Source organism: Cuculus canorus, chromosome 5 (genome assembly GCF_017976375.1).
Source record: "Cuculus canorus isolate bCucCan1 chromosome 5, bCucCan1.pri, whole genome shotgun sequence".
Taxonomy (NCBI): Eukaryota; Metazoa; Chordata; class Aves; order Cuculiformes; family Cuculidae; genus Cuculus; species Cuculus canorus.
Genome location: NC_071405.1, coordinates 37,959,826 through 38,248,183, shown reverse-complemented (window position 1 = coordinate 38,248,183; position 288,358 = coordinate 37,959,826). Strand labels below are relative to the sequence as shown.

General features: G+C 40.7%; 3 protein-coding genes and 1 long non-coding RNA gene across 11 annotated transcripts in view; 3 read left to right on the top strand and 1 right to left on the bottom strand.

Moving 5' to 3' along the window:
* The window catches only part of LOC128852412 (uncharacterized), a 14,853-nt gene extending 13,267 nt beyond the window's left edge, over positions 1–1,586 (top strand). For both annotated transcript variants that reach the window (XR_008450241.1, XR_008450240.1), the window contains exon 4: positions 1–1,586. This exon is cut by the window's left edge and continues 3,215 nt beyond it. This is a non-coding gene — a long non-coding RNA (uncharacterized LOC128852412).
* Positions 1,587–11,265: 9,679 nt separating this feature from the next.
* RRAS2 (RAS related 2) lies at positions 11,266–57,906 on the top strand. 2 transcript variants are annotated; one of them, XM_054068093.1, is made up of 6 exons: positions 11,266–11,616; positions 41,012–41,099; positions 41,836–41,938; positions 45,437–45,545; positions 53,091–53,209; positions 53,563–57,904. In XM_054068093.1, the coding sequence occupies exons 1-6, from the start codon at positions 11,512–11,514 to the stop codon at positions 53,648–53,650; spliced, it is 612 nt and encodes a 203-aa protein (XP_053924068.1). In that variant the 5' UTR covers positions 11,266–11,511; the 3' UTR covers positions 53,651–57,904. The 2 variants fall into 2 exon arrangements, with proteins under 2 accessions (XP_053924068.1, XP_053924067.1); XM_054068092.1 differs by lacking the exon at positions 11,266–11,616 and adding an exon at positions 27,046–27,099 and having other exon boundaries at positions 53,563–57,906.
* A 15,769-nt stretch (positions 57,907–73,675) lies between these two features.
* On the top strand, positions 73,676–236,676 carry TUB (TUB bipartite transcription factor). Of its 5 annotated transcripts, none has more exons than XM_054067279.1 (13): positions 73,676–74,075; positions 184,514–184,565; positions 185,921–186,083; positions 197,446–197,583; positions 208,179–208,346; positions 211,740–211,811; positions 212,716–212,837; positions 213,733–213,924; positions 214,493–214,605; positions 215,657–215,771; positions 220,799–220,897; positions 221,261–221,432; positions 222,573–236,676. In XM_054067279.1, exons 1-13 carry the CDS (start codon positions 74,020–74,022, stop codon positions 222,704–222,706), a joined length of 1,596 nt encoding a protein of 531 aa, XP_053923254.1. In that variant the 5' UTR covers positions 73,676–74,019; the 3' UTR covers positions 222,707–236,676. The 5 variants fall into 5 exon arrangements, with proteins under 5 accessions (XP_053923254.1, XP_053923255.1, XP_053923257.1 ...); XM_054067280.1 differs by having other exon boundaries at positions 73,678–74,075; positions 197,449–197,583; positions 222,573–236,675; XM_054067281.1 differs by lacking the exon at positions 73,676–74,075 and adding an exon at positions 154,925–155,298.
* A 4,805-nt stretch (positions 236,677–241,481) lies between these two features.
* Positions 241,482–257,546, bottom strand: RIC3 (RIC3 acetylcholine receptor chaperone). 2 transcript variants are annotated; one of them, XM_054068500.1, is made up of 6 exons: positions 257,352–257,546; positions 251,522–251,745; positions 250,464–250,542; positions 248,254–248,347; positions 243,778–243,923; positions 241,482–242,692 (listed from the first exon to the last, which is right to left on the bottom strand). In XM_054068500.1, the coding sequence occupies exons 1-6, from the start codon at positions 257,488–257,490 to the stop codon at positions 242,202–242,204; spliced, it is 1,173 nt and encodes a 390-aa protein (XP_053924475.1). In that variant the 5' UTR covers positions 257,491–257,546; the 3' UTR covers positions 241,482–242,201. The 2 variants fall into 2 exon arrangements, with proteins under 2 accessions (XP_053924475.1, XP_053924474.1); XM_054068499.1 differs by having other exon boundaries at positions 241,487–242,692; positions 243,778–243,926; positions 257,352–257,545.
* Between the last annotated feature and the right edge of the window lie 30,812 nt (positions 257,547–288,358).

The window sequence follows — 288,358 nt, the reverse complement described above, 5'->3', positions numbered from 1 at the left end:
GTGATTGCTACCTTTTTTTTTAAAATACCTTTTTCCCTAATAGAAGATTTGATAGTGAGCCACAGCATCTTAAAAAATTTGCGTTATTGTATCACGGGCTTTTAAAAAGGGGGATCTGAGTTGCTAGTAACAGAAAATGCTAGAGATGTGTTTGTTCAATTTTTCTGAAGAAAATTATCTAGCAAGTAGAACATTTGTCTTGCACGATGCTTATCAGAGAAGACAGAATTAAAAAAAAAATTATACATTGAAAAAATAGCATCTGATTTCATACAACATGTTCTGCCAGATATTCTGAGACAGCACCAGAAGGCACCACATTTCAAGTGGCAACAACATGTCACAGAAATATCTGGAAAGTCTCCTTTTCTTTAAAATTTCTGTTTATCATGCACTTGTTATCAAGCTGGCCTGTTTGTTTTTACCTTAATTTCCCCATTTTCCAATCAGCAGGTACATTTTTGCTTTCCAGATAGAATCTGATTGTCAGGGATTTAAAAGCGTAAACAAGAATGACATAATTTAAAAAAAATTATATATATATTTAAAATAATTAATTCCTACAGCAGACATTGAATCATATTGACTTCAGTTCCTTGTTCTCATGTACATAAGAAATGACAAAAAAGAATATCTATTTCAACAGCTTCTTCACCTGCAGTGCTCCTGGTGGTGAATTGCTAGGCTGATTTAAAGGAAGATACAGAGCGTCTGGAGAAAGAGTAAATAAAGGACTTATGTTGTTTATTCCCTGGTATGGCTCACTTGACTGATGCAGGCTTTCTGCGTATCCTCAGGCATATTCCATAGCGTGTTTGTGCTTGAATGCCCTTTCTGCGAACAGGATAATAGTATTTCTTCTGTCTATTTATACAGTAATTTCCATGTGACAGAAACTGGTTCTTATGATATATTGGCACAGAATCCACCGGTGTGATCCCCTAATATTGGTTCTGTAAATTGATGGTAAAACCCAACTCATACAAATATGAAAAATTAAATGTTAATTCCTCAGCTGAAATCTCAACACAAATTAATTTCATGCGTTTGAATAAGTGCTTTTCTTCTTGGCAATAGGCTCACTGGTCAAAACATAATGGATTTGGCAAAGTCTGCTAACATCACATTTGAACCAAAAGCCTAAGTGCCGCTGGAAGGCACTTAGAATGGTAGGTATTCTGAATATTGGGTATTCATTCAAGGAAGCATGCAGAGCTTCCTTGAGTTACATAGATTGAGACAGAAGGAAAAAGAGAGAAAGATAACTGAAACTCTGAAATAGCCTATTTTCTGACCTCTAGCAATTCTTCTTCCACTCCTGTTTTCCCATACCTAAATTGAGACAAGCCTGAAGACAACAATTTCACTTGGGTAGTGTCTGTCTGTTGATTTTTAGAAAAACATCCTTCCTTGTGTGTCACGGATGGAGAAATAGTGATGCACTTCACTTTTAAAAGAGAAGGCACAATGCATTTATTGATATAAAGCAGAGATTTGACAAAGTATGATGATAAATGCAACAATGATTTACAAGGTTTGATGGCAAGGTACACTTGATTATTTACTGTGCAGAGAACAGGGTCAGACAAAAGCTGCCAGGGAATTCCTCCCATTGAATCATGATGTTCAGAGAGGACCCCCTTGCATTCTACATCCCCCCTTCACTGATAGTCTAGGTGTTGCTGGATCCAGACTTGGGCAACAGTTTGTCTAAAGGATTATAAATGTGCAATCAATCCTTTATACCTCTTAGCTAAGATCACAAATTTTCAGTGCGCTTATTCCCAATTCATTCACCGAGTGTCTGTTGCAGCAAGGATTGTCTCAACCTTGTGGAGTAACCTTGGGAGTGTCCTTTTCAAGGGGAGATCCTGACATGCAGCCCACTGTCATTTCAGGAGTGCTCAAAAGGCTCTTGGGCTGCTCACTATTTATAGAGTAAGATGATTGACCCATAGTCATCTTTACATACGGGCTATAGGTGCCAGGTTCTTCCACATTTAGCTTGAGTCGGACTCTGACCAGCACTGTGGCCAGGAGGGGTGCATTAACATAGAGTAGCCTTTGTGTTGTTATCTGTATCTATTTGTTAGAGTAGCCTTTGTGTTGTTATCTGTCTCCCCTGAAAACACCGTGAGGCGGATGCAGCCATCATGAGCATCACTGACCATCATGATCACCGCTGCTGGTTATTGTTTGATTGAGATTTAAGGGAAAAGGTCAGGCTGGGGTGTGGGGTGCAACCCAACATCACATGGTGTAAGCTGGTGTTAAGGAGTGCATCAGAAAACCTCATATCCTAAGAAGGGGCTCCTTGGCCTGTTAATGATAGGAAGAGGGTGGAAAGGGAGGTGGCTTCATGGTTCATCGTGTATTGAGATGTACCCTATACTGCGATCATCTCGGTTGTTTAAACGTCTCCGAAGTATTGAATCTTTTAAATCTCATAATTTCATAGTCTCTGGCATCTGGCAAACTCCATCTGTGCTATGGAACTATGCTATTTCAAGGTCATGCATTTCAGTAAATGATTTCTCATGCATTTTGCTCCTGTGTGGATTTAGAGTTCTCAGAATTAACCAGACAGCTCTCTCTACATCCAGCTGAGGTACAGAAATACTGGGGTAGTGATTTCTGGAAGAATCACATCAGAAAATTAATCCATGGAAATGGGTCATGAAGGGTAAAGGGAAATAGAAATGAGGCTGCAAGTGAGTGGCCTTACATAAAGTGATTTTATAGGAAATAGTGGAGTTGGCAGTTTGCTCAAGAAATGCTGTGAAGCACAAGCACACACCACCTTAGTGCAAAAGGAGGACAGGAATTTTAGTACGACCAGAATGCCTCGATCATTAACTCTCCTTTGATCTACCCATAAGAAGGAAGCATGCAGAAAATGGAATGTAGGTCATCATCCTAAGGTGTTATACAAAAATGATAATAACAAGCACTTTCGGTGGAAATCACAGTGCAAGCTAGTAAGAGAAATAAAATGCAAGCAAGGATATTTCTGCAATCGTGTAAGCAGTAAGGGGGAGTTCAAGCTTGGGTGATGTACAATACCAAGAAGCAAGGGAGAGCACCAGGGAAGGGGAAAGTAATATTATTTTTTTTTCCATTCTTTTCTGATATACTTAACTGTAATCAAGTAACTAATACATTCTCTTCTACATAGGGAACAATGCCATGTGTTGTTTCTGAATTAGAACTTATTAGAACTCTCCTTTCTGAACTCTTCTTTAATTCTTGCAGTCATTCAAAATTTCTGTTTTCTACCCCAGCATGCAGCTTCTGAAAATGTAGGACACATGCTTTCTTGTTTCATCGTTCAGGTTATTACTGAAATATTTAATAATACTGGATTGGGTGAGGTCTTCTGGATAGTTGTGTGCTACTATCCTCAGTTTTATTAATGAACCACTGAAAATTACCGAATTCAGTATCCCAAACTGCCCTGCTCCTGCTTTAGTGCTGCCTTCTAACATAACACATGGCATTAGCCTGTTTATTAGCACATCATGGAAGACAGTATCAGAAAGTTTACTAAAATCAAGCTATAAAACACATACTGTCTCTTCCTACTCATATGTCTGTTACTGGATCATAGGAGAAAAGTACTTTGATTTGGCAGTTTGTTCTTGGAGAAGAGCATCTTGGTTGTCAATTACCTCCTTGTTTTCTTCCAGGTATCTAAAATAGTTTATTTGTTTTCCAGAAAATGAGATTTTTCTCATTTTTTTCTTTGCCCTTTTAAACATATTTATCCTCTTCAGCCTTCTGGACTTCTCCCTGTTTACTATAAAGTGCTGAGGGAAACCACCAACACCTCTGAGACTGCTTGCCCTGTACTTTGCAAAAAAGTTGTCAGGCCCAGCTGATTTAGTCTGCTCTACCTAAGTAACCTCCCACTCTTTATTTTTCTATTCAAGCCTAACTATCACAATCAAGTGGATCTAGAAGAGCACTACTGGTGTGGGAGCTTTGTGAGTATAGTGGAAATGGGACTTCAACATCCAGCACTCTTGTCTGCACTAACTTAACAACTCCAGGAAAGCAATAGAAGCCAACTAAGATACACCTACAAACCCTCAGGTTTCTTTACAAGGGGAGTGGCAGAGGTTTCTTGGGGCAGGTGGTAAAAGTTAACTGCCTTTTTCCATTTTGGGGCAATGGGATCATGCATGACTGACGCGTGTGAAAATCTGTCTGTCCCCAGGCTTGAGATTCAGAGGCTGTTTTGGATATCCAGGTATTTCCTATGCAAGAACTATATTTTTGTTGTCCCGTCTCTCTCTTATTGCTCTGTGGAAACATTATAATGTGAGAAAGCAAATAGGCTTATGAGCATGAGGTGAAAATAAGAAGTTTCTGGTATCCTGTACTAGGGAAGAGGAAACCAGCAGTGTCTTTCTTGCCTTTTGGTGGTGAAGAAAAAAACCCTAGTTTCTGTGTCTTGTGGGGGCAGAGGCTCTGGTCATATTGTCATACAGGAAGTGGCTGCGCACATCAATTAAGGTAGCTCATTTTCTGGCCAAGGAAATTCAGCTGTGGTTTGTGGAATTGTCTTTCACAGTACTGCTGGTTCATTCCTGTCTGGAACCCCTAAACTGTGGAGGCACTAAGCACATGAATTCGGCTGCCAGGCATCACCAGTCTGGTGGGGACTCTCCCAGGATGTGACACGATGAGGAGCAGCTCACTGGGGTGTGAATGTAAGCCGGGCAGGTTGCACATTCCATACACTGGCCTCACACAGGTGGCACGTGCTGCCATTGGGGACGCACAGCGAGAGAAGCATTGGGACAGGGAGTTTCAGATGTTAGCTCTCAACCCTGAACTCGCCACCCACGGGTTTGCTGCAGCAGGTCAGGAGTTGCAGGGCTCTGCAGCAGCCCTCTCAATGGAGGGATGTTGTGGCTCTGCACGGCAGCTGCCTGCTTCTGAGAGACAGTTCTTAGTGTGCCCCCTGCACTGGGAAACTGGATGCAGTTATCAACCACAGCACAAGCACCATAACACAAGCTCCTTCGGGATGCTGAGGGCCCCCCTGGCCAGCAAGGTCTGGCCTTGCCCCATCCCTCCAGCCCAGAAGACAAGTCTAAGAAGACACCATGAAGACCCCTGTGATGGTCTTGGGCAGCTTTCTGCAAAGGACACACAGTGACTCACGGCACGCAAGAGGCTCACCCGCCTCTGGGGAATGCTCTGGTGTGGTCCCATACTATGAGGAAGACAGGTCAGTGGTGACCACAGCATATGGAAAGAGGTTTGCCAGTGGAAGAGACTGAAGGCATCACACTTCATGGCACACCATGCTGCTCTAGAGGGCCCTCGTGCCGAATACCATCTGCCCCAAACTTTCCTCTGCTCTGAGCTGGCCTTCGCTGTGTATCACAACCAGCGGTTGTACCCCTAGTTACTCACTTTATATGGTAAGAGACGAGAAAAATTTCAGTCTTCTTTCCAATAGAATAAGGTGTTCTTGCAGGTAGTAATTTAAAGGTGATCTGTGGAGAAATTTTCTTTTGAGCTTGCTTTCACATTTTTAGGGTCTATGGGAAAGGTCTAAAAGGTACCAGTTCGGGTTTCTCTCCTGCTTCTTCACAAAATAAATATATAAATAAATATATAAATGAATATGTAAATAAATACATATGTAAAAAATACATAAATGCACAGCATCTAAATCCATATGGAAAAAAAAAAAATAATCAAGATTGGATTGCTTGCTTTGCCATAAGATTACCTGAATGCCTGGGTGTGCAAAACCTGACCTGCTCACTAAAGAACTGACGCCGGTACAGTCTCTGTAAAAACAAAGATAAATTTGCCTACACTTAATCACTCAGTGCAGCTACGTGTGTGTTAGAAAAAACAGACCCTAATAAACTTAAACAATCTTGTCTATAAATCCTGTTCCTATGCAGTTTCTTTCACTCTTTCCTCTTGGGATGTTATTGTTTCGTAGTTACCATTGGGTACAAACACATCTGAATTGCTAAAGTAACCATAATAATTAATAAAACTGTCGAGCCCATCTTACAAATTAAAGGGAAAAATAAAAGGAGGAACGTATTATTTTTCCTTTGTAGATCAAGTCAAGCCTCAGAGAAAATGACATGTTTTGAAGTGTTTACTACAGACTACTTTACTGGAATAGGTAGATACAAAAATAGGTGAACATTTATAAAAAGCTGTAGCTACTTGGCTGAAAATAGTTTTACTTCTCACTCAGATAGAAACTAATAAGTGTGTCTGAGAAGAAACGGCTAATCTTTTCTTCTAGTTTCTGGGTGCTCATTGTAAATGTAACAAATAGCTCACATTTTTACACACTGGAAAAATTACTGTCTGTTTGCCTGTTTTATTCTGAATGAGGTCTTATATTCTTATTCCAAAAGGAAAATCAAATTGTTCATAATTTCTCTCCTCAGGTTCTTATTTTGTGGCTTTAAGACAACTGTTTTCCACCCATCTTCTTATGGTCAGCAGTGGAGGTCTTGGTGGGGATTGCAGCACATGAATCTCCTTAGGTCACAGTTTCTACACAGTAGGATGGGTGATGTTTAAAGCCTGCTTGAGCAAGGTAAATAAACAAGTACCACCATTAGGCATACATATAGTCCTACATCGGTAGAATAACTCACTGTTAAAGTTACCGATCACGCTGACTCATGTCCCAAAGATTTTATAATGTTTTTTTCTGTGATAAGCCTGTGAAAAAGTTTTCATTTAATTAAGCTATTATGTCCTCACAGAGCACTTTTTAGCTTTCAATATGTTACTTACTTACAGCATACACGTCTTCTAACCTTCCAAACCTACATCTTTGCCAAACTGCCAATGTAAAATAAAGTTCTGGATCTTTCCCTCAAGCACTTCCTGAAATACTTTTTTTATGCCATTACATAAAGTGCTATGGTGCTCTTTCTTTTCAGCTTGCCATCTGGATGTCATTCTTGATTTTGCCTCTTTTTAAATATGCATATTCAGGCTAGACCTGAAATGACGCAGCTTCTTTCTATGTAACAGTTCTAAAAGCTGTACTTTTTTTCCCAGCCATTTTATCAAAACTTTGGTCATGTCCTCATCATCTCAGGTCTTGGTATTTCAAATTCTTCCTCTCTGTTATGAAACCCTGCATTTTCTACCTCCCTAGGGATATGGGGACTGGTGCTGCAAAACTTATTTTCCTGACTGCATGGACCATACAAAACCTCTTTTGAATCATCTTTCCCTGCTGCCTCATGTCAGTCACACATTTCTTTTCTTCACCTTTTAGGCACCTCACCACTCAGCTTTTCCTGTGTTAGCTCATCTTGAAATGAAACCTAGCATGTGTTCTACATCTTTATTCACCTGTAAACCCCTTGTCCTCTGAAACTAGGGCTCTCGGCAAGAGCTGCTCCTGGGGGAAGAAAAGGTGCTGAGTGCCTGCTAGGGTTCAGGGTGCAGGGAGCAGAGACTGGCACTTCCAAGGCTGGTTCTGCCCTGACTGCCTTGGTACCCTCCTCTGGAGAGTCCAGCTTCTGTCCCTTGATAGCCCTTGGAGTACAAGACAACCATTTCCATGCATAAAATTGGTATGCGTAGATGTTTGAACACCCAAGGTTTTAGTCTGTAACATATTTGTATGTAAGACTTTCTCTCTCTACCTATGTTCATACCATACAACAAAAATAAAACAATTCCTACTGGGATCTTCAGATGCAGTTACAAAACTACCCCCCCAAACCTATTCATTAATTACTTTCAATCTCTTGTTTTTCCATAATCACTGCCTTGCTTTGCAAGAATACCACTCTATTTTTGAAACTGGATTTCATTATCAAAAATAACCAGAAAGAATTTAACAGTAATAGCTTTTTTGCAAGAGTCTTTTTAAAAGTAATGGATGACTGTATTAACTGTTTTAATCCATTAACATATCTGTCAGTGTTGTTTAAAAAGCACAAGCTTTTCTTGTAGAATTCACAAGACTGAATAGCCACATCAGAGAGGGCAGCTATTGAAAAGGATGTGTAATGAAACTGAAACCTACAAAAATATTAGGGAAAATATAAATGTTTGGTTTTCTCTGTATCTTTAAAGGAAGAAATCAGATATTCTGTTGCAATAGTTTGCAGGGAGATTAGTGTGTTCTTCAAACTCACTTAAAATCTGCTTTTCACGCCACTGCCATTCCTGACAGTGGAGTTTACTGGTCACTGTACTAACAGCCAACTATGAGATCGTAACTGCATTTTTATTAAAAAACATCCAATACTTGATAAACTAGCAGCAGATTTACTTCATCATAGTCTGTACTTCTGATATTCCTTAAACTGGAAAACATTATTAGGAATTAGGAGAAGAACTGTCCTGATAACTTAATACTCATATGGGTTCCTCGTCCTGACAGAAGCCAGCGAGTGATTTGTAGGCAAGAGCACCAGAACCAGGATATGTGGAAAGTCATTCATTTCTCGTAGCCAGCCTGCCTTCAAGCTGCCAGTGTTTTAGAAACTTCCTAAGTCAAACCTGTGTCCCCAATCACTGCGCTTTGTAGCTGCTTTATGCCCTGTGACTTTGTATAACCTTTTGTCGTCCATAGTCCCTTGTGGCAGCGACTTCAACAGTTCTCCTACTTTGAGACTTTCCCTTTTGAACTTCTCTGTGCTGCCTAGGACTTTACAGACCTCTGCTATATCTCCTACTCACTTATCTCTTTTCCAAGATGGAAAATCTTAGACTATGTATTCTTTCCTGTGTGAGCTGTTCCTTATTTCTGACCAGCCAGGGCAATAAGGAAACAGACGTGAAAAAGTGGCTTTTCACTACAGAAGAATACCAAACCAAGGGGTTTGAGTCCTGGCATTCCTCTTCCAAAACAGAGTTGTGAAACCTCAGTGGCAAAACACTTCCCTTTTCTCCCTCTCATCCACTTATCCCATTAACCCACAAGGTATCAGGTTTGCTTCCTGTGTGTTGAACATTCTTCCCCTCTACTGAGCCAGAATGAGTGTTGAAAGACTTTCTTTAGTATGTTGGTTTTGGTTTTACAAATTTGTTTTTTTAAAGCAAAGAAATCCAGTGCAAGAACTCCAAAGTTCAGCAGGAGAAATGAGGAAATTGCAGAATTAAGATTACGGGCACGTCATTGATTTATCCTGTGTGTATGTATGGCACTATGGTAGTTCTTCATTAGCTCTGCAATTTGTTATTTCTGTTAGTCACTGTGTCAGGCAGACAGCTAACTAACCAGGTCTGTAGCAGCAGGGAGTCTCCTGCCTGTGGAACCCTCACCTCATTTGTTGCAGAGCTGAAATCATAGAATCATAGAATTGTTAGGTTGGAAAAGACCTTTGAGATCATCGAGTACAATCGTACCTGACCACTATTAGACCATGTCCCTGAGCACCTGCCTTTTAAATACCTCCAGGGATGGTGACTCATTCACTTCCCTGGGCAGCTGTGCCAGTGCCTGATAACTCTTTACAGTGAAGAAATTTTTCCTGATGTCTAATCTGAACCGCCCCTGGTACAACTTGAGGCCATTTCCTCTTGTTCTCTCACCTGTCACTTGGGAGAGGAGACCAACACCCACCTCTCTACAACCTCCTTTCAGGTAATTGTAGACAGTGATAAGGTCTCCCCTCAGCCTCCTTTTGTCCAGGCTAAACAACCCCAGTTCCCTCAGCTGCCTCTCATAGGGATTGTTCTCCAGCCCCTTCGCAAGCCGTGTTGCCCTTCTCAATGTGTGTCTAAGTGCAGAAAGTCTGGGTTTCTCGGGGGAGCGAGGGCAAGGACACTGGGATTGCTGTCCCTGCCCCCACACACAGCTTCAGTGTTGTGTTGGGCAAGCCCCTTCAACAAAGCTCTCATACATGGCCGCTACTTCTGTTTTTGTTATCTTCCAGATGGGAGGAGTGTGTCTGTGTTACAGACTAGCCGGTTTGACTACGTCATGCATGAACAAGATCACAACTGACTGTTGCTCTGTGCTGGCACAAGGCTGTACCTGTGCTAATATATGTAAAAAATATACAATTTTACTGCTATATTTCTTTTCTAAAAGGGGAGAGTGAGATGAAGGGAAAAAGGAATTACCTGAAAGGTCTACTGGCAAAAGTTCTGCTTCTTTGTAATATGTGCAATTGTCATCTGCCTAGTGTTCTGGATGTCCGGAAACATGTCGGACAGTAAATTATTACCAAAATAGGTAGGTCCCTACCGAAGGCAGTAGTTTGCTCCCAGCAAAAGTAATAGAGATGTAAAAGACCAAGGTGACTTTATCACAGACTGCAACCAGAATGCTCTGGCTGTGTACACAAAAGGACAAATAAGGCCAGAGAAAATGGCTTCAGGTTGCACCAGGGGAGGTTTAGACTGGATATGAGGAAAAATTTCTTCGCCAAAAGGGTTGTCAAGCATTGGAACAGGCTGCCCAGGGAGGCGGTTGAGTCACCATCCCTAGAAGTATTAAAAAGACGTGCAGACGTGGTGCTTAGGGACATGGTTTAGCCGTGGAGTTGGCAATGTTATATTAAGGGCTCACCTTTATCTTAAAGGTCTTTTCCAACATAAACAATCCTACGAATATGGAGCTGTGACACTGAACGGTGGGTAACACTTGGAAGAGAGAGTGGCTTAACTGAGTGGGAAACCCATTCTCGTGCAGTGTCACGAGCAGACCTGGTGAAGAGTGGGGAAGAGCTGAAGCCTCCGTGGCTTTTCTCCCCTTTCCCTTCCTGCTCAATCCAAGCCTGACATCAAAAAGCTTTGGCTTTAAAGTGCTTTGTGCCTTGGCTGCTAGGGGCAAGAACACCTCCTCCCCACCCCGTGGGTATTCAAAGAGCCTCGTTAATGTTGATGAAGCACTTAAGAGGCGGGAGGACGGGCGCCCCAGTAAAGCCCATGAGGAAACCAGTAATTAGAATCATAGAATGGTGTGGACTGGAAGGGACCTTAAAGCTCATACAGCTCCAGCCCCCCTGTGATGGGCAGGGACACCTCCCACCGGGCCAGGCTGCTCAAGGGAGGGAGAGGGCAGAGGAGGGGGCGACCCGGGGGCTGTCCCAGCCCGCACGTTCAAAGCAGAGAGGTGCGCTGCCCAGCAGCGGGGCCTCGGGAGCGCAGCGCGCGGGCGGCCAGGGCAGGCCACGCCCATCTCATGAATATGCACGATCGTTAGCATAGCGACGAGGCCGGCCCGGCAGCGCGTGGGCGGTGAGGACAGGCCCCGCCTCATCTAATGAATATGCACTATAATTAGCATAGCGATGAGGGCGGCCCCGCCCCCCGGCGGCCATTTGTAGCCGCGGCGCCCTGGCTGCGGGGGCGGGCGGTGCTCCCTGCGCGGCTCCGCACGGCGGGGCGCTCCGTGGGGCCTGCGGCTGCTCGGCGGGCGAGGACGAGAGAGAGAGACAGAGAGAGACAGAAAGAGAGAGAGAGAGAGACAGAGACAGAGACAGAGAAGGCGCCAGAGCCGGCGGCGCTGCTGCCGCGATCGCTTCCCCTCGGCTTTCCCCCATGGCCGCGGGCTGCAGGGACGGCCCGGGGCAGGAGAAGTATCGGCTGGTGGTGGTGGGCGGTGGCGGCGTGGGCAAGTCGGCGCTCACCATCCAGTTCATCCAGGTGAGGGGGAAAGGCGCCGCAGTGACCTTGAGGCCCCGGTGCGGGGTGTCCGCAGCCGCCCGGCCCCCGCCCCGCCCGGGAAGCGGCGCTGCCGGGGCTGAGCCTGCCCCCCCCACCTCCCCGGTGAGGGGCGAGCAGCGCCCTTCGCGCGCTGGGGGCGATGCCCGCTTCCCTCGGACTTGGAATGGACCTTAGGGATCATCCAGTTCCAACTAGATAATAGAGCTTTCCAGAGAATACAACTTTTTTTCCTCTTCCAGTAAAAACCCTGGCAGAATAGGTGATGTAAAGTGTGCGTATCAGCCTGGCGAGGAGGAGCCCGTTTTCCCATTCCGCTGCGAATTCAGCCATACCCCTGTTATTTATTTTAATCTTGTGCCCTGTTGCTTTTAGTATTTCTGTCTCCGTTGCGGGACTGTTATTAATCTACCTCTCTGTTCGTGGTGGAAGGAGATAACTGCTGGTGCTCTGCTTGCTGCCATCGCTGATCTGGAGAGAATGATTATTTTTTTTTGTTTGTTTTCGTAAATTCTGCTGAGGACAGGCCATAATCCTCTACCTACCCCTAGGGCAGGCTGTTTGACAGCAGAGAAAACTTGTCTTTTAATTCTTGGGGCAGTGATATTCGCAAAAAATATTCTGTTAGAACAGATGATCTGATAGCAAATAGACTGTGTTTTTACTTCACATTTTCTTCACTAAAGCATACATCGCTGTGTTTGTTAGCTGTAATATTCTGTGGAGAATTTAAGCTTTGCAATGTAGACTAACTACATAGAAAACAGCGCTTTCAAAATCTGGGTACTGAATGCTTAGTAGGTCCAGTATTATACAGGACATTAAAATAACTGACGTTTCAGGAGAATCAGTTCTTTGAAAATGAGTTTGAGCACTGTATTTGAGACGGCAGGGAAATGTTTGTTGTGCAGGTGCCTTGTTTGTGTGGTATGGAGATACCTGATCAGAGACTGGTAAGATATTGGCTTGGTGATCTGTGAACGTGATGAGGCTAAAACAACTGCTGTCCTCTCGATGGATTGAATTGCTCATTGCTTGTGTATGGAGGTGACGTCTGTGGTTGACTGAAGCTGGTTTAGAATGCCATTCACTCAAATGCGGTACTGCTGCTGTAGATGGTATTGCCTGCATCTTCCTGTGGGCATCTGAATGGTTGCAACAGTTATCTGTGCAGGCTTACATTCATTTCTGAAATACTGCTGTCTTGGAAATTGTCTGGAATCTCTGGATCTCTGCAATTCCTGGCTATGTTACAGGCTTTTGGATAATTTTAAGGTAGTAAAACAATAAAAGTTCTAATTAAGGAACATAAGGGAAAAAGAAATGAAGGTTCACACTTGATGTCTTGCTATGTCCATTTATTTTAATAGTAGTAAGGGTCTTCTGAGATAATTAAAATATCTGAGTTCTGGTAGACATTAATTCTTTAAAGTAAAATCTTGAGCTACACCCCTGTAGAAATAAAAGTTTTTGCTCGTGTGCTGTTAACCAACACTTGTCTTCCAGAGAATATCTGAGAAAGAGGAACCTCTGTCTGCTTTGTCACATAGAAGGATATTTTCAAGCTAATAGCAGAAGGAGTTCAGTTGGAAAGAGTGGTGAGGGAACAGCACTGTAGCATGCAGCTGACATGTTAAGGGTGAATTTTTCAAAATAACTTATTGTCAGTTTGTATTAAGTTATTTATATCTCTTTGCTCTCTTGAGATAAAATGTCGCCAACACAAAGCAGAAAATTCAAAGCTTTGAAAAAAAAAAAAGAGAAATAGCTGGGAAACAAAAACCTGCGCAGAGTCTCGGGTGTCTTTGGGAAGAGTGTTTGTATTGTTTCCATGCTTGCTATGTAGTTACAGACAAAAAGAGAATAAGAGATGAGGCTTGATGTATCATTTATATACCACAGTATCTTCCTGAGCTCTTAAAGCTTATGATGTTATCAAGCATGTGTGATGCCAGCAAACACTAAGTAGTATCTGTATGGCAAGTATATTGCCCAATACATTGTTTGTCTTCTAAGACTGCATAGAAACTGCTCTAGAATGTTTTAAAATTGATTACAAATAAGTCACATGCTTCATTTTTTAAATTTCTTAGGATTAAGTGACAAACTCGTAGTTGTCTTCAGTAAAACATGGGTTGCTACTAGCTCTTGCCATATGATGAATCTTTATGTCAGTGAAGGGTTTAAATTCTCTTTTGCTTCTTTAGTTTTTGTGTTTAAAATACAGTTGTCAACAACTTGGTCTTGAAGCTTAAAAATGAAAGTTTCTTTTTACTGATACCGGTGAGTATTTCCACACAGTATTGCTTTCATGTGATACTGTATTTAACTCTTAGTAAATGGGTATTTGGGTATAGTTCCTCTTGCTTCTCCTTCAGTGCTGTTGGTTATTTTCTAGTGAACAAGACTATTGTGATGATATGATATAATGGGAAAGCATGTGCTCTGATTTATTTTGTATCTTTGAAAGTCTAAGTAGGATTGGTATTTGAAAATGGGAAAGCTCTTCCTTCATTTCAGATTAAATAAATGAAAATGAGCGGAACTGAAGATCTAGGAAGAACCAGTTAATCTTTCTTTGGCCAGCTTTCTGGAGTTTGTGCACAGCACATCATTTCCAGTCTTGTGGGGAAACAGTGGTAATGGCTGAGATTGGATTCTTATTATGGTAGTGATCAGTATGTGAGGCACTCCCGTGCACGGTGTCCTCGTTTGAGGGTATCAGTTCCTGAAGATGATTGTGCCTCAATCTGAGGTCAAACAACAGTGTTTTTGTAAGGAGGTTCAGTGAGCAAATCTGTGTCACACAATGAAAGCTTTTTTGTGTATTGGGTTTGGTGTGGTTGTGCTAATTAGTACACAGCAGTTGGAAAGGTACTTGAGATGTAGCTGGTTGCTTGTGTATACTTGCCTGTGATCTTGGGTTCACTTTTCAGAAGTTCGTCTAGCAACTTGGAGAGAGAAACTCAGGAGTACAAATTAGTAGATCAGAGCTTTCAGTGGTGAGATGGCTGTTGTGTTCCTCAAAATTCTTCCTCTGGGGAGATGAATGCAGCTTGATATTGCTGTTGGTGGGCCAGGATTTCATCCTGGAAATACCAAATCATTTCCTTTAAATCAGGATATGATATATGAACTTACTGTTGTTGAGTCTGTCACTGTTAAGACAGGAAGTGAAGAAGTTTTGATTGTAGAGGAGAGTTGATGGTGTTGCAGCTGTAAACTGTAGGGAAGCAGCCGTGAATGATAGTTCAACGTCACGCCACAGTGTTCTGTAAAACTCTAAGTGATAGAAACAAGCATTCCTTCTCTTATTTAAAACATATACAAATAATGCATCGTGCTTGCATCCCAGGAGGCAGAAAACTTTTAAAATGCATTGCAGCCGGTTAGCTGGCCTCTTAGCAGGCGGAGGTATTTGTGAGTGTGAGCTGTGCAGAGCACACAGCTGTTGCCACAATAGCTTTTCTCCAGCTGTCGTGGAGAGGTCTGTCACAAAATACCCCACATTCCCTTCTAACTCAGCCCTTTGTAATGTTCAGGTTTCCTTGCTCAAAGGGAGTACAGCCTAGCAAATAACTCATCACCCTCTGCATTTTTTTTATCCTGCAGTTGCCATTTACTTAATGCTCTCTTTTTTTGTTAAACTAAACAATGTATAGCTGGCTTTAGCAGTATGCAGCAAGAAAGCCACTAATGTTTTATTCTTTTAAATCTGCACCATAAAATAGTGGATGCTTTTGATCAGAATTGTTAAAATTATTTGTCATACTGTTTTTCTTCTTCATAAAACTCTAGCTTTTGTCTAGTGACAGTGAGACGTATTTTTTCATACACAGACTTCAGTGACTTGCAGGAATGTATTAGTTAATAAATGTTGTTAGAACCTTGAGATGGTATCGACTGGATATAATTCAGTTTGGCTGAGTTGAGCTTAATTTGTCAATCAGCTTAATGTTAACTGTGGTAATACAGGAACCTTTTTAAACTGCTAAAACACTAATTGTAATGTAAAATATGTAGGGGTCCAGCGTTTGGGGATTTTGTTTGGGTTTTTGTTTGTTTGTTAACTAAGTTTATGCTGTATTTACAAGCTTAATTCTTACTGCTAAATTTGTAAAATAAGTTATTTTTCCTGCTGCTCCTTAATTGTCAGTAGCAAGTTCTAAATGGAACTGAGCTTACTGTTCTGCTAACTAGTGAGTAAAAGGAGTTGGATGTAGATTTGTTCTTTTTAATGGTAACGTCGTCGGGCACTTGTCTGAAAGCAGACTTGTATGACTTTGTAGATGGGTGGTGAGTAGCTGTTCAGACTTCTTTTTTTTACCTTTTTTTTTCCCCCAAGCTACTACTTTTACAGGACTGTTAGTTCTCATTAGTTAGCAATAAAGCTAAAGGTGGGCTATCTCAAAGTATCTTTTATCTCCGATATAGCAGTTGGGCAAGAAAATAGTTTTTTCAGAGTTCTATGGTGAAGCTCTAAAATAGGAGTAAAGCAGATTGAAAAGCAACAACTGAAGATGCAGCTGGTGTTGGAGCTGGTGTGCTGGATGTTTGACAGACCCCAGTGTCTTAGTGTACCGCTTTTGCATGCTAGACTTGGGGAGTGTGCAAATCCCTCTGCAGTTTCTAGGTATTCTGACTAACCGTTGCTGACCGTCAGAAAAATAAGCGCATAAGAAAATCAAAGGAATAAAATGCCATGAATTCCAGGCTGCGGATTCATACAGGGCTACGCTAGGACTGGTATGCTTACATTTTGATAAAGCATGGGGCCTTCTTATGGTAAGTAGTAACGTGTACCACGACGTGACAATATGAAGTTTAGAGAGTGAGCAATTGGTTGTTGGCGTCTATTGAGGTGAAAGGTGGGAAATGAAAATCCTAAGCAAAACAAAGCACTTGTGATGCAGTCACCTGGAATAATAAGGGCTGCTTGTTGCACTTGTGAAACTTGAACTGCTCAGCTCCTTGTTTCCTAGAGCACTGCTACAAAACTAAATATTTGTCTCACCAGGTTGGTTACAGATCTACAACCTTGGAAATGTTGTAGATGGCTTCAAGCTTAACTTGCAGGCAAGAAGGAAGCGTTGGTTTGCATGTTAGTGTTCTGGTACAGCTGGCTATGGTATAATGCATCATAATATAGCCAGCAGGGATGCTGTGCATTAATATACACATAGAATAGAACTCAGCTAAGTTCAAAAGCTGGCATAAATTTGGAATACTGCTTAAATTTCGAGATGCTGGTCGTTCTGGTTTTGAGGAATTTGCAGTCCTTTCCCAAAGTAAATTTTTTTGGGTGTTACTTAAACCACATTGCACTCAGGAAGTACCTTGCCGTGTGTTAACCCCTAGCAGCAGTTGCTTATATAGTAAGTAAATATTGACGTACCTTTTGATTATTGGATTGTCTTCTGCTGCCACTTGCATAAAGAGTTCTGGCACAGCTTCCCAGATTACTGGCCGATGTGCCCTTTGCACTCTCAGGGATGAATAGGCAGCCGTAAGCCTGTTCCTCCTTCCTGTGCTAGTGGGAGAGGCTTCTGGTTCTGGCTGGAGCTCTGAATTCCAGTATTCAGTAGTGGTGGCAGAGGGTGGCTCTTATAGGTAGAGCCCTTATGTTGAGAGAATTTTGGAAGACCTAAATGGCACGTATTTGTATACCTTATGCAACCTGTCTGCATTTACCAAAAGCATTACCAGCACTTAAGATGTGACTGATCTTGATGGACCTGAAAATAAATACTAGCTTCACAAAGTGAAATTTAGCAGTCTTCTGGCTAGTTGGTAGGAAGCTAGGTTTCTTGCAGACCTTCCTCAATGAGTCACTATTCAGGTCTAGACTAGTATGACGCAAGTGGGTAATTTCTCCATTTGTTCTGACGATTTGGGTGCCTTAACTGTACTGGTCTGCTAGTCTGTACTGGTTTTCAGTAACGGCCATAAGCACCGTTAAAGGAAAATGTAACATACAGGTAAATGCAGCGTTTGCTGCTTGAAATAGAACGCATTTATAGCATGTATAATAAAACTGGCATCAAAACTGAAATCACACCTGTAATTCCCTTTTGGTTTTTGCTTCCCTGTTGCTTTGCATAAAATGCATCCAGAGATTTCTGCGTGTAGCTTTGATCAACAAATTTTTGCTGAAAGGGGTAGACTGACTGGGATCAAGATTGAAAAGCTGAATTGTAAATAATGCCAGTAGACAGTGTTTGCCTTGAAAATGGCTTGCCTTACAAAGTTGCTGGAGTTGTTTTGAAATGCTGACAAATCGTAGTGGTTACTGCAAATTTAAAGAGTTGAGTTGGATCTCAGGTGAATTATTTCTATTGGAGCAGTGAGCGAGGCCCTACCAATTGTCTTGAACTGGATCTTTCTTTTACTTGTGGTTGCAGCTTGGGTCTGGGATAACCTGTAAGGCAGCCTGTGGGAACAGGTAATACAAAAGAAAATATTTATTTCCTCTTTTTATAGCTTAATTACTTGAAGTAGATAGCAGACAAAAAGGATGTTTACTTAATCTGTTTGCTTTGTGATTTCTTACTTGCTCTCCTCTGATGACACACCGTGCATATACTCAAGCCTGTCACATCCCAGTGCATAAACTACTCGATATGTTGCATGGCTTCCAGAGGGAACTTCGATGAAATTACTTTCTTTTTTAAAAATTTCTTGCTTTTGCAAGTTGCTTCTAAGAGAGCTGGCTGGAATGCAGTACGTGGCTAGTTATGGTTAAGTTGAAGAAGGTCACGTATTCATGTTTGAGGTGCTTGATCTTGTGACTGATCGAGCACAGCACAAGGCTGTTCGTCATTAAAGTGAGGTTTCTGATCTGCTCTTGGAAAGGGAAAGGCTGGAGAACTTGTGCTTTAGCTGTCTGCAGGTATACCCAGAACCTCGGACCTGGACTGGGAGGGGGATTGTAGTGCACTTCTGTTTGTGCAGACGTGCTATAAGCTCTACTGCAGATAAGAGATCCTGTTGAACGATTAAGTTCTGTGGTGATTTTTGTAACATACAAATATGCTCACAGAGTACTGAAAAGGAGAATGTGCATTTCCAGGCTTGTGTGAAGCTCCCCAAAACTGTGATGAAAAGTGAGGGCTGTGTGTGTAGCCAGAGGGATGTGCTGTAGCCATGACAGGTTGGAGTGGTGTGCTGGCGCAGCTGGAGACACTGAAGGGCCTTGAAAGCAAGGGCAACTTGATTTTTTGCTTTTAAGAAGGAACAGACAGTGGGAAGGCACAAAGCTAGGGTAGTATTTTTACTCTTTAAGCCTGAAGGATAGGGCTTTGTTGTAGTTGATGAGGATTTAGTTTGTTAAGCTAGTACTACCAGTAAGGAAAAATGTTTAGCCGGTCCCCATGCTGCTGCAGCAATGTACCACTATAACTATTTCCTCTGTCTAGTTCAAAAACTCCACAAGCACTCAGAGTTAAAAATAACCAGGGAATGTTTTTACCCAGGATAGGTTATCCTTTCTAGCTTACTATGTGGCTCTGCAAACAACTTCATCTGGCAGTTGTGCTTGTTTAACCAGACCTGCTCCAGCTTCTTGATTGCGTCCAGACAGTAAACTATAGTTTCTGGTGAGTCTAGGTAGGAGTGAGTTAAGATGGTAGGAACGTACGTAAAAGGGTGCTATTAAAGATAGCATAAAGTACTAGCTGCTAGGACCAGCATGCATTAATAATTAACTAGAGCTTAACGCTGACACATAAAAATGCTGCATTTCAAGCAAAAGCCCCTGGTGCAGCCCTAATAAACAAAGTATTATGCAAAGATCTTTGTGCAGAAGACTGATGAGAAGTGTTATTTCTCAGCAGATTAACTTTACGTACACATATTCATGACTATCATCTATGTCACACTTCAAGTCATCCAAGCCAGAAAATAAACTTGAGCTTCCTCAAAACTTTTAAGGAAATTATTTTTCTAGTCCTGTTCTGAGTATTCTGTAATTGTAGTAATATAGCATGCTGACTCACTAGTTATATTTGCTAGGAGATGGTGAAATTTTAAAAGCACTGCAGTTACCATTTGGAGTTTTTCTGACAAAACTAACTTGTTCCGCTCATACCACAAGGCATCTTCAGCATTCCTTATTTGAGTAGATATAAACCCGTAAACCTGCAAGCAAATCTGAATATTTTGATTCTTATGTGCTAAATAGACCATGAAATCGTAGGATACCAGTAATAAATGTGTGAAAAATCTGGCATCTTTAGGCAGGAAAGTGATCTGCTAAACAACTTCTGTTATTAGACTCGGTTCTGTGTAAGGAAAGTAAATGAGATTACAGTAGTATGCAGTGTTTGAGGTAGGGGGCTTATGCATAGTTTTCTTAATGTCTGTGTTTTGTCGTGTTTTATGAAAGTCCTTTATAATCCTGTGCAAAAAAATAGTTGTTGGTAACATATTTTACGTAAGGGTTAAAAGCTCTACTACTGCAGAGAAGAGATTTTCTTACAAATGCATATAATATTTTCCTCTGCTAGCTAACACTATGAACTGTAACCTGAAAAAATAAGTAATGATGATGCACTCAAAAGGGTTCTGGCTTTGCGTAACCCAACAGTACTAAGAATGCAATTATAAATGTCTTGCTATTTCAGTCGCTTCTTAGGATTTCTTCTCTAGTTGTTTTCAAAGTCCTGCAGAAAGATAGTGTCCTTGCATCTTTTTCCTGCCTCCCCTAGACTCCAAACAAAGATATCTGAATCTTGACATGTCCCAACTGATATTTCCAAGACACAAATATATGTGCTGTATCATTTTCATTACCCAGACTTTTACTTTCTTTTAACTAATGTCCCTTCTCTCCCTGAATCAGGCTCTCGCATTGCTGGGACTTCTCAACTTAAGGCCCTTCTTGGGGTCTTAAAATGTTATAGGTGGAGAGAATATCCTTCTGTTTTCAGCAGCACTCTTTGTGTTGCAGTGAGTTTGGAAAACTTTGTTGGTAGGTTGTGTGCTCTGACAAACAATTTCCAGACCCTGAAGTGTGAAAGCAAACCCTGTGAGGCCAAAATCCTTCTTAGCACACTAGCAAGGTAGAGCAACTTTATTGGTTAAACCTAACCATCTGAAAGCATTAACTAAGACGTTTTAAATTGTGGAATATATCTTTTTTTCTGTCTTGGTAGGAGCTGGTGTGTGTGGTTGGTTTTTTTTTTTTTTCTTCTAGAAATTAAGTGTTCTGCTGGTGGCATGCAGTGGAGGGACAACTTTGAATATCTGGCCTTGCTACTTTTAATGCTGGTTCTTATAAAGTCGTCACCTACCAACAGTGCTGTTGACTGCTTAGCTTTGGTTCAGATGCTCATTCTTCTACCTTTTTCAAGTCCAGAAGTCGCTTCCCATAAACTAAGGGTATACTAAACTGCTGTACAATCTTGTGTGTGATTTAACTACCACTTTAGCTTTTGGTGAGATGTTATGTTATGCAAGTGATACTGCCAACTGCCAAAGTACAAAACCTTAGAGCTGTCATCTTGTTTGAGGGCGGCAACAACTCAGCATTTAAACTGTATCCCATACCTGGATTACTGGAGGATGAATCATCTGGAGACACTCTGCAAAAGAATTCATTGGAAGGGAATTGGTTTGCTTACTTCTTGAGCATGATTTTAGCATTAAATGTTACGTGAAAACAGGTCTTCAGCAGTAAAGATAATTTGAGATGCTTCTGCTTTTATCAGTTATGTCACTTAAGCCATCAGAGGTGATGCTGTAAAAATGTTTGCAAAACACAGGTTGAATTCTTGGTAGCTATTGTGGACTAATGCAGTTGTGCTGAGACCCGTGTGCAGGCAGTGTGTGTGTGGGAGGGATGGGACAGGCAGTAACTTCTGCAACAGCTTAACCACTGAAGATGTACGTACAACTGCCTGAGGCCTTCTGCAGCTGTGGGGAAGTTAACCTGTTACAGTTTGGCTCAGATGAGACTGAAGAGTGGTTGCTCTTATCATGTAGAGCAAACACAAGAAGACATGCAAGGTGCCTATGGTTTCTAATACTGATGAGTGAGTCCTGTTATCTGATAAGAGGGTGTTCAGCTGAAGTCTATCAGACTTCAGACTGTGAGATCAGCTAATGGAGCTAGAGGCTCAGCTAGAAATGTCAAGGCAGGTCTGAGGCTTCAAGCTATTATAGTCTTTGTACTAGACTAGCTATGGTGGGTGCCTGTGCATCACTGAGATCACTAAGGCTGAGTGTAAGTTTATTTGCTTCTTAGTGGGTTAGCTCTTTGGTCCCCTTGGGTATTGGTTCTGAGAATACTTTGTGAGGAAGCATTTGTAAATTGTGTGTTTTAACAAGGATGTTTAAAGCCTGAAAGATTTCTGCATTTACCTATAGTTAGTAGATTTAGGCCACAGATGCAGGAAATGTTTTGTCTCCTTTGGAGTTTCTGCTTTGCTTCTGTCTGGAAAGGTACATTCAATTATATTGATGCATACATCTCAACTACTTTCAATTTAAAGAAAAAGACACTTCAAAGCTGAGCTTTTGAAGTATTTAAAGGCACTTTTTCCTGTTGCTATCTAGAAGTTTTTGCACCCTTTAGAATGGATATAGTGTGTATCAGGTAACAGGAGGGTTTGATAGTCTTTTTTTCTGTGAGACTAACTTTTAGTCATGTATATTCTACAAAGGTTGAAATTCACTAATATTTGTAGATTTGAAATTGCCTAGTATCGAAGTTGATGGGACTGCATGGGAAAAGAACCTCAGATCTGAAGTAGTCAACTTCCTTGTCCCAGTATTATCTGCCTTTCCCCAAGTACGTTACATTCCACACATTTTTAATAGTGGCTTCCCCTCCTCCATAGCTGCTTTGACTTGTTTTGTGGGAGGACTTCAAATATTTAGACTGACACACCAGAAGTCTTCTCCCAAAAAAGGAAACCACTAATGGAATTGTTCACTTGGAGCAGAATTTGTAAGTGATCTGGTGCGTGCTGACTGGATGTCTATGCAGACGAGTAGTGACCTGGGCTCTTTAAATCCCACTGGGTTAGGGATTTTATTTAAGGTTTAAGAGTTTGGGAATTTTCTAGATTAAGAGCTAAAATTGCATCTTGAAATTCTGTGTTCTGTGCATTTCTTTTTTTTTCACAACTATTGAAGAAGTCTAGAAAATACATGAGATGTGGTTAGTGAAAAGGATTCCTGGTGCTTAATTTTCCTGGGCAAAGCCCTGTGTGTGTATCTTAGTTCTGTTGTTGCTGACTGAACACCTCTGAGCTGGAGCGCTGACTTTTTATCGGCTTCCCTGCTAGTGCTTTTAATCTTGTGCTGTTGCAAACCAGCAGCAGCCAGCTCTCCTGGCAGTGGGCTGACATAGCGATTCCTCAGAAGATATCCCTGGATTTGTTTTTATGTCTTATCTTCTAAACCTGAAGCACGTAAGTTGTCAGTGCCAAAACAGACTTGCAGAGGACTTCTTTCTTTCTAAAAAAACCCAAGCCAGAAAAACAAAAACACATTAGTGAGGTCTTGATTCTGTTCAACAAGTTTGTAAATCATGGGGGTCCATATAATCATCTTTGAGTTTTGATCATTGTGAAAGGTTGCCTTTAACACATGCATAGGAAATGAATCTACGGGACTTACAATTTAAATTAAAATACTTTCTAATGCTGGAAGAAAGCTTAAAAGAGAAACTACTTGCCTTTAATTGGTAGCATTCATCTTGCCCTTGTAAATAACATGAGCTTTACTGCATGGTAGTAGTGCTGCGTTCAGAAGTTGCATTCAGACTTGACTACGTATGAATTAACCAGCAAGAAGATAAGGCCTTCTGAAGGGTTTCTGCTTGTCCTGCTGATATACTGCCTGTCCAGAGACTTTGCCTGTGATTACTGGAAATCTGAACGAATCTGAATAGTCTATTTTTCCAAGCATGATGAAGTTGAAGAACCTGTTTCTAATCTATAAAAATGAGAGAAACTAATGTGCTTTCCTGTGGTTTTGGTGTGGAAGGCTGGCTGCCTGTGCATTCCACGCTCTGTTTTCTCTTCACTCAATGCCTTTACCACAAGATCACTACTCAGTAGAATATGGGAGCGGAAATAGCAGTAGGTTTTTCTAAAAAAACAACAAAAAAACCCCTTTGATCAAACCCCATGCATTCTAAAACTTTCTTCTCAAAGTAAACAAATTGAAGGTCTTTGCACACTGCTCGCATGTTTTAAGATGCCATTTGCTCTACTGCTGTGTCTTTATACCTTTAAAGAAGTGTTTGCACAAGTTCTTTGCTCAAGAAGGCAATCAATGACTTTCTCTCCTTATTTAAAGTCGTGCTTTATTGTGTGTGCCTGTCAGACTAGGGAAGAATATTGCACATTGCAGTTTGCATGTAAAAGTTACTGCATAGATGATTTGTCTGCTTTTAGGTGATGGAGTATCTTCAGGATAAGTTGTTTCAACCAGGCTTCCCCACTAAAAGTACGATAAAGTGACTTCTGCAAGTGCTGCTAACCTGTTATATTACTAGAGAGTTGCAAACTAGCAAAATTCATTGCATGCTGTGTGAGTTCCTCACTTCTGTGCATGTTATGAATTGGGCTCAGGTAATGTGTTTATTAGCTGCTCAGTTTCTATCAATGTGAACTTGATTGGTGAGGGGAGAACTTGAATTTGCTTTGTTTCTAATGTTTTTGTTTAGGGCTTTTTATAATTGCTGTGTTTCATGCTATGGAAAATTTTGAGTTGCCGCCTTTTGGCATTTTGCCTGGAATAGCTAATTCTTCTGTTGCTGTGCCTCCGCTTAGGTTATGGCCTCCAGAAATGAGGTGGGGAATGGGTCGGTTACTTTGAAAAGGGTCTGAAAGGCAGCTGAGGAGGGCAGGGTTACGTTTCAGGAGTAAAAGCTTCCTTCCTGGAAAATCATAGAAAGGTTTGGGTTAGAAGGGACCTTAAAGATCATCCAGTTCCACCTAGCAGAAGGGACATCTTCTGCTAGACCAGGTTGCTCAAAGCCTCATCTAGGCTGGCCTTGAACACCTCCAGTGAGGGGGCATCCACAACTTCTTTGGGATCTTATGGGACCTGTCCAGTGGCAGACCATAAACTAGCGTGGTGTAGCTGATTATGGCAGTTGATAATGTAAGTTTAATTTGTCACATTAAGATGGTAAACCAAAAGGATCTTCCTTCAGAGTTGCTACTAGCCTGTGTAGAAATCTAATACTTTCTATGCTGTTTGTTGGATTCACACTAGTATCTTCTTTTCAGAGTTGTTGTCGGCTGTAGGAATATTGATAAGACTACCTTTTTAAAAAGGCAAAATATCTTAGTGATGAACAAATTACTAAGCTGCTTCTGTGGCAGTGGCTGTTCACAGAATCTGTCCTGAAGAAGGTAGCTTACTTCACTGAAGATTTGTTAAAGTTAGTAATCATAAAATCGGAGCAAGCGAGTGGCAGGTAGTCCAACCAACCTGTGTTATGTGCAGAAATACAACTAGCATGATTGAGTTATTTTTCATCAGGTCTTGCCCTTCCTCACTTTGATCAGACTTGTACATCATTTAGATAATGTTTACTGAAGCTTTTCATGACCTGTATTTAAATGATATGCACCTGTGTTTTCCAGACAGTGATGCTTTTCTTCTCAACTGATGTCTGTAAAGGAATAATATATAGAGAAGTTGTCCTCTAATGCAAATGAAACAAATCATGTGATCTGGCTTCTCTGTGTGGGCTGGTGGCAACTCATAAGTTTAGAAAACAAGTTTATTTGAGAATTTATGTAAATTCTTGGTAAGAATGAGAGCACACAGGGGACGGAAGGGAAATTACCTTGCTGGAAACCCCCAGAGCAAATTATGACTGCATGCTGATACTAAACTGAAGTGTTTGTATTTGAACCCTTAATTTTTAAGTTCACACCTTTAAGAAGCTTAAAAATCCAAAAGCCTTGCAGTCCTGAAGATGGAATGATGAACTGGTCATCCTGAGTATGGTATAGGAGAATCACAAATACTTCAAATTTATAGTGGTGTGCATACCTTATTTTCCTTTAAATCTTGAAAGCCTGCTAAAATACAACATTGTGTTTTATTCTAAACAGGAATAGCGGGAGAGAATAATGTAATTTAATCAAGTGAAATTTGGTAAAGATCTATCCTTGAAGTTTACTGTGGATATATGTGGATGACTGCAGATTTAGCTGTGGTCCTCTTAATAAGGAATGCCAACAGAAAACTGCGGTCAAATGTGTTTCAATAAACATAGAAAATTACAATGTTGTGAAAGGATGAGAGGGGCAATATTTCACTTAACTGACTTGAGCTGTGATCTGTTGTAGCTAAAATTGCAGTGCTTCTGCCCTCTTCTAGCAGGGATGGGGCTTTTCCCTAAAGCGTAGAGTGTGAAAGAAAAAGCTACCATCACTAGGAAGGAAAGGCCTTTGGGTGAGGCAGGAGTCTGCAAAGTTTTGGGACCTTGGTAAAGGCAATACTAGAAATGCCTCTTTGAAAGTTTTGTGCCTCTGCAGTGCAGATGGTTCCCCCAAGGTTTTTAATATGAGAGTTAAGTAAAGAGCAAGGAAGGAAAGCGGAAAGGAAGATAACCATTTCTAGATCTGATGGGAGTTTGTTCTCTTGATGGTCTTAAGTTCTGTAGATTCATTTAATCGTCTACAAAATTAGCTGCTATACTGGAGGAGGAGCATTTTGGTGTTAAAGCCATATTTGCAGTATTAGTTTGTTAGCCAATTACTTTAGCAAAGCTACGTTTACAAGCTCTAGGTGATGGAAGGGAGCGGACAATGGCTGTCTCTGCGCTGGGCTTTCACAGCATGTGTGTCTGACTTAATATTTGGAGCACTTGTGCTTCAAGCAAACTGCAACACCCATAGTTTCATGAGAAAAGCTCTTCACTGGAGAGCTCAGGTTTTGCCTGAGCATCCAACTCTTGAAGGAAATAAAACGCGGCTTCCTTTTAGCAGTTTGTGCGCTTCTGAACGAGACTGGCTATAGTGTTTGTTCTCACCTTGATCTTTAAGCTCTCCTTTCACTTGGAGTAACCACACTTAAAAACGATGGGTAAAGAACTATTCTGGAACCTGCTATAATGTACTGCTAAACAGGATGTTAAAGAAGAAAATATACCCTGCTTTCCTGTGATCCTAAGGTCTATGTGACGATAGCAAATGCTTCTGGCTCAACCTATGAACTCCCTAAACAATGAGGATCATCTGTGCATGTAGTGTGTAACACAGATCATGTTTTTTGTCTGTTAGTTGGCATTGGCTCCACCATGGGAAGTGATGCTGCTCAGTGTAAAATTGCTCCAGTCTTCCGTTTGCCTTTTTTACTGCTACCATAAATGGCCATACTCTAAAATGATTTGTTGACTGCTTGTGGTGCTTGATTTTGTAGCACTTCAGCTGAGTGTTTGCCTACAGTTTCTTGATGTGGTTCGTAATAGATGTGGCTTTCTATAATTCGAAAGTAGGTATTTACACATAAAACTGTAGTTTGTGGTATTGTGTAGTGTGAAGCAGATCTTAACGTAACAAGTCTGCTAATGCTTGTCTTTAGCTGGATTTTGTTAATTGAATTAGGATGGAGCCTTACAGGAGGTAAGCTTTTTTTTTTTGGTCTTAGTTATGGCAGCAGTTGGTTTGGAGGCAATTACATCTTGCTGGGGTAGAACAGTCCTTGCTGTTAAGATAATAAATTGTCTAGAAGTATGAAAGAAACACATAACTGCTTAAGTCCTGTAGCTCAAAGGTCATGTGGAATATTCATCTAATGTTGTTAATGCCATAGATGTTAAGTAATGTTTGTTATCTCTTTCTTTTTCTATTCCATGCAGTGTCTCTGATAATTCCAAGTAAAAAATAAGCTTTGAGTTTCCTATGTGTTTCCCTGCCCTGTGACTTGGTGTGATGCTGACTAAGAGCGGTACTATGCCTGCAGGTGCAGTGGTGAAGGGGAAGAAACACTGTGGTTGGTTTTAGTATGAGCAAATGTTTTGCTGGTAAAAATGCTTTTTTTAGGTGGAAATTGATGCTTGCTTAAATATGTAGGCCAAATACCGAAGGGAAAACCATTTTTTAATAAAATTTGAGAACACAAGCATTTTTCCCTTTGACACTGTCTTTTAACTTCAAAAATCTAAAGTTGCTGAGGTTGAAAATTCTGGCACTGCTTAAGAGCATTTGAATTATGCTTACTGGGGCTTTATAATCTCTTGTTTTCCCTGTAGATCGTCTACCGAGCTAATTTTAGCAAGACAGTGCTTGTAACCAGTTTTGTGCTATGAAATCTTGCTCACATGTCAGGGTTAGCAACCGTAAAACCACTCAATAGATTATGGAATTTGAGTCTGTACACACTTCCCCATAAGTAAGTTGCAACATTATCAGTCACGTTGTTCTTTTAGAGTCTTGGTTAATCAGGAGCATAACACCTCTCAAGAACTTGCTTCTGTCACCTTCCCTAGTAAACATTCCTGTTGTGAATGATTTGGCTTCCTGACCACCACTCTGCTGGGATGTGCTGGTGTGCAGCCGCTTGCTTGATGGAATGAATGGGAGGGCCATCTCTGCATCCTCTGCCAGAAAAAGCATCCCCTTTTTTGCTTGTCCTGTGACTCTTGACAGTGATGTTACTTTGTGCACACTGTAAAAACAGTTTGGGTAAAGGCACAAATGCCTAGTTCGATAGTCGTGAGCCTAAGCCTAGGTAAATATGGATTGGGGGTGGGGTGCACAGGAATGTTAGGTTGTACGTAAACTTCAGGTATTAGCCTGCAAATTTCCTGGTTTAAAAGTGAATTCACTGTACCTGAACAATTTTGGGCTCCTTGAGGTATGGATGTAAGCCTAGTACAGGCGTGGGCACAGACCTCAGAGAAGTGACACATAAAGGCTGGAGCTGCTGTAGGACAGTATGTTCGGGTTGACTTGCGGAACACTGACACAGAACGTGGAACAGTAACTTCTAAGCCTTCCTAGCCATGAGTCTGATAGTTTGGGGTTTTTTTTGCTTGTTGGTTCTTCTGTTCAGGGTAAAGTTTTGTCTACCTCTTGTATTTCTTTTAAGAACTTAAGCTAACTGCATCTAAGGTATTATGAGAGTTCTGTTATACATGGCTTTACTGCTGAAAGATCAGAAATTCAAAGCTATATTTCCTGTTATAAACAATCCTTTTGCACTGTTCTGCAACTTACCACTTGATGAGAAAACCAGTCTGAATTACGCCATTGTCAGATGTGAAGGAGTAATAACCTTTGATCTTGAAATCTGCTGCTGGTGATAGTAAGAGACTATGAAGATATTCTCCAAGGACATAAAGATTTAACTTTTCTGCAGGCACTGATTAGGCTGGAAAGAAAAGCATTGCACTCTGCTGATATCTGTGATGGAAAATACTCAGTATTACTTCTTTCAAAGTGATTTGTCCAGCTGAAGCTTTGTTTCAGTTACACAAGTCCATGCTGCAGGTGCCTCGAACTCCATGTATTGGATTTTGGATCTTTAGTTCTTATAGAAACCTGGGCTTTTTGAAAACAATGATATTAATTTGAACCACCACTTATGAAGCAGTAGTGTCTACATCTCTGAGACAGGCCTTCTTGTAACATACTTGTGCTTTTCAACAGCTATTGTGTCTCATGATTTCAGGTCAGCCTGCATCACTTAAATGTGTGTCCGGTATCTCTGCTGAAGCAGGGTAGGATTTTTGTCTTGCTTCAAGGGTGGAGTAACTTAACACATTGCTCTGTTAGTTTGGTTAGTGATGACCAAATCCAGTCTTTCTTCCCCTCTTGTGGAATCAGATCTGTTGAACAATGTTTGTCAAGCAATTGAACAAAACAAAGGGACTGTTTGTGTATCAGGAAGATCTGAACACACTGTCCCAAAAGCAAAAAAGGTTTACACAGCTTGCTCTACCTAGGGAGAGATTTTCTTCCCTTGTTTTCAGTCTCGCAATCAGGCAGGTTAACCTGATGCCTTAGGTTAGAGATAAGGCAAAAAATACTCCTATGCATTTTGTTGTTTGACTGTGAATCCCGAATTAAGGTTATGAGTACTTCTTAGTGTGTCTGGGTTAAAAACCTGATGCCGAAATATCAGTCTCTTGAAAAACTTCTCTCTATAGAGAGGGGATGTTAAGGCTATGGAGCTTATTGCTTGTCTCGGGAATGATCAGCACATAAGTGCTCTGTTCTCCTTCCCAGTCCCCGTGGAAGCCTGTGTGCTAGCCTGTGAGGAGCTGCGGAGTCTAAAAGTACAGGTCGTGATGAAAACACTGGTTGACCAGTACAAATCCTCCCTCTGTCTGAGGTTATACTGCTTAGGCGCACACTTCTGAGAAATGATTTCAGGAGGCAGAAAGCATATTTTCATCTTAGAATACAGTTTGACTGATACAGGTGTGTAAAAATACTGGTATTGGGGCATGGGGGGTACTCCAAACTGCTGAGCTGCCAGGACTGCAGTGTGGAGCTTGCATGTGTTGAGTTTATCAGGCCTGGTTTGGTATGTCTTTAACGATGTGTCCATTGTGGTGCCAGGGAAACTTAATACCCACTGTGTTAAGTGTACATTTATTGCGTTATCACTATTGTAGATTTTTAGCATAAGCTTTATGTTGGTAGCTTGACAACCTGCAGGCTGTTCAAATACTGTTTTTCAAGGCAAAGCTGCCTAGTATGTTTTCACTTTAATTGATTCTGCCATTATTTTGTAGGTAGGCAACTAATTCGTTCAATATTTAAAATTTTCATGACTCAAAGATCACTGCTTTGTGTATTTTACTTAGCTAGACAAGGATTTTGGGGGAAGGCTAGTAATAACTAGTCTTGCTAATGAAAATAGATGGCTAAATAACATAACTGCCATTTGTGCATTCTTGGCGCTTCTGGTTATGGCACTTTCAAAACTTAAATATTATAGTAATTGTCTATAGTCTGCAAAATTAGTCTAGACAGTCTAGTCTCAGGCCAAAAGGTTGGAGTTGAATAAATACACAATTTGGGCAAATAAAGCTATTGGAACTGTGCTTATCTTCTGACACAATAGTTCTTATTAGATATAAGTGCTATTTTATAGCTTTTTCCTAAATAATTGACTTCTAATGATCAGTCAATAAATCTTCAAAAAATGAAGTACTCCAGACTTCACTAATTAAGCTGAATGTTTTCATGTTGGATGTTGTCCAGACTGGTGTTGAAAAATTCCATGGGATTAGCTGTAGTAGAAAAAAATTAGAGGACAGGAACTAGTGTATTGCTATCTATGACTACAGTGATCTCATAGTATAAATAATGCATGTTAGTCTGAAAGAATAGTCTTAACTTTTAATTGCGTATGTGCTAAGGATTCTGTGTCTGTCTCTTTTTCTAGCAGAATAAGTGATCTGATGAAAACTTGTTGTAGTTATTGCTCTTTTGGTTCAGTACTTGTTTGTCACTATATATATGTGTCTATACATAAATAAATAAGCACTTTATATAAAATATAATGAGTTGGGGAAGAAAAGTGATAGGCTGTGAGCTTCCCTGAAGTGTCTGGACACTTAAAGGCATGGTTGACTAGGTTTTGAGCGGGTTTTGTTTAAGCTTTCAGTTAGCAAATCGAACTGTCTGGTCTCCTAATTGTCCTGATTTGTTTTCAGGTACTTAGTGTGAAGTTGGAGTTAACATTACTGAAGTGCACTAGAGCTCTTAAAGTGAGGCTTTGTTTTACTGGCTTGTTTGGCTAGAAAAACTTCTTGGCACATTAATGTAATTGTTTGGGTCCAAATGTACGTAACCTAGGCTAGACAATTTGAAAAGTCAAATTACCAAGCACTTTGTTTGCAATATGAACCTGTTTACAGGTTCTGATTTGACTCTTAATACATACCCTTTTCTTGATTTTTTTTTTTTTTTTTTTCCTCCCCCCCCCCCCCCAGGAATTAACTTTTCCCATCTGTGTTTCAGTTCTTCCAGTATGTTTCTCAAGGAGTTGAAGTGGCTTCTTTCTGAATAGACTGTAAATATCCTAACCACAGGTCTCCTCATAGCCGCTAACTTGCAGTTTGTTGCTGTTTTAGTTAAGTTTAAGTTACCGAGGAGCTATTTTAATTGGAAGTCTTATTGTATTACTGTTCTTACGCTTAAAAATCAAAAGCTCTTACGTTACACCATGTATCTGGATGTTTTCTAATAGTTTTGTGTATGAGACGAGGTGTTCCAGTAACTTCTGCTCTACCAGGGGATTTTTTGAGTAACCTTTCTTTTCACTTATAGCTTTGTTCCCCATTATCTCATTATATGCATGTCCTAAAATCAGATATTCACTGTTAAAAGGGTATCATGAGTGACTTGAGGTAAAAATGGAGTTTATCCTGAAGAGCTTGTGTGAGCTGCTCTGTTGAAAACTGTCTGGAATTTATAAGATGTTATGAATTGAAAGATCGTATGTAGCTAATATTTTAAACATTCCTTGAATTGCAAGAGGCCAAGATCAGGAAGAGTAAATACTTGATGTGTTCATAGTTCTTGCACACATTTACTGTGAAGCAAAAATGAATTTAAATGAAATGAGGCCTAATCTGTGCTTACAGTATGAAGTACATCATATAGTTAGACATGTTTTGACTTGAGAAATTGCATAGCCGCCTTCAAAGAACTCTGTAGGTGCTTGCTTGGTGTTAAAAGACATTAATTCAAGGCATTACAAAGAAGTCTTAACAGATAGTGAAAGTATATGTTCTCTGATCTTGAGTAATGAAAATTCCATCACCAGAAAGTATTCAAGCGGCTGGACTGTAATGCACGTCTTGCCTATTACAGTCCCATTGGACTGTAATGCACCAGAGATCAGTGTTTGGTGTTTGCTGTGGTTTGTTTTTGAGAAATTTGATGAGAACTCCGAGTTGGAGACAAAAATTCGCAGGTTGATGAGCTGCTAGTACTGTGTTGATACACAGTATGGAGAGCTGTAAGCAGATAACTGAAAGAAGACATAAGTGCAGTGCAGATTCAGTTTGAATTTAAAATGGGAAAACATTTTTTTTTTAAGAAATCAATCTGCTGGTTTTAAGGAAAATAATATTTTAAAAATAAATTCCCGTGCATTTCATAATATGTATTAAAAACCCCACTCTTGTCTGTATCCTTGTTATGTACGTGTAACCAGTACCTGCCCTGGTTATAATCTTGTAATTATCTCTTTAGCAGTTTAAAAACTCTCCACATTTCTACGTGAGAGCTGCAGCTGTTTGGCAAGTCATGCCTTGGGTGCCAAAGTTGAGGGAGAAAAGGGAGATTCTTTCCTATGCTGCCGCAGCCTAGGTGGGGTGGGAGGCGGTAAAGCTACTTTAGTATATGTAGCAATTGAGGGAAGGCCAAAAATGAACAGACGATTTTTAGGAGAGAGGTGTAAAGAGGTGGTGAATGTTTCCTTTCAGAACATAAAAACCAGTTTGATTTTTGTCTTTTATTGTCCCAACTCTTAGTCCACAATGTCACCTGCAAAATAAGTTGATGCTAAAGAACTAATATGTCTCTTAAATCCCTAATGTGAGTCAGTCCTCCTGAATTGTGGATGAAATCTGTGGAATTGCCTGGAATACAGCTGTCTAGAGAAACATTGGAAACAAGTGTTTGTGGATAGGAAGTTCTAGTGTTTAGGAAACACAGAAATTAAAGGTGCCTGGACAGTATTCAGATATGTATTAGTCTTCAGATTGAAGACGTTCTACCCTCTATACCCTTTCTTCCCTTGCTCTACCCATCATAAATCATGTTTCCCAACACCTGTGAGGATAACAGTTGATTTTGGTTTTAGGTACTTGGGTAGTGACCACAACAAAGCCCATAAAGAAAAGCTCTGTTGTTTGGCTGTCTGTGATAAATGCGTGCATGCATGCACTGAACACAAATTTATTAATAGTTTTCTGATGTGCTCAGTAATCGCTGGATATGGAAGGACAGGGAGTGGAGAGAGAGAGAGAGAAAAAAAAAGTGCCTAATAGCACTAACTCATGCTTTGTTCGGTGTTTCCAGGCCAAGCATAAGCTCTTGATACATCTTTGTGTTGTGTAAAAAAGTTAAGGGGAAGGTTTAGCTATACTTAACCAAGTCACGTGTTTATTTTTGTAATCTACCATAATTAATTTAGAATTTAAGATTTGTATCTCTCCTGTCTTCAAATGACGTGTTGGGGAATAATCTAATGGATGCTCTCTGCAGCTGCCATGGATTATTAAAGAATTTTGCTTTCTCTGTTATGATTTTATTCTTTAACAGAACCATTAAGATTTGATTAAGCCTGTACTTAATCATAAACATCAGTATTGTATGCATATGTAATACTGTTTCTTCAGGAACATATATAAAATAACTTTTGAACATGTGTATCAGTTTCCAAAGGGTTTTAGCTTGCATATGGCTCTTGGCATCTTTTGCTCTAGCTTTCTTAAGTTTAGTCCTTTTCTCTCTTTGTGTTTTGGTTTTCACTGTTTGTGAAATTATCAAGTGTTTCACATCACTGGATAATTGCTGTAATTGTAGTTACAAATGACATCCGTTTCCCTGGATAGCCGTAACAATGCTGGCAGTGTACACTAGAACAGTGGGAACTAATGTAAATAGAGGGAAGCATCATTGATTGCAAGCACTGGGTATCTTAAATTTATATTTTTTTGAAAAAAAAATAGGTGCTCTTGCTGTTTTGTATAATTAACAGAAAATAACTCTTAAATATTTGTATGAATATGGGATAATTGGAGGAGGATAAGTCCTGGCCTTCTGTAGCATGATCCAGTGCTTTATTTGTTATCTCTGCAGTCTGGTCTTTATCACCACAATTCTAGAACTTCGATCCCCCATTCTCTCCAATGTTTAACACCAAAATGCTTCCCTGGATTCTGCCGAGTGTGATTGTTTATGCCAGCAAAGGACGCACAATGCTATCGCAAACACTTCTATTTAAGACAATGCTGGGTTGCTGTGGATAGCACCTGCAGTCATTCTGGTATTGTCTTGTGCAGTGCCTGAACCCTTTGCAGAGGTGGCAGTCCCTGTTGCTGACCCCAGCAGCATCTGTGTCCTGCTCCTCCAACACAAACCAGTTAGACCTCTGTGAAAATATCAGGTCCTAGAGAACGACCTGCTCTTTGGGAAGTATGTATATGTTAAGAACTTAGCAAGCTTGTCATAGGCTCTAATCAGTAGCGCGCTTTTTCATTTGTTTTTTTTTTTTTTTTTCTGTGAGCCAAGTAGATGTAGCTCTGCAAAACTAGATTTGTGTGGTTTGCTGTGTCCGTTCCTTTATTCTGGAATGCAGTCTGGGTTTAAATTTTCTTCCAGAAGGCAGATCAGGTGGATTTTTTTTTTTTTTTTGCCCCCCTCCCCCATGTTTTCCTTGTTTTCTAGCCTGCCAACTCAAATATTTCTACAGAAATGACTTGAGCCTCCTTTGAGGTGTGAAAGGAGGTTCTTCAGGTGCTGAGGCCCTAGCAGTTGCTTTGCTTAACTACCCAGCAGAAGGAGTAGGATAGTTCTGGATCTGAGCCAGTGTAATGCTCTAGGAACGGATCTGTGGTGACACCAAACCCCCTTGTGCTCCTCTAGGGTCAGGGACAGAAACACAGGTTAAAACCTGAAAAGGTCTCTAGCCTTCTCTGTAGCCTGGAGAAGGGCACACTGTGTGACACTGTGGTCATGGTAGTATAGAGTTGGCTGCTGCATCTCTCTTGTTGGGTAGGAGAGCTGAAGACAAAGGCTGTAAGATTTCCATGGGTGGCAAAGCAGTGAAGGTTGCAAATAGTTTTGTGCTAACATTTAGATCTTAATTCATGATTTGAGAAGGGTTTTGCCATGTAGCAAAGTACCTCAAACAGAAGAGTGTTTGCTTATGGTCTTAGAAGCTGGAAAAGAGATTATGATGTTAGTGGTAGTCAAAGCAGAAACTGCCAGAAGAAATACTCTGTCAAATAGCACTTATGGCCTAGGAGATGTCTCGGAATCATGTATTTCAGGTATTTGGGAACATACTCAAGTCAGCAGCTGAAGCTTTGGTGTGTAGCATTAACCAACTTGTTTGTTTTAAGTTCTGCCTTACAAATTATAGTTGGGAAGGGTTTTGGGACTATTTGCAATCCTGAAATTGTGGATGTTATTTAAATCCAGAGCTGGTCTGTAACTTCAGCTCAAGGGTGGAAACCCTTCTATTTCCTTGCTTCCACTGGGTTGAAACCAAAAATTTAAACATGTGGAAAAAATTTAAATAAGTGACTAGTGACTCTTTGAAACAGTGAGTGTATATTTAGTAAATACAAATGGAGATTATAGACACAGCAAGGATGAATGTATATTTTTGGCATGTACCACTCTTGGAATTTACTCATCATAGTGGTGTGTGTTCACTGTGCTGGGCTGCCTTCTGTTGCATGCCGTTCAAACTTTGTGTAACGATAAAAGGGAGGTGTGTTATGCAATCAGCATCTGGACTGCAGCTTATAGCAGCTCCCTGTTGATGGTGCCCGACTTCTCTCTCTCACCTTAAGTGTTAGTGCAAAAGAAAGTAATCCCGTGGCTTTCCAGCTGGTGGACTATATGACATTATGAAGAGTAAACAAGAAAAGTTGCATAAGAGCTGGGAAACTTCACAGGGGTTCTCCATCTTTCCATGTAAAATATCTTCACTTGGGCAGTTTTTATTAATTTATGGAGCGCGACTTCTGAGTTTGCAAGCAAGTCCAGCTAATGGAGGAATTCCCATATGTGTGTTAAGGGCAGCGTAACTAAGGGGGATGACGATAAACTGAAAGCAGATTTTTCGCACGTTCTCCTTGCCAAAAGACTTGCAGCAATGATTTAGGGATTGCTGTTACCTTAAATGGAGAAAAACTGCTGGAGCAGTGTTTAGTATAGTAGTGTCATTGTTCCCAAGCACTGCAAGTAGAAACTCCTGCAGAGGTCAGGAGGCTGTTTGAAATCCATTTATAGATAAGTGTGTATAGGAAGATGTGGTAGTGGGTTGCCCAGCTGCAAGTGATGTAGATGGGGTGGGGGTATTTTTGGGTTTTATTGTTTTGGGTGGGATTGGTGGTTGTTTTTTTCCCCCTCTGCAAAAGGGTTTGTGTCCTTAGCAAGCTTTCCCATCTCTGGACTTGATTGCCTCAGCAGTCCTAGAAAGAGGAAACGTAGAAAACGTGTTGCATAATATTTTGGTTAAATTGAAATGGTTTATGAGACTACTGGGCTTGGCTTCTCATTTCCCTTCTAGGGGTGGATGGAAGGAGCCTTGATTTTCGCTAGTGATTAAGGGAGTGGTGTAACACAAAAGCATGTTCCAGTTACTGTCTTCATAGAAGAAATTTAGTTTCTTGTAATTATTTCCTGCAGGCAGTGGCCAGCTGTGATGGAGCCAGCTGAATGAGGCTCAGCTCCTCCAGTTCATCAGAGAAGCTCAACTGCTCCTAGAAGAGTGGATATGACAACCTGGGCTGTAACAGGTCACCCTGGAGAGTGGTCTGCTGTGTTTTGTACTAGCCTGGCATTCGAGAAACCTGCTGTAGCTTTCTAGTATTTTGTAGTTTGACAGGACAGCTGCTTTGAAGCGTTAGGATTTGTACATACAGCTTTCCTAACAGAGACAGCAGTAGGCAGGGCTGGGTATTCGAACAGTGTGGGATCATGCAGCGTTGCTGTGCAAAGCATATGTGTTTCTCTCTAATTTGTCTGGATTCAGTGTCAGTTTAAAACAAGCAGGTTGGCAGTGGTTTGCATCTGCTGGAATTACACTCCTCTTAGTCTTCAGCAGTTCTGCCATGAACTCCTTGACTCTACAAAGCTACTTATACCAGTGTATGGTCTTGGACTTGCTGGGTTTGCAGGCACCATTGCAGGACAGTGTTCAGAAGTCAAGTACAGCCTCATGGAGTATTTTGGGGTATATATTGCCATCCATTAAATCTTTAGACACTGACTGTGTAACAGCAGTAAGGTCCATTTCTGCTTAGCTTACGTACTGCACCTGCTACATCTAATTTTCGTAAATCAACCCTGACTGAATAAGGCCTGCTAGCTGTGTTTGATGTGCTCCTTGTGGCTAATAGTCCCAGTGCAATTTGGGGAGACTCCTTCAAAACCAGCAGCTGTTTCAGGCACATTAGTTTTGTCCAATGCCTGGAGGTAAACCACAATGCTAATTGCCTTGTAAACCTCTCCTGTAGTGGCTCTGACAGCAGATTTGGCAGCACAGCTACATAAGAGGGAAAAAAATTGCTCATAAGAGGTTTGTTAGATGGGAGAGTGTTGGCATCTGCTCATCCTGAATTTGAGATGCAGCTGATGCTAGATCTGGATAACTTAGGCTTGTTTCCTTTTTTGAGGGAGGAACAGTGTTCCATGTTGCTCTACCTAGTCTAGCACTCTTGCTTTGTGTGTAGATTCCTTTTTTTCCTAAAAAAAGAGAAAAATTCAAAAAGCAAAACAACTCCAAAAAAACCCAAACCACACAAACCAAACAAAAACAATGAAAAAGGGTGAGGGGAATCACAGATATACCCTGCAGATTATAGAACATGCTGCAATTCTTAAGCTTTGGACAGATAATAAGGAAAATATGAAGAATCCCTCAGATTATTATTTTTTTTCTGGCCTCTTTTAATGAAAGTGAAAAATATTGCACTTGGTGAATATAAGTTTGCTGCTTTAGGTGATCTACTAGTACTGATGCAGGAGTGTAATAAATTCTCCCTTTTATTTAAAACTTGGCAAACTTTTACCCTTTTAGTTATAAAGGGTCAGACAGTAACTTCATATTCTGCAGGGCAGAGAAATGAAAGCTGAATCTGGAGAAGGAAGTAACTTCAGAGTGCATGCTCTATCTTCCAAATCAGAAGCCTGAATTTCTAGAATACTGATAGCAACACTGCATCTTAGTCACCTAATGCTTTTTTTAAATACCATTGTCTGTTTCCTTAATGAAACATAGGGCTTGAATCCCCTTCCTTGTGATCTTCCCTAATAAATTCACATTCTGTAAATTATTTTATTTACACATCTGTATGTTCACGTAAGTGAATTTCTATTCCATCTTTCAATGATTGCTAAAGGCCACAGAGAACTTGAGTCCTAATTTAGAATTTATGAATAAATTTGTTCTTCGAAAAGTCTGTCCTTAAGCTTCTTGGTAACACTTTGAGTCACGGATACAAGCAAAAGAAAAGACAAGAACAGTTTTGAAGGCTGTGTTTTTTCCTCTTTAAATTGTCAAAGAAGCAAAGTGATGGGATGGAACAGTGTTTTCTGGGGGCTTGTTCTGCAGTGAGATGTTCTGCTGTCTGCAGATAGGCACTCTTCTGATGTTAAGTTTGGACTTATGTATGCTGATTTACATGAAATGCTGTGAGAAGGAAGTGAAGGATAGCATCTCATGCATCACAGGTATACCTGGTGGGATGGATTGCTAGGATTTTATCCTCCTCAGAGGGGAACACGGTTGTTTAAATGTTCCTGCTACTTAAAGACAGCTGGCTATACAGTGATGCCATTGGTGCAGAGCTACTGAGACAACTGTGTAGATGTATCCTGAGAAGACCGTTTACTGATGTCTGCCTAAAATGCAAAGGAGATTTGCAGAGCTGTTCAGTCTCTGCTCTAGGGGTCAGCATTTTTTCAATGTGGTGCCAATTCTAGATGAATAGACTAAGAGTAACCTGTACATACTCTTCCTGCAGCCCACTGCATGATGATGAGGTTGTTGTATGTGAACATAGGTTACATATACTATACACAGCAGGTAAAGTCTGTTACTGGTGATGTGTTCCTTTTCACAAGGCAGCTGCAGCTCAGTTGAATTCTGCTGGGGAGCCCATCTCTGCTGTTAAATCAGAAACCTAGTGTGGACATGTCCACGTGGTGGGAGTCAGCTGGGTGCGGTGAGGATGAACACTGCTGCTAGCCCTCGTGGGCAACTCCAGATTGAAACTGGACAAGAACAAACACAACCACATTAATAAAACTGTATCTGCAAAACAGAGTTAACTATTCTGTAGTGACAGTGTGTCTGGAGAAGATTAGTGGGCTAATACTGTAATTTCAGTTATTTCTTTTTTTCTTTTTCCTTCTTCGTTTCTTTTCCCTACCATGACATCTGTTAACTTGACTTTGGCAGGTTTAGAGGAACAGAGCAGTATTTTGTTGGTATCTTTGAATTTGTGTGATGAGGAAAATGCTTCAGTGGGTACTGTTAATTTTGACATGAACAAGGAGGTGCATCCTGGTTTTGGCAATATCTTCTTTAAGCAAGAATGTTTGCCCTTTTTTTTGCTCCGTAGTAGTCAATATTTCCTTGCTGGCTTGCAGAACTGAATACCTGTGTAGGTAGTACTCCTTCAGTTACTGTAGTATTTTTCTGGGCACATAAAAGCCTGATGTGCCTGATTTCTGAGCAGTCAGGGTATCTTACATTCCCAGTGCCGGCTGCACTGAGAGGGTGGGGAGTTTGATCATAGTTCAGATTTGTTATGCCAACTGAGTTTTAGTTTTAGGCAGAGATAACTTTTGCTATGACTGCATGCAAACGAAACGTTTATCCTTTGAAATCTTAAATTTCTTGCCTTCTTCAGACAGTATCATTACCGCAATATTCAATATCTGCTCAGCCAGTCGTCTAAAATGATGTACCAGAACATGCTTCACTGCAGTTTGAGTGACAAGTAACAGGCTGGCAGTATCTGGTGCAGCCTTGTGCTTAGGCAGTGGGTGACAAGTAATTTCATAGCTTGTTCTGCTTTTAGGACTTGTATTTTTGGAGGGTATGTGTCCTTAAAGTCATTAAAACCAGGAGAGAAATCCAGGAAACGGGATGATCCACTAAACTTCATTCAGCTTACAAACTTGTGCTGTGTTGAGCTGTTGTTAGAAATTATTACAAAACTACTGGAGAATTCTAGAAACAGCTGGGAAAAAACTGCACTTCCTAGAAATTACTGGCTCTGGGAGTGGGGGAGGAAATCCAGGAAACTTTAAAGAATTCCAAAAACCTTCTAAACCCTACAAGAAGTTCAGAGAAACTTAGCAGTTACCAGAAGCCTTAAAATCTAATAAAAAAATAAGTTTCTAGGAATTCCTGCTGGGAAATCCTAGGAGTTGCCAATCTCTAGAAAACATTAGGAATTCTTTGGGAATCCAGTAAATTCAATGACCCTGCTAGTAATTTCTACAATATGAGTGTTTGCTAGGAATAGGAAAGCTGTTGCCTGCTCTCTTTTTGGATGGAGTGGTAAACAGTTGTACATGAGTCAAACCTGCTCATCTTCCCCAAGCTGTCAGGTGTTAAGTTTTAGTGTCTTACTCTGAGTTTCCTGTATGTGCCTGTCTTACAAACATACTTGCTTTATTTTCTGCAGTCCTATTTTGTAACGGATTATGACCCAACGATTGAAGACTCCTACACCAAGCAATGTGTGATAGATGAGAGAGCTGCACGCTTGGACAGTAAGTAGCCTGGCTAAAGCATGGTACTAACAGCCTGTAGCTGTTGGTGCCTCTCTTTACATCTGTATGTATAAAACGTAAGGCATGTCAACAGCTGTGCAGCATGTGGGTTTTATGTAGGTGTGCAGCTGATGAAGGCTACCTACCTTTGTTTTATTAATGAGATACCCATGATCTAAAGTGCTTATGCCTTATGTATGTGTGTCTTTGAAGTAAATAGAACTTCTTTGAGAATTATTCCCAAAGCCTTAGTGTGTACAAAACTAGGAGAATTTGTATAATTCCTGGCAGTTACCTGAGTGATGCAGTGGAATGAGAAACACATTGCTGGGCTGTTGTCTGCTGCCTTTCCCAAGTGCAATATAAATGCTTTTCTTTTAAAATTTTGGTCTCCCTTTTCAGCGATTTCTTTAACGACAAACCCACAACCTTCATAATCCCTGTCCCTAATTATCTCTAAGCATTTTCCAACTATTTGAACTGGTTGTGGATTAGTGAAAGTCCACCAAACTTTGTTCATTTTCTTTAGCAGGTCTTGAATTGTTCAGTCAGCCCAAGAATCTTGGGGTTGGGAACCTCAGCAAAAATCTAGTAATATCTGTGGAACGTGCTTTCTGATTAGTTATGATGTACAGGAGAGGGTCTTGAAATATACTGCTAGGAAGGGTTTTTTCTTTTTCTCAGGCTATACTCCAAGAACATGAACTGTAGTAATCCATGTTTTGCTTATGTTCAGTTCTGGATACAGCAGGACAAGAAGAATTTGGAGCCATGCGTGAACAGTACATGAGGACAGGGGAGGGTTTTCTGCTTGTTTTCTCAGTCACTGATAGAGGAAGGTAAGCCTGATGTAAAGTTATTAAAACAAACAAGTTGTAATTAATCTTAAATTGCTGCTTATCCTTTATTGAGATTAGTTTGAACAGAAACATTAAGTATGCATTCACTCTGCTCGGATGAAAACCCTTTTTACACAAGTCAATTATTGAAAGATTGCCTCTTGCGGTAAATACCTTGTTTATCTTCTGTCTGTGCTTTCAACTATTCAAACACTTTATTACAGTCTAGAATACTAGTTTTCTGGAGTTGACAGAAATCTGAACTAAGGGCAACCTGCTATGGTGTCTCTTCAATTCTTTGAAATACTCCCTTGCCATGTGCTTGTCAGTGTCAAGTGGCTGGCTCTGGGTTTCTGAACAGGTGAATCCAGTTCAAGGTACCTCTCTGCATTCTTTTGCTGGCAGTGTTCACTGTTTACTCCCATGAATTGACTGGAACCTGCAAAACTGATTGGCTGCAGAGCTGAGATACAACATGTCTTTCTAGAAGCTCACAGAGTTTGATCGGGTCGCTCATGCTCTTTGCAAGAGTAGGAAACTGCCATATGTATAGAGACAATCAATATTTTGGCTGTGATCTTCCTCCATGGAACTATCAGATGTGTAGTAATAAAGGAGAAGTGCTCAGAGATCTTTCCACTTTTTTGAGCTACAAGAGAGGAGCAATAAAATTACAAAAAAGTATATTTTTTTTTTTCCCCTTACCTGTTAGAGCCTCAATTGAATCTGTTACTTCTGATCTTCTTAACAGTTCTGCCTAGAACAAAAACTAAGATAAATAATCTATGGCGCATAAGCATATTTCGATTGGATCTGTATCTCACACTTAAGAATGCCATTAAGTGTATAAATTCACCTTGCTGTGCTGTCCAGAAGAGGCTATTGCACTTCTCTTGGAGATCTGGCATACTGAGCACTTGTGTGAACATAAATATTTTTGTTAGGGGCCTATTAATTTTTTTAAGTTATGCGAACTCCTTGGTTTGTCTAAAAATCATAAGATTGTGTTTGCCCTTCTGGCTGGGGGTGTGCCTTGATTTTTAAGCAGATTTTGACATGCTAAACTTGCATATTGCTTTCCTCTCTGAAATCCTCGACTACTGGATGGGGGAAAGGCTGTGGATGTAGTCTTCTTGGACTTCAGTAAAGCCTTCGACACAGTTTCTCACAGCATTCTGCTTCAGAAACTGTCAGCCTCTGGCCTGGACAGGCGTACACTCTCCTGGGTTGAAAACTGGTTGGATGGCCGGGCCCAGAGAGTGGTGGTCAATGGAGTTAACTCCAGCTGGAGGCCAGTCACAAGTGGAGTTCCTCAGGGCTCAGTACTGGGTCCAGCTCTGTTCAATGTCTTTATCAATGACCTGAATGGTGCACTCAATGTGCACCATTGAGTGCACCCTCAGCAAGTTTGCAGATGACACTAAGCTGGGAGGAAGTGTCGATCTGCTGGAGGGTAGGGAGGCTCTGCAAAGGGATCTGAACAGGCTGGACTGCTGGGCCGAGACCAATGGGATGAGGTTTAACAAGGCCAAATGCCGGGTCCTGCACTTGGGGCACAACAACCCTATGCAGCGCTACAGACTGGGGGAAGAGTGGCTGGAGAGCTGCACGGAAGAGAAGGACCTGGGGGTGCTGGTTGACAGCCGACTGAATATGAGCCAGCAGTGTGCCCAGGTGGCCAAGAAGGCCAATGGCATCTTGGCTTGTATCAGAAATGGGGTCACCAGCAGGTCCAGGGAGGTTATTCTCCCTCTGTACTCAGCACTGGTGAGACCGCACCTTGAATACTGTGTTCAGTTCTGGACCCCTCACCACAAGAAGGATGTTGAGACTCTGGAGCGTGTCCAGAGAAGAGCAACAAAGCTGGTGAGGGGGCTGGAGAACAAGTCTTACAAGGAGCGGCTGAGAGAGCTGGGGTTGTTTAGCCTGGAGAAGAGGAGGCTGAGGGGAGACATTATTACTCTCTACAACTACCTGAAAGGAGGTTGTGGAGAGGAGGGAGCTGGCCTCTTCTCCCAAGTGACAGAGGGCAGGACAAGAGGGAATGGCCTCAAGCTCCGTCAGGGGAGGTTCAGGTTGGATATCAGAAAAAAATTCTTCACAGTAAGAGTCATTGGCTACAGGAACAGGCTGCCCAGGGAGGTGGTCGAGTCACCTTCCCTGGAGGTGTTTAAGGAACGGGTGGATGAAGTGCTTAGGGACATGGTTTAGGGAGTGTTAGGAATGGTTGGACTCGATGATCCAATGGGTCCTTTTCAACCTTGTGATTCTGTGATTCTGACTTTTGAGCAGAGTTTTTTCATTTTTGTTCTGATAACTGTTTCATTGGAGACTTACCTTGCCTGCCAATGAAGCATCTGCTAGTGGTGTCTGTCCTGCTTGTGTGATGGAAAGCGATTCTGAAGCAAGAAGAAATCTAGATGACTTAGTTGGTAACTTTAAACACTTCCTCCAATCACTACAGACTTGAGAGTATTAAAACAACATATCTAAATGGAGGTCTAACTACACTTCGTGGCATACCTTTCTTCTAATTCACCTTTCTTCTTATGATTGCTTTATATCGGTGAGGTGGATTGGCATTGCCATGTCTAACTACATAATTTATTTTGAATGTAGCTTTCTTAGTCATGATTATCTTGCTTTTGCATTTTAGTTTGCAAATCTAAGTGTGAATGGCTTCAGACTATACACCTGGAATCAAATATAGTGCTTGGGAAGTCTGTGCTCCAACGGATATGTGATTGTCTGCAAGCATCTGTGCTGAAGCTTCTTATGGAATGATGTAGCTTTAACAGTGTTTACTTGAAAGCAGTGATTTTGCCTCCCCTCCCCCAAAAAATCCTGCTTTAGGCCAGAATTAGCTTGTTTAATATAGTGCCTTTGGATAAACTTTCTGCTTTCCTCACCTTCCCTTAAGACCTGCTGGAATATTCCTTACTGCTTGAACGACATCAGTACCTGATACAACTTAGTGGGTAACTGGAGAGCCCTCTGATCTTTTAGCCTTGCCTGTTTTCCTGTTCTTGAAGAAATAAAACTTTCCAGCTTAGATAGCTTCCCCTAAAATCCCTAGAAGTAGCTGTGGAGGCTGCCAGCTGAAATATTGATTGCCATGGTCTCTGGACTGTAGTTGGAATAATCTAGCCAGAGTTGAACTCCAAAGTTAGCGTTTATCGAATGGACTGTGGTTCTCAGCAACAGCTGGCATTCAAGTCCCTCTAGATCAAGACACAGTAAGTGCTCCGCTTACACTGCAGCCCCACCTGAGCCCAGTGCATAGCATGCTGCTGACTTGAGGATTTTTGTAATTTGAGTGTTGAATGATTCTCTAACTGGTCATGCTGTGACAGTGGACTCTTTGACAGAATGCCTGCAGCTGTCTGCTTGTGTGGTGTAGCAGGGCAGGTCTGATTAAAGTGACTCATCATTTCTGAACTTCTGCAGACTTTAATCTATGAATTAGTACAATGATGCTCTACTTTTTTTCTTTTACAGTTTTGAAGAAATCTATAAGTTTCAGCGACAGATTCTTAGAGTGAAAGACCGTGATGAGTTTCCTATGATTCTAGTCGGTAACAAAGCCGATCTGGACCACCAAAGACAGGTAATTAATTTGTTATTAATTACTGCTCACTTTCTTCTTGAAACTTTAGTTTTTTTCTCACAAAAATAGAATAAGGAACAAATGGGGGGAAAAAAAATCATACCATATAAGCTAATTCCAGTGCGAGAAACATAACTACACTCAGTTTCTGTACTTGAAGAAGCTTAGAAGCATGATGGCATTCCACATAGAGCACATCTTCTGTCTGACTCAGTGGGGTTATGTTGAGACCAAATCTATTCACGTACAGAGTTGAGAGCTTTCTGTCATGACTTGATTACTCAGGCATGAATGTGTCTCATTGCTCCATTCTGTTACTCACCATACTGAGCTGTGCCAAGCAGAGTGCATTCCAGCACTAGCTGTAGTGATCCTGATACTTCGGTGCTGTTGCTTTTACCATTCACTGCTGTTATGTCTAAATGAGTAGCCGTTCACTGTTTTCTATTTGGCCGCTCTTCTGCATGATTGACTTAAAGCTTTAAAAAGTGAAAGTATCACAGCACAATTACTGTCATATTTATGCACCTTGTTTTGAAACTAGTAGGTTTTGACCTCGCATCTAGCTCTGAGCTTAAAATATTTAATGTAGAATGATTTTTAAAACAAAGCTTTAAATTTGTTTTACTAATTTACTTTTTATTTTCATGAACCAAACTGATTTGTGCTGCAATGAATAATCTCACTACATTGTCAGGAAAGGTACAGGAGTCAAACTTGTATTTTTCTTCAGCAAGTTACTTCAGAAGTATAGTAGTTTCTCTGGGGACAGTATGATGACTCTTAAAACTTGGTAGGAAACACATGATTGATTTTTATCTGAGAGTAAAATAAATATCAGTAAAATTGATGTAATAATTATAAGGGTTTCCACAAGGAAAGAACAGCTTTAAACAATGAGATATTCTGAGGTTTATGTACCAGGACATGACTTAGTTTCTGTCTGCTAGTGTTTACGTGGATTTTGTTCTTTGCCAAATAAAATCTTTTATCTGTCAAAAAACAGTGACTGGAACAAGAAAAAGTAAATCAAGCTCAAAACAAGAAGCGTTAAAATTTAGTGGTTTAGTATGTTGTTGTTGTTGAATGAATTTTTTGAATATTACATAGCTTCAGTACAAAAAAGTTCCTGTTGAGTACGCTCCCTTGATTGTCACACCCTCTTTACCCCAGAATGTGAATTGAAAGTTAGTGATAAAATTAAAATCTGTGCTGAAAGGTGATGTCTTAAAAGAAGTTTTTGCAGAAGTAGCTTGATGTACTCAAATGTACATAGAACTATCAGCCTGTCCTGGAGACAGAAGTGAAACTCTTTCATCAGTGACAATCATGCCCCCATCAAAATTCACAAATTTAACCTTGCAGCTCCTGGAACATAACGTACTTTATCTCATGCATAATGAGATGCACATACTGGCCTGAAAACCGTCTGGGTGAAAGTGAACTGTTCTGCAAGCTGTAATTTCTGAAAGACAAGCATCCATCTGCTTTGAGAGGGAAATATCAGTGTTACTACACTGCATCTGTTTCTCCCTTAAAGGAAGTGCTGCTAATCCTCCTGTACCTGCTTCCTAGCTGCTTTCTCAGATGATGGGCTGGTACGCATTCAAGTTCAAAGCAGCTGTTTTCAAATTGCTTAACTTAGTTTTGCTCCTTATCACTGAACACAAATAAAAGCATATGTCCCAAAATGCTACTTCTGCTTTTTATGGTTATATTAATTTTTATGGTTATATTAATTGCCCTGATTGATTTGCTGATGAGCATAACTTCTGGTGCTGCTGCTCACATGATTTATGTGCAGATTGGTGGATTTGTGACTCTCATCGTTAATTGGGGCTTAGGCAGCTGTAGCTGAAATAGCACTTCTAGGTTTGCTGAAGCAGCCAGTTGAGAGTTCTTAAGTCTTACTTGCCCCATCCCTGTCACATGGTCTGTTTCAGTTGTCCTTAAGTTAGTCTGAAGGAATGGTTTGGGGATGCTGAGCTGACATAATCAATTCTCCAGAAGAGAGAGGCTCCCTTCCCTCTTGACTTAGCATTCCCGCTCTTTCCATTGTGAGTTGAATTTTCTCTCTAGTCTGGGAGAAAAACATACAAGCTGGAATGGCTTTCTGAGACCTGTGTGAGTTAAATGAGCTTGCAGAAAGACTGAGTGCCAGCACTCAAAGCATGGGAGGAGTTGGGGTGGGGGCAAGAAAGTGAGACCTCGCCTTTTGGCAGTAGGAACTAGATGTTATCAGCTGGATGTTAAACACAGCCAATCTCTGCTTCATCACTGGGGTTGTTTCTGCTCCATCATGTAAACTCTTGATGCAGGCATCCATTCCGTGAACTGGACCGGCTGGCTGACCTGGCTGGAAGCTAGTTCTGCAATCACATCTCCCCAAGTATGAAAGAGCTTCAGCCTAACAAGCAAACTCATCCTACTCAGGCTAGATGTTTGCTGCTCAGGCAACTGTGACGGGAGGTCTGGTGGCAAAGGTGAGGGTACTCCCTCACCTCAGTTAAGAGTTCTGGCGTGAGTAGGAACTGTAGGGTGTCCCCAGACTGTAACCTGTGGACAAAAACATGAGAAATGCTATTCCTCTGTATGTTTGCATTTTCAGTCTGTTGGTGTGTGGAACCTCCCTTGAGTTACTCTGTAAACGTGGTCAGCCAGGCTAGATATCACACTGCGCTCCCTTTACTTAAAACAAGCTGTTTTGCTCTCGTAGCTTATTTAATCACAAATGTGCATTTTCAGCTTTGGAATTTAAATAAAATTTTTAGAATTTCAGGAAATGGGGTATGCATTTTTAGAAACATGTACTAAATATCTGCCTTCTTTTTCTGCAAGACAGGAGACAAACGAATGAAATAATAGAGAACAAGCAATACATCCAAGAGCATAAGACTAAGTTAAAGGAAGTAATTTAGTGTATGTTTTAATCAGCAAAAGCTTCTCGATAGAATTAACACACATCTTCCTGGAGCTGTAACCTCACTTTTATGTGAGTAACTGTGTCTTATGGCTGAACAGTTCGCCATGATACCATAAATTTAGAAGCAAATTATGTGTAACTAATAGGTCTTGGGAGATACATGATCTGGGTTGTACAGGAGAAGTGCACAGACTATAATATAGTCATGATTAAGTGTTAGGTGCATACCGAAGGTGCAGTCTGAAATGGTGGTGGCTATATTATTCTATAGGTCAATTCACAGGGAAATAGGAAGGTTGAAATAGCAGTTTATATAACTAAATGGAGTTAAGCAGCCTGCTTGTAATTTTTCTCTCCGTTGTGGTATGGAAGGCTAAGTCCTTAATATCTACACATTTTTTTTTTACTAAGAAAAATGAGAAGATGAGCAAGCATTAATCTTTATAATGTCCTGTTATGATAAGGGATAGTTACTAGTGTTTCTAGATTCCCTTATCAGTCACAAGTCGGTGACTGTGAAATGAAAATTTAAGCACCATCTTTCATTGCCTTTTCTTTAAACGCTGTGTAGCAATATTTCTCTTAAACTGGTTAATTCTGTGTAACTCAGACAACAGTGGGTGCTCCTACAATAAGACAATTCAGTAGAGCTCCAGATTTTTGGTAATAACCACTACTGACGGAGTAGACTTGTCGGTACAGGATATGTATGACTTTTTGTAGGTAACTGCTCGCTTAAACTGGGTCAAGTCTGATCATTCCCCAGATGGCAGGGTTTCAAGGAAAATCCAAGTTGCCATGGGAAAATGCTTGGGTTTCATTAAATGCTGATTTCTGCTTTTGTGTCTTGACTGAACTAATACAGCGACCTAGTGCTAGGATGGTCTGTGGTACCTTTAAAGCAAGGTTTTAAAGAGAGGTCCGTGTGACTTCAGTTCGTGCACAAGCTGATGATGGGGAAAGCTGATGATCCCAGGTAAGCAGCCTCATGATTTGACCTTGATTGGCATCAGCCTAGATCATAGCAAACAAGCAGTTAATATGTTGGTTTCGCAGGCTTGTTGCTTCACAAATGGCTTGGCCTGAGATAGCTTATGCTGGTGGGGTGGATGGGTACAGGGACCTGGGTTTTGGCCTTTCTCTTAACTGTTGTGAACTTGTATGAAAGTCTGGCAATAGCTTAGTGAGATGGTAGATTTTATGGTTGTATACAGGAACGTTCTCACAGATGGATCATACCTTCAGGTCTTCCTAATTTTGAGCTTTATAGATAAATACTGCCTCAGATGCCTAGTTGCTAGTTGAGTACAGCAGGTTAGTCTGTTTGAGTATGGTTCAGTGCTTCGTAATAACAGTATGTGTGTATCAAAGTGACCTTTCATATGAGAATGGGAACAAAATAGAATTAGTGGACAGAACTGCCCCTACAGGAAGGCATTATGGCAGCCCACTAGGTGTGAACTAGCAGCACTCGTGAGTGGGCTGGTGGGTTAGAAAATTAGGATGAGAAATGCACTCTTCAGGTGTGGTAGAGCTCTGCAGAAATGGGCAATGTTTCTATGCAGGGAGCATTGTAGGGTGACAACAAAGAGGTAGAAAAGGATTCTGCTCAAACTTGAGGAAGCACTTAACTTACCTGCTGATGCAGTGCAGCGTGACCTATAGTCTGCTTAAGTATCCAGGCAAAATAACAGTGCAGTGTTAGGTTAGGGGCCTTGTAAATTTCTTTAAGTGGAGGAAAGAACAGAAACTTTAGAAATGAATATATATCTAACAGTTCTTACATACTGTAGTGAATAGGGAGGGTCTTGTGTGTGATGTTCGCAGAATTCTTGTGTAGATACTCAAATGGAAACTGTTTCTTTTAAGAAAATTGTTACTGAGGGAGTTGGGGAATAGGCCTTATGGAGTTATGGAATAAGCTTTTCCAGGTTTTACTTACTCACATATTCTATAACGATGTTTAATTTGAGAAACTTTTACTAAGTGTCTAAACAGTGTGAATGAGTGATATCCAAATCCGAACAGCAAGATATCCAAAACCAAACAGAAAAATATCCTAAAACAAAAGATAAGCATTGTTATTCCCACTCATATTCAGCCTTAAGCTTAATAAAACTAAGGTATTTTCACTGCTGAACCGTCACACACATGTGTACACGCGCAGCTACTACCAGAAAATCTGTGGTTCTCTTCACTGTGTTTTATGTTGACAGAAGTATCCTTTGAAGAAAAGGGGATTTAGTTCTTATTTTGCAGTTGATAAACTCTCCCAGCGTGCTTACTGAAAAGTCTGTCATGACTCAGGTTTGTTGTACTTGAGAAGGGAAAATAAAAAGATGTAAATTCACATTTGTTTTCAACTATTTCTGTGTTCCTCAATACATTTCCCTCAGTTATGAAAATGGAGCTGGTATGTTCTGACCTCTAACTTACAGCTTGGGCACTGCAAATGCTTCTGTAGTGTGCCTGAATCCAAGTATTTCTTTTTAATCTGACTTTGAGGTTACCAAAAATAACTCACCAAGTTAATTGAAATTATACTTGTAAGATGAATAAAAAGAGTTTTTTGGAATTAAGCAATTACAGATCTTCTAACAAATGCAATAAGGGCTTTAATGTTGCATCTATAGTATTTTAAATGCAGAAAACTGGGGAAGTGTCATTTAACTTCATTACAGTGTTTGACTTGTACCTCTAATGTGATTTACATACAATAATGAGGAAAGTAGTAACTATGTACATATAAAGACTGGGTTCACTTTCTCCTCAGGACTATACATTCTTTCCCAGTTATTTGGTTTTCATTAGACTTCAGCTTCTCACTCTCTGGGCCTAAACTGTGCAGGATGAAAAAAAAGTAAAGTGGTTTAGTTCTGCAAAAGCTGCCGTGTCCATTTTTGTAACTTATTTTTGTCTGGTGAGTGAGGCATAGATGACATAAAAGGTTCTGGAAGACCACATACAAAGTCTGGGGAATTCTGCAATGTCATCTATGTGCCAGAAAATAGCTAAAAATATTTCTAAAAATGTAACCTTAATAAGCTTTGGTTTAAGGATATTTCAGCACCTGAGCTTGAAAGGTAGAGTGGGTTTGTTCCAGCTAGTGGAGCAAAAGTTTTGAATATCATTCAGTTTTCAGACGTCAGTGAAGGACTGAAGGATGCCAGTCATTCTTGCTTTGTGCCCTGCTGTTAAAAATGCAGCTCCAGTAGTTGATTTTGGGTTGAGCTGTTCTCTGGGTTCTTCTGGCTTTAGCAGATGATAATAACACTGAAATAAATGCAGAGTTTCCTGACTGGTTATTTGAGAACAATGGATACATCCCAAGTCACTCTAACATGATGTACTGGGAACTGCTTGTAGAGCATCATGGGCATTTAGTGAGAACAGCCACTAAACTTGGCAGCAGATGTACGAGTATAATACTGGTAGGGTTGCTAAGGACAGAGGACTCAAATGTGTTGAGATGCCGTGCATATAGGCTCTCAATCAATGTGCGTAGCTGTTAGGAAAGTATTTTGCAAGCTAAAAAGTTTTGAGCTGTGGTGAACACTCCCAATGATGCTTTTTGGTTTCCATCTATCCCTCTTCAAAACTAAAGTAAAAAGGAACCCTCTTTTTTTTTTTTTTCCCATTTTATCTTACAGTATTGCGTGCTGGCTTAACATTGTTCTGTGAAAGCAGTGTAATCTTTGAGACTTCTTCCACTAGTCAGTGTCTTGGCATGGTCTGTTGTACTTCCTTCTATCACTGAAAGCTACCCTTTCCTCCCCAGCCGTGGATGCCCTTCCTGTTGAAGCCTCATATGCCTTGCTTTCCACAGGCTACCCTCCTGTTGTCTGATCTCACTGCTTTCTACTGCATCAAAAAATATGCATCTCCTTTGGTTTTGGCCTGTGACCGACTTGTTCCTTTTTTCTACAATGGTCTGCCAGCTTCCTGCCTTCTGCTTTATCACTTTAAATTTTATACCAGCTCTTTATGATGCTAATTATTTCCTCCTCATCTCCCTTTCCTTTGTTCCAAACAATCAAGACGTAGATAGGGTTTCTTCAGTATCTCCGGATAGTCTGAAAGCTTCCTGGATTTTTAGATCTCTTGTAGGTTAAGCTGTGTTTAAACGTGGCTATATTCCTGTTTTGTTGTGTGTAACGATTCAGAAGCTAAATATCAGTTCTTTTAAAAGTAGTGATCTGGGATTTTTTTTCCTCTAGATTTAGCTGGGACAGGGAGAAGGTGAATTTAGCAATGGTATTCATAGTTCTTGGTAATCCAGCAGATGTTGACTGAAAGCACTTTGTCCGCCTGTGAAGGAAAACTTGGTCTTGTTACGCAGAACTGAAGTGAAGATGAGGCAGCTGCAGTAAGGGGAATTTCTTGGAGGATCAGTCTTTGTTACAGAAAATTTTTTTCTTTAAAAAAAAAAAGTTCACTGTCTTTGAGAAGACACATTATGTGGATTGTTTCCCAGTTGTATTTTGTGGACAGTGTAGAACTGTTACGTGGCCAAATAAACATTATAGTTTGAGGGCAATAGATTGTTAGTGTGTATACACAGTGTCTACTGGTACAAACATGTCTGCAGAAGTGTTGAACTCAATGATTTATGTCTGTTACAGGTGACACAAGAGGAAGGTCAGCAGTTAGCACGGCAACTTAAAGTAACATACATGGAAGCCTCAGCAAAAATCAGATTGAATGTAGACCAAGCTTTTCATGAACTTGTCAGAGTCATAAGGTATGATCACTTGAAAGCAGATAAGTAAGATTCCTGCGTTATTGGACAGCAAATGTATTAAAATTTAGTAGGAAATTGCTGATAAAATTCTGCTATTACCTGTAAACTTTGACGAGTGCTCTCCATTATAAAATATTCTTGTCTATTAGGAAAAATGTTTATGTGAATATAATATGTATTTGAAATATACTTTCTTCCCTTTATTCTTATTAGCTTCACTAATTTAATTAGTAGTTTGAGTGTCAGAAGTAAGTCCATCTTCTCTAAAAGTGTAAAACCAGTAACTTTAGATAAAGTATTTATTTTTAACTGAAAATTATTTTATGAATTTAATTTGAGGTATCTTTTTCCAGGAAATTTCAAGAACAAGAGTGCCCTCCTTCACCAGAGCCAACACGGAAAGAAAAAGACAAGAAAGGCTGCCATTGTGTTATTTTCTGAGAATTCCAAGAACTAAGCTATCAACTGCCAGATTATTTTTTTTCTTTCCATCATTTTACATCACTTCTGGTATTGGTCTAGCCTTATATGTGCATGTCCTAAAAGTGGTCACCAGAATAGCCTTAGTCCAAGAAACTGGCAGAATAGTTCTCAAAGAAGACTCAGTCACCCTGCGGCAGACTTCAAATCAAAACACTAAGGCTGCTTCTTTAATACCACAGTTCCTTCCTTCTCTCCCTAGGAACTTGCACCTTGTGGAGTTTTATTCGCAAAGGAGATAAAACCGTATAGGACAAGGTGTTGAAGTCATGCATAAGTTGTCTCTTGTGAATTAATTTATTTTTACTTCTGACATTTCATTAGCTATTGCAAAGACCTATATTGAAGTATAGAGAATACTTTTAAAAAAGGGGTGGATTGGCTTATTTTGCCCTAGTTAAATTAGACTTGAGTATTCAGCTAGCCTTAAGAAACCTACACTGAATTTCATTGTCAGCAAAAATTTTCATCTCTCATTTATGCTGCAGTTTTATTTCAGTGGCCAAAATAGTCTACTGTATTTATTTTATGAATCCAGAACAGCTACAGGATGATTACTACTACTATTAGGATATGGCCAAATACCTGAGCTCATTCTGGATTGAGGCATTTCAGCTTGTTAAGAAATTTCACATTATTTGTTTGGAAACAAATTGTGTCTTCCTTTGTATTTTTGGGTAAGGGATTAAGGAAAACTAAAATTGTAGCTGGTTTTGTTTCATGTGATATAAAAATGAATTTGATCTTTCCATTGTCAGAGATGATTAAATGTTTTTGCTATATACTTTTATACATTATTTTCTTATCAAACTAGTTAACAAGTATTTTTATATGTTTGTAAGCAAATATGCTTTCACAGCATAACTTGTGTATATGTAAAGATGAGTATTTAATTCTCACAGTTCACTTTTAACTGACAAAATGTGGGATTTGCCAAACTGTGGTAAACATTACTTTTCTGGTTATACCCAAGAGTGGCCAATTATGTGCCTGCCCAACACACCCATAGAGTAAAATCTAGTGTTGTGTTTTAATGAATTTCAGTATCCCTTACTAAAGACTGACCATTATGTGAATTATTAAACTGTAAGACTTTTAACTGATTGTTTAGTTAAACTGTGGATGGTTGTTTAATTTTGAGTTCTGTGGATTGTGTTTAAACAATTCAAGAGTCTGTTCCCTGATATTGAAATACTGAGTGGTATTGCACAGTTGTCACCTTACTGAATGTGTCCAACAGTTCTTTGAAACTTGATTATTAAGCAAACCCTTGTATAACTTCAGGTGCTAGAATTAAAGATGATCTAACCATTATCGGGAGGTAAACACATTGCCTCTTTCTGACTCTCTTCCAAAACCTGAATTTTTTGGGGGTAGGGGGAAGAAGGCTGTGATGGGACCTGGTAAGGAGATAGATATGCACGTCTACATGATATTTCTTTAGGCTTGGAAGTAAAGAAAAGCCATTTCCAGCTTTTATCATCTATCATGATTTAGGTGATGTTTGTTTTGACTTCAAGAATGTAGTTGGTGATCAAATCAACAATTCTTGTTTTCGGGCAGTGCTCACTGTTAGGTGCTCTGCCATAAATCTGTGAAGGTCTGCTGAGAAACAGTGCTTAGACAAATTCCTGTTAGCTTTACAGCAGCAAAGCATTAAACCTCAGAGTAACACTAGTGCGACTGCATAGCAGAGGCATTTCAGTTTTTTATGTAATTGCATAATACTGTTTTGAGAGAATGGGTATTTCTTCCCTCACCCCTCCCATTTCCCTTAAAGAAAGTTATTGGTTGATGGAAGGCTACTTACAAATAACATGTAGAAGATCCAAGCAAGAAGTTACAGTGGAAGTACCTTTGAGAGACAGGTTACGTTTTTCAAGCCTGAAAACATCACGTGTTTCCTTGAATGTGTAAAGCTCTTTGAATGAAGTCATTAAATGTGTGGCGTTAGAATGATTTAAGACAAATTACAGCCGAGACTGAATTTTTGATGTGCAAATAGCTTTGATTAATTTTCCCCCCCTTTTTTTAAATCTTTTACTCCTGAATTATTCTTTTACAATAGTAGGCTATTGGATATATAGATGTTTTCATATGAAACTCATAGTAAAGATGAAGAGCACAGAAACTTTGCTTTTCCTCAGAGGGGAAAGCAGAATAATGTTGACGTGGTTGATGCTAAGCAATCTCCTCCTGTCTGCCAAGCCACACTGCAAACATGGTAAACTTTTATAAATGAGTTAAATAAATGTGGGACCATGAGACGCTGCTGTGAAAGTCTGCTTAAAGATTATTAACTGAGATGCAGATGCAGATTCCTATGCAGATGTTTTTAAGGCTTCTGCTAGAGAGAATGTGGAGGGAAATCACATAATGTCATGGTCTCTTTGAGGCTGGTTCACATATGGCACTTTAAGAAGCTGTTAAAATGTAGGCATTTTGATCCTATTCTTTAGACGTGAAGTAAGTATTTAGAAAAGTAAGAGTTTTTTGACTTGTAATGGTGGTCTAGGCAGTAGTGAGCTCAAAACATCTTAATGTATTTCAAGGATTTGCTTTTCTAATTGTTGCACCTGAAGGTAATTGTGAAAAATGGTGCTTCTGCCCCTGCAGTGGAGCTCGCAAAATGCACTAGGACTGTGGTCAGTCTTCTCAAAAGTGGTAGTTCTGATCTTGCATGCCTTGGACTGTTTGTGAATTTGTAGTAGCTGACAACTAGACAGATAGTTTCTTATGACTTTACCTGGCAGAAGAAATGCTTAAAGATTTGTTGCTTATGTTTGAAGTTACCACAGCTCAAGGCCGCATCCATAAATCATCTAAATTCACACAATTCAGGAATTTGGGGTACTTAAAATGTACCAACAAATGACCTCCAATTTCTCCTAAAACAACTTAGAGGAGGATCTGAATCTTGTTTCAAACAACAAAATAATTCTGCTTTGTCTGGAATCTCACGCTACTGAGCTGCTACTCCACTTGATGAGGAGGATTTCCCTGCTTATAAGCAAAAGCCTTTTTGTGCAATTGGTGAAGTCTTACGAGTGATCCAGAATCAGGGAAGAATTACTTCCACGGAGGTGCAGTGTAGCTCCTTATGTCTACTCTGGTTGATGTGTTTACTTCCTTTGATGTAGCAATTCTTCTGCATCAGTACTCACATGGTAAGTAACATATGCATGTGAAGAGGAGAATTTCCAGAAGTGTTATATCACCTTGTGTAAAATCTGTTGTTTGTTGTGACATGGCCTTCTCAGGGGCAGTAGAGCCACTGATACTGATGATAATTACAGATTTTTGTGCAGAAAGGAGATAAAAGGTAAGACTAGTTGCTTAGTCTCTTTCCAGCCTGTTGCATTAGGCATCTGCCACAACTCTTGTCTGCAGCCATTCAGTCTTTCTGCTGCAGGTTAGAACTAACCCAGCATGGTAAAATTGCAGAGCTGTGTAGGTGGGTGATCTTCCTATCAAAGTTGTTTTCCTTTCGTTTTTTTAATAATGTTTGCAGTGCCTTGCAGTGTTTAGGTCACTGTGCAGTGCACCCTAGCAGTGCCTTCCCTCTTCCTGCCAAAGGAGGAAGGCTCTTCCACTGCCACCGTTTTGCACTGATTGATATTGTGGCCCTGTAGAAGTGCTCAGTGTTTAGGCTGTCAGGCAAGAGATCAGATAAATTCCTTAAGTGAGTCTGGCTCACTTATGAGTTTATAATATATGAATATAGGAGCATGTAGTGAGATGAGCTGTTGTAAAAGAGTTAATAAAGCAAAATATATTTGGAAGGAGTTACACCCACTAACGCCAAGGCAAACTGACTTTATGCATGGTTTTGTGGTTAGTCATCATTGATAAAATTTAGGTCTGTATTCAAACAAAAATATTAGTTAAAACTTCTCTGACATCAACTTCTGTGATGATTTCACCCATAGTGTAGCTGTAGCCATTGTTGACTGGGCTGGCCATGTAATTTTTCTTACAAAACTATAATGATCCTCTTCCAAATAAAAGATTCTTGAAGTCAGTCACCATGAGCTAAGCACTGCCGTGAGTTACTTAACTCTTAATAATGTGGAGCTGGAAAGGCTCAGGAATCAGCTAAACAGGGAATGAGTTTACTCACTGGACATAGGCATAGGCTTTGGAAACTGATAACCCTCATGTTCCAACACCATGATAAAAGAAATACTCAAACTGAATTTAGAAAAACACTTTAGCGGGTAATGGGGGCACATGGTGGTGTTTCCTGTGTTGCTCAGCTTCTTTGCTGCAGGGCAGCAGTATTCGCCAAAACCCAAAGACTTAAAGTTGGTTAAGATGGGCTCTTGCTCAGAGCATCTGAAATGGTAACTGCAGTGCTTACCACTTGGTAAACACCGCTTTTCTGCCATACTTACCAGTTTCTATTGGAAAACTTAACGCTGGCATGCTTGAAGCTGGCTCTGGATTTTAAGTGGAGGAGAGCAGAAATACGTTCAAGGCCTTAATTCCAGTGTTATAAGGCCAGAAAACTTGTGAATTCAAATGTTCTTACAGAGTTCTTACCATGGGACATCTGTTTGAAAGGACACATTGGTTTTGTTCTTACCAATCTGTTGCTGTCTGAGTCACTTTCTTGATCTTTGTGGGCTTTTGTTCAGGCAATTTGAGGACCGGTAGGAAAAGGGAAAAAAAATCACTGAAGGGTAATAATGAAGGGAAGAAGGAGAAAAATATCCTTAGTACTTTCCTACGTTCTAGCCTGAGTGCAGGCAACAGATAGGGTGCAGAAATGAGGATGAGTGGGACTGTCTTAGTAGCCTTTTGCTGAGAAGATAGAGCTTTAAATGAGAAGCAGCAGATGTGGAAAATGCAATGGTTTAAAGTGAAGGAGAGCATAATACCCAGAACACTGAATGCATGCTATTCTTTCTCCCCTTTGGTGTGCTATTAGGCTTTTAAGACTGTGGTTATTTTGGAGAGTTTGAGAGACTTTTGCAGACTTGGATATGAGGAAGAAAGTGTTTCATGTGAGGGTGGCGAGGCACAGGAACAGCTTGTCCAGAGAAGCTATGGATGCCCATGGAGGTGTTCAAGGTCAGATAAGACAAGGTTTTAGGCAACCTGATGTAGTGGAATGTGTCCCTCCCTGTGGCCGGGGAGTTGGAACTGCATGAACTTTAAGAGTCCTTCCAACACAAACTGTTCTATGATTAAATATAAAAAGCAGATGATGCCCTACACACAAGCTAAATTGTACTAAGGCATTAGTCATGTTCCGGCGCTAGCCAGCAAGTAGTATACAGAACTAAATGCATCATCTTGCTGCTGGAAAGCAAATACTAGTCTGTTCAGCTACTTTTTAAACTGGATTCTACAAACTGATAGAATAAACAGTATTTGGTACTCATTAATTTGTAGTGACATGAACACTTTATAAATTACTACATTTCTAAAAAATGCTTCTGACATGGAAGTACTTTAGAGAGGGAGAAATTACCACAGCATAGTACAGGCACCAAAAATGCAAGTAGGGGTGTAATCATACAACTTCTTAATTACTTGTCTCTTAGGACTAGGCATGAATAAACACATACTGGAGACAGTTCTGATTTTACTTCAACTGGACTGCTGAAGAATGACAGCACAGGACAAATACTCCTCTGAGTGCATCTCACGTTTCTGATGACAAACAAAAAATGAACTTGTTCCAGTGATAAGAATAGCTTATATGCTTCAAAAAGTATTTTGTACAGTAGTGCTTTGAGACAAAGCTGGGACCACGTGTCCAGTCCACCGTGCAAACATAATAATTGTCCTCACTGTAAAAAGCTGTTATCTGAGTAGGTGAGATGAGCACTCTAATAGAAGGATCTGCTAGGAGTAAACAATGGATTATCTCTTTATTGTAATTTTTTTACAAAGCAGTGGACTAGTGTGGGGAATCCACTTCTAAGCAAGGGATGAAAGATAGGATAAAGCAGTGGTTAAGAGCCATGTGGAGTCAAGATGAAGATGTAAGGATGGGGAATAGCTGAAGAAAAGTGCTGATTACAGGCATGGAAAGTTCGGCCAAAGCAGCAGCAGCTCCTCAGTGCTCACCCACTGTGCTTGTGCAGCTGTGTCTGAAGGGTTGGAGAAAGGCTTTCCCAGGGGCACGGGGTGCTGCTGCCAACTCCCTTTGGCCCCAGAGCGTGTCCACAGTAAATCCTGTTGTGCGAAATGTGTGGGGAACTACTATATTGACAACCACAAGATGTCAGTGTGGGTAGGCACACAGGAGTGTTCAACAGGCTTTTAAGCACTGCTTTTACCAAGACCTTTGTACAGCATTCTTATTTTTACAAGCGGGATAGGAATGAATGAAAAGAGCCATTACAAAGCCATGGATCTATAATTAAACGTGAGGCCGTGTGTCAGTGCTATTTCAGAGTATTTTGTTCTGTGAACTCTAAAATCTGGACGGGCGGTAGCTGGGGAAAAACCAAGGATTTATAAATAGTCGTTCTGAAGAAGCTTGTGTGAAAAGCAGGAAAACATTAAATAAATGTTAATTAATATAGTACAAATATAGGGAACAAAACAAGTAATACTTGTATATCATTAGTAACATGGACAGTTTGCAGTCAAATTTGTGTGAAGAATTTGTACTGAACTTAATAATACGTCTAAAGAAGGATTACTGTTAGCATGAAAAAGATGTAGTCCCTCTTGTCCAGCACTAGTCCTGGTATTTCCATGAGGCACTGACCTTTGAAAGTGAAACAAAGTTCTGAAGGATTTCTCCTTCCTACTGTAACTTTTAGGCAAAACCTGCCGTGGTTTTTAAGGAATAAAAGTTCATGTGTGCTCTAACAGTGATAGGATGAAGGGGAATGGCTTTAAATTGGAAGGGGCAAGATTTAGATTGGACTTCAGGAAGAAATTCTTCACAATGAGGGTACTAAGACACTGGAACGGATTGCCCAGGGAAACTGTGGATGCCCCATCCCTGGAGGTGCTCAAGGCCAGGTTGGATGGGGCCTTGGGCAGCCTGGTTTGATGGGATGTTGGGCATTGGAACTGGATGAGCTTTAAGGTCCTTTCCAACCCAAACCATTCTATGATTGTATCTTGGAAGAACGTTATATTCCTGAAATGCTTATTTTTTGTCTCACGGTAAAAAGGCATTCTGCCCTGTCTCTTTCCCTGTGAGACTATGCTGTTCTGTGTCTTGAGGTTAATAGTATTTTTTAAAAATAATCATGTGCCTTAATGCAAGTATGAAGTGTCCCACTGGCAGTAGGAGTGGCTCCCTCTTCTACTTGCCTGTTGCTGAATGGGATAAGTGGTTTAGTGCTGGTAGACACAGATATACCTGAGGTACCCAATGCCTTCATTACCTCAGTTTGACTAAGGGGGTTTCCCAGGCCCACGTGGTTAGTGAAAAGGTACAACAAAGATAAGAGCCAGCAGCAGATAAGGATCAAAGCAGAGGTTACTTCAGAGAACCCAACCTATACAAATTTGCAGGACCTGATGGGCTCCATTCACGGTGGTGAGAGAGCTGGCTATGCCCATGCCAGGCTGCCTGGTTGTCTCTGATGACCATCTCTAATGGAGGTCAGGGAGCATTCCTGATGACTAGAGGAAAGCGAGTGTTGCACCCACCTTGAAGTGAGGCCCAGAGAGCGCAATGGAGGGAACTGCAGGGAGTGCAGACTTCTGTCCATGGGAATGTCGCACAGCAAGTCCTCCGGGGACACATATTTGGGCACTTAAAAGAGAAGTGGTTGGGAATGGTCTGCATGAATGTGCCATTTACTGGAGTCAGTCACACCTGACCAGCATGATTGCCTTGTGTGATAAAACAGCTGAATTTGTGGATTAAGGGAGAGCAATGGTGTGTTTTTCCTCAACTCAACAGAGTTTTCATTGCTTTCTCCCACTGTATTTTTATGTCAAAGTTAGGACTTTGTAGTCCTCGACAACAAGATGCATAAAAACTGACTGGTAGGTTGGGCTCAGGTAGGGGATAGTGACAAGAAGGTGGTGTAGGGTTTTAGTTTGGCATTAGTTTAAACATTTTGCCATAACCTGAAGGACACAGCTGAGTGGGTTTCTATTTGGAGGTGATATCAAATTGGGGGAAACAGTAGTCATACTTGAAGGTGAAGCTGCTCTCCAGCGGGTGGCTGACAGGAAGGGAATAACAGAAGCCTTATGGAATTTAACAAGGACAAACATAAAGCCTTGCACCAGGGAAGGCAGACTGCCCTGCAATAATACGCGGTGCGGACCCTCTGGCCAAACAGGACCTGGCTTCTTGGTGGGCAGCAAGCTGGACATGAACCAACAGTGTGCTCTAGCAGCAAAGGCAGCTGGCGGTACCTTAGTCTGTACTGGCAGGAGCATGGCCGTTAGATCAAGGGAAGGGATAACAAACATTATCCCTTTTTATTTCCTTTTTTCTGCACCTGTAAGACCCCACATAGAAAGCCACATCCAGTTTTGAGCCCCCTGGTACAATAAATATGTTGAGCAAGCCTAAAGGAGGGTAAACAAGGAGGTCTAGGGGCTGGACTACTTGTCCATTGAAGAGAGGTTGGGGGAGATGGGTTTGTTTGTCCTGGAAAAGGGACGGCTTGAGCAGGGGGAGACGGAAACAGCAGCCTTCCTGTACCTGTAAGGAAGTCGTTGAGAAGATAGAGCCAGGATCTTCACACTAGTGTGTGGTGAAAGACAAAGCACAGAAGTTGAAATGAGAGTTTCAGACTGAGCATAAAAAGTAACTTTTTCACCATGAGGATGGGTTGCCCAGAGGGGCTGTGCAGTCTCCATTCTTGGAGGTTTTCAACACCTTACTGGTTAAATTCTGGTCAACCTGAAGTGACCTCACAGGTGACTCAGTCTTAGCTGAAAGTTGAATAACAGACTTCCAGATGCACCTTTCAACTTTACCTATCCTATGATTTCTACAGAAGATCAGCATTTGGAAAAGGTGTGCACCATTGAGCAAGAGCTCAGTTTGGGAAAATAAGAAAATCTCCCACATAATCTGAGGACAGTAAGAATGATAATGGCTAACATATGCTTAAATCTGCTTTCTTTGAGAGGCAAATTACTGGTGGATGTCATTTTGGCACTTCTGGGGAAAATATATCTATATATGAATCTGATGTTCTGGAGAGATGGGGAATGTTCTGGAGAGATGGGATGAGGGATGCTGGCTGAAGTGAATAATGCAGCTGTTCTGAACTCAAACTGGAATAACCCTAGATACGTATCAGGGTCTAATCTATCAAACCATTTCTACCTGGGCTATGACAAGCACCCACTGTGTGTTACCTTTGGTTCTGTACGTGTGATTGTACACCCAACCCATTGTAACTGAACCTGATCTGCAGCCTGAGCTGTAAAGTGTGTGCTTCCCTCAACTGGTTGCAGATACTGGCTGGATGTACCATGATGCTCTCAGGACCCTGATGGGAAGTCTGCCTTGTCCCTAAAGAACGTTCTTGAGGGAACTTTTAAACCCAGAGGTTTTAATTAAAGCAGTTACGGCTTCAGCTGAGCAGGAGCACCTGTGCCAGATCCTGCTGTCAGGTTTCCATTCATGCATGTCAGGAAGGAGGTAGTTGCACCAGGCTATGATGGCTTCCCAGGGCACGCCAGGCTTGTATTGCAGGATCAAATTCATCAAAGACCCAGAAGCTAGTAACTAGGAGCAGTGGCTTTGTCCAACCTATGTGTTTTAGGGCAATAATCAATCACCTTCATTGTATTTTTTTATTCTGTTAAATCATAGAATCATAGAATAGTTTGGGTTGGAAGGGGCCTTACAGATTACCCAGTTCCAAACCCCACGCCACGGGCAGGGACATCCCACCAGATCAGGCTGCTCAAGGCCCCATCCAACCTGGCCTTGAACACCTCCAGGGATGGAGCAGCCACAACTTCCCATGGCAACCGGTTCCAGTGTCTCACCACCCTCACGGTGCAGAAATTCTCCCTTATATCGATCCTAAATCTGCCCCCTTCAGTTTATACCCATTTCCCCTTGTCCTGTCACCACAAGCCTTTATGATTAGTCCCTCTCTTATCTTTCTTGTAGGCCACTTTCAGGTACTGGAAGGTCACTTCCCTTACAGAGAAGTCATTTGTTTATTGCCGAGCAGCAGCTTGTTGGCAGGATGACGAGACAAGCGGTGGTGGTTTGCAGTGCAGGCTCAGATTTTTAGGTGAATGACAAAACAGGTATTGTACCTTGTGTGTGGAAAGACAAGGTGTTTTGGTCTTTAATGAAAAGGAAATCAGTATGCTAGTAGGCTTTCAGTTTAGTTTCAAACTCATCACCTGCCAAAATTTTCTGCTTCTGGAATACCCAAATATGGGTCCTCTGAAATCAATGTTCTGCAGAGAAGAAAATCTTCTGCCACGGTTTTACGATCTGGTGAAGGATTTTGAAATTTGAAGCCCTTCTCAGCCACGGCAGGTTCAAGGGACTTTTTCCCATTTCTGAGTATTATATTATTAATTTTAGAATTATACTAAAACACTGGAAAGTAACTGGTGTGCCTTTTTTTTCCAGCATGAAATCTATCATTGTTTTGTATAAACCCCCTTGAGATGTGGTAGGGCTGACAGCTGCATGGAGCTTTATTGGCACTTCTTGTCAGCTCTCTCAATGACAGCATCTCTTTAAGGTGTGGTCGACACCTCGTCTTTGGCTTGTGTCACTGCACTGTGGTGACAAAGCTCCTGCTTCCCCAGCAGAGGGAACAGGCTGCAGTATTGTGAGCATGTAGGCGTGTGTCTGCCAGGATTTCATTGTAAAGTCTCAAATTTTTGATATTTTTATGTACATAAGGCCCTGCTGTCCTAAAGTAATCCCAGTTTCCCGTGACATTTAAATAAAGTTAACGCACTCTGTAAGATTTAAAAATACATTTTTAAAAGGGTAAGTTAGATAGTTTACTACTTTCTTTTCTGATTGAGATCTAAAAACCCTAAGGAGAAGTCCTGTGCCGAGTTTCTTCTCTAGCAAGATGTATGGTTACTTGAAAATTGCCATATTAGGAACCAGTCAGTGATGGTCCTCACTGCTGCATTGCTTTAAGGATGGGGCTGCTTGGCAGCTAATTTATCTGCTGTTTTAGTAGTTAGACAAATTGCTTATGAATGCCAAAGCCAGCAGGATCCGTGGAGGAACAGCAAGTGGAGTGACACTTACAGAGCAGGGTGGCGATTTAAAACACCTTTTGGCTGTAAGACCTGTTTCTGTATTGGGGCCAAATGCCATCATCCTGCAGGAGTCTGAGGTTTGAAGGGTACTCTGAAATAGTCAGTGTCTTACAAGGTGGAGGCAAGCAGTGCTGGGAACCAGCCTCCCCCCCTTGCTAGAAACCATCCTTCAGTCTCTCTGTTGCTACTGGACATGGTCTCTGCTCTTTTGCCTATTCATTATCTTTATCAGTGACCTGGATGAAGGTGTTGAGTGCACCCTTAGCAGGTTTGCAGACAACACTAATCTGGGATGAAGTGTTGATCTGCTAGAAGGTAGGGAGGCTCTTCAAAGGGATCTTAACAGACTGGACCACTGGGCTGAGACCAATGGCATGAGGTTTAACAAGGCCAAATGCCGGGTCCTGCACTTGGGGAGCAACAACCCTGTGCAGTGCTACAGACTAGGAGAAGTCTGGCTAGAAAGCTGCCTGGAGGAGAAGGACCTGAGGGTGTTGGTTGACAGCTGACTGAACATGAGCCAGCAGTGTGCCCAGGTGGCCAAGAAAGCCAATGGCATCTTGGTTTGTATCAGAAACGGCGTGACCAGCAGGTCCAGGGAGGTTATTCTCCCTCTGTACTCGGCACTGGTGAGACCGCACCTTGAATACTGTGTTCATTTCTGGACCCCTCACCACAAGAAGGATGTTGAGGCTCTGGAGCGTGTCCAGAGAAGAGCAATGAAGCTGGTGAGGGGGCTGGAGAACAAGTCTTATGAGGAGCAGCTGAGAGAGCTGGGGTTGTTTAGCCTGAAGAAGAGGAGGCTGAGGGGAGACCTTATTGCTCTCTACAACTACTTGAAAGGAGGTTGTGGAGAGGAGGAAGCTGGCCTTCTCTCCCAGGTGACAGGGGACAGGACAAGGGGGAATGGCCTCACACTGTGCCGGGGGAGGTTCAGACTGGATATCAGGAAAAAAAATTTCACAGAAAGGGTCATCGGTCTCTGGCAGAGGCTGTCCAGGGAGGTGGTTGAGTCCCCTTCCCTGGAGGTATTTAAAATACAGGTAGACAAGGTGCTCAGGCACATGGTTTAGTGGCAGATAGGAATGGTTGGACTCAATGATCCGAGAAGTCTTTTCCAACCTGGTGATTCTACGATTCTCCTTGTTTGGAGCTCAATCTTAGCAGCAAGGACACTATCTGGTTTAATTTTTGTGGAAGACAATGTGCACAAGGCAAGTGCTGGCTGTGAACTTGCTGGAGAAGAGCTCAGAACCCATGGGAGCTTGGATGTGAGGAACAGAGCAGGGGACAGCAGGGGCACTGCACTGGATAGGTTAGCTAGGAGCAGCACTTCTCTCTGTCCATGCCGTATTATAAACACATGTGCACACAACAGTTAAATGTATCAGGGCTGTGTGCTTCAATCCAGCTGCAATGAAGTCATTAATCTTTCTGATGCTTGGATTTTTGCTTCCATTCCTTGCAGAGGATGTGGATTAATGTAGTCACAGTCATTGTTTTATCTAGGTTTCCTAAAAATATATGTATTAAAAAAGCCCCACCCTGTTCTTGTTGAACCTGAATTTCTGTTGGTAAAACTAGGAACGTCTTTCACAGACACAAGCAGAGTTCTGCCTTCTCAATGCAGGTACAACCTACCACCTTTTTGAGCCTCTTAAGTAACAGAAACAAAACTTTTTGAAATGCCTAGCCTGTATGCAGCAAGCACCATTCTGGTGCTTCAACTCCATTGAATTTTTATGTGCTTTTTCTAGAAGAGTGAAGCTGTGAGCTGGTTTCTGAGGGACTTCAGGGCTAACATTAGCTGCTGTAGACCAAGGTAAACACTGGGGAGCTGCTAGTGCCCCAAAGGAGGATGATGCGGTTGAATGTAGCATCAGCTTTCAGAGCTGCTTTGTACCTTATTTAACCCAAGGGAAAATCTGAATGGTCAAAACAATTTTTATATTTCATTTTTTTATTCATTTTGATTAATAGAGTAATACTTGGCTGAAGGCTGCTATAACCATGTATCTACACAATCTCATTTGATGTTCAGCAATTTCTGTATGTGAGGGAAATTAGTAAATGTTATAAAGAATAGGTGATGAAAAGAGCTAATGAGCTACTAAGAAATTGCCTTAGCAATTAGGACTGTACAAATGGGTGAAAATAGCATGCAGTCCTTTCAGTAATATGCACCATGAGGAAGGCAGAATCTGGTAAAAAATACAGGTTGGGACGTATATTACTATGGACTTTCTGGTTTAATAACTATAGGATTTTCTTGAGACTAAATATAGCATACATATAGTGTGTATATATATGGTAAATATAGTATTTTATAATTACTCAAAAGGAAGGAAGAAAGAAATTGAGCTCCCATGACTGTAGTGATGGTTCCTTGAATTTGTAAAGAGAGGGCTTTGAAACAAGCATGGATTGCAGAGCTGCCAGGAAGGATGAGAGGTTTCTGAACACTTTCAGACAAGACATTATCAGAGGGTTGGTGACATCCTGTGCATGTTTACAACTTGGAGGTGTTGTAATACCCAGGGTGCTGAGGTGGGACTTGGGAGACTACGGGCAGTATGTGCATGTCTGTCACGATTTCGTGGTTGCTGTTGGGAAAGCTGTGCTGCTTCAGTTTCCATTCTGTAACATGCAAATAATGATACTGGCTTCTTTGCAAAGTGCTTGGAGACTGACCGATTGAGTTGTTTATTATAGTGGGAATGAAGTAAAGTTATAATGACTCTTAGAGGGAATTTCTAGGAGATGCATTATCCTTTGAAAGGAAGATGAAATACAGAAATGTGCCAGATGCTCCTAAGGATTTAAATACCCTCTTTTTGGACAAAATTGTTAAGCTCAGCTTTCATGAGTTTTGCTTTGGCAGGGTAATGTGAGGGCATGTGGAAAAACAAAGAGTAGCATTCCTCCTTCCCTAGCTACCCAGTATAAAATATAATATTATACAAGACACTGGCTTATTTGTCCCCAGCACAGATGTTAGGTGGCCTGTAATCTCCACTGCTTGTCCAGTTGGTGTGGATTTCTTCTCAATAGGTCTAGCTGGTCTCCAGCAGTACAAGTGCTTTTATATCATCTTCTCCTGCTGTGGCAGAACATAACACACCTTGCAGCTTCTCTTTGGATATTTTTTTTTTGGTGGGGTTTTTTTCGGTGTTTTTTTTTCTTTCGTATAACTCTGTTATGGTTTTTGGCAGGCATCTTGTGCTTCTTTTAAGGCAGCAAAGCCCCATGTGAGGGGGCAGGCTCTGCTGTGTTCCTGCAGCTGTGGGCAGGCGTGGTGTCTCACATGGCTTCTGACCAAGTGCCTTTAGCTGCAGGAACAGCAAGTGGTGCAGACAAATGATTAAGGCTCTTAATTCCTAAATGTGTCCAGTGCAGGTGCGAGTAGCTCTGAGGCTCTGCTGACTTGCTGTTTGGACCTCACTCCTTAAACCTTGGGGGTTCATTGTGTATGGGCTGAAGTAGAAACTCTAAGCAATGTCTAGATATTTATTCTGAAGGGCAATGCAAGGATGTTTGCTCAGGTCTCAAAGGATTTAAGACTGTTTTTTCCATGAGGTTTTCCTGTTCCTGTCCTAAAATCTGTCTGGTTACTGAAGGAGAATATGTGTGTTTTGTTCAAGTCAGCTTGAGTGTCTCTGGAGCTGACATGCATGCTGGGTTGCAATGGTCTCCTGCTTGTATCTCTTAAACATCACCCTGACACTCTCCCCCGGCAGCGTGCTGGAGGCAGTGGGTGTCCAAAAGCACACTACAGTCATTTTCTTATGACGGTGCTTGGGAGGCTGGATATCCTTTGCCTGTGACTTGAAGCCCTCTGTCCTCACTCTCTCATCTTCTCATCACCTGGAGACTGCTCAGCCACTAGGCTGAATGCAGGCAGCCCCTTGGGAGGAGAAGGAGGGAGAGAGGAGTTTTTCTGTTGAAACAGTGGGGAAGGCGGCAGGTCCCTGTCACAGGACACCGCAACAGCTTGGAGAAATCCTCATTTGCATAAGCACTAATTAGCCCTGCTGAAGGACTCAACCTCAGTGAGGAACTTTTTGTGGTTGTTGCTAGAAAACCTGAGCCGTGCTGATCAGGGCAGCTTCAAGCCCCTTCTGACATGAAGAGGGATCCTGGCGATTAATTTACTAAGCATAACTGCACTGGTGATGGGTTTTTGGAGCAGGAAAGCAAATGCTGTATTGTGCTCTGGCCAGAGCCTTTCTGGCTGGTCAGGCACCTGTCTTTCCCTCCCCAGAACTCACCTCCGGACTCAGGCTGAGCTGCAACTAAGGGGCAGATTCTGCAGCCACAGACGCCTGATGATGGGACAGATGGTCATAAACGTGATGGTGTTTTGCTGGAAAAGCTACTGGCTGGAGGTTACAAAATTGTACACTTAAACCTCAGAAGTTTTCTGGAATACCCAATCTAGAGTTGTTCTATGGTGTTTTTTTTTTACTTTCCACTGTTAAACACTAGGCACTATCCAGTGACTCAGCAAGTACTTTGTCACTTGTTTGCAGTAAGGTATGTGCCAGCATGAAAATGCAGGAAGTCTGCTTACTTCAGAACTGCTGCCAGTTTAATTTCTGGGGTATTTCAACAGCCCAAGCCAATATTCCAGATCCACATTTATTTGGGTAGTAAGGTCATTTGCCATATAATAAACACCTAAAAAGAAGATGATTTTATGCTTTCTCAGGGCTTGATCCTAACCTTTCCCCAAACTGGCACCAGGATGGATGCTCTGTTGGGCAGTTTTCCAATGCTTGTAATGAGAACTGAAATTTTATGACTTCTCCAGCACTAATGTGCTGTAACCCAGAAGCCTAAGCTCCCTGCTGCCCCCAGATTAGACTCACCTGCTTTGAGATGCCTCCATAATTGTAGTGGTCAGAGGGAATCTCTTGAAACAGATGTGACTCATTTCAAATGAGTTTTATGTGCCCATGCACAAACACAAGGTGACACATGCCTTGTGGCACTGGTAGCAGATCAGAGCAAATGGCAAGAAAAATATTTCTCTTTCTGACTGAATTCCAACCTGGATCTGATTTGTATCTCTTCACCTTGCCCAAGCTTACAAGTGCCCCAGCTTCCACAACAAAGCTGTTTTGAAAATTCCAAGTTTGAAGTAATATTGTCAGCAATGCAAGTTGTGGGGTCAGAAGGCACAAGGGGAGCCAGGAGACTTGCAGAAGAAAACCATGGCCCAGCATGATTAATCACAGGCAAAGGTTTTGCTGTCAAGTCATTAGCATTTGGTTTGAATTAGTGACACGGGAGTTGAGAAACTCCTGAGAGGAGGAGTTGACAGGTTTTTGAATTGGGGGATCTTGCCATCCCTGCTGCAGGAAGCAGGGAGACACTTGTGTCCTAGGAGGCTAAACTACCACCCAGACTATTTTTCTGAGGAGTCTCAAATTGCTGTTCACCTGCAGCAGAGCAGTGGAGAAGTTGCACTCGGTTTTGACCTTGAGCACCTCTTGTCTGAGAATGCGTGTGGAGGGAACTTCTGAAGCTGGGCCAAGAAAATTCTCAAAGCACTGCTCTGCCAAAACGATACTCATTTGTATACAGAGATTGGATAGGGGTTTTAGTGTGTTACTGATGTGGAGAGGCTGTATTTGCCATGAGGTTCGGCAGGATCAACCCAAAGTCTTCACAACCCACCTGCCTCAGCATGACAGAAGTTTTCATTTCTAACAACAGTATAAGGAAACAAGTCGGCTGGGCTGAGTAAACTCTGCATGTATAACTGAGTTTGGTCTTGAGAAGAGGAGGCTGAGGAGAGACCTCGTTGCTCTCTACAACTACCTGAAAGGAGATTGTGGAGAGGAGGGAGCTGGCCTCTTCTCCCAAGTGACAGGGAACAGGACAAGGGGGAATGGCCTCAAGCTGGTTCAGGGTGGACATCAGGAAAAAATTTTCACAGAAATGGTCATTGGGCACTGACAGAGGCTGCTCAGGGAGATGGTGGAGTCACCATCCCTGGAGGTATTTAAAAGACGGGTGGGTGAGATACTCAGGGACATGGTTTAGTGGGTGGTAGGAATGGTTGGACTCGATGATCCAGGAGGTCTTTTCCAACCTAGTGATTCTGTGATTCTGTGTTTTCCCCTGCCTCAGCATGAGCCTCTGCAGTTGACATTTTCCTGTTCAGTGCTTTGGTCTATATTGAGAGAGAAGGAGCCTGAGGTACCAGTGAGCTACATGTTGGGTGAGGCATGTGGAGGGTCTGTGAGTGTGCTCTGGCAATGATTTTGTTCTCCTTGCTCTTATTGATGTGCCTTGAAACATTTGTTTCTGAGGGAGGCTTCTCTGGCTTGCAGGGATTCATCTGGCTGATTTTCAGCTGCTCCAGTGTGGAAAATAATGGCCTGAGTAATCCAACAGCCAAGTAAATGGTTAGATTTTAGTTTGCCCACTTATAATTTTCTTAGCACAAGCACAGCAGTGAACAGATGCAGGTAGATGGAGGCTATGGGCCATGACTAACTCTGCTTTCTGAACTGTTTCATCCGGGTCACTCAGTGCAGGCTAAAAATGGGAATGTGCTGTCTATATGTAACATCAACAACAGCATCTGTAACAGGAGTTGAGATGATATACTCACAGGATACATGCAGTTAGGAGCAACAGGGCTTGGGCTCAAGCAACTTAATTGCCATTTCAAGAAAATCCAAATAACGTTTCTCCCGCTTGAAATAAGTGTGGCCAAATATCAGCTATGGTCTGATGGCTTAGTTTGGATTAAAACTGGTACCTGAAAAAAGCTCTTAGGCTGGTTCTGCCTATCCTGGCATGAAGGTATTAAGGGTTTGGCCCATTCATCCTCTGAAAATAAAGACTGGAAATGAAAAGATTGATGGCAGGTGTTCAAGAGAAGGATTATTTAATTTGAACTAATGGTACTGAATTGTGAAAAAAAAAACCTGGATATTTGATATCCATGATTACCTTTGAGCTAGAAACAAGAAGTTCTCTGGCTGTCTGCAGGTTGGAGCTCTAGGAGCTTCATCCACATTCTGGAGCTCTAGGAACTTTTCATGACCAGCCTCTGCACCTTCAGCCTGAGACCACTCATCAGATGTGTTTGTTTGTGAGATGAGGGACTGGGCCTATTTAACCCAAGTTCCTTCCAGTCCTTATTTATGTATATTTTGGATTTTTTAATTATTTCTACTGGGAGATCTTACCCTTAGGAGCTGGGAATGGGTCATTAAGAGCAGGGCCTAGCACCTGGCTGGCCTTGCAGCGAGGGAGGGAGATGCTAATGCAGGCCAAAGAGCCGAGGCTGTCTCTGTTTGAAAGCAGTCCCCTCATCCCCTATGCATGTGCGCAGACATCCTGGGTCACCCTGAGGACTAACTGTGCTGATCTGATACCACTTCTGGTGGCACATTTATTCGTCAAGATGTAGTCAGGTCCTCTCAGCAGCCCCTTGCACACATGGTGTCAACAGGCTTTGGAAGCTGTAAATCTTTGAACCCGAAACATGGGTCAGAGCATAGTGCTCCGAGGCCATGAGTGGGAGTGTCCTGAGCACTGCTGTGAAGTCTGGGCAGCTCTGAACCATCTACTAGAGAGACAAACCTCTTCCTGCATCCACGTGGCCCTGCAGATATTAACCTCATCCTAGGAGTGTCATCAGTAAGGCTTGATCTTTTAGGATCAAACCAAACTCTTTGGTAGGAGCCATGAAGGGTGCCCTGTCCAGCAGGTGATGATCCAGCTGCCTCTGAGTGCCTGTCACTGCACAGCCGTGCATCCTGACCACCAAACTTCACAAATATGTGGCACTGGGAAACTGATGGTAAGCAAACATTTTAAGAGTAGATGCAAAAAACCACTGCACAGTTTGAAGACAGACCTATTCAATAAAGTAGTTTGAAAATGCAGAAATGCTGTGCAAGTTCTGCTGAACTTTTTTTTTCCTGAAAGGAAAACCACAAGGAGATTTGAAAGAATATTTTTTTCTCTTGGAGTTTGTGGGTTTTTTTGTTTTTGCTTTATTCTGAGAGTTTTGTGTTGGTTTTGTTAAAGTGCTTCAGTTTGAACTACTGTCTCACAGTCCCCTCATATTGAGGTTATCAAAACTGACCAGAAAATATTCAGTGAGCAAGCAATGTCTGATTCCCACCAGACCTTGTGCTGCCTGCAGCTGGTGGAGGTGAGAAAGGCCCCTGTGAGAGACCCACAGGCCCTCGGTGCCGTCCCAGACACTGACTTTGCCGGTCCCCACTGGGGAAGTGCAGGCAGCAGCCTTGAAGTGTGGCATGGCCTTTGGTCCTGTGTCTGAGACCCGCACTCAGCAAGAGTCACCTCCAGGCTGGACAAATGCCAGCCTGATGCCTTGGCTCTGGGGCAAAGTGGAGCTTTGTGCTGTGCAGAACAAATGACTAAAATGAGGTAAGCAAAAGGTTTCTGTCATACTCTGAGTGACCCCTGGAGATTTCTGCAGACTGATCTATCGGATGCAGGGGCTGCAGCAAGCACCGTGGTGGGATGAGCGGAGGGGCCATGTCCCGTGGTTGGGGAACTGTTTGACCACAGCTGGCCCCCAGCACTGCCCCTGCGCATAGGGGACGTGATCATCTTCTGCCTGGAAGATCATGCTGGTGAGACCCAGCGACCTGCAGCGGGGTAGGAGATGGCTGATGTCAGAGCGATGGACCCGTATCTGTGGCAACCAGAATAAATAAATAAATAAATAAAACGCATGTGCTGGAGCAGGAGGCGTGCAAGCTGCTGCGCCGAGCACGGCTTCGCTTAATATCTCTTAAGCAGCTTAGCACCCTTGCTCCAGTTCATTACCTGAGTGTCTTTGTGTCTGCTGTGTGGCTGAGAGCATCCTGCCACCTGTACCCTCAGCAGGGACCCCAGGAGCCTCCCTCTCCCTCCATCTCTCCCTCCCCAGCTCAGGCAGTGGTTTGCTCCGTGCATCCAGACCTTGATGTGAAGCTGCCGCTCGCTGGTGAATTTTGGCCCCACCGTGCAAGGCCGGAGTCGTTCACCCGCACCCCACGGTGGGCCCGTCTTCAGGCAGGTGTTTGTTTTCCAAGCCTGGCAGCCAGTGCCTGTGGGAGGCAAGCGATGCTGGAAGTGCTGTAGCTGAGCCGGAGATGGATGGTGTTGGCAGCAACAGGACCATGTCTTACAGTAGATGGAGTTACAACAGGTATTGTTTATCTTGTTTTGCTTTTTGGGGCTTTGCTTTTTTTGTTTTCTTCTTTTCTTTTTTACTTATTTCCCTCTTCATATTATAAAACTGGCAAGTTGTTTACGTAAACTGAGACTGACAGCCCTCTTCAGGAAAGCATAAACCTTTACTGATGCTGCTTTTACAGTCCGTAAAGCACATGAGACACCCCGGTTTCTCAGTGACTGGAGCAGCAGTGTTAGTTGTTGTTTAGCAGGTGTTTGGCTAGAAACCAGGGTGATAGTTCCACCCTGCTGTGCTGTGGCAGGGCTGGGGTTGCTCCCAGCCCCCAGCAGTATAACACAGGTTTTTCTGAGCGCTCTCCTCTGAGCAGGACACTTGAGATGCAGTGATTGCCTGAGAAGTCACCCAGACTTCTGAAAGCTGATCTTTAGTAACTGCAATTCAAAGCTGCCACCTAGATATTTACAACAAATATAAGCTAAAGTTTGAGAAAGGAAGCAGCCAGGATGTGCTAAAGAGTGATATATTTTAAGCAAAAGCTGTGAGGAGTGCTGTGCACAGCCTGGGTACCACAGAGCTGAGGGGATGAATTGGATGTCTCACAGAAGCAGCTGTAATATTCATACCATGTTTCATCTCAAGATGGAACTATGTATGTGTGTTTGTCCTCTTCTGGAAAATGGAAAATTATTGTAGCTTTAGTTTTGCTTTTATGTAGTTCATAGTTGTGATTGATAGGTTCTTTGAGCCTGGATTTGTACCTGAAAAGGTACAAACTTCCTACTCTTTTTTTTAATATACTTTTTCTCTGTTTAAATGTTACACTTGAAATGGAGCCAGATGCTGGGCAGTACTAGCATCTCACTGAATCACTGCTGCAAGCCACTACACTATTCTGAAGAAATAACCTGTGACAGTGGTTTGTAGTGCTTAAACACATATTCAGTGTTGCCCACGCTCCCTGGGTTTATATGGTTTATACGTAAATCTAGAGAGTTTCACTCATTTTCTGTACATTCATACTGCCTCAGCAGAAAATATATACAGATGCAAATGGTGGTGACAATGAGGACAGTGTCTTCTTTAAAAAAAAAATGTGTATGTGTATATGCAAATCAGAGTTACACAACAAGCTGTGGTTTTGTGCATATAGCCTCCCACACAGAGAATGTTTTCCATCTGATGCCATGTCCTCAGAAACAGCAGCACTGAGATCCTGTAATGCTCGGATCTGTCCCATGCAATCCAAGTTTGCAGCAGTTTTGATTAACTGGACCACAAACAGTCCAGAAATTTCACAAAAACTCCTCTTGGATGCATTCTTCCATGCTATTGCCTTTTGATTTAACCTTATGTACCACTTGGGATACATTTATCCAGTTTTCGGTCTTCCTTACTGTGACAAAGAAGTCTCTGGTTACTGTTTATTAGCCTTGTGCCCAGGAGGTCTGCTGCACTTGTGTGTCTACCTTGCTTGGCTTTCATACTGCATCAAGGGGGGGAGGGGGCAATGTTTCAGTGACCAAGCTGTTATTTCGGTAGCCAGTGTCCAGATTTTGAATTTTTTTTACCTAATAATTCCAAGTTCTGTGATCCAATGTCTGTGTACTATGTGTATTTTTCAGTGCCAGGAGGTTGAGGAGTAAATTTCTGCTTTTACTCACAATCTTCCCTTTCTGAAAAATGGTGCAGAGTTGTTCTCACACAGTGAGCGTGAGCCCTCTTGTGCCCAGGCCCATGACAGGAGAAGGAGGTAACCCTCTTGTATCCAAACCCCTGGTGGCTGTCATTTGCATTTGGAGCACGTTCACTGCCCTATCTTTGGCCTCACTGAGAAATGACAGAAAAAAGGTTTGAGGCAACTTTCTGCTGAGGATGGAAGGAAAGAGAAAGTGCATGTTTTGAGCGTCTTCGAGCATCTATGGTGTATGCAGGGCACCAGGACATGGGTTCTCCCCTCAGGCTGTGCTCCAGCAGGGCACAAAATTCCTCTCTGACCTGCAGGCTCACGCGAGGCTCCTGTGGGCTGAGACACTCCCATGACTATTTGCATGACTGATGGGGCTTTGATGGGAACACAAAGTTACGGCAAGATTTCATGAAAGTTGTACTCCAACGTAGTGGATTGTATGAGCTTTGCTTGTCAAGTTAAATAATGTTGTTTTCCCCTTCTCCAAGGAACACTGCTAACTTTGGGCAAGAAACACTGCTGCTCGCATATCAGAGTTATCAATGCTTATCTAATTTACAGGAGTTGGAAGTGAAACCAAGTGATAATGATCAAGTTATTCCTCCTTCACCTAGGGCAGGACTCCTCTGCAGTTTTCAGGAGTAAAGGGACTGCTCCGAGAGCAGTGCTGTTGCCAGTGACCGCAAAACCTCACAGCTGCTGTCAGAGTAGCTGCACTGTGGTAGAGTGCTTTGAGCCAGGGGTCCTCCAATGTCAGCTGGCAGCAAAGAGACCGTAACTGATATTTTGTTGAGTAAAACCATGATATTTAAAATTCCTAGTTCTGTTACTCATTACTACATGACCTGCAGAAGTCATTGCACTGTTTTCCTTGTCCCCTGCTCTGTTTCCCTGGAGGCAGGAGGGGTTTAGGCACATGCCTGTCTGCACAGACATGTCAGACAGCACTGTGAACAGCCAACTGCTCTGCAAAAGCTGATGACTGCTTGTCTGGATGCACACTCAAGCTTCCCCTCTTGCTGTTGGCCTCCATGAATCAGCATTGCAGTTATAGCAGGACAGGGCTACCGGAGCAGGTGCTGCCTTCCATAAATACAATTGCATCTATCATATTTAAAACTTCTCATTGTCAATCAAATCAGATTAAAGAAATTAAACAGAGGTTTTGGCCTCTGGGCTCCCTAAGATGCATGATAGTGGAAACCTATGTAAAGAGGGGAGTTGCTATGTCCTTTTTGAATGACCAAGCCTGTGCCTTGCAGATGAAAACACCTGTGTGTAACATGCAGATGTTTTTGTCATGGAGTTTATCCAGCATTTGTTATGTAACTCAGCATTGGCTTTACGATTATGGTCTTTCCTTAGACTTGCTGTGCAGGATTTCTCTACATGAAAACTACTGCTCTTTGCTGCAGGTAGTTGGTGCAATGAAGAACAAGTCCAAACACTGCAAAGCTTGAGGTGAGGGAGCCCCATACAATGAAAGGAGACTGTTCAACAAAGTTGAACCTAGCCAAATGAAAGCTTCCCTTCCCACAAACTAGAAAAGTGTGCAATGAAAAGGAGAAATGTACAGTATCAAAAGGCTCTTAATGATTGCCTCTGGCATTTCCACATCTGACTTACTGGCCTTCCTGAAAGGCCAGCCTTACTTAGGAGGTCTTTGTTTTCCTCTATTTTGCTGTGATAATTTCCTTATCCCTCTGAATGTTGCCAGCCAAAAGCAGAGGGTAGGCAGCAATTTAACAAAAGTTAGACATATTTTGAAGGTCCTAGAAACACTCAGGACTTCAGGAGTCATCCAGCTAATTCCTCAAGTAAGATAATGCTGCTCTTTTATGCACTGCTCTTGGTGAAACACTGTTTTCTGGATCATTACTACTCATTTCTATTTGGTTTCTCTTCCTCCTGAGCAACGCACTACTTGCTCGCTGTCCTTATGGGCCCCAGATGTGCAGAAACACAAAGGCCAAAATCAAGGCCAAACCCACTCTTTTTCATATTATGTTTCCAGTGCTGCTGCAGGTTTTGGCAGCTAGGCTGTTGCCCATCAGCATTCTTGATGCCTACACTAAGCTTTGTCTGGGGGTCATGCAGCAACTTATTCTTGAGGATGCCGCATGTGGACTAGCAGAGCATTTCTCCATCAAGTTCTTTGTGAAACATGCGCCTGTCCCAGTTCACTGATTAGAAATATCATCCATGTGGGTGTAAGAGCCGCTGTGTACTACTCTCCGGGGGTTTGATGCACTTCTGTAGGAGTTCATGTCTTGTACACAAGTAATTATACTTTTAAGGGGCTCTGCTCTGTGCCATGGCACTTACTGATGATACCCAGTACAGCTCAGATAGGACTTGAATGCTGCATGAGGTTGACCTCCTCTAGGCGACTTGCAGCCGAGCACTTATTGAAAATATTCAGTGTCAGAAGTGAAATGAGCAGCAGAATATAGGGTATTCAGAAGCCTTCTCGTGCTGCCACTCTTTGGAAAGCGGCATGTGGAGGTTTTATATGGTGTTTTCCATCACACCTTGGTGGAAATGGAAGCTCAGAGAGAAGAGTCGTTGATAGAAAGGTGAAAATAGAGAACAGGTTTTGCCTGGTATAAGACTGAGGAGCTGTTCTCATGAGCTGGGACATGTGTATCCATAGCCTGTCTAGCAGCTGGAGGCCAGATGGACAGAAAATAAACTCTCAACAATGCCACCCAAATTTGAACCACTGCAGTTCAAAATCGTGCTCATGAAGGCTTGAGGGAGTCCTGATACCATGTCGGTAGTGGAATCCAGGCTCTGGAAATTTAGGAAAGTGGGCAGAGCTCAGTCAGCCCATGGACATAGGAAACCAGTTTGAAATCAAAAATAAAGGGCAAATATTGCAGACTGGGAATCTTTGGTACCCATTTGGAAGAACTGTGCAAGGCAGTAGTGGACTGCATGATTTTGCAGGGTTTTTCAGGTATCAGTTGACTGTGCATAGTTCTTACAAGGAGAGTAACAACTGAACGGCTAGTCCAGAACGATCTTCTGCAGGAGCAGCAGAAAGTTTTGCAGTGGAAGGAATGGCTAACATGCAACTTATACCTGTGCATGAACAAAGATGTTAGCGTTGCTTTAAAAAAAATAAATTAATCCCAACAAACCACAACAAAATGGCAGCTGTGGAGGCAGTGAAAGCTGCAATTCCTTTCCTCCTTCCTCATGTTTTTTCTGGAGACCAATATGTTTGAACTATTTCTCTTCTATCCTCTTCAATTCCGTACTTATTTTCTTTTTTTTACTTAGAGGACTTTAGTGGAGCTGTACCAGGTTCACAAATTATCACATTGTGACTTATGTAGCAGCGACTAGCAGTTTTGTCTGCTAATATCTGGAAGTATATGTTGGGGAACTTACTTGGCTGTTGGAGACAGCTGTAAACTTTTTTCTATTGATCTATCTCTTTGTTCTATTCTGGATATCAGTGTTGTTCACGTCTTCCTTTTGAAGCTGCTATTTCTGTTTTTTCCTTTTTATCCTGTGTTTAAAAGCTGTAACTGAGTATTTGGGCCATGGTGTTGGGGAGGGTTGATCTTGGATCTCATTTTTGGAAGTTTTTAAACTCCTCTACCTTCATCTTTTCTGGGACATGCTGTCATCAATGAGTAAATAGGGGTTATCATCCAAACTTCATCCAAAAAGGCTTTCTTAGCGAAAGCGTAATTTTTTCTTCTCTTCTTTGAAGTAGCAGCTGTGATATCACAAAGCATGTACACTTCTTACCTTTCTAGGCTTGCTTCAGTGAGTGCACTTTGACTACACCAAATGACAGCTCCTTGCTGTGTTTGTGGCAGAACCTCTGGAGCCCTCTTTGCTGATCTGTCATCAGGAGATGGGCAGAACCCAATACCCTGAACCCCTATTGATAGTGATTGCTAAGTCTGCTCTTAAAGGGGCATAGCACATTGAGGAAGAAAGTTGAGGAGGGAGTCCCTTAGCCACCATCACTGTCTCTCTGCCATCTCCTATCGTTCAATATCTCCTCCCGGAGTAGCTACTTTCATAGCTAGAGCAACTGGACAAAGCACTGGGGGGAACAAGAAGTGGAAATTGTTCTACAGGACAAAAGGAGGGGCTAGAATCGCTGAAGCCAGAGTAAAATATTCATATAACAGACAAACTTATGAGGTTTTATGCATCAATGTTGCACATTTAGTTTGCTGGAAATCTGTTTTTTTTTTTTTTTTTTCTTAATTTCATAATAAACTATTGTTGTATCAATTATTTAGGAGAACCTAGAGCTTGAGAATATTTTGTTCCTTGAGTCAAGAACACTAGGACTAATCCATGCGTGTGTACATGTGCATCCTCCTGTGCTCAAGATGAACACATTGCCATGGTTGGCGGCACATCCTTGGTGTGTGTGGATTCTCTGGAGACTGTGTGGTGGTTTATGACAGCCTGGCAGAGAGGTGTGAGGGAGGGAACTTCAGCTCCCTCTTCACTGAAGAAGAAATAGTAAAGCTTCTTAAACAGAAGTATCCTGAGAAATTTTTTTTAATCTCCTTGGCTCGTGTGCAGCATTGCAATCCAAACAAGCATGAGAACTGTGTTTGGAGCAGTAAATATCACTACCACCAGCTCAGTGACAAAAGCAAAGGGTGAGTTTTTTAAGGGGAAACAAATATTACAGCTGATCTTCAGTTTATCTGTAATATGTAACATATTAGTTAAGAATTTACAGTAAGAAACATACAATCACTTAAGAGATTTAACTCAGCTTGGAATACATCACTTGAGTGCATTTCACTCCCTCCTTTTTATGTAAAAGTGCACAAGCTGGGATATAGCAACACATTGACCTCATTTGTGCATGAAACTTGATAGCCTGTCTTAAGTTTTTAGTGGGCTTGCTTGCAGGGATGGTAGCAGAACACGATGAACTCTATGGAGAATTGGACTGTGATCCCTGAAATCCACATCAACAAACCTGGAAAAGACAATTCTGTTTAGTGGCTTTCTCCTCATCAACCTCAGATTTCCTTCACATCCCACTGTGATTTAGATCTGGGTATTTCTAGTTTTAGCTCAGTACCGAGAGTATTACTTCTCTCGAATACCAGTGAAAGGAAGTGGAAAACTTCAATAGCTATAGGTGTTATCACACAATATAGACCCGATTCTGTGCATCACATCTGCTCTAGGGTAGATGGCTATTGAAGTGAGGTGTGGAATAAAAGCTGTTGTAATCTACAATTATCTCCTATGTATTTAGCTACAATTCTAGTAACAAGATAAATTTTCATCTCTATTTTTTTTTTTAAAGGGGCAGACTAGCAGGAATTCTTAAGTTTGAAATAGTTTTAAAAGGCATACTACTAAAACTGTAATTTTCTTTTTGTAAAGACATGGTGTGAGCAGTGCAGTCTCTAAATATGATGACTAAAGGGCAATACAACAAATTATCTCAGCATTGTGCTAGTAGTAATTTTTCTTCATGGTTGGAGAGCTCATTAACAAATTTCTATTAACAACTATTGTGACAATATTTGTTTTAGAAGAAGATGGAGAAAAAAATAATAATAAAATACACAGTACATTTGTAGATCTCTATAAAAGATCCCAGGCCCCTGTAAATCTTTATGCCTAAAACCTGTGTTCCAAATTTCGCTTGAACCCTAAAGACAACTCAATCATTTTTTTAGCCTAGAAGGGGCAAGAGGAAACAAGCATAAATGGCCATAAACAGAGTGGTATGTGATCTGCCACAAGAAAAGCTGCTGTCGTATCTCTTATTAGCACTTTTCACTTTCCTTGTTCTTTGGTCTTATCACATGCTCCGTGTGAGTACCTTCTGTTATAATTTCTAAAATACACACTAAGTGCTTTATCTTTGGTGCTAGAGCACAAAATCGACAATTTCTTCTGTCCCTGAATATCTGCACCGTAAAGGGAGATTGAAGGCTGCAGCTACCAGAGACTCTGTACTCTCGCTGCAGCTTTCAGAATTAGAATGTATCTGAAATAAAAATCAACCATGTCTTTCATGATCTGCATTATCATAAAAAGAAAAACTTTTCTCTCTCCAATATGTAATTTGTGTAAATGTCACTAGTATTGGAAGTCTAAGAAATAATGTTCATGGCTGAAAACCAACAAAGAGGGTTTTCCCCCTTCAGAAATTAATCAGGACGGAAGAACTATCCTGGCTGTTGACACAGTGGCATGTGGTGAGTGCTGCACGTGCATCTGGCCAGCAAGTGGCAGTGCACACGGCTGTGATAAGTTGATGGGTTCTGGGGAAGATGGTTCATCACCAATTTTAGAGAATGTTCCTGCAAGAAGAGAAAAAAATCAATATTCAGTTCTTTCTCCCAGGTAGGCAGGATCCATTGGTCTACTTCAAATGTCATACTGGTGGGCTAAACCCATAGCTTCATCCAATATGTTCATCAAGTCAATGAGCACCCTATTTCAATATATCCATAATCATCACTACCTAGAGAAGCTTGAAATAGGGGTGGTAGCTTTCCAGTATCTCTCCAGTGCCCTTAAAGCCCGTTGCCTTTGGCTTTGTTCTTCTGACTAGTTGTAAGTGCAGTACTTCCAGCAGGCATGGGGCATTGCCCACCTCAGAGATGTCCCAGCAAGTGGAGCCTGCAAGAAGGAGGGCTCACTGCTCACATAGCAAAAGGTCTCTTGGTGCCCCAGCTAATGGCAAGCGCCTCAGGCCAGCAAATAATGTCAACTTATGCCTGTTGAATTCTGTTTATTCTTGTGTAGTGAAAAATGAGCGTTTTGTGAGCCTTTGAGATGACCAGACTGAGTTCTGCCAGCAGTCATTTGTATTTGTAGAAGAGAGGGATGTTAGTCAACACTTGGATATATCTGATATGCTTGAATGCTGAAGTCAAGAACAGAGTAAGACTTCAACAGTTGATATGAAAACAAAGATGGTCCCAGAAGAATGCAGGTCTTTGAAGCATAACATGACAACAAACAAGCTCAAAATCAATTTCAAAAGTATTTTTTAATTATAATTTGTCTCTTCGGAATCTGCTACATGGATGATCAGCCAGGTAAGTTACCTTGCTTAAGAATAAAAAAAATTAAATATCTTCATTTATATAAGCTTGATGTGATGTGTGGGTTTTTTCCTTTTATGCTACTGGTGATATGTTAGGGTTGTGTTACTCTGAAAAACTGCCATGTGTCAAACATTCAATTACTGTTTGTTGAGGAAAAAATTGTTGGTTCAAATTCCACAATGTGTAGCAATAGTGTTCCTGTTGTATTTAGATGCTATTATTCCAGAGGTAGTGCTCTTCTGTTTTGGGGAGTCCAGATTATTTTGGAATCTCATGGTTCATGCACCGCCAGCATCCTTCTCCTTCATGCTGTGCGTTTTTGCTATCTGTGAACATAAACTGCTGTGTTTTGCTGGATGGAGTAGTTCCTCATAGGCCCTGTGGGCAGGTGCTCCTGGAAATCTGGTGCTCCAGAAATCTGTGCTCCTGGAAATCTGGGGAAGCTCAACTCTCTGCAAGTCTGGGGCTGCATAAGGAAGCTGTCCAGAGAGGCTCAGCAAGGGCTATTTCAGTAGAGGCTGACTCCACACAGACTTTTTTGCCTGTCTGCAGGATGCTCTATTTCCTAAAAATAAAACTATATTTGTACTTTATTCCTCTCTTGATTACTTTTTTCCCCTATGTTATACTACTGAAGTACAACTGCATGGGCTTTCCCAAGCTGAAGCTGCATCTTAAACTTAATTTATCGTTCCATCGTATTTTTCAGCATCTTAAGTGGAACAAAGAGTGCTCTGCTTTTTGATATAACTTGGCTAGCTTTAGGAAGAAGCAGTGAAACAACTTCATTCTGAAAACTGTTACAAAACTTATCTGGACTGTGACACAGTGCATTCAGACGTGAACAAACTTTTTGATGGGAAGGTGCAGGTAAGTTTGAAGGAGGAAATATAAAAAGAAGCTAGCAGAGAAATTGGTACCTGCTCAGTACTAAATAACTGCTGTGTCTCATCACAAAGCAGGCGAGTTGATCTTTTTATGTACATGCAAAGCACTGTTGTCTACGAAGAATGACGTGTGTGGTGAGGGGATTTAGTTGGTTTTATTTAGATGCGTCTAAATGAATCTCAGAAGACCTAATTTGCACAATGCAGGTTTCTAAAACCAGAGAATTTAAATAAAAGAATGAATAGTTTATAGTCTCATCTCACTAGTAACTAGTGAGTTACTAACTAGTAACAAGTGAGTTAAAGGTAAATACTGAGAGGGAACTGGGCAGCAATGGGACTGGAGCTGGGCTCCAACATACTGTGTGCACACAAATTTTTTCAGGTATTCACAGTAACTCTCCTTGCATGACATACTGTGCTTCAAACAGTCCAGAAGCTGATAGGTAAGTGTCACCTTCTCTTGGAAGCTGTGGTTTTGCCCTGAACTCTGAAGATGGCTGTGGTTTTCTTCCCAGGTATGTCCTTCAGTGTGCACAATTTCACTTCTTCCACTATGAGCATGCACCATATAAATTTCTTTTTCACTTCCTTTTGACTTCTTTTTCTCTCAGGCATGCTTCATTTTTTTTTCCTCCTTCCTCTAGCAATCCCTTGAATATATTTAATTAGTGGGGATTTTGAAATTCAGCTTGGGCCATTCACGCAAGAAGCGCGGGAGCCGGTCTGGGCTATGAACCCAGGTTGAGGCCAAAGCCCTTTTAAGTCCCTCCTTACAACCCTTCTGTTCTTCTGCTAATCACAGTAAGAGGATTAGGTTGAGGAGCACGGGATGTTGAATACTAACTACAGTCAAAGATGTTCATACCAGACTCTGGGCTATTTTCACTTATCCTTTTGCAACTGTAAAATTATTCCCAAAACAAAGAGTGAAGCCAAGACAGTTTACTTGTGCTTGGAATATATGTGTGTATATAGCAAGAAAAGGAACTTTGGATTGAAAAATAGGAACTGTCCTTAAATCAGAACTGAGATTTCATATTTGAGCTTTGTTAAAAGCCAAGGCCTTTGCTCCCACTGTCCAGTCGTATTTGAAAAGAGTTATATCACACAAATAACGAAAAATAATGAGCAACCATATATTACATTGCTTTTATCAGTATCTGAATTGTACCTTCTGTGAAGGTGAGCTCCTCCCATCAACTCCTTCTGCAGGTGGGCTGCTCTTTGCTAGGAGATGGGACTAAACCACAGTTATTTCCGTTGATGATTCTTGGAGATCCTAGAGTTAAACTTCACTCTGACTATGGTGGTTATTAAATAGATCATCTTAAATGCAGTATCATTAAATGCAAATAGGCTGCCTTTTGCTAAGGAGGCTGGGAGGGGAGGCAATGATATCTTCCTGATTCTTACCTTTTCCCCTGGGCATCAGCTCTTGGCTGTCAATAAGGCAAAGGAAAACAGTGGCCTTGGAGAGTGCGGCTACTCTTCTGCTCCTGAACAAGCGAACCCAAAATTTGTCTAACAGGCATCCTCCTAGGCAGACTGGTACTACAGGCTTCCCAAATGAACTGGCTGCACCTGGGTGGGCAATTGAAGCTCAAATGTTGTGACCAAGCTCTGTTTTATTCACTGCAGTCTTTACTGTATGTTATGTACTTTTGATTTATTCATTGGAAAATCTGCATGGATTAAAAGGTTGTTTAGAAATGTAATTAGGGTAAAATGTCTGAAAAAGCAGAAGCGTTTGTTTTTCTTACTCATTGCAGCGAGGCTTTTCTCTTGTCTTGATTGTGTTGTCGATTCTCTAGCATAACCAATGAATTGCTGAAATAAGAGTCAGACATAAGGATGCTGTATAAGTTGTGTCAGTTCCCACCTCAGTACACAAAAAAAGCAGTTGCTTAGATAAGCTGTTGTGAGAAACACTCACGATTCAAAAGACTGATTAACAGGTATGGGTACTTTTCTATGTATTCTCTGTTTGTCCTATGTGAGATGTTCCTGCCCAGCCTGGGGAAGATGTGCTGTGGGAACAGCCCCAGATCATGAGTGCAGGGTGAAGCAGAGTGCTGTTCCTGCTGTGATAAACCTGATTTTTAGAGAAAGGGATACATTTATCTTTGACTCAGCTTGATTTTTGGGCATTGACAATTATCTTTCTGCAAAAAAAAATAATCTCTTTTTCACTCTCACTTAGCCCCCATTAAATTGTCTACATGATTTGAAATACGTGCCTAACTCCCTTTTCTGTGGATCTTATGAATTTTGCCAAGACGAACACTGCAAAGAATATTAGTTCACTTCTTATCAGTTACCTTCCTGGCTGGTTTTTTGTTCCAGATTCTGACACAAATTGCAGCTGCTAGTGTTTTTATGCATTTATTATTCCTCTGTACTGAGCAACATAAAAGTGCTTGTGTCTCCAGTGGTGGTATGATGCTCCAGTATTGGCGTGAGGCTCTGAGTGCATTTGCAAGTCTTTAGCTTCTTTGAAATATGATTGCTCATTTTCTGTCATTGTAACATCTGCGTTTACCTTTTTAATATCATCTCAGTCTTGGCATAGCTGAAGACAAATTCTGAATTCTATGAATTCTTTAGACACTAGGAAGGAATTCTTCATGAGGAGGGTGATGAGGCACTGGCACAGGTTGCCCAGGGAAGCTGTGGATGCCTCCTCCCTGGAAGTGTGCAAGGCCAGGTAGGATGGAGCCTTGAGCAGCCTGGTGTAGTGGGAGGAGTCCCTGCCCATGGCAGGGGAGTTGGAATTAGATGATCTTCAAGGTCCCTTCCAACCCAAACCATTCTATGATTCTATGTATGGTAAATGAAATAATGTATGTCAGTGTTGATAACAGAGAGGTTTTTTACCAAGTTTCTTTTCACCACCCTTGTGTAGGTAGTTGGAAAGTTAGGGTAGATGACTTTGACAAGAATAGGCAAGGAGAGAGGGAGTAATAAAACATTATTTAGCAGAGAACAATGCTACAGCCCTTTAATGAGCCTTTTCTAAAGTATCTAAGATTCGGGCTTAAAATATGGTGCAGGAATTATGCAAGAAGTTTTCTAACGTTACTTGGATTCTGTCCACACATACCGTTAAATTTTTCCATGCATAAGTTACAGGAGAACTATAAGTCATAACTTAGGCACCATTATATTTTATGCATCATCAGTCTTTTCTGTGCATATGTTACAACAGGTCTACGACTATTTTTTTTCATTTGAAACAATGGAAAAAAAACATCCCTATGGAATGAACTATTGAAATCTGTACTCAGATCCCAACTGCGATACAGTGAGACTGCTTTTAAATGCTTGTTAGAATAAGTTAAAATTCACCTTCAACTGAATGTTATGCATAAGGGCAGCCTTGCTGCCCAGCACTGGCAGAAGGAGCAAGAAGAGGAAATGTGCTAGGGTAGTATGTCACCATAGTGGTATAGATTTCTTTAAATCTGAGTTCGGCTTTGTTTTTGTTACAGCCTTGTAGGCTGACATTTAACTGCAGGTTTGTGTTTTCCATCATGGCCCCAGAGGGGCTTATGAGTACTCCAATCTATGGAGTTTGAAAGAAAAATATTTTCTTAATATAAGACACAGAACATTGCTGAGGAAGCACCAAATATTATCTGATGTGTTTAGGGAATTTTGTTGCTTAAGTCACCCAGCCACTCTCAATTTTTTGCTTGTGCAGGCATAGGAGGGGTGTTTCTTTTCAGATGTCAGAAGATGAGAAGTCTCTGGAATCAGATGTTTACAGTGAAGCTTACAATGTGATGCTCCCATGGAGCTGCTGGCATGCTCCATGCCGTCTTTGCCATTCTGCCTGTCCTGTAACTGTGAACTTTACCTTTCTGTCAACGCTTTTCAGACACCCTCTGGGTATTGCAGGAGACTTTTAGGGTTACTAGATGAGACTTTTTTTAGCCAAAACCGTACTCTCATCCCTCAGTCTGGAGAGGCGTTGGTGCAGGAAATACCCCTTAAAAATATATGATTAGGAAGATAGTTTTTCTTCCATCTCTTTCAATTTCTCTCCTTTCTATTCCTTTTTTCTGCTAATTTACTGTCTTGTCTTTTCTTTGCTGTTTTACTGCAGTCACATTTCTGGTGATGGACCATCTTTTTAAAAAATTGGGTGTTTTTTTTGTTGCACTTTAGCGGTGGGTGAGGCTAGAGAAAGCAAGGACCCATCTTCACAGCTGTTCACTTAGTTTAGCTCTTGCCTGAGCTATTGCATGGAGGATTCAATTGCCTTCTGAATTAAATCTGAGCTCTCCTACTAGCGTATTATCTGACAGTTGGCCAGAGCAATATGAGCTGTTATTTTAAGATATTAATCATGTTCTGAAAGAGTATTACCTTGTGATGGTTGTGCAGTGAGCACAGCTTTGCAGTGCTGAAAGCCTTGTATGTACAATGGCAGGGCTGAAGCCAGGCATCTCTGAAGTACAGGTTTACATAATGCCTGACCTTTTACTGCTTTGCTTTTTTTTTTAATTAGGAATACTTCTTGATTAATAACAAAAAGCAACCCTTTTATTCTTTTAATTAAAAATTTCTTAAAATATCAACTAAGGTTCTTTAAAAGGGCAAATAAAATTAATTTAATTTCAGAAATAAGCCCTGGTTCACAAGAATAGAGATGCTGTTGTGTTGCAGTTTGTAGAGCTGTACTCCCTTGCTGGCCTTGGCTGCGGTAAGATGAAGAGGAGAAGTAATCCCTGTGCCAGCACCCCGGCTCCATGGTCAGTAGTGACTGGAAATGCCAATGGGGCCTCAGGGGATCAGGGAGTGCCAGGAGCTGCTCCAGGTGAGCACCAGGAAGCTCCTACCCAACACAAAAATCTGTATGGGAGGGAGGATACCTTGATGAGTCTCTGAAATACTCAGGACTGGGCATTGCTGGAAACAGCAGACTGGCATGCCTTTCAGCAGTCTGAAATAATATGATTTCTTAGTGGTGAGTCGAGAGCATGCTGCTGATGGGATGTGATGGTGCCGATGGACTGGTCTAGTGGGATGTCCCTGTCCATGGCAGGGAGGTTGGAACTAGATGATCTTTAAGGTCCCTTCCAACCCAAACTATTCTGTAAGTCTAGGGTTCTATGATTCATAGACTCTCCCAGGAAGGCTTGTTTTTCGTGGAAAATCCTCTTAAGTCTCAGGACCATGCTGGCCCCAGTCTTTGTTCCCTTCATCCATTGCATGTACTGTCAACACAAAACAGGCTCATTTTTAAATGAACTGGTTTGCACAGAAGGGAGGACACTATGCATACCGGGATTCTTTCTTTGCAATACCATTCATTGAATAGTTCCTCCGTTCCCAGGGCACATGGTTCCATCAGTACAGAAGGGTTAAGTACAGAAGATGAGTTTGACTCTGGTTTTTTTTGGTTTAAATTGTTTCTTTTACCCATGCCATCTAAAATAGAGCATAAGCAGGAAAAGGCACCATCAAATAGTCATTGCCATGTGATGGCGAGAAGCAGTGCTAATGCTGCTGGAAAAGCTTTCACCCAAGAACCTGACTTCAGAAGCAGGAACAGGCTCAGCTCATTCCAAATTTCCTCCTGTGCTTATGTGCAGAACTGCAATTTGTTCTCTGTCCTTGGCTGTGAAACGTCCGGATAGGAGTGCTGACTGCATCCTGCGCTCTTCTTTCAAAGGAAACACAAAGGGAAAACCACAAGAGAAAACATAAAGGAAAACCACAAAGTACTTTATTTAGGAAATCAGAGGTGCTAACATCATTTGCCCACTTTTCCTCTCCCCAGATCTCAAAATACCTGTTAGCAAAGGGTAGAGGGAACAGGGGAACCCTCCTCCCAATCATGCAACCAAATCTTACTTGTGTATTTAGCTGTTATAAGCTTAGGTACCTCCCCCACCTCAAACCCTAAATGTGCATTCTCTTTTTTCCCCTCTACCTGCCAATATATATCATATTCTACATCCCTACCAGGTGTGGCAAGGCATAATTCCTTCACAGATTTCAATTAAATAAATTGCAAGGTTCTATTCAATTGAATAAATACACCTTATTCCTACTTCCTGACTTAAAGCACTCACCAGAAAACATTCCTCTCATCTGGAAATCAGGTCTTTTCTGCTGGAGTTCGCATCATAAAAAACACCGTTCATGTCTTCAGCACCCCATGGACCAGAAGACAGGCAGCCCAGCTCTTCAGCGCACTTCATGGCCATCACTGAAACAGCTCAGCAGCACTCTTTGTAGCAGAGTTGCCTGGAAATTCAGGAAATATGTCTACAGAAAATGGACTATCCTTTACTTTCCAGCTCTTGTGTAGCTTTGGTGAAGCCAGTCCTGGGCAGTTTTCTTGTACTTTTCCCCCTCTTTGGAGTCTGTTTTATGAGCAAACCCCAAAGTAGCTCTTTGCTTACCAAGAATAAGAGTTACCAAGAAGTGTTACTCCAGAGCACTGTCACACAGTGCCTGTCGCAAAAAATAGCTTTATGTAGATTGTATGAGTTATTGAGAGGAAGATGAATTCCCTGAGGCTTTTGTAGGAGTGGGGGGAAAAAAAAGGATTTTTGTCCAACTATGTCATATACAGTCATGCCGAAGCATGATGGTGTGCTGCTTCTGCTCTTCAGAGGCCTTTAGATTAACTGTTTTTCTCCTGAGAACAAGATATCTGAAAGATATAGTGATTAATGACCTAGCAGGCTCTCCCTTTTCCCTGCAGGTCAAGCCTTCGTGTGCAAGAATGAGGAGGCTGCTAGCATGGGGAGGCTGCTAGCATGGGGCTGGGATTTCTTCCTTAGACCTTCCAGATCCAGGATATTCCCCCCTCCCCCACTCTCTACATTTTTCCCTTAATAGAAACTGTCATCTGCAATTGAGACTATTACACTGAAATGTGAAGATAGTACAGAAGTGTATGTAATTTGACTAATTCTGAGTTCATCTCCCTTGCTAAAACAGACGTTTTTAGCACCCCTATCCACGGCCTTTTAGCCAGCAGCATTTTGCTATAAAAAATCAAACCTCCATCACTTTTTATGACTGCATGTCCCTTGGCTGGTTCTGAAAGGGCATCAGAAACACTTTGTCAAAACTAGAGCCTAATTGTGCTAGATCCTATGCCAGAACCTCGGCTGGGTTAGTCCAACTAGAGAAAATACATAGAAGTAGACACTAACTGTTATGAGTTCTGGGTGAAAGTAATGTAGCTGAGGCAAATGAAATGTGGTTTGCGTGAGACTGTACATGCACAGGTCTAGGAGTTGAAAATCCCTCCCAATTTCTGAATACCCTCAGAGTGGGATTTCAGGCTGGGTGAATTAAACCACAAGTAAGAAGAAGGATGGTGGAGACCAGGTTACCTCCTTCAGCCTGGGCTGAATCTGTTGTCCTTAGTGGTATCCTCATGTGGCACACTGGCCCCAGTACAAACTTAGTGATTTTTAAAATGATGTTGCATAGGATGAGGTTTGCATCCTGTGAACGGGACATATGGGATTTGGATAAGCAGTTTAATACACCTGTTGCTGTAGGTAACTGAATCTGATTTGGCTGACTTTGATATCAGGCATTTCTTACACCATATAGAGAAGAATAAGACAGATAAAGTAGCTGAATCAATCTTTTTGGTGGACTTATTGCCACTCTGGTATTTATGACCCAGCAGATTTTTCATCGTAATCCCCCCACAGGGTGTAGATTTTATTATATGAAGTACTATTCCCTTGATCAAGGCTTCAGAATATATTAGATTCAAAGAAGTACTGCACTGGCTGCATAAAAGCTGTTTGTTACTAAGTCATCAGGAAGAGGTTGAAGGTAACTCACATGCATTCTTCTTGAAATACCTTGTAAGTTTTTAAACACAGAAGGCAGAAATCTTGGGACAGGCAGAGGTAGCATGGCTTTATCTTCAAGGCTTGATGACATTTAAAAAATGCTTAACTTTCACAAAACAATTGAGATGTTTCTGAAGTATTCTTCAGCTTTTACTCTCTTATATGTCAAATGTGAAACAGCTCCTGTTATTTGCAATTATCTTTTGTCATAAGTATATTTCTCGACTTACCAAGAGCGGTTTACAGATATACAAAATAATGCCTTGTTTGCTGTTTAAACAGCACATGGATGAGATGCTAGTTACTCCACTGTCACTAATTAAGTAATTACTTCATCTGGGAGATACGTCGTTTATTTTCTCTGACTCGAGCTTTCAGATGAGTTTAAACCCGGGTCACTTGAATTTACTTTTTCTAACTACGGTTGAGTTAAAAAGTTCGCAATTATTGGCCCTTTTTTACATAACAAATTTCCAGTCTTGTTCTGATTAAGCTGTGATTTAGCCAGAGAATGAGCCTGCTAAACAAATCCATGTATATTTTTCAAATGATAACCCTGGCATATTGTGAGTGAGCTTAGTTCACCAGTCTTCAGAATCCTTGATACAAAGAGCTGATTTGGGGGAGAAGGAAAAGGATAATTGAATAGCAAGTCTAGCATTTTATAAGTGTAGAGAATTAGTAACATTTTGGCTGAACGCTGAAAAACTCCCTATGTGTTTAGAGAACTGCTGAAATTCCTTGGCTTCCTTAAAATACTGCGTGCAGCTTTTCGTTCCTGTGTCACTCCATATCATCTATTCAAGAAAACATAAGCCTGCTATTTGCACGCACAGGCTAGGAAAGAGAAATATAAAAAGAGACATAGGTACTCACAGCAAATTGAACACATAATGGTTCCTCTGGCCTGCGGCACGCAGAAGAAAGGATGTGGTTGATGCTGTACTTTGTTGCTTGTTGCTCCTGAGGCTGGTTGGTAGGACATCATAGAATCATAGAATAGTTAGGGTTGGAAGGGAGCTTAAGGATCATCTTGTTCCAACCCCCCTGCCATGGGCAGGGACACCTACCACTCAATCAGGCTGCCCAAGGCCCCATCCAACCTGGCCTTGAACACCTCCAGGGATGGGGCAGCCACAACCTCCCTGGGCAACCTGTGCCAGTGTCTCGCCACTCTCATGGTGAAGAAATTCTTCCTAATGTCTAGATTCTTCCTAATGTCATGATATCATGCTATAGCTGATTCTTATACTCCACTGGGCAACAAAATATTGACTAGAAAATGATCATGTTAAAATAGCTAGTTCCTTTCAAGCAGGCATGTGTTTTTCCGAAACATTTGATTGACATTGGGCAGAAATCTTGCTTTTGATTGATATTGGTCAGAAACCTTGCTTTTGAGCAAGAATAACTGCTTCCAAAGCAGAACGCTCTGATCCCCCTTGTTGTCCCCAACAACATGGGGGAGTGGGTAGGAGTGCCTGAAGCGCATAGGAAGGAAGGCATTCCCACTGCCAGAGGCAAAGCTGCAGCTGCACTGAGCTGTCCTGAGGCTCAGAGGTGTAAACACTCTTAGAGGGTTACATTTTTATTGTGAAACTGTTGTACACCTTATGTAGTTATTTTGCAACATTGGTGAAGGCTGGCAGAGGATGGGAAGCACTGAATGCCCAGCACTGTGACTACCATTTTCAGAGCTGGGCTTGCAGCTACGTGGTTTTCAAGCATTTGGTTTAGACTGCAGTCTGGACCATTGGACATCTAAGGGAGTCCGTCTTGTAGCAGTTGCAGAATTTCTTCGGTCCTCTCTGCCCATACTAGTAAGGGAGCATTCTGAAATATAACCTTTTTACAGAGCTGGAAAGAGCCAGGTAGCCTCTGCAATGCTGTTTTTTCATACTTTGACACCTATTGAATAAATCACAGGAAATGGGGCAACAAGAAGTGATACAGTGGTATGTATGCTTTGCTCAGATGGATGTGTTGGAGGCCTATTTGCAAGCCTCGCCCTATGTATAGATCTTGCTTTAGGCCACTTGGAAGCAGGGTCATAGGGGAATTTAGCAGAGAGGAGAATTCTCCAGAAGTTTGGGAGAGCAAAATAAAACAAAGAATTTTGCCCAGACCCAAACATCACATCCTTAAAATAGCAAAAATACACTTTACAACGGGGACCCCTGCCTTTAATTCTATGCAGTTAAATGAGGAGGTGTCTTAATTTTTAGTCTTTGCAATGAACTTGTGCTGAGAATTAGACAGCCAGGTGCAGATGGGACACTCTTTTAGGAAAAGGGGCATAGAGTTGGATGAAGTGGACATAGAAATAAGGGAGCCTGGCATAACTTGGATGGGCACAAGTGTATAACCCTGAAACAACTCTGAGTAACACTTTGAAACCAAGCCTGCAAGTGCTGACTAGGAGGGATTTTTGGATCTTGGAACTGGAAAAGTTTTTCTGATGTACATTAGTTTGAGGAGAGAAAATCAAACTCTTGGCTATAATTTTAATCTTCCTCATTCTTCTCAGAGAGATGCAATATGAGAATGTGCAGGATACAGAGGGTGGGTGAGGGACCCAAAGATATGTATTCAATAGATCTTTTAGTATTCTAATTTGTGCTATACAATTTCTTGATTGGTTGTGAGACTTAGTTAAATAGAATAAGTGGTTATTTTTTCCACTTTTGATTGTACTGTTTGAAACACAGTGAGAAAATGAACAATTGGTATCTCATAAGACTGGCTAAATTTGGAGAAAAAAGAAGTTTAAATATTTTCAAGAGCCTATAAAGTAGTTTAAATAATAGATGACTACATGTCAGTGTGATTCTGCCCTTCTCCCTAATATATTTGGGGCATGAATTAATTTTCTTAAAGTGAAAATATTCTAAAAGAAAACACAGTGGAAGGAATATTTAAAATTGGAAATCAACACGAGAGCCTTGCTGTAGGCCAACAAGAAATGCTGAGCAAATTCTCCATGAAACAACACAGTGAACTTCCTCCCACGTTACGTCAGTGATATTCCCCAAAAAAGCTGGTGATAGTGTAAACAAAGGATGCTGTATACAAACAATTGAAGGGCTGTGCATAGTCATGTTATGTAGATGCATAGTATGCCGAGACAGGATTATTTTCTTTGCCAAAATGTTTTTTCTTTCCCTGTGTAGCTGTCCTCAGGTTTTGATGTGAACAAAAGCAAAGTATGTGTCTTCAGCTTAACAAACCCCATTGGAAGCTTCACCTTTTTAAGTTGCAATGCTTTTGGGGTGGCCTTCCATGTCTGACAGTTGGTTCTGTTGCACAACAGTGCTGTTCAGCACATCCCAGCTATGGCCAGGAATGGTTGCCCTGACAATTCACTGCTGATGAATCAGTCTTGTTGTCTAGGCAACCATCTTCAGCTCTAACTGGAAAACAATGAGTTAAGACCATAGCCTTAAAACCACAAGGCCTCCAAGCGTGGTCTCATCACACTTAAGGCTCTTCTAAACCATTTTCTTTACAGGCGTGTGCTGCAGTCTGTGGACATAAGGGGGAATATGGCATCAGCAAGAAATGATGGATGATTTGCTGCAGCAGAGAGCTGCTGCCTCCTCCACGATGCAGGGATGGGGGAGCAGATCTGATGCCTGGGCATAGGCTTCAAATCCCCACGAAAGGGTGCAAAAGGTGGAGTGGGAACACCAAGTGTCCTCTCATGCCTTGCAGGTGTCTGGCATTTCAGTAGATGACACAAAATGCCAAACTCTTTTCCTACTGTTAAAATTTCTGTGCTGGGCAGAGCAACAATTTTAAAGTCCGGCACAGATAGTGCTTGGTAACTTAATGGATGGGAAACCGTTTAGGAACAGCTGTGCCCTACTGATGGTGGTGCTGCCATCTGCTCTTGAGGATTGCCAGCATGTTTCTCAAAAACAAAACACAAACCTGGTTTTGGCTTTTCAATACAGATGCATGCAATGCCTTATTTATATACAGTGCTTTATAGCAAGTTCCAGTCCTGCCTTGGTACCATCCTGGTGCAAGGGAAGATGAAAGAGGGTACAAATACATTTCCTTGTTCTTCTTGGGTAAAGAGGTCTTTAAAAGAGTTCAAATAGACTAGCTGCTTCCAACACTGTGGTGGCAGAGTTTCTCCTCCAGAATTACTGAAATCAGCTCTGACACAAGAACCTCATTGTGCACATTTAAGTGTGCTACTGCTAAATAGCATAATCCAGGAGCACTGAACGTGGAAATATTACACGGAGTGAACACAAGTATGTATCAATTTTTGATAATTCTGGTTAGCTTTAAGTTATATACCAATGTGCTAAACTGACAAAGTAATCATTTCAGGAACTTGTGTAAGTGGTGGAAAATACAACTTACCTCTCCTGAATCTATGGGTGTGGCGAGGGTGCCTTTTCTAGACACGTGCTTTACCTGTGAGGATGCAACTGTGTGGGGCCCGCGAGTGCTCTGTACTGGGGAATTTAGGGATGGTGGTGTAAAACAGAGGTGCAGAGAAGCAGAGTAAAGCCAGCAGGCTAAGGAGTGAAATACAGAAATACAAGTAAGTGAGAGTCAAAAAATCCCACATCAAACATAATTTGGTAAATATTTAAAACTATCTTCCTGCTTGGCTATTGAGCGGAACTGATAAGCTCTCATTACGATTTGTTCCAGTCAGTATGAAGTATCTGTCTGTATTTATGAGAGCTGCCAAATGTCTGTCTTCTACATTTGTGTTGAAAAACCTGTGTGGCCAGACAGTCACTGTAGTATGAGCCTGAAAAAATAAATAAAATAATAAAAGTAATAAAAACTTAGGAAAAGAAAGTCTTTGGAAATTGAATATAATCAAAACGACTTTGGCTTTGTTTTCTAGTAGAGGGAAGAACATCGTTTCTGTATACTTTCCCTTGGAAGTCTGTGAACTTTGCATATACGTGTACATGGGTTGCGGATGTTAACGTAACTACGTTAAATTATCTGAAGCTTCTTCCCTTAAAATGTTGAGTTTTACAGGCCAGTGTATATAATATACAATTGATCCACTGCAAACCACACTAAGAAATTACATGTGTTAATTTCTTAGATAGATGAAGCATATTTTGTATACATATAGAAACAGTCACCTGAGACCTCCGAGACAGTATAGCTTTTTATTGCAGTGCTTATACCAGAGTCATCAACAATCTTGACAGTTCTAGTTTCCTGCTGAAATGAAACACTTGTGGGAATAGATTAATTACCGCTAACAGTCTTGGTAGAAAACCATCAAAAAAACCCCATTTTGCTTTGATTTATATGGAATATAGAACACAAGTCAAAATTAATGACTGGTACTTCAAATAATGTACTTTGGAGTTTTAAATTCAATATTCACAATTCTACATTAAAAGGAATTCTTAGACAAAAAACTTTGAATTTCTGACATGGAAAATTCCATGTCGATTCTAGCTCATAGTTTTCTTTCCTTTTTAGCTTATATTTTAACCAAAAATATCCAAGACATACAAAAGAAAACTTATTCTTACAATGATGATGATTGATGTTTGTAACATCTCTATCTGAATACATTGAATACAATGTTGGCTCCACATCTAAAGCCTTAAAATATACTGGGTATTTTAATTGAAGCTGAGGATCAAAATAATATCTTTATTACATTTTTGGGGAAAAAACCTTCATCCTTTTCTTGATCACATCTATTGAAACTGTTGGAGTCCAACCTAGGAACTTGCTCTGCCTGAGATGCTAAGAAAAATTATCATTCTGCTCACCAGACAGATCAAATTCCTACCCCATCATTTTTCTCTAGGAAAAGATGATGTGCCAGACCTCTTTAAATGTGATGTCGACTATTTTATCAGGAAAATGTAACCCTGTGCAACAGGATCCCAGCACAGCTGTATCTCCTTGCGAGGATTCACAGGATCTGAAAGCAAAATGAATGAGATCTCCTTTTTCTTTTTTTGTACAGCATCATGTTTATTTTGTATTAAAATAGGTGTGGAGGAGTGGTGTGACTAATTGAAAGAGAAGAGGAAGAATGGTAAAATCTAATAACAGTGATGTGCTATAAAATGCATAATGTAGATATGTAATGTAGCTCAGGACCTACGGCCACAGTCACATCACATCTAGGTCTTTTCATGCAAATCCTGGAACTTAGATGCACAGGTATTTCTGGGCAGGAAATTCAGCTTTTAAAAGTTTGGTGGAAGTTAAACTCTGATAAATGGTCATTCAAGCTCACTTTGCTGGTTTACAAATTTCCTTTCTTGTTGGACTTGTGTGATAAATTTTTCCCTGGCTTGAATAGTCCGGCTCAGTGCTAAATTTCTGTAAAGGCCTGGAAGTGTAATATGTGGGTCTGTCTGTCAGAATCTCTTATATTTAACGCGAAAAGATATTTCACATTTTGGAATAGTGTACGTGCTATACAGACACAAACACATACTGGATTTTTAAAAAGAGAAAGTGAAAAAGCAACTGCTTTGGCTCATTGAATTGAGTCAAAGTCCAGGGAAGTATGTTGTTTATTCCCCTGGGCTGAGGATGAGGCATCTTGTGATTAGTTTTCATAGGCTTTGAAAAAAAATTGCACAAACACCTGGCTGTTGCTTGGTTTTTTTAATCTCTACGAGAAATAAAAATTATTTATGGCAGCATTTAATTGTAGCTATAAACAAGTTGTATTCAGTACCTTCACAGCCATTTGCCATTTTTAGACTAGCTTTGTATGATACCTTTGCATCTGTAAATATCTCAAGCTGTTTCTGTGAACTGTGAAGCTCACATGGCACTTCAAGAGCTCTAAGGGCAGCTAAAGCAGCCAAGCTAATAACTACACAAATATAATTAAAATATCACTGTGGCTCATAGAGGAGATCTGCAAGCATGATAGGGCAGGTATTTTATCAACACATGGCCTGATACTTAGCATGTAGGCAAATGCATCCAAACTCACTTTCCTGCTGGTATTAAATGAGTGAGGGAGCTATTTTGGACCACTGTTACAAACACACTAAAATTCTGTGTGTTGTACTAAGGATTACTAAAGCTAGTTGTCATAACCATGGAAGCCATTATATACATTCAGTAATTGGTTTTCCTGGCTTCACTTCATTGCTTTACAGCTTTGTTTACTTTCCGCTTTTCTGTGTTGTTTTCTATAGATGTAATGAGCATTGTGATTCTATGATTTTATGATTCTATGATTGTGGGTTTCTCATTTAATGTCAGTTCAAATTATCGTAGTAGGAAACTTTTATGTAAAGAAAAGTTAGATGTACAAGTATAATTTGTTGGATATAACAGTCTGCCATCTAAGTCAAGTTACAAGGTGACATATAAGGAATTTGCTGTATGTAAAGTGGAAGGAGGAAACATTCTAAAACCTAGTTTACACCTCAAGGCAAGGATCATTTGTGTTTCCTGCACATATGTAACACAAGACAGTGTTTTAGGTACTAAAGTAACACTGGATGTAATCTACATTCCCTGCAAAATTAAGGTGTTAACACTTCTATTAATAGGGGAGAAAATGTGGTGCCAGTTTTCTGTTTGAGGACTAGATGTACCATATTGAAACATATCAAATAATTAATATCCCTATTTTGAATCTCATGATGTCTCCACGTCCTCCTGTAGTGCTCCAACTTAAAGCAGAAGAGCTGATTTATTTTTCTAGTTGAAACAAGCAGCATACATTATTATAGACAAAGTGCTGCCAGAAAGATTTTAGCTGGAGATTTGCAAACTTTCTAGCAAACTTTTGTTTCATAGTGTAGTCAAGGGGTAGTTGAAGGTGCCAATAAGGAAACAATCAAGCAGCTTAGGGCTTAGGAGTTTTTGGCAGATCAGTGAAGCCCATTGAACTGAAACAATTCTGGCAGCGAGGGAGAAGAGAAAGGAAAAGCTGCTGTGAGGTCAAGAAGTGGTACTCTCCTCGTCAGCTGCAGTGAATCCAAATCCTGGTGTTTGGAAGGGAGTGCATAGTGCTACTTGTTTTATGTGGGATTCTGGACAACTATTCTGAGCATTGAAAAAATATCTCTGTGCCTGAGACTGGTAAGCGCACCATTTGTCCAAACTTCAGCTCAAGTAATTGAAGGGGGATTTTCTCCCTCATCCTTCTCCTTTGGTATTTTAAGGAAGCGTAATATTTGTATGCAAATACTTGCTCTCAAAGGATTTGGGGGATTTGCCAAGGTCTATTTTCCTCTCTTCTTTGTTAAGGAGAACACTACATACGGTGAGCTTTTCTCTTTCTTCCCATTTTTATTGTGTCTTTAAGCCTCACACTACTTTCTATTGCAAGAACTAGGAGTCAGCAAAGGAAACTAATGGGAAACATGATCAAAACAAGCAAAAGGAAGTAGTTTTTCACACAGCAGGTGACAGATGTTTGTTTAGGTGCTTGCCAAAGCAAGCTGTGGATGCAAAAGTTTTTTTACATGAAGTCAGGAGGAGTTTTGACTCAGGAAATGCCCTGAACTGTATTTACTTGAAGGCTGGAAAAGGAAGTATTTATTTATTTATTTATTTATTTATGGCATGTGTTTGCCTTCTTCATTCTTTTCTCTCTGTCTTCTTATTGCTTCTGCTGCAGCCAGGATACTGAGCCAGGCAGCCCCATGGGCTAAGCCTGCACAACTCTTCTGCTGTTTTCACTGGATTTCACATTTTGCACTGTTAGTGTTTCCATGGCTTTAATGGAAACAGAGCAATACTCCAGAGACAGCTGCATGTCAACATTTGCTGATGTAATCCCTTTGAAATGAAAGAAGTTCTAGAAGTAAATATAAAGTCATGTTCTAACTTAACACTTCTGATGAGACACTGAAATGATTTAGAGACCAATACATGTGAATAACTCAGCAGTTTTCTCGCAGCTATCCACACTTCAAGCAAACAAGTGTTCTCTATAGCTCATAAAATTCCTACTGAAATAATAATTGAAATCGACAAGATTGTTACCTGGAAATATCTGCACAGAAAGTAAAAGGTGACCATTCTTCAGATATAAAAAAAGAGCAATCAAACCTGCCAGATCTGGGGAAGAAACACGGACGGTATGGACAGGGAGGAGTTCTGCATTGCTGGGTAATGTGTCTCCTTTCTAGTTCCTTGCAATATTTTGAAGTGTCTCTATGAGCTCCTTCACTCCCGCCTGATTCTTCCAGTGTCAGTAAGTAATGGTCACGAGGTGGAGGGAGAACTTGTTGTCCCAGAGAATGAAACGCACTTTTCTTTCTCTGCCCTGTTGACTTGCAGCCTGGCTTCAGACCAGGAAAGCACTTGTTTTGTTGTTCAGGGCAATTCCAGGCAAACTCAACAGCCCTATATTTGGAGTGAAAGAAACTACAGCACTGCTTATAGCCCAGCAGGACCAAGTCTGCAAGACTGTTCTTCCATACATGGATATTTCTCACTCACCCAAACAGGTGTCCAAGATGTACTTTTGTCTTAAATTAAACGCGTGTGCCATATATAGATAAAACAAGTTAATGATTACATGTTGCCTGGCCCTACTTTCTTGTCTTTTGCATATAAACAAGAATGAATGCAAGCAGATGAAAAACAGGAATTGGTTCACTATCTGAGGGTGCATTGTGGTACAAAGTACCTAGGCTCCCCTTTGACCACCATCTGCTCTCGCCTTGATTTCTTAGTGATATTTAATTACTGAGTGTGTTTGCCTGTCAAGGAATTAGCAATATTTTCTGCATAAACAGATTTTCCATTAAGCAGGATATGTACTATATTGCCCCTGCCTCTGGAAGCCACACAGAGCATAAGAAAAAAATAGGGGAATACATCATAGTGTGGATGGGCAGGTGGCAGAATATTTTTTTTTTATTTCAGATGTATCTCTTAAAGCACCGGTCATACAGGAGGACTAAATCCTGCTCTCTTCAAAGGAGTTGGTGGGATTTATGGCCTATTACTGTTGCTTCCCTGACATGGAAGGATGCACGCTGAGGACATATTGGGATCCCCAGTGTTAATCACTGCCTAAAAGGCTGAACACTGTGCATTAAAATAGAAAGCAGAATAGAAATATATTTAAAATAGTCCAGAGAAAGAGTATGAGTGCTGGAAAAGAAGCAGCTCAAAAAGGAAATACTTGGCAGCTCTTCTGGAGACTGATGTGTGGGGAACATCTCACCTGAACCATCACAAGAGAGCTCTAGCAAGAGAAGAAGGGGTGGGAACCAAGCCTCAAACCAGATAAAAGGTGAATTTTCTTGCTCTCTGTTTAAACACCAACAGGAAATTATTATAGTGTTTCCCAATTTGTTTCACTGGGATTCTAGTTCTTCAAAATGTTCCTCTTGCTTAGCGGGCAGGAAAATGCCAGGAAACACCTAATATTAACAAGTCTGCTATTGCCAACTGTTCCTAGTCTAGACATAGATGCATTGGTTTTAACAGTGCTCTTATCTACACTTTTGTTATTTAACACTTTAAGTCTTGTAGGGGCAAGAAATCTCAGCTTGGATTGGATTGTGTTGCATTTCATACTACATGAAAAACCATGCAAAAAAGATGCCTATAGTAGATCCATGGAGAGAGGGATAGAAAATAGGAACTGAAAGTCATATGAGCACAGACTGCATATTGGCATGTTCTGATGGCCTTATGGGAATCAGAAAAAAAAATCTGCTTTTGTCCAGGCCACGACACAGCCCTCTTGTCGAACTAGCAAATGAATGAATTGCTGAATCTTGGCCCATTTGCCTTTCATTTCTTGTCTCTGATATAAGGAGGCAGAAAGCTTGATCCAACAATGTGAATATGCTCTTTGGTGCTTGCTACAGCTGTTGCAGAAGAGGTTACTTCCTCAAGTGGGCAGTGGTGTTGGTGTGTTGCAGAATCTCTGCCAGCAGTCAGCTCATATGTCTCAAGAATAAAAAGAAACAAAACCCTATAGGGCTAGTATGGTTGTGGGTCAAGAAATTCTGCCTTCTTTAGCACTTTTCTACTTGCTGTTACACTGGCTAAATGAAAAACGTTCATTTTTAGAAAGCCACACAGCCATGCAAAGTTGCCTGATTTTGCTTTTATGTTTCAACACTATTTTTCCTTCAGTAGGGATTCATTTGCTGTTTCAAATAGTACCTATACTTTAAATACATTGGTTATTGATACTTCATAAATACCACAACATTTATCAAATTCCTGATATATTAATGTTGCAGTTTGGTGCATTCCGTTATGCCTAGGAAGAAATTGAATACCTCCTATGTGATTAGTTGTAATAGCCTAGTCCCTTGGCACTAAAAAAAGAGAATCTAATTTCCTAACCATCTTTACATGCTTCACCAGTCAGTCCTCTTTTAATGCTATTATTGATCTTTTCCTTGAGACTTGATTGTTTTTCCCTTAAGATTGCGAGAGGGGGATTTGTTAGCCAAAGCCGCTTTTGAAATGAAAATGTTGGACTTACATCAGTAGAGAGGATTGAGAATTATTTCAAAGAATATGCCATAAATCATGTTGGTTTTTTTTTATATAGAGATGTAGATATGATGTATGTTCTCAAAAAAGTAATCTTCCACTGCCTTGATACCATCTGATGAATCTTGATGTCAAATTTAGGCTCAATTCTCAGCCAACTGAGAGCAAAGCTCTGATTCTCGTGTGTTCTAAATCGTCTCAAGGCCTGGCAGCTGAGAGCACTGCACTCACAGAGCTGGCAGAGGAGACTGGGAAGGCTCTTTCAACTAATGGGATAGCAGTGAACTATGTGGATCCTGACAATAAGATGTAATAAAATGCAGTGTTTCCATAATGGCAAAGTGGGGAAGTACCTGGGACTAGAGTGTCTCAAGATCATCTGTGTGTGTGGGGACAGCTGTAGGCAAAGAGGAATGGCTCCTGAAGGGTCATACCTGCTTCTTATCTGACTGTAGTATGCCTTTGTGTCTCACAGTGTTTCGTTCTAAGAACCACCCATACAAGCATAAGGATTTGTATGCTTGCATTGTCCTATGAGCTCTGTAAGCTTAAATATATGCTTAAACTTGTTCAGCCTTAGAGCAATACTCCACTGTGTTCTGTTGGTGACAGAGCAGTGGTTTTTTTCACCAGTGGATCATTGGTTTATCGTCTGTCATTGATGAAATTTAACTCTCTTTCTCCATACAGCAACTAGTGTGTGCAACTTCATTTGCATTAAGCATTGCAGACAGCCACGGAAATGACCTTTTTTAATTGAAAAGGAACCATTTTCTAGTCAAGTTCAATAAACCTAAGCTGGCAAAAACATCTGCTCTGATTTGATAGTGATGAGAATTTTACAAATTCAATAGTAAAATTATCCCAGCTTTTTTTTTCTTGGTTATAAGATGCATGCATTAACCATTTGCTGGTAGAGAGAAGCATGAGGAACTGAAGTGTATCTGTTGGTGATCAAACTAGGGCATCAAAACAGAGACACCAATTTCTGAAATACAGCTGGTGTCACCAGGCAAGTGATTGAAGTAAAGAGTGCCTAGCACACCACAGCAATTATATGTGTTTCTGACCTGGTAGACCTTAAAACATGTGATTTAGGGTAGTCCTAAATTAGGATAACAAGAAATAAAACACCTAAATATTATTGGACTTGATTAAGCAAATAACACTTAGATTTCCAGTATCTTGCAATTCTTATGTCAGTGTTTTCTAGGCAATATAGAGCAGCTGAGTATCAGTCTATTCATATAATTCTGCAATAACACAGGTGTTTATTGCAGGGTTATTTTGCAATCAAGTGCTCTTAGAGCTGATCAAGCTCTATCATGCTCTGTAAATTAACCACAGCTGAACTCATCAAGGCCAATATTATTTCTTAGGAAGTAGCTGACTTATTTAGTCTTTCTTCAGATGATGATTGGATGGAGGTAGAAAATGCAGCTCTGCTCTGCAAGTAAATGTTTATTTGACCTTGGACTTTGGGATGTAACTTGTCTGTCTATGTTCTGGCATGAACACAGTTGCTTTGTATTACTGATCAGATAGGCATGAGTACCTAAAAAGTAAAATTTCTGTAAATGAGAAAAGCTTTTGTGAAAGTATGGAATGGAAACTTTTACAAGAAAATGGAGCTAGTAATTCTTACTCTGCGTCTTGTGAGGGTAGCGTGAGATTGGTTATAGGCAGGAATGGCTTGTATTTAAAAGCTCAGACTTTCAGAATGGTCTGACTCTGGATGAATCCTACTTCAAAAATTGTGTGCAGTCAATTGGGGAACGTAAGCTCAAGAAGTATTGTCCTATACTATGCAATTCTTTGGAAAAATATTTTAGGAGCAAGAATGCTGGAGAAAAGAGAAATGATTTTGCCAGACAAGGTATTTCTGTACTTCAGTGTTCTAGTTTTTCATAGGCTTTCTGCTTTTGTCTTTTAGGAATTTATCTAAAGAAGTTCTGCCCCCTCTATCTTGACTTAATTATGTGATATAGACTCAGCGAAGAAAATTATTTTTACTGTGAAATAAACTTACTCAGTTGAGTTCTACATTTTTATCAAAGACTGGAGATAGTAAAAAAAAAATGCAGGCAGCTTCCAAGCATTTTCTGTTTCTGGTTATATAATGGCTATTAATTAACTGAGGTGGAAAAACACTGCGAAGAAGGAGGTACTTCAAACCATGAAGATATGTCCTTATAGCATGTGGTGTTGGCACAGATGTAAAAGATTATTTGGAACTTAAATTGGAGATTTGGTTGTTTCTGCTGTATTTCAGTACCTTCTTCTTGTTGAAGCTGCATAAAGTATAGAAAAATACTCCAGCTGTTGACTATTGTAGTGTTGATGCTTATGAATCAGCAGTACAGGTTTGTGCTGTCAGCTCACGTGGCAAAAAGACTGCCTGTAGAGACCTCTGCAAGAGCTGAATTTGTACTTAATGCCTCTTGCAACTTGATTGGGAATGCAGATGAAATTACAAAAGAATGGAAATGCTGCACACAGATGCTTCGGTGGGAAGATCTGATGTTAGAAGCCAGCACAATAAACAGCATTTTCTTGCCTAATATTGGCTGGAAGCATGTGGCTGGAAAAACAGCCCTTACCAGGAGGGTGTAAGGATGGTACATTATAGCATGGTGCTTTGCATCCCTGAGGCAGGAGATAATTGTCAGGAAAAGCTGGCATGTCTTGATTTTTTTTTTTTTTTAATGTACTTTCTTAAATGTTGTGACTTGGAAATCTCCAACTATGAATAGTTACACCACTTCAATGTATTTTTATAATTGCTTATTGGAGAAACATGAGTGTCAAGACACTCTTACTTCCTACGTATGATCATTATTAAGTGGCAACTTGCAGAGCCTAGTGGTGACTCTGGAAGCTTGCTCAGAGTCCGTCACAAATCAAAGTTCTTGGAGGTTTCAACATTCTGTTACCTACTGAACAGTGTGGCTGCAGAAGGATCAAGAAGGATTGGTCATGCTGCACATGGTGGCAGGGAAAGAAAGATTGGAGGTGGCTGCTGCCTTGTACAGGTTGCTAGTGAAAGACAGATCGTAGATGCAGGTCAAGAAGATCATAGAATCATAGAATAGTTAGGGTTGGAAGGGAGCTTAAAGATCATTCAGTTCCACCCGTCCTGCCATGGGCAGGGACACCTCCCACTAGATCAGACTGCCCAAGGCCCCATGAACACCTTGAACACCTCCAGGGATGGGGCAACCACAACTTCCCTGGGCAATCTTTTCCAGTGTCTCACCACTCTCATGGTGAAGAAATTCTTCCTAATGCCTAGTCTAAATCTGCCCCTCTCCAGTCTATACCCATTCCCCCTTGTCCTATCACCACAAGTGTTTGTGAATAGCCCCTCTCCAGCTTTCTTGTAGCCCCTTCAGGTACTGGAAGGTCACTATAAGATCTCCTCTGAGCCTTCTCTTCTCCAGGCTGAACAAGCCCAACTCTCTCAGCCTGTCCTCATAGGAAAGGTGCTCCAGCCCTCTGATCATCTTTGTAGCCCTCCTCTGGACCTGTTCCAACAGCTCCATATCCTTTTTGTCAGACAGGATTTGCCCCTGGTGAAGCCGTGTTGGCTGCCATTAAACACCTTCCTGCCCTCCGTGTGCTTTATCATAGCTTCTAGGAGGATCTGTTCCATGATCTTTCCGGGCACAGAGGTGAGCCTGACAGGTCGGTAGTTCTCAGGGTAGTTTTTTCTACCCTTTTTAAAATGGAGCACAACATTACCCTTCTTCCAGTCACCAGGGACTTCTCCTGACCGCTATGAGTTTTCAAATATCATGGAGAGTGGCTTGGCAACCACATCTGCCAATTCCCTCAGGACTCTGGGATGCATCTTATCAGGTCCCATGGACTTATATATGTTCAGGTTCCTCAGGTGTTCGCGAACCTGATCCTCCTTTACTGTGGGAGGGGGCCTACCCCCCGGTCACCATCTTGCTGTCCCATGACCCAGGAGGGGCGAGGAGAGCAGTTATCTGTAAAGACTGAGGCAAAAAACTGTTAAGTACCTCAGCCTTCTCATCATCTGTTGATACATGATCCCCATCTCCAACCATCAGTGGAGATACGTTCTCTTTGACCCTCCTCTTTTGATTGATGTACCTGTAAAAGCCCTTCTTGTTGGTCTTTACTTCCCTTGCCGAGTTCAGCCCCAGCTGCACTTTGGCCTTCCTGACTTCATCCCTACACAACCGGGCAGCGTCTCCATACACATCCCAGGTTCCCTGTCCCTGCTTGCACTGCCTGTGTAGTTCCTTCTTCTTTTTTAGTTTAAGCAGCAGGTCTCTACTCGGCCATGCTGGTCTCTTGCCTTTCCTGCCTGATTTTCTACATATGGGGACTGAGCGCTCTTGTGCCTTGTGAAAAACTTCCTTAAATATTTTCCAGCTCTGTTCCGCCCCCTTGTCTTGGAGGAGCATGTCCCAGAGGGTGATGCAGGAGAATGTCTGGCCAGATAGAGAGAAAATGCAAATGAATATTTTTTATCTCTTTGAGGGTTTTTTGGCATTAGAATTACAGTGGGTGACACAGAAGGACAAGGAAAGAATGGAAATAAAGAGAACAGGAAGAGGAGGATGATAAATAGCTGAAGACAGGCAAGAAGACTGACCTGAAGGGGACTCAAATAGGTTGGAGAGGCTGGAGCAACAGGGAAAGGTTCAGTCAAAATTACTTCTTACAGGTATTGTCTGATATCTATCTTCCTGGTTATGTTTCTTTCTGCAGAAGCTGAGCTGGCTTTGCCTCCAGTTGATGATGTCACATGCTCCCACCTGTCCCCAGGTGCAGACCCTGTCCTGCCCCTTCTCCAGTGCAGCAGCGCTTGTCTAACTGCCTGGTGTAGTAACAACACTGGTTACAATTTCTGACTGCAAAATTGTAACTGGGAATTAGGGGCCTGTTTAAAAAAAAAAAAAAGGTATATGGGTGTCTGTCATTTTTAAATGTTACTTAAAACTCTTATAACAAAGGAATCCATAGCAGGAGACGTTCAAAATAGCTTTCAGCTCTGTATATCTTCAGTAGATTGATTTTTAGTTTTGTTTCTGTTTCTTTTTTTTTTTTAACAGTCAGTCTACCGTGAAAACCTGCCCAATCCAGATAGACATTCTTTGTTTGTCTTCTTGGAAACAAGGTATTTTTGCTGAAATTTTCCAAATTCTTCTCTTGGAGTTCTCAAATTCTGAACTCTAAATTCAGTAATTATTCCCTCAACTTTCAGAGCCAAATTTCAGCATTTGAGGTTGAATCTGTTGGAGCTTAACCCAAAATTACTAGGTCAAGAAAGAAATTCTTTTTCTCTTTGCCACTTCATTTGAGGTATAAATGTAATAGCTTGTCAGGTTTTTTTTCAGGCTGTAAAACCTTTGGCTCTGAATCAAAAATATAATTTCATAATATTATACCTATCTCAAAGTATTTGGAATTTTACACTGGCATCAGATTTCAGTACTTAGCAAAACTTCCACTTTATAATCTGTAAAGATCACTGGTGTTTTTCTTTGAATAGAGCCACAACTTACACATACTTACAGTATTTTGTGTTCTACTTCTTTTGTGCTGAATAGGGTACTTGAAATTTTTCCTTCTTTCCTTTAGTCTGAAAATATTTTCATTAAAACAGATGCACATTCTGAAATTTTTATCACAAACATGTTTGATCGGGATAAGCACCACCAATTACAACCTTAATTTTGCAATCTAGCGTCCATAATAAACACAAGTATTGTTGTCTGTGTTGTTGTTTAGGAGACTTTATTGTCTCCTTGTGAGAGGAGAGGGCTTTTTTTTTTTTTTTCAAATTTAGGTGTAGTTTGAGTGAGAACATGAGCACGGAGATATGTGGGGTCCTAGAAGTTGTTTTGATATATAGCATCCTTGTCCCTGACATGCTTCCCTGATCTAGTTGCCTTACACTTTGTGCAACTAAATGTCATTTAGGTTCTGTCCTGTTTCTCAGGGTTTTCACAACAGTCTAAGTCATTGCAGAAGGTGAGAAACAATACAAATAACATCTTATGGTCTGCAGTAACTTTCTACATAAAGTTTCTATATGAACTATTCAGTCTACGGGAAGAAGAATATTCTACCAAACATTCAGTGAAGACACTTAATCTGAAATACTTGTGCACATGCACAGGGGAAGCCAAACATACACGTGGGAGAAAAAAAAACTTTGTCCCTGGGGGGAAAAAACAGATGATATGTTTTTGTAGGCAAATGAGACTTAAGGTGGCCATGTACTTTTTAACTAGTGCCAAAGGACCTTGGGACCTTTAATGTCTGGAAAGAAACTGAAAGGTGTAATACATAAATTGTTAATGATAAAAGGGGAGCAGGTGTCTTTTCTCTCTTGGTAATTCATAATTAATGTTTTCAAGGCTGCCAAAGGTAGGGTTTGTTTTTTTTTCCTCTGCTCTTTATAATTTTAGGAATTTTAGAGCACAGTAAACAATGGGTTTTCCATTCCATTGAATAAGCTGTTCTGGTCTTCCATGCTGCAGCTTTTAGCCCATTAGATTGAATCCTGTTGGAGTGATGGATGCTGCAGCCATCATTCAGTGTTGGCAGTCTGGTGTGTCTCTGTGCTTAATTAGTCAGTGAAATCAGCTTGAAAGGGAGTCGTTTCCTTGACAGAAGCACTGATAGAGGTTAGTTGTCATATGCTGGGGTTTTATGCAGTAAATGCTTGGCTCCCAGGGGATGACAGTTGGCTGGAGCCTGAAGCAAAGGATGTGGAAGAAAGAGTGAGCATTTAACCAAGAGGTGTGAGAAATGCCTCTCTGTAAAGAGCAAACAGTATTTGGTTCTGTTGGCACAAGCCTGCTAACCACAGGGTGGTATTTCAAGAGTAGACAGGCGCTGGGCAAATTGAACTTTGGCCTTGCTTTCCAAGCAGCTGTGAGTGCCTGCCTTTCCTCAGCATACAAATAAGTATGAGATAGCACTGTAATTACATAAGAAGATGATGATTTAAAATATTCTCGGTACAGCTCCTGGGCCAGACGCCAGCTGGTGCTGATGGCGGAACTATGTGGGGAATGGACTCAAATCATGTATCACTTGAGTAGGCTGTAGCCCATGCCCACCTACTCCTTGGCTGTTTTTCAGGAAAGACTGATCTGTTCCAGTCTCTGCAAGCTGAGTATCAGCTCTGATGACAGGCTATGGTAACAGTTTGCTCTTGTTGCAGATAAGGCAAATTGTATTCTGGCTTGCATTGGTAGTAACATCCCCAAGAAGACCAGGGAGGGGCATTTATCACCACCTGATTGGCACTGGTGAGACAGCACCCAGAGTGCTGGATCCAGCTCTGAGAGAAGTGATTCCTCACCTGTCTGCAGCTGCATGCTCTCCGCTCTTACATGCTTTGCAGTGGGCATTGTTTCTTGCACTGGACTGGAGAAGTTTCTTGCACTGGGCTGTGAGATTGTTTTGCAGGTCATGTAAAGGGCTGTTTTCTGGCTAGCTGTTGTTTTTGATCTTCATTCCTCACTCCATTTCAAGTGTTCTGTAAGAACTTTCATCTAGCCCTCCAGGGCTCAAGCTCGGACGGTACAAACCATCGCACCTTTGTTTTGATTAAAGGAAGAAAGAAAAAGACTCCTCGAGTCCAGCCCCAGTGTGCAGTCCTTACTGTCATATACTATGTGGCAGAAGACACATCTGCAGTACAAGCATAACAACAGATAAAACAAATGTTAATTAAAGTAACTCTTCCAGTGATATCTCTCCAAATGGTACTCTTGGGCAGCTGATTCTCTATTGTTATTATACTCTATAGCATCTCAAACAGAGGACTTCCCTCTCCCTCTGTTTTCAAGAATGGCTCTTTCGTGGATTGGCAGACACTAAATTAGAAACAGTTTTTGTTTATGTTCTAATAGAAAGCCATCTATTTAGTAATAAAGTCCCCTAAGGTGCCTGAAGTTTATAAGCACACCAAGCAGGAAGAAACATTTGGAAAGCAGCAAATGGGAGGGAAGGCAGTTACAGGTTCCTAAGTGAAAGGACTTAAGAGGTGCCTATAGGAGAGTGAGAGAAGCACTAGGTGATGCAAAGGTGACCAGCATTACTATCCAGACATCTCTACCCAGAAGAAACGGCTGCTACCCATTTCTGAACAACATCATCTCTTGTTCTGTTGAAAATGAAAACACCCTATCTAATGGGGTTTTTTTGTTGCTGTATTTTCATTTTTGTTCTCTTGGGGTTTTTTTGTGTTTTTGTTTTTGTTTTGTTTTTTTTTTTTTTTTTAGCTTAATGACATCTGAAGACATTTTAAATGGTTTTCTCTTTATATGAGTCTGAATTGGTAGCAGTAGGAACCAAACCAAGAGTATAAAGCCAAGGAAGCAGGAAACTCGGGGGGTATTCTCGCTTTGGTGAAGTTCAGGTCCAATTGTAGAGATTCAGGTGATGTAATTACCTAAGTTCCTCAATATTGTGACCAGTTGCATAGTGAAACATCTAAGAAGTAGTACTGAGTGCCTGTAGACTAAATGACTGCTTAGCATTGGGATATTTTCCTTCTCATTAAGACTTTTCTCTCTTATTTTCAATGGGCTTAAGCCAGTGAGGTTAGAAGCATCCTCAGTCTTTGATCTCACCAAGAGTTTGGGATGCTTAGCAGCTGTAGGAGTGGTCTCCAGCTGTGATTCGGTACCTTCATACAGCAGAGCAAGACTACTTTGTACGGTAGTTTTGGAGCTGTCAGTAACTCCCACTTAGTTAGTCTTCGGAAGCTTTGAGAGATACATAGGCTGAAGCCCAGACCTGTCCTTGCTCAAGCGAGAAAAGTAGCTGCCTTCAGCTTCATGTGTAGTTATGGAAGATGTATAGCTGAAGGGTTAATTCAGTCCACCTAGAAGAATTATTCCCCAGCTCTTGAGCCACTTCAACACATGTGGGATGAATCCAGGTTGTTGCTAATCATTCTGAGGCAGCCCTTAATCCTTACCATACTTAATTTTCCAAATCAACCTGATGTATTTATTGGCCTACCTTTTGTATCTTCCTACTGCTGTTATAAAAATATTAAAACAGATGATTACTGCTCTCCTTCAGTTTTGCCCATAGACCAACACAATGGCAACATCACCTGAGCAGAGATTGCCTGCATGCTGTTGTGAGTGGCTCTGAAGAGACAAGTAGGCTATGATTGAACTAACCAAGATTCTGTCTTTGGGTTCTTTGTCTTGATCCTGCCAGCTATTTTATCAGGTCCTTAAACAAGCTAAGTATTCTTGACATGATGCTAGTCCCAAGTGTCCTTTTCCAACAGGGTTTTTCCACGTTGCTAGCATATTTCAGCTGCTTGCTTTCTTCAAACAGTTTACAGTCATGTTATTAAAAGCAAGGCGCTGAAACTTTAAGTAAAAACCTATTTAGCTAAGGCAAGTTCCTAAATTTCCTCGGGACTTGAAAGTGCTTTTACTGTTTGTATTAGAAACACTCAAGTGAAGGCAGAGCACCTAACACCTTGTATCAGAAAGCATCCGAATAATACCATGTGCATGAAAGCCCCTGAAAGCCTGTACAGTAGAGCACACTGCTTTAAAACAAAGATGGCTTGTGACAATGCCAGACTTGAGATAAGACAAGCCGTGAAACTGTTGCAGACAACAAAAAAATGATGAGGCAATGGACTTCCTTGAACATGTCTCATAAGGGCAACTGAAAATGACAACTAGAAAGCCATACTGTCCTGTGGCAGGCTTGAGTAAATTCTGTTTACTTCTAATGCCAAAGATAACCTTTATAACCATGAGAAGGCCAACACAGCCAGTTCACAGTGAATCAACAAGACAACTACTAACAGAGAAACAGCACAAGTATCCAGGGGTGGGAGTGGACACACCACATACCACAATGACAGTTTCTTTGGAGGACGTTTGAAAGTGTGACCCCTTGTACAAGGAATAGGGACAACCTGCAAACACCCATGAGGTTTACAAACAAACAGACCTTGGAATCTCCAAAATTAAGTTTCCAGTATTTAAGTTCTAGCTCAATTGGCTCCTGGAGAAAATTAGTCTGCATCTCATATGCCTAAAACTAGCTCTGTTAATGTTGATTACTCGCAGTCGGAGATACCTGAGAGCAAGGGTTTGAACTAAAACTAGCTTTTTCATATCTGTCTTGCACAAATTTGACTCATAGTCTTAGGATTTGTCCATGGATGCTACAGACCACAGCCTGTCGGGGTTGTCAGCGCAAAGCTTTCAAGCACAAATAAAAATCCTCAATGTAAAGAACTTGTCTTCCCTTCAAGACTCTTCAGGCTTGGCTTGCCTGTGGCTTGGATGGATCACAGGAGCAGTTCTCCCCCAGGTCTAATAATAATCTTTTTTTCCTCAATATCCAATAATTTTTGCAGCCCTGTGTGTTATAGTGGGGCTATTTTTAGTTTTGTTCTGGAATTACTTTCAATGTGATCAACAAAGGTCTATGGATGAAATGGAAAAAAAATTATGTTTGGACTTTAGGTAACAAAGAGAAAACAAACACTTCAGAAAGCTCTAAGAATTGAAAATAATATGACTTTCTAGTTGGAAGTTCACTTTTATTTTACTGAAAGGTGCAAGAATTGATAATGGTAGTTAAGAAACCCAGGAATGTTTAACAGAGGGGAACCCATAAATATCGAGGGGGCAACTACACCGTAACGTTTCAAAGACAAAGAAATTCCACTCTGCCTTCAGTAATTAATACAAGCTGTCAGCCTAGTTTCTAAAAAGGGAGAAATACTGCCATCTTGAGGTTACTATTCTGTATGGTGACTAAAACAAGGTCACACGAGAAGTATTGAGTTTTAATTAAGAATAAATATCAAGTTCTGCTTGAAAGGCTTTGATGGAAAGCAAAAATAAATCTGCTGCAATAAAGCAAGCTCGATTTTTCCCTGTCTGTACCCTCATCTTGTAAAGAAACACTGATGAACAGCATTTGTCAGGCTGTCAGAATCCTATTAAAGTAGTAAGCGTTCTTTTGTTAAATAAAAGGGGGGGGAAAAAAAGTCCAAGTGTTATTAAAAACATTTCTTAATTTTCAGACAGCCTAACTACCACCTGTGCCTTCAAAAAAAATTTCTGAGACCATTTCTACAGGTATAACACCACAGTAGATTCAAGATTTTGCTAAGTCTTACTGCCTCATTTTGCGTGTTTTGACTATACAAGTTGATTCTCTTTTGAGAATTGTAACTGTGTGTAAATTCTAGTATGCCGAGAACCACATACAAAAAATGCTACAATTCTACGTACTGATGCTATTATATATGAAAGGATTGTTTCCTGAAGGTGTAAGCTGAGGTATGTAATCTGAAATGTGTGGCTGTTCCTAATTCTTAAGGTTATTAAATCAAATGGTCCAAGATCTAGGTGGACAAATTGAAAATAAGTGTTGAATTTTAGCTGTTTAAATGCTTATAATTTCAGCACAGTGTACGCAGGGTTGAACTCCAACAGAATTTCACAATACTTCAAAGGCAAGCTTTTAGTGTTTACTTCCAGATGGAACTAAAAGATCATCTAGGAGCAATTTTACCTCTTTCTTAGATTCTTGACCACTGGTTTTCTGATTAACCTTGAATGTTGCTGAGTACCTGTGTTCTCACTTCTTTGCCCATAGAAAGATGTTTGGCTACCTGAAATGCATAAATGATACCCACAGCTAATGCCAAATACTCTCAGAAAAATGGCTTTACTTTGTGGACACTAAAACCTGTAGCTGGCAGGATATTGCCTCTTACTGTTGATGTACAAATTCTCAGACCCTCCAATACCACAGTTTAGCACTAAATCATATTTGCTGCTTAGAGGGCACAGTCTAAGAACAGCTATAGGCTCACAATTTCTCATGAAAGGAAAGAAAGCAAGAACATCGGAGCAACCAAGGGGCTAAATCCATTAGTTTATTTTCTTACAAATGACACGAGATTTCTGTTATGTCATTCCTCTGAGCCAGTTCTCCTTCACTCTCATTTCTAGGATCAAGAGGGGGGACTAGAAGGGAAAACCGAGTACAATCTGCACAGGCATGTCTCTAATCTTAGCTGTGTATATCTTCATCATATCTGAGGTGACAAGCTCAAAAGACATAGCTCTCACTCAGAAGTGGCTCCATTCTGTTTCCAGGCATTCACATCATCTGCTTTGAAATAATGAGAGTTCCACTCTGAGAATTTACACATCAACAGTAAGAATTTTTCAAAAATCTAAGTTTAAAAATTAGTTTAGCTGAGTTATTTTGTTCCAAGCCTTTCAAACGTTTCAGAGGTCATGGTTTTCAAGCTTTTCTCCATAAAATTGGCAGCAAAATGCCTGTATAGAAAAGTGGATCATCTTAACCAGAAGCCCTTCTTTAAGAAAAAAGGGCAAGTATCTTGACATCCTGAATAAATATGTTGTTGTCAATGCCTGTGACTTTTATGAGCTTCCTCTTTAGCCTTTAAAGAAAGAGATGCATACAGAAAGAAAGAGGTTCTTAGAGGCTGCACTAAGGATCAGAGTTTTGGCAGTCTGTGTCAAACTTCCTTGCTGCCTTGGTCAAGTCCTTTAAATATTTCAACTGGGCTCAGCGGGGAACAATGATGATGCACTAACGGTGTCCTGAGTGAAATTTCATTAAGGGTAAAGAGGTTTTTCTATTTCAGGGTAACAGAAGACATTTTGGTACTTCAGCTGTTCCTTACTTCTGGTAAAGCAGGGAGTTCTAAGCTCTGCCTTTGTATTTGAAAAGATTTCTAGTGTGGAGGTGATTTCCTTCTGATGGAAGATAGATAGAAATACAGCTTGCTTACAAAAATGAGAAACTGGCCTCATGAGAGCATCTGCTGTGCCAAAAAGGTAGCAGGGGAGAAAGAGCTGAGTGTGCAGAGCTATTGATACTCTTTCCAAGCCACTGGCTTTGCATTTTTTTCTTCTTCTTGCCAAATTATAGATCAAAGTACATAGCAGAATGTGCATGTTAGGAAATAGCACTCAGATAACTTATACATAATTATGTTACAGCCCGTTATTGCATTAAGACATAATTGTCAATTTCATTAGAGTTAATTGTTGCAATTTTAAGGTCACTATCATAGTGAGGTCTCCTAGCTGTAAGAAGCAGCACATCATCTTCTGCTGTGTAATAATGGCCCATGTGTTACTACATGCCCAAGATGAAGACTTGGCTGTCTTTCTGAAAGACGGATTTGATTTTAAGAACAAATGATTTGGTTTGGCTCAGCAGTTACAGAGTGATACTCCAAGAGTCTTTAGGCAGGAGGTCAGAATGGCTCTCCAGGGCTAACACGTCTGATTGTGGTAAAGCTTAGATACTAGGGGTTTTTTTTTTCTGCGTTTTTTAAGGGAAGCCACTTTGCTGCACTAATGTGGCATTGAGCAGCTAGGCAATGAGGTCACAGATCTTTTCAGGGATATTGAATTGCCTTGGTTTTGTGTTCCCAGATGATGCGTTGGGGCCCCTTGGCTTTTGGATAGTACTTCATCTGAGCAGGAGGTAGCCTCTGTGAAACGTCTTATACTAAAAACTGTCTCTGGCTTATCATGTGGAATATGCAGTGGTTTCCTTCTTTGGATCAGCATGCGGTTTTGAATGGTTAAATAAGCCCCAATGTAGTAGAAATGAATGCATGTGTAATTTAGGCAAGTCAGTTTATTACATTTTATAATCTTATAATTATTTTTAGCTTTGTTGTCTCTTCATGAAAGACAGTAACCTAGATGCTGTCTTTGCTTCTTTATTGGGAGGGGAACAGATGCTACGTATGATTTAGGAGGCACTTAAAATTGTATAGCAGAGCTGCTTTTAGGGAAGGCTGTGATAAGGCAGTCACTTAAGCCTAAAAGTAACTGGTTTGTCTCAATAAAGGCCAGGATTTTCTCTTCTAATGGCTTTCAGCATCCATTTCCTCCTCAGCTGGGCAGAGGCAATAGAGAGCAACTGGAAAGTGCTGCTCTGAATTAAAAGAATCAGCAGCTGTTACTGGGCAGATATAACTCATGTTGTGACTGATGTTTTTGTTTTGTTTCTTCGTTGGCTGCTTTGGACACTTACTGCTACAGTGTCTGCACTTCAGCAAGGACCTCATGAAGCCACCAGAACGTGTGCGGGAAGGAGGGGAGCATGCTGCACTGTGTTTGCACATCATAATGGAGGAGCACACAGGCTGTAACGGGCGCTGAGCCAGCAAGCTCTCATGCAATGCAATTTGTTCCTCCACGGATTTCAGTTTTCTCTTACAGGCGTTAATATAGAGTTTCCCCCACCTGCAGCCCCCACAGTGAGTCCCGGCTTTCCCCGAGGGGAGAAGGGGCTGAGCAAATGCCAGCTGAACTCTGGCTTGTGTTCTCCATAAAGCTTGGCCAAGAGGAAGGAATCACAGAATGGTTTGGGTTGGAAGTTCATCGAGTTCCAACCCGCCCTGCATTGGGAGGCAGGGACACCTCCCCCTAGATCAGGTTGTTCAAAGCCTCATCCAGCCTGGCCTTGAACACCTCCAAGGATGGGGCATCCACGTCTTCTCCGGGCAACCTGTGCCAGGGCCTCACCATCCTTACAGTAAAAAATTTCTTCCTAATGTCTAAATCTCCTCTCTTTCAGCTTAAAGCTATTACCCTTCATCCTATCACTGCATTTTCTGATAATTCCCCTTCTTTCCTATCTGCCCTCTTTAAGTACCTGGAAGGCAGCTATAAAGTGTCCCAGGAGCCTTCTCTTCTCTAGGCTGAACAACTCCAACTCTCTCAGCTTGTCCTCACATGGAAGATGCTCCAGCCCTCTGAGCATCTTTGAGGTCCTCCTCTGGACTTGCTCTAACAGATCCATGTCCTTCCTGTGCTGAGGACTCTAGAACTGAATGCAGTACTCCAGGTGGCCTCATGAGAGCAGAGTAGAAGGGCAGAAAAAGCACCACTGTGTATCTAGTTGTCTTTAAAGAGGGTGGGCACCAGCTGTGCTGTGGTAATGCCCCATAACACTTTGGATTCACTACAAGCATGAGAGGTTTGTATGTGAAGAAAGCACCAACACAGCTGAGCCACCACTGCTGCTGAGGCCAGATCAAGTAATGCCATGAGCAGACCTTGGAGAACTGAGGTTTGGTTCATAGGATGCTCCTAGTTCAAAGTGTTTCTGATCATAATTCAATCAAAGGTCAACGGACTCTCTGTTCCGCGCCAGCTCTGCTTGCTCTTTGCAAATGGCATTTACATCCACACGGAGATGCTGTTTCCTACAGCCTTGGGAAACAGGTCAGTGTTGTAAGAGCCACACAGGGGCCAACAGTAGATGCTTGTGGAATGGTGAGAGAGCAAGGCTGCATCACCTAACCTGGGCAGTGAAGGTCTGAGGCTAGCAGTCTAGAAGTTTTAGGTTACCCAGGCTGTTAGTGACTGATTATTCTGTCATTTCTTACAGCAGTGGGTAACTGGGAGTAAAACATTGAAATAACTTGTCTAAAGACAAGAGCTAAAAGTAGGAAAACAAATATAATATTGCTGACAAAACGTAGATCCTATGGGCTGGGATACCACTGGCTAGCCAGCGAGCCTCGCAGGTCCTTCCTGTACGCCTGGGTGCTTGCTGCTTTGCTTGCTTCAAATGAAACAGAGTGCCACAGCAAGACTTTCATGTCATGTCTTTGTTAAAAGGCTAAATTAAGACAGTGTTGTTTGGCAAAGGCAGGGAAGTGGCCTTTCAGATGAGGTGTTGGTTTGTAGCCAGCTGAACTCCTGATGTCTGTATGGCCCCAAGCTTTGTCAAGGCAGGACAGTGAGAAAGGTTGTGCCTTGAGCCCTGACTGGTTATCTTGGAATGTCAATGCTAGTTACAGGAAGGCAAAGTTGCCTCCTCCTGGAAAGCAGGGAAGTCTGTAAATGCCTTCCAGATCAGCAAGCAGCAGTGGAATAACAAATCACCTCTGTAATTGGCAGCAGTTGTCATCCCAATCAGCCTTGACCTAACTGTCATCTGTTTTGCAGCACCTATTTGCATTCTGCAGTTTCCTTCAGTCAGGGCATCACTCATTACTGAGACCATCCTGCCAGCAGCTACAGGACGCCTGAGGATGCCAGCGCGAGAAGGAAAATGACATTTTGAGAAGGCTGTAATTTCTTTTTCAACACTGCAAAACATCCACCCATCTGTCACAGATGTATGTCGTCTTTCCCGCACCCCAGTATCTCTGTATCAGTCACACAGTGAGTACAGCTCAGCACAGGGGAATTTATCAAGTTAATATTATCAATCATATGCCAGTTTACATTACTTACGAGTGCCAGCACCACCTTCTTTTCACCCTTTACCAGGTTTTGGCTTTTATTTTAAGCTTATCTTAGTGAAAAGAGCTGGAGAAAACGCAAGCAGGGAGATAGTGATGAAGTGTCTCTGGAAGATGAAACTGGCTTGCAGACAAGCTAAATGTCTGTAGCCTGAAGGAAATCTGCTGTCAAATCACAGAATCAAAGGTGGAATGCTTAAAGTCACACATAGCGGATTGCTCCCCAGATGCTCCCACTGCTGCTTTATGTTTGAAACTCAGGCCAGTACATTTTGTCTGTATTAGAAGATGCTAATCCCTTACAGGAGAAGAGGCCATGTGATTTGCCTGACAAGCTGCCATGCTAATAGCAAACCAAATAATCTTCATGCTGTTGATTCTGGAAATCATGCTCAGCCTAATAAAATACTAGTTGCAGTGTTACTTAACATCCTGGGGTCTGATCTATGTTCTTATGTGCCATTTAGAAATGGTACTTTGAAAAGCATTCAGTTATCTGCTGGTGAAATACGTTCCGTGACTGTAATGAAGTGTCGGTTGCACGGTAATTAATAACATGCTGCAAAGTTCTTGCTGCGTGAAAATACAGTATCAGGTGTGCCTATGCTAACGGAAATATTTTCAGTTCAGATTGGCTTGAAATTTTGGTTCATTAAGCTGTCAGAAACTCTCAACTATAATAAGGAGAAAACATTGATTAGTAGCCTCAGAAGCTGCAGGCATGTTTACAAGGAACTCTGATTTAGGTCTATGAACAGGAACTGACTAGAAATTTTAGGTTTGTTTATAAATGTTTGTTTACTCACTACTGCCATACTGATCTTTTGTAAAACTCGGAGAAGTCCAAGTCACACCACTACATCAAGCCATGTTAGAAAATGAACATTAGAGTATCATTAAATACATGGATATTTAAGACAGAGTAAAGTCCAGAAAAAAGGCAGTCTAATTTAATGTAGAATATTTCACATTCATATATAAATTGGTATTTGTAATGTTACCTGGACCATTTCTATTCTTAAGCTATTTAAGAATAACTTTCTTTAAAAAGACATAATGAATACATGGTGCACACACTGTTTTTATAAAGATCAGGCAATTTGCTGTTTTTTTCTGTGAGTTATATAATTTTTTCTGATGCTTCTGGCAATGTTTTTCACTCAGGCCCTTTTTGCCACCTCCAGAAACATCTAATTCTTTCAGACAAGCATTTCATTTCCTTTATCAGGCATTTATATATGTGTCTTGGGTATCTGTGTGTCACTGCTGAGTTAGAAATCAGCCATAACAATACCGGAGAAAATGAATTCTCCTTGTGTCTCACTCAGTCACCTTGAATGCCAACTTCTAGAAGTGAGATAGCATTTGTCATTCTGAGAGTGCCGCTATTTTGTCTGCAAGATAAGATGAAAACTGGGATTAGTAAAGCAAGCGCATGGTTTATCAGGCAGTTAAGTGGATGCATTTCAGGTCTGGAGGACTATGAAAGGTAGGACCAAGTCAGGAACTTTGATGCTTAAGCCTTTACAAACTTGAAATTTTGTGAAGCATCTGTATTTATCTGTAAAAATAGGCACTCAGACTTTATCTGACCACTCTTTTAAAAGAGACAAAACCGAAACACCGCCCCTCAAGGCAGAACTAATTGACATATGGAGCACTTTTCCAGTCACTGGTGGCAAAAATGCTTTAAATGTAGTAATTTTAAATTAAGCCATTTGGTTTTTTGACTAGAGAAGATGGAGGCCTCTGCTGTAGGCTGTTGACCTGAAGGTGTGCTTATGGGAAGGAGTTCAGAACAGGAAAGGTACAGTAGCAAATACTGAACACAGAAGTCAACGTGTATGTATTATTCCATGTACTGGCCACTGTTTGTCAGGGATGATGCATGTTTACTAAGCAGGCCTATAAGGTGGCTCCAAAGGCCCTCAGGAATTATGTTATCCTCCTACCCTACCAGGAAAGGAACCAAAGGAGCCTATTTGGATATGAGCATACAAGGTAGTAGTATTTGTGGCTTTGATGCCTGGACTCATTTGTCTTGATAAGTAAGAGAGTCTAAGTCCAGAGGACTCTCTGTAACAGGTCTGATACTGTTTTGGCTGCTTGTGTGCCCAGGTACCCTGGAGTCATACTGACCTTGCCTGCAATTTTTTACTACGTTTTGTAAATGATTGAAATAAAAACAGTGATAGGTCAAAATTTGTTTTGTTCCCAGTTTGCTGGCATGAAAACTTTGAAAAGGTGAAGTTTTCCTGACTTTCTGTGTAATCAGTGCAAGGGAATTCTGCAACTCTTGCTCCTTTCCATGAGACATCAGCATCAGCCACCACTATGACTCTCATATTTCTCCTTGGAGGCAACAGGCTTACTTCTGTTTTCCTTTGTGCAGCCTGCTAGTTAAGTGACTATGTGTATGACTATGTCTGATTGCTTCTAATGGGAAATGTTATCCAGCTATCACAAAGCTGAGATTAAAAAAGAGATTCAGCCAAATTCCTCTGAGGGGATTTTCTTCATGCCCCACGGACATGAAGGAGATGAATAAACAGAAGACATATTTCTTTTGCTCCTGTAGAATAAATTCTGCTGGCTGAAAAAAAAAAAAAATGTTTTTATCTCTGAAAACCTCTTCCAACCAGACCAGCAAGGGACACAGAGACTGGCCACAAAATTCAGACTGGATTGCCTAGAAGTCTACTGCTATGATGATGGTCCAGCTGGACTGAAGAGATGGGCAGGCTGGGTTGGGGCTAACCAGTACATGGGGTCAGCAGAAGGGTTCTGTGGCTCATGCTGTGTTACTTCCAAATGTGTGGTCAGCTGGCAGTGTGATGAATGTTGAACTATTTCAAACCATGGTTCCATTTCTTCTCTTGGTCATAACTGTGGATTTAAAACTAAGGGTGAAATAACAGACCGTGCTGTAGCCAGAGAACAAGTGTCAGCTGTTTGCCATTCAAAGCCTGTCTGCACCTCAAATAGTCACCTTAGAGATACACATATGCCCCAACTCACCCCCAAAACCCTAATCATTTTATCTCCAGCATTGTAATCAGCTTTGTAATATCTTCAGCATTGTAATAGCTGAGTTATACCAGAAAAGAGCACACTCAGAATTTTCCACTATTTTGGAGTAATAGGTCTGTTAGCAAACTGTCAGTCAAATACTATTTGTTTCAAAGAAAAATGTGATGACAGCTTTTCTGCAATGGAAGCTTCATTATCAATCACCTGAATATGCTACCTAAACAATGCAACATCCTTCAAATGTCCTGAATCCTTTTATATGTTGTCTGGTTTCAGCTGCTTTGAAAATGTTTTACTTCTGACTAAATAATTGCAAAAAAATTCTAGTCATCTCTGCTAGAAAAACATACTTAGTTTTAACTTGGAGAACAGGATGCCACACTCGTACTGCCAGATAATATCTTTAATACAGCAAATGCTTTATGTCAGGTTATTGAGTGGACCTTTTAATGGACTGAGTGAGAAACAAAAATGGATTGGGGGGTTTGACAGTAGGTAAGTAAGGTGGAAAGCTGATGGGTATGGGTGGGGGAGTAGGGAATGGTTAGTTGTCTAGAACTGTTGCAGGCGTCTAGAGTGGAAATACATAGAAAATGCTGGTTCTTAGAAAAAAACAATGGTGAAGGAGGGAGGAAGGTGGTGCAGGGAAAGGACATGGTGAAAGGAGGTAACGATGCATGAATTTCCATGTGTTTCTCTCAGCCCACGCTCCAGGCAAGAGCAGATGCATAACAGGGCAGCAGACAGACCAGACCATCTGGCCTTTCTCAACCATTAACACACTTTATTTCTAGCACTGGACTGGTGGCAGTGGCTCTCCTGCCTGCTCTTAGGCTAAATGAAGATGGACGATCATGGCTGCAACAGTGGCATGGCTCAGGAATTTGGTTTTAAACTCTCTTATAGTATCAACAGAAATGTGCCACTGAGAGAGGGAACGTGTTAGCAGGCAGAATCCATGCAATGGGGTGTGCAAGAGTGCCCCCCCACTCCTTCCTCCTGCAGCTTAGGACAGGACTTTAATCTATGGTTAAAAGAATTAATCTGAAGCTTCCGATGTGATAGAGCCAGTGAGAGTATGTGAGACAGGAAGGCTGTCACACAGAAGGATCCATATCAGTAAAAGAGGAGTGTGTGAAAACAAATTCAGCCAGGCAAAAAAAAGGAAAGATGTATTATGGGAATAGAGAGCTTTACATGTTGATTCAGAAAGCAGTTTGTGAGAAAGAAGCCAGAAGCACTCTGCAGACAGTCTGGAACTGGAAGAACTGTGCCAGAGAGATAAGCAAGGATCAAGTTGAGTGTGATTACTAAGAAGTAGCAGTAAGTTAGTTGATTTGCCAATGCCAGTTCAAATGTGGTCATTAAAGTTAATGGGAAAGACAACTAGGAAAGAGAAAGGAGGGGAATGAAATGAAATTTATAGAGCTCTATTTCTGTCCAAGTTTTGTTACTGAATCTATTATCTGGTTTGTATAAAATGGAGAACAGTGGAAATGAATGATTCTCTTTGTTATATATCTTTATTACTAATTGCTTGAAAATATGTTAAAAGTCAGAAAATACAGATAGAACTACCTGTCTTGTCTGGCTTCAAAAGATCTATGCCCATTCACTTTCTGTGCGCCTCTTCCAACTTGCGTCTATTTTTCAAGGTTATTAAATTTGTTTTCTATAAGTACTTTTCATCGATTCTAGTGACAGCTCTTAGCATCTTCTCAAACATGACTTTAACTAAGTAATCCCAAAGCAGCCTTAAATATAAATATACCAAGTGGGAATGGTTTTATTCAAAGAAATGAGGTAAATACTTTAGCTTCGTATGAAATACTATACTGCAGGTTCTTCTTTTAAATCTTCCATTAGAAATGTCTCATTTCAATTTCTGCTCCTGCTGCCTGCATTTTTGTTTAACCCGTTTGATATTTACCACAGCAAGGAGTTGTTCTGGCACCAGGGGGATGGTGCCAAGAAGGCAGACTTGAATGGCCTGGGGCACCAATGTGTAGCTGAGGGAAGCACAGCTGCCACGTTCCACCAGCCAACGCAGCTCTCCGCACAGTCTAGGGCAGGCAGTGTGCATGGCACTAAGGGAGGCTCCGAGGTCTGGCCATGTCCTGGGTGGTTTGGGCCACATCTTTTGCCCTTGCCCATCAGGCTCAGTGGCCAGAGAAGTTGAAAGCAAGGCTTTCCTCTGATGGGGTCAGGCTGTCTCCACAGCCTGTGAGGTTTCAGATGGCATCAAGGCCACCAGAGCTTTTAGTGTACAACTGTTTTCTCTGTTCTTACCGCACACCTAATATGCAACGTATGTCAATGCCAGTTAACCAATTGCAAATTAACTTGTACTTAAAACGGTGGCAAATTCCGTGTCTGGATGCTCCACAGATTTAATAAGAAAAAATATTATATGTGTGAGTAAAAACCAGCAGTAAACACTAGTCTAGGTGTGATGCTATAGTGATGGATAACATGATGGACAGATGATGAAAATCTAAACATGTTTAAACACCATAACTTAGGTTTAAACACTGTAGTCAAATTGGGTAGAGCCATGTTAAGAGTTACTTTAGTCCATTCTAACAATGAAGAAAATTCAGAGAGATTTGATTGTGCTAATTTAGAAATGCAAAGTGATTTAAAGAAGTTAGTGAAATAGATGAATTTTTGTATGCTGGGTTCCAAACTGCGTAGGCTACCAGCACTGAAATACTGGGAGAGAAAATTCTTATCTAGGACGTTCTAATACAGTGTACTTAAGAAAATCAAGCTGTGTATTTTCTATAATTTTCTGCATCTAAAAATATAACATAAAACGGTGCTGTGTTGCAGATGAGAAAAAATGTAATTTTTTTTTTTACTTAATTTACAGACCTTCAAGAAACATCTGATAATGTAGTTTCTAGATGTTTGGATGGTAGGGCAACAATATGAATTAAGAGTGGAAGTTATTCTTTCTGATTTGATGTGGTGTTTTTCCTGTAGATTACAGAACAAGAACTGTGAAATGCGTACTAATGGGCTATTCTTAGCTTTTATTTTTGAGTTTCGTTCTTGCATGTAATTGTTTCAACAGACTAACTATAATCCTCCTGCTGAAAATTGTAATGGTGCACAGAATTATAGCGTTTAGTTTATCTTAAGGAATATTCAAAATTATACATCAGTATCAACTGAATTATAACCAAAGGATGTAGACACTTATTTTCACTGGAAATCGGGAAAATTAGCATCCAGGAAAAAAAAAAATTACTTAATCTATGGAGAAATGTTTAAAAGAAAGTATGTGAGAAAAACCCCAGAAGGTTTCTGACGAGACACAGATCAGAAATAGTCATAGTTATAAACCAGTAATAGCCAGTAGCACTATGTAGGAGTGAAAGCAAAAATCACTTGCAAGAGTCCATGTCTGGGTTTTCAACAGGCCTCACTTCGCTTTCTCTTAGTATGATATTTCCAAAATCATCTAAGCTCTTGCTGTTAAAACCCATACTTTGGTTGATACCCAGTTTTTTCAAAATATTGTATGTTTATGAAAACATTCAGTATTATCTGGGGACAGTGACGTAGAGTAAGATTGTCTAGATGAGGCTCTTGCCACTTAAAGCTGAAAGAGCATGAGAACAGCTTGGCAAAGTGATTCTTGATTTATGTATGCATGTCAGCATTTCACAAGTACTAAAATATAGCATTTGCTTATTTGCATGATGATGCCCAAGCTGAAAGATATCAATTTAACTGCCACTGGTTTATTGATTCTTGGATCATGCTTCTAGACACATTTTAGAAATGTGAAATAGTTTTATCAGTCTGGTGCTTTTTTTTTAATTCGTAAACACCAGTATGTGGAAATTAATGTTTGTTTTCTACAGTATAGTGTATTATTATAAGTATGAACATTCCTTGGAATACCATACATCTTTATTTCGTGGTTGTCCGTGGCAAATGGAGAACAACACGGCTAATCCCTGTATCTAAATTTGTGCCTTTAATGAGCAGCCCTGCTGCTCACAGTCACGACTGCAAAGGTCACTAAGGCTAGCTGTGGAGATACCTTGTCACAGCCAGCTCAGAAATGTAGGGTGAGGTTTTGTTGGTTGCTTGCTTGTTACAAAACCTTTAACTATTTCTGATAAGGAGGTGCTTTTGCTAAAGAAAGCAGAGCCCTCTGCAGCAGTTGTACAGCACAGAGGGTCTGGCGTGTAATGCAAGGGAGTTCCCGTTAGCTGCTTTTCCAGAAGAAGCCTCAAGATTTTAAGTACTGTGTTGATTTCATTCAGGCACCAAAAATGCTATTTGGCATTCAGCCTGCCTTTTTTTCCTGTTGCGCCACCTGATGGTGCTTCACCAGGTGAAGGGCTGAGCTGAAAGTATGTGAAGGGTCTGCAATTAAAACATACCACAGAAGTATTTATTCATTAGGCTTGAACCACAACAGAGATTTAAAAAGAAACATCATCCAGGAGCTGGAGTGTTGCAAGAGCTTGTATGCCTTTCCATCTGAGGGAAAGGGCAGTATCATGGTCACCAAAATAGTCTGAATTTCAAACTCCAGGATTCAGCTGAGTGAATCACATGTTTAAAGACTTTAAAAAATGTATGATAGAAGAAACCCTTCTGGGTGTTCCTTATTTAGAGCTAATTAGGCTACCTTGACCTGCAAGGAAATTAGACTAAATGTTGCTGGGAACAGAGAAAGTATTTTTATTTTGTTTTTTATCTGGAGGAACAGTTTTTGCATGGCACCCTTCTGAACATTGATCTTGTAGCATATATTATTTTTATCATGCACATATAATTTTGGTTTACTAATTAGATTACTGTAGCTCTAGAAAGTAATCAGGCCACTTGATTATTCACTCTTTATAGCTGTAGTAGATTTTGGGAGGAGGAAACAAAACCTGTATGCAATCCCTAAATCTTCTGTGCAATACCCTTTTCCTTTCACTTCCATTCCTCTTCACAATCGGGCAGTGATAAATGTGAACACAGAAATTAATGAAACTGGATGGTTTTGAATGTCTCTTGGTTGGTCTCTAACACACCCATGTGGATTGCTTAGTGTGGCAAAAATAGAAAATACTGAGCTTAAATTAGACAGGTTTTAAAACTGGAATCTTTGTACAGGCCAATGAAAAGCACGAGAGTGCATGCAAAGGAGAAATATTTGTTGTCACGTTTGTAAAAATGATGAAAACATTAATACATAACTCACAATGCTGAAAACTTTGTAAACATACATTTCCAGTGATTCATTTCCATAATTAGTTCACCCATTTTTAGAATATTACATCAATAACATTTTTTTGGCTTGGGGTAATGAGCAAAAGCATTTGCGTTTTTGTTTCGGGTGGAGTTTGGGGTTTTTTTTTGTTTGTTTGCTTGTTTTTTTAAAATGACAGTGAGGCAGGGGAAATTCTCTACTTTGCTTCACTGCATCTCATTCTGAGAAGTTAAGGACATGAATTTGCCTTTAAATATATTTTTCACAGCTGTCATTCACTACTTTCAATGGCAAGTGAAGTCTTCATTAAAAATATTAGTCTTTTCTCTTAATCAGACTGAGATCAGAAAGAAATTCTAGTATTCTTCAACTCAAGCATTTTTCTTTTATTGTGAGGAAGAAAAAATAATTTTGTATGGCTCTTTGAGGGGTAGATGAGCATCTTGGAGGGATGGGCCAAACTGGTCTCTTCTTACAGCACAGTGAACGTGCTGCTTGTAGAATGTGTACCTGCCTACTGCTTTTAGGGCATGTCCAAGTGGGGACATTGTATGCGCATAGGGGTGAAATACTGGCTCTGGTAACCCACAGTCAATAATGTGCTTTGAGGTCCTTCAGGAATTCAAATTACATTTCTTCACCTGAGTGACTAGTGGGAAATGATGACAAGGAGGGTGTGCAGGGTCTGCCCAAGAATGCACTGAATGCTCTGCTCAGTGCCAGCAGCAACCACCGCCGACAAGTAGGAAATGCATTCCTGAAGTGGGCACATGCTGTACCGCTCACATATGCTTTACCAATCATGTATGCTGTACTGTTCTTCCAGGCTCCAGTGATTTGTCCCTTAGGCACTTCTGAAGCAGAAGCTTTGTAACACACAGTGGATTTTCCTGCCATTTCTCTAATCACTTTTTGAACATGTGTAAGATTTTAGCAGTCACAGTATCCTAAAGCAAACAGTTAGATGTTTCCAATGCCAGGGAGGGAAAACGCATCCTTCCCCACAGAAATCAGAGTTAGTAATCCTTATTCATGTTCCAGCCTCAGCTTCCTTTTTCCATGCTATAGAAGCCATGGCATGTGGATTTTTTCCTTCGGAAACATTTTACACTTTTCATGGAATTATAGAATGGATTGGGTTGGAAGAGAGCAGTAAAGGCCCTCTTGTCCAGCCCCCACTGCAATAAGCAGGGACATCTTCAACTAGGTCAGGTTGCTCAAAGCCCCACCCAACCTGACTTTGAATGTTTCTAGGGATGGGATACCTACCACCTCGCTGGGCCACCTATTCCAGTGCTTCACTACCCTCATTGTAAAAAATGTCTTCCTTATGTCTAGTTTGAATCTATCCTCTTTCAGTTCAACTTGTTCTATTGCAACAGGCCCTATTAACAAGTCTGTCCCTATCTTTCTGAGAAATCCTTTTTAATTATTGAAAGGCTGCAATATTTTTTTGATCCTTCTATTCTCCAGGCTGAACCATAACCAACTCTAATGGCTTGTCCTCATAGGTGTTCCACTCCTTTGATCAGTGTTGTGGCCTCCTCTGGTTCTGCTCCAAGAGGTCCATGTCTTTCCTGAGTTGAGGGCTCCAGAGCTGGATGCAGCACTCCAGGTGGGTTCTCACCAGAGTGCAGTAGAGGGGCAGAATCACCTCCTATGACCTGCTGGTCACATTTATTTTGATTCACCTCAGGATATGTTTGGCTTCCTGGGCTGCAAACTTATATTTGCAGTTCACATCTGATTTATCATCCACCGGTATCTGCAATTCCTTCTCCACAGGGCTGCTCTTGATTCCTTCATCCCCTAGCCTGTATTGATACTGGGGGTTGCGCCAATCCCAGTGCAGGACCTTGCACTTGGCCTTGTTGAATCTCATGAGGTTCACATGGGTCCACTTCTTGAACTTGTCCAGGTCCCTCTGAATGGCATCCCATCCCACAGGAGTGCCAGCTGAACTACTCAGCTTGGAGTCATCTACAAATTTGCTGAGGGTGTACTTGAACCCACTGTCTATGTCATCGATTAAGGTACTAAACAGTATAGGTCCCTATACCCAACCCCTGAAGGACACCACCGGTCACTGATCTCCATCTTTACACTGAACTGTTGACCTCTACTCTCTGACTATCCAACCAATTCCTCATCCACCAAACATTCTGTCCATCAGGTACATATCTCTGTCCAATTTAGAAGGAAGGATGTTGTGGGGGACAGTGCCTAAGGCCTTACAGAAGTACAGACAGATGACATCTGTAGCTCTTCCCTTGTCCACTGATGTTGTAACTCCACCATAAAAGGCCACTAGGCTGGTCAGACAGGACTTGCCCTCCATTTCCCCTCCTGTGCCTGGGCTCCAACCCTTCACCATTGCATGCTTGGGGACACCCGGATGAGATGGCAGCAAGGGTGTTGCAGGAGAGTCAGAGGTCCCCAGTGACATCCCCACCCCTCCAGCTCTCTGTAAGAGGGCATAGCAGGCTGTTCTGACACTGAAGAGACTGCTGCATCCTACGTTATGTTCACAAGAGATGTTTATTCTATGTCAAATTGATATATAAGCATGCCTATGGACTTACTTTTGACGACATTTTTCAGTCCATAAAACCTGTGTTCCTATGCTTGATTTACATGAAGTGACCAATTTTAAGCAAAACCAATTAAGTATTTTTCTAATGCTAATGCAAGCAGCCGAATGTTATAATGAGCTTTTCCATAGGAAATGAACAGACCAGGAATGAAATTCTTGGCTCTGTGAAATACGCAGTGCTATTTCTATGGGTTTCAAGGATGTATTCCCTGTGAGCTGCTGAGTAATTTCAAAATACTGAATAGGTTTCAAAATATTATGGCTATCTTTTGATATCCACTTTGGAATCCAACTTTTGAACAATGAAATTACCGATAGCTTGACCAAATACCCAAATTTATCTTCCTTCTCTGTAGACCTATAGTGAGCATATCAACAAAACAAGCAAAAGCCCAGTGAGTATGACAGATACCTGTTTGTCTAAGCAGAATTCACAGCTTGTCACGCTGCTACCTTCCTCTCTGTAAGCTCAGTACCCAGAAGCCTAATAGCTCAGCATTGTCAGACTGAGTCAAATTACTGCAAATGATGGAGTGATATTTATTTAGGGCAACTCTTGGCACACTGTTAATTTACATGTTCTACTACTTAAAGACTTGCTCTTAAGTAGAAAGCATTAGAACACTAAGGGAAGATTTTGTATTCTTTCTCGAAACATGTTGAACATTTTGAATAAAAGAGTAATTATAGTTGTTATAGTCAGCAGAACAATGCCAAGTAGTTTTACTTAGAATGATATGCAAGCACTTGTCAGATTGCCATTCACAGGAACCTTTCAAAATGCTGCAGTAGTTACTTTCTAAATGCACAAATATTAAGTCACTGGAACATAATTAAAACAATGATATCTAGAGAAAGATATTCTTGCGTTAGGATTTTGACCACACAATTCATGACAGAAAATTTATTTGTTTCTAGTATAGTACTAAAATAATATTCCATGCAAGTTAGATTTCTTGCTAAAATTAAATTGATATTAAAAAAATCCCACACCAATCAACTCCTCGGTATAATATTGTAGTGGCCATAGTATTTAACAATAACACATTTCAAAAAGGAAGTAAAGGAGAAAAGAAAATTCTTATGATAATACATCAACTACAGCCATTACCACAATGTGCAGGAAAAACTACTTTGCTCTGCTGATTTGGGGGTTCTCTGTTTGCAGGAGCTCACTACCTCACAAAGGATCTCTGTACCATATGGAATCAGTGCTGGGAAGCACCAGAGTACTGAGCTATTTTCACTGCAGTGTGCTAAATAGTTACCCTGGTTCTAAAATACTTAAATACCAAAATCATGTATCTGGCATCATGGAACATAATTTTAGCAAGTAAGATATTTGTATATGACACTATCCCTCAGATTGTTGCTGAAAGCATATACAACGGGAGGCCAAAATTTTAATCTGTTATCTAAATATATATCTGGCAAAAGTTTATAGATTTCAGTAGGGTCCCAGGTGAGATGTTTTTCCTTGTATAACAGGGTGGAATCTGGGTTATGTTCTCATTGCTCCTGTGGACTTCTGCACTGTTCCATGCTGGCTGAAATAAAGGCACCACGCAGCTCGGATAAGTGCATCCTGAAAGCAGAAGTGCTTCTTGACATTCGAGCTCCAGCTCATAAGGGTTTTATTTCCTTTCTCCTCTTCAGCTTCTGCAGGAGGACTACAAACATCCATTGAGCTTGCTGTATTACAAAAATAGACTAGTTACTAAGAGATCAATAAGTCACTTTATTAGAAACACTACATGGGTTTTTTTTCATTGGTGATTTTGGGGAGTGGATAAATTGCATGATGAAGACCCAGGGCTGATTTGGTGGAGTATCAGCTGGGATACTCAGTCTCTCATGAATTGGGTATGTAAGAAAAGCTGCTGTGCTGCTTTTTCTGTGAAATATGTTTGAGGTCTTTGACTCTTAGAGGATCTCTGCCAAAACCCACTAGCTTTGGATTTAACCTTGCCAAACCCACCCTGTTCTTAAACAGCTACATGACATCACACATAGCCTTCACCTCAGCAAAAAAGGAAAATATATAGTCCAGACATCCAGACACCTTAGAGCAGACAGTTAAGGCATCACTGTCAACAAAGGCTAAAACAAGTCCATGTTCAGAAGGAATGAAAACCGGCTTGTAGTTGAATTTTCTTCAGTGGTTGGCACTGTTACTATAGGTAGTACAATGTTCTTATCTTGAACAGCAGTGCAAATTTGATGGTATATATTTGTTTACAGATCAGAAAGTAGTTTCTGACGGACAAGATAGTCCATGGGTCATAGAGTGTAGCTCAGATAGGATTGCCTGCAGGTGTTAAAAGTTATTTCTTAAATCATATAAACACCAATAAATGTTGACTGCAGGAATAAGGAGCTTCTTTGTGGAAACATGTTGGAAAACTGAAGATTAGCTTCATGCTAGAGAGCCTACAGCAAATTACCTGACATTCAGGCTATTACTTAAGAGTCTGAAGCAAGGCACTATGTTTAAAAATACTAGTCATGATATTAAGGACCTAATCTTTTACACAAAAAGCTCGAGGAGATTTGCTACTGACTGAATAGGTGAATGTAAAAACATGCTGTTTGAGGTGTATGCTCATGATTTTTCTCTGTTAATTAGAAAGCCACTTGACACTTCTTGATAATTTTCACAAAATTGCCTGCAACCTAGCTTTAAGGATTTAAATAAACATTGCTTCGTTTTAGTTTGTGCCTTTTTGCTTTCTGCAGAAATTATGGGACTGACAGAAAAGGATATGAGAGCTCATTGACTGAAACAAATGGAAAAACTGGCTGTGCAAGCAAGAAAATAGTACATTGAAGAAAAAAGCAGGGTCAGCTTATCCTAAGGTCAGAAAGGTTCTCTTTCAGAGATTTGCTTAACAGTGACGTAAAGAACAAATACTTGTAAAGAGTACTGAAAACTAAGTGTAGACGGTATGTACAACACAGCAATTTCTTACGTCAAGACTGAAACCTGTGGTGTTTTTATCTTGGGTGAGGGAATTTAGGTTCACTGAGGTTTTTTGTTTGGTTCACTGGGACAGTATCTTTTGACATGGCAGAATTTGATTGTGTTACACAAAGTAGCAGATGTGGCATGGCATTTGGAGTAACTGACTGTAGAAAAGCAAGAAAGATCTATACTTTTAAACTGTATTTTATATTATAAAAGACAGCTATATGATGTCACAGTACAGCAAGTGCTTCTGGCTCTGAAAAGTATGTGAAAGAACCCTTCACTCCAAAATTTTAATTTTTTTTAATGGAGAAGGAAATGGATAGTCCCATGAGTATGTTCCATGACTGCATTTAAGGACAAGAAATGTACCCTCCCACTTTCTGTTCATTCTGTGGTAGATTTATGCAGTGATGTGCAACTGATCATAGTAATTGCTTGGAATAAAATGTTGTATTTAATGCATTGCTTTCTTTGTTCCAGGGGCCAGAGTATGCCTTAGTATGTAGCCCACAGGCAACCCCTTGAGGTTTGGCTTCAGGACAGGCTTTCAGTATTGGGAACATCAATCGGGGCCGGAATGAACCCAGAGCAGAACATAAGTAAATGGGGACTGTCTGAAATATTTAGGGTGTAGTTGGAAAACACTATCAATGCCAAAGTCTGTAGCATTAGCATTTCTCTCTCCCCTGGCTCCTTTCTCCTCTCTCTCTTGCTTTCATGCTTTTTGTTATTATATCACCGGGCTGGGACATGGAAATTTAAAACAAAGAATTAAAACCACATTCAAATTATTCCTTTAAATAAAATGTTGCACTTGATTTTCTTTATATTATTATTATGCACGGTAATTCTTTCCTCTCTAGCCTGTGAAAAGTTGTGCTACCCCTAGAAACATCTCTGAAAGTGGTGTTAGCTCTTCAGGATCATGACGAGTAAATTTGTAAGGCCCTGAATAAAGAGGAAATAGTCTGGTTTTGAACATGACCTTCCACACTGTATCTTTGTCCAAGCTCCTCTTCCACTTGGTCTGAAGTGATAACACTGTAATTTGGCCAGAATACATCTGGTGAATTGATTATCTGTCCTAGCTGTGGATATGAGGCACAGCAACGCTGGGGCTCTTGAGTCACTGAACTGTAGCAGCAGCTTATTGAAGGAGGCACAAATTCTTTCCTCTGAGCTCATACGGGCATTACTCTATTTGTAATGCATGTAGTATTGTTCCTCCTGCGTATCTACAGGTTGTCTTAATAATTTGCATAAAGGCTGAGTTACATAAAAAGCTCGACACAAAATTAATAGCAGCAGAGACCAACCTGGTCCTGAATCAACCTAATGATTAAAATCTTGCTCAAGGTCAGTGTCAGTCAGTGGCTGAGCCAAGAGAAGAATCCAGGTGTCCTGATGAGTATGGTGCCTTTCCGCTAGGCCATGACATTGCTGTTGTGCAGATAATGCAGTAAAAAAAAATGAAAGGCAAAAATGATGACATGTCATCTGCATGGGGAGCCACCTCCTTTTCAGCACTAAATGAAGAGCAAAATCCTATAAAAATGCAGTGAGGCAGCTGGACGTGATGTGTTATAGCTGATACTTTTAAAATAGGCCACAGAAAAGACCATGCAGAATTATCTTGAAGCTTACGTTAATTTATAATGTCAAGTGCATTTTTTGATCTGTTAACAATTTGGTGTGCATTTATCGATCTTGTTTGTCATACTATCTCAAAGATATAAAGCTTATCAGCTGTTGTACAGCTTTACCACAGTTTTGCAATGGAGTCATACTAGCACAATGTTTCTAGATGATCTAAAATCTGAATAAGAGCATAATCTTTCTTCCACATCTTTAAAGAAAACAAAATTAACCAAGAGATTTTATAACACTGGTGACATTTAGCCAACATCTTCTAGGGCTATATTCCAATCAACCTGGCACTCATCAATTTGAGCAGAAATAGGACCTCTGCTTTGCTTTTCATTGAGAAGATCTATTTGAGATTAAGCAAGCCAGACAAAGGCGTCTAAAAATGATACTATGGCAGCAGAGTCATCTGAGGATGTCTCTCTCTTTGATTGTGTAATTGCCACAAAGAGACATGTGAGGCCATGTTGTAGGTGTCCCTTATCATTGTGAGGTTCAAAAACCTATCTCCTGAAATAGTTTATGACTCACCTTTATCTACAGTGCTTGCCCTTGTGACCACAGGATTTTATTATTTTAATGTCCTTCTGACACAGCTGCCAGCAATTCTTCTTCAGAGCTTCTCAATTGTTCAAAATGCAGCTGTCTCCTTCTGTGCTGAAGTCAGCAACTGTGCCTATTTTGCTATTACGCTGATAGATTGCCTTTAAGTTGTCTTTTTTTTTTCTCAGACCTTAATGGATAAGCTACTTTTCTTTGTTTTTCTCTAAACCTTGTACTTTGCGATTTGCATTCCAGCAATGTCAGAAGAGTAAAGGTGGTAAAGATCTATTTTAGCATAGGAAAACTGTGTTTTGTTTTCTGTTGCTTCTAGGAAATTAATTTCCCTTAGAAACAATTGTGGTGTATTCTCTCTACTGTCTCCCACTTTCCCTTCTGTCTTTTAACATTGCAGATTGCTGCATAATGTCCTGCTGAATGCAAGCAGAGTTTAGAATTAAAACTTATGTTCTGTCCACACCTTAAGCATTTGACAGAGAGAGGTTTAAAAAATGCATTCATAACATAATGGCAATGTAAGCTGGAATAGTCTTTCAGGACAAGAGCATTGGGTAACCAGTACCATTGGTTTATAAAATGAGTCTATGAGAGTCAATTTTGACTTGAGTTTCCAAGAGACGAAGTCCAAATGTGATAATAGATGTGTGGACACTATCCTGGGAATTTGGTGAATTCTTGAGGCATTTTGTTCCCAGAAAGAATTGAGGTAATTTTAGAAAACGTAGCCCATGAGGAGAAACAAAGTACTTCTGTAGTATTTTGGTTGATTGATGGGGTAAAAGTCTAATGCCTGGTTTAAAGAGCAATCTGAAATGTCTTATCTCGGGGCAGGAAAGAATTCTGATTCAATGAATATTATCCTTGAACATTAAGTAGAACAACAGACGATAGCCACAGTCAGCGCAGCCTTTTAAGTTTCCACACAGTAAAAACTGAATACCAGAAGTCCCCACTGCCTTTCATGTTTCCTTTGTTTCCTGCATTCAGTTCAGCTCCTGCAGGTTTTTAATGAAACTTGGGAGTGCCTCAGGCTCCTTAGTACCTAGACTGCGTTAGCACGAAAAGCATATGAATGCAGTAAGGCATTTGAATAGACTTGAATTCCAAGTTAAAAACAGGAATGCTGAATACCAAATTTGGCAGCCTTTGGGAATTTGGAGATAAAGCCCTGAACTGAACTGTCTTTGGGGAGGCTGGCATCCTCATATGTTTTTGACTAAAACCTGTCAGTCTAATGGCTACTAGATGTCCATGTCCTGCAGAGCAGGAGCTTATTTCACTCGTAATTAAGATTCTGGCTTTAATCCAAGTGAAGATGGGCCAGAAAAATATTCTTACTTCCTTTCTGCCCTTTCTCAGCATCTGCGCTATATTTCTATTTCATTTGCTTTCACACTGTCTCTTTGGAGGTGGAGAAGGTGGGTGGCAATCGTGGGAGCCCAAATATGCATTTTGTTTGTAAATGTTTCCGAGTGAGCAGAGTTGTTTGTTGCTTCACAGTTCTACTACAGGAGTCCTTCCACTCAATTTTCTCTTTAGGAAGAGGAGGAGCAAACTGCTTGATGCATGACTGAAAGATACTTGCTCTGCTGGTGAAACCATACTCATCAGGAGGACCAGAGTAGGTTGAGAGATTGACCATATTTTGAACGCTACCTATTTCTTAGAGCTGTGAGTAACCTCTTGAGAGGCGACATATTTACAAAAGTAGCCCTCTATCTTTTTGCCATGAGTGTAGATTTGCTGAAAATAGAATCCTCAGAGAGGAAAAGTGAGAGACAGTGATTGCAACGGCTCAGAGCCACCTCACGCCATACATGAACAGTATAAAACTGAAACGTATGCTCAGCTGCTGGTACCAGCTGTTACATTCATTATAGTAATTGCTGCCATTAGTGTGCTATTAATATTTCTCTTACAAACTTGTGAGAGAAATCAAATGAAAATGCAAAGTCTGCTCCATCTGCAATCATTTAGGTTCTTTGTGGGTCAAGTCACACAAGCAACAATTTCTAGCAATGCTGTTGATCTCTAAGGAAACGGTTCTTAGGAGAAGCTTTGTTTCTCTGAGTTAGTTGTGAAATTTCCATTTCGTGCTGGAGGAGAAAGGCAGCATGTGAACTTGTTAGGGTACAGGTATAGTTGCTACAGTATCTGCTTTCCTATTGCAGCTAAAGTCTAATATCTTGCAATAAGCTGCAGGAAGCTTTATGTGCCTATTCAGCCTTTGATGTAACTCTGTACAACTTGGAGACCCTGGAGTTGATATTGAATACAGCCTTTTACTAACTGGGCCACACATGACTAAGTCTGAACAGGTAGCTTAGCCACCGGATTCGAGGCAGCATGCTAAACCACTCTCAGATTCTGGCACTAGTGTGAATCTTAGAAAACATCATTTTGATAATTGCGAAGTGCTCCTATATCGGCTCTTCCTCAGCAACAGTTGCATAGAATACCTTTATTGAGGACCAGGATTTGGCCCTATCATGTGGGTTTTTTTCCCCTTCCCTATCACCTATTTTTCTCCATTTCTTTGGGAAATTCTCATCTATTAATGTGCTATTGAGCCTGTATCTTTCAGCTCAGGAGCACCAACACTGTTCACAACAAGTACCTCGAAAAAATGTATTAATTTCAATTTTTTCACATACCTACTAGAATGAAGAATGTTGCTCATCTAAATAACACTTATTCATTCAAATGTAGTATTCTGCAATAGAACTAATATGGTAATGCTGCATACATACAGCTATAATGTGTACTATCTCACGGTGACTTCTGCATACAATCACTGCAGTGAATGGAATACTTTATCTGAAATTATCTGGACTTCTTATGTTTCTGCTCAACATTGCTGCATGCTTTTGTAGCACTTCGAGACTCTTGTGAGATGCAGCCTAAAGTCTTAGCACTTGGGATTTTTTAAGCATGTCCATTTACAGAGAAAATACTTCCATCGCTCCCTGTTGTACAGAAAATGTGAAAAACGGAATCCTAAAGCTAAAATCCAAGAAGCAGCTCAAAATAGCTTCAATTTATTTGGGAACAGCATGATTTTTTTTAAAGCCAGTACTGCAGTATTTGAGAAGCATGGCATAGTTTGCAAATGCATAGGATCGTCAGCACAGGTACCATTTCACAGGGCCTCCAAGATGCTTTGAAAAAGGTAACCATTTCTTCACGATAGTCCAATCAGCCACCTGCAGGCTTGAAGTCTTGAAATGGCTGTGGCTAAGCACAGCAGTGAGATGGGATGGCTTTCTGCCTCAAGAATCATAGAATCATAGAATCACTAGGTTGGAAAGGACCCACTGGATCATCGAGTCCAACCATTCCTAGCAATCCCTAAACCATGTCCCCCAGCTGGAGGTGGGCTAAATATTCTCTTGCTTCCCCCACATGCCTTAATGCACAAATGCATGGAAAGGTATGACACAAAGGACAGTTTCACCACGCAGCCTCCAAATGCTTTGTCTTCATGGAGAGCAGTGGGAAAAAGGAGAGAAATTTGCTGTGTCTGAAGGGACGTGCTGCAGTTCTGCTTCATAGCATCAAGAAATGGGTATTATATTTTTTCTTATTTCCTAAGATGGTTGGTGCCTGCTTAAGCACTAGCTCCATGCAAAAGCAGATGCTCTGTTTCTTCCTGCACTGATAGGTGTCCATCCTTTATTTAGTAGTACTGTGGGCAGAGCTACTGTCTTGCTGAAGCGTGTGAAAGTGCCATTTGCAGGCTCCCGGCACACCCTTCTTGCTGCCTGGAGGGCAAAGGATAGGAAAGCTGGTTCTGGGAGTTACCTTCTTCATTATTCTGGATTTCCCCTTCATCCTTGTCTAGTGTCAGCTTGTTCCCACTCCAGGCTCAGTGAGAAGCAACTTGTTTGCCCACCAGTTTACATGACTGTTACAAATTTCATGCATCCTTAGAAGCAGAGGAAGAACAGCAATGACCTGACTACAAAGTTTGTCCTGGCCAAAAATCTATCCCCTTAAGAAGAAGAGGCAAAATATAAATTTGATGTATTTGGAATGAAAAAGCAGTTTATTCCAGAACTGTCAGATATAGCACTGACTGAAGCAGCAAGGTTTGAGGGATACGATGGTTAATTTTTAGCAGCTCATCATTAATACTGCATCTGTCATGTTTTATGATGATTAATGTAGTATTACAGAAATAATGGACCAAGGTCTCAGCTGATGTAAACCTTCATCGCTCACTCCAACTCAGTGAGGTTCTGCTAGTTCCTTTGGAAATTTGGAGTTTGATTTGCAGCTCTTATAGTTACATATAGTATTTCCACTGCTTCCACAGGGTTTGCAGTATGTATTTCAAGTAACATAGACAATGTTAATAAATCTATCTGAACAGAGAGTTTTCTCTGCAGACTAATAATATGAAGTTGATCTCACAAAAGGATAAGTACCTGACTTGCATTGCTAATGCAATTAGAAACACTGAAGAGGTCTTGCTACGGTACTAGCTTTAGCATTGCAGCTGTCCCAGCAAAAATGCAATTTGATGTTTATGCTGCCACAGCAAATTCAATTCTATTAATTCCCAAGTTGCATCCCTTGCCTGTGAGAATACCCATCAATTTGTCTTTATGAGTTCTGTTTCCTACTAATATCTAATCACAGTGTCTTATGATCTGAGAGATGCTGAACCAATCTGTTCATTTGCAAAATGATATTTGATGTGACCTCTCTTTCACTTCTGTCATTATCTTTTCATCCAACTTCTTCCTACAGTTCATTGATCTGAGCTAGGAATGTGGGATTTGATTTTCAGGATGCTCTGCTTCTGAACTGTGTGGGGACAGAGATGGAGCCAGAGACCACCACCTGGTCTCCCTTTGGGGCAGGAGCCTGCCTCAGCAGATAGTCAGAGCAGCAAACTGCGTTCCTGGAGGGGTCTGGAGCAAAAAGGGCTATGGGCTGCTATGATGGCAAGGCTATGGAAACTGAAGTTTACTATATCATTGTGACTAGGAGTAAATGGGGAAATAAACAGTAATGTTCACAGATTTGCCCTCAGGGAGAGACCTAAACATGCAATGGGGTGACCTGCCAGCCATTGTTTCATATGGATCATGCAGGTCTTAAATCTAGAGCCTGTGTACTGGTGATCTTAGACAAAGAAATCTAAAACCTTTGGGCTTGAAATCTGATTTAAATTTAAATAATAATTGATTTTTTTTCTCATTTTGGTTTCTGTGAACAGATGGAATATAGCTAGCATTTGCCCTTGAGGCGTCTTTAAAAATGTACTTCTGTGAACTGTTTCCCTGAAGATTGATACAGCTGCTATTTCTTCAGCTATCTTTGAATCATCCTCAATTACTCTATGTCTTTATAAAATAATTATACGTTTTACCCAGGAACTGAGTGGGGCTCTGTATATTTCATAAAACACTTATGTAGGGTTGGTTAGCAAAAGAGATGGTTTTACCCAAACAAGTTTTCAATTATTTAGCTTTGAACTTCTTTTCTCTTATTCAGTGCTTTCCTACTATGCAGCACCTATGTTACCTTGCAATTGAAATGGAAAAAGATTTTGGCTGCTCTATCCATCTCTTTACACTTACTAATTTGCCTGCCAGAGTAAATCACACACAGAACGAACTTAGGAGAGTTATTAATTCAGATGAAGCTATTCAGACTTAAACCAATAAATAAATTATGATCTTGCCCTGGAACATCTCTGCTTGTGCAAAAGCCAGTCTTCTCTTTCTCTTTCCCTGTGCATGTATAATGGGGAAATACTTCGCGAAAAAAAAAAAAAAATCCGTTTTAAAAGCTAGATGGCAATGGACAGGATGAAAGTATGCGGCATTACCTCTGGATGACAGGATGATGGAGGTTTGGTGGTAGCCACATGGAATTGTCATCTATACAATTTAGTATTTCATTTAGTCCTTGCACCTCTATGTCCAGATACATGTTTGACAGTGTCTTGGCCAATGACAGATATATTGCAGTTGGGAGGGCAGTAGGTGAAACTACTGAGACAGCCAACTGTCCAGGCAAGACAAGTCCTCACACATTAAGGCCGGCAGGTCTCTTCCTTCAGGTATCCTGAGACACTTCTGGTAGGAAACATTTTGTAAAGGAAAGGTTCTTCTCCCTCTGCACCTTCCAATTTTGCCGTCATTGAGAACACCTTTTACTTATGGCAGAGACTGGGCCAAAGTACCAACGTATCTTCTGGAGAAATGGGAGGGATTGGGGAGCCATATAACTTCTATATTCCTTTATAGAATGGCACAGGAGGGGATTGTTCTTTTCAGTTAGTGAACTTAGGTTATCAGAACCATTGTCAGTAAAATAGATTTTCAACACCATAGAAGTTCTATATCTGTCTTTGTTTTCTGTACTATTTTGATGCAAATAACCTGCAATTTATATGCACTGTTACGGAGGACTGCATGGATTCATCTTTCACCTGGAGGAATTTTCAGCGCGTATGTCACTGAAATGAAGCACGGAAAAAGTCTAACCCCTAGCTTATCTTCAGTCAAATGTGCTCAGTAGCTGCTGTTGGAATTTTGCAAGGCTTCTAAATAGAACTTCCCACTTCCAGATGGATGTGTTGCTGAATAACTTCTGAACTCTGCTGTTTCCAGTACTGGTAAAGATATGATTAAACTCACTACATTCCCTCTAGTTTAATGAAGTTTCATTCTTCCACCTCAGAGTGCACAGCCTGTTGTAAGTTGATTTAATGGACTCTTATTTAGGGTATAAAACTTTGTGTTAGACTTCTGTGGTCTGTTTTCTTAAACTTTTCTGCTGAAGATGCTTATTATGAGGCAGTGAGAGAAATTCCTCATACCCATGAGAATGTGCTGGTTAAGCGACAAATGGTTCTGTGATAGGGAGCAGTACATTAAGTACCCTCAAGGCTAAATGATCAGTAGGCACTTCAGTGACCTGGCCTTCTTAAAAACCCTGCAGATTTTAACTTACTTAAATTATGATGGCTTACAAGTTCAGCTTATTATAAACTGATTTTTTTTTTGGGGGGGGGGGGGATTCCATGTTGCTTTTTGGTTTTTTTTGGCAGAGCTCCTCATCCAGACAATGCCACTGCTAGGGCAGACAAATACATCTAGGGGCTGTCCTGCATCATACATTGACTACCTTGCATGTTCATGCTGTAAACACTGCATAAGGAAAGAGAGACCTAAGGGTGAAGCGACTTGCTCAAAATTAGGTAATCAGGTCATGGAGTGAGAATTTAATTCAATTGGAATTCAATCTCATGTGCTTTTGTTAGATAACATTTTCCTAGTTTGATGACTCTTTTGATTCTTTGTTTTGATGCCAGGAGTTCTCTTGTTCTTCAAGGGCCACAGGTGTTCATAACACTACCTTTGTTCATTAATATTTTCTTTTAAATAAAGGGATGATAGATTGCTTCAGGGATACAACTCATCACAGGACAGGAAATGTAACTAGAGCATTGCTGGGAAGACAAATATATTCAAGATAAATACATTTAATCAATTCTGCTGTTGAGATTACAAGGGGGACAGAAGCACATTTCCCTTTGCACCTGTTTAGAATCTATTTCATGTCAATGAGGAATGAAAATGAATTATATGTAAATACACAAATAATTGATTGGTAGGTGTTAAAATTGCCCAGAGTCTCCATTTTGTGTTTTGTCAATGTGTGCCTGTGTCAGGTAAGCAGGCAGTCCTTGGTATTTTTTACAACTGCTATACTGAAGAAGGAAAGTAGACTTACCTCAGAGTAAGGACAGTATGCACAGAGGCACTCTCTGTTTTACCGCCCCCCTGAAGTCTCTTCGATGGACAGTGAAGTTTTGTTAAGCAAGATGCCAATATGAAAACCTAAAATTTTTGCTGTATTCTTTTCTGATCTACAGTTAGGTCAAAGGTTTCATTTAAAGGAAATTCTATTCACTGATTCTTCCAAATATTGGAATTAATGAACAGTTTTCTCTAAATATCCAGAGTAAGATTTATTTCAAATAATTAAAAATTGTATCAAGGAAAGATGGCACTCACCGACATTAGGAGAGCATGGTATCGTGCATCTTTAGACTGGCTACTACAATTGTGTTCTCCTCCTCTAAGGATCCTCACCTTGATCATATTAGGCTGACTACAGAATAAATGTGCCTAAATGCTTCCAGCAATTCCAATAGACTTCTGGAAATGTCTATTTATTGTAATTTTTTTCCTTCCAGTATATGATTTGCATCTGAGCCACATACTGCCTTACAGTATCTTATCTCAATGTAATAACACATTTAGGTCTGTTGAAGTGTCTGTGCAAAAAGTAAGGAGTAAAGGGAAAAACAGCAGGGAAACAGCCTCCAAGAACAGTGCTCTGTGAGGCTGCCTACTTTCAGTAGAAGTTAGCACCACAATATATTTTCCTACAGACCAATTTGTTTTTGAAAGATGATTTAGAGTCAAATCTGCTATTCCGGAAAACAGGCAGTGTGTTTCCTTTCAAGTGTTGCTCATTTACTGTATGGCTGGCACGTTTTGTACAACAAAACTCATTGCCGTCAAGTGGTAAGAAGTTGGCAAACAGGAAAAAAAGTATCAATACCCACCATCTGCTTCTGTACCACTTCAGGTGCTGCATACCTTTGCATATTTGTCTGTGACTCATTTTTAATTGACTGACTTACTTCAATATCTGATTACAGTATGTGGTATTCTTGAAAGCTGTTCATTGTTGTAGGGTTGTTTGTTTTTTCCCCCAGCCTGCCGATATATGGACCGTATGTGTGTGGTTTCTCTGACTATATTTAGTCTATTAACACCAACTCTGTCTTCTAGGCCTGAGTTGTTCAATCCCTGGGTTTATTTTTTACACTTTTTCTCTTTCTTTCTTGTTCTCTCCTTTTCCACAACAATTTGCCTATTATCCCTTAGAGAACTTTTTCAGTGTTTCAGGATTGGCTGTGTTTTTTTCTGTTTCTCCTTGACTTAATTTCCTTCACTGAGGCTTGGTTTTGCTTTGACATTTCTATATAGAGGAAGGGTCTTATTGTTCACTGAGTCTGCTTGAGAGTTAAATTGGAAAACACACCAAAAGGCACAGGTCTTTGAGTCAGTGTGTCTCAACACACCTTTCTCATACTACAGTACAGTACAACCCTGGTTGTAATCGGGCTGTTGTATTACCACCTTCTTCGTCTAAGGAAGACAGAGTAGACAAGGATCAGTAAGTACAAAGTGTCAGAATGAGGAAACTGCTCAGCAATTCCTGAGGAAAAGGCAGTGCTTTTTGCAGAATGGATTCTCAAGGGCAGTTAGAACTCCATGAGAGGGAGTGGAATCAGACACGTATAGCAGCAAATAGTCTGTGCCAAATATCTAGGGTGCACTATTGCTTCATTATGGCTGCTAGAGGTACAACATATACGTATTTTATAGGAATACAGACCATATCTAAACATACTAGTACTCTCTGTTGAAAGGGCCATCAGTGGTTTTGGAACAGACTTCTAGCAAATGCAGAAAATCTTGTATTTTCTTTTTAATCCGCCCTCTCATTTTGTAATACTCTCTTCTCCCCAGCTCTTTTCTACTTCTTCCCTGTCTCAGGTTTCCTTCTTGCTTATCTTACAGTCAAAGTGCACTGACCCTCAGAGATGAACTCTGCTGTTCAAGGGCAGGTAGGGCAATACTGCAGAAACAGTAAAAATCCCCTCTTGAAGACCTGAACCTCATTCTTCCTTAAAGAATCTGAACAGACTCTTTAAATTAAAGAAAATTAGTTCATAATTCATGCAGGAATGGTACGATGGGTGATACCAACAGCAAGGCAGTAACACACTGTACATTCTGAATTGATTCCATGCCCTTTACTTTTTTCCTCTCCCCAGACCTCTCAGTAAACCCAAGCCTGTGACTAAGCTTCCTCAAAAAATAGGGATTTTTAAGTGAATGCATAGTATCTGTTATAAATTCAGATAATCTACCTGATTTCACATTCTCCACAGCATGTACTGTATCTGCACATTCACTAAAGGGATATTGTGTTAATCTCAGTGCCTCCTTTTGATTTAGTCATGAACAATATGTTTTGTGTGAACCTGGAACTATCCCTGCTCTCAGTACGTCAGTCTTTATAACTTGCTCCCCTGAAGAGGAGTGAAGGACATAGTTACAATTGTCTTACCAGTGTTATGATCCAGACCTGAACAACTGTGTTTGGCATGTGAATGTACAAGGCACATGAACCCAGCTGAACATGCAACTGGAAGATCAGAAGGGAAAACATGGTATCAGTGCAAGTACAGTGCAGCAGGATTTGGCTTACAAGAGAATCATGGAACTGTCATTGATAAGGAGATGTGAAGAAATCCCAAGGAGTCAAAGTAGTAATTCCTATTTGATATTAGAGAGAACATCATCCAAGTATATCTACTTACAGTAATTAAGGAGAAAGTAGATGTATGATATCAGCACAGCTCAGAGAATTTTGTATCCGTGTAATTTTTATACAATATTTACTGGCGAGATGTAAACTACTTGTTTTCTTTTCCTTTGTTTTTAATTCTTATCTCAAAATTACATAAGAAATCTTGCCTCATCTTATCTTCCGCTTTGCAAGAAAAGTCTCTTTGAAGAATTTATATTTTTTAAATGCAAGTCTTATTTTAATGTATCCTTTATGTTTTTTTTACAGTGCTCTTTGAAGGTATGAGTATATGTTTGCTTAGTAATTAATTTGTGTTTAAATACTTATCATTTTATGTCTAGAAGGGAAAGTTTGAAAGCTTATCTTCCTGTCTGGCTGCCAGGAAACATGTTTTGCAAGCAATACTTCTCCAACTTTTTTTTCCAGAAAAATAACAAACAAAACTGCTTTCATTTGTACCTGCTGGTGAGGGAACTCTGCTCAAACTGCTGCTAAAGTTAATGAGGAAAATGTGCTCATGGTTTATCAGATGCAGCTGATACAGTTCTCAGAACTGTTAATAATTCAGCATGGGCTCTGAATGCAAAGTGTTGTGCTGATGGCTGCAGCAGGGTCTGGCCTGATGCAGGTGTCCTGCCCTCTGAGGTGGTAAGACTTTGCCTGCTCCACTCCAGACCCTTCAGGTGTTGCCTGCCAGAGGGGCTGGCAAATGCTCCATCACACAGGACCGTCTGGAGTGCCCTGGGGGGGCTTCTGTATATGGGTCCAGGATGGCCTTGCTAAGGGTGGGTGTGAAGTGCTGGTGGGAAGGTACGCTGGAGATGGGCGCTGGGCTGCACAATGAGCCCACAGAGACCCCCAAGCTGCGGGCAGGGAGTGCCCAGGTGCCCACATGGGGAGCCACCTCTTCACCAGTCAAAAAGAAACTGCCCTGGCATTCTCCAGAGGAAGGTGGGAGCTGCCCAGCAAGAAGCTGTTAAACCCGGACAGACAAATCACAGAGAACCTGGTACATTAAAAAAATTTATAAGAAAATGTTAAAACATAACAAAAAAAGCCTCTTCAGGGTGGACTAGGTTATTGAACACAGTGTGTCACATTTAGCTTATGTTGAAATATTTGGCCACAGCTTCAGTCATCCATTAAGGTAAAGAGAAAAAAACAGTGTGGTAAAATCAATAACATGAATACCTCTTGCAAGCAGAAATTCTCAGCCAGCTGTTTAAGTTAATTTAGTGTATCTATATATTTGAAATTATTACCAGTCACATTAAACTGTAATTCAGGGAAACACTGAGTAAGCAATGCACTCTCATCCTGTCCTTGTACTGGCAAATACGACTCAGAAAGCACTTGGTACGTGATACTTAGAACATAATTTTGTGCACTGCAGATGTATGTTTCAGTAAAGATCAACTGATCAATTCCTGGCTTATCTATGTAGCTGTAGGCAAACTAGGTAATCTAGCTCTTGCCTCAGTTTGTCATCTTTAATGTGAATGTGGCATTTTATTGCATTACAAAGATGATGTGAAGCAGGCATATTATGAATAGTGTCATATATTGGCCAGAGGTGCAGATGACTGCAGTTAAGTCAAGCTAATAAGTTGCATAAATTCTGAAGGAAAATCAGGTGTTTTCATTGTAAGCTCAAATATATTTAACCCATTCTGTTCGAAAGAGAGCAGAAAAACAATAATCTAAATACCTATTCCTGCTCCTTTCGAGTTTTACTAGCTTAACCCCTTTAAATTTGATATTATTTAATCATAAATATAATCTGAAGATTTTGAAGACTGTAGAATGTTTTCTAGTTATGAAAATGATCAGCTATTCTAAAGCTAGCTCCCTATTTTTCTAGCTGCTTTGACTGCAAACAAAACCATTCAAATCTTTTTGCCTTGTACAGTGAACTCAACCTCACTTTAATTTGATAGCAGCTCTGTGCTGAAATGTAATGGAATGTTAATTCTTTCAAAACCTGTGGCTCTTTTTTTTTTTTAATAAACTGACTTCTTTGAGTAATCTTGTTTGATGAAAGAAGAAACCTAGAGAGTGTAAAATGAGAAGGTCATTATCATGATGTTTCAAATGAACACCTACAGCAGAGCATTTCTGGTTCTACTTACAACTTCTGCTGGGAGCATTTCAATTTCCTGGCTCATTGTCAGGTTAAGTTAATGGCTTTTAAGGGCAGACAAGTCATGTCTGAGTTTGAAACATCTGTGTTGGAAACATATCTGAGATTAGACAGGATTTTGTTTGTCTTTTTAGTTCAGCTCCCCAATAGCTAAGCATGAACATCTAAAACTATATCCTCAGCTGGAGCAGAAAGTTTTAGATCTATAATTTCAATGGATTTTTTATTTACATTAACTGGAAGTAAAGCCTATGCATGCTCTGACAGAACAGTTACGAAGGATGTACTTAGCTTCAGATTAATCCCAAACCCTTGCAGTATTCAGTACAGTTGCCTACTCACCAAAGGAAAGAGTATTTAAAATGAAGAAATAGTTTGGTCTTTATCCTCTCAGCAGGCTAAGACATGCTACTATTTGCTAACATCTTATGAGAATTTCAGAATGGCTCTTCTGGTCTGAGTTGGAGGAGTCCACTTTTGTCTTGAAAGTACACCTCAGAGTCCTCTGGAGTTGCCATGAATACAAAGGGAAATGCTATATGTTCTCTTCTTTCTGGTTGAGTGCAAAATGATGCACCTTACCTCAGAGGAACAAAATGAGTAACAGGCACAAATTGAAGTACAGGAAATTCCATTTAGACATGTTGCACCACCTTTTGACTGTAAGGCTGGTCAAACAGCAGCAGGGGCTGCCCAGAGAAGCTGAAGAGTCTCCATTCTTGGAGACAATAGAAACTTGTCCTGAACACAGCTCTGAAAAACGTGGTCTAGTTGGCATGGCTCTAGGCAGAGGGGGTGGACAAGGTGATGTCCAGAGATGCCTTCCAGTGCCATCCATCCTGTGATTCCATGAAAAAAAAAAAAAAAAAAAAAAAAAAGTCAGATCTGCAAACTACCCTTGATTTTTAGAAGGGAAAACCAAAGAAAAAGTGACGTAATCTTCATGGGCAGTACACTGGCATTGGGTTTGCTATGAATTTAGACCTATCTTAGAAGAGGAAAACATGTACTTTGGGTGGGGGAGCCTTTCTGAATTTTTTTTTTTTTACTTAGTACTTTAACTGTCTTGAGTGACACGTAAATAGGGTGAATGGTTCAGAATAGTTCAAAAAGCATCAGTGCAAGAGATGGGAGCAAAATTACTGTGTAACATTTAGTTTAATAATAACCTTCAGAGGTAAAAGAAACCCTTAAACGCAAAGCCTATCTGAACTAGAATGCTGAAATAGGATAGGATTATCCAATTTTGTATTTAAGTACTATCATAGAAAAATGCATAATTTATGAATAATCACTTCAGGTATCAGGATGTAGGAATAATGTTAAGGGGGCAGGAAAAAGGGGAGTCTGAAGGAATATATAGAGAATCCACTTTTAGCAGTCCCACTGGATTTATATGAGTGTTCAATGGGATAGCAATTCCAAACACGACACGAGCTCTAATTATGATAATACTAGTTTCTTAATCAAGTTTCAGTGATGTATGTACAGCAAGTCATATAAGTTAGCTTGTCTCTGTGCAAAAGACTGTTTTCACCTTAGTAACAGGGTTTATTACTTAAAGTGGAGAATCAGAGCATCGGATATAACTAGTGCAAGGTTTTGAGAGAGATGCTAAGCGTTGTTATAGGATCTGGTATCAGAATGAACTGAAGACTTATTTAGCAGGCCACTAGTGGCAAACACCAGAACAGTGGTGTATAAGGTTTGATTTCTAGTGCAGGCAAAAAGAGCTTAAAAATTTTCACTCCTCAGAAGTTAACATTTTCTCACATTTGTTTCTTTTATAGAACTATCCAGGTGTAGGTGTCATCTTGATACTAATTGTAAACATCCTGTTATTAGACAGGATCTCAGTGGAGCTACGCAAGTTCAAACTGAAGTGGCTAGAGTGAAAAATTGCTCTGGGTGGCGAAGGAACTATACTGTTATTGCAGAATAGATTTTATTTCAGTGTGTTACCAATTGGTATTTATGCTTCACAGCCTCACAACAAAGAAACAGAAATGTGATTATTGGAATGAGAGGAGACAAAATACAGCAAGGAAAGGGGAGCTTTCATGGAAAGATAGAGAGGATCAGCCATGCAAAGGCTGCAGTAAATCTTTCATATACCAATTTGCCTCTGTCCCAGAGTTTCATCTCCAAATTGTTCACCTTTACCATAAATTTTTCTTGTTAGAGTTGAAATTTGGATATAAAAAATAATGCCCTATTTTCTCTAGGGGAAGAAGATTTAACCTGGGCTTCTTTCTGTTCAAGGCACAAAGACAGTAAACTTGGCACATAAGCTTCACCTGAAGACCACAATGAGCAGAATTATCTCTGTTGTGTTTTTGTTATGACTGAAGTGTTTATGGCTAAAATTACCATCCAGACTTTGATTTTACTCAGTTTTTGAGAGTATTTTCTTCTTTTTAATTTGTGAAAATTTTAACATCCTCACTATCATCCCTGGAGTCTATTCTGCATTTGGTTCAACACATGGCAGAACTCATTGCTTGGGAAGATGTCCACTAACTTAGAATCATAGAAACCTGCTGAATTTCAACTCATTCTAGAAAACTCCAGCCTTTGCATCTGGTCCTGGTTAGTTGCACCATTTGATTTTTCAAACAAACAAACAAATGAACAAACAAAATATTCGAAGTACACTCACAACTGATCTAAGCTTTATACAAAAAAGTTTATGAACTTTGTTAGGAGCTATAGGTTTGTGATGAATGCAGTAAAGTTTTATTTGGTATGGTTTTACTTCAAACAGGATAGCTTGATTTTAGATGTATTGGAATGGAAAAATCTAAACACAACTATTTCTGTAATCATCCCAGCACAAACACATCCCTATTCCCTGTCATTTGGAGCTTAGAATTAGAAACATCCAAGCCAATAAAGGAAAACCTAGAATCCTTACATGTTAATGCCAAATCTGTCTTATTTGTGCTATTGCAAGAGTTAAAATGATGGATAGCATTGTTTTCTGCACTATGCCTGAGCTGATCTAGAGAAAACAAATAAACAGTTTTCGCCCTTTTAAATGACAGAAAACGTAAGGATTGAATTAGTCTCTCGGATGTCTTACGAATGAGTTGGGAACTGAGTTAGAAAGTGTGTTACTCCATAGCATAAAGCCAGGATGGGTCTGCAATAATAAAAACTACAGTGTTCGTTGCTATACTTTTTCTAAAATCAACCTTCCTTTAAGTCAGCTAAAAAGAGATACGACTTTAATTCAATACATAAGCTGAGCCTAATATAGCACCTGTGAGGTGTACAAAACCTTCTAAGCCACTCAAAATGCAGTCCTTTCTATCTGCAGCACACAAGCTCTGAACAGAGCTGTGCTCACTAGTGCCGAAGCAACAGTGGCTCTAGAAAGAACAACAGGAATGTAGATTGATTAAAACCTCTATATAAAAGATAACCTATGTACTTTTTCAAATCAGTATATACATTTACTACTTGATTTTTTTTTTTCCCATGGGCTAAATTAGAAGAATTTCATTCTTCCATCACTGCAAAATTAGGCTTAAAAAAGTTATTAATCTGAACATTTAGGAAAGAGCTTACTTCAGTTTCTTATTCTACTGCTTGCTTAGCTTCTCCCAACTCTCTTTCAACAGAACCTTCCTGCTTTGATGTCTTGCCCTCTCCCCAGATTGCCAAACAGCTTTCAGTTGCAAATGCATGTTTTCAACTGTTAGATATAGTTGTGTTGTATTATTCATAATCTCAATCAAAATATGTATTAGTAGGACACGTACAGAGAGGGTGATATAGGAATAATTGGAAAGGTAGCACACTGTACATACGAGATGGTACTTGAGACACATTTGGCAGTGGAGGACCTAGGTTTGCATCTACATTGCTGCTTTCCATCTGTTTCATATATCCCTCATTGCACATTTAAAGCACTGTTTTTCTAACAGAATATCTTGCCCATTGGGCTTGTACCTGAAACTAAATTAAGCATGGCTTTCGAGAAGTGCAACTCTCTTTACAGATAGCACCTAGAAATCATCATTGCATGTAAGGGTTATTTATTACATGTTGGCATTTTTTTTTTCATGCTTTTTCTTGTAGTAGTATCAGGGAAACTGGCATCTGCAAAAGCCAGGTCTTCCCTGAGCTGCTGAAAATTATTAGAAATGTCAGTGAATGGATCTGCACCTCAAGGGCAATCTTGAGGCTTGTTACACAGAAAAATGAACACCTTGGTCATTCTCCTGGCAAGGATTTCTCTAGCTCTTACCCTGTCATTCAGAATTTGCTCTCTGTGCCAGGCAGACACAGAGGTGTGACACTCATACGAGACTGGTGAGTTGAGACCTTGCTCAGAGCTAGAGATGTGCAGTAACCCCACTCTTAATCCTGCCCGCTGCGGAGGGCTGGCATTCACCTTTCTGCTCAGGACACCTGCTTCAGAAATGGGGGCAGAGAACTGCCAATGAGAAGAAACCGAAGCAGGACAGTAAGGCAATGTAAAAGCAAGTGATCCAAGAGGGTAAAAGGATGGGGCAGAATCAGGGTCAGAGAGGATGAGGAAGAGGGTTGGGGACATAAGTAAACCTTACAAAACCAGATAAAGTATCAGAGAATTGGTTTTCCCTTTTCCCAACAGAATTTTCCAGATCTTATTTCTCCTCTATGTTAGCTCTCCCTAGATGGATATTATACTTTGTGCACCCCCATCTTCCAGGATACCCTGACAGTCTACCCTTTTGAACATCTAGTAACCTTGTACGCTATGCATTTGTTAACATGAACATGGTTTTGGGCTGTTTAAATTAAAACACGTCCATATTTTGTATTGTTCAAAGGTTCAGAAAGATCTTTTTTATGTATGCGCATCAGCTCATCTATTGGACTTTACACTTATGGCTTTTTGAAATTAGATATTCTTATCATCAGTCTTGAGAGCTTTTCACTCTGAAGACAGGAAATTCTTCTAGCTTTAGTCTTTCCTTTCTTCTTTTCTACAGAAGCCTCAGTAAATGGGCATGCTTAAAAAAGCATGCATCGTAGTATCAGGAGATGGCATCTCCCTCCTGCAGTCACCTCCTCATGCTAATAACACTGCTAGGTGGTGGTGAAGCCTGTTGATTTACAGTTCCAAATTGTGCCCAACTGTAACTGAGGTCCACCAAGTCCACTGCGCAATGCTGGTCAAGAAAGCAGCAAGTTATCTTATCCACATGGATATGAGAGAATTCTTCCTTAAAGGCAGATCTCATTTTGACTTCTGAAAAATGTTCAAATTCTGGTTTCTGGCTTCAAAACAAAATAGCCTCTTAAAAGTTTGACAGTGAAGAATATGGTAGCATTTCCGTTATCTGTTAAGAGTGCCATCTTGCTGGCTTCTTGGCCGAAGCCACATTCTTTGGTAGTGAACTCTACCATACAGTTATGTTTGGTCAAAAAGTATCCCATTCACTCTGTTTTTAATTTGTTAAAATATTGTCTCCTTGGATTTTATGCTGTAAAACCAGAAGAAGAAAAGATCTTTCTCTAATGTTCTGCTCTACTGTTTCTAGATACTTGCTTTTAAAATCCCTGCATCTATTTTCTTAGGTGAACACATTTTTTTTCTTCACTCTTTGCTCAGATGTGCACCTTTCCATAGCCTTAATCATTCATCCGTCCTTCCAATTTTGCAATACCTTGCAACAGGATAACCTGTAACATACCCTTCTTCTGCATGAGTTCACACCATCAAGCAGAAGACCAACACCGCAATTTGAGGATGGCATAGCAGGTCAGAGCTTCACATCTTTGGCACTTAGGTGCCCCTTTCCATCTTGGTATTTTAAGGGTACAGTGGGTGCCCTTAACTCAAACACTTAACTCTTTGATGGTTTATTCCACAATGACTGTGTGAAAAGGTGACTTCAGCTAACTCCTAACAGTTTTTTCTCTGGATCCCTCCTCCACATGCCAAAACCGTTACCTACAACAAAACTTCCGAGGCATTAGAGGCCAGACTGCCATTATTCAAAGCAAATAGACAGGAGGATGTATTTTTCATTAATCCGTATCTTTCACTAATTTCTTCTTTCTTCAGATCGCGTTTTTTTTCCACAAAGGCAGCAACTGTTTCTGTAAGTCTATAGCTTGACACAAAGAGGAGGCATTTCCACAGTCACTAGTGCAAACCGGCTTCACTTCTGTGGCTGCAGAGCTGGAGTGCAGCTGGTCTTACTGGGACGAGCGGATTGTGCCCTACAACACAGTCATACAGCGAAAACCAAGTATCTTGGGGAGCTCTGACTGCACCCTGCTCCCCGCCAGCCTTCAGCCTCGTACTGCAGTTCCTCAGGAGCGCTGCTGGCTCTCCACACCGGTCTCAGTGCACACCGATCTGCCCACGCTATGCTTTTGCCATCAGGCTGCAGCTCCTCAGCTGGTTTGGGTCAAGTCGCTGAAATCATAGAATCGCCAGGTTGGAAATGACCTCTTGCATCATCGAGTCCAACCATTCCTATCTGCCACTAAACCGTGTGCCTGAGCCCGTCTTTCAAACACCCCCAGGGATGGGGGCTCAACCACCTCCCTGGGCAGTCTGTGCCAGAGCCTGATGACGCTTTCTGTGAATTTTTTTTTCCTGATATCCAGTCTGAACCTCCCCTGCAGAGCTTGAGGCCATTCCCCCCCGTCCTGTCCTCTGTTACTTGGGAGAAGTCAGCTCCCTCCTCTCCACAACCTCTTTTCAGGTAGCTGTAAAGAGCAATAAGGTCTCCCCTCAGCCTCCTCCTCTCCAGGCTAAACAACCCCAGTTCCCTCAGCCGCTCCTCGTGAGACTTGTTCTCCAGCCCCTTCACCAGTCTCGTTGCTTTTCTCTGGACACGCTTCAGAGCCTCAACACCCTTCTTGGAGCGAAGGGCCCGGACCGCACTCAGCACTCGCGGTACAGGTGTTGCGGTCGGGGCTGGACCGAGAGGACCCTTACTCTCCTCGCACCTCTCCTCGCTCGGCGGGAGGGGCGGGAGCCGCCGCCGCACATGCCCAGAGCCGGGCGGGCGCCGCCGTCAGTCAGTGCCGGCGCGGCTGCCGGCGAGGGGCGGGCCCGGCCCGGCCCGCCCGGGCGCTGCCTCAGCGCGGCGGGGCGGGCGGGTAGCGGCGGCGGGGACGCTGCCCTGCCTCTCCCCGCTCGCCTTCCTCCGCCTCCCGCCGCGGGCAGGGAGGGAGGGCCGGGAGGCGCCTCCCGCTGCCCCCGGCCGCCCCCTCCCCATGCGGCCCGGCCCGCCGCCGGGAGCCCTCCCCGGGGGGATGTCGGTGCGGCCGCCGCCGGGATAACCCGCCCGCCCCGGGCGGAGGATGCTGCGGGCTCCGGCTCGGGCAGCAGCGGCCGCGTCCTCGGGTCCGGGCAGCGTCGCCGGGAAGAGATGACTTCAAGGCACCAGGCGGACTGGATCCCCTACAGGTAGCGGGGATCGAGAGCGGGGCGGGGAGAGCGGGGCTGCGCCTGGCGTGCGGCCGCTGATGGAGCCGGCGGGGCCGGACCGTGCCCGGGGGCCGGCGGTGGGTGCCGGTCGGTGCCCGGGGTACGGCTGGGAAGCGGTCGGTGTCCGGGGGGCGGCGGGTGCCAGTTGGTGCCTGGCGGGAGACGAGGCGGCGGTCGGTGCCCGTGTTATGGCTGGGAGGCGGTAGGTGCCCGGGGGAAGGCAGCGGACCTGTCGATGCCCTGTGCCCGGGGAGGGGTGGGAAGGCGGGCGGTGTCCCGGGGGGCGTCGTGGAGGCGGTGGGTGCCCGGGGGAGGCGGTGGGTGCCGGTCGGCGCCCGGGTAGGGGCGGGGAGGTGGTGGGTGCCCGGGTGCCGGTCGGTGCCCGGTGCCCTGGGAGCGGCGGCGGGTGCCCGGGGGGAGAGAGTGGGTGCCCGGGGGTCGGTGCCCGGTTCGCGGGGGGAGGCGGGGACCGGTCGGCGCTCGGGAGACGGCTGAGAGGTGGCGGGTGCCGGTCCGTGCCTGGGGGCCAGACGGTACTCGGGGGCCGGCGGGGAGGCGGTGATTGCCCGGGGGACGGTCGGTGCCCGGGGAGGGGCGGTGGGTGCCCGTGGGGAGGTGGTGGGTGCCGCCCGGTGCCCGGCGGTGGGTACCCGCGGGGCGTCTCCGTGCCCGCCGTCCGCGCTCGGACGGGCCCCGGTCCCGCCCCCCAGCTCGGTGCCGCTCCGCCAAGTTGAAGAGCTCGCCCCGCGGCCGGCGGGGACCCTCGCGGCGGCTCCTGGCGGGATCGCCATGGCAGCGCCCGGCCGAGGCTGCCATTGGCTCTGCCGTTGCCATAAGCTACCGGAGCCGCCGCGGCGGGCGCTGCCCGGAGCCCCGTGCGTCAGCGGGAGCGCTCGGCGATGGAGCGGCGGTGTAGTTTGTTCCTGTGTGCCGGTACGCGGAGGTTCAGTTCCGGGCGAGATGGGCTGTGAGACCACGACAGAGCCTCTTCCGAATCCTTTGTTGGGAGCGACGTTAACGTTACGGGATTTTACTTTTCATTAGAGCCTCTTTTCCAAACTGAATTACCGCGGAAAGAAACTACGGGTGTTTAAAAAGGTGTTCTGCGTAGCAGAGCGAGCCGTGTTTGTTTGGTTTTGTCGGCTGTGAATGAAACGAAGTAGATACAATAACGTAAACTTTTTCTTTTTTTTTACCATATCATTAAATTAAAGATATTTACAGAGTGCGTTTTAAGACAAAGACAGCTGTTCTAGCAGGTCAGTTGCAGTTTTCCCCATTCTAAATAACACTATTTGTAGTGACCGTGTGCCATGGTGACTGCAACATAAACATAAATAAATCACTTGTTAATACCAAGAAAAAATAAAATGATGGATGCACAAAAGAAAGTCTGCTGTTTTCATCTGCATGTGTGATAGTTCTGCTTAATAGAGTTATCTGAAAGAAAGAAATCTGATTACAGTGGACCCTAGCATATTGCCACTCTCTCTCCAGTAGCTCTTTCAGACCATGTGCTTTGAAAAGACGTAAGGAATTGGCAATAAGGCTTCAAAAATGACTAGCGGATGCATTGTGATGTGATTTGAAGCCTTGTAATGAAGGCAAAAATACCAGAAGAACAGCTGTTCATGGCTTTTCCCTGCAGCAGAGGAACTGTTTCTCCATTCTCTCACTATACACAAAGCTCTGTAGAGGCCAGTGTCAAAAGTTTGCTGAGGGATTTGGTAGCAGTGGCCTTGAAGAAGGAAATAAAACATCTCATCTGATTCTGCTTGGTGCAATTCAGAGCAGCAAAGGGAGACAAAGTGGTAGATCTGCAGATAAGCACGACTCTGATGATACTTTTATCTAAAATAATATTATTCTTGAACATTAACCATATATTTATGGCCAGAAACTGCCAATGACCACCCCAAACCAAAAGGCAAACAAACCACACTTCTGCTTTGATGTATCTTTGTTTAGGCTTCTAACATAGAGTTCTCTCAAGAAGCTGACATTTTTCAGAGCTGATTCCTGAGTTAGAAGTATATCATTGCAGATCTCTTGGAGCTTGTTCTTTTAAAGCATCCTTCAGGTTTGCCTAACTGTACTTAGCCAGGGAGCAATAGTTTCTGAATACACGTGTGACTAAGTTTACACATGAAAACATTTTGTCCGTAACTTAGATTGAAGGACCATTTTGTAGGAGTGAAACACACAGGAGAGAGAGAACTGTGATACGCGCCCTTTGGGATAGTTCGTTTTCTCTCCAGGAGCAAAATGCCCAACACTTTTCTGCTCTGTTTCTTCAGATCCCCGTCTTTCTATAGTGAGTTCAATAGTTGCTGATTCTCAAAGTTTGGAGGCCTGTTCCCCACCTTCTTTATTGCCTGGGTGGCATGTGACGGCCAACAATGTCGCTGCTGCTAGAGTGAGGGACAGAGCACAGGCTATTGGGCATGCTGAAGTCTGTAAAGACATATGGGGCATAGTCTGAGCCTTGCTGATGTACAATGTGCTAAAATATGTTGCAAGTCCTCTGAGCTTGGTGAAGCTGTTTCAGCTTTGGCATGGACTTTAAAATGGTAGCATGACTCCTAAACCTCCATTGTTCCTCCTAGCAATTGAATGTACGTGAATTAATTCAAGCAGAGAAGTTTATTTCTTTAGTAAGTGTTCGTAATTTTCCTTGCAAGTGAAATTAACCAGAGGTGATCACTTCTGCATATGTTGTGTACAACTTACTAAGCAATGATAGAATCATAGAATGATTTGAATTGGAAGCAACCTTAAAGATCATCTAATTCCAGCTTCCTGCAGGAACACCTTTCACCAGATCTGGTTGCTCCAAGTCTCGTCTAATCTGATCTTGAACAACTCCAGGGATGGGGCATCCATGACTTCTTTGGGTAACCTGTTCTGTTGCTTCACCACCCTTACAGTAAACCATTTCTCCCTAGTATCTAATTTTTCCTCTTTCAGCTTGAAACCATTTTCCTTCATCCTATCACTACATGCCCTTGTAAAAAGTCCCTTTCCAGCTTTCCTGTAGGCCCCCTTTGAGTACTGGAAGGCTGCTCTAAGGTCTCCCTGGCATTTTGTCTTCTCCAGGCTGAATAACCCAAACTCTCTCAGCCTGTCTTCATATGAGAGGTGTTCTAGCCCTGTGGCCATCTTTGTGGCCCTTCTTTGGGCTCGCCCCAGCGGGTCCACGGCCTTCTTATGTTGGGGGCCCCAGAGCTGTACACAGTAATCCAGATGAAGTCTCATGAGAGCAGAGTACAGGGGCAGAATCATCTCTCTTGACCTGCTCGTCATACTTCCTTTGACACAGTGAGGAAACAATTTGCTTTCTGGGCTGCAAGCGCACATTCCTGGCTCATGTAGAGCTTCTCATCAACCAGCATCCCCAGGTCCTTCCTCTTCAGGGCTACTCTCAATCTGTTCTCTGCCCAGCCTCTAATTGTGCTTGGGATTGCCCTGACTGGCTCGTAGTCCACCTGCTTGTCCCAAACTCACCAAACAGACAATGCTTCTTCCACTTTTAAGATGCTGAGAACATTTTGGGTGAGTTAACAAAAAATACTAGGGAATTTTTTCAGGACCAGTGCTATTTTCATCATGCTGAGCTGGATAAAAGCTTCACATCATTTATGAGTATTCAATTTCGGCATTTTGCCCTTAATGCCTTATCTTCTTTTACGTATTCTGCTTTTGAAACACTCAGAGAATGAAGAGATTTGAGTTTGCTAATGTTAGAAAATACAATTGGGAAATTATTTTTTAAAAGTAAATAGTTTCATGAAACTATTTTGTAGATAGAAGTTCAAGCATACAATTAAGCATTTACTTATGAAGCTACATACCAAGTTCAGTGAGCTAGGAATTCTTTTTTTAAATTGAACCCATTTTTTTAACATTTTTGTCCTTTAATATAAAGGCTAAAATTAGTTTAGATTCAAGTATAAAATCAATTGCAGTTCATGTAGCCTCTCCTAGTCACAAAGGTGGTTCCTGATGGCAGTCAAGAGTAATTCTTTAGGAGGTGCGTTCTCAAACACGGTAGTGTTTTCATTTGGTATCCTTTAGTAGTTTCCAGTAGGAAATACAAAGCAAAATTATCTGGGAATCATTACAGATTCAGAGGAGTTAAGGGGTTTTGTTCAACAGTATGTTCCAGTTTCACATCTTTTTCATTTTTAATTTATAGAGTTTCTGAAATTAACATATTCATTTTTATTTTATACTGCTGCGTCTTGAAGAAGCGAACACATTCCTCCTACTACTTAACTATAGTTAAATGAAACTGTGGCTAGCTATGATAAAAGTACAAATACACTCAGTCACAGTAGGGTCGCAGTCCCTATTATTATAATTTGTTCTTAATATTTTCACTTGCTTCTTTAACTATAAATCCTAATACTATAACTTAGAAAGCAGCATTTACAAAGCCATCTAACCTGTTTAATGAAAAATATATGAACATCAGTTTGAAAGTGCAGTCCATATAGGAATAAATTTGTCCCAGGTCCTCAAGAGTTCTCTGTTAAGGGTCTGTGTAATTCTGCTGAGAATTGCTTTGTGTCGATAAACCTGCCGTAGCCCCAGGGGAACCCATGAACTGTGCCACAGGGTGTCTGGCACTTTGCACAGAGGGTGATGTATAAAGAAGATTACACAGCATGCATTTGCAGTGGCATAATATGCCTTGATGCGTACATGATGATGGTAATAATATACATTATTTTATTTGTGACATTTTTTATTATGTTCAATTTGTTTTGTAGCTGTTACGAATTTGCTCTGAAGTTTTAAGGCTGTGCTTAGATATTGCAGCTATAAACAGTCACTAGTTATTTATTTGCAAAGTGGAGGATTACAGTTGGATGAAAATTGTGGAGCACAGCTGTGTGGTAAATTCATGAATCATGGCAATTAGAGCAGATAAGAAAATCTCTGGAAGTGTGATGCGTAAACAAGTGCTGGAACAGGAACAGGCTTGAAGACCAAGAATGTCCCAGTCATTTCTATGCATTTATTTGGTGTATTGGGACATTATCTCCCCTTAAGCCTTGACAGTCTAAAGGCAGCAGTGCAGGTAGAATGCTCACCCACTGCAAGGTGCAGTTTGTGACTGAGCGCAGTGCAATGCAGGCAGGCTCACGCCTGGCTGCCTGCTGTGGGGACGACATTGGTAATTTATGAGAGTGCTGCCTTTCCTAAAGAAAAGGGCACAGGGAGTGTGTGTCTCCTCTGCTTTAAATTAGGCTGTCTTGTCTCAGGTTATTGTAATGTATAAAATTAGCCTAGTCGTGTGTTTATAAAATGTTTAAGGTAGAGCTCTTCCTTAATGGGGTCTGTGCCCTCATATAGGGTGATCCTGAGGTAGTACATGGAGATGCTAGCCAAGATCAAAGTCCTGTTCTGCCCAGCATCAGTATTGGGGAGCTGTACATGCACACTGTCAGAGGCAATTGCTACCCTGAAGCTGATAGCCTAAATCAGCCAGGCAGAAAAGAGGGCTGAGGAAAATACAGTATCACTTCAATTTTACCAGTGAGGGAAGTGGAGACCTGTGGAAGTTGTGGGGAATTTGCCTGAAAGGAAATGGGACAAGGCTCAAGGGAGATCAGCAGCAGAACAGGGAGTGAAACCTAGCTATCTGCTTTGCAGTGTGCCTCAAGTGGATGTAAACAAGGGGCTGATGGGGCTTTGCCTCCTCTGGTAGGGTGTGCTTTGGGCTATATGATAGATAAACAGCCGCACCATCCTATGGTATTGTGACCCTCGCCACCTTTGCAGTATTGACATCCTGACTGAAACTAAAAATCATTTCATAATAGGCCAGTGGGTTTCTCGTAGCAGCAATCATTTGTAGGTTTTTGGCAGCAGCAATCATTTACAAGCCATCTGTGCCAGATTTGGATCACTGCCGGAAAGCAGCTATGAAATGTTATGTCTCCTCTTGCAGTTCCCTGAGTCGGACAGTTTTGACTCTTACTCATGAGGGTTTTTTTTACTTTCTTTAAAGTTGCATCCATTTAGACATGCAAGCAGCAGCTTCTCTGGAAGGTGGTACATGTTATTAGAAGCTGTCATTCTGGAGAGCTGGATTCTTTTCACACTTCCTCCTCATGCGTTTTCCCCTCATACTAATGACTTATTTTCTAATTCATGTTTTTTTCTATTCTTTATGAACAGATTTCTGTTTCCATTTGTCCTTGTATCTTGCTCTCCTTGCTCTCTTTGCCTCTTTTCTTGCTTTCTTCTCTCTTGTCCATGTTGAGATTCATGAAAATAATGATTCTTTCTTGCAGCTATATGATACCTATCTCTGTAAATGTTTGCTCTTTAATTTGTATTTTATTGTTTGTAACTTTTGAATAAATCCTTCCCAGCTTCTCATTGTGTTACTGAAGTAGTTCATACTGTTTGCAATTTTTTTAAGCTGAAATTGTTTTCTTTTTTTGAAGATTACCAAGAATTAATTTCAGTATTTGCAGCAGATTATTCAAATACTATTACTTTAAGCATGGATGTTAAAATCAATGTTCACTTTATACCTCACTTCTTGCTGAAGCTTTTGTTACTGCAGTGTATAAAGGCCAGTAACTGGAGAAGCCCTTCTCAGTGGTAGTCTGTGTCACTTCAAATGGGGACTGGTGGGGAACTGGAGGACTGTTTTCTCACAGTTTTACGATCCTTTTTATCATGATGTCTTGAGGACCAGTGCTGAGGACTTTCAGCTGAGAATATAAGATCTCTCTGGGCTCTGTTGTTGTTTGTATCGTGCTAATAGTATGCAGATACACAGCAAGACAGTCTTCAGTCTGAAGAATTTTCAATTTGGATGACAGATACAAAATAAGGGCACAAAATACAAGCAAAAAGATCAGGGTGGTTGTTAGCATGTTCCTTGTTGCTTTCATTTTTGTTACATCAGCTTCTTTTGACTATCCTGTTCTTAACAAAACAGGAAAGAAGGGCATAGTGACTTAACTAGATAGGGAAATATGCTCCTAGAGAAGGGTGTATGGAGTGTGCAAAGGTAACTGTGAGAGAAGGCAAAAAGATTGAGTGGTTATTTTGGAACAGGATGAGTACATGTGATAAAAAAGGAAACCGTTCTTTTTTGCTGACATAGCTGTTTTACACCAGCTTGTTTTATTTAATACTTGGTGGTAACAGCATTTTTTGCTTTGTACAGGTTTGGTAACTATGGATGTATATATCTACTGAATAATTTTAGTTTATGTCCAAATTGTATAACTTTGTGACTTTTTGGAAGGTCTTTAAATGCTCAATTTACTCCTGTAATTTTATTATTTACTAGATATATTTGTATTTTCTTCTTTTACTTTAATAAGGAACTGAAATATAAATTTACTTTCCCTTTCAGTGATTACTGCAGAAGTAGTTTTCGTACTTTTGGATTGCTAATGAATTTGGAGATTACAGATTTAGCTGTTATTTACCCTTAAAAGGAAAAAGAGACCCAATCTAAAGCACTTCCTTTGGGGAAATGCAGTAGGGCCTTATACAGCAGAGGATAGTAACTGCTTTTGCCAGTACAAGAACTTTGCAGATCCTGGATGCTGCTTCTGCGCAGTCAGACAACTACCCTTACACCTGGAGGTAGGGATGCTGTAGCGTCTAACACTACTCTCTGTCTTACATTTAGTTGTATGGTTGCTTGCAGGAAGCACTCACGAAGAGGTGCCAGAAGATTCTTTCTATTGACTTTAAAGGGAATTGGCTTGGCTCCACAACCTTCTCTGAGCTCATGTCTTAGCAAATAATGGCAAGCAGTCTGTAATGCATTAGTATGAATGTACGAGTGCACTTTGTGAGTGACATACTTGTCTTGATCTCTGACAACACAAGTGCCTGAGTCATTCTTTCATGAAGTTGAGTTTTACCTTGACTGGTCAGATGTTTACCAAAATTAAGTATTGAATTGCAGATTTCAGTGGAAACCTCAGAGTTCCTGTTGAGATGCATGTTAACACAAGTCTGTGCATATTATAACTTGTAATTAATAGAACTCATTTGAGTTACACATTCATTATAATGAAACCACAGCGTGGAGTTTTTAATGGTAATTTTAATTGTAATCACAGTTCTAACTACCTGCAGGTGAAAAATTACAAGATGAAGAAATTCCTTGATTAACTTCAAGTGATGACTGAATTGGAAATTGTATCTGCAAGTGAAATCAAATATGTCAGTATTTGATCCATGCTCAGGGAATGGGTAAAAAAACAGGTTGGTCTTTCAAAATTGATATTAATTTGAAAGCAAAACAAATAAATTTGAAGACTAGGTGTTTCCACTACTTGTACCTGTGCTAGAGCAAGAAGCTTAAGGACAAGTGGTCTCTTTTTTTGCAGAGAAGGTTGTTACTAACTGATACTACTACAACAGCATTTTCACTTGCCTGCAGTAGCAATAAAAAAAAAACCCAGCCCATTGCATTGTGTTGCAATTCTCACTTCTGAAAAACTGAGGAAATTACTGGATGTATTGTAGAAATTAAAGAACAGATAAGCTGTCTGAACAGTGATGTAGACTAACTGCTCAGGTCAAGCTGAGTGGCAAATGGAGGACTGAGACGCTTACTGTGCCTTGGAATGCATCCCACTGTTTTTGGCAGATATAAATCCCAAGACTGAAGCCAGGGGTGTGAATTTCCATTAAACAGTCTTTTGTGGATATATGGATTGCATGGACTGTTGCATGCCTACCTAAGACTTCAGTTAGTTTAGGTAAATACTGCATCTTTTGGTACACTGCAGCTGTAGGGCAACATTAAATAACATTGAAGACATCTCTACACACCAGTGAGTCAGACCTTGGTAAGTGATTCTTCTAAGTTACTGAATTTTAAATCACTGGCTGTTGCTGCAGATTCTAAAAGGGAAGCACCAAGGTTTATAGAAGGTTTTTGTGCTTGCCCTAGAATAACACTAGCTTTGTTTTATTTCCTGTCCTTGAGGCACAGCTCAGGTACCTCTTCACATTGCATATCATTAAATCTGTGCAATGATGGAGCTGCAGAGAACCCTGTAGCTTTGCTTGGTGTTGATTTGGTTAAATTCTTTCCTTCTGTATTTGATCTCTGTGGTATGTCCATGCTGCATACTGCAGTGCAGTGGAGAGACACTTGGGCTGCATATGAGCTAACAGAGATACTGAAAGCTGTATAACAACATAAAAAAATGCAGAAGTGATTTACTTCTTTGAGGAGCAATGAAGTTCAGTCTGTGAGGAGCTATGGACTCCCATAGTTAAATTGTTTCCAATGTATGTGTTAGCTTGTTTACAGCTAGCTGGGTGTTCATCATAGCACAGTTCACAATGTGAATGTAACTTTTAATTTAAAAGTCATTATTTGGTCCAAACTGAGAATGTTAATTTTTGGAGAACTAACCCTGTATGAGCAACCTTATCTAGGCTGTGGCTTTTCAGAATACTAGGCCAGTTCTTGGGTATGCCAGATATAATAATTATGGAATACTATATTAATACCCAGAGAAACTGGGCCATCATATCAGTGCAAAAAGATCATGACATCATTGCTAGAAGTTTGAGGCATCCTGGAAGATGGCTTTTAAACATTAGCTACTTCAAATAATAATGTAGTGTATTTTCTGGCACTGTTGATGCAGCTTGAAAAATTGTTAATTACTTCCTTGGGGCTTGAATATCACTCACAGATTATAAAGATAAAGAAAAACCACCACAAGAGAAATTTAAGTGAAATGAAAGAGCCTCCCTCTTTCCTTCCCTCAGCACTTTCTGGTATTTATTCATTTCATGCCATATGGTTCACCCTTTTCAAGATAGAGGTTGTTCTGAGTAGCACAGCAAGAAACAGAGTTTTCCAATTCTGTGCACCCTGTGTTAGAATGATTTCCAGATTATTCTATTAGAAGAAATGTGAAATTACATTTGTGTAGCCCTGACAGTGGGATATGCAGGTTCAAGTGTTAAGGTTTCTGCCCTGTGTGTTGTATCCTTATGAAGGTAGTTATAATACCACAGATGAGTGCCTGGATTTTCAGGTTATTGTTGGTGTGGTCTGGACCTGTCCCTCCCACTCCTTGAAATTTTCTCCTAAAAAGGGGGGAAAATATGGAGATCACTAAGTTTCTAAGGTTTGGACTTGACAAATTGGTATTCTTTGTTACAAAGACTTCTGGCAAAAGGATCCAGTGGACTCTAGACTTGATATGAAAGATTTTAGGCCTTAGAAAATTAATTTTGCTTGCAATAAATTATAATGTTTGAGAGCCATCATTTCGTTGAACTGGTACCAAATAATGTAAGTCATAACAAAAATTGACGGCATTAGTAAAGGCATCTATGAGCTTGTTGGAAGTGAATATTGAGTTGCTGGGGTTTCAGTTTATTAATTGTTGCATTCCAATAAAATATAAAGATTTCGAAACAGATTTAAGAGTACATGCAGAGTAGCTGTATTTTTGCATGAGGCTGGTACAGGCCTTTCAGGGGATGGAATGTAATGCTACACAGGGAGCCTTGAAGAGTCTATGGTTTTCAAGAGTGCTCCGGGTCATTCTGATTCTCTGCTCACGTTATTTCCTAATTGTGAGCCTCTTCGAAAATCTGAAGCTTCTGTTGAATATACTTCATGTGGTGGAGAGAAAAGAGAGAATGACTATTGTGCTGCCTAGTCAAAATGAGAAATGGCTTATAACTCACAGGTTTTTTGTGTTCTTTGGCAAGAACAACTTATTCTCTTCTGAAAAAGCTTATTCTGAAGAAAAGTGCAAGATACACTAGAGGCATAGAACTTTTTGCTGCATTGCATGATGAACTGTAAATACACGCAACTGACAGTGGGAGGAGTCCTCAAAGTAACTCTGTGCATTGGGATGAAAATTCAGCCCAAAGGGTTTTAGTTTACAGCCAGATTTGCAATATTGCATTTACTATGGACATGAATGCATATTGCAATAAACAGTAAGTAGAAACACGGTGTTCTGTTTAGTTTTGCTTTTCAATTTGCACTTGATGCCTTCTTTTTGTTATTTTTTCATGAAAATGGACATGAGATTGTTTCTGTATTTTTTATTTTTCACCGCATTAGAATAGGTCTATAATAAATAGTGATTGATTCTCTAGTAATAATTCCCTGAGTTATTTACTTTGTGAAATGAAAGATTATTTGTTTTCTTTTATTATCACAAAATGCTTTCCTCTGTATTCGAATGATAATCAGTACTTAAGGAAACTAACTAATCTTGTTTTTGTGGTTCTTTCCCTTTCTGTGTTGAGTCCTCTGACTCTGGAAATTTGATCTGTAGCGTGCTATCAAATGGCTGATGTTGGTTTTGGGGAGATTATGTGCTGCTAGGAGAGTTCCTGGACATAATACAGGCTGAGTTAAATTTGTCAGTCAATGGCAATGTTTCCTTATAATCTTCCAGCTCTTCTTAAATTAAATCTTTTAATAATCATAAAGCAGATAAATATTTAATCAGGATTTTAGGTCTGTGCTCCCATCCAGTAACTATCATCAAAAGTCTTTCTGAAGTAGACTTCAGATTCAAGCCAAGGCCATTCCTTCAACACGTAGGAGCAGGGGAGAGCATGTGTTCCCCAGGGAGCAGCACGCTTTGCAAGCATGCGTAACTTCTGTGATGTGGATGAGCTGTCTCTGACAGCTTCTGTGGTCACTGCTGTGAGCCTGGCAGTCCAGAGAAACATGTTGGCCTGCTCCCAGTTTGCCACAGATAAAGATAAGGGCACTTGCACTCATGGCAGTACAGTGCTACACCAGAACAATAAAAACTTCTGCAGGACCATAGAGGAAGCTGTTGCTGTCTTACTCTTTTATATCTTGCTTGTGCCAGCCAGCTTTCTTTCCATAGTTCCCAGGCTGAACTCTTCCTCATCCTGTCCCAGTTCTGGCTAGGTCCTGAAAAAGTGAGGAAGTGGAGCCCTCTGAATCTGATGGAATGAAGCTGAATGACATTCAGTGGGTGATCCTGCAGGCTGGAATGGCTCACCGTGCCACCACGTATCCCACAGTAAACACAAACTCATAGGTTGTATGTTGAAGTATTAGAGCTATGAAAAATGTGCAAATAACAGTGATCACATGCTACATCAATTAGACATTTTATGCAGCGGGCAATTAGTGTTCAGGAAAGAAACCAGAAAATACACAGTCATATGTATTTGCCTGAAAGGAGTAGAAAAACAGCTGCTGGTGTGTAAGCGTTGATTAAACCCAAAGGGGGATCTTATTGTCACTCTTCTTTTTAATGGTCCAGTAGCTAAAACAATACTTTTCTTTGCCTTGCTGAAATGCGTTTGTAAATATGTTCCCACAGTGCTAGAAGTGGTTTAATTATGTCTGATACAGTTAAAAGGAGTCTTTAGCTTTGTATGATGCAGCTTCCTCTATCTGAGAGTATGTTTGCCCGCTTCTTGTTCCTGCTGTTGTCTCCTTGTCCTGGCATACACTGGGTGATTTATGGTTGTGGCTGTGGCCTGAGCTTGGTCGTGATAGGTCATCAGTGGCCTCCGTGCCACCTTGACGTGGTGCTGTAGTGCACTGTCTGTCTTAGGTCTCACCCTCATGTGATGCACTCTGTGAAGCTCTGGGAGAGGTTGCAAAGGCAGAGGCGTACTTACTCCTAGGTGGACACACTGCATATAACAGCAGAAGTGGGGCTTTTCCAGGATAACACACTCAGTAGTGAGATCAGGGAAAGCATTACAGTTGCTTTATCTTCCGCTTCCATACTTCTCTTGCCTCCAGAACAGGTTATTGTTTTTATTTCTTTTGTATTTCTATTTGTCTGTTTGTAAGAAATCCAAATTAAGGCAAGAACTATGCATATGTAGACAGGAAGACATGAAACACAGTAGATTTTCTTTACAGTGTGTTGGGTCGAAGGGATCCTTCTGCATGTATCTGTAAGAAGTACTTCTAGGATAAAGACAACTTTTGAAGCCAGAATTTCAGTAGCTGTCATTCATGTTTCCCTGTGTGGATTCTCATTTCTATAATAATATTGAGTTGATCTCCAGCCTTTCTTTTCCACAGAGAGACTCTTTAAGGTCTTTGTCTCTACCCAGCCACCTTTACTCCTTTACACCTCTTTAATTGTAGTTGAAATTATTCAACTGAAGAAAAAAAAAATAGATATTATGTACACATGAATCTGTCTTTTTTAAGAAACCAGGCAAACCTCTCTCATTATATGCATACTGAATTGTCTGTGAAGGAATTTGAAATTTGAGTGCACTGGTCAATTTTTATTAGGGAACCTCAGTGCAAATGAAGATTCTTCCTGAAACTTCCAGAGATACACTCATTCACTGCTTTCTGTCTTATCCTCTTATGCAAAATGTAGCATTAATATCCATGCTTCATGTGAGAAAGGGAAGAAAACTTAAATACTTCTCTGACAAAGGCCTGAATGTTTTTGGAATTTAATTTACTTGCATGGTATGATTTGCTTCCTGTTTTTAGAAATCAGCAGCCAGTCTGATTTTCTATTCACATTCTACCACATTTTAATAGAAAAATGTTCCATGGGCAGAAATTAGCAGACTTAGAAATGTGTCTGCTTGACGAGGCGGTCGTGTTGGTGCTTCAGTCCCAGTGGGAGATTGCTCTTGCTATAATTGTTCCTAACAGGCATTGTCTAGCAGGTGAAGTGGATATAATTAAAATGGCAACTTCAGTCACATTTTCAAAAATATGAAAAGGATGGTGAAAAGCCTTTCCTGCTAATGGTTTGCTACTGATATCACAGCACTGAACAGCTCTTTGTTCAATAAAACCCCTTTATAATCTTATCTTCTAGCTTGTCAGTGTACAATTTAAACCCAAGCTGAAGACAGCCTCTGGCAACTGAATTGGTATGTTTTTCTGTGCTTTTTGTATCCACAAAACGTGCTGATAGACTTCTCTCTACTGTTTGTCAACACAGTCTTTCTTTAGCAGTTAATCTGATCTACCTCAGCTGTGATCCGTTTAGTTACACAAAAACCCAAAGATGGTTTATCTCTAGAGTTTTTGAAAGACACACTGGAGCAAATTAAATTATGCTTGTTTTCTTTGTTGAAAAATGGAAGGCACAAGAATCCAAGACCTGTAGTATTTAAATGGTTTCCGTCAAGCTTAGGCAAATCTGCTACCAGACCATGGCTCTGATCGATAATTGCTTTAAAGCTGCGCTGGTTTTGAAATTAGAAATGGAGGTGGCTTTATAAAAATTTCTAAGCTACTAAAACATTTGAGATGGGCAATAGTGTACACTTTTTCTGAATACATGGAAAGTGACATTTACAAAATCTAAATTCTGGTTATTCCTTTTATCTTGAAGCTATTTTTTGGCAAGTTGTAAACACACAGGATACAGTACTTCTCACAATATAATTGAGTATTGAAGATTCATTTAAGCTCCACAGGTTGCATCCATGGATTGAGATCTACTGTGGGACTGTCAGTCATCTTTCCTTTAAATAACAAGGGAATAAGAAAAACTCTAAACCCAGTCGTCCCAATCTTCCTCACATCTAGATTATGTTTTAGAAAGGAGGAGTTTGTCTGTTCTATGGAGTAAGTAGTCAGTAGATTTTTCCTATGTTATTTCTGGCCAATGCACTTATCTTGTCTTTCTGTAGTTTCATAATATGCCTGAATCTTAGAGAAAAGAGAAGAAAAAGACTAGGGAACAATTTTCATCTTAATTGGCAAATGAACTGCAGTGTTCTCAGTATCTGCATTTAGTGTGAAAACAGCCATTTAGAATTGCAGATTTTGTATCCATTTTGTTTCTAGGAAACTGACAAACGTACATTTGCAATCCTATGTAATTATAATCCGATTCTAGAGAACTATAATTTCTTCCAATATCTAGAAATATAGCATTTGAGCATAATTTTTCAGTACACTATCGTGCAGGGTTAATAGCACAATCTTACTGAGAATTACATTGCTGGTATTGTATAATTATGAGAGGTCAAATTATACTGAAAATCTGTAGAAGTATATGACTGACAAAGAATGCTTGTGGTTTTGTATGATAGTTCTTCTTTGGTTGATAAAACGGAGTTCTTTGTTTGCTTAGCAGTTGTTGCATGGTGAAAAATAAAAATAACGCTTAACTCAGACAAGAACAGTTTAAAAATAGTGGGCTGGATAAATGGCTTTTTTTTTATCTAATGGTCTTTTTTGTTACAGTTACTGATGACAGCTCCTTGCCAAAGTAAGAAGAAAAATTATCTAGAGTCAACACACTTTTTAAAATCTAATCATCTTATGCATACTTTGTTTTAAGGAAAGCTTACGCTTTTTTTTGCATGTAAGATGTCTGTGCAAATCATACGAGTTTTTCAAAATGATGGGAAAAAAGTACCTTACCCCTTTTGTCTTTTTTTAAAATCTCCTTCTTGGTTACTGTTTGATAGAACCGGTGAATATTGACAAGCAGTTTAGAAAACAAAGATAAAAACTATATGATTTGTTATCAGCCTTTTCTTTTTGATGTTCACCATTCATATGCTATAAGCCATTATTTGCAAATACCTAGACATTGAGTGGGCTCTGATGGAAATATTTATGTCCAGCAATAACAAATTTTATTAGCCTGTTCAGTATCAGAACCCTAAAACTGAAGTGGTGTGCATCTATCAGACCCAATTTTCAGTCTTCTTCAAATAGGGTGAAAATTGTGTTTTAGAGTCCAAAATGTCTTACATGGGGGACTGATAGAAGCTCTCGCATGCTGCCATGTGGACTGATATTGTGAAGATGTTTTCAAGCCTAGAACAGTAATTGGGAAAGGATAGTTGCAGTTGGAAATAAGAATTAGTTAGGTCATGATAATCAGCTCTTAAATTTCCAGTAATTTGATAACTGTGTCAAATATACACTCTGCATACTGCAGAGGAGATTTTCAGCTGGAAATCCAAAGCTTTTTAGAGACACCAATTCCTGATTCTCTGAAACTGCGAGTCTGCATGCTGTCTGACTTCTCAGCCACAGCCATTCCCACAATTCACATTTCTTGCTAGCAGCAGACATTCCTGCATATCTTCATATGTGTTGTAGAGTAAAAAATTGTGTCTTGAAAGGAAGGATTGATATAGCAATTAACTGCCCAGTGCTGAAAGAAGCCAACATTTGAGTCCTGCCAGTTAATGACAATAGCTTTCCAAACTGAATCAAAAAGCAGTAGCAGTTTTCCGGATTTTCTCTCCCAGTTTTTTATGTATACCTATATCTATGTGTATGTAACTGCATACATTAAATGTCAGGAAGTAATGTCTTGTTCAGTTATCTGTTGAGAGGTCAAGCTGGGCAGATATTTCAGATCATATATTACTTTTATCAAAGTCTTGCAGTTCTTGGTAATTAAGTACCCTTTTTTTTAGCATTTTTGCATCTATCTATCTATCTATCCATCTATCTATCTATCTATCTATCTATCACTATTGCAAAGCATTTCACATAGCTCTTCGTACCTCCTCACAATATATTATAAAGTGTTGAGACAACAATCTAGAGTCATTATTAGACTAAATGATAACTTCATTGGAAGCAGTTTGAGAGAACTTGATAATCTTAACTGGTTAGAGGTCACATTGCCATGCATTTTGGATTTCTTATTTCCTGAAATGTTAATGACATATAGTATATCTGGAACAACACTGGGGAAATCCTGAGGTTTGACCCCTTCTCTGTGTTTTGTATGCTCTACCTTCTGTATCTTCCTCTGATTTTCAATTTGTGATACACATTTGCTTTCTGGTGTTGCCTTTGTGAACAGCATTTTTCAAGTGTGCCGCAAGTGCAGTGAGATTCTGATTGACGATTTGATTAGCGCCTTCCTGGCTTAGTTTCATAGTTGATTTGAACTCAGAACTTTACATACAGGTAGATTTGCGTGTGCTCACGATTGTATCAGGATGGCTAATTCTAGCTGCCGGAATCCTTCTTATATCAAGAAAGACTGCTGCAACCCTGGAAACAAAAGCTTTGTGCGAGGAAGTATCAGAAATAAGGGTAGATTTAATTAACTATTGGAGTTTCTGAGAGGCAAGTATTGTTTGGATTGTATTGGTGTGACAGAATTTTGATGTATAGAAGTGGGAGACCTAAATAGCTGAAATCATCCCATTGTGTGGCACAAGAAGAGCCCAGGCTTGTTTGTACCTCAGAAAACTGTTTCCTCTAGTACTTTTATGTAGGTAAAAGGCGCCTCATGATTGGCGGATATAACAAAAAACGTTGGTAAGAGTAGTCAAGGTAAGTTGGGGCTCTAAATGATTAGTAATGAAGATGGACATAAATATATCTCCAATAACAAATATTTGATGCTGTTTCAAATTTGGCTAATGTTACTTGAAATACTTAAAGCTGATATACTAAACCAAGTATATAATTTCAAATGGTGAGCAGAGTTAATATTCATAAAACATGAAAATGATTAAAATTTATGCAATGTACATATCTGGAGGCAACAAAAGAGGTAGGTTGCATAACAGTGTGAGACTGTCACTTGATGTGATGCTTCAAGTACTTATAAATGCAGTGAATGCAGTTACTATTCAAAGGACTATTTTTTGCCCATTTGAAACACAAAAATGCCAGCGTATTTGAAGTATGATCAGAGTACAGAAATATGATATGTCACAGTTAGATTTCTCTTAAAATATCTCAAAAAGTAGTGTTTGTTCCTTCCCTGAATATGTCCTGATAACATGAGGTCTGTATGGTCACACTTTGATGCAGCCAAGGATATGTCTGTCCTTCTGGGCTGTTGGATCAAATTGTGGAACCTATTTCTTAATAATCTTAAAACATCCAGAAAATCTCATCAGCAACAGAGACTTTGTTGGCTGTATTGTAGTTTCAACAGTTTTCAAGTTTCCTATAATAAGCACTCAGCAGCGTCTGTGATACACGTCCCAGCTCTTGCACTCTCTCACTTAGTATTCTCTAGTTCTGGGGCCTTCCATGTCGCTTATTTTGGCAATTAGGTAGGTAGACAGGTGTAGGATTAGAGATCCCAGGGCTTGCCAGGGGCTCAGTTCTGTAAGGGTTTCATCTCTTTATCTATCTGGTTTTCTTTCTGGTTTAGAGCAGATGTGTATTTTCTCTGACCATGTTGTAAAATTTTCCTGCCACTGCCGAAGTCTTGAAAGTGAATCCCACTTGCCCACCTTGGTTGCACACAGAAGCAAAAGAAAGAGATTGGCTTAGTTCTGACATGGAGAATAATCGGGTTTTGGGGTTGACTCACAAGATTAGGGAACTAATAAATCAGAAAAGATAATTGTGTAAATTCTTCTGAAATTATCTTTGAATGCCATGTTTTTGAAAGGAGTACCTCTATCTACGAAAAAAAAAAAAAAAGGAAAACCTAAACTGTACTATTTCTATGGTTTTCTAAGATTGTATTTAATACCTGGAATACTCCACTAGAATACGTCTCTCTTGTGCAGGCACTTGTGTATGCTAATTGTGAAACAATTCTCTTTATCATTAAAAATCCCCAACCTGAAAGGGTTTATACATATGCATCTTTTTATGCTATATGAAATTAGTGGGAATGTTTTCATGAGACTGAATTAACATTGTCTGGGGTCATGGACCCAAGTATGCAGACCAGACGGTATGGGATACATCATCTGCTGTTAGAAATAAGGGCTTCATTTTCAGTACAAAATGTAGGCCAAGTGGTGTTTGTTACTTTTTGCCCAGCCCTTAACCTCAAAATCTGTATCATGTACTCAGGCACCAGGATCTGAGAAACTTATTTTTTCCACCTGAAAAAGTTGTCCAGGATTGTCAGATTTTACTACTTTTACAGACGGTAAACTATAGAGACTGAACTCAAACTGAAATGAAAAATCTGCTTTCTTCAGTTCCAGCAAAGAGTAGTAGGTTGGATTATAAAGATAGTGCGTGGTGTGGGAAAAGTGACCAAAATATTTTGTTCCGGGGTTAGTATTATCATGTAATGACATGTCTTTGCCTTAGAAACTGCACTCCATTGAAACTATAAAACCACCTGTAAAAAAGGAAAAAGGAGCTTGGCTGTTTCACTTCACTAACATCTCCTATCAGAGTTACAATTCTTGCTGTACTTCACTTTTGGTTTGTTAAAGCATCTAAGGGAGACTGGGTAGTCTCTTTACCTTCACATTTGCAATAAAATGATTGCTTAATTTTACTGCTCCCTTAAAAACATAATAAATACAACTGTATCTTTTTCCTGTCCTGTCCTAAACACATAGGTAGGCAGTAGGATCTGTTAATAAGTTGCTGCATTAGTGAATTAGTGCTCAGGTATCATCTCTTTTCAGCCACATCATATTTGAGATAGGTAATTTGTGCCTGTGTTTACCTGCCTGCTGCAGGGAGAAGCCCTCACTGAACACCTGCAGCACTGGCCCTGTCCTTGGGGTCAGTGTTTTGTTTGTTAAACACTTCAGCATTCTACTATTATGTTGAAGGCCAGCGTTGTTTTTAACTTTGTTACTGTACCTGTAGTGCGTTCATTCTTGCACCATGGAGGTGTTTCCAAGGGGGAGTTAAGACTTGTTAATCTCATTTTATGAGTGAAAGGTTATAGTTTAATGTAAAATAGGACCAGTATGCTGACAACTGGACAAAAACATGTTTCAAAGGACAGATAGTAAGAGAGCGAGGGAGGAAAGGTGCCAGCAGTTATCTTACACTTTTTCTCTTGAACACCGTGGTTTCTCTTGGTCACGGTCTTTTCCATATCAGAATTACAGAGGTTTGTTCTAGGTGCCATCTTTTGCCAATGCAGCAGTACTGGAAGGGAGAAGTCATCATGGTCTTCTGAGGTCCTGGCGGAGAACTCTTGTTCTGCAGTGTGGTGTACAAGTGCGGTCCTCCTATTCAACCAATACTTTTCCCTAGCTTCTTCTGCTCATTTAATTTACTTTTTGTGTAGTCGGGTGCCTTGTACATAAATGGGTTGGGTTTGTTTGTGCGTGTATTTTACAGTTTCAGTAATTGAGATTTGTTGAAGTTTGGTGCTGAAAGAGAAATCAGACTGACTGTTACAGCTGGATCGTTCCTGTGGCTGGCAGCGGTGTGTTTTCAATAAATGCATTTCCTGAAAGTCATGTCATTTGTCATCTGGATCTATCTGCATTGCAGGTACTGTATCTCCAGCTCAGGGTATGTTTTTTTTCCTTCCCAGTTTGCTCCTATTCAGGCACTTCTCATTGATTTACTTCAAATATAATTTTAGTGTCGATCACATAACATGCAAAGGCTGTTGTGTGTTTGTACTCCATCGTTCATATTTATTAAATTCACCTCTCTCTTCTGGGACATAGATTTTCTTTCTAACATCGCGTTCAGAGTTTGTGTGTGTTGAGGGAGGGCAAAAGATAGCCCAGCCATCCACTATTCCTTTAGGTTTTATTTTGATTACCTGCAGTTTACTGTGGTATGCTACCTTATTCATGTCTGTGTAATTGCAGAGAATGAATCTGTACAAATATTAGTTCAGCTGATCTTTCCAGGACAATAATGGCAGCTCTGTAGTTCAGGTTATTTAAAATATGCAATGTGCTTTAGGAAATAGTTTTGCTTTTACTCTCGTTACATCTTTTCCTGGCTTCTTACCATCCTCATTGAAAGCTGTCAGCCTAGACATTTCAGATACTAAACTGCAGTTTCCCAGTGACTTCAGTTTTATTCTTGGAAGGTGAACAGCAATTTTATGATTGAACTCAGAGATGGATCTTATGAATACAAAGCATGTCTATAATATCTGTAGAGCTCCTGATGTTCTCTTCAACGCTGAGAATCTACTGGGCTGTTTGCCCTTGGCCAATGCTTTGTTATTTATATCCTGTAACACACCCATTTTCCAATATATTTTTACCTAACTCTGATGGTTTGTTATGTGGTTGGGTTTTTTTTTTTGTTTGTTTGTTTGTTTTTAAAAAATTGTTCTGAGTGAAACATTTAGAAGACTTGATTTCTGCAATTTCTGTTGGTTTCATATACTCCTGATATCATAACAATTGGAGATCTATTTTGATGAGCTGTGCTAATTAAAACAAAAATACAGTTGTCTGGTCATGCTAAGGATGTGGCTGGTTTTAGCTTAACAATTATCTATGTGGAATTAAAAAAAAATTTGAATGTGTGTGTTCCTGTTACATTTTCTTTCATTTAATCTGCTTGTATTATCTACTGTGTAGCTCAGTTGCGACACCAAGAAATTTAGTTCTGTGTGACATCCAAAAGGAGGATGCTATTCAAAGAATCTGGAAGGGACTCCTGGAGGCTGGAGGGTACCTCTGGGGTCCTCCAGTCCGGCGTCCTGCACACAGCACTGTTGGCTGTGAAGTTAGACCAGTTTGCTCAAGGCTTTATTTGTTTGGGTCTTGAAAATGCCACAGATGGAGACTGCACAGCCATTCCACTCTGCTTGGTATTAGAAGGCTGTGATTAGCTCTCTTCTAAGCTATCCCTTTCCCACGCTGAAAAAGACCAGCTCTCCCAACCTTTCTTCACAGGGTAAGTGTTCCAGCCTCTAAACCTCCTTGGTTACCCTCCTTTTGGCCTGCTCAACGTGATCAACATCTTTCTTGTACCAGGGAGCTCAAAACAGATTGTAGTTTTCTGTATGAAGTATCACAGCTGCAGAGAAAAGAAAGGATGTTAATCACTTCCCTTGATCTAATGGATATAATGGCCATGCTCCTGTTGATACAGCCCAGGGTGTTGTTGGCTGCCTTTGCTGCAAGGGCATGCTGCTGGCTCATGTTCAGCTCACTGTCCACCAAGAACCCAGGTTCTGTTTGGCCATACAGACCCCAGCCTGTATCATTGCAGGGGAGTCTTCTTTCCCTGATTCAGGGCTTTGTGTTTGTCCTTGTTAAATTCTGCAAGGCTCCTGTTATCCTCTTCCTCCAAGGACTTGGAGGGTCCCTCTGGATGATCACCCTGCCTCGAGTATATTGACTGGTCCTCCCAATGTGATGTCATCTCTGAAAATGTGATAAGGATGCATTCAGTTGTCTCCTCCAGGTCGTCAATCAATATGTTATCTCTTTTTCATGTGCAAATACTTGTATGACTGGAGAGGGATGGAACGGAAAAATATTAATGAATGTGTGTTCTGCGTTGACTTACTGGAAAAATACACAATGCCTAAAAAGTCTTTGTGTGTTCTTTTCAAATCCCCCAAACCAGAATTGTGGATGGATCTAAGGTGTCATAGACCTTAACATACAATGGACATTTAGGAAAACCTTACTGAAGAAGACAGGACCAACAATTCAGGAAAGTGTTGTTCATTTATGATTTTTAAGCTAGTCTGCCAGCAAGGATTTGAAAAGAATATAAAGCATTTGGTTCTGTAATTATTGTGTAACTACAGATTTCAGTCTCTGCTTTCAGCCATGTGTCCTGCAGCATTACTTTTAGTGGCATTTTGGATCATTAGCACAGTGTATTATCCTTTCCATCTTCTTGTGTTTTGTGCCAACTTGGCGCTAATAATTCTGATACAAATATCTGTATCATATTCTGCCTTTTTTTCCCCTATCCTGTGCTTAGCTCTTTAAGCCTTTTAAGGGTCTTCTGAACAGCTGTGTGGGTAGGGGATGCAATGCTGTATTCTCGACAGGCATGCTTTATTTTACTATGTGAGATTCACAGTGAAACAATTTTATTCCTCTGTAGCTTTCCATGAAGAAATACAAACTTCATTTTCTGCAGCAGTGCCTGGTATCTATATTTTACTGGTCAGTTCAGTGGTAACTGATGGGATGTAGCAGTAATGGTAGGCTGTTGTCCTTTTCTGCTGTATGAGCATGGCATGGGAGAAATCCAAGGCTTCTGCTGTTGCTACTGTTGGTAGTAGAAGTACAAACTAAGATTGAATATCCTTGATCTGCTTCTCAGTGAGAAGATGTCATGCTTTTGCTGCTTAGATGGCTCAGGAAAGAAGTTCCTCATTTTGCCATAAAGGCAGTAGCTGCAGATATTACTGTAAATCAGATGACTGAGCAACTGCTTTGGGGTCAGAAAACGTTAATGATTCCTAGCACGAAGGGAGTCCTAAGGGAGGGTAGATTTAGACTGGATATAAGGAAGAAATTTTTTGCAATGAGGGTGGTGAAACACTGAGACAGGTTGCCCAGGGAAGTAGTGGAGGCCCCAGCCCTTGAAACATTCAGGGTCAGGTTGGATGGGGCTCTGAGCAACCAGATCTAGTTAAAGATGTCCCTGCTCCTGCAGAGATGATGACCTGTAGTCTTTTAGCGTCCAACTCAAAGCGTTCTATGGTTCTGTGATTTAAAAGTCTGTGATTGGGTTATGTGTCTGATACAATAATGTTTTCACAATAAGCTTCTGATGAACTCAGCATGTGGTGTTCATGGGGCAGCCAACCTTAATTTATGTGGGGACGTGCAGGCCTTGGGACTTCACAGAGATTGTGGGCTTCATTGGTTAGAAATTCATTGAATTTCACTTGTTTGAAGAACCTAACTGTGTGCCATTCCCTCTGGAGCATAACTTCAGCCTGTAGGACCCTGACATTGTCAATGGGCTTTACAGTAGCATTTAATCAGTGCTACCAGAAAGCTTGTTCCGAAAGTCTTAATAGTAGCATTATTCATAGCAGTTAGGTTTTATGGAACTGCAGAAGCTTTATGGAAGTATAGAGATTACAGAGAAGTGTAACTGGGCAAATATGACAGATGGTATCCAATAAGCTAAGTGCTATCACTTCCCAGGATTTTTATTTCCTATATTTTTAGAGAATTCGTAATGTTCAAATGGCACATTACACCCATTCTTGTCCTTTTCACTCATTTCTGCTCTAAAAGATCCATAATCTGCTTCTCTTGCCACAGCAACATACCAGCTTTCTTCACAGCAAGAACGCATGGAAAGAATCTGAGTGATTTTGAAGGTTAGTCTGGTACTGTGTATTTTTTTTTTTTCCTTTTCTTCCTGTCTGGTTTGATCATCCCATGATTTTGAATTGCAGTTGAAGATATGGCAGAAGAAACTCAAGGTGAAAATATCTCCTCTAATTTTCAGTTACTTTTGATTCTGTGTTGTAAATGGGAGTAGTATTTTCTTCTCCAATTCTTTGTCTTTTTATAAGGTGAAATGTACATTCATTTTACAGAGGTCCCTGATTTCTTGTAGAGTTTTTAGGTGCTGCTGTTAGTAATGTATTATGATGCAGCAGCAGAAAGAGAAATGCAAGGGTGATACTTTTAAACAGTATCTGAAAGTTTAATGGTAGTATGTGTCTTGGCTGATTTGACCAGGAACACTTCTGATTGCAGTTAATGCTGGGCTGCGGAGATGTGATAGATATGATTTTGGACATTTGTCTTGGAAAAAAAAATTATTATCATGGAACATAAGGAAGGAACAAAGACGTTGCCTCATTTGTTAGGCAGAAACAATAGAGCCACTTTACTGTTTCGGAGTTTTTCTTTTGAGAAAATAAGTAGAAGCAGTGATTAAATGTGTCTTGCACAGTCTAATTGAAAACATTTCTTCTTAATTATTTTTTTTCTTGCAGTGGCTTACTGAAATGGCAACAATTTGCATGCTCAAAGAGTAAAGGTGAAGTACTTGCTGTGAAGTGTGTTATTTGAATTAAGGCTTTTCCAATTTTACTTAAATTGAAGTTGGCCCATGTGGAATTGCAGTAAAATGTAGCAAGATGTTGATTTACAAAATCTTCTGTCATCATCTCAAAAGTAGATTGTGGAGCTTCACGCGATCATGAATTTTCATTCTTAAAACCTGTTTGGTCTTGCTTTTCTCTCAATGATTTTTAAGGAATTATTATTGAAGAGCTTAGAATACTAAAATTCTGTCTTATATTTTTGAGTTTATGACATGCAGCAGTATAAAAAGTCTGGTTATTTTTGTGTATGTTAAACTCAATGTTGATACTGTCTCTATAAAATAGATCCTGTGGCCTAAAAAGATGGTGTGAAAAGTAATAATTTGACAAAAAAGTGATTGTTCATTTAATGTACTTCCCTTTAGAAAATAGGAGATGGGGATATTTGAACCAAATGTCATGTTTTAAATTGAAAATAACGCTATTTAATAGCGTAAATTTAATACTTAAGTCTTTGTGTCTTGGTCCAGGCTGGTAATATGAGTCTTTAGAATGTATAGCTGTAGGCTTGACTTCTTAAGCTCAACACCCAGTAAGCTCCAATGGGTGCGTTGTTTGAGTTGTATATATAATAGATGGCTGGGTCTTTTCCTGGATAATAATCTGCAAAGAAATGTATGTAAGCTCTGATTTGTTAACTGAATTTGGACTAGACTATTATTGCAGACCTGAAGCACTGCTTAAAATATTATATATACTGTAAAATTACTTTTTGCTTTAAATGAGTCAAAGCCGTAGCCAAGATGCCAGGTGGGTACATGACACTTGATCAAATAGGACTAAAAACACACCTTGCTGGACTTTCAGGGTGCTTCAACGTTTTCAGCAGATCGCTAACACATACGCATTCTAGTCAATAATTTGATTTTCATTAATTATAAAGTCATATTTCTCTATTAAGACTGAGTTTCATACTGCTGCTGTGATTTCCTAGCATTACATCGAATCTTTAAGGAGAACTGTCCTAATAGCCTTGCTTTCCGTGAGATTATTTCCTGTAGTGGTCTTGCCGTATTACAGCTGTAATTTTTCCACTGTACTGGGCCTTTAGCCTCTGATTATCCCAGTTATTTGGACCATTGAGCAACAAAACTCTGGCTTCTTCTGAAACTAGGCAGGAGAGGCTGGGTCCTCACCCTGTGCACAACTCTGCCAGAGGAAAGAACAGTTGATTTATGTTCTTTTCAAAGATGTGGAAGACCAAAGGCTGTGCTTCTGCTCCTGCAGTTTTGTGTTTTCCAAAGCATAAAAGGGTGTGTTCTCTGGATTTCAGCTCTTGGGCCCTGTAGTATCTGTGAGAGTGCATGGACTGCCGGATGCTGTGGCAAGATCATCTGCTAAGTCTTTTTGCCAGACTTCACTGAAGTGTGAGAAAAAGGGTTGGTGGTGTTTACACACTTGCATCTCAGACTCTGCTGCAGTTGTTTTTCAAGGCAGTGAGAATGAGGGCCTGACAGAAACAGAGCTTATTTTTTGTATGTATTTATGTATATATGTATGTATGTATGTATGTATGTATGTATATATGTATTAAAAACCTTATGCCCCTTAATGGCAAATCTTGGGAGTCAGTCTCAGGAGTGCTCTTCCTTTGAAAATCAGGGAATGTGAAATACTGGCTGCTAATCAGTGACTCCAAGGTCCACTAGTCCTTTAGAAAATATTAACAGAATACACAGTCTCAAAATGGAGTGCTCTGATATTATAGCAGAAGAACGTATCGTCTAAATTGGATCTTTTCTTTATTTGAACTTGCCTAAGTATTATTTAGGCATCAAGAAAGGACTTGCAGCTTTTCAGTGGTATTGGCATTGAGTACTTGTTAAAGTAGACAGAGTTGGTGGTAATGAGGCCTTTTTTACATTATGAAGAGTTCAGAAGAGTGGTGGGTCTGTCTGGTGGGAGTGAGGTATTCACACAGGTCCAGTAATCTGGATGGAGAGACCATTGTTGAAATAACAGTATTTGACTGAACCTTGGTATTGGTAAAGAAAACTGGAGTTCAATTTTAGTCATAGCTTGAGTAATACAAGGCCTGTAGTTAATGCAAATTTACAAAAGGATTGTAGAAAACTACCAAGAACTTTATAAAACATGAACTGAGAGAATGAAAGACCTCGAAGTTCCAGACAAGACTGTCAGCTTTTTTTTTCTGGGCACGCTACTCTGGGTGTCAGCTTTGATAGCATGTATTCATAGGCTTTAAAAACAACATCTTGCAGTAGAAGGGCAATATGGAGAGGTGTTTTAGCGTTACAGTATCCATAGTTTCTGGATGGATTTTCATTTTTTTCATGGAATGCTGAATCAGTGCAAATCACCCCCTTCCTCTGACTGGTGTTTGCTGTACTGTTTACTTAAACTGCCATGTTTGCTGTGGTATGGTTGGGCAAGGTCCCGAGGGGGCTGTGCTTGTTTATCTGAACCTGAATTTATCTTGTTGTGGCTCCTGGGGGGTCACAGGTAAGGTTTAGAACCCAAATGAAGACATTTCCCAGCTCCCTTGTTCCATGCAGTAGGTTATGCCAGGATACAGTGTGTTGGGGAAACAGAGGAAGCTAGAGTCATCCCAAGCACTTACACACCTTGTCTGTGATACGGAATTTGGAATTATACACAAGCTAGCATAATACTGAAGCCATTATATTCACATAAAGATAATTACTGAACTGGTGGTTTACAGGAATGTCTGAGAAGTGTATGTATATAGGTCATTGAACATGAATCAATGAGCTGAGGAAGTCAGTATAGTCTGAGTTATAAAGCAGAAGATCAGAGAAGAGAGCAGAGTTTTCTCCTTAGCTCTGCAATTGACTCAAGCAGAGCAATATTGACTCTCAAGCAGACCTCAAGCAGAGCAATATTGACTCTTGATCTCTCTGGGTGTTACAGCTGTTGCCTTGGTACTTTGTATAGCCTCTATTAGCATCATTACACGTTTCTGGCTTTTTTAATGCATTGTCTTAAATAAAGAGGACTTGTTCAGGCCATTAAGCTTGATACTTTATACTTAGGCATCTTTAACTCAATTGTTTGGCCAAAGATAGCAGTTTAGGTAGTTTTACTTTCTAGCTATTGCAGTTGCAGTGAAATGCTTTTGAAAAAAACGGATATTGTGTACCACAGAGGAATCACTCGTTATCACTTCTTATCACTCGTTTCTGTATTTTATCAAATGGAAAATGCTTGGTGTAAAGCAGAACGTTTTTGTGAGTATGAAGGTTTTGGTTTTTTTGGTTTTGGCTTTTTTTTTTTTTTTCTGGACTGAGTAATGCATTACCTCTACAAAAGGCTGTGTCATTTTATACCCACGGTATTTGTACAGCATATTTTCGTTCTCTTCATACTTGTAACCCGAATATGACTTGTAAAAGGCTGATTCTACCCATAATGCCTAATTATAGGTCTTTGATAGTGCTGGCATTGGAAAGGTGACGTTCTGCATGCCTTTATTAGCTGTCCCGTTTAACTCCAGTATAACGTTACTGTTTCCTGAAGAGTATATATTAATACATGGGAACTCGCATGTTTTATGACATTTCCATTGCAATACAATTTCACTGTATGTAGGTTAGAATCCAGCTTCATTCATCCTGGATTTTTTCTTTTTTCCTTTTTGATTGTTAAGATTGATTATAAAACGAAGACTAATATTTTATAAAAATGTGTTGTAAGAGAAAATAATTCTACTTGTAAGAGGCTATTTTTTTGTTCTATAGTACTGTTTTCCTTTTAGATGACATATAATACTTTACAATCTTTGATTATCTATGATTAGTGTTTAACCATAATATTCTTAAAATAGAGACCTTTGCTCTCTAGAAAACCAAAATGTAGTCAATAGTTTGATAAAATAATTCACGCAAATAATTTTTTTATTTCAGTGCCATTAGTTTTTAACATCCAATTAATGAAAATGATTGAATGTGCTAATCTCCCAACTAGCAGCAATTAGCAGGAAGAAATAGGGCAATGTTTGTTTTGCTGGACTTCAAAAGTTGAAGTGCGTGGCAATGAGTGTGACTTTTCAGATATTCAGAAATAAATTCTGGTTTTCAGTGTACAAAAGATCAATCAGTTTATTTTCCTAGGGTAATTTTAAGTACTGCTGGGTTTCTAAGCAGCTCTCTTACACTCCTCACTTCGTATATGCTTTACATGCAAATTTCCAATTAAACCCTGTTGCTGTATATAACTTGACCATTTGCATTAGAAGACAGTGGAGATAAAAAAAAGCTGTGGGTTGTGGATTTTGCATTTCTTTGTGAACTGGCTGAATATATATTTTTATTGAACTTTATGTGAACCAGAGTTTTCCAGTTTTTCGTGGACTGCATTTAAATTCTCTTGAGCCAGCTTTTGCAGGTTAAGGGAGGTGAACGTGCATGGAACATAGTCCAAGTTTAACGTGAATAACTCCTGCAAGTTTGCTCCAGTGATTGCTGCTAGATGTTGTTTTGAGTGATAAATTTATTCCAATTACGTCCTCTTTGCCTTTGCAGTGTTCTGGATGATGAGGGGAGCAGCCTGCGTCAGCAGAAGCTTGACAGGCAGGTAAGATTTTGGAGAAGGATGTTTTTTGCTCTCTGAAGTCTAGATCTTGGAGTAACAAATCACCAACACATATATCTGGTAATTGATAGTAATTTACATCCTCTGATTAAGGGATGTGAAAGAGAAATCTGTTGAGGTTACAGCTTATATTGAAGTCTGACTTTCATTGAAGTTTTTCTTATGACTGTTGTTTGAGTGATTCTTGTTTCCAGTACCTTGGGCTTGTTTTAAGCTGACTTGCAATGTTTTTTTTACTGCTTTGATGCCCTAGAAAGGACAAGAGGTTCTGACAGACATGCCAGCCAACAAAAGTTTACCGCAAAGTTTTTATGTCTTTTATTTTTGTACCATGGATTTAGCACTTTTGACTGTAAACTGGTGACACTATGGGCTATGTTGCCTCTTTTGCTACTGTATTCCTACATAAATTGTACAATAAAGGGATTCATAATCTCTCCCATGAAATCTTAGGGAATTTTGTCAAGTTTTAATGGGGTTGAGGTTTCCAGTTTTCCTTTGATTTTTTTTTTTTCTATGGTCTCCTTTTCACGAAACTCTGTTGTGGTTAAAGTTAAACGTTGTGGGTTTAGTTTTATGTTTTTCTATGGATTTCTTCTCCTGTTGCTTTATCAGCTTGCATGTCTACCAGCATCTCATTTTCAAATTCAAATGCTTTCTATTTATGCCATATTCCAATACTAGCTTCTGGTCATTTTGATGTCATGTTGAGATGTTCTACACAACTTACAGAGCTGAGAAAGTCCACTCTCCATTCTTGTGCTTCAGTTTTAGTGTATGGATAAGTAAAATGAGCAGTTCACTTCTCTGAGTTTGTGGAAGAGGGCTCAGACAGGCGCCTACGGTGCCATCTGATGCTGAAAGTTTTGGTTTTCAGCAGGTCTATTTGAGAAATTCAAGTGTTTAATTAAAGTTTATCTTGTATAGTTGTTAAATTTGGCTTGTATCCAGGATTATCACTTTATTCTAGCTTGAAGATTACCTGCTTAATTTACAGAAACTTAAATTTACATCTCTGCCTCATGCCCTTGCTTATCCTCCCATTGCTCCACAGCCACTATTCACACTGTTGTTTTCCCAAGAGTTGTTTCCAAGCAAGCTCTGACAGATGGTAAGCTGCTCAAAAACATCTATTTTAATTATTTGCTGTTTCCAGCAGGTATTTTAGCAGTGGCTTGGTTGGATTTTTTTGAAAGATTTCCTGTAATCCAATATCCCACTTGCCAACTGCTGCCACTGGAAAACTGGAGAAGGTGTAAAGATATCTATTGTTTTTCATCATAGGTTGCTACTGTTTGGAGTTCAGTAACAGATGTTTTTCTTTGTATTTTCCTCAGCGAGCACTGCTAGAACAGAAGCAAAAGAAAAAGCGCCAGGAGCCATTAATGGTTCAGTCCAATGTGGACAGTCGCACAAGAACACGCAGAACGAAACATTCAGAAGAACAAGCACCATTAGTTGAATCGTATCTTAACAGCAACAGCAGCACCATATATCATGGTATATGAATATGACCTATTGCATGTGTATTTATTGGAAGTCATAGTATGATCTCTCAATGTTAAATAAGAACTAAGGTTGTTGTTTTTTAGTAAATAATTTACATCCTTCACTTGTCTTTGGGGACAAAAACATCAGAATTTGCAATGTTAACCTAACAGGATGAAGTGAGGTAACTCGCTGCCATTTCAGTGTTGTGGGGAAGAGAGACTGGCTTGTCCCTTCTGCCATGAATATTTAGGCATCTTCAGCCTTAGTTCCTAATGAAGTAAAGCTTATACTGTTCCACACTATGTATTCTACTGTTCATACTTTTGCTTAAGCCTGAGAATGTTAATGATAAAATTGAAAGCTGTTAACTAATTTAAGCTAAGTTTGGCTATACTAATTGCAAAGATACTGCATTTCTGTGAGGTTTGCCAGAATAGGTGAGTAGAATATTTCAAGCTTGCACAATGTTATACCACACTGTTTACTGGAATACTTACTAATTTATTGTCCTTAAATCAGTTTGTTCTAAATTTGTCTCTCAAAGCCTTTCAATATTTCAGAAGGTTTCAGAGAAGTAAGAAAATATAGTAATGTTTCACATATTCAGCACAGAGTTTCTCATATTCAACACAGAGATTGTTAATCCCTGGGAACCACTGTCCTTATAATAAACTGCGCGGTTAGTAAAAGCCAATTTAGGAGAATTTAATTACCTAGTAAAGTGTTTTATTGCCTTGTAAAATCTTTTGTTAGGAACATTGCTTTTGAAAATATTATAAGAACTCCAGAAGTGTCCTTTATTGGTGTGGTCTTCTCTGGGAATGTGCTTAATGTTTTACGTTACACTGTTTGCATGGTATGTAGCTAGGTTTTGATGGCCATTTTTAACTAAAGTATTGAGCTTCAGGCTTGGCGGTTTTTTCCCCTTTAATGAAATCATTTGTATGTGGGAGTGTTGGATGCATGAGACAGCTGGGCTTTTTCTAAAGAACTATTCTGCTCTTTTCCGTTCATTTGTTTCTGTTATGGGCATGCTGATTTTAAGTTAAGAATGACTCTTTGATGGGAGTTGACGGTCTGCTGAATGAACTACATTGCTTGGATGAGCCTGTTTGTGAAATCAATTCCTGTACTGCAAGTGCTACAAAAAGAACACTTCTTTCCACCTATCATCCTCTTCTACTCTTTTTTTTTTCAGCTTGTACTAATTCTTTGTAGCACAAAAGTACTTGTTGATTTCGACAAATAATTGGGTGCCTGTGTGAAATATCTCTATGGTACTTTGAGCAAAGTAGGTCAGAGATAACATCTCAGCAATTCTGAGATGTTAGGCTTTCTGCACCGGGAAATGTTCTTTCATACACTGCCATAACTTATTCTGATGCAGTTATCTGTGCTGCAATGGTTCCCTGATGGGCAACTCTCTTCTGGAATAAAAACTCCTTTCATCCCAGCATAATTAACAGAATGTGGAGTAAAAAATCAAAGTCACTTTTGTTCTGGAATAGAACATCAGCCTGGTGAGCTATTTGTAAGTAGGTATAATAGAACAGCATATTTTCCTAGTTAAGCTGGTCATAAGCTTTTCTCGATATAAAAGATTCCTTGGCTGCTTTGGAACCTCTGCAGGGAGTTGCGGGGTGATTGCTGCTAGTTCTCTGGCTGCACATTGCATCATCTAGCTTGGAGCCAAAGGGAAGTGCAAATAGATCTAAGATGCAATAGGATAGAGGGATATTAATTAAGGGCTGTAACTGAGCTCAGCTGGGACAGCTCACAATGGGGATAATACAAATATGGCTTTCCTACACTTCTGTTGCTCAGGATTGAAGATGCTGGGACCAGTTCAATTCAGCATGAAATTGAGCAGGTACAGGTCTCTTCTGAGTGAGTTTAATGATATGGCTCTGTGGAAAGGCTGTCTCCACAGAGTAGGAGAAGTATCGGCAGGGTGGCCATACATTTTCCTAGGTATCTTTAAAGCAGTGAGGTGATACATTGGTAGGATGAAATGATATTTCTGCTCCCTGCCAAACGTTACTAGCAATTTCTCTTGGTGCCATGAGACTTTTAAGGAGATGGGGGAGATGGGTGTCCTTCCACTGAGCAAGCAGCTCTGCAGAATTCACCACACCAAAGTCTCCAGACAGATCGTTTCTTAGCTCCTGCCTGTGTTTCACCTACAGGTAAAAGTTTTCAGATCCTTTAGCTTGTAATGACTTATGTGTAGTGTGCCTCTTAAAAATCTTTTGGGGCGTTGTCATAATGCCTAATTAAATAATGATAAGGAAAATATTTGTTATGTGGGAACTGACATGAATTAAGTCTAACAGGCCAACCCGAGATAAATGAATCTTTGCCACTCTGGTCCATTAGTGGTTCGTTTGAGCTCAAGTACTGGCCGGCAGTAATGCAGTGCTTGCCTGTCAGCATCTTTAGACCAGGTAGGACCAAGTGTGCAGTAAATTGCTTTTGTTATTTGAAAAGGATTATAGAGGTGTATTTCATGGGAACAAAACATCTTGTTTTATAATATGTATAGAGAGATATTTCATGGGAACAGAGCCTCTTGTTTTATTATCTGTACATCTAGGAACACAGGCACAGTAGTAGAAGTAGTTTCATGGCAACATTTTCCTTCCCTTCCTTTCCCTTCCTTTCCCTTCCTTTCCCTTCCTTTCCCTTCCTTTCCCTTCCTTTCCCTTCCTTTCCCTTCCTTTCCCTTCCTTTCCCTTCCTTTCCCTTCCTTCCCTTTCCCTTCCCTTCCTTCCCTTCCCTTCCCTTCCCTTCCTTCCCTTCCCTTCCTTTCCCTTCCCTTCCCTTCCCTTCCTTCCCTTCCCTTCCCTTCCCTTCCCTTCCCTTCCCTTCCCTTCCCCTTCCTTCCCCCTTCCCTTCCCTTCCCTTCCCTTCCCTTCCCTTTCCCTTCCTTCCCTTCCCTTCCCTTCCCTTCCCTTCCCTTCCCTTCCCTTCCCTTCCCTTCCCCTTCCCTTCCCCTTTCCCTTCCCTTCACCTTCCCCTTCCCTTCCCTTCCCTTCCTTCCCTTCCCTTCCCTTCCCTTCACCTTCCCTTCCCTTCCCTCCTTCCCTTCCCTTCCCTTCCCTTCCCTTAACCCTTCCCCTTCCTTCCTTCCCTTCCCTTTCCTTCCCTTCCTGCCCTTCTCCCTTACCCTTCCCTTCCCTTCCCTTCCCTTCCCTCCTCCCTTCCCTTCCCTTCCCTTCCCCTTCCCTTCCCTTCCCTTCCCTTCCCTTCCCTCCCTTCCCTTCCCTTCTCTCCCTTCCCTTCCCTTCCCTTCTCTCCCTTCCCTTCCCTTCCCTTCCCTTCCCTTCCCTTCCCTTCCCTTCCCTTCCCTTCCTTCCCTTCCCTTCCCTCCCCCCTCCCCTCCCCTCCCTCCCCTCCCCTCCCCCTCCCTCCCCTCCCCTCCCCTCCCCTCCCCCCTCCCCTCCCCTCCCCTCCCCTCCCCTCCCCTCCCCTCCCCTCCCCTCCCCTCCCCTCCCCTCCCCTCCCCTTCCCCTCCCCCTCCCCTCCCGCCCCTGAAATGGAGATATTAATATAGTTCTGGGCCACACTTGTAGGTTACACCCTAAATTATCTGCCTGCCTTGTCAAGCAATAAGTATTTTTTCTGTTAACTTCCATGATGTTTGCCTCTGGTTGTTACTATTACCAATAATGCCTCACTATTTCATCATTATAATAGCAAGGTAAAAAGCCAAACCCAGTGTTTTGTATTGCTATAAAGTTTACACTGTATGTTAAATGCAACCTAGTCATTTATTCACTGGAATAGATTTAATCCATCCGTCTAGGACTGATCACTTACAAATTGCTTTCTCTTCTCTTTGTTATGTTCTCAGGGTTCTTTTTGATTCTGTGTCCTTCATAAGGGCATATTGCTACCTGTTTAAAGTTTTCATTAAACTTCGCTTGCCATTGGTGTAATGGCCTCACTGTCACATCTGCAGGTTTATTTTCATATATCTCTTTATCACTTATTTAGTGAAGATTGTTGAGAACCTGAGCAAAGATATGACTCTGCAAAATTCTGCTGTGGGTACAGTTCTTTTCAGTATGGATTGCAGATACATGCTGAGCGTTTCTGCAGCCAAGCAGCATGCAGAGATACACTAGTTACTGTGAAGATTTAATTACATTATTTAATTATATTTAATGCAAATGATGAAAGCCTATTTTTATAGAGGAGAGTAATTTTACTTCTGTGAAAACAGTGAATTTCTGTTGGGGAGCATTGCTTCTTTTCACAGCACTCAGAAAGGCAGTGCTTTGAATGAGTGCCAGGTATGCTTTCATTAGTATTACTCTACATTGTTGCAGCTGTGGCTTTTATTTTAAAGACGTAAGATTAAAAATGTTTTCAATTAGATATTCTCAGAGTAATTTTTGTGGCAACTTCCAATTTAAAGATTTAGATTAACCATATGTGCAAAGGAAAATTACTTTCTTATGTTTCTTCTTTGACATTTGGCAGCCCATGTAGATGTAATGCTTGTGTGGTGTATTGAACAGACTTCTGATGACAACTCATAGCCCTGGATTGTTAAATTTGATGTGCCATTCTGCACCTTCACCATGGATTATGAGAGAGAGTTTTCTGATGACTGTCAAGTTGTCAGCTTTATAAGGTGACATCAGTTAACCATGCATTTTAAAAAAACATATATTTGCGTGTTCATCAGAACAATATCTCAACATTTCCGTTTTCCACTGACCTTGAAATGAGAAGGTATTAGTTTATTTTTTTGAAGATAGCAAGGAATGTTCTGTGCACAGGACTATTAATACTGAGAGATCAGGCAGCACTCCAAGTATCAGTATCACGTGGGCAAAATACTTAACTTCCAATAAGCATATATTCTGAAATCTTCCTTTCAGCCTCACTCTCTTCACCTTCATCATTTAAGGCATCTTTTTGATTTATCAGCAGTCTTTACTGCACTAGTACATTTCCAAAATAAACAAACTAACCAGGCAGTAAGGATCAGAGAGCAGCTCGTAGCAGGTTTTTTAGAGGTCTTTTTGTGGTTCTTGATACTGAAAGGTTTGAGAAGGAAGTTTAGAGGCAATTGCTCACAATTGCTTGGAAAGCTCCTTTCTCTTTGGTTGAAAGTTCCACCTAAAGTATATTTACTTTCAGTTGCTTCTTCACAACCAGCCGTTAATTTCTGTGTTGGGGAGCAGCAGGGGCCAGGAGGTGAGGGTAACCCAGCACAGGCAGTGTCCTCGCAGACAGAGCATCATCCCACCGGCAGTGACCCTGGTGGACAGAGCCGACCGCTGCTCACAGCATCCTCAATAGTACCTGACACAACAAGAGGTGAGCCTGGGCCAGGGCCCTCCAGCATGCCAGTCAGGGAGGAGAGGGTGCCTGACCAGGAGACCAGGCCGCAGCATGCATACGAGGGGTCCATCGAACAGATGAGCTCCCCACAGCCTCGTGCCAGGGTGCTCCCAGGAGACACGGCTGGAAAGCAGCACACCCATAGCACCGCCCAGGCTGAGCTGAAATATAGCCTGTGGCCCATGGGCAGGGCAGAGACACCGGGGAGGCTCATCAGGGCAATTAAAGCCTACTGGGTCCCTCAGGGTTCCAGTATACAAAATAATTATGTAATTTCTTACACTCCTTAATTTTCCTGGAGTATGTTTTGCATGGATAATTTTAGCTTTCCATGTTAGTTGTCTGCATTGCTTTTAACTCTCCATCTCACGTGCTCCCATTTCTTCTTCATTTCCTGTGGTCAGGCGGCAGATATCTCGGGGCTAAAAAGAATTTTTTGTTTGATTCCTTCCTTTGTTCTTTCTGAGGAAATCTTCTTATAGCAATGAACTCTTGATAATGTCCTTAAGCAGCACCTGTTCACATTCAGTTTCACTTAGGACTACTTTCACCTCTGTAAAATCAGCCCAGTCAACACATCAGTGTTGGATGCATAAGCCGTAGGGCTTTTATGGGCAATATAATTTTTTTGGAATCTGAGATCTGACTGTTAAGTTACTAGTCATGGGGGTAATACCTTTGATTATAAGCATTTTGAAACAAAGCCTAACCTTTGTATGTGGTTAAATAGTACCTAACGTACCGGAGTCCTTGCTGTAATTCAGGCTCTTGTGTTTAACTATTTTTATTGTCATATAAAACTAAGAAAAATATTTAATTGCTTTGTAAATTGTAGTGCATTTGCCCATTCTCAGAATGTTTCTGATAGAATTCAGTGTCTTTTAGATGACTGTAGAAACTCAGAATCGAAGTTGATAAAATAAAGTAATAATGCATGACAGCCCAACTAAGCAGCAAGATTCACTAGGGCTGGAGCTTCACAAAGGAAATTAGCAACCCATTTGTACAAGAGCATCTCTGGCAAGAGTAAGAGAAGGACAAGCAATTTGCATTGATTAGTTAAGGTATACCCTGTCTGAACTGTACTCTGTGTTTGTTTGCATGGTATTCATAATGGATTTTACTTTTACTGTTGAGAAAACATTGGTAAATAGAATGAATATTTTCCTTCTGTAGTTGGGCTGATGATGTGCATCACATACCTCATTGTCTGGTTTAGCCTCTTTCTACTTCAGGTGTTCTCCAGGCAGACTGCACAATTTTTTCGTGTATCCATTATATCCATTAAGAAAAAGTTCTTTCTGTGATTTTTCGCTTGCTTCATTCTTCATGTAGTGTACTGATCAAAACTCCTTTTTTTTTTTTTTTTTTTTTTTAGCACATGGCATTTTTATATGGTAGGGATTGGTAAGTTATGATTCATTGATTTTTTTTTTCCCATCCTCTAAGATCGTAAGAGTGTGCGAGCACTTGTATCAGGAAAAATGGTTATGCAAATGAAAAAAAAAAAAATCTGCCTTTGCATTGAATGCTACACTGAAACTAATTTCCTGTGTGAACTTCTCATCGTGAAGGCCAGATGGAAAAACATCCTTTTAATTTTCATTCACTCATATAAATATGTGTGGATAACAATCTTTCAGTATTCTTTTTTTTTCAATTCTGTGTTGTCTGCATCATAGGTTGTTCACTTACAAATTGCAGCCTTTTGATTGTGGATTGTGCCTTTATCCCAGTAACATGTAGTGTTGTCCAACACAGAACTGATTTATGGGAGAGGCTGCTTTTTCCCACTTTTTGCAGTTAGGCCATGGATGATGCAAGGCAAAGCCAGGACACTGCCCTTCTCTGCTTTGATGCAAGTCCTAAACATTCACCTTCTACTATGTTAACAGACTATTTGTATGTTGTTCAGCTTTTCTTTTGAGCTCAGATCCTGACCTAACATCACAATCTGTGCTGTTTTGTCCCTCCGAAAAAGTATTTTTTTATAATGCTGTGTTGAGTTTAGTGGTCAGTGCTTGATTTAATGAACACGGATGAATAACACTAAAATTAAAATCATGTTGTCGTTGCATTGGAAACTTGCCATTTATCTGAAAACTATTTCTTATAATTTCTGAATCCAAATTTGAGAATGAAACGCCAGGTCTGACAGTCCAGCGTTATTTGCTGTTTGGAATTCTGTCTCACTGCAATGCATGCTCTTCCATTTTTGTCTTGTCTAAATGCTAATTTTGGTATAAACAATTATAATAGAGAAGGAAAATCTGTGGGTGTTTTTTAAGTGTTTATTTAGATAATTTGGAGTTGGGCACGTTGCAGTATTGGGCTAGATTTTCAAATATACTCTCCTGTTGGTTAAGATAACTATCACTAGGAATTTTTAAAGTTGCCTGAATTTCATTTTATATTGAAATGAGTGCATTTTTGAGTAAAAGTCTTTGAAACTCAATCACTGAATAGCTGCATGTAAGCTTCTTAATTTCTGTTTATTCTGGGGAACTGTTTTTAACTTTTTAACATACAAATAGGGACATAATCATATTGTTTTATCAGTGAATATTATCTAGGGAGGCCGGTTTATCTCACCTTCCTTATTCAGGCTTTTTTACAGGGAACTGTAAATTGTTTTATGGGGCAATCTAGAGTCTGCAGAGAATGCAGGTTAGAGTCTGTCTCAACATCCCCATTCTGCTGAGAAGGGAAATTCTTGTGAGACTGTTACTTAATGACCAAATATATAGTAGAGGGCAGAAGGGAGGACATTTGATCCCCTGATGACGCGTTTGAGGATAACCATTGCCTCTATGAATTGCTAAATTATCTCTTCCATCTCCACAAAGACAGACTAGAAGGAGTGCTGGTTCAGTAAGTTCAAAGCTCCATGTGCTGATTACCAGCTTTACAGCAAGTACAGAGGGTATTAGAAATGGTTGTTCTTACAACTCTCCAGGGCAGGAGAAACCACTGGAATGAGAACACCATTTTTTTTCACTTCGCTGCAAATCTAAATCTGTTAGACCTGCTGAGTAAGGTAGGCTTGCAGATCTGTAACCTAGAAGGCTTCAGAAGGCAGCCCATTGCCCTCTCCTCTGCAGGGATCTAAGTATTGACTGGCCTTGTGGGCAGGAACTGCTGTGCTGCATTAGCTCCTCTGCCAATCACACTGCAGTGGGCAGCACTGACACATGAGGGATTTGGGGAGGTTTGCGCTTATGGGTGGGAGAGACCAGCACTTGCTCTGTGTTTCAGTGCAAGTACGTAGCGAAGTCATCTGGAATTCATTGCTGCCCTGAACCAAATTTGTACAGTCAGTAGCAAAACTACATCGCTTCTTTGATAGGTGCAGCCACAAGAGAAAACATTAGTGAGTGGATGAGCTTTAGCCAAGCTCTGCTATTTGCCAAATAGTTAATAGCTAAGAGTAAGATGAATTTATGGTGGAAATGGTATTTTGGGATGAGATTTGGATTTCTTTTAGAGGTAGTGCTTTAAATGTGATGGTAAAGGTCAGAAAAGCATCGTTTAGAAACAGGAAATTCTGTGCCCGTTCCTTTCATGGACCCAGCTGCAGTATCTGCACATTTATGGTTTAAATTTTATTTTGCGTCTTCCATCACTTATGTTTGAAAGTCCCGTTTACTATAGACAGCGGTGATTGTAAGAGCTTAAAATGATTACTGGACTGAAATCTTGTAAATGGAAATCTTGCAATGGAAATATTTCCTTCTCTGTCCTTTGGAGCTCCATCTCTGTACTTATAATCAGATATCTCTTGCTGAAAGATGTGAGACAAAAGTAATTCGAAAAGCTTCAGACTTTTACTTGTTAGATCAAAGGATGGCTGACAACACAGTGAAGATAACTCTAACGTTTAACAATGCCAGAATGTTTCATCTTCTGCTGCTTAATCATTGCTTCGGATCAAGTAAATGATGCCTCATCTGACTGAATGAATATGGCTGTATTTAAAATGATTTAGAGAACTGTCTGGTCGTTTAGTGTAGATCATTTGTAAAGTACTGAATTTATTTATAATGTTGATTATCATCTTTAAAACGATTGAAAGAGCACACCCTAGTTTTTATAGAGACACTGATCTTCAAATATAGGATAGATTGCTGGATTGGCAAATAGCACCTATTTAAAGACTGTGGAGTGGGAACTTTTTCCTTCCCTGTTTAATCCAAGGCTGCCATACCCATGGGAATAGGACGCAGTGTACTGCCTTTTATGTGCCATTTTCCCTGGTGTCTTGTGCACTCACTCCTTTCGTTATGCCCTATTCATTTCCAGTGCTCCTTTACAGTCAGCAAAGGGACTGCTGTCTTGTAATTAGTGTGTGATAAAGATAAGAATGAGGAGTTGGGCAGTGGCAAGCCATGTCTTTGGGCTTTTAGTCACTCCTCTACTGATTTAATGTATATTCTCTATAATACTTGAACTCTTCCTCTGTGGAAGGAGAAATGGAGCATGTGTTTATTGAGTGTCTCATGCTCATTATGTTGTGAATCTTTCGAACAACTGAAAGAGCACACCCTAGTTTTTATAGAGACACTGAACTTCAAATATAGGATAGATTGCTGGATTGGCAAATGTTACTATTCATAACAGGTTGCTCTTCTGGGGAGGGTAGCTGTGGGTTTGTAAGCTGTAGCCGAAGTCTTCACAGACACAGCTAAATCCGTTTCATCTTACCCTGAGAATCTTCTTGGCGTGTTTATTGCTATTTATGCACATGAAGGATTTGGTGAACAGGAAAGTTGCCTCACAGACCAGAAGCCTAGAGAGTATTTCTGCCTTAAAAGAGAGATTACAGGCACTTCACACATCTTTGAGCATCATTTGGTCTTTTGGAGGCTTATGAAGTTTGTCAAGATATTTTTTTAAGTGATTTTATGGACAGCCAGTTCTTTCCCGTACGGTTTCTAAGTGGACTTCTTTTTATCCTTTTAAAGAAAGCACTTTAGTTTGGGGAAAAAGAAAAGGATGGTGGGAGGCCCCAGGTGCCAAGGTGATATTCCTCTGAGATAAACCATAGTCACCACGTGAAGCCGGTGAGGCTTAGCAATTAACAGTGACCAGCAGCTGGCACCAAAGTCTCTTAGTGCCCACCTATAGTTTGTTTTGTATGAGGTGTGAAGTTTGATGATTCCTTTATGTATTTCACAAAGGTAACTGCTTTTATGCCTTTGTAGACTCGATATTATTTGACTTCAAGGCCTGGCCTGGCCGGAAGAAAGAGGTATTATGTGTGTTGCTTCTACAGATTCAAATATTGACCTCAAAGTGTGTTATGCTTTTAGAAAATGATAAAGCTTCTTTTTACTTTAAAAACAACTAGTATTGCATGAATTACACTGACATTCACAGTTTATGGCATCATATTGTTTTGAGACTTCTAAGGAATTAATTTGTGTATGTTACAAAGTAGGAGGAGTTTTTAATTTCAGCTTGGGTATAATTTCACCGTAAAATGTGTGGCCGTTCTGCTCATCATACTGTGTTGTGCTTAATTGTGCAAGACGTGCTTTGAAAATAACCTTTTGATGATTCCTTTTTTGATGGGGTTAGGATGTAGCTGTAAGCATAGGCACTACAAAGACTAAATAAATTTTTTCTGCCTTGGTGCTGCCACTGCTGCTGATCAGTCTGGCAGAGCTTTACTATGAGAAATGCTTTCTGCAATAGCTCAGAAATACATTAATATTCTAATGTCACTTTTGGCCTGAAAGTTAGGAGCTAATACATTATTGGAAGGAGGAAAATAATTAGGAAATACATCCCAGCTAACCTAACACTTTGAGCTTTTTACTGTAGCTTTGCAAATTCTGATTTATTTGATTGTCCTTTCTGCGTGAATTATTTGAAATACAAACAAACTCTGCTATGTGTGCTTACTCTTTTATGCCTTCACAGAGTTCTCAATTCATTCTCTCTTCTCTTTCTTTCTCTCTGCTTCTTTTTTCTCTCTCTGATTTTCTTTTTGATGGGGTACCCTGAATCTCTCAAGCAGTGCAGGAGGCCGAACAGGAAGATGTAAAGGTGGTAGTGGATGCTCAAGCTGTGAAACCAACTAAAAAAACCAAGGCAGCAGCTGCGAGCTGTCAGACTGGCAGCACCAGAAAGGAGAAAAAAGGGAAACACAAAGGTTAGCTGCATGCTGCTGAATTTCAGATGTCGAATTGACTGCAAAATACTTCTTTTGTTACATTATTTTTTTTTATTATTATTTCTTTGAATTTCTGAGAATTCCCTAGAAGTATTTTCTTGAATTTTTTTGTGAGTTTGGAAGATCTGAGCAACTTGGTTGTCTGTATCTGTCTTACAACCTGAGGGTAAAGGAGGACTAAAATATGTAAACTGAGTCTTTTCCAAAGGAGAGGGTGTTTGTTCAAATTGCAGAAGAGGAAAAAAGTATTAATGGAAAGATAATGGTGTTTTTATGTAGCATGTTTTTTCAGGCTATCTGCATGTAATATGATTTGGAGAAACAACCTTAAATTACAGTAATTTCTGTCCAGACTCTTACTGAGGTTTAAACTACACAAATTAGAGGTTAAGCAAGCATTTTAAAAATCAATTTAAGAAAACTGTGATAACATCCTGAAAGGGGCTCTCCAAGTTGTTACATCAGTGTTGCTCTGTCCCATGTGATGGACATATGGGAAGTATTTGTATGAAAAATTCTTCTGTAATGACTTTGGGTAACATTAAGTACGTAAAAAAAATACACTATTGATAATCACAAAAGGGTAGGTAGAAATACTAATGACATTGCCATTATTAGGTTTACTATTTGATCTATAGGGAATGGAAGAAGTAACATGAACTACTTTCGAAGTGTGATGATTTTATATGTATACCCACACACGAAAAGAGAGATTTTTTGCACCAGAACTTAGTTTCTTGTTATTTGATGGTGAATGACTAATTAAATTAATAAATACATTTCCAGTAATTTGCAATTCTTGGATAAGGCCAGTGTAGCACTACTACCCTGGGCTGTTCTGTGTTCCTATCTTGTATATATCCAACAGTCTAGCCATTATTACTCAGGAAAGAAAATGTTGTATATCCTTGTCAAGTCTATTTAAAGATAGCAATGACTAATAAGGGTAATTATTGAGGTTAGAATGTTGGGGCTTATCTATAGGGATTTTGCAGGACACGAGCCTACCTTATCAAAATGCTTTACACCATATTGCAGCTTAATTGTTGAGCTCTGAATCTACACCTTCTCTATGTCTGTAAGTCCCTCTGGCTGCAAGGGAAGCCCTATGTTAGGCAAACTTTAGAGTCTTGCCCTGAGGTAAAGATTTGATTCATATACATGAAAAAAGATGGTATGTGTCAATACCCAGGCTCAAAATAGTAAGTAAAAGTCAGTGGCAAAATTAACAGGGTGTAAAAATTATTAGCATAATAAGTGAAAAGAAAGCTGTTGTTTCTGAATTTAACGTAAGGAGTAATGCCATTCCAACATATTAATGCAGATTTTGAATTTATTTTGAAAGACATCTTGCTGAAGAGTGAAACGTCCTTTACTACTTTAAAAGAAAATGCGTCTTAGGCTGTATCTGGGCATTGTGCAGGCTAATACCTAAGCCATGGTTACCACATAACCTTGAGGCCTCTGTTTTGTTTCATGTAATGCCTGGTTTGCCTCTACAGGGTGTCTTTGTCTGTACTGTGTTCCAAACTTAAAATAATCATGCCAGTCAGTTACAGAAGGTTTGATTTGACAAATTTGCATTGTATAACACCAACGTCTGTACACATTCATGTTTTCTAGGCAGTTTTCTGATGAACTCTTGTCTGAAATATTCCATGAACAAAATCCTAGCTGCAGGCCTGGTGAGGAACAGAGCAAGAAACAGTAATCATTTGAGTGTGTGATTTCCCAGGCTGTTCTGTAGAATCTGATCATGAGTGTGCTGGCATTGTGTTTGCTGGATCGTGCTCTCTGAACATATCTGCTAGAGATGGGCAAGTTACTCCACAAATGGTGTCTGCTTACTGTGAAGAAGCTGCAGTTTTTGATTATCTCTTAAAGATAATCTAGTTCCGCCCCTCCTGCCATGGGCAGGGACACCTTCCACTAGATCAGGTTGCTCAAAGCCCCATCCAACCTGGCTCCGAACACCTCCAGAGGTGGGGCTCCCATGACTTCTCTCTGCAAGGTATGTTAAGAGTGTACATGTAACACCTTTTCATCCAGCTCATCTACTTTGTCCACGCACTGTTATTGAACTGTTCATTCATGTATAATTTCACCTTTGGGATCCTATTTAGTTTACCTTTGACAGTCTTGTAAAGTTGGAGTATTTGCAAGGGATTAGAAGTGATTTCCAGTCTTGCATCCTTATCAGAGCTGCAAAATATTTTGTTATTGGATGAAAAAATGAAACACAATTTGACTTGAAAATTTGAGAGAGATTTTGCTGATCATTCCACTACAGACATAACTAATTTGTATTACTTAGGAATAAAGAAAATGCAAGTGGTAGAAGAAACCTGTACTGGAGCTTGTGTTGTTTTTTTCAGTTACTTTTAAGAGTAAGCGTGAGTCTTAAGAAAAATTTTTATAATAATGAAGTTGAATGGATTTGCTAATAATTTCAGATATCCCTAATGAATATAGGTGTAGGTTAAAAGGTTTATACCATTTAGTAGCACAGGAGATTTTGTTGGAGGATGTTTGTTGGTGATTAGACCAAATCTTAAAAGTTTTATGTTCTCTTAGCTTTGCAGTTGCTTCAGGTTTTGTCTCCAATCTTACTACTCTGACTATATAACCCTTGTGTGTCCTGTAAACTAGCAGGATGGCTGCTGAGGAGTGAATGCACTCCTAAAATGCTAAAAAAGCATTTTAAAGGTTTCTGTTAGTACTTAGCTATAGTGAGCATTACTTTTCTAACCATAGCCAAGCACTTTGTGCTGTAAGAGAACCTTTAGACCAGTCCTGTGAATAATAAGCTAATTCAGAGCAAAAATAGTTGAGTTATACATGAATAGCTCTTGAAGCTGTAGTGTAACGATGGTACTCCGGTCTTAGATGTGTAATGCTTTTTTAAATGCCTTGAAGAATGGTGAAACTATGATCAGAACAATGTGCTAAAGACAAACCCAAGGGAAATATTTGCTTTAATGAGGTTACACTGACATAAGGCAAGAAAAAGATGTGGCTAATTGCTCATGTGGAGCTGGTTGTGCCTCTTAAGTTAGGGGGTCAGTGGATTTTATGATTCTGTGATGGGTAGTATGGTACTTAGCATTATTTTCTAAATCCATGGTTATTTCATTCTTAATAATGGTATCCAGTATACACTGAACCTATTTTAAAAAGGAAATACTATTTTAGTAGAAGAAAGCCTGCAAGTGCAGTAAATTAATGACATTTTGTAGTAGCTTAGCTCATTAAACTGGTATTTCTGAAAGCCTTGTTTTCCCAGTTAACTGTTTGACATAATATTCAGTATTGGAACAAAACCCCAAATGTAACAAATGAATATGTAACATGGTTGTCTTTCCAGTGGAGATAGTGGATCAAAATTCTGGTGTGATTTGTGACATTAGTAAGGGGTGATTAAGGATATTTGTGTACTTGATGTACAGTATTACTGATGGATCAACAGAAACCTAATGCAAATTTGAAAACAGTTGCAGCAGAAACCTGCGAAAGTATGCACCCTCTGAGTATTACAAGTGCAAACCCAGAACATCTTTAAGTATCAAATACCTTGATGATTCTTTAAAAATTGAGATTCTTGAAAGGATTACGAGTACACGGTGGTGTGGGGTTTTTTGTTTGTTTAAGTTTTTTAACACAATATGGGTTTGTGAAGAAATTAGTAAATATACCATATAAACTGCTTTTTTGGCTATCCACAATGAATGGGGCAAAACTAAATCAGGAAGATAAAATGGAACCTTAAAAAAAAAAAAAAAACAGAAAACCATGCAAAACCAGGAGTTAATTCAAAGTGAAATCTGAAAATTTAGGTATCATTCTGTAAAAAATTGTTGGGGTTTTGTTTCATTTTGTCTTGGTGGGGTTTTTTGTTGTTGTTTGTGGTTTGGGGTTTTTTTGGTTTTTTTAATCCCCTTAGCACCCTTGCATTTAGAGCATGTCAGTATGTTGTAGAGCAGCTCTGCTCTGAACTGCACTGATTCGCTCTCTGCCATGGCCAATATAAATGAAGATTTTTGTCACTGGACTCAGGAATATGGATGTATTTAAAATGTTTAAATAAACAATGCTTTCCCAGCAGTTTTTTATGTTGTACATTAAATGTCTGTAGTATGTTGGGTATTCCCTGCTGTTTTTATGAGAGTCAGAAAGCAAATGAGCTGCTCTGACATGCAGCACTTTTTCCCAGGATGGCTATTTCATGTTTTGATTTGGCTTGCTTCTTCCACATTTCTTCTCTTTCACACCTGTGTGTTTTGATTTCTGCATCTTGTCCCATTTTATATGCAACAAGCAGGTACATTAGTGGTGGCTGACTGACAAAGCAGCAACATTTGTTGGATAAGAAGCATCATTTCTCACTGTAACAGTTTCTTTCTGATGGGGAGGGGAAGTTCATGGAGGATAGATTTATCTTAGCTTCCCTCTACATTAAAGAGAAAGGATAAGAAGAACAGTAGGTGAGTTTCCATCAAGAAAAGTCCTGTTATTTTGAGGTCTGACAGCCCTCTCAGGCTATGTTTTGGCAACACATGAACTTGATTGTGAAGAAGTCATTTTGGCCTCCTCAGGATATTGATTTATGGAAGTGCAGTTCCTGATAGAGTTTTCTAGCCACTTGCTTTTAGTAACCTGATATGGTGTTAGCTTCTGAGGGAAGTTTGGACTAAATCACCTCCAAAGGTCCTTTCCTAAAAATCCCATTTTGATTTTGCAGTTGCTTGAACCCCTTATCAGTAAATGCACAGCCTTTATGAGCACAGGTGTGTACTAGGAAATGCATTACGAAATATTGACAGATACAAGAGAGAAGAGTGTTGTGTGGGCCTGTGTTACAGAAATCCAGACAGATGACATCTGTAGCACTCCTGTTGTCCACTGACATAATCTCTCCATCATAAAAGGCCACTAGGTTGGTCAGGCAAGACTTGCATATGGTGAAGCTATGCTGTCTCTCTTGAATCACCTCCCTGTCTTCCATGTGCCCTAGCTTCTAGGAGGATCTGTTCCATGATCCTCCCAGGCACAGAGGTAAGGTCCAGGGTCCTCTTTTTTACCCTTTTGAAAAAAAGGGTGAAATGTTATTCTTTATTGAGTCACCAGGGACTTCATCTGACTGCCGTGACTTCTCAAATATCATGGAGAGTGGCTCAGCAACTACATCAGCCAATTCCCGCATGACATTGGGATGCATCTTGTGACATTCCATAGACTTATGTATTTCCATGTTTCTCGGGTGGTCATGAACCTGATCTTCTCTTACTCTAGAAGTGACTTTGCTACCTCAGTCCTGTCCTTTCGTTCCATCCAGTTGAGAGGTGTGGGAAGAGAGCCTGACAATGAAGACTGAGGCAAAAAAGTTACTCAGTACCTCAGCCACCTTCTTGTCTGTTGTTACTAGTTTGCCAGTCTTCCTTGTTGGGGAGGTACACTTTCTTTGACTTTTGATTAAGAAATGAGACCAATAATTTTTGTATCCTCCAATTTTTGAAGTAGGGAGAGCAATACTTGTTTTCTATGCTGTGTTCCTTCCTGATATGTAATCTTGTGTGCCATTTGGTCACAGAACTCCATTAGTTCTGTCTGATGTACGATACTTTTCTTTTTAGTTTCTTTCTTAGTTTTCCAATGTCCTATGAAGATACTCTTTATTTATTGTAAGCTGTTCTAAAATAATTTAGAAATCTGTCTTTTCATGTTGGTCTAGGTGCAGTAAAGACTCTCTGTAAATAATCAGTTAGACATTCTTTCCTGTACATACAAGTTCATGTAAAAGAACCAAGAGGAAATAACATTTACTGGAAACCTTTTCAAAGAAAATTGTTTGCGTCAATAAATACATGCTGAGAGGAACATGATGTATATAAATACAATTAGATTCTTTTCCTGCAAGATCCAATGACTAGAGATTCATGTAGTATGTAGTCAAGAACTTAATGTTTTGGAGAGCTGACTTACTCTGCTGGAGCCTGTGATTGCTGCTGGGTAGTTTGTCACGTGTTTAATCTGTAACTAATTTTTTCAAGACTACCATTGTGCATTGTGCACTGTTGTCAGATAGCAAAATCTTTTCTCGTGTTTGGTCTCCTGTTCATCTATAAGTGGTGGCCACATATATCAGCTGCCTGACTGTACTTTCCCTCATCATACCTAGGTTGGTAGTATGTATTCTTTTCCTCTCTTTTGACCTTGTTCTTCGACTTCTCCGCCACCTAAAAATTTTACATAGTCTTTGTTGATTATCTCCTGAGCTTTGAAATAATCAAAATTGCAGTTCTGGCCTATGGTCTTTAATTTTCTTATTCTGCTATAATATTTTAGTGTCATTAGACTGTGTGACTGAAAATTTCTCTAATGGCTTGTCTAGAAATGCCTGATTTCTGTCTAGTTTTTAGAGGAAGTTCTGCTTGAACTTGGTACAGATTCTGGGTTTAGACAGGACTATTCAACAGACTGATCTAAGCCTTATGTTCAGCGTGACAATACCGTTAGTTTTCCACTAACAAATAGAGTTAGGAAGGGTATGTCTTTTCTGCAAAATCATTTTGAAGATTGTGAGGCTGGAATAGAAATGCATGAGGCTCAAACGGATACCCAGAACTACACTTATAATTCTCTACTAGTGCTGCTGGCACAGAACAAACCAACCTCTAGCCCATCCTCTAGACCTGTAGGGCCAAGGAGGAGAGAGAGAATTCAGAATCTATAGGTTCTTACCCATGTAGTCTGTACCTGCTTAGTCTGTCAGAAAGAAATTTGGTAACTACTCGTAAAATGAGATGGCTCCTCTGTATTCATTTTAGTATCTATCTATCTATAGGACATATCAAAACAGTTGAAAACTGTTCAGAATGTAGCTCCTGTAGCTCCTGGGAATGTAGCCGAGAGGAAGAGAGGTTAAGGACTCTCTCGCAAAAAGATTTCCTGTAATTGCTGAATCGGAGCAATAAAAGAAAGTCTCAACTTCATGTCCTCAAAATGCATTGTCATTACCAAATCAAATGAGTTTGAATGGATTTGAGGTTGTTGGTCCATCCTTTAGAAGGTGAAGTTTCAAACGGGTATAACATGGCATCATAAAATGCATGAAAACTTATATTTGTTTCTCATACGTCATGAAGGCAATATGCAACATTTTTCTACTTTATTCTTTGCTCAAGGCTTTCAGTAGCTGTTCTCTTCTTTATTTATTCTCTACCTTTTTCTCTTTGCCTGCATTCCAGACCTGGATCTTGTGAGTTTTGTATGTAGATAGTTAACATTTTGTGTATTTAAAGCAAAAGGAGAAAAGAATCCTATCTAAAAATCCCACACCTGAGATCAAAGTTAAATGCATATCTACTTAGTATATTTTGAATTTCTTAGAATTTAGATGAAGTCAGGTTATGAAAACAGTAGTTTGAATTACAAACTTTTAGGAGCATGGTACTGACTATTTATAAATATTGCCTAGAAGATTTTAGGTGCTAACAGAATGCAGGTATTGATAAATAGTCATTTATAAGAGTAACATGCCAGTGAATGCCAGTTTTACATTGCACTTCTTGTCATCTCTTTGTTTTAATTTCTCGTACTTCTGGGTTTTATTTTGACATGACCACATCGAAGTTTAACAGAAGGCTTTTACTGAAGAGACTGATATTTTAGGGGAGGGTTGTTTCAGTCATCCTCTTTCTTCCCTGCGTTCCTTCACAGTTGCATCTCAAAAAATTCCTTGTTAGCAGGTATTGAAGGACATCTCCATCAGTTTTTTTCAACGTGACTTTTGAGACAAGCTGTAGAAAACGCTGACTGTAGCAATAAAGACTTGTTTTTGGCACAGCCTGCTCAGCTTCTTTGCCTCTTTTGACCCTGTCCTTAAACTGGGAAACTTATAATCATAGACATGAATAGTTTGCTTTGTTGCACAGTGAACGTTCCTTCCAGGAAGTGGGTGGAAAGGATTCAGTGAGGCAAAGAAAGTGAGAACACAGGGAGAGATCCACCCTGACTATCATTGATTACCTAGGCTTGGAAGTATTATTTCAGATGTTTGGTAGGTTATGGTAAAACTGCCTTCTGAACTATGAGTAACGAAGATACTTTTATATCACGTGATATGGGAAAAAGAAATGTGCATGTATGCTTGCATTTAATACCATTTCACACATGCGTATATAGCTACAAAGTTGTGGGCACACACACAAATATTAAATAGTTAATGCTGTGTTTGCTATGAACCATTGACCGAGTTCTAATACAGCAGAGGTTCTTTTTTCTTTTCTTTCCTCTCTGTCTGGATTTGCCTTCCATTCCCTTAAATGGGGTCACCATTGGAACCATTCATAATGCTTAATAACACATTCTACCAGTGATGCACTCTTCAGAATACCGAAATTGATTTTTCTTCTCTGAAAGTGTGACCTGCTAGTGTAGCCTTTGTCCTAATGCCTCATAATATGTGATGTTCCCTGACAGCATGGGATGTGAGCGCAGATGTTCTGCAGGCATCAGAAAAAAGCGGCCTCAGTGCGATGTCTGATGCTGTCAGAGGCATTCCATTTGCTGGAGATCAGTGTCTGCTTTGAAGTAGAATAATTAAGGTGTTCATTTTGAAATGAGTTCTCCAAACTAGGTTTGTATTGTCCAAAGCTTAATAAGGGGCTAGCTAGATATGCATGAGGTATGAGCAGCTTGTTAAATTCATGAAACTTAAAGTATTAAGGTAAGAACCTTATTTCAGGCAGCCACTTTAATGATGATGGTTAAATGGTTAAAGCTGTTAAAAATATCACAGTGGATCTGAGTAGCTACCTGTCTGTTCTAGAGCACCTCTTCTGTAGTGTTCATCCTGATGTAATTTATAAGAAATATGCTAATCTGTTCACTGCTGTATTATACCTGCAGTATTGGAAATTATACTGCTTATTCTGTATCAACAGAGCTCCTATCTGAAATTCTCATCCTACCAAGATGAGAGGAACATTTCCATGCACTTTATTTAGTGTTTCAGGTTGTTTATTTGTTGTTAGTTTTACTGTAAGTAAATTTACAGAGTTTACAGTAAGCAAGTTTACAGAATTTACAGAGTTGGTGCAGAAATGGACAGGTAACTGTGTGATTCAGATGGGACACTATTTTCTTGTAATCGCAAACTCTGTGAATTTAGTAGTTGCTGTGTTTGACTGCATCCTTAGGTAGTTTCACAGCCAGTACTGTTCTGCTTCCCAAGGATATGTACCACTTTCTCTTCCACTTAAGCTTTCTCTCAGAGTGACAGTGACTGCTAGCATGGCAAAGCACAGTTAAACATGCTGCATGTATAATCCAGTTATCTTTTAATGCAAGTTGACAGCTGCTGGCAAAGCAGGTTGAAATGGTATTCTTGAAGACTTCTGCTACAGATCACAGTCTGAAAAAATCCCAATCCCTGTAGCTACTTCTTACAGGATTTATTCAGCTGTTTGTTGTGAAGCACCATATTCTTTTAGTAAACTAGCTCATTGTAATGCTTGCTAATTCTCCACAACATTGCTTGCTTATTAACAAAAAATTCAAAACAGCAGCAGTATACAGGTTTACGTTATTTATTGTATCTGTATGTGATATTACTGTTTTTATTGGTGTAAGAGTGCATTTTTGTATTGTTAGTTTAGTAATATGTACCAGTGCTAAATCTTAACTGAGAGCTGAAGCACATTCGCAGTCTGTTTTTTTAACTTGCTGTCCTGAAGAAAAAAACCAAAACAAAGTTAGCTTGTGTCAATAACACACTCCACCCCACTCTGTATTTTAATTTTTCTGTTTTCAGAGGTGATTTACAGTCAGAAGGAAGTGCATAGTTTCTTACTGGCTGGCATTAGAAGCCACAGAATCACAGCATGGCTGAGGCTGGAAGGCACGTCTGGAAAGTGTCTAGTCCCATGCTCCTCCCTGCTCAGAGCAGATTTCCCGGGACTGTGGCTGGTTGGGATTTGAGCAGCTCGGAGGGTGGAGGTTCCGGGGAATATGTATTTTCTTCTTTATAGTTTCGCTGTGATGTTTTAACTGTTCTGTGGCATACTTAGGCTTGTTAACCTGCTGCTTGTCCTGTTGTATACACTTCAAGATCTACTTGTGAATTTTCCAGGTATCTGAAACTTTGAAGCGTTGGTTCACAGTGGCGGTCCTGTGTATTACGGGATATGGCATAATATGTGGCTCAAGCTTATCCATTTCTGTACCAGTTGTGTGTTCTTAAGAAGGCTGTGTCTCTTTTCTTTGTCTGTCCTCCCCAGTGAATTTCTTTTCTGTTCGGTTTTCAGTGTTTCTGGTGCATGGATGTGTTCTTTGGGGCTGACAAGGGCAACAGTGAGATCCTGATCACCTCTTGGAGATTCTCTAGTGCAATATGTGGGAAGTAAGGTGTTTGCGTTTTTGGAAGCTAGCTTAGTCTTGTTTAATTGTAGAAAAATTATTGAATGTGACCTTGGGATCTCTGATTCTTAAAAAAGATGCTTTTTGTGAGTGGCCAATTCTCCTTTCAGTAACTTCTTGATGCAAAGACAACTAATGCTTTTGCTCTTGTCTGACAGGGATTGATGGCCCAGCTGCTTTCCAAGATGATGTTCAGAAGATAGGAAGTCAGGTGCAGATTCTCACTGTTAGACAGTCTAGCCATGATGAAGATGATGGAGAGAAAATGGCTAGTGGCCAACAACAGCAGAGCAAACAAGATCTTAGAACAGCAATGCAGAAAAAAGGTAAGTAGCCGAAGCTATCTTTGTGTTCTCATTGCTTACTTTATGTATGTAACTCTTTTCCTGTTCTCACTCTCATCCCTCCTCTGAGCAGAGATTGTTACTTTCTGTTTCTTCTCCTCAGAGCCTGTTAGGCTCCGTTCTATTATGTCCAAAAAAAATAATGAAGTCCTCTCTTGTCCCACGGAGGAAGAGTTCTCCAAGCCGTTAGGGATGTGGCATTCCCATCTGCAATGCACTGCTGCTGTTAAGGTAGTAGGCAGTTGCTAATGCTTATATCCATCTGTTCAGATTTTTATATTGTATGACTCTGGAAATCACTTACTTGAAGGTTAAAAAAGGGGTATGGAATAGCAACATTCAAACTGGACTATAAATTTTAGTTGTGTTGTCAGTTAAATATTTTTCATGTTTTCAAAATGTGTGTTCATTCTTGCAGAGGTGAAAATTACAGCATTGTGTGTTCTGCAGCATTTCCCATGTGTAGTCCTTAAATGTTCAGGGTTTTTTTTTTCTAGAGGCACGCATGATTTAGGAGATAGATTGTGTATGTACACATTCATGCATCCATCTCTTCCTTCCTGCGCTGTTATTATTTCTCATTAGACATTAACTGTAGGATCCTAAAATCCTCACAAAGCTCTTTCTGAAGGCATTTGCCTCAGTGTTGTTCTTCAGTGCACAGCTTTTGAAGCAAAGATGGCTCAAGCCAAGAGTACTCTGATGCTTTAAGAATAAACTCTTTGTGTATAAAGAGCAAAATCTAAGTGCAAACTTGAGTCATCTAGAATAGACTATTCATACCTAAATGCCCGCCTCTTGTCTGCAGAGCAGTTCTCAGTAAAATTCATTTTTTTTGGGATGTTACTCTGCAGATGTGAGCAACTTCAGCTGAAATTGGCAGATTTTCTCCAAACGTGGTATTTCCTGGCCATTTGAGTCAGAGGGATGTTGGCATGACTAACAAGTTCTGATCTGTGTGGTAATTGTGTTGCCTTAGACCGTGGCTCAGAATATTTAATCATCAGGCACACTACTAACTAAAGCTGATTGACTTAAAAAGCTATCAACGGACTTCTCAAATTAGGTCAGAGCACTCAGATGTTCACTGTCCAAGACATGTCTATTTTTAATTTTTTTTCCAGGTTAAGATATACTTTTATTTTCCCCAATCTTTTGTTTATGTTTTAATAGAAGCAGTTGCGGAGTTTTTGGTTTGGTTTGGTTTTGGTTTGCATTGTTCGTATTCTTAAATATATGATCTGACTTTTTTTTACGCAAGTCTGAGTATAAGCTTGATCAGAACAGGCACTGCTAAGAGTGAAACACTAGTATACTTCAAGTGGGGATGGGAGTATTTATTTTAAATGAGAGTGCTGAGGTTTACTCTTTTTTATTAATAACAGAGCCATATTAATCGAGACTGAAAAAATAGGCATTAATACATGACTACGACTAGCAGCATCTTCATGAAATAATTCTGCTATGCATGTGTGGTTTGCCACTTGATACTAGCAAAGGGGGCTTATTAGAAAGTTTTGAGTACGCCAGTGTTCATAGGAGGAAGAGGAGAACAGCACAGATAAATGCTAACTGTCCCAATGGGAAAGGTTGAGTCCCATCAGATTTGCGTAGCCCTGATTTCTGCCCATTCTGCTCTTTGACACGAACTCACAGCAGGTGTCTCTGTTGCCCCAGCAGTTCAAGTTCTGTTACAAGGCAAGAGGTTAAAGGCTACCTGAGTGTGAGAAGAATATGCCGCTTGCAAGAAAACGCAAAATCTTTATTTGATTTCTCCATCTGTTGGAAAATGCCATACTGAAATAATTTTCTTCCTGTAGGGAATATTTGTCCTTTTGATTTCAGAAGTCTTAATATGCAAAGTTCCTCTCTGGCAAATGAGTCACTAGGATAGAGCCAGACTTCCCTAAATTTTAACACTGTATAACTAATATTTAGTCTTTGTATTTATCAGTTTCTTATGTCTCTGTAAAGGCTTGGGATGAGCAATTTGGTCTTAGTTCCTTGCACCCTGAAATTACAACTGTTTTAAGATTTAGGGAAGGGGTAGATTTGATTTCTGTGTTGAAAAACAAACCAGGAGTATTCTGAAGCATTCTTCACCACAGGTTGAGTGCTAACTTCTCAAAATCTGTCACGGAATTTTCACCAACAAAATATTGGTAGTGAAATAGTGAGCATAGATGTAGAAGTAAACTGATGATGCCTGTGCATATGTGAGTATGGCTTTATTGTAAAACTTTCAGCTGAGGAGATAGATTGTCTCTATTACTAATGCTTATTTACTACAACATGGTTGTCATTATTAAGAAATAATGCTTGGAATTAATGAGTGTGTCTTTAGTAATGAGTGAGTTCTGCAGGCTTTTAAAATATGTGTTAACCTCTGAACTCAGGCCTGCCTTGCATAACCAGATCTTATTGAAACTTTGGTGTCATGCTGTGTGGTATATGTCCAGATTAAGGGAACTGAAGAAGTGGATAACAAGACCATTCATGGTACAGCCAGATGGAATACAAGCATCGCATAGACTTCTGTTTTATACTCTTGTCCTTACCACCCTGGTGTTGTTTCATTATCCAGTCTGCATCTGGTGTCAAAAGCAATTTAATGGGACATGCATTGAAGTTATTAGAAGCGGCAATAACATAATAAGTATTTAAATGCCTCTTTTGGTGTCTTGTTTTCCCTTATTCCATTCCAAGATTTGAACTGAAGAAAACCATTACTGATACTATCTCTAATGTTTATCTTTCTGTACACTAGTTTGGTTCTGTCTCTGCTTGTTGCAGATCAAGCTCATATTACAAAAGACTAAGCTACGTTAAAGTCTGTATGTGTATCCCTGGAAGTCCCAGAATAGTTTAGGGGGCCTGAGAAAGATGATGACACGCTGGACACAGGGATTTCAGTAGAATTTAGGCCATTTGAATATGAGTAGAAATACATTTTTCAATGCTATTGAACAAGTATTTGTGTAGAAACTGTCTATATAAATTTGTGTTGATCAGTTTTAATTTTTTGTGTGTTAGAATTCAAAACTAGGCCAAAACCTTACCAGGCAGGGCACATTGTGCACAGAGGTGTTTATGGCACAACCAGTTTAAGGTGGATCATGTTTTCTGAAACTTCAGCTCTGTGATCCAGCGCTTTTTGACTTTATTCAAAGTACTATAAAAAAAGGTGACATCAGGTAAAAGCAAGTGAATTTGATTTTGCAGAATGATGAAATGTCCATAATTGAGAACTCTGGCAGCAGTATTATGGCCCCATCCAGTACGTCTTTAGCCTGTGCGGAGTCTTGTTGGCAAATTAGGCTTGTTTGCTCAAGTAAGGTTTGCAGAATCAAGCCCATGAATTTTTTCCTTTCCCAGATCCCCATGCAAATACATCTTGGTCCTCTTCCACTTCCCAATCCAGTCTTGTCGCCCTGGATCATGTTCCTGGTAAGTACAGAAGGAAAAGATTAATTATGCCCATGCTGCTTGGCTCTAGAAATCTTTGCATTTCGTTTATCCTTCTGCCTTGGAGTTACTAATAGTGGAAATTCTGGACCAAGTGGTCTTTTTCTTTTTAGGAAAAAATATTGTGTAGTTAGCCTGTAATATGTGAACTTAGAGTTTGAACCTGAATACTGGTGGCTTCATCTGCATGTTACTCTTTGAAAAACTAGGTCTGGCAAATGTCCCACCATTGATGCTTTCTTCTGCTAAGTCCTATTTGATGTTCAAAGTTGCATTTCTTTTTGAAATGTCTGAGGTTTTGAATTCTTGTAAAGTAAAATTTTAAGTGCTGTAAGGCAGTTCTTTGGCCTGGGCTGATACCGGTTGTTACATGAAATAAATATGCATGAGAACATTTCCTTGATGTGAATATTTCTTCTCAGTTTATGATCTGCCCTTCATCAGATCACACAGGAACAGTCAAAAGCATGCTGTAGGAGGGCTCGTATTTTAATCATTAAGGCTTCCAAATGGCTGTGATAGGTTGTCCACTTAGCTCCAATTTCAGGTCTAAGATTTTGTGTGGTCTTTGAAGTACTTGATTGGATTAAGAAGATCTGAATTTGATTCCTAACTGGATATTGCTCGTGAATCACTGGGTAACTTGATCCTTCATCTGGAATGGAAACCGTATTTCCTTTCTCATTTGCTGAAATGTTTTGGCTTCTCAGGGCAGATACTATCTCATCCACGTATTTGTACACTGCCTTGCACAGTGAACCCCTCACACACACCCTCTCTCACCTGGGAGCCTAAGGGTGCAAAGTATATTAAGTACTATTTTACAGCAAGTATGGACAGCTTTAATGTATTAGTATTTAATATAAGTGCACTGCTTTCTCCTCAGGCGTTTCAAGCAGCATGAATTTTGATGAGGAAGAAGATGAGGAAGATGAAGACAGCTCCAGTTCTTCACAGTTAAACAGTAACACCCGGCCTGGTTCTGCCACAAGCAAGAAATCCAATAAGGTAAGGGGTGAGTACCAGAGAAGGAGCATGCAGGTTGCCAGGTACTGTGTGATTTTAGAGTGCAGCCAGGACAGACCTGGCTTTCTTGTTTGTTTTGGTTTTGTTTTAGCTTTTTTTATAATGCACAAGAGTATCTCCAAGGTGATTTACTGTGATAGCTCTCAGGGTTCATAGGAGCAAGCAATGAAAATAATGGCTTGGAGAAAAGAATAGCAAATATTGTCCAAACTTGCATGAAGAGAAGGGTGAATAGGGTAAATAAATATTTACCTTTCTGCCTCTTGCAGGTGCTCAGAAGGATATTTGTTTCTGTTGCCTTGCTCTGAGCATTTTCCCACACTGTTCTTGCTGCTACTATCTGGACATAAAATAAGTATTTGACTTGTTCAGATATGCTGAATCAGAAGCTCTTGCTATACCAATTGATGATGACCTGCTCTTTTATATACTGCACTGACTTCTCATTTCTGTTATTTATCCATCTGGTTTAATCTGTCTCTTCCCATTCCATTTCTTCCTTTCATCAAAGGCCATCACTGTCCTTGGGTATGGTATGGTGAGATGGGAAGGTGTGAGTCAGGGCTTGCTTTCTGACTTTTCAGCACTTTGCTTGTGCAGCCACCTTGTTCTGCTTTGCCAGGAGTGTCTGTAGGCTGAGCATCAGCAGTACAGAGAACAGTTCCTCTGTTAGTGAAGAGCTTGACTGGTTGGGTGGGGAGAGATCCTTAGCTTGATAAACTGCCTTCAAGGCTGCTGAGGAATCAGAACGGAGAAGAAAATATGTGGCTTGTATTTATTTCTTTTTAAAGTGCAGTTTCCATCAAATGTCGTTCCTTTGTGCTTATAACTTTGTAAATCAAAGGCAAGGAAACCTGAGTTTTGCTTACTGTTTTAGGAAGCAGCCTCAGGCCCCAGTCCATCTGCAAATGAACCTCTCATAGATGTTGATGACCTGGAGGAATTTGCTGTAAGACCTGCTCCACAGGGTGTAACCGTCAAATGCAGAATCACAAGAGACAAGAAGGGAATGGACCGAGGGATGTACCCTACTTATTACCTCCACTTGGAAAGGGAGCATGGTAAAAAGGTCATAAAATAACTTGAATGGCATACCAGTTGCATCTGAATATAAAAAAATTATTAAAATCTGAAGAAGTCTTACAAAGAAAATATAATCTTATATTTGAAATATAGTAACGCTTCCACTGAGATCTGCCTTACAGTCTTCCAAAAGTAAAATAATAGTATCACATTGTTCTACTGCCTTTCTTCATATGTCTAATCTTTGGCTTTAAATAATCCATGTGTGGCACCTTTACATGGCAGTTGGTAGTTGGGGCTCTCTGCACTCTGTGACCTGAAAAACATCTATTATTCAACTTGGCTGGAAGGGCCGGAGCAACTTAGAATGAAACATTTAACAAAATAGGTTTAATTTAATTATTTAAGCCATAAATAATGGGCTGAGTGGTTGAGAAGTCACTTTCTCTTTTCAGATTTTTATCAGGTTTTGCTAAGTCCCAGGAGACCTTCTATTACTTCTCTCATTATGCTGGAAGACAGAAAAATTGCTTATGATTTCCTTTTATCAAAGCAGGAAGTGGTGTGTGCTAACCCTTTCGGCATTCTAGAATATGTTCTTTTGCATCGCTTAGGTGTTTCTGTTAGCTGGAAGGAAACGAAAGAAGAGTAAAACCTCTAATTACCTCATCTCCATAGACCCAACTGACCTGTCTCGGGGTGGAGAGAGTTTTATTGGAAAACTGAGGTAAACACTAGTCCATGTAAGAATTTTCCTTATATAATATAAAGCTCGATTGAAATTAAGGAGCCTGCAAGCCACTATGGTTTTCTAATTAGAGGTTTGACTACATCAAGTGATAATGGTCTTAAAGTTTACCAATATCCAAGGCATGTTTTCAAAACGTCTCAAGTACTTACGAGATCACATTTTATTTAAAGTCAACAGGACTGAGGCTCTTAAATGCTCAAAGGCCAAATTTCAAGGGTGTCTGAGCACAACTTATCTTAGTGGGATTTTCAGAAGTGCACGAGTAGATTGTGTCTGGCTCCTACTGACATAAATACCTTGGAGTGGAAGTTTTGTCTGTTAGACAATCTGAAAATCTCTTTGGTTTTGCCCATTTCTTATGGTCCTAGTTAGAGTTGTTTACAAATAGTGGGATTCTTTCAGATACACTTGTTTCTTTTCTGTCACCCCATCCTACATCAGTCTGTTATTGGTACTTACGTGGAGCCTCTCAATGTGTGTTTAGATTGTCTGTGCCTGAGGAAAAGAACTCTACTGCTAATTGCCATTATTCTCAACACAGAATGAGGATAATGTGGGTTTAGTATGTTCTAAGTTGTATTTTGCATTCCTTGGTGTGATTCCCATTTAAATAGGAAAGACTTATCTTACTTATAACTTTATGAAAAACGCTATCTGAACTCTAATACAGTTAATAGTCAAGTTAAGAAAACAGATGTAGAGAGTTAAGAGTATTTTAAAAACCAAGCAGTCAATCAAAATAACCACACGTGAATGTTTCCTTATTGCTTTCTTGAATTTACTAGTTTGCAAGATGTCATGAGAAATCTCCAGTGTAATGATAAAGGACCTTTAGTATACTTTGCTCTACTGTACCTTTACAGTTTTGTTAGGGCTTTCAATCCACGAGTTGCCATTTAGTTGGTATTAGAATTAAAAACTAGTTGTACTCGATCTTATTTGTCTTTCCTTACAATGCAGTGAATTACAGATCTTTTCGGCAACATAACCGACAAATGATAATTGCATTTTCCATTTTTTTTGGTAGGTCAAATCTTATGGGAACTAAGTTTACAGTTTATGACAATGGAGTAAATCCAATGAAGACAACATCAAGCCTGGAGGCGAGTGTCCTGCGTCAGGAGCTAGCTGCTATTTGTTACGTAAGTGCTGCTCACAGGCAAAATATGCAAGAAAGGTCAGTTCAGTTTCTGAGATAGCATACTGAATATCCTTCTCCCTTACGATTATGTAAATTGGCATTTATACTTTGATGTAATAAAATCAGCTGATCTTCGCTTGAGAAACTGGGAAATTCAGTGGAAAGCAGAGGTGAAAAAAATATTGTGTGCAGAACCAGGTTGCCCAGTTCTCACTTGTAGTCAGAAGGTGTTGAACGTTTTATATAACCCTCTGGAAGGGCTAGAATGCTTCACAGCCTCCTGAACCAGAAAGAGTCGTGTGCATGGAATTACTGTATGATCAGTTGTAGTAGTATTTTGGAGAAGACCACTTTAATCCAAAATACAAGTAGCTGGACAGCTAAGTCTGCAGCAATAGCTGAGAGACTGGGATGAAAACTCTAAAATTCCTTTTTACTGGGAAAACCCTCAAAAACCCAAAATTCAATTGAATGAGAGAAACCGGGCGCTTGAGGGACAGTAAATAGTGTTTGTCAGGGGCAATGCATGCAGTCAAGACTTGAAGCACAGTTGCTGTTGTTTCGTGATTACTAAATGCCAAACTGTTTTGGTGACAGTGTTCTTTTTGTCCAGAAATGTTTGGGCCCAAAAAACTCTTGGTACATACACTGCTACGGAGAGTTTTCTGTCATCACAAATCTACAACTTCTGACAAAAATACTCAAGAACCACTTTTCTGAAAATTTCCTGCCCAGCTTTAGTCAAGGATGCCTGGATCTCTGTCAGACTGAGGTCCAGCCATCCCAGTATATACCCTGCATATGCACAGAATTTATCCCTGGAAGGGTCAGCTTCAGGATGTGGGGAGCAATTTGTCTTTGGGCTCGTGAAAAGGAAAGCAGGAAGCCATTCTTTCCATGCATAGTACTGAGGGGTGTCAGTATTAGCTGCTAATGTGTTCTTTTCCTGCTTCTTGGGGTGCATTCTTTTCTGTGAATATAGTATGAACAGTGGTTTTCTTCGCATGTGCTATTATTGCAGACAGACACACATATTCCTCCATTCCTGTTGGAATTAAAACTGAGAATTTCAGAAAATCCAGCTAGCAGTATCTAATAAGAGCATCCAGGATTTGATGTAGTTTAGAGTCTGAATGAAGTTTCAGTAGGAACCTAGGAGAACTTACATATTCAATAAAGGTTACTGGTTATATAGGGGGACATTCCCTGGAGCAAGGCAACTAGTCTTCTGGTGCAGGCTGGAAATAAAAGGAGAAAACAAAAAACAGTTCAAAAAATGTTCTATATTAAAAACTAAGGCATTGCTTGTATAGGTCAACAACAATGACATTTGTACCATTAACATTAGCAAATAAAAAACTCAGTTGCACTCAGCAGACGTAATTAGGAGTGTGAGCACTGTACAGAATAGAACCAAGGCCACTGTTTGGAAACTGTGGCTAAGATAAGCTGCTTTTATGTGTCTGTTTTGATATCAGCAGTTTAAAATGTGTACATTTGCATAAGAAAATAACTTATTCTACTGATATTTTGATACTCACGGAGAAAGGCATCAGGCTTGCACGTGTGCTGTGGCCAGAGAACAACAGGAAATTGGAGTGGTATGCTATTACTAGCCAGGTTTGCTAAAGTGAGGTTATTTTTCCTGGCTGCAGCAGAACCACAGTATAGAATGCCAGAAAGAGCATTCCTAGAACACCCTGTCCTGAGGTGATTTTTTAATTCCTGCCTTGAGATTTTTCCTGCAGCAAAAACTATATTAAACAGTACTTCAAAAGCAGCACTATGCCTCTCAGTCTCTCAGCTCATCTGGTCAACTACCTGTCTGGAGAGCAAGTTGTACCTGCTTCCACCAACTTACTGAGTCTGAATCACCTCAGCAGTTCTAGTATATAAAGGCAGAAGCTGGCAATGCCTCTGTTGTTAACTGTGAGATAAATGTGTCAAGTACTCTCAATGTGGAGCGCACCTTAGGGCATGTTTCAAGCAGCAGGAATAAAGTTAGCACAAGGAGTCTTATCGGGTGCTATTAACCATTTTTACTCTCCCTGCTGGTGGCTGGCTAGCATATTAATAAACCTGCAGCAGCACCTAATGGCTGATTGGACAATTGCATGGGAAAATTTATCCGGAAGCAGGAAGGAGTAACTGTACTATTTCTACCAAGATTTTCTGTGCTGTTTCCCTTTATATTCACAGTATGTTACAACTCAGTTTGCATCAGATTCTGCAGGCAGGGAGCTCAGCTGATATCCTGAGGTGTGTCTCGGGTCTCAGTAAAGCAATGAAACTATGTGTTTCTGCTCAGGCCTCAATTATGCTCCGGTGTAGTGGGTTCTGTGATTTGGGCTTTCTACAGAAGGTATTGAGGACATGGCACAGCTGTGTGAATCAAGTCCAGAAAGGGTAGTGGCCGAAAGAAAATGAGGGTAATTAAATCATAACTCTCCTGAGAGCTGCTAGGATATATACCTTGCTGCTTTTATCATGGCAAATATTGCCACCATAGTGAAATGTGGTCATGACTGTATGAAAGTGTGTAAGACTTCAAAAGCAACCTGGGGGAGAGATCCTGTGCTCTTTCAGTCCAGTTTATTGTGACAGCTTATTGGTTGGGCTAAGGCAGAGAGCGCAGCTTCTAAACAATACTGGTCCAAGTCCTTAGCTAATTTAAATCATTGATGTGCTGTCTGAGTCCGTAGAGCTCAATGCAACTCTTATTTTGAGCCATAGACCAAGACTGTTAGTGGCATTAAAATGTTGTGAAATCAGAATTTGGCCTGTGTTCCTCTAATAATGCTATTTGCAGTCCTGAATTTATACATAAAAAGTAGTGGAGGAGAGAAATAAGAGAGAAGTAGGTAATGAGACAGGAGATAAGGGGAATTAATTTTACTTGGATGCAGGTAGATTATTAGTTATAGCTCCTCTTTTGTCCCTGCTGTTTTCCTCATATATTCCGTTTGTGGAATTTCAGTTCCGTACCTTAATTTTAGCAAAAGGGTAGTGTTGGCAAATAAAATGTTTAATGTAGTCGGTGAGTGATGTAATGTGCCAGTAGAAACCATTTCCTTATCATTTGGCAGAAGTATTGATTGCAGTGTTTCTGAGTAAATCCAAAGACTATAGTCCTGTGTTTTTCAGAGTCATAAAACTGCTTGTTGGGAGGGAAGGGATTCGGCACTATTATTTAAATTTGCTTTTAACAATGTCTTCAACCAGTTGGCATCTAAATTAATTGAACATAGCAGAACTGCAGCTTGATGAGAAGAGCTTGTAAGGCATTGCAGAGAAGACCTAAATTGTCAGTAGTTACTGGAAAATAAGCATAAGCATGAATCTTTTCTTAGAAATTATCCTCTGCTGCTCTGAGTTGCTCCAGCTTATAAAATCTGCTGGGAATCATTTTAATTTGAGTCTTGCCATGATGCAGAACCAAGTATATGCTTCCACCTGAACTGATAACGTCAGTTTACTCTGCTGAAGGCTATGATATAAGTGATCCATAAAAGAGGTAGAATCTTCCCGTTGTTGTATATAGTTATGAAAATATATGAATATACTTGGATTGTTTCAAGAATATTCAGTAAAATAACTCAGTGGAATTCTTCTTGCAAGCATATCTTTACTGAGTTGTGTAAAATTTCCAGATGGTTTGCCGAAACCACCGAAGTTATTTCAAATGTATGATGGATGACAAAACTTCTGCAAGAGTGAATTTTAGGCAGGTATTTTCAGATGTTTCCAGTGAGTTGAGATGTGTGGATTTTTGCTTGTAGAAGTACAAATGTTTTAAAAAGTTCAATGTTCCTTAAAATCAGGATACTTTTAATAAATATCTAAGAGCAGAGACATCTGAATATGCCACTTCTGAATGTCGCAGTGGTAGAGCCACACCAGGCGGAGCCTGGGGGTGTCCAGTTCTTGATATCTTGTGGTAGGTTGCTGGGAATGGCGCCAATAGGGATTTCCTTCCTGAGATTCCTCAGTGTGTCCCCATAGCCCTTCACTTGGGAAAAGCAGAGGAAAAAAATGTTGTGCAGCCAAAAATAAGAAAGTAGGAGAAAACATTAGGAGCTGAACTTTCAGAAGTGTCACTGTTACATTTACTGGAGTTAATGCTAAAATAGCCAATCAGGTTTTATGGAGTGGGTTGGAAGGTATCGCCCTTTTAGTTTCTCTGTTTCAAAAGTAGACAACGGCTTACTGAAATACTTGGTTCCACTTTCTTCTGTGGAAAAAAAAGAAAACCTGGTTAGTCTAAGACTTTAGACCTATTTAGATTTTAGTTGTTGTGTTTGGAGAGGACAGTGGAGAGGAGTGGTTGTGTTTGGAGAGGACTGGAGCGCTTTTGTGAAAAGCTGGTCAGAAGGGCGTCAAATCATGCTTCATGGAAGAACTTGTATTTGGTTTTGCTGCCCATGGTTTTTTTTTTTCTACTTTCCCTGCCTTCATAGCTTGAAAATTTGCATTCATGCTAATATGTTTGTTTTTCACCATGCTCAACTCTAAGCGTAACATAGCTGAAGACTTTGAAAACCCCAGCACTGCTAGCAGATGCTCTTACTGGCAGCTTCTTCTTGTTTGCTTTTATGCTGGCTCTGGAATAAATAGTGTTGGTTCCCTTATTTAATTTAGCCTCTTATCAAAATGTGTGACTGCATTTTATGATTTTTAAATTACAACTACTTTATTTTAGGATCTAGCGGTAGCCAAGCAATCTGGTTAGTTCATATCCTTTTTTAACAAAGGGATTTTGTTGCATTTTGGTTTTTTTTAAGTTGTATTAAGGTTGCTGGCAGCCAGTGCTAGCAGTGTTTTTGGAAACCTCTCCATTTCCATTTTTCCTGTTGTTGTAGCTTCTAAGACAAAGCTAGAATGTTTGGCAGTGCCGGTGAAGGTAGGATTTTTCAAGATGTTTTTTGAGTTGACTAACTAATAAGTTCCCTGCACTGCCCCTGTCTCTCTGTTGAAGAAATTAACTTTAAAAATACAGAACATGATGAACTCTTTTCTAAATATTTTCAGGAAACAAATGTCTTGGGGTTTAAAGGACCTCGTAAAATGAGTGTGATCATACCGGGAATGAATATGGACCACGAAAGAGTTTCCATAAGACCACGAAATGTAAGTCATATCATTAGTCAACAATAAAAATTACCTCAGTTCTTTTTCAGTTAGAGTTGGGGTTTTTTAATTTCTAAAATTCAGAGGTTAAAAAAACAGTATTTGAACAATTGCAGGACAATGGGATGTGTGTTCTGTGAGTCAAAAAAGCACTACGAATGATAGATATATTTATAACAAAAGATACAACTGGCCTTTTCCAAGCTGTAGAAAGGGCTTGAATGCACGTTTGCATTCAGAGTTCTCTGCTTCATTCAATAATACTGTTTTGAGAGTTGAAGGTGACAGTTTAGTCTTTGGGATTTGTGGATGGATTGTCTTGTAAGGATGTTAGTCTGAAGTGTATATCTCTGATGTGTGCAGGAACACGAGACACTTCTTGCAAGATGGCAGAACAAAAGTACAGAGAGTGTCATTGAGCTGCATAACAAAACGCCAGTCTGGAATGATGACACCCAGTCCTATGTTTTAAATTTCCATGGTCGTGTCACACAGGCCTCAGTGAAAAACTTTCAAATTATTCACGATAATGATCGTAAGTATAGCTCTCTGTCTGTAATGTGTAGAAACAGTGCTGCATACACAGCCCAACAATGATTCTGCTCTTACTATATTTACCTGAGTAAATTAAATTTAGTTATGTGGGTCCAACTAAATGCTGCTTTGTCTTGTGGCCATGACAGTGATGTGAGCTGGGTGTTTAAATGCTCGTGCTTGAGACGGGTGATTCTGGTATGTGCTATCTGAATTTTCTCCCTTGACTGCCTGGCTCATGAGCTGAGCAACAGTTTTATAGAGTCGTTTTTGCTTCCAGAGCTGTGGTTCTCCCAGGCAGCAGGACCATGGGGCAGTATCACTCTGCTCAAGCACTTGTATCACACAATCCTCCCTTGGTTTTTTTGTTCACTCTGGTCCCCATACACTTCCCCACTGGAGACAGTGGCAGTCAGACCAGTCTCACTGCAGGTCCACTTTGCCATTGCTACACTCACTTTAAACAGTCATAGTCCATAGTCAGTCACTAGGTACTGGAGCTCACTGGGCTACACCTGTGCCTTGCTTACACTGCAGGGGAATATTGGAAACTGGTTAAAGTGACTGTGCCAGTCTCCAAGAACAAGACTGAGTTTGAAACCTTGGTGTATGTATTTGCTGCCTTTTATAAGGTGAAACAATTACACTTGTTTCTGCAATGAAACATTTCAAACTGTGTATGAGGCTGAGATTTCCTCTTGCTGACAGAACAAAAGGGAAAATAAGCCGAGAAATTTCTGAATGTGACATCACAGAGAGACACGATTAGGTCTAGATCACAACCATGCCTTCTCTTGCCCTGTTATCCTTGCTTGTCCACTTGCCTGAAGTTAGGTAGGAATAGAATTAATTGGTTCTTGCTACATGTGAGACTTGGACTATAAGAGGGTTGAGGATTCTGTACAGAAGCAATTTTCTCCCTATGCTTGCTGTCCTCGCTTCCCCTTGTGCAAGCTATCTTTGCTTCTCCCTCTGATATCAGCACACTCACTTGCATGAGCAAGTGTGGCAAACTTCGATGAGTGAGCATGTTCTGTTTGTATTGAGCTGGGCCAGAGGATCATGTTGAATGCATACTTACTTAGTATGGGCTGCAGACAAAAGAAAAATGCTTTGTCACTTTTTATGACCTTTCTTGCAGCTGACTATATAGTGATGCAGTTTGGTCGTGTGGCTGAGGATGTGTTCACCATGGACTACAACTACCCAATGTGCGCACTACAAGCCTTTGCTATTGCCCTTTCAAGTTTTGACAGCAAGCTGGCTTGTGAGTAAAGGGGCATGGGTGAGCATCTTCTCAAAAGAAGCAGTTTGCCATATTCCCAATTCCTGTGGTGTCACTTATGGTCTGTGCTAAACAGGTCAGGGAAAATGCAGTTGCGGAGGACCACTCTGTTCCTGAAGGAAAAGTAAAAGGAATCTTCTAAAAATTCAGGACATTCAGGAAATAATAAAATCCTTTTTTTTCTGTCATATTTTTCTGGAAGTGGCATAAAGTTTCTGTAAATAGAAGTTCTGTCTCATGTCCTTGATTATGTTATGGAGATGTGCCATGATGTACTGTACCGTGGCTCTAGTAGCACCATTATAATGGTGTCTTTTTTTAATCCAGAAAGGGCGTGCACGCTCAAAAAAATTTCTTTTTACTTTTAAGAATTACTCCAAGGCTGCAATCATACCTCAAGGTTGCATTCCTACATCGACTAATCAGAGCTTCACATCCTCCAATGTAAAAGAAAGATCACAAAAAAAAAGATGCACTTTTTGAATTGCAAGGATCTTGTGTAGGATAAAGCCAAGTCTGAGGGTTGAAAACCTGTACTGGACTGAACTTGATGTGTTGCTATCGTATATGTACAATGAGGAATTTTAATTGCAGTAGGAGGAAACGGAGAAGTAGAAAGCACAAAATAATGTTGCACAAGTCACTTGAATTCTAAGTCGTATTATGTTTTAACATGAACATGCTTTTTAATTGTTTTAAATGAAAATGTTTTTGGAGTACAGAAAAGGGAAATGGAAAACCTGTAGATGCCAAAAAAGCATAACTTATGTTGAATTTGGCATGTTGCGTGTTGGGAATTTATATCGTTGTATTGCTGTGGTAATTCAAACACTTATTTTGTATAAAGTGATATAAACAGTTGGATAAAGGCTCTCTGCGGAGAATCTTACTATGAGCAGGCTGTGTAAAGCTGAGGAAGGTAAATGGAAATATTTTATTAAATTTGTTTGGCCTTTTGCAATTTCACAATTTGTTGATTGCATTTTTTTGAACTTTCAGCAACAACCACTTTTCATATTTATTTCCCATTGTAAGAATGCTGAAATCGATTGAAATTGTTTATGTTGTTATCAAATGTAAATGTGCCAGCTACTGAGCTAAATCCTTCTGGACAAATCTAGTTGTGCTGCATACAAATGAGACACTGGCAGGACACAGAATACCTTAAAATAGTGTGGATTTTGTTTTGGGTTTTTTTTGTGTGATTTATTGGGAATATATAAATGAGTACCATTTCAAAACACAAGCAAGGAACAACCCATTCTCTTCTTTTCTCATCTCTTCTGAACATCTCAAAAGCCAAGAGCTGCAACTGAAAGCACACTGTAAAACACCTTTAAAAATAAGTCTTTCTGCCATTGTTCTGTACAATGTTCAAATAAATGGCACAAAAAGTAGCAAAATTTATATGTAGTTCACGGCAAGGATATTGAACTGTGAGTGGAGTGAAGAAGTAGTTGCATTTTATACTGCGTGTATTCGAGTCCTCCTTTTTAATAGAGCCTTGTATCGCACAACCAAAGAATATGTAACGAGAAAATGAGATCAAATCTGCTTGTTTCATAGCTGTCTGTCCCTTTTTGACTATAGGGGACTGTTCATAAGAAGAGGTTGTGCCATTTGGACTGTATAATTTCAACTAATAAAAGAAATAAGCTTTCTTCTTCCCAGTTGCCTTCAGGTCTCATTCCTAGTATATAGACAAGGAAAACAGGCTCTGTCATTCTGCAAGAAGCTTTTCCATGCAGTGGTATAAAACAGAAAAGTACCTTTTCTTTGAGAGAAATGAGCAGTCAGGTCCCTCAATGAGTGATCAAAATGATTAGTCATGAGCTGCAGTGATACTTGAACACTGCACATAGATGCTGTTTCCCTTTGTACTTGGTGGCTTTCCACCATTTCACATCCCCATTTGTGATCTCACTGAATTTTAACAGGGAGAGCCCTTATGCCTTTGGTTACCTCATATTTAAAAACTAACTCCAATGATAACCAGATTTTTTTATTTAACTTAAGACAGAAATTCCTACTGCTGGTGTTTAGGCATGATGTGGATTTTAAGAACTCTGCAGCATGTGAATTACTGAATCTGCACACCTTTAGTTCTGTGGCTTGCCAGTCATACCTTTTCTTTAAAGCCTGAGAAAGTGGCACCTGACATACTTTTCTGCCTCTCTGTGTACAGTACTATCGAAGGAACTAAGTGTCTTGTGATGCAATTATATAATCTGTTGGCTTTAGTAGTGGAGTTCATTTAGGAGCGATTATTTTTAACACAGATTATAACAATGGTCTGACTTGCATTGTGGCCCCACAGGGAATTGGCATGAGAAGGAAGCCCATGTGCAGTGAACTCCTGCACAGGGGTGAGAATGAGGAGCTGGGGAAAGGCAGAGAATTAAGCTTCTTGTGACAGTTTTGCTGCCAGCACATTGTGTAACTTCACGCTAACTGTGTGTTCTTCCCAGGCGAGGTATTTTTTTAACTTGTGAGCATGCCAGGAGAAAAGTGATGACTGAAATTCCCATCATCTTAACAGAACCATCCAGGGACATAAGCCAACGTGCTGCTGAGGGAAAAAGTTCCCATCGTAAATTGAGGTCACTAGAGGGGGATATTAACCTGGGACTAAGAGGAATGAAGAGCTTTCATTAAATCTGGTTCAGTTACAGTAGGATTTGCACCTCATGGCCTTTGCCAATACCCTAGTTTGTCACTGTTGTGGAGCAAGGTATTGGGTTCTTTTTGATTTGCTTGACTATCACCATCTGTTCTGAAAGCAGTTTCTTTTAATTTAGTATCTATATATATAAATTCTGATGGATACTTTCTGGTGAAGAGCACTACTGCATATCGGTGCAAGGTGATATCACAAGTGTTCCGGCACATCTCCAAATTTTGTTTTTCTAACATGGTAATAACCACAGCAGGTTCTATCCTAACATACAGTCATACCTGAGTCCTCACAAAGTCCGATTTTCCTCCATGCCAGCACTGAAATCTTGGCAGCAGTATATATTTTCAGAGATACAGGCATACTAAAGTAGCCAAGAAGTAGTCAGTGGCACACTCATATTAGCAGTAGCTTCTGCAGGGCCTGTGTGTCAGTGTGCAACAAGGCATAACCTTGTTTAGTTAGCGTGACAAAGAATATAATGGCACTGAGCTGTGTGTTTCCTTCACATAGTCCTAGCGAGTGTTTGGATAGTGAAGATATATTATTATTTAAAATCCCAATATTGATTATTTTTTGCATCTGCTGTTGATTCTGGCAGAGAGTTGTAAACAAATTCCTTGCCTGGATTGCTTATAGGCAAATACTGCATGCTTTAATGAGAGTTCTTAATCTAACTTGTCACTCTGTTTACATCAAACAGTTTCTTCCTGGCCCTTTTATCTAATTTTCTTTATCTCTGATGTTCTCTGCCTTCTCATTCTCCTCACAATCCCTTTATCTTTCAAGGATGTGCAACTCAAAAGTGTTTATTTTGACAATATTACTCGGTGATCTCTTCACAGATGAATAAAGCCTTCGGTGCACATCCAGCGATGCTCCTACAATCAGAGGGGTGACTTTGGCCCTTTGGCTTTTCAGCAGAGTAAATTAACACATTAAAAGGTAGCAGATAAAAAATCTTGCCTAAAATATAATCAGAATTTTTCTCCGTAAACATTCGATAACCAGAGTTTCCAAACCATTGGTTGCAAATCAGTGAGCAGAACTGTCCGCAACCCCGGAGGCAGACTGCTAGACAGATTCCCTTTGTAGTGCATTTCAATACACTGAAAGTGATTTTGTAAGCTCAAGTGTGTTGCTGCCCTGAAATAGTCCATTTTTTAGAAGGTAGACATCACTCCACTATCTAGTAGAATAATATACGGCACATAAAATAATAATGTCGTAGGCCATCGTTAAGAATTCTGATGCTAAGAAGTCTGTGTGAGTGGTTTTGTAATAATTACTGGGCCAACCTCTCACTGATCAAGTTGCCATACAATAGGACTGGAGATCCCAGCTGGCTGTCCTCATGAGGTACTAGAACTGAAGGAGCTTTACTGAAAAGGGCTCTGTAATAAAATCTAGTAGCTGCATAATCAAAAAACATTATTGTGGAATCAAATGACACCACAGAGTTTAATCAGTCATGGTGAACCAATGCCATAAATTTGAACTTTCTGGGGTTTTGCTCCCTTTTGATGAACAAAAGGAAGGACTTTGTTTCAACAAGCAGAAACATCAGTGAGGTCTCTAAAAGTACTAAGCATTAGACCTACTTTTCTACCCATAAAAATCTTACCCCTACCTGAGTGCTGCCCAAGAAGGAAATCAGTTTGGTCCTTAGTATAGAAAATCACTCCCAGTTCTTATATCTTAGCTTTTTACAAATCTCATTATTAATTTATTACTGATTTCACATAGGGATAATACAAGGAAAGCAAGCAAGTTCTTCCTCTGAAGAAATGATGACTCTAGACTAGCATCAGAATATTTTGTCTTTGATTATTTTAGCAGGATAGAGCATTCACTGGTGTTTCTGACAGTTTCTCCTGATGTGTGGCAGGTGTCAGAAGGAGGATTTTGGGATTGATCCTGTGGTGTTCTAACTGGTTCCCCATAACATCCCATTGCTCTCCTAAAATAGCTTTTGCAAGGTATTTCCTGCATTAGGGACACATGTGCTCAGCAATAAAATATCTTTGCTTGGCAAATAAAGACAGAACATAGTATAAAATAGCAGTCGCCTTTATTAGAATTACAGGCTGGTGATTCTTGGGTTTCTCAAATGAAGGTAGTTTTATACATCTAAATCTTGTGCTAGAATCAATTCAGCTGTAGATGCAGGCTTCTCTTAGATATGCTACTTAATGAAAATTGGTTTCTGCTGTTCTTCATGTATGACATTTACCTTCCAAGGTTATGCTTTGTAAGGTTTTGAAATTAATTATTTAGATATTTTTCAGGGTTGTTTTGTTGTTTAACAAGGAACTAAGAAAAGAATTTCACATCTCAATGTTTTGGTATTGTGCTGTGAACTATAGCTCAGTAGCTGATACTCACAAATGTATATTGGATGAAAAAGCATTAAACTTATTTTATATGTTGTATTTTATTTAACTGCCTAGAAATTTTATATTCCTCTTTTTCAGTTTGGGTATGTTAATCCATACCTTCACTGAGAAGGCTTGAATTAACTGGCTGTCTTGAAACTGTTTAATGGAACCAGTACACTGTTTTGCTTAACTGCTTCAGGAAGAGGACAAAAAAATTATGCTTGTGTTTTTGAGAAAAAAAATCCCCTTCCTATTCACTTTATAATTGGATTGATCAATAACACTGAAAGCTTATCATGTGGTTTTCTTGAAGTCCATAATGGCAGTTTGAAAACTACTCTTGATAAAAACTTGCTAGCATGTGAACCTGAATAAATCCTACTTGAGAATCAGAACCTAGCAGGTACCAGTGAATACTCCTGCATCTGTTCTGTGCATAGGTACTGCTTGCATGCAAAAAAAGTCCTGAAGAGTCACAAATTTGAGTTAAAATCAGCCTAACCTTTTAGGCTGACAGCTGTTAGAACACAGGCCTGGGGATCAGATCACCTGGGTTTTTATCCCAACTGTGTGACTTTGTGCAAATTCTGTAACCTATTTGTGCCTCTGCTCTGATGAGTTGAATGGAAATAATAGGTTTTGACCTGTCTAATGTCCCTGTTGTGCTGAAAGCCTTCTCAGGAGTGTTTTGAGGCTGGTGGATGGCAGGTGGTGTTGGCATGCCAAGTACCCTATTTAATTCTCACTGAAGGAACTACATTAATATATGAACCGGTTTCTGACACTTATGTGGAAACTGAATACCTTACCAATCTCTTAAGATAAAATCTTGACACTGTTGAATTCTATGGAAATATTGTCAATGATTTCAGTGAGGCTTGAATTTTTTTACCATGTGACATTTTTGGTCATTAAATGTGCAGAAAAAACAGTAAGGACAAACCATCTGATACACTTTTTCTTCTCACAGTGATGAATTATTGGTTGTGTTTTAGTTTGCACCATCAGTTGTTTTAAAACTATTATTCATGGACACATTGCAGTGGTTCCATTTATGCAACTGCCTATTTATGCTTTTATGTAGCAAACTGAGACACTTGGCGATTGAGCTGCAAATTGCCTTTTTGTACTCTCGTTATTTTTTTTTTTCTTGGATGTGACTCAGCTGTTCACAACTGTTACCGCAGACTTTGACTCCGTCACGCACATCTGATTTAAAAACAATGAGTCTCATGACTACCTTTATACTTGGATGGGATGTTTACAATACAGTCTCTTTCTCACAGTTGACCCTGTATCTGTGGCTTCTTACTGAGGTTATCCCAGTTGGCACAGTGCCATTAGAAGTATCACTAATTTATAAAGTGAACTCTCACAAAGTAACAGAATGTAATTTATAGACATTTTAATGGATTTTAACATTAAAAGCTAGCTGATGTTAGTACTTACAGATTGTGTGAAATTACAAGAATATTATTTGTTGAAAATTTTCTTTCCTTAAGTTGTCTTGCAGTTTGAGCTCTCTTTTAAGCAGTAAGCTGATCCTGCACCTCCCTCTCTGAAAGCAGAATGCAGTTTGGCCTATGCAGCCTGCCAGACTTTGGCTGCAGGAATCTGTCAGTGTGATTAGGACACAGTGAGCAATGGGATTTCCAAAGTTCTTATGAGAGTGCACTTCCTAATTCTCTTAGGCACTCTCGGACATCATGTAAGGAATCATGTACCTTTTCTGTGTTGACTTAGCAAATAACAATAGGAATATTTTCACTCCCTTTGATTTTTTTTTTAAAGGCCATGCTTACTATTTAGGCAAGTGTAATTTTATCAGATGTTTAGTCTTTACATCTTGGAAAATTATGTTATGAGATTGCTTAATTTGCCAGTGCAGAAAATCTCACAAGTACACAAAACCAGAGTGTGTTCTGTGACAGTTCTTCATGCTGTGAAGTTCAGTTTTGAAAAAACTGTGTGAGCTCTGGCCCCTTCTAGCAGAAGGTTTTCATTCCAGACTGAGAGCATCAGAAGATAACCCACTTATTACCATCCTGTTCTCTTCCTTAGGGAGAATTCCTGTCCTTAGTGACTAGAAATAGAACTATATTGATCCTGATGTGTCTTGAAACATTATGGTATTGCTTAGCTATTTTAAAAACATTTTGAAAGGTGTAGTTTGAGCTCAGAGAACGTAGTCTTTGAAGTAGCTGTAGGTGTACCAAGTTGAATTGGTTGAGAGGCAGCTGCCTTTTCCAGCAGTTTCTTAGTTGACATATGAACAGTGCTTGATAGTCTTGCTGGAAAAAATGTAACGTAGTTATTATAATATGCTTTCCTTGGGGTTTGCCTTATAATACCCCCTTTTTTTTTTGTACACTTATTTCTGGAGGTCAGTACCTCTGGTGTGAAATACAGACAGAGCAGTGTTTTCTACTGAAGTCTCTGCCTCGTTTTCTGCTGCCTTACATGTGGAGATTTGATATTTGATACTAAAACCAGAAACTTTTCATCTATTAAAAAAAAAGGGTTTCTAGGCAGAATCATTAGCTTTTAGTGCTGTGTGCCTGAATTGACAGAGGGCCTTTTGCCCAACCAAGAATCTTACTTCTAACAGAGAGAGTAGTGTGTGCTACGAAACCTCCTGTGATACTCTATTGCATCCTACATCTGTGACCCAGCATTAGGACCTGGTCCAAAGATGCAGCCCTTTCACCAAAAGGGCACCGCTTTCCTTTTGTGGGGGCATTCTGTTGATACTTATAAGCTTATTGCAGTATCTTCCATCTTGGGGCAAATCTGTGATTAGGTTAGTAAATACCAGCCTTAACAAACAACCACAAACTTAAAACACTTCACGAAGATGCTACACATCAGCTAGTAAAGCCTTACAGGAGTCCAGGAGCAGCAAGTAAGTAGTATTATGCTTTTCATGGCAGTAAAGCTATGATTTGCAGTTTATAAAAGCAAACAGATAAAGAGTTATTTTTAGAGCTGGCACTAGAACTAAGTTCTTAGTCCCTAAACCTGTCTTCTAGCTATTGCCATGGGTGGCCAACTAGTAGGCAGAAGGTCTCTTCTTTAGAACTTCATTGTGAAGACTAAACTGTTTCACTTCCGTTTGGAACACTGGAAAACCAAACTGCGTTACTACAGAGAGTTCTCATTAGGCTGTTGACATTACACTGAAATCAAGTTTCATGCATATTAATTTGAGGATGGCCCAGAACAAACACGAGGGTGCTGTGCAATTGTCAGCAACTCAAAAGTTTTCCAGCAGATAACTTCAATCAGGCCCACTGAGTTTAGTTTTCCTTAGTAAAAAATACAGTGGACTACAGCAGTGATGCTTATTCTTACAAGACCTGTAACATCTTAAAAAGCTGATTGTGGAACCTGGCTCTTTAACTACGGTGGATTTTCAAGAGTTACTGAATTCAGTGACATTCTGACAAGGTGTTATTGTTGGTTTTCTTTTTTTTTTTTTATTAAAAAAAAAAGCTTTTTTTCCAAAAGCACTGGTTGTTCTGTCTTTTGGACTACATAGCACAAGTACATGAGCATGAATTCCTGCTTGGTATCACGTCAAATACTTTCTTGCAGGTGGCAGCTGCTTTTCAAGCTTCTTAGTAGTCTGTGTTACTACCGCTTTGTTTTACGCTCCCTGATCTTTTTCCCATCTATAACTTTCTCTTGTTTCAAACATGTGCAGGTTTTTCCGTATGGGGACACTCTAGAAAGCTAAGTCAGTAAAACCTATAAGGTTAATATCTGTCAATTAAAGTGTGTTAAATCCCTGTGTATATGTTCTCATTTTGAAGTAGGCTGTCCTTCAATTCCAGTTGCATAATCCTCAGCAGGGGTATTCATCACATTGTGTAGTTCAAGGTTGTTGGTGAATTTTAAAGCGCAGAATAGGTTTCTGAACAAGAGAACAGATGTAAAGGGATTCATCTTTCCATGTTCTCAGTGTGGCGATACTTACAGTACAGCATTTCTAACAGTTACTCCTTGACCTGTACTTACAAAGCTCAGCACTCACACGCTAGAGGCCATGTTTCTGAGGTTCTCTTTTTCTACCGCAGTGTTTTTCAGCCCTCTCTGATTTATTAACACCAGTATGATGAATTTAAGCTTCCTGACAACAGTGTGCTTTCTTCTTCGGATTTTGTGGATTCCAGGAATCTGGGGACTGTATGCAAAAAGCAAGTGGCTTACTAGTATAGCAGAGCATGATGCTAAGAGCACGGTATAAGTTATGTAGTATAACTAGTTTTATTTTTACAATGCCCATCAGAGGTATGCTTGTTCCCCAGGAAGTAATCTTTTTTTCCTCTTTTTCTTCTTCATTTATATCTGCCTGGATCTGGAGGATGAGAGCCCCTCTTAGCATTCATGCAAGCAGCCACCATATAAGAAAAACACACACAACGGGTTTATTACAGACGGGTTTATCACTAAGCAATGCAACTATTATATGCTTACTGTCATCCCACGCTGTAACAGCGCATGTTTTTCCCTGTGTGCTGTTTCCTACCCTGTGTGCTTGTCACCAGTCAGAGGACACAGCTGCAGAAATGTACATGGAAGCTTAGCAAAGAAACTGCAGAACCGAAGCCATTAAGATAAGCTCTCCTAATACTGAAGAAAGAGCTCCTCCTGAAGGCAAAAACTGGGACCTGTGGCTCTTTAAGTGATTGGAACTTTTCATGTGTCTGCATTGCATTTAAGAAGGTAACACTTTTTAATTGTTACTTGCACTATACTGAGCCCTAAATGCTGAAAAACAAAGTGTAGACCCTGAGCAATGACAATAGGGTGATTTCTTGCTGGAGAACTGGCATGCTGCTTGGCATCGCTAAGAGTGAGTAATGGATTTCAGTATTGATGCACTATGATGGTCATTGCTTATGTTGTGTTACATTGGTAAGAACTCTGCCCATTACATTTGTTTCTCTTCTAAACAGCTTGATTTATGTGCAGGTTTCTTCATTATGACTTTTGCACCCATTTATTTCTGTTTAGGCTAATCCAAAGCCTGCTGGTAAAACTGAAAGTTCTTTATCTTCTTGCGTCTCCATAACACTACACTTGTGTGTTGCTGCAAGAGCCTTAATGTCTTCTTGTCTTAGTTTAAGAGTGGGCTTATCTGGATCTCAAAAATAGCTGGATTTTCAGTGGGATTGATCCCTGCAGTGAGTCAGTCCGTACCCCGTGATTACAAAACTGGGAGGTTTGTTTCTCCTTTTTGGACAGTTTCTAATGCCTAAGAGTAGGGAAAAGAGAAAAAATATCTGTGGGGGATGTTTTGTGATTTGATACATCTTTAGGAGTATTTCAGAAAGTAAATACTTTGGAAGTGTGTATTTCCGAGATTTCCTATTAGACACTGAACTGGTTTTGCATTTCCCAACATTGTCTTCATCCAACTAACAAAAGTCTGAAAGATCCAGTGTTTTGGAACACCTGTAGAAACATCCATTTTAGAATGTCTCGGGGTTATACCTGCCTGTAAAGAGAAATACACCTTTGTTTTTTATTTACTTAAATATTGAGAAATAGAAAATATAGGTGCTACGTAAATGTTTCTGTCCCCATAAAATGAAAAAGCCGTTTAGTTTGGGGTTTGGTTATTTTTTTTTTATTCACACAGTAAACATCATCTAATTCATCTTCTTTGCCTTTCTTAAATAAAACACTGATATACAGTAGAATTCGAGTATGTTATAGTGTAGATTCCCTTTACATTATATAGGTTTAAAGAGTGGAAAGTATCAAACTGACAAAAAAAGTCCTAATTTTGAGAACTAATATTTAACCAGTCATGTTTTTTCATAATGCCTGTAATATGTTACGCTTGTTTGCACACAACTGTCTTGACCTGTTTTGAGTAGTTGAGCACCTCATTTTTGTTCAGACCTATATGGAGTTTTAGATAAACCTGCAAGAATGTGCTTTTACAAAGTAAATTTTTTTTAAAGAAACTCTTTGGTATTCTGGAGTAAATGTATTTATTTAGAAGTATGTGCAATGACTGATTTTTGTATTTTCACATGATTTACCTTGCATATATCATAGAGGTTCTGGTGTTTGTCAATACAGAACACTGTGCAGAAATATTAAACTTAATTTGTTTGAAACAACTCTGTCTTTCCCTACCCAAAGTCGCAAACACTTAGATAAATTACCTACACAGAATATGGAGTTCAATTAACATAAGGAGTTTCCAGTGCTGTTTAAACTGTATTTTTACCTTTAATGCTAAAATGAATTCAAAACGAAACACGTAACCATAGAAAATTATACCGTCAGTCCTGACTTCATCTGATCTATAGTCATTTTCAGCCTGTAGATTTTATCAAACTCTGAGCTCAAAGACTCCAAATTGGTACACACTGTAGAAATACCCCTTAACAATTTTCACGAAGAGGACAGTGGGATTCCTGATAAACACCAGCTGAGCAAAGGCCCAGTTGTTTGCTGCCTTAGGTCTCTGCTGTCTGAAAATCGTGTCCCATTCCTGCTCCCTCGATGCTGTTTGCTGGGAGCTAAACCAGCTGTTTCCCAGTCTAGCTGTTGTTAAGGACTCAATGTTTAGCCTACTACCAAAATTAGTGCAGGATGATGCAGGAGAAAAGCATCCGTCCTCCCCAGCTCTGACAGAGACAACTGATTTGAACCATAGCCAGGTTAGACATCAGAAAATTTTCTGGCTACATGGCTAGTGAACTTTGACACAGACCTTTTTACCTGGGAAACTTTCAGTAACAGGAGACTAAGGGTTGAGTTTTGCATAATCGTGCATTTTGATGTGTGGTTGGTCACAACAGCAGTTACTGGCAGAGAGTACTATCTGAGCCACCTTGGGAAGATCACTGAGAAAAATGAGCACATTGTCAGGTACCTGTTTGCTCTCTAGGATTTTTTGCCCCCCTGAAAAACTAGTGAAGCTCCAAAGCTGAGAAAAATCACTTGACTAGGCCAACCTTTCAAGCTGTATTTGTAGATGAGATCCTCAGTCTGTCTCATCTATTGTTGCATTCTTTTGCTTTGAAATACGTGGTTGGTATAAAACCATTGAAAAATAGATCATTTTCTAACTCTTACCTGGGTTCTCTTGTCCAATGTTTGTGATACACGAGGTGAGTAACAATATTTTTATTAGGATTTGCAAGTAAAAATCATTTAAATAAAGGATTATTGCACTAGGTTGTTCTGTGACCTTGGAGTTAATTGCAATATTCTTAGTTACCTGCAAAAGGAAAGAATCCAACAGATGAACGCTAATTGCTAATGCAATAAGTTAGATCATTAACTTCTTCATATTTAGTGTTAGCCAAATACTATTTGATAACTAATCCTCCCTACAGTACTTTTGGGACTAGCACTGATCTTAAACTTTGTACTTTTTCTTTCTGACTCCATGGAATGCCTGAAATGATCTGTAACATTATCAAATATCTGGGACGAATTAAGCATTTTTGCAGGTTTTTCAATCTAGTTTTTATCACTTAACACACGATGTTTCTTTTAGCTTCAATAAAAACCATACCTGTTTAATTTGCTAGGTGGGAAACACTGTAAGTAAGGAGCACGTGCTTTTAATTACACTGACTGCTTCCACTGGGGTCCACCTGTGCTTCTACAGCTTTTTTCCAAAGTTCCAGGTTTGCTGACATTCTGGCCTAGGATTTTGATTTACTTACTTAATAGAAGTTCCTTGAGAATCCTGATTTTATTCAGATACCTTCTTTTTCATATTAGGAATGCTCTCTGCTAAAAGTGAGCAATTAAGAATGCTGGACATGCCGGTGAGATGATCCTTTTCTAAAATGCTTATCTAAATTGAAATTTCTGTCTGAGGGGGAAAGCTGAAGCAAAGAGAGAAAAGGAAGCATCATATAAACAGGAGGAAAATTAGTTTGAAGGCTGCTGGTAAGCTGCTCTATGAGGTGTGGCTGGCTACATTCTGAGGGCACTTACTGGTACCTGGCGTGGGCTACGAAGGCAATTGAGACCTCAGGATTGAGCTGTTGAGCCTCTCTGACACCACACAGTCAGCCTGCAGTACTCTCGTTTTCTCCTGTTGGTGCTGCAAAGAAATACGAAGCCTTTAAATGGAGTCCTTACAACCAGTCCCTGTGTTAGCAGGACAAAGCGCATTAGGTTTTCATTTTGGTTTGGTTTCTTTTCCACTACTGCCACGATAGAATTATCTCGCACTCCAGTGCAGCGAGTGCTTGATTTGTCTGTGGGGACCGTATTGGCCCTCAATACTAACAGACAGCTGAATTCTGTAGTTGTGTATGCTAAGGGGCCTGGAAAGAAGTTCTCGACTTTTACTTGTCTGCCAAAAATTATCCTTCAGAAAGGACCATAGGAGGGTGGAAAACAGCAAGGTCAAAAAACAAGCTGGATTTAGGAATTGAACTTTTGTTATTAATTGTCACACTAAATTGTGACATAAACGAATTGCGACATAAATGAATTGTTTGATATTTCTCTCACTGATACAAGGAGTGTGTAACCTCAGTGCCAAGCGGAACAGCTCCGAAGGACATGCTGATTGACACCTGTAAATAGCCTGCTGGTTAGGCCACCTTCAGACACCAGCTGAGGTTGAGGATCTTTGCTCCACACCACAGTGTGAGGATTTAGAAATGCCTCCCAGCACTGTAGCGAGGGCCCTCAGGAGTACAGCAGCCTGCCTGTATGGAACAATAAAATCTGCGTATCTGTATCTTCAGTGCTGTATCAGAGCCTGGTCAAGCTGCTCACTCGGTACAGAAACACTGACCATCAAAAGGCCAATGAAAACATTCATCTGTATCCCATGTTTGTGGATGAAAGACTTTTAGGAGTGTTTAAATAGTGAGAGCATTGTTCCAGGAACAGAGGGAGGGAGGGAGGGACGGACGGACGGACAGACAGACAGACAGACGGACGGATGATGTTACTTGCAGTGAAATGAAGGCAGTCCTTTAACAGCTGTCTTTGGTATTATCATATTCTTGAAATAAAATGTGGTACACAGCTATGCTGTGTATCAGCTTCCCGGTATTGTTAAAGGCACAGCAGGGATTCCAGTGAAGAAAACACTAGCATTGCTCATAGAGAGAGGTCAAACTACTGATATGGTTAAAAGAGAAAGACTGTGTAGAGTCCAGAATGTGTTGAAACAAAATCGAAATAAGTGTTGCCTTACAAAATTATTCAAAAATAAATACACTCCTAATAAAACAGAATAAGTATTCAATATGTTTTCTCTATTTTCTCTCTCTGAGTTAATTTTTGCAGCAAGAATTCTTTGTAAATAACATAAGCAACGTATACATCAGGCAACAGTTACAGCCTGGAAAAGCAACCAGCCAAAAAAACCACAAAGAGATCTCTCAAAGGCAAATACCCGTTGAACAACAAACCCCAACTGAGTGTCTAGGGCAAGATGCCCTTTCTTTTCTTCAAAAACATTGAAGATACAGCCTGATGATTTAGGAAAACAGCTGGTCCATAGTGATTACACATAGATTAAGAGCATGGCACCTCCTTCTCACTTCTTCTCAGGAAGCTGTGGAGAGCAATGAGGTTGCTCCTCAGCCTCATTTTTGCCAAACTAGACAAACCCGAAGTCCATACCTACTCCTCACAGAACATGCCTTCCAGCCCTTTCACCAGCTTTGTTTCCCTCCTCTGGATTTAAGAACCTTCACATCCATGTTAAATTGCAGGGCCCAGAACTGCGCACAGTATTCAGGGTGACACTGCATAAACACTGAATACAGCAGGATAAACACCTCTCTTGACTGGCTGGTTATGCTACGTTTGATGCACCCTAGGATGCAATTTTCCCTCTTGGCTGCCAGGGCACTGCTGACTCATACTGAGTTGGCTGTCGACCAGCACCGGTAGTTCCCTTTCTGCAGAGCTGCTCTCCAGCCACTCCTCTCCCAGTTTATACTTGTGCCCAGTGTTACTCCATCCAAGCTGCCGAATCTGGCATTTTGACTTGTTAAACTTCATCCCATTAATATTGTCCAATCTATCTAGATCCCTGTGCAAGGCCTTTTATCCATCAAGAGAGTCAACAGCACCTCCCAGTTCGGTATCATCAGCAAACTTGCTAGTGGTGCCTTCAACTCCTGCATCCAGATCGTTGATAAATCTATTGGACTGGACTGGCAAATGGACATTCAGCCCATTTGCCCAGCACACTGAACCCACTCATCCCACAGATGAACAACTTGTCCACAAGGATGCAGTGAGGGACAGTAACAAAAGCCTTAGTAAAATCCAGAAAAACAGCCACCATCTTCCTTTCATCCACTAGACAAGATGACCTTACCATAATAGGACATCAAATTAGTTAAACGGGACTTTCCCTTTGTGAAGCCTCATTGACTGTGCCTACTGATTGCATTATTATTTAAATGCCTTTCAGTAGCACTCTATAATCTCCATAATTCTTCCAGGAACTGGGGTTAGACCAGCAGGTCTGTAGTTCCCTGGGTCTTTCCTCACATCCTTTTTGTAAACTGAAATAATGTTGTTTAGCTCCCAGTCAGCAGGGACCTCCCCCAGACTCATAAGACTTTGGTAGATGACTGACAAGGTCCTGCTGTAACATCCACGAGCTTCTTCAGTATCCTGGGCTGAATCCCAACAGGCCTCATGGACTTGTGAGCATTCAGCTGATACAGCTGATCCCTTACAGTTTCAGTGCTCACAAATGGAAAGTTACTGATGCCACACGTAGCCCTCCGTCTCAGAGGACCAGGCAGCCAAAGGTCTATCAATATAATTATTAAAGACTGAGGCAAAAAAACACATTGCTTTTCCCTAATTCCTAGTCAGATGACCATCTTCAACAAGTATCCATCCAAATGTTTTCTTTAGACCTTCACTTGCTATGAATATACCTAAAACCCCGTTTACCAGAAACAACACCAGCCGGTGTCAGTTCTGAGCTTTGGCCTTTCATCTCTTCTCCATGCATACACAAACCATGACTCTGTAATCTTCCTGCAAAGCCTGACCTTGCTTCCAGAGATCATACAATTTCTTTTTCTTCTTGAGCTCCCTGTTCAGCCAAGCTGGTCTTGTGCTCCACCCGCCCAATTTACAACCCAGTGGGATTGCTTGCTCCTGTGCTTCTAAAAGGTGGTTCTTAAAGACTGATCAGGGTACTCTGCTAAACAGCTCCCTGAACAGCCTAAAATTTGCCCTCCTGAAGTCCAGGGTAGCGACACTGCTGCTCTTTTTTCTCATCACATTGAAAATTTTAAACTCTCAGATTTTTAATCAGATTTTTCATTTTCACTGTGGCCAAGACAGCCACCAACTGTCACAGCCCCCAGTAGTCCTCTATTCATAAATAGCAAGTCTAGGAGGGCGTTTTTCCTAGTTGGCTCACAAAGTACCCATGACAAGAAGTATCTATCTCCTACAAACTTTCTTTTTTTCCACAACTTTCACATCTCAGCAGTTTGATATTCCCAGCTGATGTCTGGGGAATCTCCTACAGGGAAAGGGCCACCAATGCTGAAATTTCTCCTAATTGCCTGTAGAATAACTCACCAATGCTTACATCTTGGCTATGCAATCAGTAGTAGACACCCACTACAATATCTCCTTTGTTTTCTGTCCCCCTAATTCTTACCCAGAGGCTCTCAACCACATCACCAGTAACAGTAAGAGCTGTAAAATCGAACCTTCCCTTTATGTATTGTGCAACATCTCCACCTCACACGCCCTGCCTATCCCTCCCGAACAGCCTGTAGCCCTCCATCCCAGCACTGCAACTGTAGGATTCAGTCCACTACGTCTCACTAACACCTATGATATAGCTCTGGGACCTGATAAACACTGCATTTCAGATACACTGCTGAGTCCTCTGTGCTTCCAGGAGCATTGCAGGTGCTCCCACTGGCATTGTGACCCTCAGATGATGCCATGTCAGCTCCCAGCTTACCTACTGCCATCCTGTTGGTACCCTCTTCTTCCACTTCTAATTTAAAGCTCTCTCAATCAGCCCCACCAGTTTAAGCCCAAAGACACATTTTCCTCATCAGGACAGGTGGATCTCATCAGGCCACAGCATAACTTGTCTCTCACAGGCTCTTCTGTGGTTTAAAACCCTGAAGTTGTGGTGCAGGTACCAGTCCTGGAGCCAGGTACTGGTACCCTGGGCTCACTCCTTGCTTCCAGCAAGATCTGTTCCACGCTCTTCCCAGGCACAGAGATGAGGCTGACATATGTTTCACTACATCAGGTTGCTCAAAGCCCCAGCCAGCCTGACCTTGAACACTTCCAGGGATGGGGCACCCACCAACTTCTCTGGGCAACTTGCTCCAGTGTCTCACCACCCTCGTGACCAGAGGCAGTTTCCTCAGCCTGCTCTTGTGTGCCTCAGCCCTCACTGTCTTCGAGGCCCTGGGCCGGGCCTGCACCCCATACATCAGTGTCTTTCCTGGGCTGATAAGACAATAATTGTTGATGCCCGAGGTGGAACTGGTGAGCCTGCAGGACAGCCAGGTGTGGAGGCTGGATGTCCCAGCTAATGACAGGTGTGGTGGCCGGGATAGGTGCTCCAGCTATGCTGCTGCTGTGGTGTCACCGAGGGGAGCTCTGGCATGGTGGAGTGGAGTTGGGGGGGGGGGGGGAAGGGGGGGCGATGCAGGAGGTGGATTCACTTCCATCATTTTTTCTTGATCTTATGGTGGATCCACGGACTCCACACCATATCCACAGGGGCGACAACCATCACTACCATACGGCTGCCCTGTGATGCTGACTCCTCTGTCTCTCCTACAGCTGCCTTCCCATTACAGCCACTTGCCTTGCTCCTGTGGGACACCTTCCAGTCATTCTTGGAACCCGAGGGCCTGGAAGCTCAGTGAATTGTGGGCCAGCTCCTGGGTTGTCTCTATTTATAGAGCCCAGAAAAAACGGCAGACAAGGTGGCTTGTGGCATCAGGAGGTCACTGTGGTGGGGCTGCATGGGGCCAAATATGGCTGTTCTGGGAGGTGGGAACCCTGTAGCCTGAAAGATTTCCTCATGTGGGAGAAGGAGGGTCACGGAGGGCTAAGGGCTCCCTCTCCTTGAGCACAGGGCCTGCCCTCCACACCCACTCATGTGCCTGGGCTCCAGCCCCTTCCTCATCTCACTCATGGGGTCCCTTGCAATGGTGTTACAGGAGGGTCAGGGGTCCTCAGTGACCCCTTGCTGAGCCGGCTCCCTGCAAGTGGCACAGCCCCCCAAGCCCAACAGTGGCTGAGAGGGGGTGAAGCATCCAGACATCCCACTGGTGAGAAAGGGAGGCACAACTGGCCTGCGCAAGGTCTCCCAGCACTCCATAAAAGAATTCCTGATTGCCAAGTGTTGTGTGGGCCCTTCTTCCCCATCCCCTATCCACGCCTGTGGAGCACGGGGAGGTGCCATCTCCTCTGCACAGAGCCCTGAGGGAGAGGGCAGAGGACCTGGCATCCTTTGGGCCACTGTGCTGACACCATGCGAGCAGTCTGTTGAAGATCAGGAGGTCCCTGGGGCCTGGAGATGGTGGGGTTTCTTTTCAGTCAGAGGTTCACCCTCACTGTCTTTTGTACTTTTAAGGGGAATTGATCTCACCACTTTTTTTTTTTTTTTTTTTTCATGGGCAAATTTTTCATGTTGTCTAACACAAAGTATGGTTCAATTCTAGGGCTTATCTGGGAGTTTCACCAAGACATATGGATTTCACCATGGATATGACAAAGACGAAAAACAACTCCCAATGCTTCAGTCTTGCTCACATTCTTCCTGGAACATAACACAGATTAGGCTACTGGTCTTGCAGCATGAAATAAACTGGGAAATAGGCTGTGGGTTGGGGGTAGCATATGAATGTTGTGGATTGTAGAGACAACAGTTTCTTGGGCATACAGCAGCAATTTCATAGTTGAGAAAAAGTCATATGTGTGACTATGGTCTGCTGATCAGTTAACATTCAGGTAAGAGAAATAAGGCATATTTACTCCTCCAACTTCCTAGTAATGTCATAAATATACACGGATTTTATTAATTTTCATAACAGGTAGCACACAAACAAAATGTTTTTGAGAAAGTCAGGAGAGGCATTTGGTCAACTCTGAGATGGCAAAGGGTAAAAACAAAGACTGTTTGAAAGGAAAGAATCACTGACATCTGAACTGACAATCTGCTCAGATGACACCAGTCTCTAAAAAGCAAGGACAAAGCACTGTCGGCAACATCATTGTAAGCCATGACAAGACTGCATGGAAGAAACCACTGGCTTCCAGTTCAGGTAAGTGTTGTTACTGACTGACTACTACTATGGGAATGAAACTGGTACAAGGAGATGAACACCGAGAAGTCTTCATCAGGAACACGAATGACAGTTCATGACCTTTGCTTTCACCAGTGGATAATATCCACTGTTGTCCTTATTACTCAGGTCCTTTCGTACTGCGCTTCCTCAGCAAGCCTGTTTCATCTGAATCACTGGCTTTTTGCTTTTTCAGTGCTGAATTCTCATTTTCTGACTCCACAGACAGGTCCTCTTGGGTTGGCTCTTCTGCTTCACTGCAGCTCTCATAGTGGAATACAGTGTTCTCTGCTATGACAGCAGGATCATCATCCTCGTAACAACAGCAGCACTCCTCAATGCTTTGGCTCTGATGAAAGTTCCTCTCCTCTTCACTGATGCCAGTTACCTCATCATTTTTCTGCATTAAACTGTGACTGTCCCTTCCCATGGCGAGATCAGATAGCGCAGTTTCACTGCACAGATGCTCCTCATCTTCCATGTCCTCCATTCTTTCTGCCAGCTCTTCCGCAGAGGGCTGGCTTAGGTCAGGGTAATCTACAAGGATTGTGTCCTGTTTGCGCTTGTAGCAATCGTAATTATCATAGACAGGATAGGTCTCTTCTGGATAACCTTAGGAATAAAGTGATATGCAGCTTGAAGTGTTACCAGCATTTAAAAGTAGTACTAACTTCAGTGATGGATGCACAAGTTTTAGCACTGTGTCATTTATTTAATGTCATGTATATCACAGTATTAAATCCATGGCAATAATAAACAAAGCATGACTTCTTTGGAAATGATGAGAAAACTGCACTTATTTTTAGAGAGCCAGGATATCAAACCTTTCAGGACTGAATATCTGAGCTTTGCCGAAAGTTACGGGAGCTATCAGGTGAAAACTGTATGTCTTAAATATTTAAACAGGTCCATTTATTTTGTTTCTGTCTGCAGATTGACTGATCTATGTTTTGAAGACTTGCTACAAACAACATTATTTATTAGGCTGAAAAACTAGATATGTCAATGACTTTGTGCATTTCGTTTCAGAAAATGCATCATGAACTTGACTTAAGAAAACAGCTTGAGGCCACCGATTATGCTTTATGTTTTGGATCATTTTTGAAAGCTGCTTGAAGAGCAAGGCATTAAGTCTGCATTTAAAATTATGATGGTTAACATCTCAACTAAGATATATTGTAAACACATTTATATAACAAGTAAACACCAAGGAAGAGAAAGGACATTAAAATAAATTTTTAAAGACAGACTTCCTAGGGTTGACTTTTACAATACTGGAGCAAAGAAAGCATGACTAATTGAAAGTAAAAACTCTAAGTTATCCAAAACATATCGATTCTGATTTCCAAGGGGTTTATGATTTCGCATGAAATCTAGCCCAGTAAGGAAAGTGAGAGATATAAACCTGCAGCACCCATGACTCAGCAGCATATGGGATGGAGCATATGGGAATATTCGTATGCCACTTTTGGCTGCAGATAGTGTAGGGTTTACATTAAGTGAAATGCTAGGTGCCTCAAAACCTATTTTCTTTCTCTTATGGTTGGGAAAACAAATCACCTCCTGCAAAGTTTTGAACACTGACTTCTGAAAAGGAAGGATGAAGTTAATGAAAAATTTTGAAAGCATCTGGGACTATAAGTAATCCTTATTCTATGTTTCTTATCAGGGTAAAGGTAAGAAAGGCTCTTGCTTACCTTCCCAGTCCTCCATGTAAGGAGCTTCTTCAGCTTCCTTCTCAGGAGAGATGCCATCTATGAATTTTCCTTCTTTCATAACCCTAGTAATTTCTCGGAGCTGTTGAAGTAACCTTTTTTCCTGGTCTGTTGTAACATTTTGAGTCCTGCTATAAAACATTAGACACCAGAATTCAGCCACTATTATTATAAACCATTAACAGACTTTGAACCCGACTATTTGGTCCATCCCAGTAGCACATTCTGAAGAGAACTGGCTGCAGTATGATCACTATTCAACATCTGCATGTGGTCTGCACTTCAGCTTGTTATAAAGGTTTATCCATTTATCCAGAAAGGCAGCAAACTTATACAGATAAAGGAAGGCAAGTACAGCCAATGCAAGAGCAAGATGAAAGTGACACACAAGCAAAAGTTGTGGTACAAAGGACACTACAGAAACTTCTGGCTTTTATAAGAGTTTTAGGTGAGAACAGAGGGCTATGCTTGTTTGAAGCATTTTAAGAAAATGAAATTCAGATCCTATGCTATATATAACAACTTGTGGGGCTGATCAAAATGTCTTCACAGACATTGGTTTGAAGAGTCTAATGATCCCTAATTATGAGCATTAAAGGCATTAAATTCGCAAAGCTTCATTAAGAAACGCTGGCCAGATCATCAAGTTACTATATAGAGTCAACAATGCTGCCTGCAGGGAGGCAGGTGAGAAGCAGGAAAGAAGATTTAAAAATGAAAAGGAGGTGTTACATTTAACTTTAACTTGCCTTTGGCATGAGAGGGAGAATGGGAGAACACTGCAATTTTTATCGGATTAAAAGCAGACCATAATTTTGACAGGTTCTACACTTCCGATTCTATTAATTACTGGTCAGGTAATACAATTAATTACGCATCCAACAGATAAGATCATGCAGTCTTTACATGTTATTTTCTCTGGAAAAAAAAAAACCCAAACAACCAACCTCCTGAAAATCTTACGACAAAAAAGGAGTAATTGGAAGGCGGTGATTTGAGCTCTACTAACTAACTCAGTAAGTCAGAATAAGAAAGACACTGGCTGCACTTCGGGGTGAAAATGGTTCTGACTGTTGTGCTTGCTTCATCTTGAGTTTTAAGTTCTTCTTGAGCAGGTGTTTGATCTCTGTGTAAGTGCCACTTCAAGCATCTCAGGGGGCTGAGGCACAACTCTTTTGAGTCTTGCTGTATGCTGAACTGTAGGCAGCACATAAGATGAGACAGATGATCCCTGGTGATCCCACACCATCAGCTAGACAGATGATCTCCAGGATCAGACAGCTGCTCAGTGAGTCTTAGGGGTGTGATGGGAAGAGGGGAGCTGGAAATAGATTAATGATTTTGGATTTAGGTAATTAGTATCTATCTAAACCTTGTTTCAGGTACCTGAATTCTCATAAGCTTTAAAACTTGCACCCATCTTCAGTTTTCCCTCTTATTAACCGTTGTGAATAGAGCAGCACTTCAGCAGGTACTTTGTGCTACTCTACATATATGGGAAAAATAATGACACTATAGTTACTCCAGACAAGTCAACCAGACAGCAGATTATTATTAAAATAAACACTATTAAAATGTGGCAATAGCCCCAAAATGGCACCCCACAGAGTACTGCCTCTCTCTCTTCCATATCACATTCATTCAATTTATGGTAAAAAGGTAAGTTTTTCCAACTGACAGCCTAGTAAACAATGCTTTAAAAACATGTAATCGAGCTCCATCATTTCTGCCTCTTATGTAATTACCAGAAATTGAGACTTTTATATTTCACAAGAGAGTATACTACAATATTCCCATTGAGGAAAATATTTACAAGTATTCTTCAATTTAAAGTGGTTTCAAACCACCGAATTTTGCAGACAGTGATGAAAAGAATAGGGGTAAGACATCTGAGAGAATGGGTAGTGAAATCTTTTGTACTACATCTTGTGTATCACAATCAACATTGAAACACACTGCTAAAAGCCTGGGGAAAAGACCCAATATGCATGCTTTTAATGCAGAGAGCCCTATGTAACCATCAATCAAGTCTTTATTTCTGAATCATCAAATTCCCAGCAAGGGTCCTTATCTTTGCTGAGAGATACTGGACTATAAAGGTCTACATTTAGAAACTGGAGATATCGCGGTTCTCTTAGGGATAGGATGCAATGATAAATTATGACATTGTATAATTTAAATTTATAACCTGTTGAAAAAAGGTGGGAAGAGTACTAGATTTTCTTAGAGTTGTGAATCATTATATCCTTAGGTATTATGTGCTAGCCGTTTAAGTGAGCGCATTAGGTAACATCTATCTTTGTCTCACTCTTAGTTTAGGTTTGGTCATGTTGCTGAGGACCTGGCCAGGTAGCTCTTTCTTCCTCCTTCTTTCTTTAATTTGCTTTTACTCCTCCCTAATACATACAAGGCCTTATTAAAAGTATCTGTACTAGTACTTTTTCAAAGTTTTGCATTTCTGCACAGGGTTTTCTGTAGTTAACACTGTAGCAATTCCAACAGGTATGTTGGTTTGGAAGGAGGTCTCCTTAATTGGTTTGTAGGTTGACCTTCAAGCCTCATTAAAAAAAGGCAAATCCAAGTTCCTGCCTGCCTGCCTACATTCTACAACAAAGGGCTGGACAATACTAGCTACCACATCTGAGAAAACCAGCTAATAGCATTGAGAGGTCTTCCAACCTCACTTCACTCAAATGCTTTTGAAAGAAAACGAGAAGGACAAGTCACAGCAAGCAAACAGCACATACACTTGCTAAAGAAGAAAGCAGAATAAAATCACAAAGCATAGTATATATTACTCCTTTGAAATATGAATTCTTTCTATGGTACAGCATTATCTGAGAATAAACTGTCCTTCCAAATTCATCCAGATTTCAAAAGCAATATTTTTTTGAGAAAATATACAAAATTACAATCTCTCTGGATTCTAAGAGTCTTCACTAGAAGGAGAAAGCCGGGATGAATACTGGAGCAGCCCAGCCAGGAGAACAATATTCCTGAAGAGGATGCATGAGCTCAGATCTCAGCACTATTGCAAACGCAGTGTGTTATGGTGATATATTGGTGTTTGTGACAATGCAAAATACATCCTTTGGGTTTGCTACTAATACTTCACTTGGCAGGCTGGAAGCGTTATTGCCATATCTCGTATAATGGGACATGGCTTCATTTGGGGTCTTTCAGCATTACATTAAATTTGATACCAGTTATTTCTTTCTCTGACTTTTCTATTGTAAAGATTTCTGTTTAATAAATTAATAATTAGTTTATTAATAAATGGAGCTCAAGTAATTTTTGCTCTCTTCCTCTTTTCTTTTCATTTAAATCTATCAAAATCCAGACTGAATAAACCTAGCACTGTACTCTGTGCTCTAATTCACTTTCTAACCATGTTTTATTTTAAGACATTCATCTAGTATTACTGAATTTTATGAGTATCATAGCATAGATTAAGAAAGATTCATAGTCTGAAAACCGGATATTTGCTGCATTTACAGCAAATTAGAATCTAGTGGTGTTTTCTCCTCTCTATTTAAAGAGGATACCTAAAAAATTCTTTATTAGATCCAGATTCTGATTTCCCCTGAGCCTTTATATCCATCTATACAAATTGTTTGGTGAAACAAAGAAGGGAAGTTCTACTAAACAAAGGCTCGGAGCCAATAACACAGTGGAACAAATCATAAATCTATTTTCTCAGTAAAAAATATCCCATCTTGAGAGTCAGCACAATATCTGGGCACAGAACTTCCTACAGAATGGGTTAAAGCAGGCAGTGACTCACCCAGACAAAGTTCACATGCATTAGAATCTGAACAGCTCTCTTTTTTGGCTTGCAAACATCACCTCAATATTCATGGTATTTAAATTTTCGAACACTGCAATTATGGCATTGTCCTATTGATGTGATGTTACACTCCTTAAGAAAAGCATAGACTTGTTTCCAGGGTTTCTTTATAAGGTAGAATAGTGATCTTAGATTTATAGCAAACATTAATAAACAGGATGAATTTGTAAATACGGATTTTTTTTCTTTTAAATTTAGAAGCAAATGCATGGATTTATTAGTTACAGAGTGGAACTAACTTATGGAATCAGATTATTATACAATTCTGCCCTTACAGAAATATCTTATGGATATTCCAACAAGCATTTACACAGATTATAACAACATCGGTATTTAGAAAAATAATCCATAGCATTGGAAAATAACATAAAACAAATTATGTCAAAAAGATAATTATTAAAAAATATTACCTTGTTTTGTAAACTTTAAATGTAGATGCCTTATTTTCTGTTTATAAATACTTGTCATTATCTTCCAAATAATGCACTATACAAAGAAGGAGGGTAGGCATAATTGTTTTAAGGAAAATGAAGTTGGGACAATGATTTATTTTAAATACAGATGCTGAAAAAAAAAAAACCTGCAAAAAAATTATGAAAGTTGAAATATACCTGTCACAGTTAGGTCCTACTCTGTTGATGAGTTTTTCCATAGCTTCTTCTGTCTCTCTCAGTTTTTCCTGGAGTTGGGTGAGCTCATAGTCAGCTGTAAAACAAACAAAATCCCAAGATATGTCAGTAGGAGCCTTGAAAATTTATCCCTGTCTCATTGTCACCGGTGGCATATGCTGTACTGAACCAGATTGACTGTGAAGAAACTAAAATATGCAGCTTAAAGAGTTCTACCTACTTTTCCTATATATATAAGAACATGTAAGAAGGTGAAGATTATTGCTAGTGGTGATAGGACATGCTGAAAGCACCTTCTTTCGAAAGCTGCTGAGCAACCTCCCAGTATACAGAGTGAGAGGGCCACTGTAAATGCCCCAGCAATTAAAGTTAGGAAAAAGAAAATACTTTTCCTTTTTTCCTAAGGAAACCACAGTGGTTTACTGTCTAGTGCAGAATTTATAGTTCTAATGGAATTTCCCTTTTAAGTCCTTGGGAACAGAGATAAAAGGTCACCTGAACATTTTCTAGCAAGTCTAAGGTTTGAGAAACCACATTTATATCAACAGACTAAATTTCACTGATTTGATGGCATCCAGCCCTGCACAGGCGTACCAGGGTAGGCATTCAGGGCTAATGGTCTGCTTACTGGGATGCTACATGGCATCTGTCTGGGGAGCAAAGTATTTCCATGGCTGCATTTTTTTTGCAAAAAATATACATGCATACATGCAGGAACACCCATATAGGCTTCCATTTAGCCAAAAAGTGTTAACAGTAAAGATGCAATGGCACGGACGTCAACAAAAATGCTTAAGCTTCTTGTTTGGCTTTCGTAGCTCACGCTCAAAATCTCTGAACTGAGACTTTATCGTTTCCAATTGCAGAACAAAATTAAACCAGTTTGGGTCAGTTAAAAACAGGCACACCCATGTAAGCAGCACAAAGGCACAATGGAACTCCAACATAGTAGGAATGGAGAAAACCATCCACAAACATCCTGCTTTTGAAAAGATCTCTATTCTGCAGAGAACTTCATTACTTATTGTATCACTGATGTCATTATTTTGCATATTGAAGAGTTTAAAATAGGTGAAGGGAAATTGGCAAAGGGAAAGGAAGTTACTCCCTCCAAGTCATTATGCAAGTGGTGACTCAGTCTTCAGGTTCCTAGTCCAGTGACTTGTCCCCTGCTCTGCTACAGCTTGCAATAAATGCTTTAGGAATACAAATGAAGAGCTCTAGAAAAAAGGTATAATAACTTTTATCAGTAGTTCTTTGGGTAATAATGATGGTAAATATTTAACTTACTGCAAAGTTAGTTTCTCTTACCAAGCATTAGAGAAACAAATACAATTACCATTGCTAATAAATAGCACAAAATTGCCAGGCACAATGCTGTAAAAGTGCACTGAAAATACAATCTATAGCACAGAGTACATTAGGTATCCCTAACATATGCACTAATGTCAGGATAATTACAACTATGTAAGAGAATTACCGTAGACCTGGCTCTTTCTTTAAAGCCCTACGTACTTTTCTTTCCTATTACAATGTATACACCTAGAATCACTAAGGTACATTTAAATACTGTTATGGTAGCTACTCATCCATCTTCAATAGTAAGCTTATCGATTTATCTAATAAATGTCTACTAATAGTTGAATCTATCTCACTGATGTTTAAGTAAAATCACAATAATGCTTCAGAATACTGTTTGCTTTTTTTATTGTACTCATCAAAGCTTTGAGCATTGCAAAAAGAGAAGCGAAAATGTAGGGAAGTGCCTGGTGATGGCCAAGAATTCACAAATTAAAAAAAATGAAGCTAAATTTAATAATATCTCTGTATACTATTACTAGAATATTACGGATTATGGAATAATTATAGATCAACATCCTATTCTCTATTTTTAATTATTAGCTACATACATAAATCTGTACAGTTAATTCAGTGAACCTAATGAAAAGCCATTGCTTTCAGGGGAGCTTGGGACCAGGCTGCTATCACAGAGTCTCACTAGCTGAATGAGATTAGAAAGCAACAGGGCAGTGATTGATCAACTCTTGCTCATGCCAGCACAGGAGTTTCTGGCTTGTTCTTTATGCGGGAGGAAACAGCTTCACAGTGTGTCCAGAACTTGAAAAATCCAGTTGGACCCTCCCCATATACAGTCAACAGCTACACAGATACAACTCAGAAGCCAAACTCACTGATTTTCCTCTTCAGGTTTCCAGGTGCAGCAGTAGGGCATTTCCGCTCTCCAGCAGCAGTTTTTCCCTTGGAAGCCAGCTGATCAGTGAGAAAAGGCAACCCTTCTATGAGTTACAGCAATAGTAACATATAAACCTCAAAAGCAACTGAAAATAGGGTAGAAAACTAAAAAAAGCCAGAATGTAACCATAGAAAATCATGCCCAGCAGCAAAAACAGACAACTATGAAAAATGCTTGAGAGAATTTATGCCAGCTGAAAACTCTTAAAAGACACTTGGAAGAAACGATATTTTTAAGCATAGTGATACTACAACTCACAAAAAAATAACTTTTTCATTTTAGAGTATTTATCTGTTGCAGCTGATCCTTTAATTCTTCTGTGTGTAGGAGGGAAAAAAAACAGTGCAATGGGCAACTATTGTGACGTAAAGGACAGGTCCTGAAGGAAATTCATGTGACCCCATTAAGCCTTGCCAACTTTGTACCTGCAGCAAAGATACAGGCTGGCTCTACACAGCAGCTACAGGCCATCTATTGCTTTCATCCTCTCCATGTTTGATCAGCTCACCCAATTCACTTCATTCTTTTCTCTTGTCTGTCCAGACCAGGCTCAATTACTTGAACAGTGCTCAGTATGGATTCAGCCCCCCACTCAAAGGAAAAGCATTTCCAGAAGTCCACCTCTCCCTCCTCCTACACAGCTGACTGTCACCACCTACACGCAAGTCATGTCTGGGTAACAAAAAGCCATGAGAAGTTCAAATCACGTGTGAAACACTTGATAGGAATTTGGGCTGTGGTTTTTTAAACTAGCTTTCAACCAGTCCCTCAGCTGGGGTAGTTTCAGAGTGGTCAATACAACATTACAAACTCTCATTCTCCTGCAATGCGGTGTTTCTATTCCAGATGGTATGCAGTAATTGTACTACCTCTCTCACACTTTAAATGCATAACACAATATGAAATGGAACCAGGTACAGAAATGGGATCATTAGTTATGTTATGAGGATTTTTTAGTTGTTATTTCCTTGACTTTTCAATTTATGTTGGTCTTACCTTAAATAAAATATACAGAATATATAAGAAGATGCCAAATCCATATATAGGGATAATCTGCCCCATAAGACCTCTTCCAGTTCCACCCGTGCTTCCCGCAGCACCTCCACCTGCCTTGGCTTTGGCAACTGCTTCAGCAAGATGAGACCTTGGAAAATGAGGGCCAGCTCGGCTGTCGGGAGTGGCCTGGTAATGCATCCTTGGTGGAAAGCGACCAAGCTTCCCTGAAAAAAACACATGATTATTTTTCTTCCATTACTTTTCACACTTTAACATGCAGCCTAAAACTGCAGCAGGTGTGGCTGACCTTTTTCTCTACTTTTCAATACACCACCACTGATGAATAAAGTTAACTTGTTGGACTGTACACAGTAAGTCTGTAAAGTCAATCCCCATATGCAATGCTAGGAATTAGGTATGCACAATTACCCTCTTGATTATAAGATGAGAAAAAGTTGGCAGGGCAATTAACAAAACATGGAGTTTGACAGCTGTATACTTGTCCACAGACCCTATGAATCAGCACGATGAAAACCCAAACTCTTACTTCTTTTCTGTTGAAAAAAAACCCCAACATCGTATCAGTTTTCTGCTGTGAGCCTGATCTTTCAATATTATGCAAAGCCATGGTAATGTATAAGCCACTACCCATCTAGTGTCCTGATACACAACTGCAGTGTTTGCCCAGTACAGCTTTTTGGCTATTGCCATATAAAGTAGTGTGTTACCTAATTTTACCAGAAGAGTAATGAAAGGTCAAGAAAAGCAATGGCATCTCAAACTGCTCTTAAAAAGGTGTTGGGTAAAGCAATGTATGACAGGAGACTGAATATAGCTTGGGACATATGGCATTTGGCATTTTAGAGGAAAATAAATGGTTTCTAGCCTTGAAAGAGGCAGAGAGAATTTAAAACAAGAGAGGGAGTGCGCATAAATGGAAGTATGGATAATACAGTAAGAGTGCAAAGACAGAAATAGTGTTTTGGACAACTTCATTCAACCGATTCAACTAGAATTTCAATAAATCTAAGCTCCTGCAGTTATTCTATTTTTCTTGCTGCCATCAATTCAACAATTTTGCCATGAAAATCACTATTTCACTCCTCCCTGTACTTGACATCCTGCTTTCTACCTCCACACCCAGCCTAGACTTACCTCTGCCCTCCCACCATTCAGGACTGATCTGAATTACGCCTCCACCTAGTGGGAGGCTTTGGATGGAATCGCCGGAGATGAGGACTGTCAGGCCAGGCTGGAGCTCACGTCCTGACTCCAGCCACAAAACTCTCCCTCTCTGGCACATGCAGCAGGAAAGCCCAGCAGCCTGGGCATTGCTCACTGGCGCTGGTGCAGGCTACACGCACTTGCATAAAGAAAAACGTAAACCAAGTTCAAAATAGCAATGAAAATACCTAATTTCACTTCTCCGCGTACCTAGCTGCAAATATTTTTATCATCAAAAAGGCAAGAAAAAATGAGATTAGATTAACATTTGTTCTTGCTAGGAAATACCTTCATAGGCAGCTAAATTCCTTAGCACAGAAAATTACAGTAAATATGTATTACGAAGGGATATCAATAATTCATAAAGTTCTAATATTAAAAATACATTTTTCTTGTAGGTGATGGCCTACATTCTTTGAGTGCCACAGGCTTTCGTGAAACTGCCCAGGCATACCACCACCGACCAAAACTGCTCTCAGATTAGCTCAGGAAGGAAGCTCAGGAACAGCTGAGGAAGCTGTTATCATGCCTTTTCATTTTAGTGAATTATTCAAAGTCTGTGATGTAGAGTATAAAATCTCATTTACAAGAAAGTCCCATTGGATCAGCAAGAATGCCTTGCAGCAGTAGGTCACTGAGGAAACAAGTGTGATGTCACGTAGAAAGCAGTAACGCTGCAGAGGGGATAAAACAGCAGGGTAGATAAACCTGTATAAAATATCTTACACTAATGCAAATATTCTTTGTTAAAAAAAGGAGATGAAGAAAACAGAAAATAATTGACAAAGCTGAAAACATATTTAGAGGGAAGACTTCTCTAAATTATCTGCAAGGCCTCCATTTGTGCTTTAAAGGACTCAATTCAATTAAAGATAATCAGGCCAAAGGGGGACACACAGGTAATTTCATTATCAAAATAATTTTAAAGAGGAATTTCATGGCTCTTAGTTCTAAATCTTCCCTGTTTGTTTTGAAATTTTTATAATTATTTCCTTGTTTAAAAAGAAATATTATTTTCCCTAATTTATTATTGTGAAGAATCCATGCCAATAACAGAGGAATCTTTTTTAATAAATACTTCTGATTCTGGCAGGCAGTATAACATCAAGATGAACTGGACAAACATGATGTATTCATGTAGTTCTTGTTCTTTTACTGACATCTACAAAATAGCTCTAGGTGTGTTCCCAACAACACAACTTTAGAAACCTACTCAAAAAAGGTTAGAAGGAATGACAATTTTTAAATCCTTACTTTAAACCACTGTGCAGGTGTTGAACATTTTATATTAAATACTGCAAGTAGAAGTTAAAAACAAAAACACAAGAAATACTCTAAATGGAAACATCTTCATTTTCTCAAATAAGGACATCTGCAGGCAACTGATGTGCACACTGCACAAATCCAACTTAGGCAGAAGCATTACCTGAACAGTTATGTATTCTTCCCGCAAAGCTGATGACACTTCATTGTTCATAAGAATGCAGGCAGACTATTCACTGATTGCCATGGAACTGTAAGGGTCTTCTTAAACTACCAACTTAGAGAGTAATTATATAAAATGCATGGCATATATTTATGAACCCTAGGCTTAAAAGGACTTTTTAAAGTGCTAGTAGCTCTTTTTTCCTCTTTTCCAAAAGAACTTTAAAAAATTATTTTAACACCTGTGCATGAAGTTAACTAGAACATTCACAGTTAAACTCTTTTAAAAAGTTTGCTCACATACATGAAACTGTTGCTGTGAAAAAGAACCATCTTTCTCTCTGGAAGATAATATGAACTTCTATAGTACTACGCTCACAGTTTTCCTAAAATGGCTTTATTAGAGAAAGTGCCATTCCCATGCTTAAAATCTATTTGGATAAAAAACCTTCTGGTAACATTGAGTTCTAACAAATGGTAGTAAACTTCAAGCATGTTTTATTCAGAGGCATTCTGCCCCCAAGACTACAATAAGCACTTCATTAACTTCAAGAATGACATGACTAATTCAAGTCCCTGAACCTGCCGTCAGGTAACTGCAGTTCTCAGTTCAGTGAAGGGGACGACAATGACAGAAATATGAATTGAACTGTTCAATCAGGATTTATTCTTCCAATAAAAAAGTAACTTCAGCTGAAATAAAGTTTGGTCTACAAAGCAGGTATAATGAAATTCTTGCTATCAAATTGCAAATATGGACTATAAATCCTCATCTGAAACAGATCAGCTGAGGTATTAAATCGTTGGCCAAAGACAGGTGCTGGGGTGCAACAGATGAGCATGTCAAGCACTCACTTTGCACCAGGCACACACAAACTCATGCTGTATTTATGATCTCCTGCAGGATGATGGAAGGAGTATTTATGCTACCTATTCTAAGCATTTAATGGTGGCTGTGATAAACTCAGTAGCTTATGACAGCACTGCTTAAAGCAGGCTGTGCTAGAACAGGTATGAACATCATTCATTAGACAGATCTCACCCAAAATAACTTAGGAGCAAGCCAATTTTTCTGTGAGATCATTTCAACCCAAGAAGGAAGCACCAGAACATTAATCGCCAAAGACCGCACCTCTGTGGGACAACGGTTTGACAAACACCATCACCTTGTATCACCCTGTGATCAGTCAGGAGCTGCACAGGGGCAGAAGTTAACAGAGAGGCAGGTACCACATCCCGGAGCATCTGCTCCCATCCTTGCTTCAGGCAGGTGAATCCACAGTCCTTACTTAGCCTCTTTGCTGTCTGCTGGGTGTTTGCGAGTGCCCTGAGTCTGCTCTTAATGCACTATCACAAAAATAACGTACCATTCAGGTTTTCAGTGGTACAGATTATGAAATGAAACCATAAACCTGTAGATTTACACAGCTGATGAACCTATATTCAGGTTCTTAAAGACCCAGAATGCACACATTAACCATGAAGAGTAGCCCTAATACAGAAATAATACATTTTGGTTCAACATTGTTTCAACAGTAACTCTAGCCAGGAAGTCCTTAAAAACACGCTGATCAAATTAAATCAATGTCACTGAAGTGTATGGTCACCCTAAAAACCAGGCTGTTGGAAAGACAAAGAAGATAAAGGAGTCCCTGTGGGACAGCATCCAACACAATCTAGGCATAAAAAAAATGGGAGATGCTTGTATGAATTCACTGCTCTAGAACTTGAGGGGCCATGAGAGGGCAAGCAAAAATGGCATCGTTAAAGGGATTGCAAGAACAAGATCCGAGTCTAAGTCATCATGTAGCACATTTATTATGAGAATCTGGTGCATGAAAGCCAAGTTTAAAATACTGGAGCAGGAAATTAAACAATGAAGATGATTGAAATGAACTTTTATTTCATACGCAACAACAAAAGCATTTCATACAGAAAATAACAAAATAATGAAGCTTTCAAATAAAAAGTGATGTAATGGAAAATAAAACAAACTGATGAGAGTATGTCTCTTTCCAGTAGCTTTAGTGTTCTACTTACATAAAACAAGATTCTCTGAAGGGAAAAGAAAAAAGGTAAATGACAGTAAGAACAGTAAATTCGGCCTTTGATGCTCCCCGTGAGCATGAGGATGACCTGGATGGACCCCCGCGAGCTTGGGTATATGTAAATGCTCATTGAAATCAACAGAACTGCAGTAGAGATAACTAGAATTACCTTTCCAGAAGAACCTAGACAGGCTGGAGAAGTGGGCCTGTGTTAAACTCATGAGGTTCAACAAGGCCAAGTGCAAGGTCCTGCACCTACGTTGGGGCAATCTCTGGTTTCAGTACAGGGTGGGGGATGATGTAATTGAGAGCAGCCCTGCGGAGGAGGACCTGGGGGTGCTGGTCGATGAGCAGCTCAATATGAGCAGCCAATCTGTGCTCACAACCCAGAAGGTCAACCATATCCTGGCCTGGATCAAAAGAAGGATGGCCAGCAGGGTGAGGGAGGTGATTCTGTCCCTCCATTCCTCTCTCGTGAGACTTCATCTGGAATACTGTGTCCAATTCTGGAATCCTCAACATAAGGAGATGGAGCTGTTGGAACTGGTCCAGAGGAGGGCTACAAAGATGATCAGAGAGCTGGAGCACCTCCCATACAAGGACAGGCTGAGAGAGTTGGGCTTGTTCAGCCTAGAGAAGAGAAAGCTTTGCGGAGACATTATAACAACCTTCCAGTACCTGAAAGGGCTACAGTAAAGCTCAAAAGGGGCCACTTACAAAGGTTTGTAGTGATAGAACTATGGGCAATGGGTATAAACCAGAGAGAAGCAGGTTTAGACTAGACATAAAATTTCTTCACTATGAGAGTGGTGAGGCACTGGCACAGGCTGCCCAAGGAAGCTGTGGCTGCCCCATCCCTAGAGGTGTTCAAGGCCAAGTTGGATGGGGCCTTGGGCAGCCTGATCTAGTGGAAGGTGTCCCTGCCCATGGCAGGGGCGCTGGAACTGGATGAGCTTTAAGGTCCCTTCCAACCCGAACTACTCTCTGATTCTATCTCCTGGGTGCATAGTTGGGAGCGCAGAGCAACGGCAACGCTAGGGCTGTGTGGGAAGAAGTGGGTGAGGCCCCGGCCCGAGCCCCGGGGCCGAGCTCCCCCCACCCAGCGGCTCGGAGCCCCTGGAGCCGCCTCTTACCCTCAGGCGGGGGAGGCGGGGCGGCGCCGGGCTCGTGCTTCCCGCCGCCCCGCGACAGGAAAGTCCGCGGCAGGAGGAGGGAGACGCAGAGCACCAGGCAGGACAGCGCAGCCACCCTGCAGCACCGCGCGACTGCCATGACCGCCGCCGCCGAGCCGCCCGAACCGCGGCCCCGCAGGGCGCAGGCGCGGGAGTGGCGCGCGTGCGCAGCACATGACCATGGGTGGGGGTGGAGGGGTGCGAGGAGGTGCGCGTGCGCAGCGCTTGATCCCAGGGGAGAGTCGGGGAGGGGGTGGTGCGCGTGTGTAGGGCGTGACGCTGAGGGGGGCAGTGGCGGGGTGGTGCCTCGAGGCTTAAATGGGGTTGGGTGCTTGTAGAAACGTCGCTTAATCTCAAAAACAAGAGTCCAGGGTAGGAGTCTAATACATAGAGTGATACAGTCATTGAATCATAGACTAGTTTGGGTTGGAAGGGATCTTAAAGCTCATCCAGTTCCAGTCACCCTGTGATGGGCAGGGACATCCCACCAGATCAGGCTGCCCAAGGCCCTGTCCAACTTGGCCTTGAACCCCTCCAGGGATGGGGCAGCCACAGCTTCCCTGGACAACCTGTGCCAGTGCTTCACCACCCTCATCATGAAGAAATTCCCCCTTTTGCCTAGTCTAAATCTGCCGCTCTCCAGTTTATGCCTGTTGCCCTAAGTCCTATCACTACAGGCCTTTGTAAACAGTCCCCAGCTTTCTTGTAGCCCTTTTCAGCTACTGGAAGGTCACTACAAGATCTTATCAGAGCCTTCTGCAGGCTGAACAAGCCCAACTCTCTCAGCCTGTCCTGTGGGAGGTTCTCCAGCTCTCTGATCATCTTTTCGCCCTCCTCTGGACCCGTTCAAACTGTTCCATCCCCTTCTTATGTTGGGGACTCCAGAACTGGACACCATACTCCAAGTGGGTCTCACAAGAGAGGAATGGAGGGACAGAATAACCTCCCTCACCCTGCTGGCCACGCTTCTTTTGATGCAGGCCAGGATACGGTTGGCCTTCTGGGTTGTGAGTGCACATTGCTGGCTCATGTTGAGCTTCTTATCGACCAGCACCCCCAAGTCCTTCTCTGCAGGGCTGCTCTCAATCACATCATCCCCCATCCTGTATTGAAAATGGACGTTGCCCCAACCCAGGTGTAGGACCTTGCACTTGGCCTTGTTGAACCTCATGAAGTTCGCACAGGCCCACTTCTTCAGCCTGTCCAGGTCCCTCTGGATGACATCCTGTCCTTCTGGTGTGGCAGGAGGGGGCAATTGGATCTCATCTTCCTGATCCCACTGTAGTGCTTTCAAGATACTGTGCTACCCACCCGGACTGTAATGATACCTAAAAAGCCAGCAAATAAACTCTGAGACTTGTTTTGGAGTTTTGGAAAGCAAACATCCTTTATCAGGTCCGGGCAACATGAGGGAGTGATCTGCATCAATCGTGTGTCACAAATCAAAAGCTGGGGACAGAATATATTTCCCACTTGCAAGCATATGTATAAATTTTCCCAGAAATCTTATGCAGATTCTGTTACTTTCTGAGGTCTGATTTTAATGTCATTATGAACTTTGCAACAGTCGCATCTGTCTTGCTAATATGGAGCTGTTTCCAGCTCCATGCCTGACCTCACATTTGAGATAGAGAAAGGCTGCAATCAGAGGTGATCACAGAAGAGAAGACATGTGTTCAGCAGAGATCATTCTTCACACAAGAAGTTATCATCTCCAAAGAATGAACAATATCTGGGAAAAACACTGCTTGGAAGAAAACATACTGTCAGAGGGACATCTGTCTAGCATTTTAAGAACACAATTACTTAGATGAAACAATTCTACTTTAGTTTAAGTAAAAAATATTCCGCTTTGTGTAATAGTAACTACTTCTTGTGTCAATAGCACTGCAAACTTATTGGGGGAAAAGAACAAAAATAATCTGTGCTGGGCTGTTCTTCCTCCTCTGTGAAGGGTTTTAGTGGTGCCACACGTGGTCTCTGCTGGTGGCAGTGCTGACAGGATGGAGCAGTGGGCCTTGAGTGCTGGAAGCTTTGCGGTGTCCTGCCGTGCTGAGAGCCCATTGGGGTGGTGGCAGTGTGGTTACCTGCAGTGTGGTTACCAGTACTGTCCCCAGCCTGAGAGGGGTCCAAGGCCTTAGCTGCTGTAGGAATCCTGCTGTTTGGGCAATTAGACTTACAGAGATGGGAAAATATCTTGACTAAAGGAGCTCATTGAGGCTATCTCTCACCTAATCTTTCCATGTGGGTTGTTTCCCCCTCTTTGAGCACACGAGATGGATGTAGAAAAATCCAGGCTGTATTTAAAATTAATTCAATTTACTGCAACTACCTAAGACATTTTAAAACTATAAACATGCATATATTTTCAAAAGAGAGCTTGAGATTTACACATTTCTTTAGGTGTCTGCCATGCAGAGTCATCCTGAGATCACCATCCTGCTATACTAACAATAAAAGATTGAAGTAAAATGGGAAGTTTATTATTTGTACCCATTTATTTTTACCAACTTCAGCAAAAAACTGCCAGTCATGTAAAATTAAATTATATGGTTCTGAATTTCCATTATATTTGTATTACACCATAGTACTGTAGTTGAATTAAACTGTTTTCCATGGCATCTGGGCTGTGACTACTAAATTTAAATCACTTTATGCAAGAGCTAACCTTAACTAGACTTGAGCTGAGACCAGAATTGCCTTGACTTATGCTGCAAACTGCTACAGCAGCAGAACACTACATACTTAAATTAACACAAAAGTGGTATCTGCTCTCTGAACAACTGGAACTGGGTGGACAATTCCAGAAATAATTTCTACTGGGCACCTTTCTCCTAGGTAGATGACAGCCCTTGTCCAGGTCCCCCCAAGCCATTACCGGAGTAACCCAGGCTGTCTGCTTCCACAGCTGCTTCACCCACCACTCATTCACCAGTTCTGGTAGGACTTGTGGGAATCCCTGCTCTGCTCCTGGGAATAGGAAATGTGGGAACTATCAGTTTGGTGTCTATGCCTCTTCCCTAAACTTGCCAGCAGATTTGATGCCTGGAATGGCAAAAGTAGCAGGTACTGGCATCAAAAGGAGTATTTCCAGAAATGTTTAACCAGTCCACTAAGAACAAATAATTCACTCTATCATGCAAAATACATTGTTGTTCTCTGTCAATGATGTACTACCACGAGCAGCAGCTTTGCTCTCTATACTGAAGAGAAAAAGCTTTTTAACATAGGACGGTCTTGAGATTTTGTAGTTGCTTAGGACAGTCCTCTTCAGTGTCTGAGGGTGCTGAAGTTACCCAAAGTATCAGTCCTTAAGCCGAAAGCAAAATCTTTCATGATCACAGGGAGAAAGAATACCACTGGCCTGGCAGAGCACTCCTGGGGATCACGTCTCTTTCTATTGTAACTCTTAGGATGTGCAGGAAGGAGAAGGAGTGACTTTTTAGAGCAGGAGCACCGCCCAAGCCTTTCCAGCATTACTTGCAACTGCCAAGGATAGTTGCACCATTATAAGTGTTCTAGGTGTTGTCACGGCAGTCGATTCAAAATGACGATGTCTGGGGGTTTTGTTGGTGATCAGGTTTGGATGAAGCAGATTGCCTTTCCACTCCTTTATCTTGTTCCTAAGAAGGTCACTGGAAAAAAAAAATAAGTGTTTATGGCAGTTTTCTCAGTATTTTTCCCCACACCATTCAATGCCAAGGAGGAATGGAGAGATCTATGCTCTACAACTTGTATTTCATGTGAAATCATCAGCTTTGTGATCCTTTGCCACTCAAGAAGCCTACACAGCAGCTCAGAGCCAAAGCAAGGAATTTGATACTGGGATTATACATGACACTGCATAGGTGTTGTGGCTCTTTGTGAGGTTTTCAATCATCAAGAATTATGTTTAGGAAAATGAGGACTTGATAAAACCTGTTTTTCTTTTACATCCAAGTATAGAATTCCTGCAGGGGAAGCCTTGGGAATGAGTCTTGGGATTCGCCGAAATGACAGGTCCAGTCCTTTGCCTGTGAAAGTCGCAGGTGAAATCATTCTGGTTCAGCTTGATGTAGAACCCATTTCTAATTGAACAGAACAACCATGAAAACATCATCCTGACAAAAAAGATCGAAGTGTGTTTTAGATGATTTTACCTTTTTGAAAGGGAAAATCCCATAAATGCATTCTGATCTGAATCTGTGTTTTTCAGACCACAGTCTGAGTACCGCAATGTTGTGATTGTTCACATGGACCCCAAAAAGGCCAGCCTTGTGAAGTGGATTTTTCTGTATTTAGATTGCTTTGAATTGTGTTTGCCATCACTTAGAAATGTATTTTCACAAAATGAATTTTTTTTAATTGCTAGTATTCATAAATATCTTGCTTAACTTATGTTTCCAAACTGATATAAGTACAGCCTTTATAGTATTCAGAAACTACAGTTACATAACAAAATACCTTCCAGGTGGTAGATATTCAGCAGGTATCGATAGCAATCTCCAACAAATTATTTATTTTGAACTTCTGGAAAGGAACATTACAAATTAATTTCATTTTCTTTTATTTCTATTTATTTCTGATAATTCATCCCTCGCTTACCAACTTTCTCAGTTTCTCCTTATCATGGGACAAATGCTGAAAAAATTTTAAAAGACAACTGGTCTGATATTAATCAGACTTTTTTTTTTTCTTCTTTATATGCTTTTTTCCTAAGGATCTTCTTGGGCTACTTTATTTTGCAAGAAACCAGGAAATGACACAGTGGAAATTGTGCACATTTGCTGGCAATATCAGCATCGAAGCAACTATTCTTGTTTGCAACAAAAATTTGTTTGCACAAACCCTTTTCACATCTGCACGAAGAGCGACTACTTGGATCCACAGTCTGTGGCTTTATGAATGTATACCAGACTATGGATTACATAAAACAATATTCAGCAGTTCTGAAAATGACGAAAGGCATGAATGTTGGACAGTGATTGCTGATAAATTAGTGAAGAGAAAATCAGTGTAAGGGAAGTTGAATCCATTTTCTCTGCTATGGACCAGGTGATGCCTTGCAGAGGGAAGACCTTTTCTCAACATCTATTTTGCTGTCATTGATTGTCAGAAGGAAAGCTCATATTTGAATTCTATGGGCCCTTCTGTCACCAAAAAAAATAAGGGAAGTAATGTTCTACCCCAATTAATTAAACAAACTGATATAAATTCCCCACTTAAGTCATACTTTCCATATCCATAATCTCTGCACTATATTTTATGTATACTTTTCCCTTGGGTAAAAATTTGTGAGCAAGTAAATGCTTTCTCATATAATCTTGCTAAAGCACGCTCTTGCCTATAAATATTCATACCACTGCCAAAACATTTGCAAGCTTTCCCCAAAGGTGAAATATGTGTAATGTACTTTGCCTTCTGGGTATAAATATTATCCAATACATTTTTGTTAATATGAATACACTAATTATTCTTGTAACCCTTCTTTAAAGGGTCATCGTCATGATGTGAATTTTTTAAAAAGGTAATTACAGTAATTGGATACTTAATCTAATTAAAATTGGCTTTATCTTTAATGGGAATTTTTCTAAAAAGGCAGAGTGACAATTGACTTTCTGATAATCACTGTTTTCTTTCAGCTAGAGGATGCATATAGTAGAGTAGGAACCAGAGAACATGGCTTCTTTACTACGTGCCAGCCACCTAGGGCCAGTTAAACTATAATTTTGTCCATTACCAGGCAAAACTTCCACTTTACTTAGAAATAAAAGTTCTTCACCCTGAATTGATTTAATTGTGGCTCAGATACAGATAAATTAGGGAGAGTTTATTGTGCTGACTATGATGCAAAGCCTTCCTTAGAGAGAGTGCTCTTTGAAGAAGGTGCTAGCCTCACAAAGCTTGCCTCTTCTGGTGGCTGTAGGCACAGGCACCCATATGCTGAACTCTGCTGTCTTCAGGAGCAGCACCTGGATGGACCTCAGCAAGCTTTGAGTACGTATAAATACTCATTGAAGTCAGCAAAAGTCCAGTACAGAGATAACTGGAATTATCTCCTGGGTGTATGAGATAAGCATGTCTAGAGTGCTCTGTAAAAGGATGTCCCCTGCACGGTGTGGCTGTAAGGATTGCCACGGTTCAAAAGACGAAAATAGTTTTGAGTCCACATTGCCAGTTACAGGGAGCATGCTTTGCAGTGGGGAGCCAGGGAGCACGAGGCAATGGAAATGATGGGGGATGTGTAAGAATGAGACCAGAGAAGTGGATTCATGTCACTATCTTCAGATACTTGTGACATACATGTTTATCCTGAGATACGTTTGTATTGATCAATGGGAACGCAGTATTTTTAAGGTATAATTCACCTGATCAGAGGTGGTGGTTTACTTTCAGATGTGATAGATCACACTCTATTTTCCTTCCTTGACAATAAAGGTTGCAGATTGACAGACACCCTGTGGATGTGAATGTTAAATCAGATGAATGCCACCAACTGAGAAGCAACACAAGCCCCTGTCTGTGGAGCACAGCAATTTACTCAGGAAGTGCTAAAGAGAGTACCAGCATTAGAAGTCAAGTGAGGTTCATAAAAGTTTGCTTTAGGGATTACTGAAGATTCAGAAACCCATCTGAAAGCCAGGTTGAAAGAAGTGAAAAAAAATACCTTGAGAAAGAAATGAAAATGGAAATTTCCTGATTTTGAACTGTCAGTGTGAAACAGTTAAAAGCTGAGGAAGAGATTTCCTTATGAGCTCAACAAATGAAAATCTTATAAAACAAACTGAAACACCTATTGCTGTGAGCAGATATGACTGACCCATCTCTGGTGATGTTACAGAGATGGCACTGTCAGCAAAGACGCTTAGTTATTGGATCGGTGTAAGCCTTTGACATATGGTTTGATCTGGCCATCAGGCTGAACTAACTCAATCACAACTAATACCATGACCTTGAGAACACAGATTCAGGTCGAAATATTGGAAACAGTTCTATTATAAAGCTGTTGCACCTTTCAAGGTCTTTACTTCTAGCAAAAGACATTACTGGAAGCCAAGCAAGAGAGAAAGAGATGCTAAGAAAGTCAGTCAACTTCTTTGTAGGCTCAGCTTGCCAACCAATGTGTGTCTCGGAGGCTGTTGTGTTTTCACATGGCTGAAGACAGGCAGATACATTTCATAGAGTAACTAATTATTGTTTACTAAGAAGGATAATCGTCTATATCTACACTGCATTTGCTAAAATTAAGGTAGGGAAAGTAGTACAAAGAGGCCCCACTGTTTTTTGAGGTACCTGTACTCAACTGATACCAGTATCAGTTCAAGGAGTAGTACAATTGGCAGAAAAGTCTTTTGGGTTTCAGTCCCACAGCGTGGTATCTGCTACAGTGAGACCAACTTGCAAGGTAGTGTCCAGCAGAAAAATCTGTGTCTGCGTCACTGTAAATGCTGTCCGTGTCTCATGTCTGCCCAGCTGCTGTGCTTGGGGAGTCTGACATGACAGAACAGAAGTACCAGCCTTATAGTTTCCATAGGAAGCTATTTTTTTGTGCCCAGAGAATTTCTGCTGAGCTCAGCCCTCTTGTAGCCTCCTCCAGCAGGTGATCAGCTAATGAACAAAGAGAACAGGTTGTATTGCCATATTAGTTTTTTGATCAGGGTGAATAAATATTGTATCTAATTCTTTTGAGCATGATGTGAACTAGCAGTGATTGCAGAGAAGCTGAGGAAAGGGAGGATGGAGATTATGCAGTGATTGAAACGCTACATTTCAGTGCTAACTTGTACATAGTACTCATGATAGAAAAGAGGCTCACGAGAGAGCTTATGACATTTATGTGTTGAGAAAAATCATTAATTTGGAAATGAAATTAGCACTAATGAAAAGCATTTCAATTAAAGACAGGGATAGGGAGAAATTTATCATAAAGTTAGTATATAAATTCAGAACAGCATAAAGATACCAAGGAAAGCCTCTAGGTTCATTTGAGAACTGCTCGTGTTACACCCAATGTAAATCAGAGAGGAGGAGCTGCTTGCTCTGGGTGGCGCGTTTTCTATTTTGTGCTGGCATCTTCATTCCCCAGTGCCATTTCTGAACTCCCTACACACCCCAGGGTCTGACAAAGGTGATGTCTGTGGCACTGCTGTCCGCTCACCCCTGCAACACAGAGCCTGTTGCAATTACTTGGAGGGAGAAGGAAATAAAAATTTAAAATAAAATAAAAATGTTAATGAAAGTAATTTTTGAAAATAAAAACCCCCAACCCTATTGATCTCCAATCTTTCCCCAGTCCACTGGGGACCCAAACTCCAGGGAGATGGATTTCCCGCAAATCAATGCTGCTCACTTTCCCATCACCTCCAAACCACCTCTTCAAAAGTTTCCCCAGCCCCTCTTCCCCCTTCAGAAGGCAGTGGAGTGGCACAGCAAGGGAAACGAGACTTTTCTTGGCTTATTATTCCGTCATGTTAAGGGAGCAAGAAGAGAAAAAACAATGATGGCCACAGCTCTGTCGAGTGGAACCCTTCAGCCAAAGGCAATGCTGCATGGCCACTTCCATGATTTCTCCCTGTGTCGGCACTGGCACATCACTGAGTCTCTTTCCAAGTCAAGATTCCTAAACATGAAAAGAGGGGAGAGTGAAAAGAAACAAAGAGGGAGAGCATCCTCTGTGGAAGCTCTGCCAGCTGCTGTCGCGCCAGCCCATTGGTGCGACCAACCTGAAGGAAAGGACCTGGTTTGTGTGCCATGGGCCTTGCTGCTTGTTCCCAGGGACGGGTCATTTGCTTGGCATTGCTGTACAGATCACAGGAAAACCATAGGTACGCACAGTCACTTGCAAGAGAGCATGACATTTGGTGTGGCTTCACCTGTCCCTGCTTTGCTTTTGGATATCCTAGTTGCTGCACTTCCCCTGTTTCAGCTGAAGGGAATGTGCAGCAGCAGCTGCCATCACCTTCTAGGACTCAAAAGGGACGAATAAAGTTCTCTGTCTCTGATCTAAGGGCAGTTAAACGAAACACCCAGCCAAAACACCACATGCAGTCCTTTCCTCCAGACCCTTGGATCTTTTGCTCTTAGTGCAGCAGGGTAAAGATCTTTCACTCCAAACATTTGGGGGAGTTAAAACCATCGTGATGAGCAAATCTTGCCATAAAAATCAATAAAGCTAAATAATAATAAATAATAAAATTTAAACTATATAATAATAAAGAATAACATTAAAGAAGAAAAACAAGAAAAATAAAATAATAAAACTAAATATAAAATAATGAAAATGTAATAACAGTAATCATCATCACCTTTATTATAAATTACTCATTTAAAAAAATGTACCTCCATTTCAGTTTTAAGCCCATTGCCAGTTAAGGAAAAAGAGAGGTTCCAGTATAGGACCCAGGCTATTGGGATCTGTTTCTATTGAGCTGTGGTCTTCCCTCAGCACTGAAAAGCGAGCCTTGATAGAAATCTGACTGGTCTTTTGCTGGCATCCACAACAACTTCAAGCCATCGAACAACTGCAAAATAAAAGTGGAAAAGTTTCATATTGGCACTGTGAAAGTTCCTGGCCCTGTTGAAACATTGAGGGTGTTTTCAGGAATGGGAAGTCCTGGATGCCAGTGTTCCTCCTGGGAGTAGCACCCCTTTTCCCTTTGCTCCAGCTATAAACCAGCTTGCCCATGAGAGCAGTCCACCAGAGTGCCATTATTCCACATTATTTTATTAGCAGCAGTTTTTGGTCTCCGGAATCCCCTTGCGTGTATTTCCACCCGGGGCAGAAATTGCCTTCTCTTTGCCCTGACATCCACCACTTTTACAGAACCAAGCACTGACCTGAAATGGAGTGCGCTGAACCTGCCTGGTCCACCCAGCCCTGTCCACCTCCTGGGCCTCCACCAGTCCTTTTCTTACACAAAATATTTTCATTGCTTGCATCCAGGGAGTTTTTCCCATGGCATTGCTGTTTTCCTGCTCTTACAGAGAATAAATAGCCTGGAGCAGACATGCTGCACGCTGTCAGAGAGTCCGTATGTGAATTCCTCAGAGTAACAACACACCCATGTAGAGAAAGATGCCATAGAGCACAGGCTTTGGTATGAACTGAAAAAAAATGCAATCATTTATTCTCTGAAATTGCATTTTCAGTATTACCATACCCTTCCACATGCACTGTCTGAAATTGCCTAAGGCTTCCCAGTTTCCACAGGCTTGGAGAGGTGTCGGATTTTAACCACTAGTGATTTTGTGCATGCTAGTAAGTTAATGTTCTGCTTTAGGCTGAACTTTTGAGTTTCATTTCATCAGAATAATCCTATTTTCCAGAAAGGTTAGAGGAAGATAGAGGGTTTCACCCATGCTATCATATGTTGTCTTCTGTGATGGTAGAAAAACATTTTCACGTATTCCTGTGGCAACGCACAAAAATGCCATGTCTCCTTTTAGCCTAGAGATGAGATTCCTTTTGTGAGAGGAACACACAAGGAAGCCTGTGTGGATGATCGCAGTGTGTTTAGCTACTGGAAATGGCTGTTCTGAGTCAGTTGGGGGAGGAAATCACAACCAATAACACCCTGCATGTTTGAAAGAGAGCAGATGTACTGGTCTGAATACATTGAATTGTGACGCGTAAACATGGGTGGGCCTGAAAGACACCTGACAGTTAAAGCAGTTGTGTTGCTCACTTGCCTCAAGTATGCCAAAATGAGGTCTGAAGGGCTGGAAAGCCTAAGTATGGGTGGTTCATATTTAAGTAAAGTCCCAGGGTTTGGGAGCATCTCTTCCTCAGCTCCACAAACACTCAGGCCTGGAGAAAAGGGACAATTTTTGTATAACCTCCAAAAAGCTCGTGGCTGTTGGGTGTTGTATGTTTTCCTCTTACCTCTAATGCAGAAGTGAAGAAGTCAGAGCAGCCCATGAGCACAAAGATCATCAAGCCAGTGACCTCTGCTCTCGTATCCCCAGAAACTTGGGTTGTTCTCCTGAGCTGAGCAGTCAGACTCTACTTTGAGGTTATTCACGTGGGTGATGAACAAGATGGTCCCAGCCACCATAAAAAGGTCTGGATGGTACCTGCATCCTTTCTGTGGGGAGCAAAACAAGAAACCGAACATCTCATAGGAAGAGGGCAAGTGCCCATAGTGTCACAAGTCATACTCAAACCCTGACAGTTTATGCATGAAAATCCCCATTTTCAAGGTTAGTGGCATCAGGTGCACATAGGGCCAGGGAGGAATCCTGCAGGAAATCTTATCTTGGATGTTTGGGACCATTGTGCCACGCTCTGGCAAAATGGCTTAATTCCTCTGGGCAGAGCAGCAGCAACCCAGGAATCACCAAATGGATGCTCCCCAGCACCGATTTACTCCAGGGAACTGCAAAGACAAGATGTTTTCCAATGATGTTCTTGTTGGAAGCTGAGGCAATTGCATAACTCCAATGCCATTATTTTATAACTCTCATAAAGTATCCCACCTGGAACATAGTAATCTTAGTTGAAAGAATCAGTAACAAAATCATGCTGATTAGATCAAAATCTAGTGGAATCAGCTCGGTCGATCTTATCCCAGAGAGGGCCAAAAGTTAATTAAAAACAAGGCTCACTAAATAATGCCCGAAATTCTCAGGTAAGGCCACAGCTACACATATCACAGAGTATATTACAATGGGACCACAGATAGCAATTAAGTTATTTATTTATGTGCTTAAAACTGATAACTGCCAGAATGATGCAGAGAACAAGTAAGCCATAGCATATCTTCTATCTGGCATGCCACATTGAGAAAACCAACGGTAAACAAAATTTCACAGGAGCGTCTTCAGGGAAACAGACCTGTTTTAAATGTTACCAAATAAATCAGGCTGAGGCCATTGATGATGTTAATTGCCTTTTCCCAGTGCCTCCAATTGATAACACACAAAATAATACTGAGGGCTGCTATGCAGGTACCACCACAAGTCCCATGATCCATATGTTGGCCATCAACATCTGCATCATTACTGAGTATGTTATCATTTTAATCAACAGTTGGAAGAATTTTACAGGAACAAAACATAACCATTTTCTCAAAAGCAGCATAAACTGTCTGTTTTCGTTTCCAACACTTCAGCTCTCAAGGAAAAAAAAAGCTGTAAAACTTTCTAATTGGATCATACCATTGGTACAATCTACAGGAGAGGTCACTGCCTTTGGAACTGTTATGCAGAAACCCTGGATTTTAAAATAAAAAATCCATGGGAACTATTTTGTGTAGAACTATTTTGTGCCCACCCAGTAGGCAAAGAGAAGGAAGAAGAGCGAAGGCAAATGAGACAAAGGAATTGGGTCAAAGCCTCCTACAATGGTATTTGTGAGACTCTGTGTTAGAAAAGAGTTCAGAAGCTTTGTTGTCCCAAATAGAATTATGAAGTCCACCAAAAAGAAATGGAGAGGAGCCAGATTAATATTGTACAGGAACTAAATCTTGGGTTCCTTGTATGTGACGGTCAAGATGGTTATGTTTCTGGCTGTCAGGGCTGGGACAGAAATGAAGTATTCCCACCATGGACAACATACAAATTTGTTTTGTTTATTCTTTTTATTTATTATATATTTTTAATGTATTTCTCTCTGTCAGTAATTGCAGTGAGCTCTGTGTTGCAGGAGGGAGGGAACAGCAATGTCACACACGTCATCTCTGCCAGACCCTGGATTGCAGGGAGTTCAGAAGTGACATTTAATGAAAATTACATTAAATCCAAAGAGGTTCCATTTATCTTTCATATAGTATATATTAAAAAAAAAAATTTTCCAAATCCCTGCAAGGGATGTGGCCCAGCAACTCCCAGGGCCCTGGGGATGAGACCCCAAGTGGGGACAACCCCAAGGACCTAAGGAAAACTCCTTATGGACCTGGGGACACCTGAGCATTGGCAAGGGCAGCTCAGGGCAGTTGGAAGAGACCTGGAGGTGGCTGCAGGATCTGCCTTTCCCCAGGGCAGAGGCTGCAGGGTGGGCTGGAACCCTCTCCTCCTTCCCATGCGGATCTGGATGAGGAGAGGGGAGAGCAGCACCTCCAGGGAGCAAGGGGCACCCAGCAGCACTGCTGCAGAAGGAAGGCTCTGGGCTGGGACAGTGGGGGTTCTTGTATGTTGGAAAAATAATCCTTGTAGATATTGGTACCAGTATCAACTGGTTCTATTGCATTTGTTTGAAAGAAAATAAAATCCTGATGCTATTTCATGGTTTTAAAAGGAAGGGCAGTCTGAAGTTACAAAAAATTCAGCAACTTGCCTATGACAAGGTATATAAAAATCTTACAGAGCAGCTTAGGTGTTTCTAATAAAAGGGAAATCCTTAGCGGAACAGGTGTGATTTCTGCTTTGTTCACAGTCAAAAAAAGTGGGGACACTTCCCACAATCCTGCTGTCCATAAGTTTATTTTGGAGAGCGATTTGACACTATGCGCAGCAAGGAATGAGTAGGACAGCTGAGTCCTAGTGGCTTCCTTTGTAGCTGCTCTGTTGTCTTGCAGTTATCACAAGTAGAGAAAAAGATTTCAATCCAAAGTATTAGTGAAAGGCTCTGTCCATGGAGCCACCATCCTGCAGCATGTAGAGTGTTTTGGGAGGGGGAACCATTCAGCTGGAGCTGTGTGCAGCTGGCTGACCGACCAGCCAACATACCCATATTCCAGTGCTGTGGAGATGGGAATGGGACCAGCTGAGGCAGTTGTGGGAATAATGGGTCACCACTACAGCACAGTGTGGATAATAGTGTGGATAATAAAGTGTGGACTTGGCTTCTCCTCAGCAAAGAGATGGTAATCGCAAGAGGAATTTGGATAAAGAAGAACTTGATTTTGACTGGAAATATGAAGATATGCTGAAAACAAGGCATGGACAATTGGGAAGTATTAGAACTGTATTCTGGTGGCTCTGTGTGTGTGTGTGTGCGTGCACATGCACAAAATGTGTGGTCTCATGGGTTACCTGGTAAGTGGAGGTGAGGAAGGATTTAATCTTATGCAGTTAAAGGCAATGCTGTAATTTGAGGAAGCAGTAAGAAACTGTTTTCGCTGAAACAAGATCAGCCTTCCCCCGGTCCTATCACTATGCAAGCTTAAAAAGCATGTGTGAAGTAGCTCAGCCTGGAGGGAGATTTTAGCCCTGCTTGTGAGAAAACAGCACAGAGAAGATATGTGCTTCACCTGTCTGTCTCCTGAGGAAGGGCAGCGTAACAGGAGAGTTGGGTGCCGATCTCCTATTCATTTCTAGAAGAGGGAGCTCGGGCAGGGAGAACAGTCTCCCTTCACTGTGGGCAAAGCCATGGCTGGTTTTGGAGTCCGAGAAGCTGAGCCTAAAAAGAGTGTGAGAGGCTCTTGCTAATTTTCTCTTCAGGCTCAAAGTCATGAATAGCAGCCAGAGGTCCAAGGAAATTGATGGAGAAGCTGGCATTAGGGCTGAGGACAACTGGAGATAGATATGGACAAATATAAAATCTGAGTGACAAAACTAACACAGCTCCTGGAGACATGAGAGGTTTGTTTGGAGATGAGGGAGGTCCTTCAGCACAGGCCAGAATCACCAGTTAGTGAGTTGGTAGGATGGTCAACGCTAATCATAGGGTGGCCAAGGAAGCAGACAACAAAAAATACAGTACCACGATATGAACCTCTTTACCATTAAAATCCCATAATCTGAAAGTGTCTGTTTCTGGGTTACTGGCTACTGGGAGCATTAAGTATTCTTAATAATGCACCATTTCTTGGTGGGCAATTCATGATGTGTCTAGGGAACTTATGTTACATAAAGAAATACTAAACCACTGGTGTTCGCGAGATGTTCTCATCAACTCCTTGATAGGAATAGCCCACAACACTCCAAACATCACATTTATTCTTGTTCCTCAGTAGAATCCTTTGTTATTAAAGAGCTGCACAGCCATTTCTAACAGTGAAACCAGGCATCTCAGCAGCTCCTAATCCCTTAAATTTAAGGGGTTATTGGCTTTTGTACTTAACCTCTTACTATTGAAAAGTTTCTTTCAAATCAGTAATAAATTTTGAAGCACAACTTCAGTTTTTCCAGGAGATGGCACTGCCACTACAGAAAATAGCTAAGTGATTGCTCTCTTAAGGTGACTGTTCTGTAATTTGCCAGCTCAGAACTCATATATAACAAGTTTTGATTTTTTTTATTGTTTTTTTTTTTAAATAGATGATCAGATAATTATACTTCAATGACTGTCAAAGGCAATAATGATAGCACTCATTACAACTTTAAAATGTGTCTGGTTTCTCAAGGGCTCACAACAGACGTTAATTCATCTGAATGGAAACAGGAGAAATAATTAGGCAGTAACTCATTTCTATCACATACAGTTTACACTATAATTAATTTTTGCTTTGTGTGTTCACACTGGATGTGGAACTGCCTTCTCCTAACTCTCATCTCCTGTGTCCCAACCTGGGGTAAGTGCAGATGCTGCAAAAGTTGCAGTTCCAGGCAAGTAGATAGTGAGCCCTAGATTCAATCCAGGGAAATGGCATAGCACATATGGCAGCACCCAGCAGATCTGAAGCATAGAACGGGCTAATAAACACATTGAAAAGCACTAAGGAACACAGCACTGCACTAGACGTAGTGGTATGCTAACTACATTGCTAAGTAGATTGCAATATGTTAACTAGACTGTCTAAAATATATTCTTGCCTTCATGAACTGTGAGAGCTGATGCCTTTAATTTCAGGTTGAGCTTGATTTCTGATTATTTTTGTCATATCATATTTCAAGGATTTTGTGTTATGATTACATGTGATTTACTAAAAATAACAGAGCAATGAAAAAATGCAGAACTTACTGTGCTTCTCTTTCCATTCATTATATTTTCATAAGTCTTCCATTACAAAAAAGGGCTCTGTTCACACTAGAAAGGCTACCTACCAGTTCAGTGAGAAGAAGGCAAGCAAAGAGTTATTCTACACCCTGCTAACATATTCATATAAAACTCATCCAATTTTGTTAAGACCTTTTGTGGAGAATCAAAAGTTAGCGAAGATTGTATTGTAATTTCTCTTCCTGACCTGAAAGTCACACAGCTGGATTCAAGTAGGCCAGAAATAAGTGCTTTATAGAAACACCTTGTGGCTGGGTTTTTTTTTGAAGCTCTGAAAGTTTATACTGCTGACCCTGCCCTCCATACCAACAACCGAGTCTCTACTAGGAACTCATGGCAGAAGACAATTTGTTGCAACAGCTGGCAGAAGGAAAGATCCACCTTGTTTCATCAGTGTCAGCCTCAATGTTTTTCTTGTAACAGGGCAAGAGTTAGGCACTGCTCATTAGGCCTGAGAGATTCTAGTTTTGTGGGACACAACCAAAATTTAAATGCCCCGGAGGAAAATAATTTGCTGTTTGATCCAAATACACCTTTTGAAGTCTGTAAAAGTGTTCATTAGCATCAATGAGATTCAGATTAGGTCCCTGATTCATAGCGGTAGTATAACATAATTGGCTGGTCAACATCATCTTCTGTAAGTCATAGGAATTCATGGAAAGCCATGTCAAGAGCAATCTCATTTATTGTAACAGCAGCAGCACCCCAGTGGTATTTGTAGCTTCCGAGCATGCACATTACATCTTACCCATCCCTCCTAGATGGTGCTAAACCCTGTCCCATACTATGTGGGAAGATATCGCAAAACACTCACTGCACATTTCACTGGTGGGTGCTGGCAGAATGGAGTGTGACATTTATGATAATGGACATAACTAAGATATGAGAAAGAAATGCAGGTATTGCATAATATTTTATATCTCAGTCACTTTTAATTCTCAGTGTTAATGATGATGGTGAAATAACTGGCAATGTACTTCGCAATACATATCTGATAAAACCATCAGGAATGTCTGTTGTGGAGAATCTCTCCATTATTTATGCCTTTCAATGTATTGCATAGACTTGATGACAAAACACATAAATAATGTGTTTAAATAATAACTCTTCAAATATAACATTCTACATATTAAACTGCATTGGATGAGTAGGACTAGTCAACACTAAGAGCTAATCAAAAAGGAACTCGGGTCCTATGACTGATACCTGTCATGTTAGGAGGAAGAAAAATACCAAACATACTGACTTCTGACTAAGCCTCCTGAGGTCCAGTGTATGACTCTGCACTGGTGGGTAAAGAAGGCAGCTAAGCAGGGCTTGAAAACTGCAAGTCAGCAGAGCTGCCTTGTTTTTATATCCACTCAGGATTCAATTCAGTGCTTGTATGAAACACTGTCATTAAATGCAAGCAAGGCCAACACAGGTGTCGCAGACCATATTATTCGGAAGTGTTATGCTGTACATGGGAACAACAACAAGCTAATACTGGAGCTCATTTCAGTGCAATAACTAAACAGGCCAAGTAAGTGCGGAGCGTGAGACATTGGAATTAGCAAAAAGAGCACAGCAGATTTGTCATATGTGAGAAGCAGCCAAACACCAGCGGTAAAGCGCTTCTCATGCACCTACCTGACAGCGTACAAAGTCACAAACCATAAAACTCCAACAAGATCCTGGAAGAATTCTCTCTCCTGGAGCTGGAAGCAAGCTGGAAGAATAGGACTGATAGGATGTTCATAGTTGTCCATTATCACCAAAGTAATGGTGAAGTGAAGCCATTTGAAGGCATATGCATCTCCCACACAATCTCATCAAGTGCAGCTTACTCTGGGGTGTGATTCAAATGCTATTTTTCTCATGCCAGAAATGCATGGACAGTCAAACTCTGTACGGCCCATCCATCCCACTGTAGCTGTTCAGTGCCAGATAGGACTAGTCACCAGAAGACAAGCAGATCAAAGAGCAGAACTCTAACCAAGGGCACAGGGGACCTGTTATTTCTAGAGCAGTTCCTTACTTTCCATGTATCTTTACTTAAGTTGTTCAAACTCTCTTGCACCTTTTTTTTCCGCTTGGTTGGGGTCCTCCAATTGCTACCAGGACTTCAGCTATGGCCCCATTGTTAGATTCTGGTTGAAGCCCCCAGGCACAACAGTATTGCTACTGCTGATAGATGCTTCCCACGAATGAGAGAAGGAAGAATGACATGTGTACATTGTCTTGTAGAAAGTCCCATTCTCAGATACTGTAAGAGGATTCACTCTCAAAGGGAGACACTGCAGCTGCAACAGCATAGGGATGGGATGAAGGAAGAATCGAGGACTTGATGTAAAGGATAGAAATAAGAGCTTATGATTTTCCATGATAAAGGCTGAGAAGACATTCAGGTTTAAACAATCTTTGGATGTGCAGCTGTAGGGACAGTTAATGCAGAGTTCCTATTAAAAAATCTCTTGGGAGTTCTTGTAAGATTAAGTAAAATTAGCCCAAAGGCCCAAATTCTGCCTACAAATCAAGCATTATCCATGGAAATGAAAAAGCCCCTGAAGAGCGCAAGATCAGACCAACCATGTGGTCTAGTAACTCCATGATTGTCTTCCCCATGTAGCCTCCCCCATCAACACCTCTTGCCTGTCCTACCCGCTTCATTCAGCTCGTGGTTCCAGCCACTGTGACATCTGATTCTCAAGCTAGTGGTTTTACTCTAGTATGCAGTATGCAATTATGCTTTGAATAAATGCAGTTAGCTGAACCCATGAGGACTGAGGCTTGCACTGGCATGTCATGGATGTGCCTTATATGACTGCTCTTGAAAACCTGAAAAAGCCAGGCACCTACTTTTTGCCTAAGTAGGCTCACACATCAGTGACAACCACAGGGCACACATCTTGTGTTTCCCAACTTCTTACAAGTAGAATTTGATGTAGCTACAAAAATCAGTGTTCTAAATTTTAAATTTAAAAAAAGGGGGGGGGGGGGAATTAAAAATGGGAAAAAAAGAAATGGAAAAAAAAGAGTTATTGATGAGTATGAGTTGATGTTGCAGGTTTTCCTTGCTTTCCCCAGTCATTCCTGTTACGTCCTTAGGCTGTGCAGCAGACCACGGCATTGTGCAGCAGTCTGCTTTTCAGGGTATACAACTGTGGTGATGAGGCTCTTGTCCTGGTTGCAGACAGATAACTGGTAGAACCGTTGCTGAAATAGGGGCAGGGGATCTGCGAGCCATTGCTTTGCAGCATGCTGAAATCCTCTAACATTTCCAAATGTTACCAGCCAAACTTTTTATGCCAGTCATTACCGCCTGCATTTGGCAAGCCCTGGGCATTGCCAAGTACCTGCACCTGCAAGTAATTCCCTGGGAGCTGCTGGCATTGCTAGTGGAGCTTGGAGCTCAGCAGCCTCGCTGCTGGTCCATTAACTCTAAGAGATGTTTATTATGAAGCTAAAATTTATTCAACTGACTCTCACAATAAATAGAAAGTGTAAGATAAATATTAGGGCTGTACTTGGTAGAAACATTAAAGAATATGCTGTTTACCAGGGTAGATATGAATGCTGTTTAATTTGTGTCAGAAGTAGTTGCCAAGGGAGACCTCACTATATTACTACAATGCATAGCTTTAAGCAGACTTTTCCTCTCTGGTACTTAAGAATATCTCTGTGCAGAACTTAAGGTTTTTTTGCTTAGAAGGACTAAAAATTAATATCTTTTCCTTTTAGTAACAGATTAGTCCTCTTGTAGTCTATAGGGCAGATGAGTGGTTGGAAATACTCACGCACTGTCAGACAGGAATTTGATCCAGTCCTTTCATGCAAATCTTTAAAGTTAGGTAATGTCCAACTCTCAGTAAAAAATTGTGCCAGTGAGAGTCGCTCACCCACACTTCAGTCATTGGAAATGCCATAACCACTTAAAGGCAGGTGTCACAACACTGAGGACCAAAGTCTTAAGGCCAGATTTTAAATGCTATTGGTGTGCCTAGCTAATTTACAGAACACCTCAGGGTAGTCCCACGTTGGCTTTCAGGCCGCCTCAGTGGGGCCATACCACTGGGGACATCGGCAGGACTCAGATCCTGCTCCACATCTGTATGTTTTGGGAGTACATCCATGCACTTTTGGCTGCAGGCATCAGCAGTGACCAGATGTACCAGCACTCGTAAAGCTGCACAGTGATCTAAGGATGAAGCTGGGGCTCTTAAATCTTACAAAAATCAGTAGGTTTTAGGCTAAGGAGGCTTGTGTGCTTGCAGACATTCAGTTGCCTCAGGGCTGTTGTATGTAGTGCCTGTGCATGGATCTGACCCACTGTACTAATAGACAGTCTAAGACATGGTATACCTTCTCCAGCAGTGCATCTGTACGCATCCATCATTGGTAAGGGACAGTTTGTAGATCAAACCGGAGGATAATGGGAGGACAGTAATTTAAATCGTAGTACTTAATTGGATGTAAGGATTTGTAGTATCCTCTTAGTTTCCTAATTGCTAATATTCTTAGTGCTGATTTTATCAATAGTCCGTGATATAGAAAATTACTTCATATTAGTTCATTAGTTAATTAATTAGAAGGGAAGAGGGAGGAAAAAAACAACAAAGCGAAAAGTTGATGGAGGACCCAAACTTTTCCTTGAGTGAAAAGAACAGCTCTGCCTCCGGTGCAGTGGTGCTAATTCCCCCTGGCTTGCATGTTTTTCAGGTTATGTATTTACAGCAGTGCAGCTATGCAAAGTGAAAATAAGAAGGAGATGAGGCCACCACACCAGATTTTGCTCTCAAAGCTCCTGTCTGACAGCTTTTTTCCCTTCCCTTCCCTTCCCTTCCCTTCCCTTCCCTTCCCTTCCCTTCCCTTCCCTTCCCTTCCCTTCCCTTCCCTTCCCTTCCCTTCCCTTCCCTTCCCTTCCCTTCCCTTCCCTTCCCTTCCCTTCCCTTCCCTTCCCTTCCCTTCCCTTCCCTTCCCTTCCCTTCCCTTCCCTTCCCTTCCCTTCCCTTCCCTTCCCTTCCCTTCCCTTCCCTTCCCTTCCCAGCGGGAGATGGAGGGAAGCTCCTGCTCCAATACATGGTTCTTATCACACAGCAATCTTCCCTTTTACTTCGTGACACAAGATTTGATTGATTGTCTGTTATTAATATCATCAGAGCAAAGAGGTCACACTTTTTTTCCCAGCATTGGCAAAAGGATGGTTTATTTTTTCCTAATCTAGGATCTCCACAGAGGGCTGGAGGCACCTCTGCCCAGCCCATTCTTGGTTTTCCCCTTCAGCTTCTGTGTGTGATATACATAAAAGTATCTTTACCACTGAAGAAAATGTGATCAACCCACTAAAGTGAACAATGTGAATTTTAGATTTGCAGCCTTTCGATTTATTATCTACAGAGAAACTCAAACTCCAACGTTTGTTTCATGCTGATTATCCTTCTGGGGATATGAAAAAAAAAAAAGCATTCATTTTTCTCTTACCCTCATTTCCCCACTGCCTCTCTGCAGGTAGTCTATAGACACTTTTACATGACTTTTTCCTAATGTTGAAGACTAAAGTGAGGATTTTTTGCAGCCACAAACTCGTACAACCACCACTGTTTGTCCCGTTTCTCCTGAGATCCTACACTTAGCCGTCTGGTTTCATGTGACTATTTATTGCTAAAGAGCATATTTTCCATTAGAAGAGGAGGGGGGAGTACCAAACGAACTCCAGTGGCTGTATTCAAAGTGCAATGCTTCTTATCACAAATAATTTAAAAAATGCAAGAACCCCAGTTTGCAGCTAGGAGGCCCACTTGAGGGATCAGTTAAAATTTACTCCTTTATACGCATGCCAACTTTGACTTCAAAAAGACTTTATTCCCAAGGATAAACAACCCAATATTTGTGTAATATAATTAAGTGAAGGCATCTTTAAATGTCATACCAGCTTGTGCCATGCTTTAAATTGTTATGCATCAACAGAATTTAACGAGATGGCCAAGGATCCTGCTTCCTGCGTGAATGTGATAAGCCACAAATACTGTATAGCTCTTTAATAGATTGCCAAAATAAAGCATTTTGTATGCAAATTATTCATGGAGTGGCAAAGCTAATGTAGTGCCAAAATTACGCCCACTGGTCCTCTGCAATTAGTAGTTAAGTTGAAGTATCTTCAAACTGCAGAATTTCTTTCAGTGTCTCCCAATACTTGAAACATCTCTTAATTTATGAAAATAGGAAATAGCAGCTTTTATTTTCCTTTTATGGTTTAGGGTATGCGCACGCTACAGCAGAGAGGTGATGAGAGGGATCTAATCAGAATAATTGCACATAGGCTACCCAAGAAATAAATATGAAAGTCCAGTGGCTTGTGAGAAAGCTGAAATAAACAGAGAAAAAAATCGATTTCCCCTTCCCCAGCCCGTGCCCCTAAAATAAAGTATATGAGCCCTGTGAAGTCAGACTGAAAAAGCTAGCTAAAAAACCACAGTAAGACTGAAGTGAAAGTATAAGCACCTGGCTGACAATGTAGGAGAGCTGATGGTGTCCCTCGTAGAGAGCACCTGCTTGTCTCCTCCAGAAATCTACCTGTCTGTCAAACATCCATGTGCTCCTGAGCGCTTCCTTGGGGTGCACCAGGCAGAAGAGCCACCATCACGAAAGGCCAACACCTGTAAGCTGTTTAACCTATATAACCTTTAACTGATGGGAAGAAATTGCCTGTAGCGTTCTTTTCCAGCAGATTCAGGGGTAAACCATCCATAACCAGGAGTCTCTAGTTTCAAATTAAGTACAAAAATATAATAACTGGCATAGGAAATACTTGCAAAATTCTCAAGTTTTCTTTTTAAGTAATTATATTCTGCCTTGAATATCGGCAACAGGGATCATTTGTGAGAAAGAAAAAGGGAGGAAGAAGGAAAGATTTCCCAGTCTTCACATTTCCAGTGAAAAACCTCTTTCCCTCTTCTTCAGCTCTCGAAGTTCATCTCCCAGACATACCTAGGGACGGTGAGGGGGTTACACAAAGGGGGGAAAGCAGAATTCCTCGATGGAGAAAAATTGATTATGAAGATTTTGGAGAAACTTTAAACAGTTGAATTAGGCAACGGCTAAGTGTTCAGGCAACTTTGGTGTCACTTGCAGTAGTGCGTTGAGCTGAAGCTTGGTGAAGAAGTGGAGGGGCAGGTACCTCCTATAGATCACGTCCCTCTTCTGGAGAGTTAATACCAACTGTATTTTTCATTTACAACCTAATCATCAGAAAAGTATGGTCGATGTCAGGGGCTTGGGACAGTGATTTAAGGAGTCTGTGTCAAACCACTTGGACCTAGATGGCCTTTCTATGCTGCCCGGGAGGATTTACTACCAGCTAAACAACAAATGTAATTTTGGTCACAAGCTGTTTTATGAAATGTTGTGGAATACCATAAACAACAGTATTCAGTCCAGTAAACTCCAAAACCTGTTATCTACAGCTTTTGCTTAACCTGGAGGGCAGTAGGGACACACAAACACAACATGCCCCTCTTCTGTACTTTGATACAGAGGGAAGAAACAGATAGTGTGTCTTACAGCAGAAAACAGCAGTCCCTTGGGAAAATAACCCCAAACAAATGAAAACAGCTACTGCCATTAGTAACATAGATCTTGCATTTTGTCCATTTTATAGTGATGAAGGTTTAAACGTCCGCTCCACAGAGGTGAGGATTACCATAGCATCTGTGCTGGACAAGATCTAGCAGAAGGCGTAGGGAGCACATAGCCCCAGCACCTCTAGCTGTCAGCAGCCCTCGGCCATGGAAAGAACTTGCTGGATGCTATTGGTCCGGGTCCCGCACTGACAACTTGTCATCGATTGCGTTAAAAAAAAATAAAAAATGGCAACCAATGAAAATCAATCTTCTGATGCTCGGCTGCCTTAAATACCAGTAGAGCAAACAAACAGCCCTAAACAATACAGCAGAACCCATATATCAATTACCCTAAATGCTCAAGCATTTTTACTTCACAGCCTGCAACATCCGACTGTGGTACCCGCACCCACTGCACTGAGATGATAATGGTGCTGCATTGTTCCTGGGCGCCTGGCGGCCAGATAAGGGCTGCCTGCGCTTAGATGATAATGAAAGTGGGCAGACTTAACATTGTGATTGGAAAATTTCTTGGGTCTCAGAAAAAGGTTCTATTAAGCCCACTGACCCCAATTGAATATTAATTAGCTAATTAACAGATTTATTGTTCCACGCAATTTCTGGAGAGGCAATTTTTTTTCAAGTGCTATTATTTTTTTAAATTATTTTTTGCATTGTGTATAATTGAATCTTTGCAGCTGCCAGCATCTTCTGCATGATTTGGCAAAAAAAAGAAAGGAAAAGCACTTATAGCTTTCCCTTTTTTTTTCAGACCCAAATGTTTCCATCGCTTTAGCAAGTGTTTGGAGATGGGGGAGGAAGGGAAGGAGAAAGGCAGCTGATTTATGTTGCATTCTACAGATTTATTTATTCTTAAAAGCTTAATTTAAAAATATCCACACTTTTTTTTTTTCCTATTACGATTCACCAGTCTATATTTTAGCCTGAGGTTACTAAAGAGCGTACTGGTTTCCCAGGAAAGACATGGAGGGCTGTGCCCTGCCTCTCTTTATACATACTTTCAAGCATTGTGCATCTTTCCTCTCATCTTACCTCTTGGCTCCTGCTCGTTTTTGGCATGCTACTCCTTTTTGCCCAGCTGGAGAAGGCAGGGGACTTGGGCAAACTGGAGGGTCCTTTGCATGGACCGACACAGTTTATGGTTTTTTTGCAAAGTGTTTTTCTAAATACTGAATTATTGGTAAAGAGAGCAAGATGATATTTTACCATATGGATGATTTCTAATAATTTCAAAGAAGTTTATTTGTCACAGACCACTCTAAGGGCGTCACACTTAAGTGAGCAAGGGGCTGAGGGGATCTGTTGTGTGATGCTGTTACCAGGGCAGAGAGTTTGTTGTAGATTTCTTACAAATCATTTACTATGTCATTGTTTTCCTAAAGAAGCAGGCTGTCTCTTAAATAAACCATGGTATTTTCAGGAGTGCTGTCCAAAGACACTAATGTAAACACTCCTTAAAGTTCCAGAATTAAAAATCAAGATATTCTTATAATGTTATGAGCTGTAGTGGAAGATGTTACCAGAGAACATCATTATCCTGTTAAAAGAAGAAAAGACAGAAATAATCTTGCATTAGAGAAAAGAAAACATGCAATTTGCATGGTGCAAGAGAGCGTGCAGACCTCTTAAATCCATATACCTGGGCTTAGGGCTACTTCTTGTGTACAAATCCAGGATTTGCATAATTTGCTGTAGCAAGTGTGGCTCAAAACTGAGACCTGGATCTTCTAACACTTCCTTCTTTTAGGGTACATGTCTTCCTTCTCTGGCCATCATGTAAATGCACCAAGACAGCTATATATTAGAAGTATGGTTAAAAATTACAAAAAGAGACGTCCTGCAGAGGCCCATGAAAACTCTTTGGCACCGACAGAAGTGAAACCTCATTTGCTTGTAGCTGCCACAGCTACAGGTGGATCCAAGGATGGTGAATGCTCACAAATATTTCCTTCTTGGTTTCCTTCTCAGACTGATGATTTTCTGCGTTTTTTCAGTTTTGTTTTAGGTTTGGTTCTTGATAAAACTGCCAGTGTTCAGTGAAATAATTAATTCATAGCTTCTAAGCAAATCATGTTTAGAAACCTGTGAAACAGGTCCTCGATGACTCAAGATACTTTGTGGATCCACAGAAATGCCACCCTGACCAATTTAAAGAGTCAAAATACAGCCATCGTCTCTCTTTACTGTTACAGGTGACAGTCAGGCAGAGTGTGGACTGCACTTGCACAGTGACATAAAAAATCCCACCTTGTCACCCCATTTCTGAGGGGTAGACAGACACTTTCGCTTGACATCCAGAACTAAGTTGTATGAAGACAAGCCACTGAATTCAGATCCGGCCAAGAGTTGTAAAAGTCACAGGGAGCAAAAGTGCTGGTATCTGGTTACTCTCGCTCACCACAGAGATAGAACTGAACTGAACTATCTGGACATAGGGCCCATGTTTGCAACACTTTGCCCAGGACCTACAGCAGGTCCCATGCAATGTTCTTCACGAGTTTGGCCTGGCTGAATCAAGACACTTTAATGAAGTGCTGCTGTCATAAACTTTTTTTTTAATTTAGATTTCTCTGCATTTTTTTACAGTGATATCCTATCTTTATACACGCGAGGCAGGGAGATGATGTTTAAACCACATGATAATTTACTTCCAAATATTAGATGAAATACTACTGGGACTCCAAATGAAAACTAATGAAAACTAATAAAAAACACCAAGAAATGTGATTTCTATTTAAGTATAAAAACATAAGGAACGGGGAAGGAGAAACACAAAGCTTGCACTGGGATTATAGAGATATGTGAACTGTGCCAGTAAAGAGCCTAGACTAGACTCATCAAAAGGTTGGTGGATATTATTTCATATTGACTTTGACCTTCTACTCTAATGTAATTACTAGGCACAATTTAAATAACTTTCTTTTTTCCAGAAAAAAAAAAAAAAAGAAAAGAAGTAAAGAACAAAAAAAAGAAAGCATTTTCCATTGCTTAAAATTGGAAAACAAAATGTTTGATTGAGGTCATCTTGACATCCATTAGTGTGATAAATGAAGTGGAATTCAAGGCTGCTCCATTATCAAGGTTCATTTTTGTTGTTCAGATCTGGTTTCCCCTCTCTCTCTCCCTCTCCCTTCCTTTTTTTTTTTTTAAAACAACATGGCCTCAGACTCAAGGCTGATTACAATAATTACATTTTCTACCCATAATAGTACAAATGATTCAAAGAGTTATTCAGAATGTTTCAATGTCAGCACTTAGATAAATGCTCCTTCTTTCCAAGGGATTGCATTTTTTATGCAGAAGGTTAGTTAGCAGCAGCAATAACGGTATAGCTGTCAGAAAGCCATGAATTTACATGCCCAGTAACTACATTCACAATTGTTTGGTACTCGGCGTGGCAACGAGACTGAATGGGATACCAGATAATTTATAACTGCTCCCCAATACAAGAAGAACAATTATATTGTGTGCAGTATAAAATGGCCATTATTTAGCTCAATTTTTAAAAATTATTTGAACAAAATGCCTAGCCTTTGCAGGGCTATTTTCTTCTTGGGTCTAATTAGATACCCGAGGAATACAGGATATATAAATTTTAGCCAGCAAATATATTTATGGAATTTTAATTTTCTTCTTGTATAACTCTGCTATAAACCTTGTAAGTCTTCTTCGGGTGATTTTTAATCTTAAAGGTAAAAAAAAAGTGAACGAAAGCAATAGTCATACAAAAGGTAGCTGCCATTTTTCTGATGAGCAGTGAGACCCTGCCAGCATGCCTCTCCTCTCATACTATAAAATTACTGCTGCGTGTTTTATGAGAACAGGTTTGTTTCTGCAGACTTGACAGACTGCATCTTCTGGTAGGGAAGAGGGGACCAGCACTGGGCAGAGATTCAGAGGGGCCTCAAGCAGGCCAGGGTCCATAGGACCTTCCAGCGCTTGAGCTGCCCCAAGCCTCTCCTTGGTGTTTGTAATGAGGAGATCAAATTTGCCGCTGAAGAAACCTTATTGTCAAAATTCTCCATGTAGCAATTTTAGCACCTCACAGAAAACAAAACAAACCCCCAAACAGTTAAGCTCATGACTGACTGCCTTCCTTTGAGGGTGACTGAAGCAGACAGGTTTTGCATCACTCGCCACACCTGGCTGTGGCAGTGGTAGTGCTCGGTTCTTTGCAAAACACAGAAATTTTATTCTAGAGTGCAAAACTGATTTCCGTTCAAGAAGGGGGCACTTTTTCTCACTGTCTTCAAAAGTATTTCAGGAATGGACAAAACACATAACTAGGCAAGAATCAGAGGAGTGTTAGGTTTCACCAATTTCTGTATAATTTGTGCATTAATGAGAAATCAGGTAAAGAAGAGTTAAATAGAGAGATGGACAGATGTCAGAAGGCTCAGACTTGTTAGTAGCTGGATCAAGTTTAAGACATTTTTGAAACTTAAATTTAGCCAGTTTTGAAAAGAAATTAGCAATGCTGTTACCGATATGGTCCTTCAATCAAAGTCTAAAATTAGGCTTCCTTGTCTTGAATGAAATCATAAAATATCTAATGTATATTAATCTAATCCAGCTGTCTAAAAGTTGGTGTCTCCCATTGCTGTGTAGCCAGGTCACAAAACATTGCATTAACTCTTACCTTGGGAAGGAGGTTTTTATGGAATTGCATCTGCATCTTTCTAACTAACGCAAATTCGGTCACATCTCTTGTAATGGGAAAAAAATTAGCTAGGGGAGTCTGGGGAGGCAGCAGTGGAATGGCTGTGAGCTGTCCTGCCAGTGTTTCAGCAAGGCTGTGCTGCAGCAGCTCCCACCAGCCTTTTCCTTCAGAGTCCAAGGGTATGGATACAGGAGAGAGATGGGATGAGAGGCTGTGCTGAGTGCAACTAATTTATATCTCCATTTAAATAAAACCCTCTCATAGTCATAGCCTGGGAGGAGACAGTGCCACTTGGCAAACAGAATTGTATTAAGTGCACTCCACTAGAAATGTTTATACTTTGTCCCTGAGAAATGTTTGTGCTGGAGTACAGTATTTAACTTATCAATTTGAAAATGAATGATGAAGAGAGGAGTACAGAGGTTTTCTTATTTCAGAAACATTTGTTAAGTGCCTTTCATTTGCAACAGTTCCAAAGTTGTATTCATTTAGAGGAGTCTGCAGTGACCAGAGCAATGCTAAGCATGCTGGGGGGGACACTCCAGCAAATGTGTACCCAAAAAACAAATGAAGGTTTGGGGAAAATTCTTCATTTCTGATTGAATTCCTTTCTTCTCACCCTGTCCTGGTGCTGACTGGGCCTCAGGAGCCTAATATTACATTAGAGCTGTTGGAGCAGGTCTTTGAAATGTATGAGATTGTACCCATGAGCATGAATTTCCGAAAGACTCTTTCAAATAACGTCTCCTGGCTAAACTCCAGATTCCCAGAGTTCAGTGCACCCCTGGCATCCTTGCCCTGCATTTCCAGTGCAGGGTGCCGTCATCTGTCTGCAGGGGTGCGGGAGCAGCCTGCAGCCATGTCCAGAATGCATACTGCAGGAGCTTTTCCCTGCAGAGAGTGGCTGGTCTTCTGCTCCAACTAACATAAGAATAAAATCTCCTTGTATATGCTGTCTCAGTATTTTTCCCCTGCAGACTTCATGGGATGAGCCTAAGCTAACAGAATCCTTCTATAGGATCCTCTCTGGATTTCAGTGCTGCGGATGCTCCTGAGCAGTCTGTTTTGCAGCCAACAAGAAAGTAGATTCCCACTTTGACAACCTCAGAAGCTACCCAGAAATTTTGGCAGCAAGGTCACCTCTCTCATTGAGCAAACCGGTACCTCTACAATTTGGGGATCGGGGCTTGGTCAGTGGTCAGCAGCCAGCTGCACCCAGCACTGGCATTGGTGGTGTTGCTGTGTTGCTCTGCACATTTCTGGATCAGCCTGCAGGGCCCAGCTATGCAGACCTTTCACTTCAGGTTTCGGTCCATAAAAGAGTAAGGCTGCAGTTGAATTGGCTCTCCTTTACCAACGGATCTTATTCTGGGCCAGATTAGCTGAGCTGTGTCACTTAACTGAATGCAGACCTTTTTATCCCTGTGTGTGAACCCTGGATACCAAACTGCTGAATTGGAGAATCGAAATTACATTCCAGTTATTTCACTGCAGTATCTTACATAAAAATAAAAAGGCCAGCTGTGGAGCTCAAAGACATTGGTTCTGCATTTCAAAGGAGAACGTGCCTTCTAACCTGCTTGTATGAGGAGTGTGTGCCCTTTGCTTCTTCTACTGCATGAAAATAAGCGTACACATGCTTGAGTTCATGCTCGCTTTTGCTGGTAACTTATATTCCTTTCAGGAAAGCCTGTAGGCTTCACAAGATGACCATTTTGCGAAGGTGCTCAAGGTATTCTGGTAAGACAACAAAGTGGTGCAGAAGATGCAGTTCTCTGCAGATAAAATTCAAATTAAACATTACGTTCTGCAGAAGGACAGAAGGAGGTGTCCTGTGTTAGACACTTTCAGGAAGCTTGAAACCAGGATTATCCTGTCCTACCCACTCAAAAGCTCAGCTGTGAGCTGCCAACAGGAGTGACCCGAACCATGAGCAATCCCAGCCACTGCAAGAGCAGTTTACTCTGTCAAAAGTAAATCTGAGCAGGTGATGTGTACTGATGGTTTAACACTCCTTTCTGTGCTAGTTAGTGCTACAGACCCCAACTTCATACCTGAAAAGCTGCCATACATGAACCCCAGCTGAACCTCTCCCCATGATGGCATGCAGGCACTGGGGCAGCCCCACAACCCTCCCTGCTGCCAGGCTCCCAAACAAACCCTTGAATGGCTATAACCACCAGCTGCTCTACCAGCACTTTAATCCCCCCATCACACCCCGACAAAACTGCGAGGATCATGCTGCCAGTGTCCTAGTTACTTTTGCTTGATATAGAATCATAGAATGGTTTGGATTGGAAGGTACCATGAAGGTCATCTAGTCCAACTCCCCTGCAGTGAGCAGGGACATCTTCAACTAATATAACGAGGATGGGTAAAAGATCCACTGAAGGGGGGGGGGAATAAATGTTTTAAAAAAGGAGGAATGGGAGCAGAAGAGGAAGGAGTATAGCTCACTCTATCATCTGTAACATCATAATTGATCTTTACATGAGGCTCCCAGAGAGACAATGAGATATGTGTAGGTATGAATCCAAGAATAACAATGTTCACTTAATATTTCTCATTGTATGATGGAGTATGACACTGACATTTTACCAATGTATCTTAAAGGGGTGTTAATGAGGGATAAACCTGCCTGAAGCTGACAGCCTAGAACATGCCAAACAAGAGAAAAGGTTGTTTCTGAGAGGAGGAGACCCAAATGAGGGAAAAAAGAGGCACAGAACAAAACCCTTTGTGCAACCTGTGTGATGTTTCAGTGCCTAAGAATGAAGAGCAAAGGAGGGTTAACCCCGCACCGGGGGAAAGGCAATGAGGGACATTCAGCAGC

What these genes read in the sequence shown, in the direction of transcription:
- RRAS2 (XM_054068093.1), top strand. Translation starts at nt 11,512, where the DNA reads ATGGCCGCGGGCTGCAGGGACGGCCCGGGGCAGGAGAAGTATCGGCTG. An exon ending in GAGAGCTGCACGCTTGGACA is followed by an intron (nt 41,100 to 41,835) that starts GTAAGTAGCCTG and finishes GCTTATGTTCAG; the next exon opens with TTCTGGATACAGCAGGACAA. An exon ending in GAACTTGTCAGAGTCATAAG is followed by an intron (nt 53,210 to 53,562) that starts GTATGATCACTT and finishes ATCTTTTTCCAG; the next exon opens with GAAATTTCAAGAACAAGAGT.
- TUB (XM_054067279.1), top strand. Translation starts at nt 74,020, where the DNA reads ATGGATGGTGTTGGCAGCAACAGGACCATGTCTTACAGTAGATGGAGT. An exon ending in CGCCCTGGATCATGTTCCTG is followed by an intron (nt 211,812 to 212,715) that starts GTAAGTACAGAA and finishes CTTTCTCCTCAG; the next exon opens with GCGTTTCAAGCAGCATGAAT. An exon ending in AATTATTCACGATAATGATC is followed by an intron (nt 221,433 to 222,572) that starts GTAAGTATAGCT and finishes CCTTTCTTGCAG; the next exon opens with CTGACTATATAGTGATGCAG.
- RIC3 (XM_054068499.1), bottom strand. Translation starts at nt 257,490, where the DNA reads ATGGCAGTCGCGCGGTGCTGCAGGGTGGCTGCGCTGTCCTGCCTGGTG. An exon ending in GTAGGACCTAACTGTGACAG is followed by an intron (nt 243,927 to 248,253) that starts GTATATTTCAAC and finishes AATGTTTTATAG; the next exon opens with CAGGACTCAAAATGTTACAA. An exon ending in TTACATGGAGGACTGGGAAG is followed by an intron (nt 242,693 to 243,777) that starts GTAAGCAAGAGC and finishes TTTATTCCTAAG; the next exon opens with GTTATCCAGAAGAGACCTAT.